At 46.8% G+C, this 232,760-nt stretch overlaps 6 protein-coding genes across 36 annotated transcripts; 3 read left to right on the top strand and 3 right to left on the bottom strand.

Moving 5' to 3' along the window:
• The first annotated feature begins 2,421 nt into the window (after positions 1-2,421).
• On the top strand, positions 2,422-17,918 carry PRR13 (proline rich 13). 2 transcript variants are annotated; one of them, XM_081849090.1, is made up of 5 exons: positions 2,422-2,490; positions 10,522-10,568; positions 13,182-13,597; positions 15,395-15,887; positions 16,038-17,918. In XM_081849090.1, the coding sequence occupies exons 2-4, from the start codon at positions 10,550-10,552 to the stop codon at positions 15,431-15,433; spliced, it is 474 nt and encodes a 157-aa protein (XP_081705216.1). In that variant the 5' UTR covers positions 2,422-2,490; positions 10,522-10,549; the 3' UTR covers positions 15,434-15,887; positions 16,038-17,918. The 2 variants fall into 2 exon arrangements, with proteins under 2 accessions (XP_081705216.1, XP_081705215.1); XM_081849089.1 differs by having other exon boundaries at positions 2,431-2,501; positions 10,523-10,568.
• A 7,012-nt stretch (positions 17,919-24,930) lies between these two features.
• On the top strand, positions 24,931-49,737 carry PCBP2 (poly(rC) binding protein 2). Of its 19 annotated transcripts, none has more exons than XM_081848965.1 (15): positions 24,931-25,086; positions 27,390-27,527; positions 27,985-28,008; positions 28,104-28,136; positions 28,670-28,786; positions 30,707-30,838; positions 32,457-32,585; positions 33,423-33,497; positions 35,263-35,349; positions 36,166-36,207; positions 37,357-37,429; positions 37,795-37,833; positions 38,888-38,940; positions 41,411-41,580; positions 44,629-46,699. In XM_081848965.1, exons 2-15 carry the CDS (start codon positions 27,459-27,461, stop codon positions 44,957-44,959), a joined length of 1,374 nt encoding a protein of 457 aa, XP_081705091.1. In that variant the 5' UTR covers positions 24,931-25,086; positions 27,390-27,458; the 3' UTR covers positions 44,960-46,699. The 19 variants fall into 19 exon arrangements, with proteins under 19 accessions (XP_081705091.1, XP_081705080.1, XP_081705098.1 ...); XM_081848954.1 differs by having other exon boundaries at positions 38,885-38,940; XM_081848962.1 differs by lacking the exon at positions 44,629-46,699 and adding an exon at positions 49,352-49,737 and having other exon boundaries at positions 24,932-25,086.
• A 5,098-nt stretch (positions 49,738-54,835) lies between these two features.
• Positions 54,836-173,739, bottom strand: MAP3K12 (mitogen-activated protein kinase kinase kinase 12). 2 transcript variants are annotated; one of them, XM_081848928.1, is made up of 14 exons: positions 173,265-173,739; positions 98,553-99,051; positions 94,262-94,445; positions 91,579-91,770; positions 90,191-90,349; positions 81,257-81,415; positions 78,989-79,097; positions 76,300-76,409; positions 74,168-74,284; positions 72,176-72,313; positions 68,390-68,945; positions 67,029-67,099; positions 64,277-64,550; positions 54,836-61,242 (listed from the first exon to the last, which is right to left on the bottom strand). In XM_081848928.1, exons 2-14 carry the CDS (start codon positions 99,013-99,015, stop codon positions 61,144-61,146), a joined length of 2,631 nt encoding a protein of 876 aa, XP_081705054.1. In that variant the 5' UTR covers positions 99,016-99,051; positions 173,265-173,739; the 3' UTR covers positions 54,836-61,143. The 2 variants fall into 2 exon arrangements, with proteins under 2 accessions (XP_081705054.1, XP_081705055.1); XM_081848929.1 differs by lacking the exon at positions 173,265-173,739 and adding an exon at positions 116,552-116,580.
• Positions 173,740-182,163: 8,424 nt separating this feature from the next.
• Positions 182,164-208,912, bottom strand: LOC309334585 (pleckstrin homology domain-containing family A member 3-like). 7 transcript variants are annotated; one of them, XM_081849042.1, is made up of 9 exons: positions 200,034-200,052; positions 199,938-199,991; positions 197,442-197,558; positions 194,335-194,490; positions 191,578-191,714; positions 189,037-189,207; positions 187,241-187,284; positions 185,415-185,572; positions 182,164-183,424 (listed from the first exon to the last, which is right to left on the bottom strand). In XM_081849042.1, exons 2-9 carry the CDS (start codon positions 199,975-199,977, stop codon positions 183,363-183,365), a joined length of 885 nt encoding a protein of 294 aa, XP_081705168.1. In that variant the 5' UTR covers positions 199,978-199,991; positions 200,034-200,052; the 3' UTR covers positions 182,164-183,362. The 7 variants fall into 7 exon arrangements, with proteins under 7 accessions (XP_081705168.1, XP_081705171.1, XP_081705170.1 ...); XM_081849045.1 differs by lacking the exons at positions 199,938-199,991; positions 200,034-200,052 and adding an exon at positions 208,698-208,912; XM_081849044.1 differs by lacking the exons at positions 199,938-199,991; positions 200,034-200,052 and adding an exon at positions 208,429-208,684.
• Positions 202,897-220,599, top strand: TARBP2 (TARBP2 subunit of RISC loading complex). 5 transcript variants are annotated; one of them, XM_081848998.1, is made up of 9 exons: positions 202,897-203,109; positions 206,775-206,954; positions 210,162-210,267; positions 213,887-213,953; positions 215,249-215,318; positions 216,483-216,600; positions 217,229-217,356; positions 217,865-218,057; positions 220,036-220,599. In XM_081848998.1, exons 1-9 carry the CDS (start codon positions 202,912-202,914, stop codon positions 220,191-220,193), a joined length of 1,218 nt encoding a protein of 405 aa, XP_081705124.1. In that variant the 5' UTR covers positions 202,897-202,911; the 3' UTR covers positions 220,194-220,599. The 5 variants fall into 5 exon arrangements, with proteins under 5 accessions (XP_081705124.1, XP_081705123.1, XP_081705125.1 ...); XM_081848997.1 differs by having other exon boundaries at positions 215,246-215,318; XM_081848999.1 differs by having other exon boundaries at positions 202,987-203,109; positions 206,775-206,944; positions 213,870-213,953; positions 215,246-215,318.
• A 906-nt stretch (positions 220,600-221,505) lies between these two features.
• On the bottom strand, positions 221,506-227,556 carry NPFF (neuropeptide FF-amide peptide precursor). The gene is made up of 3 exons (XM_081849096.1): positions 225,925-227,556; positions 223,323-223,453; positions 221,506-221,877 (listed from the first exon to the last, which is right to left on the bottom strand). Exons 1-3 carry the CDS (start codon positions 226,060-226,062, stop codon positions 221,754-221,756), a joined length of 393 nt encoding a protein of 130 aa, XP_081705222.1. The 5' UTR covers positions 226,063-227,556; the 3' UTR covers positions 221,506-221,753.
• Positions 227,557-232,760: the final 5,204 nt, after the last annotated feature.

Below are 232,760 nucleotides of genomic sequence, written 5' to 3'. Positions count from 1 at the left end.
GGTCAGGGATGATGGAATTGTAGTCTCAAAACATCTGGAGGGCCGAGGTTGAGGAAGCCTGGTTTAGGCTGCTGTGCTTCCCCACCTAACAGCTGGCGTGTGGGGTAGTGCAGCAGTGATGCATATTCCAACCTCCTGCTTGCCCCAGAGCTTCAATTCTAGTTGTGGATATTTTTGGCTATAGTATTTTTTCGTATGTAGTGAAGAGAGAGCAGAAGAGTGGGCGTTTAGAGGGTGCTTCCCACTTACGCAGGCCATTTCCTCCTCCTCCTCATTTAATGTCAGTGTCGGTACCACTTAGAATCATAGAACTGTAGAATCGGAAGGGCCACGAGGTTCATCTAGTCCACCCTCTGCAATGCAGGAATCTTTTGCCCAACGTGCGACTTGAACCCACAACCCTGAGATGAAGAGTCTCATTCTGTGTTGACTGAGCTAAGTGTGCTGCTCTTGCCCTCATTTTGAAATGATATCTATCCATATTCTGAAAAGAATTTTTTTAATACTAGACTAGACTAAACTGAAATATTTAAATGTTTCTTTGTCCTTGAGTATTCCCACCACACTTGCAATCTTTTCCTGCCACACCCTTTGAGAACACTACATTAAATAATCTATTTCAGGTGGCTTTTTAGCAAAAGCTACTGTGGTTCTGTAACGTTTTAACTCGGAATAAAAAAAATAATAATAGTATTATTATGACTGGTTTTATTTATTTTTCTGGATAATTAGTAGAATGCTTTTTGTTATCTGCTTCCTGTTACTTGTTTGGTTCTGTGAGGTTGTATTTTAGAAGCTACCTTCTATAGTAGTTACTCTAAAAGGTAGTTTATTAATATTTTAAACAAAGAAACAAACAAACAAATATTGGTGTGTACAGCTGCCCATCCTGAAAGCAACATGAGAGAGTTGGATAGACTTCAGGACTGCAAAACCAGTTTTGTCCCTGTTCTTTTAATAGAGATCCACCCATCACCCACATGCAAAATAGTGGCTGGGCTTTGAGCCAGATGGAAAGTGGCTCAACTGCATCCTATGAACCCTACAATTGGGTGTCTTCTATTAATTTACAAACCCCTGAACAACTTAGGTCCGGGGTACCTTAGGGACTGCCTGAGCCCTTATATCCTAGCTCAATTGCTGAAACCATCTGGAGCATCATTGGCCATCCCACAAGTTGGTGAAGCTCATTTCACATCAGCAGAAAACCAAGTCTTTAGCGTCATTTGCCCAATCCTGAGGAATGCGCTCCCAGTAATGTTTCAGCAGGCATCTTGCATTTTAACCTTCAAAGATTTGTCTATGCTGCCAGGCTTATGCTTGCAATTAAGAAAACCTCTGTAAGAGTTAGCTGATGATTTGTGATTTAAATTTTTTGCATGGATTTTATTGTGTATGTATAATGTATAGAGTAGGATACGCTATATCCAGCCTTTATTGATGGGCAGTTTTAAGGTAATAAGCCTAATTTACTTCTAGGATATTCATATATTTTCCCACCATTGTTCACCCCACACTTTTCAGTGCATTCCTCCCATCACTTTTCAAACCGCAAACAACTCTGATCCCTTTTTTAATGGATTAGTTGTGCTAAGGCAAATCATTGCTGATTTTGTTCTGTGAACTGCCATGAGACCTCTAGGTATAGGGCAGTATATAATTCAATAAATAATAAATTAATCCAATTTAATTGAGCAAACTAAAAGTGCATTAATCCCTGGGGGTGGTGGGACACAGTCAAGAGAGGTGCCCCAAGACAACCATTGCTGCCCTTTTAAAGTTTCAAAGCTGCGGCCTTTTTAAAGAACTCCACAACCCAGTAAATATGTATACTTCTACTCCATATAACAGAATGTTTTCATCCTTAAACTGTTTAGCCTAGTTGCATTGAGAGCTATCTTTGTCTGCAACCATTATATAAAAATTAAAAATTAAACGTTCTGATGAACGCATGTTAATATATTGACCAAGTGTATTCTGCATGCCAAAATTATTACAGTTATTACAAATATGAAAAGAAACAGTCTCAGTTTGAATGAATCTTTTAAGTTTGCAGGCTGAAATAATAACTGGAATAACACACCCTCCAACATTTCTCCAATAAAAATAGGGATATCCTAAGGAAAAGTGGGACATTGCGGGATCAAATCAAAAACAACTTCTCTAAATCAGGGATGTCCCTGGAAAATAGGGACAATTGGAGGGTCTGGAATAATCCCAGATCAAGACTGGTCCCTTCCTTCCTTCCCTATCTGCAGCCCGCGCCCGAACAGTCATTGGTGGAAGGCGCAGCCTCTCCCGCCTGCTTGAGCCGCAGCTTCTGATAGACACGCAGCTTCTCCTATGGGAAGTTGGCGGTAGCGGCCGAGAGCCAATGGGCTGGAGGGACATGCGAAACGGAGCCCAGCCGCCAGGAAGGCTTCCAGGAAGTCGCTGCTGCTGCAGAACTTGGAAGGGAGTGAGGGCAGAAGGCGGAGAGAGGTTGCAAAGGTGAAGGAAGGAAGGTAGGTGGGACGGGATCCTTGCAATCTGGTAGGATTTCTTGCAGTTTTTGCAATTTGTGGAAGGGTTTTCTATGTCTGGGTGTATAAATGGGCTCTAAAAAGTTTAAAGGCAAAGGGTATTTTTGCTGGATTCACAGCCTTTTTGAAAGGGTATTTTGCCTTTTTGAAAGGGTATTTTTGCTGGATTCACAGCAGTGAATTTACGATTGGAGCAATAGCCCATCTTTCGTCTCCCAGTTCTACTTTTACTTTTATTGTTGTTTTATTTGTTATTTGTGAGTTGATTTGAGGTGAACTTAAAGCGGCTTGCAAAAACTAACATTATTATTAATAACGATTTTATTATTTGTACCTCGCCCATCTGGCTGGGTTGCCCCAGCCACTCTGGGCGGCTTCCAGCATATATAAAAACATAATGAAACGTTAAAACCTTCACTATATAGGGCTGCCTTCAGGTGTCTTCTAAAGGTTGCGTAGTTACTTATCCCCTTGACATCTGATGGGAGGGCGTTCCACAGGGTGGGTGCCGCCACCGAGAAGGCCTTTTAAAAATAAGAGTTAAAAGCCTCCTAAAATGCTCATCGATAGCATATACATAAAAGGGCACATCACTTGTATGCATGTAGTGTGGGAATGTTTTCCATCCACTTGCCTCAGCGGTGTTAAGGCTTGAGATATCTGGTAGGTTTGTGATGCAGGTGAGACTCGAATCAGGATCTTCTTGGACCACTTCGGAGACTCCTGGCTTTTAGTCAGTGCTGAAATTCTATATACTAATAGCAGACTCATCCTCGATGAGTCTGGGCTGTAGCCAAAATGGCACCATCTGTGGGCAAATCCCAAGATCTGCAGGAGTACAAGCATTTTAAAGGGGGAGAGGACTCATAAATGGGGGTGTGGACACCCACAAACAATTCATTGAATGAGTATGTGCAGTAGGCATAGAACGCATTACTGACTTGGTTGTTGGGGGGAAAACAACTGGAAAACAGGTAGAGGGATGGAATAGAGTACAGTGGTACCTCGGGTTACATATGCTTCAGGTTACATAATAATATAGTAATTTAATATTTATACCCCGCCCATACATACGCTTCAGGTTACAGGCTTGGCTTACCCAGAAATAGTACCTCGGGTTAAGAACTTTGCTTCAGGATGAGAACAGAAATCGTGCGGCAGCAGCAGGAGGCCCCATTAGCTAAAGTGGTGCTTCAGATTAAGAACAGTTTCAGGTTAAGAATGGACCTCCAGAACGAATTAAGTATGTAACCAGAGGTACCACTGTATGCTGGAAAAGGAATAGCTAGCTGGTTGGTTGAAACCCTGAACAGGACCACTCAACACTGCAACATTTGGTTGCTGTCCCCATTTGTCTGTACAGGCTATGCAAATTATGTTGGGTGCCTTCTTGCTTAGTGTGACTGGACTCTAAGGTTAGGCAGAGAAGATAGAAAGAGAGACCCAGTGGTTGGAGCGGGTGTGTTGAAGGGCAGTGGATCTTAATGGGCAGTGGAGATGACAGCCCACTCATTTTCTGAAAAAACAAAGAAACCCAAGTGTTGGGTTTTCCTCTCTCCCTTGGTGCAGGGCCCACCATTTAGGGGCATGTTCAGAAACCCCATGAAAGGGAACTCTTTAAACCATACTTTTATACAGTGGTACCTCGGGTTAAGTACTTAATTCATTCCGGAGGTCCGTTCTTAACCTGAAACTGTTCTTAACCTGAAGCTAATGGGGCCTCCTGCTGCTGCCATGCCGACGGAGCACTATTTCTGTTCTCATCCTGAAACAAAGTTCTTAACCTGAAGCACTATTTCTGGGTTAGCGGAGTATGTAACCTGAAGCATATGTAACCTGAAGCGTATGTAACCCGAGGTACCACTGTATATGAATTAGAGAGAGGCTACGTGCCCATCAAGACTGCGGATTTTGGCCTTCTCGGACCAGACGTGGGATAATAATTTGTTCTGTTTTCTAGGCTTTATCAAAATGTTAGGTTCCTGTTGATCATAAGTCAGTTAGCGTTTATGGAAACTTCCTTTAGCTCAGGAAGTTTGGTTGGTTATACACTTCTGCCCCATTATCTCTTGAAATATTGCTGCGCTTAGAACTAATAACCATAACTTTGTAACATCGTTTGAATGTTTTAATCTCATGAGCAACACACTGTTGATAGACTGTTTAGTTTTGTAAAATAACCATATTTATTATTATTTATTAATTCCATTTCTATACCACTTTATGTTTTTGAGGGGAAAGAACTCAAGAGAGGTTTAAAACACACACACAAAAAAAACAATATGGAATATAACATTACCAAAGAAAGTCAAATATAAAGTATACATTCAAAGCAACTTAATTAACAGGAAGCTAAAATATTATCTTAAAAACTTCATATTTAAAATGTAGATAAACTGTGAGGATTGCATGACGGAAAGACAGCCTGGAAATTATCAACGTGAAATGATATAATTGACCTATCTAGTTTTGAATCTTGAATCTTGTATGAGTAACACAGTGATGATGTATGGTTTAGATTTCCAAAATAACCTTATTTAGATACTTAAGATTCATATAAACCTAATTTCATACTGATTTTAAAGATGGAAAAATCAAATTAGAAAAAAACATGAGTTGGAAGGGAAAAATTAAATACACATTGTTAAGTTGTGTGTTGACATAGCCGACGACACAGCGATTTCTCCAACTAGCTCTTTATTTCGTAAGCTGGAATAGAACTGACTGCAAACAGCTCAGCCGGCCTGCTTTTATAGGCAGCCGGCTGTCAACATTGTAACAACAACAGCCCAGAGTTCCCGCCTAAAATAACTGACGCGGACCTGAGGGAAAACTATCTACAGACCTGATTGAAAACTATATACAGTATCCCCCTGCTGGCCCAGGGTGAAACTTCACTACATAACACCCCTCCCCACCGAGATAAGGCGTTAGTTACAATCGTAATGGTTTCCTTATATACAGCACTACGCGTAATGGTTCAATTAGGCACAAAAGCATATCGGTTACATTTCCCATACTTAGACCAACAGTGATACCTGTCCAACAACATAGTCCTTTAAATAAGTTGGGCGCTTGGGAACTCTGCCAGACCGCCGGGGACTGGTAGCCAAGTCCGGAGGGCCACACAGTTCTTGCTGAGGCTGTGATGCGACCCTAGATGGCGTTGGAACCAACTCCCCTGGATCCGCTGCTGTGGGTGGAGCCTCCGCAAGTGGAGTGGTCTGAGTCTGTGGTAAGTCTGGCAGACCCTCTGAAGCGGCTTGGTTCGGCTCCACGCTGGCAGTTTGCGAGGGAGGTGTAGGTGGGGCCTCGCCATCTGTACGTGTCTCTTCTGGAGCCGCAAGCGCAGTTGGGGGCACCTCGGTAGTGTCCAAGTCCCCAACCCTGCGCCTAAGCTGGTCTATGTGCCGTCGCCACAAGCGTCCGTCTTCGAGTGCCACCTGGTACGAGCGAGGTCCCGTGACTCCCACTACTGTGGCTGGCACCCAAGGAATGTCCCCCACATAGTTCCGGGCAAAGACCTGGTTTCCTGGGACAAATGACCGTGGCACGTTGGCACAGCCTGGGGGTTCAGCCACGGCAAAGTCCGGGTGTAGCCGGTCGAGTGGTGACCTGAGGCGGCGGCCCATAAGCAGTTCAGCAGGACTCCTCCCTGTGGCCGCATGAGGGGTGATGTGTTGCACGAACAAGTATTCGGCGACCCGCTCATGCCAGTCTCCCCGGTCCAGGCGCGCCAGTGCCTCTTTTGTCGAGCGCACCATTCTTTCCGCTTGCCCGTTGCTGGATGGATGAAAGGGTGCCGTTAGGGCATGGCGGATGCCCAGTCCCAAAAGATACCGCTCAAACGTGCCTGACGTGAACTGTGGTCCGTTGTCAGAGACAAGGACATCAGGACACCCATGCGTTGCAAACAGGCCTCGCAGCACCCGGATGACAGCTTCGGTAGTGGTGGAGGGCATCAGGGCGACCTCCAGCCATTTGGAATAGGCGTCCACCACTACCATAAAGGTCCGGCCGTGAAAGGGGCCAGCCAGATCGATGTGCACCCTCGACCAGGGTGTCTTTGGCGTCTCCCAGGTGTGTCCCTTAGCTGCCGGTGGTGCAGGCCTCGACTCTTGGCACGCTTGACAGGCGGACACCCAGGCAGTGATGGTATCGTCCATATTAGGCCACCAGACATAACACCGAGCCAACGCCTTCATTTTGACAATTCCCGGGTGGCCAACGTGCAGAGCCTCCAGGACGCGCTGACGGAGTCCCTGGGGAATCACGACGCGGTCTCCCCACAGCAGACAGCCGCGATGAGCTGAGAGTTCATGTTGTCTGGTTGCGAAGGGCTGGAACTCTGATGCAAAAGGCCCTTGTGGCCACCCCCTCCACACCCAGTTGAGCACCCGGCTGATGGTGCGATCCTGGGCAGACGCGGAGGCCACAGTGGCAGCTGATACAGGCGCTGCCGGAAGATCCTCAATCAGAAGGAGCGATGAAGCTGGAGCCGGGTCTTCCACAAATGCTGGAAGAGGGCAACGGCTGAGGGCGTCGGCATGGCCCATCGATTTCCCCGGGCGATGGATGAGCCGGTAGTGGTAGGCAGCCAGGAAAACAGTCCATCGCAGCATGCGTGGCGAGAGGACCGGTGGAGTTGGACGATCACCGGCGAGGAGGCCCAGGAGTGGCTTGTGGTCAGTGATGAGGTCAAAAGTCCTGCCATAGAGGTATTCATGGAACCTCTTCACTCCAGCCACAAGTGCCAATGCCTCCTTGTCGAGCTGGCTGTAATTCCGTTCCGTCAGAGATAGTGTCCTGGAAAAGTAGGCGAGTGGTGCTTCTCTTCCATCTGGAAAACGGTGACTAAGGACAGCACCGATGCCAAAAGGTGAGGCGTCGCAGGCAAGGACCAGCGGCCTGGATTCACTGTACTGTACCAGCACACTGTCTGATGAAAGGAGAGCCTTAACCGCGTTGAAGGCCGCCGTCTCCCGATGACTCCAGGCCCAAGGCGTCTTTGTACTAAGGAGTCGGTGAAGAGGCTCAGCCACTGTGGCTTTGTGGGGCAGGAACATGTTATAAAAGTTCAGCAGCCCCAGGAATGCCTGCAACTCCGTCTTGTTCTTTGGGGTGGGGGCCTGCTGGATAGCGCGGATCTTGGATGTGGTCGGGTGAAGGCCGGAGGCATCGATAAGATAGCCCAGGAACTCTACCTGTGGAACGGCGATCTGGCACTTCTCCCTCTTTACCTTGAGCCCGGCCTCTTGGAACCTGGTCAGCACGGCACGGAGGCGCTCGAACAGCTGCTGGTGTGAGTCTGCAGACACCAAGACGTCATCAAAATATGGTACCACGCCCGGAAGCCCTTGCAGGAGACGCTCCATAAGGCTTTGGAAGATGCCAGGAGCCACACTCACCCCGAACTGCAACCGGCGGCAACGGAATGCCCCCCGGTGGGTGACGATCGTCTGGGCTTCAGCAGTGGCATCATCGACTGGCAGTTGTTGATAGGCTTGGGCAAGGTCCAGCTTAGCGAAGACCTTACCCTCACCCAGGGAATGCAGCAGGTGTTGGACAACAGGAACCGGATAAGCGTGCTGCTGAAGTGCCTTGTTGATCGTGCACTTGTAGTCAGCGCAGATTCTCACCGACCCATCTGGCTTGACAGGCGTGACGATGGGGGTTTCCCACTTGGCGTGGTCAACCGGCTCCAAAACTCCTTGGGCGATCAGTTTGTCCAGTTGTTCGTCCACCTTAGCCTTGAGAGCAAAGGGAACCCGGCGTGGCTTTAGCTTGATGGGGGCGACTTGTGGATCAAGGCTAAAGGAGATGGGCGTACCTGTATATTGCCCCAAGGTGCCGTCAAAAACCTCGGCAAAGTCTTTGACCAGACCCTCAGTCTCTGCGTTAGAGATGCAGTTGATGCCGGTGACTTCCAGGCCGAGGGCATCAAACCAGTCTAGCCCTAGGAGGCTTGGCCGCTGACCTTCGACCACCACCAACCGGAGCAGGCCCGAAAAATCCTTGAAGGCAATCCGGAACCGGCCAACGCCTACCACGGGAATGTCGTTTCCCTGGTAGTCTCTCAGGTGTACGCGGTGAGAGTCGAGTTGCCTTTTGGACACTCTGGGTACCAGTCTTTTGATGGTGCTCCACGACACGATGGACAGGGCAGACCCGGTGTCGATCTCCATGTCACATGGAGCTCCTTCAATGAGCACCGTGACGTTCAGCTTGCGTCGCGTAGGCGAGTCGGTTTGGCCAATCGTGGTTCCAGACGGGCAGCGGCAGTTGGTGAGAGCGAAACAACTTTCCTTGGCAGACTGGAGGGAAGGCTTGGACTTGCGAGTCGATGAAGGGGGGGTGTCAGACGGAGCCGATCGGCAGACCTTAGCGATGTGGCCCCTTCTGGAACACTTCCTACAGATGGCGTCTCTGAATCGACACTTGGCACGGGAATGGTTGCCTCCGCAGCCGGCACATTCCGGTTGGCCCTTGGACTTCTGTTGGAACTTCCTGTGCTCCCGCTTTGTCTGGTGCACGTCATCGCCTTCACTGGAGGATGCCTCATCACTGCTGGCCTCTTCATGATGCACCGGAACTGGCTCCCTAGCAAGACGCGGGCTGCTGCACTTGCGGATCTCCTGGGCGGAGCGTTCAGCAGCTTCTGAGGCCACAGCCTCCTCAATGGCTTTCTGCAGCGTGAGGTCTGGCTTGGCGAGGAGACGCCGTTGCAGATGGATGTCCCGGACCCCGCAGACGATTCGATCCATCAGGGCATCGTCTAAGTCTCGGAACTCACAGTGCATTGCAGCCTGTCGCAGGGCGGTGGTGTAGTTGTTGATTGACTCCCCCTCTGCCTGGTTCCGGTGGTAGAACGCATGGCGGGCAGCAATCTTGGACGGCTTTGGTGCGTAGTGGTTGCGGAGCTTCTCTTGGATCGTGTCCCATGGTGTTGCCTGGACTGCTTCGGGCGCAACCAATGCTCGGGCCGTCTCAAACACCTCAGGCCCACAGAGGCTGAGGAATAGGCCCCGCTTCCGATCCTTTGATACTGCTGTCAGCTCGTTGGCTTGGAGGTAGCAGTCGAACCGAGCGAGGTAGGAATCCCATGATTCAGAGGCTGGCGCAAACGGCGGTAGAGGCACAAGTGAAGCCATGATTCCGATGCCGGCGTGAAGGGCGATGGATGGAACACAGTGCTCTAGCCAGAACAGTCAGCTCTGAATTGGTTCTGTCCAGTGATTTCGCTCAGTGATTTCGCTCTGTGATTCAGCTCAGTGATTCAGCTCAGTTCAGAGGCTGGCCGCATCTGGCTGTGCTCTGATGTCCATCAATCCCATCCTCGTCGCCAGTGTTAAGTTGTGTGTTGACATAGCCGACGACACAGCGATTTCTCCAACTAGCTCTTTATTTCGTAAGCTGGAATAGAACTGACTGCAAACAGCTCAGCCGGCCTGCTTTTATAGGCAGCCGGCTGTCAACATTGTAACAACAACAGCCCAGAGTTCCCGCCTAAAATAACTGACGCGGACCTGAGGGAAAACTATCTACAGACCTGATTGAAAACTATATACAGTATCCCCCTGCTGGCCCAGGGTGAAACTTCACTACATAACACACATGGTTATACTTTTCACTTGCCTTCCAATAATTTAGTGTGGGCCCTCGCATGCTTTCAAACATACATAACTAGATCCATATTCATGACAGCTAGGGACTTATTATTTTTTTAAAAAAGTTGTCAGAAACTTGAATTTCAGTCTGTGTACCGCATACTATTGTCCATGGATAATCCTTGTCTTAAATTAAATTCTCTGTAGTAGAATCTGTGTAGTTCTGTCTGTGTAGCCTGTAGTGCTTATCTTTTTGCAATTTGACCTTATGGTATGAACTTTGTTAAGAGCAGAAATCTTTCCCACCTACTTGATTTATGATCTTGTTTATGCAGTAATTGATAGCCTTTAACTTTACGTAGTTTATGCTAACAATATCTTTCCCTACCCAGGTGACACATTCTCGTCTCCTTGAGAACCATGTGGGACCCCAATTCAGGTAATGGGAAGAAGGATTGATGGGTGTATCTGGGGTACCGCTCTAGGGAATATGCATAGGGATGGGCACAGAGGTGGCAACTATTATGTTGCATGTGAGCTACCCTGGGCAGGAGGGCATTTTTTGATAGGCGTTGGCTGCTTCCAGAAAGGGCCCTGAGTGCTTTCTACGCACTGAGTCATGTCCCTGTATCCATGCATTAAATAGCTGCCATACTATTTTTTTTAAAAAAGAAAAGAGTTTCAGCTGACTTGGTAGCTCCCAAGGCACCTCTCATGCCATTGTGCTGGTGTACCTAATCAGCATTAAAACTCACCTGGATGGCAAAGTTCTTGCAAGTTCTCTGTGAGGGAAGTCCTGCCAAGTGGAAAAACAGAAGGCATTTTAAGTCCAGTCACAATTGGCTCGGGCCAGTCTTGCTTTCTGCAACAGAACTAGGTTGTCTCAAGTCAAGGACAGCCTTTTGTTTTGTCTGACCTCACTGCCTGTGAGTTGTCCTCAGCGAGTCAGCAGAAGGCTCAGTTTGACATTGCTAGCCGTCACTAGTGATGTGTTGTTGCTTTTGTTTTTTGTTTTTTTAATTAATTTTTATTAAGATTTTAAAGATTACAGAAAAAAACAAGAAAAATAATAACAATCAAAGAAAAAAGAAGAAAAAACAATACATATAAAAAGGAAGAAAACATCATCAGAAAACAGAAAACAGAAAAACAAAAACAAAAAAAGAACAAATCCAACATCACTTACTTATATTCACTTATTTCCTTGACCTCCTCATGCCTCCCATTTTTGTATTCTAATTCAATTTGTTATTTCAGCAAATCCTTCCAACCCTATTTTTATCTTAATAATTTATCTTAATATACTATAATTTAGCATTCTCTCTTTCACCAACTCATTTTTACTTAATCCTTTATATCATTTCCACTAAAACCACATAATTTTCTTTTCCCAACATCTTTCTAACAGTCCTTAATTTTACAATATTTTTGAAGATAAACTTTAAAGATGTGTTATTGCTTTTGAAAGACCCTGTGCTTGCTCCGCGGCCAACCACATGGCCTCCTCGGACCTCCTGAATCCAAAATTCCTTCTCCCATTAGTGGAAACTTGCTTTCTGAACGTTGGAGGTCCTTGAGTTGATTGAAGGTTGAAACTTGTGTGGCCAAAAGCGCAGGGGCTGCTCCTCTAGAGAACATGCAGAAATGTGGAAGGAAGAAGAACTGCTTCTCCTTGCAAGCTTGGTGGGCTGAGGTTGGGAGTGGAACATGTGTGGATGTAGCCAGTTAAGGGAGCAGCTGAACTGTTGTAGGAGATCTATAGCTCACTGGCAGAGCCCAGGCTTTGCAAACAGAAGATCCTGGGTTTCTGATCTTCCCCATCAGTTTCGCCATTTCTGCATAATCCATCAATTTTGTTTGCCATTCTTCCTTTGTTGGTAATGCTTCTTCTTCCCAGTAGCATTCTCGCTGCCGTCGTTGCATACATAAAAAGTCTTTTATCTTCTCTTGCTACTTCTTCCCCTATTAAATGTAAAAGAAAGGCTTCTGGTTTTTTAACAAATGTATTTGTAAACATTTTCTTTAATTCACCTGCTGCCAAGGTGTGTGGTGGAGTCTCCTTCTTTGGAGGTCTTTAAGCAGAGGCTTGACAGCTATATGTCAGGAGTGCTCTGATGGTGTTTCCTGCTTGGCAGGGGGTTGGACTCGATGGCCCTTGTGGTCTCTTCCAACTCTATGATCCTATGATTCTATGATTATAAATCCTTTCCCAGAAGCTGTTAATCTTACAACATGACCACCACATATGGAAAACAGTACCTTCTTTCTCTTTACATTTCCAACACATATTTGATTTAGTTTTATACATTTTTGCAATCTTACTTGGTGTTAGATACCAATGGTACATCATTTTCATGTGATTTTCTTTCAATGCACAGCATGCTGTAAATTTTATTTCTTCTCTCCACAACTTTTCCCAAGATGATAGTTGGATATTATACCCAAAATCACTAGCCCAATGTGCCCCACACAGTTTCAGCTATGTCTTCACAATTCATAAGGGCTTGCTCCCCCACCCAAATGAAAGCTGAGATTCTTAGGGAGCCAAACTCTGTAGGCAATTTTCAAGCAGGCCTTGAAAATACCCCTTTGTTTGGAAAATTCTGAGCTGGATGGATCACTGCTCTGACTTGGTATAAGACAGTTTCCTATATTTTAGAGATGGTGTCTTGCTCATGTTGCCTAGTATACATAGACCAGGGGTCAGCAAACTTTTTCAGTAGGGGCCTGTCCACTGTCCCTCAGACCTTGTGGGGGGCTGGACTATATTTTGGAGGGGAAAAAAAGAACAAATTCCTATGCCCCACAAATAACCCAGAGATGCATTTTAAAGAAAAGGACACATTCTACTCATGTAAAAACACGCTGATTCCCAGACCGTCTGTGGCCGGTTTTAGAAGGTGATTGGGCCGGATCTGGCCCCAGGCCTTAGGTAGCCTACCCATGACGTAGACGGAATGGTAAGATGCTTCAGGTTGATTGCTGCGTGTTTCATTTAGCCTTGCAACTGATAAGATTTTCTTATTTTTCCCCTCTCCCTTTTTTGTTTTAGGCCAGCCAGGCTCCTACCCAGGAGCTGCCTATCCTCCCAACCCTTCTTATCCAGCGGGCTTCAACCCTGCCCACCCCCCTCCTGTGAATCCTGCCTTTCCCCCAGGTCCAGTACCTGTTGGCCCATATCCTGGGCCCCCAGCAGGGATCCCCGGGCAACCTGCATACCCACCAGGTCATTCTATCCTGCCCCCTTATGCTGGACACCAACCTGGTTACCCTGTCCCCCCTGGCGGTCCTTACCCCCCACCTGCCCCGGGTATGCCTGGAGGGATGGGGGTGAATCCTTTGCTGCCGGGGGCTGTTGCCATGGGGACCCATGGGATGGATAAGAAGGCAGCAAAGAAGATGAAGAAGAAGATGAAGAAGGCGCACAAGATGAACAAGCCACACAAGCACCACAAGATGCATGGGAAGGTGTGTGAAAGCGGAAGGGAGGGTTGGGGAAGAACAGGAAACTTGGACTTGTTGACTTGTTGTTGCTGTGCCTCAAGAAGCTAGCCAATCTGGTGCTCTTCAGATGACTCACATCATCCCTGACCGTTGTCCATGCCAGATGGGGCTGATGGGAGTTGGAATTCAGCGACATCTAAGGGCTAGGACTGGGCAATATTTCATCCAAAACTGTTTTGAAGTCCATATTGTGATATCAGCTTCATAGTTTTTGACCTTGCGATATAACATGAGCCGTTATGTATGTTAGGGCTGGGCAATGTATTGTCCAAAATCAGTTTGAATTCCATATCGTGATATCAGCTTCATAATATTTGACCTGGTGATATATTGTAAATCGTGAGAGTGTGTGTGTGTGTGTGTGTGTGTATGCTTTGCAAAAATCACGATGCAGGAAAAACTGTGAAGCCAGCCAATGCCTCTATGTAGCTCCATCCTTATTACAGGCATTGCGATTATATTAGTATATTGCGATGTTTAAAAGGTAAAGGGACCCCTGACCATTAGGTCCAGTCGTGACCGACTCTGGGGTTGCGGTGCTCATCTCGCTTTATTGGCCGAGGGAGCCGGCGTACAGCTTCCGGGTCATGGGGCCAGCATGACTAAGCCGCTTCTGGCGAACCAGAGCAGCACACGGAAACACCGTTTACCTTCCCACTGGAGCGGTACCTATTTATCTACTTGCACTTCGTGCTTTCGAACTGCTAGGTTGGCAGGAGCAGGGACCGAGCAACGGGAGCTCACCCCATCACGGGGATTCAAACCACCGACCTTCTGATCGGCAAGTCCTAGGCTCTGTGGTTTAACCCACAGCGCCACCCGCATCCCATTGTGATGTTTAGCTGGCGATATATCACAATGTTGAAAACCAGGTATCGCCCAGCCCTACTGGGGGGCATTATGTTGAGGGAGGCTTCCATGGAGGTAGAGGAGAGAAGGCCTGGTGGTCTGAGGTAAATGGTCACTGGGCCTTCAACCGTGAGCTAGACAGGGTCTGTGGGGTTTGTGATTAGAATTATTTTGGGGTGTAGCTGTAAATTATGGGGAGTGATGCTGGAGGAGGGTACACAGCGTGGTTGGGGAGAGGTAATCCTTTCTGCAGGGAAGAGCTCTGACCTCTGACAGTCAAACTGTGGACATGCGTATTCGCCATCTTCAGAAAAGAGCAATTGTGCCAGTTGGTGGGAAAAGGAGTCCCAAGAGAGAGAATGGGAGAAGAAAAAAAATGGAACTGAAACAGATGGAAAGGGTGGGAGAAAGCCTTCTGCAAAATGAAAACGGATCCCAAACAGAATGATGGAAAGGGTGGGGAAAGTCCTTTGAAAGTAGTCACTTTGGACCGCTTGTTATTGGGATGGGTCAGTGAAATGGACCAAGATGGAGGGCGGTGGGAGGTAGCAGCCGAATAGTGACACTGGGGGGGGGGGAGCACTATTCAACGCTGCAAGTTCCCGTTAACTCTGGCTTCTCCCACCATCGGCTGCTAACTCCAGTTGTCTTTGTCCATGGCAAATGGCCCTTCGCAGTGGGGGGGGGAGTTTCCCCTCCCCTGCAGTACTTGTTCAGAATCTGTCTTTTCCTTCCTCCAGTCTGTGTGTATAGGAAACAGTAATTTCAGCTGATAATGAGGCATTAATATCCCCAATTGACATTTTCTTGAGCTGAGCTCTGGGATAGATTAAAGCCCTGATTAGATTTCGGTAGCAGTAACACTGAGTCAGAATTGAAGTCTCATGAGCCTCCCTCTTCTTCTGTTTACAGCATTCCTCCTCCTCTTCCAGCAGCAGCGACTCCGACTGAGGCCTGTTCCTACCTCCCAGACGTATCCTCTTCCCGCAAACGCTGATCCTTGCGCCAGTCTTCCTGCTTCCAACAAGCGCCGATCTACTTAACTGTCACCAGATAACAATGAGGGCTGCTTGTGGGTCACCCATTATTTACAGGGTTTGGCCAAAGTTTATCCCAACGGCATGCGCAACCTGCTGCAAAGTCTGATGGGAACTCTGGTGCTGATGATGATTTAAGCAGGGTTGGTGGGATCAGCAAATGTGTCTTAAGAAAGTCAGAATGTGAGGCCACCAATTGGCTTAAGTAAAGTTCATCTGCAAATGCGTGGCAGCTTTTGCTCTTCTGAAATGTAGGCTGTTCAAAATGGCAGCCAATCAGGTTGTTTCTCGGCACCCTGAAGCTTTCTGATTGGCTTCATCAGGCAGTTGGGGTCCAACTGAATGGATAAGATGTGCTTTAAGTCAGTGTTTCCCAACCTTGAGTCTCCAGCTGCTGTTGGACTACAATTCCCATCATCCCTGACCATTGCTCTTGCTAGCAAGGGATGGTGGGAGTTGTAGTCCAAAAACAGCTGGAGACCCAAGGTTGGGAAACACTGCTTTAAGTGGGCCTTCAGATGAAGTGGGCCTTCAGATGGCGTTGTACTAGACCTCCCATCATCCCTTGCTTGCTGGGACTGATGGGAAAGGTAGTTGCAACAACATCTAGATCAGGGTTTCCCAAACTTGGTTCTCCAGCTGTTTTTGGACTACAATTCCCATCATCCCTGACCATGGGTCCTGCTAGCTAGGGATGATGGGAGTTGTAGTCCAAAAACAGCTGGAGAACCAAGTTTGGGAAACCCTGGTCTAGAGTGCCAAATTATAGCCACCCTGGCCCAAGAATTTCAAAAAATGGCTCCCGCTCCTCAATATGATCCTCTTTCCTGTGCTACCTGGGGAAATGGCAGATAGAAGCAAAGAGATTCAGAAAGTGTGTGTTGCTTATTTAATATAAGGTTGAATGATAGGTTTCTTAATATTGCAGATAAAATGTGCTTGATCAGGGATGATTATGCTCCATTGTGCAAACATTTCAGTAGCTTTATTATATTATTTCAGAGGTATGATTCATTTTTTTAATATAACTGAGGATGAAAATCTTGTTAGGGGTGTGTTGCAGAAAGCTTCAATACTAAACTTAAACATGGGGAAATAACACATTGGTCGTTTGCGTCATGTTTAATTGTAATGCTATAACCATGGGCACAATTTTTGGTGGATTAAAGTGGGTATCTGATCCAAGATGGCTGGAGTATCTTAATGAATTGCAAAAAAACTAGGATCACACATCCTCGCCTGTAATGATAGAATACTCTAAGCCGTTGCACTTGGAGGGAGCATGTTCTCTTTTTAACTCACAATTGCTCTTTTTCCCTGCAGAAAGGGGCTGCTTAGGGAACAAGCAGATGTGCTTGGAGAATAAAAGGAACAAGTTGTAGTTGACCAACAAGTTAAAAAGTGCAAAGAGATTCTAAGCCAAATGGCTTCACACAGCTATCCTTTAAAACTCTTCCTTGTTCTGACAATTGTTAGTGTTTTAGTATTTTCGTTTAATATGTATTAAATGCATATTAAAGGCCACCCTGGGATCTTTGCAGGACGAGCGGGTTACAAAAGTTCCAAATAAATAATTTTTAAAAATATCATGGTGCATGTTTTGAGAGTGCGAGGGAAAGCTTTGTGGAGTATAAACAGCAAGTTTAAGCGTGTCAGGGATACTCCAGATTGTTCCACAAAGAAAGGGGGAGCATCGCTGTGCAATATCCAGTGCACATTAGCAGATCATAATTGTCAACATGCTAATTACTGTGTATCGGGATGAATCATCTTCTGCTTGTTTATTTCCTTTTGACATTTTGCTATTATAATTCAGCAGTTGAATAACGGCAGTTACAAAAATGACTAGGCTAATCCTGGGCCTGATCCTGTGCTGGTGTAAAGCAGATACTGTTTTGTACATTGACACAATCTCCACACGCAGACCTTGCTGACAAACAACAACATTTGTGGATAAAAAGTACATTTGCCTTGTGCCTTTCCCACGTCAGTCTCTTCAAACTGGTCCAATAAATGCAAATGTCACCCTCTGGACTCGTTTGTGGAGCCAGAATGGGAAGTGCATAATTATTTGTTTAGATTTCTATCTTGCCTTATATCCAAAGGTCCAGCAGTAGGAAGCATTAAAAGTAATGGACTGAAAGGCTAGAATATTTCAACATGAAAGTTGAAATCCCCTTTCCCCCCCTAAAATGATGCTTGTAAAGAGTCAATTTTCCCTAATCACCCGTGGGGAGTTAGACTTGTCTCCAGGTAACCAGGCAAGCTTATCCTGCTTTTGTTAAGGAAGACATTTGTTCTCTCTACCTGCCCCCCTCCTTTTAGGTTCAATATGTATACGTTTTACACAGATATGTGTGGGTAAGCAGGCTAATAAACATTTTTATTTGGGGATAGTATCCTTTTGCAGATGTGTTGGCAAAGCTGCCCAAAACATTTATCTGAATGAAAAGGAGTTGTGATTCTTCCAAAACAAACCAGCGCCACTGTTGACCATTTGGCCCAACCGCTGAGTAGCATGACTGGCTGACTTTTTGACAACCTCCATTTGCCATTCCAGGGTAACAGCACAGGCAGGTTTGTTTGGCCACTAGTGGGTCACTGCACAGAGCTGGGGGGCTGTGCAAGGCTTGATGGGGCACAGTTTGTGCAGGCCCATTCCAGAAGATATTTGTACCACATCAGACATCAGAGAAGGGGAATGGCCAAAGCCCTCTGCTGCCCAAAGCTCTCTGCTGCTGTTCTAAAGTAACCAATGCAAAGCACTGTGTTTATGAAAACAAAGGCTCTGGCTGCACCACCTTGTTTGCAGATAACACTAAGCCAAACCATGGTTTAATATGAACAAGCTGCAAATTTGCGGGCTCCCAAACAGGAGGTGGCTGTTGGCTTGCTCCTCCTTGGCGTGGCTAAGCCATGGTTTGGTTTAGCATTTGGTCTGGTCCCAGACGCATGGTTTAGCTCTCTTTAAACCACATGAGCGGTAAACTATGGAACAAACCTTGGTTGTAGCTTGTGGTTTGTCTGGAGACAGCTAAACCATGGGTCTGGGTTCAGGCAAAATGCAAAGCCGAACCATCAGTGCAGCAGCAGAACAGATGAATGGCAAAGGGGACATGCCAAACCAAGGAGGGTACAAATTGGGATGGGTGAGGGGTGTGGCGAGGGAGAGAGGGTGACCAAGGGAGACTCCCAGGGGCCAGATAAGGCAGACACAGGAAGTGCTACATTTGGGTCCTAATTCTGAGGTTTCCTTTCCCTCTTCCTTCAAGAAGAAGCTAATGAATCTCTAGCAGAATAGTCTCAACATCTTCACCAAGCTTCGAGGTTTGGGAGGAAGCCATGTAATATCAAAATATGTGGCATGGATGTACAATCTCTATATACATATGGCTGGTTGCCAACCTTCGCCTCTTCGCTGCAGACAACTGCCTTCTTTCCCCAGCCCAGCCCAGTGGACCACCAGCTCAAAAACCTGCTCCCCCGTGACTTGTGTTGTTTAGAAAAACGGGTGATTGACTTTAGCCTTTCAAAAGGCGGACTCTATTGGATGGGTAAATGGTATTCCCAATTTTTTGAACCGTTCTCCCTAGAGCGGCTTAATTTTTTAAGTCACATTAAGGGACTGATGACATGAATATATATATATATATATATCCCTTTAAATAGCAGGACGAAAATAGAAAAGCATGCTGAGAGGCTCCTCTGCTACCACAGCCGAGTGACTAAAGCAGGTCTCCACAGTTTGAGACCCCCGGCAACAGAAAAGTCCTGTTTGATAAGACCCAAAGACCTCCCTTTCATTTAATTTGTTTGTTAACGAAAAAATAGCAAGGTGCTCATATAAGCTGTGCAGTACAACATATAAGGCTATTTAAAAATAACAACCCTAAGAACATCAATCAATACTGATTGGTTTCAAATTAATTAGAAAATCACCATAATTATTATCATGTATTCAATTTATGCCACCCTTTCTCAAAAGATCCCAGGGCAGTGCCCAACATTAAAAATGCATTACAGAACATCAGTAATAAAAACATAGTAAAAAGCATACTGACAGAAGGACAGATAGTAAAATAATTAATGACACTCCCCTGCCCCACACTTTGACAGGCCACAGATGATTTAACGGCCATAGACCTGGGGAAAGAGGAATGTTTTTGCCTGGTGCCTAAAGACATGTAATGATGGCACCAGGTGAGCCTCTCTGGGGACAGCGTGCTGTAAAGGCATGCAAGACAGGGATAGTTTCTCCTAAAGGTAAAAGGTAAAGGACCCCGAGATGGTTAAGTCCAGTCAAAGGCGACTCTAGGGTTGCAGCGCTCATCTTGCTTTCAGGCCAAGGGAGCCGGCGTTTGTCCACAGACAGTTTTCCGGGTCATGTGGCCAGCAGGACTAAACCGCTACTGGCGCACGGAGGACCGTGACAAGTGCCGGAGCGCATGGAAATGCCGTTTACCTTCCCGTTGCAGTGGTACCTATTTATCTACTTGTACTGGTATGCTTTTGAACTGCTAGGTTGGCAGGAGCTGGGACAGAGCAACAGGAGCTCACCTCGTCATGCAGATTCGAACCACCAACCTTCCAATCAGCAAGCCCAAGAGGCTCAGTGGTTTAGACTACACTGCAGGGCCTGCGTCACTCAAGGCACGATTCCTAGTGATGGCCAAGTGACCTGCTCTGCTCTGCTGGCTCATCAGCTGAGTAACATGTTGCCAGGCCCCTGTTCCTGTGAGCACCTTGGCTAATGGAGGCTTCTGAACCAGAAACTGGGGCAGCCCCACAAAAAAGCATGTTACAGCAATCAAGCCTTGAGGTTACCAAGGCATGAGCCACTGCTGTTTTAAAGGTGCATTCTATATTTGACATCTTTTAAGACAATATTTTAAGTTTCCTGTTAGTTAAGGTGCTTTGAATGTATACAGTGGTACCTCAGTTTTTGAGCGTCTCAGAAGCTGAACGCTTTGGGTTTTGAACACCCAGATTTCGAAAACCCGGAAGGAAATGCTTCCACCTCGGAAGTTGAACGGCTTCCACTGCGTTTCTTTCAATTTTCTCCATTGATTTTGCTGACTTCCCTTTGCGCCTCGGTTGTTGAATGTTTCAGAAGTCGAATGGTCTTCCGGAAGGGATTACATTTGACAACTGAGGTACCACTGTATTCTATACAGTGGTACCTCAGGTTAAGAACTTAATTCGTTCTGGAGGTCCATTCTTAACCTGAAACTGTTCTTAACCAGAGGTACCACTTTAGCTAATGGGGCCTCCCGCCGCTGCCGCGGGATTTCTGTTCTCATCCTGAAGCAAAGTTCTTAACCCTAGGTACTATTTCTAGGTTAGCAGAGTCTGTAACCTGAAGCGTCTGTAACCTGAGGTACTACTGTATTCCATAGCCATCGTTATTAGCTGCTATTGGCAAAACTGTATCAGGAATTTTCTTTTAAAGCAGGCGTGAGGAACCTCAGGCCTAAGGCAGCCCCCACCAGCTTCTGACTGGCCTTTGATCCCTCCCTCACTGGCGCTGCTCCATTCCAGGTGTTTTTGCCTGGCTGGAATGTGTCCTTGAACTCTCTGATAATGCCTCTCATTGTCTCAATGGAGGATGCAGAAGGGGGCACAGTGTGTATAAACACAGGCTCACTGTAAAAAAATGTAAAATCTGCTTTAATTGTCCCTGCTGACCAATGAATGCCAAGTGGTCCTCTGAAGATGGCCCAGAAGGGAATGCAACCTTTGCAGTGAAAAAAAGCCTCCCCACCCACCTTTGGAAAACCATCCAAGTTAGAAGCACAGCCCACCTGCAAGGCATTGTGATCTGCCAGGTGTTGCAAATGAAGGCAAGGTGTGGGGTGTTCTCTAGCCGGCTTGATTGTGCGGCTCTGTCTGGGAACTGGGAGTTCTTGCTGGCGACAATCCTGGGTGTCGAGGAAGCTGAGTGGGATGTGAGGGAGACTTTGTTTTCAAGTGCTCTGAAAAGAACTGCCCCTTCTTTTTCTTCTACCCTCCACCCAGAATGTTAAAAAAGGGAAGCTGAGTCAATTGAACTATCTTTTCACACAACAGGGAAGACTGGAATTGATTTGGCTACAGCTATGCATAAGACTGGGCTCTATGAGCCCTATTTAAAATAAAAACACATCTTTGCACATTCTTAACCTGCACATATTGTTTTTAACCAATTCAATCTTTATTGGTAGTTGTGCCCTTGTTGTATTCACACTCCACAAAGGCCCATCAGCTTCATCCTCTATTGCTTTTCAGAAAGATGGAGATGCAGTGATTCAGACAAGCTTTTGCCAAACAGGGTTGCTTCCAGACTCTCACTATTTTCAGTTGGGGTTCAGCCACATACTGGAAATTTCAGATTACGCAATTATAGTTGATAAGGCAGTCTTGTGAAACAAACCCACTTCCTCAAAAGATTGGACTTTTGGTGGCAGATAGAGTTCTGTGGAAAATGTACTGGAACGGACTTGCTTTGATGCAAAATAACCTCACCTCCCTGAGTGCATGCTCATTAAATAGCCAAAACTGGCTAATCTTCCTGCAAACAAATCAGAATGAATAGTCCATGGAAGCATGCTTACATGCTACTAAGGAGGGGGTTAGTTTTAGTTTTAGGTTCCTTACACATTATACGTTTAAAGCAGATTAAAAGTACATTTCCCCCCTCAAAGAATTTGGGGCACCTGGAAATTGTAATTCTGTGAGAGGTGAACTGCAGTGCCCATAATTCTTTGAGCTTTGAAACTGCTTTAAAGGTATAAGCAAGTGAACAACCATAGTCAGTTTTCTTTTTTTAACTGCACTTGTTGCAATTTTATTATTTAGATCTCTTTGTCTCTCAAGTGTCAACTTAAAATAATTTTCTCCATATGCAGACATAGTAAGGGCTTGTTTGCATACACATTATGAAACATGGACTTCCTTCTCCTCCTAGCTGTTTTTTTTTATGGATCATTTTCATATCCTTGTCATAAAGATAGGTATAGCCTTTCTTTAGCAACCAGGACACAGAGCAGAGCAGGATTTACCTCTGTATCCTTGAATAGCTGAATGTTCCTGTGAGATTGAGAATAAATTAGCAAACTGAAATAGCACCGACATTGTGTGAGAGTTAACACCTGTTAAAATTAGTGGGCTGTTCACACTCTGATCTCAGTTTTATGCCACTGTCAGTTTCCTTCATGTATTTCTACACATTCACCCCCGGGTTTGCACAACTAAGCAAAATGAGGACCTTTTCCTACAAGGATGCAGCGTTCACAGAGGGAAACGAATGTATAACAGTGAGAGTACAGATCACATGGATGTCTATTTTGCTGCAATTGCACACAAAGGTGTTCAGCACAATGAAACACAGAGGCTTTTTTCAGTGCTCCCCCCCCAAAAGAACTACCGAAGTGATTGCCACAAAAAAGCACCTTGAAAACTAACAGACAGAAGCTTTCGTGGATCAGGGCACACTTCCATCAGTACTTTGTTACTGAACCCTTTATTATGAGCCAAAGGAAGTGTTTGTTCCATTGTGTGGACAAATTATCTTTTTCTTAGGGCTAATTCACAGATTCTGTTTTGCCTCACTGAAATGTCGCTTAGGGTTGTTGTTTTTTAAATAAGTATTTCCTTCATCACTGAATAATCATTGCTGCCCTTCATAAATCTGGGATTTGGGGACAGTGTTTCTGCGTCAGACTGATTCATATAAAACTGTAGCCAACTAACATTTACTTAGAATAGACCTGTTGAAATTAGTGAACCAAAATTTGTCATGATTGGTAGCCAACTTGTGCACCCTGCTCCCTAAAAGGCAGAGCTCCTGGAGATTAGCCAGAGCCTAAGCAGCAGTCACGAAATTAAAAGACGCCTGCTTCTTGGGAGAAAAGCAATGACAAACCTAGACAGCATCTTAAAAAGCAGAGACATCACCTTGCCGACAAAGGTCCGTATAGTTAAAGCTATGGTTTTCATAGTAGTGATGTATGGAAGTGAGAGCTGGACCATAAAGAAGGCTGATCACCGAAGAATTGATGCTTTTGAATTCTGGTGCTGGAGGAGACTCTTGAGAGTCCCAAGGACTGCAAGATCAAACCTAGCCATTCTTAAGGAAATCAGCCCCGAGTGCTCACTGGAAGGACAGATCCTGAAGCTGAGGCTCCAATACTTTGGCCACCTCATGAGAAGAGAAGACTCCCTGAAAAAGACCCTGATGTTGGGAAAGATGGAGGGCACAAGGAGAAGGGGACGACAGAGGACGAGATGGTTGGACAGTGTTCTCGAAGCTACCAGCATGAGTTTGACCAAACTGCGGGAAGCAGTGGAAGACAGGAGTGCCTGGCATCCATGGGGTCACGAAGAGTCGGACACGACTAAACAACAAAGCATGTTTCAGAAGCACTGAAGAGCTTCTTTTAATGGCTGGCGGTGGTAGATTTTTACTGTATCGTTTTATTCGGATGCTTTATGTTGTTTAAATCGCATTACCAATCTGAAACCTTTTGAGTAAGGCAGACTACATCTACACACACATACAGTTCAGACACATCACATGTGTAAAAGTCAATGGTAAAACTTGTGTGCTTTGACTAGAGACACCGTCATGGTGATGGGTGTGGAATATATGTCACAAGGGAACGTGTGTCGGTGGGGTCCCAGGTTTCCCTCTCACAAAGGCGTCCCAAAGCACATGTCCTAATGGAAGCAAAGGCACTGACAAGGGCGCCCTGGAGAACGGGGTAGGGGGCGAGGGACTCTTCTCAGCCCCCAATCCGATTCCGTCCCAGCTCTTTTTGTCAGTTTACTTTGTCCTATACAACTTAACAGGAGCTCCTCTGAGCCACTTCTGCCCCTTCCACCTCCTCCTGGTTCCTCTCTCTCAATTATGCAGAAGTCCTGTTGGGAACAGCCTTTGTATCTGCATATGCACAAACGCAGCGCGCGAGAGATGGCTGCCTCCTCTCTTTCTTTCTTTCTTCCTCCCTCCGTCCCTTTCCTCCTCCTCTTCTCCATAGTTCCCTGCTAGAGCCACGCTGCTTTTGGAAGACTACGCAGCACGCGGCCTGCAGGGGGTACCTCGCCGCTCTTTCGCTGGGCGACGCTCTAGCCAGCGCCCCCGGCTCGTTTCCAACGGCCCCCTCTCTATGGTCGGCATTGCAACGTCCGCTGGGGAAAAGACGCGCTGGCCGGAGCGCCTCTGTCGTTCCAGCGCGGAAGAGGTCTGCACGGGGGAGGAGAGGGGAGGGCTCTTATCGTTTCCGGGTCAAGGCGGGGTTGAAATCGCCCCGCTCTCCAGCTCCCCCTCCCAGACCCGCCGAGGCCGCCGCCGCAAGAGCAGCTGCCGCAGCCCCTTCCCGCTGCCCTTGCCCTCCTCCCGCCGCCGCCATCCCGCCCGCCCGCCCCGGCTCTCTCCTCCTCCCCTCCCCCCGTCCCGCTCCCTCCGCCCGCCCCGGAGACCCGCGCACCACCCGCCCTCCCTCCTCCCGCTCCCCCCCGTCCCGTCCCCTTCCCCGCCCCAGCGAGGGAGCGAACGAACGCGTGAGCGGCCGGGCCTAGCCACCCCGCCAGGTAAGGGCTTCCCACCGCCCCTCGGAAAGTACTCGTCTTTTTTTTTTCCCCTCCTCCCCCCCCCTTTCCGAATCCCCGGCCTCGAGTAGCTGCGCTCTTCCGCCAACCCTGCGCCTCGAGCCGGGCCGGGTCGCTACGCGAGTCCGAGGATGCGCTTGCGGCCTACTGCGGCCGGGTCCCACCCGAGTGCGTGTGAAGCGCCTGGAGTCGGTGGGTGGGGGGAGGGGTGGCGCTGTTGCTGCCATTTGCGTCTCGGGGAGGAGCGGGCCCCGCGTGGAACGCGGCTGGGGGCGGGGGGCGCAGTGGACTGGATGGCTGCGTGCGTGTGTATGTATGTAGTTAGGGGGGGGGCGCTCTTGCTGCGTCACATCGAGCGGGATGTGGGCCCTGGCCTCTCGCGCGCGAGGGAGAGTGATGGCGGGGGGAGGAGGAGGAGAGGGGCGGGGATTTTTCTTTGAGCGGGGGGGGGGAGGAGGAGGAGGTTGACGCTAAGGCGGCCGGCTGTGAGTAAGAGAATGGAGGGAGCCTGGCTCGCGGGCCCAAGCGCAAGGCCGGCGGCGGCAGCAGCAGCAGCAGCGGGCGGGCGGATCTCATGGCTGGAGCGGGCGGGGTGGGGAAGAGAAAACAGGACAGTTGCGTCGTGTTATTTCAAAACGCGTCCCGCCAGCTAGACAGCGCCCCCTTCTTATTTTTTTCTCCCTCCGATTCCGATTCTTTTTTAGGCAGCTCTTCTCCACTGGCGGAAAGTCATTGTGAGAACTTTGTAGCGGAGCTTTAATAATAGAAGTATAAAAATTAAAACAGAGCCCTGTTTCTATTAAACTGCCCGGTGGAAAGATATATACATATATATATTTTAAAAAGTAGTTTTAGTATGAGGATGTGGGATTTGTTTAATATGCCCGTTCCCCTCGCCCTCGACCCCTCCACGAGTTTGAAATAGGTTTGACTCTAAACTTGGGCGGTGCAAGGTGCAGATCTGCAAGTTTATAATTGCTCGTTAGAGTGGGCAGCTTTAGGGTGAGAGATGGTTTGAGACCTTGGGGAAGGTAAAATACTGTAAATAGGAACTTCACTGGCTGGTGAAGAAAAATTGCAATTTTAGACTTCCGGTGAGGATTGGCCTGTGTGGCTTCTTTATAAAACCAAAATCGGTTTAGGGTTGACAACCTTCCTTTCCATATATTTTAACTTAAAATAGATGACATGGTTCAAGGTGTTATTGTAGGTAGTAATCCCTGTAAATAAAATTCTTGAATATTGGAAGTTAAATGGATTAGTTGAGATAGATAAGAATTCAGGTACCAACTTGTGCAATGTTGCAAAAACAGCAAACTATTGGTGATTTTTAAGAGTTAAGTCTTTTATCTGGATTTTTGCTTTATCTTAGACTAGTGTTAAAAATTATTTTCTTAACCTGATTCATAGTTCTTTTAGAATAAAAAAGCTTGGAAGTTGCTTGCTGTTATTTTTTCTCTTCATATATATGAAAGAAAATGACTTTTATATATATGACTTTCACTTGATTTGAAAATGACTTCATGCTCTCTAATGAGTCAATTATCCCTAAGCCTACTTAAAAGGTGACTTCCTGTCACTGTTCAGTAGTATGGAAAAAACACACTGCTCATGCTTAAAAGCTGTTACTTTACATGGTTAAAGTTAAGTTTCATGGCATGGGTAATGGGGTTCTTGTTACTTATAGTTGACAAAAAGAACCATCAAGTTCAGCAGCAGGCATACATCTTGTCAAATATAGATGGAATTTTTTAAAAAAATAAATAGTGCAGATGAAGCTGTGAAAGTGACTGGGAAGTGCTTCTGCTGAAGCTATTTGTAGTTTGCTGAGCAATGGAACTGGAAACTGAAAGTGACAATTGATCTCTATCTCTCCTTCTAGCAAAGGAAGGAGGAGGTCAAGTTGTTCAAGGGGATATGTCTATTCTGTGCCATGAGCATTCAGGGGATCGTCTTTAACCAGTAGTCTCCAATGGGCATTAACACATTTGGCTACTAAGCACTACCTGACCAGTTTGTGAATAAACACATAGGAGGTGTAAACTTCTGCGCATCAACTGATTAGTGACAGTAAGCACATGCAAATCTGTGGCTTTGACAACTTGTCGGTGACAGTCAACTGGGCCTATTCCTCAGATTAAATCTAATGCAAGATACATGTAATGCTGAGGCCTAGAAAAAAGAACAAATACAGGACATCAAAGTGTTCAGATACTGCCAGAAAACAGTATTAATGAGTTAATTCTTGTGTGGCGACAGTACAAGATAATCTTTTTATTTTATAGGTTGATTTTCCTTCCAGCGACCAAAGATTTGACCACTTTCAAGCCTGACTTAACTGAATACAGCTCAAGATGGACACTGGTGTTATCGAAGGAGGTTTAAATGTCACACTTACTATTCGCCTACTTATGCATGGGAAGGTACTTGCTTTTCCTCATCTTGGTTGCGTCAGACTGAAACTAGGTCACAGTAAATGCCTTGGAAAACCCAGTTGTCTGATCAAATTAAAACATCAGTTTGCTCTTGGCGTACCATGTTCTTTGTAGTAGAGCGCTCAGTTAACCCCAGTGGAGAATATAATATTGTAATAAGTTGGTTGGGTGTGTCTTGGAAAAACAACCAAGCTGCCTCCTTAAAATATATTTAATCGGAGATTTACAATATTTTGTTCATATATAAAGCTGCCCTAAGCACCATCTAGTAAGGATGCTACATTCAACTTTTTAATGTCCAAATTTGCACTGTTATGCAGCTGAAGGCTTGTTTGTACGTAGAGGGTGGGTATAAGCAGAATATTGTCTATACACTGAAGGGTGGGCTTATATTGGACTGTCAGAATGATTGAGAACTACATATTTCTTATGTTTGCTGTTTCAGGAGGTTGGAAGCATCATTGGGAAGGTGAGTGGTCCAGTGTAATTATTATATTCTTTCCTTAATTCAGATTAGTGACACTAATAACCAGTTTCTTTTTCCCCCTGTGTGTTTGTGTATAGAAAGGAGAATCTGTAAAGAAGATGCGTGAAGAGGTAGGTTCTTGGGGATAAGAGCAGTGAAAACAAATCAAGGGAAAGTTAAATATGGCAATAAGGCGCTCCTCACCTGGTAGAAACAGTTTACTGAGGCGATAGCAGTCAGTTTGAAAGATACGATGTTATCAACTTGAACATAGCAATTTATGACTTTCCAAAAAAAACCAACCAGTCTTGATGGGAAGGAGTGGTAGCTATTTGTATCTCAACTTCTGAAAGCTGTGTTTGTCAGTTTGGCAGTATCTCTGCTAGGTACTTCTGATCTGCCTAATGCACTAAAATCTGTAGCCTTATCCTTTGCATATTTATTTGGAGTAAGTAACAGTAAACTCATTGAGCCTTAATTCCAAAATAAGTGTGCATAGAATGGCTGTCTTACTAGAAAATCAAACGGTGGTGGTGGGAAGAGGCAGAATTAGAAAGGGGAGTCTCCTTTGACCTGCCTTGCAGAGGGTTGGGCTGGATGGCCCTTGGGGTCCCCTCCAACTCTGATTCTATAACTCCGTTCCCCTCCCCCCCCCTTTTTTTAGAGTGGTGCTCGCATTAACATCTCAGAAGGGAACTGCCCAGAACGGATTATCACTCTTGCTGGACCTACTAATGCAATTTTCAAAGCATTTGCTATGATCATTGACAAACTGGAAGAGGTATGTGACACCCCCTTTTTTTTGATGGGTTGAATAATGTGTGTTCCATCTGCTGATGTGTTGGAGGTGATGATGTGGACCCATCGTTTCTGGCAGTGTTGAATGTGGTTACCATCTTTCCTGCAAACACAATGAGAAATTTACTCATACACACCACATTTTGTGGAAACATGGAATTTCAATTCTACACAGTGGACTCTAAGACTCCCTTGAGAAGAAAATTTTGGAGCACGGGGATTAATCTTGATATTTGGTAGTATAGCAATGGAATGGCTGTCTGATTAAAACAATTTGATCATTGCTCAAGAATATAGAAAACTTCATATCTTAAAGCATTTCTCAAAGTTATGTAAACTAGTTCACTTTTTATGTTGCTCAGTTACAAGTTTACTGCCAAATTCGGACTGGTACAATGTTCCAAACTGTAATTGGTTTCCAGTTGCCTTTCAAATTAATAGCTTGGTGAAGTCATTTTACTTAGGATCTTATATTCTTTGCAAAGTTCATTCGCCCTGCTATAGGAATAAACAAAGTTTGAAGCATAAGATTGACTTTCTGGCAAGCTAAAATAAGTCTAGCAAGATGGGAAGGTACTTCTCTAGTGATATCTCTTAAAGCAAAATGCCTGTTCACTTAACCGCAGCTGTATGATTTGTTGTAAGCTGTGCCTCTTTAAACTTTTGAAATTCAGTGCTTGAGCATTAGCAGAATGTCAGTAACCCGAGAACACTTTTTGCTTCCCTACCTCCCCCACAAGGTTCGAGCTTCTGTCCTTGACTTGTGGAAGATAGTGTCTTATTGCTCCTGGCATGGAGATTTGCAGCTTGCTTAACAGAATAGCTGTTGCAGCTATTGAGTTTAGTTGCTTAGGCTGTGCTGTTTGTAAGGCTTACATCATAGCCAATGTATGAAAGATACTGAATATAAGCTCTGGCACTAACAGAGGGTTTTTGTTTCTTGAGTGCCAGGCCTTCATGAATGTTGTGCAGGCTTGGCTGTACTGAACCATTTTAGAGTTGACATCTGGCTGCAGGGATTTTTCACTGTCTTACAGTGTGGAATGATGGACAGCCTCTGGGATGCAGAGATTATCTACTCTGTGGATTTTTGCTGGATAGGAGCTTACTTCTAGACACCCACTATATTCTTGGTTCATGCCTCAAGAGAAATCTCTGGAAAAGTACATGGGGGAGTTAATTAGCTAGCCCAAGGGCACCATAAAGTATATCTCCTTATTAAGAATATAACTAAGCTTAAGAAAATTGTACATGTTCCAGTTCATGCTCCCAAGGTGGCTTATTAACAATTAATGAGCATGCTTTTTGCATTCTACTCATACTCCATCAAGGAGTTTATGATGCAGGAAAATTGAGTCATCAGGATATTGTGGAAGAACAAGGTGAATTAAGCAGTTTAGCCATATTTTAAAATTTTTATCAATACAGCTTCTGGCTGTGACTATGTGAGAACAGTTTCCTAAGCAGAAGCGGTTGTGAACCAGAGGTTGCCAGTGTTTTGGGGCCTGCGGGCACACTTGCAAACCGGATAAACTGTTGTGGGCACTGTATACCCATCACAACCAAGCACACATTGTGACCTATAGGCTGCAACAGAATACTTCTTTCAAGCCTAATTTCAATGGGGGGAGGGGACTTAGTGGGCAGCAGGGATGGCTATTGTTGGCACATGTGCATTTGCAGGCAGTATATTGTGAACCCTGCTATAAACAGAAGTGCTGCATAGATAACAAATTGATGGACTATAATGATGGAACAAATACTTGGACTCTTTGGTCCTCTATAAAGTGTGTGCATTGCTGGAACCTCACATTTTTTTGTCTCTTGAGCATCATCATTTTGTTGAAATTTTAACCTCCATTTGAAATTTTGATAGTTAAAGTTTGTTAACTTGTGCTTTCAGGACATCAGCAGCTCAATGACCAACAGCACGGCTTCTAGCAGGCCCCCCGTTACTCTGAGACTTGTGGTACCTGCCAGCCAATGTGGCTCTCTCATTGGAAAAGGAGGCTGCAAGATCAAGGAGATAAGAGAGGTGTGTACTTAGACTTGCGAAGTTTAAAATGCTGCTCGTTCCCCTTCACCATGACCCCGCCCTGTGCCAAATGTATTGAGGTTGAATGCCACACATAGACTCTGCGTCATCCTGCTTAATACAGCCGCTTATATTTAGTGCTCATGAAACTGAGACGAAGAGCGGCTGGAGCCAAGCGCAGTAGAGTCAGGTGCTTTTTGTAAGTTTGTATTCCCCTTTTGGTCTCCCGTCCTTTATCTCCAGGGTCAGTTTATTGCCAGATAAGCGGCAGACTAAGACCTTTAAAGAAGTTGAGTTGTATGCAAGGCTGGCATCTGGGATTTTTATTGACCACATTACCTAACTAATCAATCTCTTTCCATTCCCCTTTCCAAATTAAATCCATTGGTGCTATGAATGCGAAGACATTGGAGTGTTAATACCTCAGCTAATGTATTAGCATAGAATAACTATTAATATTCACCTTTGGGGGCCCATTTAGAGCCTTTCCTCCATGTATCTTGGTTGTGTAATATTTCTCTCAATTTGAGTCTTGGGAGAGGCCCCAGTTCTATTTGATTGAAAACCCTCATTTTAAAAACAAATGGGTGCATGGGTTGAAACATTTCAGAACAATAAATATGTCTACATGGCATATTAAGTGGTACAGGCTAGGTAAAAACTTTACATAACTGAATCCTCAAAAATATGTTAGCTGCATTTTCATTATGTGCTTCAGCCCATCCATGAGTGTTTAGGGTGGATTATAATGCATTCTGATTTTTATTGCCCATTTCTGCCTCTTGCACCACTTTAAAATTGAGCTAGCCTAGAAATAGAGATTTCCTTTTAGCTATCCATTTGCAGTTGGTTTCAATTGTCTTGACTACGTACTCTGGGCAGAATGCCATGTTGGCAAGCAGTCCTACTTAACGTCAGCTGCAGGCCTACAGATACCAATTGCCAGTTCAGCATTGCTGCTGTGGCAAAGTGTTAAACATAGGTGAACTATTGTTTCCTAATGCTTGGCCCTGGTCTCGCAAACCTACACTAACCTTTCCATTTGATTAGGATTGTATCCATTATGGAGTTTGCTTCCTCTGTTCCCATCCTCCTCCACTTAAGAGGAAAGAAGAAAGTTGTTTTTGGTTGGCTTTCCATCTTGAAGCCCTTCCATTAGTTCATTTCCTGCCTCAACCAAGGGTGCATGCCTCTCTCTTCTCCTGGATAATCCCCCCCCCCAATAGGCTTTATTTTCAGATTTATTCCATTCCTATATCTTCCCTTTATCTAAAGCTCCTTGTTCCTAAATGCAAAATTTGCCTTTAACTACTACTATCTTTTCCGCCACCTTTGTGGAATAGAAAGTAAGTAGTGATAGGACTTGTGGGATTCTGTCCCTGTGGCTGTCATACAGGATTGAATGATCCTGTCTGATAAGTCCAGTCTTCAGTAAAAATGGTGCCTGCAAAACCTTGTCTTCACCTCCTATTTTTATGCAGGTTTGAGAGCAATAAATTTGTCCTCATGAAAGCTGGACTTTAGGGGCAAGAAGCTAAGTTATTGCTATTTGTATATGTAATAAATCAGCTGTCCTTCTGTGAGGCTGGAAACCTGACTTGGTATTTTTAATCTTAAGAGCACGGGGGCACAGGTCCAGGTGGCTGGAGACATGTTGCCCAACTCAACTGAGAGAGCGATCACCATTGCTGGGATTCCACAGTCCATCATTGAGTGCGTCAAACAGATCTGTGTGGTCATGCTGGAGGTGAGTAATGGTGGAGTGACCTGATTTATTTAAGATACTAGATTAAAATGAGTAAATGCACACACAATGCACAAATAAATGAGAGAGGCTACAGAGGGATTGTTGCTAAAAGCTTTTGAGACAAGCAGAAGGGCAAAAGGAGCATTGTCACTGGATTGTGGCCAGCTGCTTTCTAGTTTTGGAACAGTTGCTACAGAATTATTTTACTGACAGCTGCTTCTCCCTAGTGGTGGTGTAGTTTTGGTTTTAAGTGATGTGAAGGTCACTGGATATTTTCAAATAAAGCATTGGTTCTTAGTGGGTTCATGTCCACAGTATTTCCTGGAAGAGAACCATCAGAGCCAAGTCAGTATAAAAGCAGTTTAGGCTGCCTGAAAGCAACACCTGCAGTACAACTGTAGGTGCACTTGGAGGTATCAATCCTTGATCTAATGTGAGCAGCTCACAGAAAGCTCAGATTGGTGATTACTTGGTGTAACAAATAACTGCTGTCTGATTCAACCCGAGACCCTGCAAAGCGGTCTTGTGCATGCCCCTCCTTTTGTTGTAGTGGTTGTAGTGGCCCACTTGCTCATGACACCTCGGCGAAGTCTGCCTTGCACGTCTAGAACCACAGATGTGAGAAAATTGTGAAGAAATCTAAATCAATGCTTTGTGTCTCGGATTTTGATGACACTACTGCCTCCACAGCAGTGCCAATCAAATGAGGATGACTGTGAAGTGGATAGCTCATTAGTTCAGACAGCTAATAAACTGACCCATATAGCTTTGTGACAGATGCTTAACCAGAGTCTCTATAATTAACCATGTTTTTCCTCTTACTCTTTTATAATCTAGTCTCCCCCAAAGGGTGTCACCATCCCCTACCGACCCAAGCCATCCAGTTCTCCTGTCATCTTTGCAGGCGGTCAGGTAAGGACATTCCTCTTGTTGGGCATGGGTTGGGGGCAATAATATAGTAGCCTACCAAGCTTCAACACTGCCAGCACACATCAAACCACTCTGCATGCTTTATCACCTGTGCTGCCCATCTGGCCAGCATAGTGCTACCTCTGCTGCTTTGGTTTTGTTCTTTGGAGGCTGCTTTCAAATGTTCAACAGGCTCTGAGGTCCTTTGGGAATCGTAGTCAGCAGTGTGGGTTGGGGGAGTTAGCTGGAATTTGAAATTTGCACCAGACGTAAGACCACAAGTCAGCCCAACATTTTTTCTGGCCTTCAATTTAAGACAGTGTTCAGATTAGTGGCTGATTGCAGTAGGCTTTGAATTATTCTGAACAGTTGTTCTAAAGCAGCAGGGGCTGAATAATGAGAAGGACAGGTGTTGGGAGAACTGGAACCCAGAGGATTGGGAATGTGAGGTGGAGATATGGCTGATAATCCTATGATACTGAATCTTTTTACTAGATGGTAATGACTTAAGGATGATTTAAATGCTGATTATTAACTACAATTTGGGGAGGACACATTAAAGAGATGCCAAATAATACTGGATCTGAGTCGCTTCCCCATGCTATTATGTAATTGCTTCCAGTACACAGAAAGGTTGGATACAGATGTGTTAAATTTTTGGTAAAACAGCGCATTGTTGCGGCCATTGCAGGATGGGACTTCAGTCTCTCAGCTTGCTGGAATCCTGTTACCGTTATCATGGATTTCATTGAAACGTGTGCTTGAGTGGGCTGTGCGAGTTCAGATAGATCCTACAAGGCATTTTAAAGTTGTAGCTGGACTTGCAGATACTTGCAACTGTTTTAGGCAGATAGATTTCACGTCAGGTTGAGGCATGAGGGTTTGAGAAGCTGAAGCCTCTCAGAACTTCATGCCCAGAAAAGACTTCTGCATAAGTATGTGGAGTGGAGTTGGAACACTCTGGGGACTTTGTCATTGGACTGCTTTTGAGCACAGTGCCTCAATGCCCACCTGTATTTTTTTATTTTTTTTAAAAGAAGGCTATACCAACAGTGCAGAAGCTTCAAAGTGAGTTTGGTGGGGTGAACTAAGCAAATATTTGCAAGCCTGTCTAAGAGCCTTTTTGGCTAACGGGTGGGGTATAATTGCTGTAAAGGCTGGCTGTGAAAGTGAAAAATGGCAGAGCAGAGTGTTAATGGATAGTTTCAGTCAGTAATAGAAATTTAGAGGCAGCACCTGGGCAGGGCTGGCTGTAGTTCACCCAGTGCTTATACATTCACATGCCACTTATATTGGGCTATCTGGCTGATACCTCTTGCTGGGGGAAAGGTGCTGTCATGCTCTTGTTCTTGCCTCAATCCCTTCCCTTTTCTTTCCTGCCCCATTCATATTACCTACCCTCCCAGAGGCTCTTGACAGCTTGCTAGGCAGTTAATTGGCAGTGGAAAGGCACATGGGAGGTTACTGAAGATATAGTGGCAGAACCTCACTTGCATCCTGAGGTTGGTCTTGTGGCAGGTTAGTCCTGTTATGCCTTTAGAGAGCAAGACTCCTTTTGCCTGTGCAGGCCCCCCTGCCCCTGAAGGTGCCGGCAGTTGGGAAATCTCGCATTGTCTGGTGCTACTGATGTGACATGAGTTGGAGTAAGCCAGCGTCTGTCTTTAGTACAGGTTAGCCCTTGATCAGAGTAAGTTTTATATGACTTTGGTGTTGGCGAAAGGTTTTGGATTGACAGCCCTGGAGACTGAAGTCCTCTATTTATCCACAGGACAGGTACAGCAGCGGCAGTGCAAGCTACCCCCACACCGCCCCATCAATGTGCCTCAACTCTGACCTGGAGGGACCACCTCAAGAGGTGAGAGGGGAGTTCAGTCTCCATGGCCCATTCAATCCTTGGCCTCTTTGAGACTGCCAACAAGGGTGGCAAGACTGGTGGCGGCGGCTTGTGCTTTGAACTCCTGTTCATTGGGAACTGGATTAAGGCCACCAAACACTACCTGGCAGGCCAATAGTCAGCCCTGCAGGTGGTAACTGCTTCGTCAATTCCAACCTGGGCTGCACTCCCCCCCGCCCCTGGCCTGCAGGTGAGAGACTTGTGCCCTCAAAGCCTCACTTAGTGTTAAGCAAGTCCCCACGCAGTGAGTGCCTTGCTGGGTCCCTTCAGTAGGGTAATCCCCAGAACCATCATGTTTGGCTGCTTCTCTCTCCCTATTCTTCCAGATGCATTTCTGCCATCCAGCACCTGACTGTAGATTGTCCACTGCAGGTTCCTAGGCGTGTGGAATGATTGGGTGACTTAGTGGGATGGGGATGAACACCCAGCTGGTTCCTCTTAGCTTTAAAAGCAGTTGGAGGCATAGGAGGTCTGGTTTGGAGTATGCCTAGGGCAGGAGGGCTTGTAGCACTGTCCAATCCTCCACTACACAACAAATCTTCACCAACAACCAGCTGCTAATACTATAATCCTTTTTGTGGTGGGGACCAGTTTCCCTTCTCACACTACGCACACTAGCAAATTCAAGCAGCCCCCTTAAGAGAACTGCCTGCCTTCAGGCTCCCCACCAACAATTCTCCCCCCTCAGCTCTCTGGCTTCCTGGCTAGTTGAAATCTGTCTGTCACTGGGTGGCTGTCCAATGGTTTTTAATAGGACTGTTTTCCTCCTTTTTGTAGGCCTATACCATTCAAGGACAGTATGCCATTCCACAGCCAGATGTAAGTTTTGTTTACACTTCTTGTCTTGAAATCACCCCACTTCTCCCTTCAAAATTTCTCCATGCTTTCTCAACAAGCAGCTTTAGAAGTCTGTTTTGATTTGAAGCTGAAATCTGACCAAAAACGATCCTCAAATTTTGTTCAGCACTTCTTTGTGTAGCCAATCTTAATCTGTCCTTTTTCTGCCGGCCTGTGACACACTTGCACAGCAAAGCTTGGTACACTTTTCCAAGTTTCAGTTCCCCTCTTCCCTCCCAATTTGATGTAAAGCCCCACAAACAAACAAAACAAAACTCCATGGTATACTGTCATTGTGGTTCTTGGTACAGGGCATAGGGCATCTTGGTGTAGTGCACTTCACCGTGGTGGTGGAGGAGAGGCTGGCATCAGACTTCTGCTTTGCTTTTGTCTCCAAACATGATACTCTGCATCATGTATAGTCACTGTGCAGGTGTGGCTAGGAGGTGGTGGGGCTTTTGCTTGGGGTGCCTTTCCTTGGCACGCTTTCTTCTAATAAAGCCATTAGATATCTTTGCTTGATGTAAAAGGATGTTTTTCCTTCTTTACCCAAACCTTCTGGTATTTGAGCTAGATGCAGCACTTGCAGCTTCTCAGTGAAAGATACATAGGAATTTGATCTCTGCTCATAGCATGTTTAGAACAGGCAAGGGTGGGGCTGGGGTAAGTAGGTGTAGGGGAGAGAGCTAGAAAACTGCACTGTTTAATACTGGGGAGAGCATCTGACTCCATTCTGGTCACTCCTCATGATATACCTCTCCCCTCCAAATGCTTGACAGAGTCCTGCATGGTGTAGTCCCAAGCACCACTGCAAACCAGCCTCTGTGTTACTTTGCCTGTTCGTGCTTGTCTCCTAGTGTTCGTCACAATTCACTGCAGATGCCTTCTGTTGAGCCAGGGGACTCTTGAGATGGGTGTTGGCCTCAGGCCCCATGGTGCTTTCCTTCTGTCTGCACCCATCTCTGCTCAGGGAAGCGCTTGCACCTTAACCCAGTTTTCCCTCTCCCAAACTCCTGCCCCAAGGGGCAGCACCTCATGCTCAGCTTGCAGTGTCTGTTTTCCTTTAAATTGTATGCTAAGCAAGTAAGCCTCCGAATTTCCTAACATCAGTCTTTCTCTCTTCCTTTCTAGCTGACCAAGCTGCACCAGTTGGCAATGCAACAGTCACACTTTCCAATGTCTCATGGCAACACTGGATTCAGTGGTATGAAAACTCCTCCTTTCTTGTGCAAGCTACCAGTCCAAGAGTCTTTCTTCACTTGGCCTTTAGTGCAGATGTTTGGCTTAAGCGCCATTGTTTTACTTATATACATATATATTAAAAAATCCACAGGTAACCATCTTGGGGTGAGGGTGGATTTCACTGCCCTGATCAGATTGCTGTTAGGTAGAGTCTTCATGTTGCTTTCCTTCTCTCACCCTTTAAACAGCTTTGCCAGTTACCTCTTGCCTTTCAGCTGCTGCGATCCTGACACTAGTGCCAAATTGTGTAATAACTATCTTGTGGCTGAAAGCCTGATAGGGCTTCAGCTAGGACCATCACACTTACTGTCCCTTGTATCTTGACAGGCGTTGAATCCAGCTCTCCAGATGTGAAAGGCTATTGGGGTAATGACTGAAAAAAACCACAAACAAACCTGTAGTTAACTCTATTGTGTGTTAATACTGGTGGGAGATTCTTTCCCAGGCAGCAAATTCTGCTAACCCATATAGTACAAAGGAACCGCAAAGTAGTGTTAGGTGCAAAGGCCAGGCTTATTAAACCTCCCTTCTCTTGCGAAGAAATCTAGCTGGAAACTGTTGGAGAGCAGAGCATAATAGAATGAATGAAGTGTCTTATTTCTCATTTGGTAACCAGTTTGTTTGCTTGTGAAGGTGGTAGGTCAACCACAAGTGTTTCTATAAACAGCTACATTGGACCAATAAAACTAAAGGTTGGACCATGCTTTTTGTGGCATTACTCTTTTCTCCATTTTGGTCAATGCAAATGTGTTCCTCCACTTCTTGTGATGTTTTTGAAGCAAGAAGAACATTGACATACAACTATAAGGCACAAATGGGAAGATGAGAATGCATGTTTGTTTGGGGGTCTGTCTTTGCTACAGCTTTGTAGGACTCTTTAAAAAGGTCATCCCGGCTCATTTGTTCTTTCTTGATTTGAACAGAGTCACTACTTCACCCCCACCCTGGCCAAATAAAAACCATTCTGTTGGTGCTTGCCTTATAGCCAGGGGGCGGAGTTTACCATTGTGCTGTGGTGTATATCGCAGCAGAGCAATCATTGCAACTTTTAAGACCGAATGATCTCCCCTCTCCCCATGCATTGCTCTGGGGGTTATTCCCACCCCTCCGGCCAATTTCAGGGGTATATGCAGATGAGGGGGGAGAAGCCCCATTGCTCAAGGGGAATCCCTCGTGCATGGCTTGTGCTGACGGGGCTCCTTAGGTGAAACCTGCCAATTGATTTTAACCCTGGTGCTTAGGAAGAGGGGCTTGGATTTAACATCTTGCATCTCGCTCTTCTCCTGTTTGAGAAACTCTTCAGGTTAGCAGTTTTTCCTGCCGCAAATGCTAGCCTGACCCGTCTGGCCTCTGTTCAGTGCCCGGCCCCCTCGCCGTGCCTTGCATTAAATTGGTCTCGATCTCTTTTGTGTCTCAGCAGGTTTGGATGCATCAGCTCAAACTACTTCTCATGAACTCACCATTCCAAATGATGTAAGTATTTTTCAGAGATGCAAAATTCTAGGAAATGGTGGCTTGCAGATGGGACAGAGCTGCAACTTTCAGATGGGCCTGGGCTCCGGCACTGCTTCCAAGAGTCCTGCGGCAGGGAGTTACAGAACTGTTCCTGTCCTACGCTCTGGACAGCTGCCCTCCACGTGGAGGGACAGAACAGAGTTCACAGCACTGCTACAGATGGCAAGGAAAAGGCAATTGGACTGTAATACTGTAATGGGGACACCCAGGCTACTGCCTCTTCTGTTTTGAAGGAAGCTCTTGGGTTAAGATTCCTGACTGTAACCTGAAATGAGAGACAACTTTTGTACTTTCTCATTGCAGTTGCACAGGTTAATTGAAACAGGTGGAGGGATGCAGGATGTGCAGCCCATCACAGGGCGCCATGTGGATTTTTGTGTGGTGAAATCTTGAACATAGAAAATTGGGTGCAACCAAATCTGATTCAGCTGGCAGCAGTGCATGGGCCTTTCCGTGCTCTTGGGAGAGCATTGCAGATGAGAACAATTGAGACAATACAATGGTCTGTTAGATTTTTGCAGGCAATTTCATGGGGTGACTTCAGGCCACTACAGAGCTATCAACTGCTGAAGCTGGCCAGTCTGTTTGGCTAACCCAGAAGTAGCCCAACAAAAGGCTCGAGTGCCTATTTGGACCTTAGTGTATTTGTACTCTGCTTGCACAGATGTACTTTATGGGTGGTTATACCACCAAGCTTTGTTTACAAACAAGGTTTTAGGTTCTGTTCTCTGTGGGTAATATTGTTACGGCAGTCTGTAGAGCAGAAGATAGTCTGGTAGTCTAGTGACTGCTGGGAGTGTTGTGAAGCATGTAAGATTTCGCTTTCTCTAAAAAGAGACTTCCATTTTAACAAAAGTGCATTTTATATATTAAATTTGTAAACCACCCTATGCACGTAGATTTCAGGGGGGTTCACAGCATAAAATTACAATATAAGAAACACAAAATACATAATAAAAAATAAGAACAAAGCAAATCAATAATCCTTCCTCCCACAAGGGAAGGAGGAGTGTTTTCACCTGGTGCCCAAATGTGTATAATGTGTTTGATGTGTATAATGAAGGCACCAGGCAAACCTCTCTGGGGAAGCATTCCACAAACGGAGCCACTGCAGAAAAGGCCCGTTCTTTTGTTGCCACCCTCTAGATCTCTTGGAGGAGACACACGAAGAAGGGCCTCGAGGAGGATGTCTGGGTCTGAGTAGGTTCATATGGAGGAAGATATGTACTTGGAATTAAGACTTTAAGAGATCCTGAGTATAGATTTGCCTTCTAAAATTTAGGTATTTGTGGATGACTGGGGATTCTAGTAAAGAAAAAAGAATGCTATAGGGAACAGTCTTAATAGGTAACGTGAACTTCAGATCCAGAAAAGGGACTTTCACAAGTTGTTCTTAAACAAAAGTTGGAGAAGTCAAGACAAACTTGATCTTAGACAGGCAACTGAATTTTTATTAGAGTTTTAAGTTTGATTCCTCTCCACATTTATAGGTACTGTGGAGATAAAATGTTTCCTAAGTGTAAAGTGAACGTGACCAGACTGATGATTCTTTTCTTGGTCTGCAGTCATGATTTCAGGTGGTCCCTCCAATTTCATCTAAAATAAGTGTTTTCACCTTTTCCAGAGCAAACGGACTGACAAATTTAGATTGGCCACAAATAATAGTATCCAGAGCATCTTAGTGGTGTAGAGTTTGTTTTCAGTATGCTCACATGTTTTCAGTACAGCTGCATCAAGGATAGAGAAAGAACAATTACAGTAGAAGCCTTTCAATCTGCCTTTCATTCAGAATCTAATGTGTGGAAATCTTGAAGTTCACAGAGAACAAGCATGTGAGCATAGTGTCTGCAATATGAGATAATACAGTGGTGCCTCGCAAGACGAAAAGAATCCGTTCCGCGAGTCTCTTCGTCTAGCGGTTTGTTCGTCATGTGAAGCAAGCCCATTAGCGGATTAGTGCTATTAGCGGATAAGCGGCTTAGAAAAAAGTGGGGAGGGGAAAAAAGTTGGAAAAACTTGCAAGACATTTTCGTCTTGCGAAGCAAGCCCATAGGGAAATTCGTCTTGCGAAGCACCTCCAAAATGGAAAACCCTTTCGTCTAGCAGGTTTTTCGTCTTGCGAGGCGTTCGTCTTGCGGGGCACCACTGTATATAAAGAGTTGTCTGAATAGTTCATCAGTACAAATGACTCTTGCATAGATAGGCACACAGATACTGTGTTTCTTGGAAAATAACATGAGGTATCATTCTTGAGTTAACAAATGTTTACCTGATAGTGAAAGCATATGCTAATCAGATAATGAGTTGGAATTTAACTAGCTTCCCAGAGGTTAGGCCTGTATTTGACCTGAAAAGAGAATAGCAGGACAAAATTATTATTTTGGAATCCTAAGCTCCATTTTGACCATTATCAACTTTCGTTTCTCAGCTGATTGGATGCATCATTGGGCGTCAAGGCGCCAAGATCAATGAGATTCGCCAGATGTCTGGGGCGCAGATCAAAATTGCCAATCCAGTGGAAGGATCTACTGACAGGCAGGTTACCATAACTGGATCTGCAGCCAGCATTAGCCTGGCTCAATATCTAATTAATGTCAGGTAAGTCTATTCAAATGGCATGCTGCTTGGTAATGCATGTATGAGTTGGCAGAACTGGGGAACGTGAAAGATGACTAAAATCAGGGCAACATTTTGAAAAAGGCTGTTTCTCTGAGCTGAAATAGAACAAAACCACCTTTCTTCTTCCCACTTCCCTGGTGCAAAAGCAGCCTGTGCACCAGACCTCTCCATTGACCTTCTAGTAGTTGGTATGGAGGAAGGAGAATAGAAATAAATGGGATATACAACACTCATTCCTTGGCAGCACTTAGGCTTCTTACTAGAATATTTCTGGTTTGTGACAGAGCCAACCAATATTGCTTCTTGAAAGTCCTGTGTCTACCTCAAGGTAAACTAAACTGGAGTCGTGCTGCTAAGCTGAGCCTGTAACAAAAATAAGATGCTTAACTGTTCCTTTAAAAAACCCAGAAACAGCTGGTGCCTTTTTTGAGATCTGGAAGCTATGCAGCCCAGTTTACTGTAGTTAATAGAGGAAAGGGAAGAATTGGGACTGCCCCAGGGGTGGAGCTTTTTGCACTGCAAAGGCTGCAGCAGCACCCTGAGTACTCTTGCTAGCAGCAAAACCCTCAGCTATGGGCTGCAGCAGTTCTCTGCAGCAAACAGTGGCTGCTCCTTGGGCCCTGTCCTTAAAAAGCCTGCTTGGCAAGAGGCCCTCTGCAGCTTTTGAGCAGATCAGATGATCTCATAAGGCAAAAGTGAAAGCATCAGCTTAATGGAGAGCATTGACTTCAATAATTAAAAACCCAGGCATGAGCAGCTGGCATTTCATGTCCTAGATTTCTTCCCCCTCTTTCCAACGTAGCTAAAGTGTTCATTGCTGAATGACAGGTTAATGATTAGAATCTATGGGTTAGCCTCTGGCTCCAATGTAAGTGTCTTCCTTCTGTAATGTAGCAAAGTTAGGCTTGCCTGTGAGCTTTCAGCTCTCTAAACTGCCCACTAATGAGTTAATGCATTGCAGGGGGTTTGATTAGATGACCCCTTGGGTACCTTCTAACTGCAATTCAGTGATTGGCTAATAGCAAAACACAACATCTGTACAAGTAGGTGCTCTCCCAAATACTTATCTGCTATGATTTTTAAAGCAACACTGCTATATTTTCCTTGATCCTTTGCCCTGAGGAAGTTGAGAGCACCTCAATTTTCAAAGAAGTGGCCATTTAGGATGCTCAGGAAATAGTTGATTCCAAGTTAGTTCCCCAGCTGTACTAGTCAGAAACCAGGAAGTTTCTGCCACCAAATTTGAAGTTCTGTGCAGCATTCAATGACTTGCTGCTTACAAATAGCCAGTTTCTGCAGTTGAGAATTCTTTCTTGGAGGTTCACAGACACAATATTCTTGCATTGTGGTGGCAAGCAGCAACCAGTTAGCTATACATTGGCTGATATATTATGGCCTGCAAGAAAGAAGGCTGCTTTGTAAGCGGCTAGATGACACTTGGAAAAAGTTATTTGTAAGAGAGATTGCTAATAGGTACTCCTCCATTCTGAACTCCTCAAGGGCTTAGGGTATTTTTTATAGTGTCTAAAAGCCTTAAAGCTATCTATAAATCAGGTAAAAAGAGTTTGCTTGCAAAGTTACAGTATAAAGTACTGAGGGGAAGGGAACTGCTATGTAAACAGCCATCCTTAGAGTTTCACATTTTGTCATGCTTACCAACTGTCCTTCAGATCCTATCTAATTGATGTGAACTGCTAAATGTATTTTGCAAGAATCCCAGGTTGTCAAGGCTGGTTTAAGCTAGGAGGACCAGTCATTTTAAACACCAGATTCTGGAGCATATAGGTCTCAAGATGGGGATAGAGTGTGGGTCATTTTGATGATACTGATGATACTGCTTCTTGTGTTCAGCTCTTACTGGGCTGCATGTTACTGGTGTAACATTGGTTAAAATTCATTCAGTTCAGAAACTCATTTAAGAACAGTGTTCATAACTGTTTCCAACTATCTCAGTGATCCGGGCATTCCAAGAATTCTTTTGCCAATTTTCAGTGGAGCTCCTCAAGTGCTCTGTTGAAGCTTAATCCCATGAACAAATGAAATTGTGGAAGATTGCTCCTGCAACATGAGATGAAATTGCTATTCAAATAAAATACATGGCTCTTTTCTTTAGAAGCAGCCTACATTTCCACTTGCTGTAGTTCAGTATGCAGGAAAACCTAACTGAGAACCACAATGTTGTATCTGAAAAAAGAGACGTGCCTACCATTCTGCAAGCTCTTCCTTATTCTAACACAAATAAAGCCTTCCCTTGGGTCTTTGGCTTGCTTTATTCATTTTTTGAACCATTTTTTAAAACAAAAATTGTCCTCTGGCTAGATGAGGAATAGCCTCCCCTGCTGTTTATTGACTGTAAGGATGTAGAAAACTGGGTTGTGTTAAAACCTCTGACAGTTGCACAAAGGGTTTGTTTATTAAGACTTCCCTGATAATTACGACAACCTTGGAGTGGAACACAATGCACTGTTAGAATTGGTTTGCTACCTAAATGCACGTTTTGAATACTGGCAGGAACTACAGCCTGCCTGCATTAAATCTGAAGGGACAGCTGCATGGGCAGGGGAGGGAGGGAGGGAGAGTGGTGTGTTTCAAGATATTGTCAGGAACAGATAGGATTTCAGCTGCCTTGACTACATTAGGTTTAGTGGCAGTTCTCTGCAGGTTCAACAAAATGTGTGTTGTAGTTCAGTATTGAAGCAACCAAGTTTCTGCTTCTGGAACTGAGGAAATCAAAACCTGGAGCTGTTATTCATAATGGGGTTGGGATTGGAACTGTTGTGTAGGCTGGGATTTTTGTTTTGTTTTGAGGGTGGGGGAGAGTTATTAGTGCACCATGGTACACCTAAGAGAATGTTGAGATTCCCTTGCAGTCAGCATTCTCTCCCATCCCACCTTTCTTCTGGCTATGCTGTTTCCAAAGCTTCCCAGATTAGTTTCATGCTATTTAAGCTGTTTGTGTCCTGTGCTTTTTGTGTGGTGTTCCCATCCACCCACCCGTATTTTTGTTCCTTTTTTCCTCTGTTACAGTTTAGAAAGCGCTAAACCCTCCTCCCAGGCAGCCTCCGTCACGATCCCCGACCACCTCAGCATCAACCTCTCTCAACCCTCCACCCCTTCTTCTTCTTCCTCCTCCACCACCACCCCCTCGCTTGCGACAGCGGGGGTCTCCGACGCACCCTCCAGCCTCCCCAACCCTCTTCCGACCGCCCCCTGTGTCTCCAGTCTGCTTGGCATGAAACCCGTCCCTCTCCTGGCTCTAAATGTTGTGTCTGCTGCTAAGGGTGCCTCCACCACCTCAGCTGTGCCATGTGTTACTAACAAACTGAAAACGGAAAAACAGAGATTCTCTCCTTACTGAGTGTCTGCTTGTGGCCTTAGAGGAACAGCAGATTGCTTTTCAGCAATGGGGATCCCATAGAGGAGACTTGGAAGAGCTTTTTTTAAAACTTCAAAAGAAAAGTGAGCTTTGTGATTCCTTTAGGATGGAGTTTCTTTTTGCTGGCAACCTCCACTAGGTCAAAGACAATTGAGCAAGTGTATTAATCCGTTTGAGTCCAGTAGTGATCTTGATTATGTAGCTTGTAGCTGTTGCTTTAGTAGTTTTGTTTGCATTGTTACATGGAATAAGGTGGGTGGGGAGGGAGCTGGGTGGGCAGGGAATGCTAGGGTCCGTTAACAAGATAACTCACTTGCAATTCCTTGGTTTAAGCTGTGCAAAGAGGCTACTTTGGCCAAACTTGTCTCAATGTCTGTCCTTTGTAATAAAGCTGTCACGGTGAGAACATGCACAGATGTGCCTGAATTGGGACCGAACTCTGACCACAAGCCAGTTGAATCTGACATTGCACCCCCAGGCTAAACTTTTTTAAAAATATTATCTACACTACTGCACTGCACTAACACCATTATTAAGTATATAAACTTCCCTATGTAGGCTCTGATACCTAATACACAATTGTGAGGGTGTGAGCTGTAATGGTGCTGGGGGCGGGTTCAGACCCTGAATACTATTCCTGCTCTTGTACAAACTGCCACTTGCCAGTGTACACAGCTCACCTGCTCAGTAGAACAAGTAATATTCTTTGTGTGCACACCCTTCCCATGTAAAAAAACTGCAGCAGGCCTTTAAAAAGCTTGCGTGATTCTGATGCCCATCTTTCTCCACACCCAAGACTTTGATTAGCCACTTAAGAGAGTGAGAGAACCTGGAGCGACATATACGCTGTAATGAACAGCTGTGACAATGCTGCGGGTGTTGCTTTCCTTTATGGCATCTTCTAAAATAGCACTTGAAACCTGTTCAGCTTTCTGATACTTTGTCCTTAGAGGTGGATATTTCAGACACCTAGAGATGTGGTTTTAGAAGCACCTGTCTCCTGATGGCAATACAGGCCATCTGAATGGATGTTCCCTCCCTGGCACATGTATTCTGTATTGAGAGGTGATAATCTATAGAGGCTTCACTTGTTCTGGTATTTCAACTTGGGCTTTTGAGGCCAGCAGCTGCCTGTTTCCTCCACTAAAGGCTATTTAAAAGCAGTGTGGGAAAACTGGGCAGACAAAACAGATAATGCAGCGGGATGACATGCTCTTGTGTTGAGCATAGTACGTGTTCATTCTTTCTGTCTGCACCTAAATTCACTTGACCTTTAGCCTGGGGTTGTCACATGAACACTACAGACACTTCCTTTTTTTGAGCTCTCTTAGTCTTTCCAAAAACATAATAATTCAGGCAACATTGAATAAGAAACGGTGACAGCTGGAACTGCTAAGAATCTTGTGTTATCCTTTGTATTAAAAGAAAGTTACTAGAACAAGTTTGAAATGATGACTGATGGCTTGATTCTGGGGCTGCACTAGTTAACTCTTTGCATCCAGGGAGCTGGGAGGACATGGCCTTATCCTATCATAGGGGACGGGAGGCCATCAACTGGCTGACTTAATACAGTTCTGTCAAACCCTTTTTCCTTGAGTAGCAGAAGTCTTTTTTAGTACTTTGTTTCTGCAGTTTGACTTTCACAATTGTAACTTTTTTTAAAAAATCTGTTCTGCTTTGTAGTGTAACCATATAAAGTAAAAATTGTCCACTCTTAACCAAGTTTTTGGGCTGGCCGTCTTGTTTTATAGTGTTCTGTAGAGGCTGAATTAATGGGCTTTAATTTGTTCTCGACTAGCAAGTCTGGTTATGTGTTGTCCAAAAGCTATTTGTTCATGCAGCACTACCACTAGCCAATGGGGTTGACGATATGGAGCACAAAGTGGTGGGAAATTGAGATCAGAGCTTTGTTCATGTTCCCTTTTTCTATCCAGCTGGCATCCATGTGGGCCTGTAATAACCTTTAGCTCTAAGTTGAGGTAGGCAAAAGATGTTCCACTGTCAATTTTTATTATAGCAGAGGTACACTAAGCATATATTACTGAACTGGTTTCCCAAGAATCCTATGAATGGTGTGTCCACTCTTTGACATCTTTTAGAATCTTGCCCTTGCCTCCCGTAAATTTTCACTCCCATGTGCAAATGGTTGCTGGGGGATATTGCAGAGCAGATCTGCTTCCACAGTTTGGAGCCCTTTCAGAGAAATGCAAATAAGTTGATCTCCAGCAGAGACTCATTCAGTGAGCCTCTGAAACAAGCTGCTCTCTGTGTCAACCTGATTACTTTTGTAGCCTCATCCATGGGTTCATGACATGTCCATTTCTTGCAGCAGAAATCTTCTGTTATAACTTGATTTGCTAGTATCTTGCTTCAAGAGACATCAAGTAAACGCTATTTGCAGACACAATGTTGGGCTCTATGTGTTCGCTTTCTAGTGCTCCCAGTAAAATTGTCATTCTAAAAGAACCTTGCGTAAATTTCTCCCAGATTGGCAGAATTTATGCCCTTACCCCAAGATACTCCTACACAGTGAGGGCCAACAGCAAAGGTTTGGTTACCTTATCTAGTTGAGAGATGTTGACTGTAGGCCACCACAGCACACAGCGCACATGCTTCTCTGCCCTGAAATGGGCATAATTGGCATTGAGGAAAGGTTGTTTTCTTCCAGCTCCACTTAACAACCCCCCTTCCCCCTGTTCTTTACAGGCAAGGGGTCAGAGAATCTATATATTTAACTCTGGTCATGCTGCTAAAAGCCAGACAATACAAATGCACAAAAACTGGTTCATGGGGAATAGAGTACCACACCTTTTCTCTTAATTTGAGGAAAATGTATTTGCTCATGCATATCTGCAGTTTTTGCAAAACTACACTTTGAGGATATGTGTGGGGTGGTGAGATAGGGCGTCCTGCAGACTCCCTTCTCAGTTCTAGAAGAACAGCGTACAAGCCAAACTGCAATACAACAAACTGCACAAACTTTTCCCATCGTAAGCTATTCTTATTGCACCCTTGAATGGTTCTACCCTGCCCATTGGACTGTCAGTTTCAGCTCTTTGGGGCTTCTTGGTAGTCTTCCACATTCTAAAAGAAGCAGAAGAATATTTAAATGATCAGGCCACATGGGCAGGGTCTGATCATGAGGGTCTTTCACACCGATAGTGGCACAAATCTTTGGGAATGACCTGCACAATTTGGCTGCACCCCTGGGGTTGGATCATCTAAAATATTCTCGCAGCAATGGAGTATCTGCTTATGGATGCACACACCTTGCAGAGCTAGGAGAACCTATAGAAAGGGCAGCTAGTTTGCCTTGGAACATAAAAGGTAAGTTTCGTATAGCTTGGCTCCACCTCTTGGATAACATCTCAAGTTTTTAGATAAATTGAATTGGTTGAATTGTGGTTGGGCCTTGAATGTTATTGAATGTTGGTCCCTGTAGGCCCTTGTGGGGTCAGCAGGCAACAGTCCAAATGTGGGAAGGGGTGCTAGTGGAAGTCCTCCTTTAAAGAACCTTGTGTATTGGGGATTTATGCAATCCCCTCCCCCTGCCCATCCTCACATCAGCAATGGACAGAAATGTGCCTTTGTGTTAATTCTGGAGTAGCAAATTGATTGCTGAAGCAAATGTTAGGTCCTCTTAAGCACTGCTTATTTAAAGCCTTGTGAGCAGTGAACTCATCTGATCAGAGTGACGTGGCTTAGAATATGGTAAAACTTCATAGGCTGAATAAAATAACAGTGGCTTTGGGATTTAAGCAACAGGCAACTGTAAAAGTTGTCTGATTTATAAATCGAACCATTTCTGGCTTGCCTTTTTATGATCTGACTGGTTAATTCTTTCCTTGCCTGTTAACCATGGAACTTAATTGCTTAACCATTGCATACGTTTTGGTGGCTTCCTTCAAGAACAAGACACTCAGACACACAAGGCAAACTGAGCCACAGCTTGCATGCTAGCAGCAACAGAGACCACTATGGTGTGCCTACTGCTAACAAAGCTCTGAGTGAGAGGAGTTCTGGTGACTGCCTGGCCCAGCAGGAAAACAACATTCAGGAACCACTGAACATTTAGGACCATCTAAAATTTACTGCAGCTGCACATACTTTGAGGATAATATATTCCTTCTGGGCATCTTAAATGACAAAGGGGCCTTCCGGCCCACTGCTGATCTACAGCTGCTTCTATATTGCCTGGCATGGTATGGGCTGTGCGGGGCATTGGTCTGCGAGTGATGTGGGAACCAAAGGGTTTTGTTCTGGCTTTTGATTATATCATACGTTTGGGGTTTAAAATATTTGTAGTACAACTGGGTAGGATTTTCTCTTAACAGAATTTTTTAAAAAGGCCTTTAACCTTTGTTCTCGTTGTAGGCTTTCTTCGGAGACTGGTGGAATGGGAAGCAGCTAGGACAATGCAACCGCCTCACTCATTACCCGTTTCTGCTGTTCATCCCCATGATCCATCTGTGTAGTTTCTGAGCAGTCAGCGATTCCAGGTTTTAACTAGTTTGTAAATTTTCAGTTCTACATGCTTTACCCATCCACTCATGATTTTTTTTTTAATTGCAGCATTTTAATTCCTTTTCTCTGTTCAGCTGTTAAAATGCTGATTCATATTTTAGTTTATAAGCTTCTCCCCCTTTCTTGGCTCATGAAGTTTTTCTGTTATGTCATGAGATGTAAGAGTGGAATTAATACATTTCAGTTTAGTTCTGTAATGTCAGAAATTTTTCAAAAAAATAAAAAGATGGACTGGAGCTTTTTTCCTTGTGAATAGAAAATATTGTGGTGCTCTTGAGTTTTTATAGCTGGCCTTTATTAAGCGTCTGTGACTCCGTAAGGCTTCAGTAAGCTGCTTTGCTTGGAAATGCTTAAAAAGGGTTCTGCCTTGGTGACCTGTTTGGGTTTGAGAGGTGACTACTGCTAGATTTCTAGTATTCTCTAAAAACACCTAGGGAAGTGGGTTAACACACAGGAGAGGGAAGGGAGGAGTAAATAAAATATGCAAAACATGTTAGCCCACTTCTCTAATGCACGGGACACTAAACTTCTATGAAAACCTGTATAACTGCTGTATGTTGGAAGTTTCCTCACAAAATCTTTCTTCTGAGTGAGCTGTGTTTGTGGGGGCCTGAAACTCTTCAAGCCACCCAAATACCTAGGCTTTCATTTGGAAGCTTGGGGCAGGCTCTGAGCTACGCCTCTATTTCTGAAGTCGGTTTTTATTTTCAATATGGGATGCAAATTGAGACGGTCAAATCTCTATGGTAAAATAAAGAAATTCTAATTCCCCAGGACTCTATGCTGCAATGCTTTCCTGTAACTGGGTCAGGCCTTTCACAATTTCAGGAGATGAATGCTAACTATACAATGTGGGTAGCCGACATTGCGTTTCCCAGAAGTTGGACCATGACTTCCCAAAGCCCCAGCCAGCACAGCCAGTGTTCACTGATGATGAGAGTTGTAATCCACAACATCTGGAGAGTACTAGCTGCCCTTCCTGTAGAATATATGCAAGATGCCCCTTTGACATCCTTCTGATATGTAAATGTGAAATGCACACATTAATATTTCTGCACATGGAATGAAGCCATCCACCTTATGAGGGCTTTGAGGTAATCTCAGTGTGTAAACAAAATGCCACTTTAGTTTAAAGAAGTTGCCACCTTTCATTGGGAAGGGTTAAACATTGTTCAGAGAAGGTGGTTCTGAAATGAGAGCTTCTTGTGGGCTGGTTTGCACATCACTGTAAACAGTGCTTTTCCCCCTGGGGGGACGCAGAGGTATGCATTTCCCTAAACATTTTGTGAATCTACATTTGGCCTCATTGAGGGGCAGTATTTCAATATGAGTAGGAAAATGAGAGTACCCCTAAACATTTTTTTTAGAAAAAAGCACTGACTGTAAGCCATTACAGTGGTACCTCTAGCTACAAACTTAATTCGTTCTAGAGGTCCGTTCTGAACTTGAAACTGTTCTTAACCAGAGGCGTGCTTTTCTCTTGCTGCCGCTGCACCGCCGGCACACAATTTCTGTTCTCATCCTGGGTCAAAGTTCTCAACTCGAGGTGACGTCCAGGTTAGTAGAGTTTGTAACCTGAGGTGTTTGTAACTCAAGGTACCACCATACAGTGGTACCTCAGCTTAGTTCATGAACAACTTGGAAATTGAGTGCCGCAAAACCGGAAGCAGGTGTTCCAGTTTGCAGCTTTTTCAGAATCTGAACTGTTCTGTTTTGAGTGTTATTCTTCCTTTTTCAGTGCCACAATTCTGCTTTGAGTGCCTGCGCTCCTGCTTGCACGGGAGTAGGAGCTGTATCGGGGCAGCTCAGCTGGGGAGGGGCATGCTCCGTCACACTTTCCATTGAGGGGTTTGCGGCTGGGGGCTCCTTTAAACTTCTCCCTTGAGGGGAGAAATTTAAGGATCCCCCACCTCAGCATCAGAGCCCCTGCACCACCTGAAGGCAGCCAGGCAGAATAGTTGCTGGGGTGGGGAAGGTGGAGACAGCCTGGCAGCAAAAACTGCAGATATGCATGAGCAAAGACATTATTGAGATGAACACAGCCACGCACCTCCCAATGGAAAAGTGTGATGGAGCCTGCACCTCTCCAGCTGAGCAGCCAACAAGCTTGAAAAAGCAGCAACACAACAAATTGAAACGGCAGACCAACCTCAAATGAATCAAAATCACAAGAAAACATAAAACAGCACTGACTCTAACCCTAATTCTCATCCTTACCACAACACTAACCCAATCCTAAAATTAACCCTAACCCAGAAATGGTCTTGTTAGATAGTAAAATTCATGTTAAATTGCTGCTTTAGGGGTTGTTTATAAAAGTCTGAAAAGGATTCATCCGTTTTGCATTACTTTCTATGGGAAAGCACGACTTGGTTTTAGAATGGACTTCCGGAACGAATTAAGTTTGGGAACCAAGGTACCACTGTAGTGGGAATGTTTTGTCCTCCAGATGTTCCTGAACTAAACTCCCACCAGCCCCAGCAAGCATAGCCAATCACCAGGGGCGATTGGAGTTGTTGTTCAGCAAAATTTGGAGGGCCAGATGTCCCCCATCTCTGCTGTAAGTGTCATCCTGAAAAGCCAGTTTTGAATTGGCAGCTTGCTGTGCCTGTGTCTCTCCTTCCTTGGTTAAGCTGGGAGCAAGAAAACCACAACATTGGCTTAGTGTTCTATCCGAACCAGTGCTGATGGCTTGTTTCTCTCCATGCAAGTGGGAACCAATAATAAACCTGTGTGGCTTTGACAGCCACAAGGCTAATAACTGACTTTGTATTGGGAAAAATTTGCTGCATAGATATACAGTGGTACCTCTGGTTACATATGCTTCAGGTTACATACGCTTCAGGTTACAGACTCCGCTAACCCAGAAATATTACCTCAGGTTAAGAACTTTGCTTCAGGATGAGAACAGAAATCGTGCTCTGGCGGCGTGGCAGCAGCAGGAGGCCCCATTAGCTAAAGTGGTGCTTCAGGTTAAGAACAGTTTCAGGTTAAGAACAGATCACGAGAACAAATTAAGTTCTTAACCCGAGGTACCACTGTAGTAGGAAAAGGAGTGAATCTAGCTGAGATTGGCACTAATGTCCGAAAAGGAGAATAGAGGGCCTACCTAATTCTTCCAGGCTTTTGCCTGAGGGACTTTTGTCAAAGCAGTTCATTCCTCAAACTTTGCTGTGCCATAGATTGGTTAGCGAGAAAAAGATTCCCTGTGGAGGAGGCGCATACTCTCTCGATTTGTGCTTCTTTCGGTCTTGCTCCTCCGTTTCAGAATCTAGGTGTTAAAGCAGTGTGCTGTGCAACCCACAAAGTCCTCAAAAGTGGGATCCCACAGCTAGCCTAAAAGCAAGTGTGTTGCATTCAGTGTAGTGCTAAGGAGATTATTTTGCCAGTGTAGCATTTCTGCTCACCCAGTGGAACCATTTCCCATATCCTAACCCGGCGTGCTCTTCTGGGGGTTCCCCCTACCCTCCAGAGCTGAGTGAGAGTCTTTGTGCTGCTTTCCGCTTGCACAACAAGTTGGTTGAGTACATAAGGATTTTAAGATCTCATTGCAGACACCACCTCAAAATGGTTTTGACAGGGAAAAGAATGTAAACCATTTCCTGACACTGCTACTGGCAGCTTTTCACCAACATCATTTGCCTTGAAAGACATCTACAGCTACCACAAGAAGTGTGTGAGGTCTTGGTACCTTTGCAATGCAGCCACGACTGTCCGTATTTCTTAAATGTCCTTGAGGAAAGGACAGTAAAACCTGAGCTAGTAGTTAAAACTTGACAAATCTCTTAACACTTTTATTTCTAAAGACGCACCTGTGCTCTAAACTTAGAATCCCAGGTTTGCCAGGTCTCCATGCAAAAAAGAATCGAGTGAAAGATTCCATTGAGGGACAAGCAAAAGTTTTGTGCATTAAATTCCTAGAGCTGCAGACTTTCTGGGATTGCTCTCAAGTGCAACAGTCTATTTCTGTCATCAGGAGGGCAAGGAGGTTATGCAGGCCACTGCATGCTGACAGTTTCAATTTCATTCAGCCCACACCATTCAAGCATTCCCTGTCCACCTAAAGCTGCTTTTTCATTGTGGGAGCTTAAGATGTGTGTGCCGTAATACCACACAGCTCTTCTGCTTTTCCCCTGCATCTGTGAATATACAGAATGTAGGTATCCAGTTGTCACAAGGCAGCTTAAACTAGGCCTGCGAACAGTTTCCTTGATTCCTGAAGAGAGTACAGATTTCGTTACTTTCTCCATGTGTGGTGCAGTCTTGCTAAGACCTCAACTCCTACAGTCTTAGTCCCTACTTGTCTGCTCATAATTTTGGGCTCCAGGAACTCTCTTCAATCTTGTGTCTGACCCCTGTGACTGGCTTTATGCCTCTCGCTTGAGGCAGGATGGGGATCTGCAATGTTCAGGGGTTTCTATAACTCATCAGGGCCAGAGCTAACATTTGGCCAGGGCTCTTCATACCTCCCACAAAGCCCCTGTCTTCTCTCCCAGCTTGTTTCCTGTGCTAGCCAGCTAACTCCAATCCCCATGCTTTTTCACTTGGTTTATTCTCTTTTCCGTGCCTCTTACTTGCCAAAAGTTCTGAACTTGCCTACGGGAAACAAATTAAGTGTGATATAGATTCTTTATGTGTGTCGTTAAGTACTACTTCCAGTGTTGACTACAGTGGTACCTCGGGTTACAGACACTTCAGGTTACAGATTCCACTAACCCAGAAACAGTACCTTGGGTTAAGAACTTTGCTTCAGGATGAGAACAGAAATCGCATGATGGCGCGGCAGCAGCAGGAGGCCCCATTAGCTAAAGTGGCACCTCAGGTTAAGAACAGACCTCCAGAATGAATTAAGTTCTTAACCCGAGGTACCACTGTATTCATTTGGCTGGCATACGAAATTGGAACTGAGGTTCTCTTCCTAGTGGCTGTAGGCAACTCAAAACAAACAAACAAACCTTTGCTGGCATCACTTTGATTTTCTTAATGGGAGGGACAACAAAGTTGGGCGCAGAAGCCCTGATTGCAACCATTGGCAATCTTAATTCTCCCGCTCCTCTGACTTCTGAGATTTTAGCAGCCAGTTATCTTTGCAGTTTCAAGTATATTTTTATAGCCATGGGGCTTGAAGCTTGCTTCAGAACAAGTACTTAAAGGTGAAGTGCTAAGAATTGGGAGCCTTGGCGATATTCAGCAGAGAGGACATCAGCCGAGTGGAATGCCTTCCTCACTGGTACCTACCCCTCCTCTTTCTCCTCCCTCCCCACTTAGCACATGCAGTTTTGTGTTTGGAACCCTTGAGGAAAGCACAGGGCTACATTGAGAACATGCAAACGCTGAATACAAAATGGTCTTTAATTGAAATCTGCAGTGCCATTACTCATCTAGCAATGTTATTACCATACAGACATGATCTATCTTACAAGGGTGGATGTTAAAACAAGTGAGGAGGATGCACAGATCCAATGTGGTAGGAAGTATGGCTTCACATAAGGGACTGAGAACTTTCCTTCCACAGGAAGAATGACAAACTGGGCTGGGAGTGGTCGGAATGGGTCGGATGTCATGCTCGCTGTGCAGCGCAGCCTTTTCTAGGGACCAAGATCCTGTGAGAGCCTGGCTAGGGGTGCGAAGGAATTAATGCAGCCAGGAAGAGCCTGAGCAGAGACCCTTGGGAAAGGACAAGGCACAAGTAAACCCTAGCAGTTGAAAGTTTAGTATTGACAGGGGAGCTTCTCCATCTTGAGCTAATGTAAAATGGCTTGTATTATTTCCATGGAGACTGGTTCTCAATAAGTGAGGGTGTTGCAAAGGAATACTTTCTTCATTCCGTCTGTGGCTGAATGCAGTTTGTGTTGCCTGATGATTCCGGTTGCCAATGGGGTGCCCTGTGCATTAATGAAAAAACTATATTTCTACTGCCAGGCTTTTGGTCCAGAATTGTCTCCTCAGGCAGCCGCTCTCCCAAGATGCAAGACAGCAATCTCTCCCTGCTGTGCTACCTGAAGATCTTTTAACTGGAGGTGCCAGTGGTTTGAACTTGTGACCTCATACATGGGAAGCATGTGCCCTGTTACTGAAGTATGGCTCTCTACTAATCTGTTCTGGGGCAACTGCAAGCTGTTACGTCTCCATTTGAGGAGGCTGGTTCTCAGTACATTTTTAATCTGTTTCCAACATGGCTCGCAAGACCCACAGAGCACAGTAAGGTGTTTTGTTAAGTAGCCTCTGGTGGTTAGGCGTCCAGTGCGTATCTGCTCAATAAAATAAAATAAAATAAATGCCACTTTGAAAGACTAGCAACATTACAGATGGTCAGAATGAAACAGCTAAAAGGCCTTAGAATCCTGCAAAACCTGGCACTGCGTGTTCTAGAACTGCCTTTGGAAACACTTTCTCTTACTTTTGTGCCAAAAGTTGGGAGCTCAGAATCATGTGCAGCTGCATCGGATCAAAGGCCTATCGGGTCTAGAACTCTTGTCTTCAAAAGGGGCCAGCCAGATGTTCCTGGGATATTTGTCCCACCTACCCTGAGAACACTTGATATGTTGAAACCATGATCTTGAAACAGATGCTCATTTGCTGTGTGAGATGGAGCCTAATGCATGTATGGTTCCTTTACCCACCCAATCAGGAACCCCAACTGGTCAGGATTCCTGATTGGTTAGAGCAGCCCTAATATGCACAGCTGTATGGTCCTTCATCCCTAATGCCCAAAGTGTTTCCAGTGGGGTGCCTGGCCAGTAGGTGTGTTCACATGGGAGGGCATGTTCCCATTACCCTCTGATGTGTTCATTGAACGCATGTAGGAAATCATATAAGCACATGCATTACAAATTTGTAAAGCTTTTTTTTATGTAACCAAAACAAATACCTTTTAAATAACCTGCCTTTTGTTGCAATTTAATCTTGAATATATTAAAAAAGGGTGTGTCTTTAAATCTAGAGATTTTTTTCTTGCCTTCCTTCCCACCCCTAACATTTCAAAATAACATTTCTTATCTTGTAGAGCTGCCAAGGACATGCTCTTAACAATCAGAGCTCCATATCTGGAGGGGCAAGCTAGAAAGTGAAGTCCCAGCAGATTTGCTAAACCAAGGCTTGAGCATACATGGGAAACCACTGTTAAGATCTTGTGAAGGGAACTGAAATGACTATCTGGGCTCTGCCTTAGAAAGGATCAAACCCTTCCAATTCAGGGAAAATTTAAATACGCCCTGACCTGCCATAATTTAGTCTATTTGGACTAAGAGGGGCAAGAAGCTACGATACACATGAATTTTCAGAATTGCTGGTTTTTCATGGAGTTTTAATGAGACATTTTACATTTAAGATTACTTTGCCATCGTAAGTCTTCAGGATGGGCCAAGCAGTATATTTAAACAAGATTAGTGTGAACTGGCTGTGTTCTTTTAAATCTTTGTGAGATTTCCCATTGCACCGTTAGCAGATGCTAGTTCAGATCCCCCCCCCCCCCCGCAAAATCTCACGCCTTGCTTGAAAGACTGTGACAGGGAGGGCTTCTGGCTGTCCTTACTACTGGGGAATTATGTAGGGCGCAGTCTTTCTCCCGCTCTGGCCTTTGGTTGGAGTAACTCTACAGTATTGAACACTGCTGCCAGCTAGAGATTGGCTTGCAATGTCCTGTGTACCTAACTGCAGAGCTGGCAGATTTCATACTCTTACTACCTGCTGTTGGAGTTACTGGACTTTTTGGCACGATCCCTTTAGCCCATCTGTTCAGATGTCCTATAACTGAGCTCTTGCCTGGAAGACCTGGGGCCTCGTGGTGATGGAAGAAAGGGGCTCTGACATCTCAGGGAGGTTGTGCAATGGTTTGTCTTTACCTGCTAGGCAGTGCTGCTTACGTTCCCTGCTCACACCATCTACCAGGGGGGCACGTGGGCGCTGCCCTGTGGCCTCAAGAGACCCCAGTGGAAACAGTACTGGTTGCATTATCACAGGGGCTGCAAGTTTTAAAGGGATTGACCAATTTTTTCGTGGGGAGGTTCCCTCCTCCCTTTTAAAAACCTATTTAAACAAAGCAACAAATATTCAAGCATCTGGAAATCCTTTCTTTGCCCTGTGGGAAAAGCAATAGCTGTAACAATAACTGGAGCCTTTTGGAAGCAGAAAAGTGGTGCAAAATTGGGAGAACCTTAAAGTTTCCTTTTTTATTGAAAAACATGTTGCTAGTCCTCATGTGTGAGGCTGCTGTGCAGCAAATGCACAGAAGATTCAGACATGTAGGTGGGGGTGTGGAGTGCTTGCTACTCCTAGCTGCCAGTGCCCACTGACTTCAAATCTTTATTGCCTTTTGCAGTTCTATGCATCCCTGTGGGCTAAAAAATTCTCTTCAATGAAAATTGGGTTTAAGTGCCAGATTCTGTTTAGCCAACAGAGGAGGTACAGCTGTGCAAAGAACAATATAGTAATACACACATCTCTTCTGCCAGTCTACTTAATAATAATAATAATAATAATAATAATAATAATAATAATAATAATTTATTTATACCCCGCCCATCTGGCTGAGTTTCCCCAGCCACTCTGGACGGCTCCCAATTGAGTGTTAAAAACAGTACAGCATTAAATATTAAAAACTTCCCTAAACAGGGCTGCCTTCAGATGTCTTTTAAAGAGAAGATAGCTGCTTATTTCCTTCACATCTGAAGGGAGGGTGTTCCACAGGGTGGGTGCCACTACCGAGAAGGCCCTCTGCCTGGTTCCCTGTAGCCTCACTTCTCGCAATGAGGGAACTGCCAGAAGGCCCTCGGTGCTGGACCTCAGTGTCCGGGCTGAACGATGGGGGTGGATACGCTCCTTCAGGTATACTGGGCCGAGGCTGTTTAGGGCTTTAAAGGTCAGCACCAGCACTTTGAATTGTGCTTGGAAACGTACTGGGAGCCAATGCAGATCTCTCAGAACCGGTGTTATGTGGTCCCAGCGGCCACTCCCAGTCACCAGCCTAGCTGCCGCATTCTGGATTAATTATAGTTTCCGGGTCACCTTCAAAGGTAGCCCCACGTAGAGCGCATTGCAGTAGTCCAAGCGGGAGATAACTAGAGCATGCACCACTCTGGCGAGGCAGTCTGCGGGCAGGTAGGGTCTTAGCCTGCGTACCAGGTGGAGCTGGTAGACAGCTGCCCTGGACACAGAATTAACCTGCTGAATTAGAGCTGAAGGAGACTGTCCACATGAGCCTAGCTGAAGAATGGGCTGCCTTTGTTTGCACTGTAGCCGATCAGATCCCTAAAGCAAAGCTGGTGTAGCAGTGGCGCATGTGGGCCTTGGATTAGTGGGCAGTGGAAAAAATTTCCCAGCATGCCACTCTTAGCACCACAGAAGGTGGAGCAGCAGGTATACGACAGGCGCTTCTGGAGGCTGTACGCTGCCTTACGACATCTCACGTCCCTAGTCCATCTGATTTAGCACCATCAGTGGCAGCACCTCTCAAATCTGGCTCTAGTGTGCTCAGGCTGCTGTTTTGCCACAGGCTGCTGCGTTAGGCTTGTGCAGCATCATGCAAAGCCTACTGCTGGTTGCACTGAATTCTCCCCACCAAAAGCTGCTGCATTCCCCCTTAAATAGGAAAAAAAAAGCAGCTGCGGCAATAAAACTAGGCAAGGAAGGGCAGGCAACCCCTGCCCCCTTGTGGGCAGAAAGGGAATTAGCACCAGGGCAATGCTGCTGTCAAAACGGGCAGGTCTTTCGAACCGGAGCATGCATTGCGGTAAAAATGCCGGACTTGGTTTCCATTCTGCAGCTCGCGTCTGGGGAAGGCGAACAGGTTTGTAAGGGGAGAGGGCTTTTGACGATGGGAGAGAGCAACCCACAGCCAGCCCCTCCCAATAGAAGGAAATCAGATGGCCAAGCAGGGACACCCCCTGTTAACATGTCACAAATCAAGCCAGGTGTATTTTGCAAGCATTCAGGTGCACTGTTATCTGTTTCGCTGCTGTCCTGGTAAGGACTGTGAGCAAGGATCCGGCAGGAGGCAGAATGCGCACTGGAGGGGGGACCCCCCCCATATGCAAATAAGCTGGGCAGGGGGTGTCACAAAAGCCACAGCTCATAGTGCTAGTGAGCAGAGGAAGACATTTTTTAGCCAGTTCAGCTTTGTTTCAGGAACTCGTCTCTTTCCCAGTAGTCTCGGCTTAGTTGTCCCCCACCTCCGCCACCCAGGCTGCTTTGTCAAAATGGCAGAGAGTGGGCAGGGGGGAAATGTGCTGGTCCCAAAATCTGTGGCTGAGAAACCCTGCCATAGTTCATCTTTTTGCACCAGGAGCGGGGTTTTCCCCTTTCTCTCTTTTTTAAAAAACCCTTTCGCGTCCACCCCTGCGCTAAGCTCTCACACCCGTGGTGTTTTTAACCAAACACAAATAAACGACAAACGTGAAAGGAGAGGGACATATTTCTCCAAACCAGGACCTTCACCTGAGAAACCAAGAGGAAAGGGGATTCTTCCTCGCCGGGGTACGCTCAACAGACTCCCCTTCCCCCCTTTTTAAGCGTTAAAAGGCTTTCGCCAGAATCGAGCGTTGGGATCAGAAATCCCAATTCCTGCCTTGTCCGTCCGTGCGCACGATCTCTCTATCTCTCGCTTCCCTCCCCGCTCCCCCCCCCGTTACACAGACCCATCTGACAGAGACACGTGTTAAGTGCAAATGTAAACATTTCTCGTTATAAAATAAAAAATAAATAAATTACTTGAAAAGTGCAGTGCATGTTGGTGCCAGCAGGGGAGAAATGGAGCAGGTTTTTCCCCCCCATTCCACCATTGGAATGGGCCACATCAAGTGTGTGTGTGTGTGTGTGTGTGTGTGTGTGTGTGTGTGTGTGTGTCCGTGTGTGTGTGTGTGTGTACACATATATACAGTATGGGAGGGAGGGAGGGAGGGAGGAAGGAAGGACTGTTGGAAGAGAAGAGGGCTTGTTGCGCTCAGGCTTTGGTTGTTACTTTCGGGGAGGGCTATATTGGGGGCAAAGGGAAGGAAAACAACTTATTCCCAAGCTCTGGGTAGGGGGAGGTTTCCGTGCTGACTGTGGCCCAAACATGCATTGAGTCCAGATCAGAAACAGTCTGGCACCTGGAATGTGCCTGGTCCAGCTAAGATGTTTGAGCCTTGCCAGTGCGCCGAGAGCTCCTTGCCGCTTCCTTTGGTAGAAGAACGCACCATTCCCCAGCCTGGGTCTTCTCTCTCTGCCCACGGGCCCATTGCTTACTCCCTGGGCCTGGTTAGAGCTCGTTGGTCCTCAGCCGGGGCCCACAATGTCCAGGACTCATGAGGCAGCAGAACAGAAGGGATTGACTCTGCTTTCTGTGTGTATCGAAGGCCTCTCCTGCTTAGTTGCGGGGCCGACGGCTGCGTGTCCGTTTGTTCCACGTCTCCAGCTGCCCCAAGTGAAAACTGCAAGCCCCGGTGGCAGGGAAGGGGCCCTCGACTCCACAACCAGTCCAGAAGAAGGCAGGGACGGGACGCAGAGATGAGGCGCACTGGCTCTCCTTCCAGAGATTATGAGATATATAGATTTATATAGAGCTTTTATAGATTATTTATATAAATATCTGGGGAGGTGGTCGTGGTGCAGGGAAGGACCAGGGGTCTGTACAACCTGGGGAAGGAAAAGCCAAACGGGTGCAATCACAAACTGGGCATGTCCTGAAGTCTCTGCATCTCCCCGCTGCCTGAATGGTCCAGTTCGGCACTGTCGCAGTCCGAATCCTCGTAGGCAGCAGCGTCCTGGAAGGAGAGGGAGAGTGTGAGGAAATCGGGGCATGTGGAGAAATACTACCCAATAATATAATAATAATAATTTATTATTTATACCCAGCCCACCTGGCTGGGTTTCCCCAGCCCCTCTGGGTTGCTCCCAACAAAATACTAAAAACACGCTAAAACATCAAACATTAAAAACTCCCCTATACAGGGCTGCCTTCAGAGGTCTTCTAAAAGTCAGATACAGTGGTACTTCTGGTTACAAATGCTTCTGGTTATGAATGCTTCAGGTTACGATCTCTGCTATCCCGGCGGTAGCTGCTCCTGGTTGCGAACTTTGCCCAGGATGCGAACGGAAATCATGCGCAGTGGGAGGCCCCATTAGCAAAAGTGTGCCTCAGGATAAGAACGGTTTCAGCTTAAGAACGGCCTCCGGAACGAATTAAGTTCGTAACCAGAGGTACCATTGTAGTTGTTTATTTCCTTGGCATCTGAAGGGAGGGCGTTCCACAGGGCGGGTGTCACTACCAAGAAGGCCCTCTGGTTCCCTGTAACTTCGCTTCTTGCAGTGAGGGAACCGCCAGAAGGCCCTCGGCGCTGGATCTCAGTGTCCGGGCTGAACGATGGGGGTGGAGACGCTCCTTCAGGTATATAGGACTGAGGCCGTTTAGGGCTTTAAAGGTCAGCAACAACACTTTGAATTCTGCTCAGAAATGTACTGGGAGGCAATGTAGGTCTTTCAAGACCGGTGTTATATGGCGACCACTCCCAGTCACCAGTCCATCTGCCGCATTCTGGATTAATTGTAGTTTCCAAGTCACCTTCAAAGGTAGCCCCATGTAGAACGCATTGCAGTCCAAGTGGGAGATAACTAGAGCATGCACCACTCTGGCGAGACAGTCCGCGGGCAGATAGGGTCTCAGCCTGCATACCAGATGGAGCTGGTAGACAGCTGCCCTGGACACAGATTTGACCTGCACCTCCATGGACAGCTGTGAGCCCAAAATGACTCCCGGTCTGCACACCTGGTCCTTCAGGGGCACAGTTACCCCATTCAGGACCAGGGAGTCCTCCACACCCGCCCGCCCCCTGTTTCCCCAAAACAGTACTTCTGCCTTGTCAGGATTCAACCTCAATCTGTTAGCCACCATCCATCCTCCAACTGCCTCCAGATACTCACACAGGACCTTCAATGCCTTCACTGGTTCTGATTTAAAAGAGAGGTAGAGCTGGGTATCATCTGCATACTGATGAACACCCAGCATGAGGCCACCTGTGGCCCTGAATTGGGCTGCAAAGAAGAAGCTTTAACCAATGCTCTGCTGGATCAGGCCCATCCCTCATCCAGCATCCTGTTCTTACAGTGGCCAACCAGATGTCTGAGGAAAGAACGCAAGCAGGACATCATTGCAACAATACTCCCCTCAATCTGGTATTTAGAAGCATACCGCCTCTCGATGGTAGAGACAGAGCATAGCGGTCATGACTATTAGCCACTGATAGACTTATCCTCCTTGAATGTATTTAATCCTCTTTCAAAATGGCCATCGTTGCCCCTTGTGGACATGAGTTCCATAGCTTAACTATGCCCTGCATGAAGAAGTTTTTGTCTGTCCTGAATCTCCCGACATTCAGCTTCACCGGATGTTCCAACGTTGCTGTGAGAGAGGGAGGAAACCTTTTTCTGCCCACTTCCATCATACCAGTGCATACACATCATTAAAGCTGGGATGGGGGACCTGGGACCTTCCAGATGCGACTGGACCGTGGCTCCCACTGTCCCTAGTGAGCCCAGGGCTGACGTGATTTGCAGCCCAGCAACCTCGACGCGGGTGGCGCTGTGGGTTAAACCACAGAGCCTAGGACTTGCCGATCAGAAGGTCGGCGGTTCGAATCCCTGCGACGGGGTGATCGCCCGTTGCTCAGTCCCTGCTCCTGCCCACCTAGCAGTTCGAAAGCACATCAAAGTGCAAGTAGATAAATAGGTACCGCTCCGGCAGGAAGGTAACTGGCATTTCCATGCACTGCTCTGGTTCACCAGAAGCAGCTTAGTCATGTTGGCCACATGACCTAGAAGCTGTACGCCGGCTCCCTCGGCCAATAAAGCGAGATGAGCGCCGCAACCCCAGAATCGGCCACAACTGGACCTAATGCTCAGGGGTCCCTTTACCTTTACCTTTAACCTCAAGAGGGCAGCAGGATCCTTTAAAGCAAACATTCCACACCCAGAAAAATGAAAAAGCTAATCTTGCATGTGATCCACATTTAGGTTCCTTCTGCTAGGCACAGGGAAGGGCAAAGGGTTTGTCAGGGAGAGGGGTTGAACGCTGGCAACCTCACTTCTCTTTTTGGTTTGGGAATTTCCCCCCAAAAGGCGGCCCTCCTACGCAGATTGAAATTTAATACAGTGGTGCCTCGCAAGACGAAATCAATCCGTTCCATGAGGCTCTTCGTATAGCGGTTTTTTCGTCTTGCGAAGCAAGCCCATTGACGGCTTAGCGGATTAGCGCTATTAGTGGTTTAGCGGCTTTTAGCGGATCAGCTGATAAGCGGCTTAGGGCTTAGGAAAAGGGGGGGAAAAGGGAAAAAAAAACCCGCAGGAACTCGCAAGACATTTTCGTCTTGCGAAGCAAGCCCATAGGGAAATTCGTTTTGCGAAGCGCCTCCAAAACGGAAAACCCTTTCGTCTAGCGGGTTTTCCGTCTTGCGAGGCGTTCGTCTTGCGGGGCACCACTGTAATGTAAAAATAAAATAGTGAGCCAATCCACTCACGAGGCTGAATTCTGTCCGCTTCCACGTTTGCTGATGGTGCAGTCTTATGCACATTAACAACAGACCAGAAGCCACCAAAACCAGTAGGTGCAGAAACAGGCAATGGCCTCTTTGGCTGCAGGTAACCTACATTTTGGGCTTTCCTGCACCAGTAAAAGTGACCTCGCAGCCTTCTCAAAGCTCCTGCATCGCCCAGGTTCACCACCAGGGGGAAACCCACAGGCAAAACAAAGTCCCGGCAGCTGAAATGGATGCCAATACCCTGCCATTCTCGCACTGCACCCACCTCTCCAGGGTTCTGTTCGGCACTGAGCTGGCGTTTGACAAGCTGGATGGCCGCCTCCTTTTCGGACAGCCCGTCCGAGTGCCCCAGGATGTCGTCGTCCGAGCGCTCGGCATCCAGGCGTTCGTCTGTGTTGGTGCTGGCCACATCTGGCGTGCCGCCGCTGTGGGATGCTGTGGTGCCCTCGCTGGCAGTGCCCTCCTCGCCATCCCCATCGGAGAAGTTCTCGGAGCTGAAAGTGGAGAGCGACTGCCGCTTGCTCATCGCCTGAGGCCACCTGGGTCAGGAGAGAGAAAATATGAAGCCCTCTGGCAACATGGACCCATCTGATGTGTGGCAATGGGGGTGCCAGGCTAGTCAACCTCACTGGCCTCCAACTCACCCACTGTGGCCAGGGCCAGATTTAGGTTTGATAAGGTCCTGATCTACTGAAGGTAAAGGTAAAGGGACCCCTGACCATTAGGTCCAGTTGTGGCCGACTCTGGGGTTGCGGCGCTAATCTTGCTTTATTGGCCGAGGGAGCCGGCGTACAGCTTCCGGGTCATGTGGCCAGCATGACTAAGCCTCTTCTGGCGAACCAGAGCAGCGCACGGAAATGCCATTTACCTTCCCGCCGGAGCGGTACCTATTTATCTACTTGCACTTTGACGTGCTTTTGAACTGCTGGGTTGGCAGGAGATTACTGAAGGTAATGGGGCCCTTTATATGTCCAGCCATCCTTTGTCAACTACAAATTGTCACTTTTTTTGTGTTGAATATATGCTACACAGTCACACCTTGGGTTACAGACGCTTCAAGTTGCGCGATTTCAGCTTGTGCACCGCGCCGAACCTGGAAGTACTGGAGCAGGTTACTTCCGGGTTTCAGTAATTGCACATGCGCAGAAGGGCTAAATCGCGCTTTGTGCATGCGCAGAAGTGCCGAATTGTGACCCGCGCATGCGCAGACACAGCGCTGCAGGTTGTGGACGCTGCGGGTTGCGAACGTGCCTCCCGCATGGATCACGTTCGCAACCCGAGCGCCCACTGTCTGATCATTTATGGACCCAATAGGTATCTCAAGCCATTTGCACATAACAAATAGGAGCCTACACAACACAAAACAACATTGCTGTATGTAGGTTTTTGGGGGTTTTTTTAATCTTATATTTTGGAAATGGACATCCAGGTTTTTTTTCGTTTAAAAATTTTTGGGGCCCCCAAGAGAGTGGGGCCCTAAGTTATAGCTTGTTTAGCTTATACGTAAATCCAGCACTGACCATGACCTATGGTTAGAGATGGGAACTGGAGTCCCACAAAATGTGGAGGGTACCATGTTGGCTACATCTCTGAGCTATGGGATGGCTGCACCCAGGGAATGGTTTCCTGGTTGTCTAAGCGGTTTGCCCATTGAACGGACTGCCTTGGAAGATGCAGGTCATCCGATTTTAAAACGGACTCATGAGTATTATACATAGGTAAAAGAGGATTTCCTCTATTCAACTTTTTTGAGGAAAGGTTATAATCGTGTATAAAAGTCAGAGCAGAAATTGGTACAGTGGTACCTCGTGTTACGTACTTAATCCGTTCCGGAGGTCTGTTCGTAACAGGAAACCGCTCGTAACATGAGGTGCGCTTTCGCTAATGGCGCCTCCCGCTGCTGCCACACTGCCAGAGTGCAACTTCTGCTCGCAACCTGGGGCAAAGTTCGCAACAAGGGGCATCTAATTCCGGGTTAGCGGACCATGTAACCCGCAGCGTTCGTAAGGGGGACGGTACGTAACACGAGGTACCACTGCACTTGTTCATGCAATGTGAAGGGAGAAGGGACGAGTGGATTTTGAAATGAAAATGGGAAAAGATATTGTACTTGGGACAGCAACGAGGGGAGGAAATGAATCGATTTACAGTGGTACCTCGGTTTTCGAATGTAACCTGTTCTGGAAGACTGTTTGACTTCCAAAACGTTCGAAAACTGAAGTATGAATTTCCGGAAGCATTTATATCTGGAAAACTCAATACGGAAGCTGCGTGGCATGTTCGGCTTTCGAATAGCCGGCTTTTGAAAACTGAGTTTTCGGCGTTCGAAAGCCAAAACTATCAATGTCCGAGACGTTTGAAAACTGAGGTACCACTGTATTTCAGTCACTGACCAGAGTGCCAGAGGGAGGAAAAAAAGAAAGAACATATGGAGGTGGAAAGTCAGCTTTTAAATTTGTATTGAATTTGTATTAATTTGTTTTTTTTAAAAAGAGGAAGGAAGGTGCAAGCCATCCATCAAAGGTTTTTCAGCAGATGCTGAATGGCCACTTCACCTATCAAGAACAATTATCTCCAGCAGGGAACAGGCACTCACAACCGTTGCACAACTGACAGATGATTTCAGCTGAGGGTTGGGGAAGACTGGCCTTGTGGGTCAAACTCAATGCCTTGGCTGGCTTGTTAGCTTGGTTATTGCGTTGCAGGGCGTTGGACTAGATGACCCTTCCAACTCCACAACCTTATGATTCTAAGACTGGCTCCTGGGCCAGAGGTTACCCCATCCCTGAGGTGCACTAATGACACAAAATAAATAAACAACAGGAGCCTGCCAGATGAGTCCAAAGCCAGTTGTGTGAAGACATTTCTTTCTCCTGTCCTGAATCAGCTTCATAGTAATGTCTGATCTACTGTTGCACAGAGATTGATTCTGTGTGTGGGGGGGGGGGACGACGACTCAGGGCTAACCACCCCCATCTTCGACCAGTCGTACTGGGCTAACCCAGGCAAACACTCACCTTTGCCGGAGAGGGAGCTCGACTTCGCTGTCTACCTCGCCTTCCTCCTCCTCCGAGGAGACCCCGCGTTTCTGAGCCGAGAAGAAGAGAGAGAAAAGGAACTATGTCATGGCTAAAATGAGACTGGAGTAAACAAAACCCACCAACCTCCAAGATTCTTAAAAAAACATATTCCACCATTTTCAGTGCTATTGCAGCAGGTAGACTGGTGACTGGGAGCGGCCGCCGGGACCACATAACACCGGTCTTGAAAGACCGACATTGGCTCCCAGTACGTTTCCGAGCACCATTCAAAGTGTTGGTACTGACCTTTAAAGCCCTAAATGGCCTCAGTCTTGTATACCTGAAGGAACGTCTCCACCCCCATCATTCTGCCCGGACGCTGAGGTCCAGCTCCGAGAGCCTTCTGGCGGTTCCCTCATTGCGAGAAGTGAGGTTACAGGGAACCAGACAGAGGGCCTTCTTGGTAGTGCCACCTGCCCTGTGGAACACCCTCCCTTCAGATGTGAAGGAAATAAGCAGCTAACCTATCTTTAAAAGACATCTGAAGGCAGCCCTGTTTAGGGAAGTTTTTAATGTTTAGTGCTGTACTGTTTTTAACATTTGATTGGGAGCCGGTCCAGAGTGGCTGGGGAGACTCAGCCAGACGGGCGGGGTATAAATAAATTATTATTATTATTATTATTATTATTATTATTATTATTATTATTATTATTATTATTGGATTTTGGGGCCGTGATCCAAACAGACATGCACGTGGCACTCAGAAACAGATTTTGAATAGCTGGCTGGCAGTGTTTCGAACCACTTACCTGTGCATAGCTGTCTACGGTTCCCTTTTTTAAAGGGAAATTCCCTTATTCCAAACAGGATTCCTCGCAAGAAAAGGGAAAAGTTGGCAGCTATGCACCTGTGCTTCACAGCCACAGCTCCAGGTGAGGCAGGGCAATCGCATGCACACAGCACCTACTTAAATGTGCAACTTCCCAGACAAGTAGATAAAAGATGTGCAAAAGTCAACTATGGTGGCCATATGGATGGAGAAGGTTTGAGCAAACAACCCTGTTGCGCGAAATGAATCAACAAGCCTTTTTTAAGGGGAAAAGCATCCCCTTCTGTTAGGATTTCATTCTCCCGTTGCTTGGATCATGTGATCCTTATTTACAGTCCACACTGCTGGGACTCGAATAAAATATTGGGCGGGGGGTAAGCCCCACCCTGCAGAATTGATCACAAAATGTGGTGTATGCACACCATTTGAATGGAAACACCCACCAATTTTGGAAGGGGGCGAAGAGACCTCAGCCCCTAGGAACTGGCTCCTATGGAGGGAAGGAAGAGCGCCCCCTGCCCGGCTCTACCTGACTCCGGGTGACGGCTGCCCGATACAACATGGCAGCTGGCGTGAGGTGCTGGGATTGCGGTGCGGCCGCTGCTCGGCTGCCCCTGCCCTGCTCCCGCTCGGCTTCCTCTCCCGGCTGCAGCCTAGCCTTGTCTGGAGGGCCCACGGCACCTTGTCGCGAAGAGGGTGACTCGGGGCTGCTGGAGCAGGGGACGGAGGCCGTGTCTTCGCTGGGCGTCTCGCTGCAGGGCTGCTCAGCTGGCGGGGATTCGGGGCCGGCTGCCCCCTTGCGGCCTTCGGCTCCCAGGGTGGTGGAGATGAGGTCGGGGCTGGAAGACGACATCTTGCGTAGCAGCAGGTCGTGCTGGAGCCCCCTGAGGGCCGCGCAGGGCTCTAGGCGCTTGGCTCCCCCCGGATCGGCCAGCTCCCCACAGCTGCCTCGGGTGCTGACCTTGCGGTAGCGCGACTTTGCCCGCCGGCTGCGCCCAGGGGACGGGGGCCCTTTCTGGCACACGGGGATGGCAAGCTGGGGCAGGGTGGGGTCCATGATCACCTCCGTCTTCAGAATGTCAGGCCTGTGGAAGAGAACAATTGTGGCATAATGATAATAATAATAATAATAATAATAATAATAATAATAATAATAATAATAATAATATATTATTTATACCCCACCCATCTGGCTGAGTTTCTCCAGCCACTCTGGGCGGCTTCCAATAAAGTGTTAAAAACAGTACAGCATTAAATATTAAAAACTTCCCTAAACAGGGCTGCCTTCAGATGTCTTTTAAAAAGAAGGTAGCTGCCTATTTCCTTCACATCTGAAGGGAGGGCGTTCCACTGGGCGGGCGCCACTACCGAGAAGGCCCTCTGTCTGGTTCCATGTAACTTCACTTCTCGCAATGAGGGAACTGCCAGAAGGCCCTCGGTGCTGGATCTCAGTGTCTGGGCTGAACGGTTGGGGTGGAGACGCTCCTTCAGGTATACAGGACTGAGGCCGTTTAGGGCTTTAAAGGGCAACACCAACACTTTGAATTATGCTCGGAAACGTACTGGGAGCCAATGTAGGTCTTTCAAGACCCGTGTTATGTGGTCTCGGCGGCCACTCCCAGTCACCAGTCTAGCTGCTGCATTCTGGATTAACTGCAGTTTCCAGGTCACCTTCAAAGGTAGCCCCACGTAGAGTGCATTACAGTAGTCCAAGCGGGAGATAACTAGAGCATGCACCACTCTGGCAAGACAGTCCGCAGGCAGGTAGGGTCTCAGCCTGCACACCAGATGGAGCTGTTGGACCACAGTTGTTTCAGTTTGACCTTTCACAGCGGCAATGGGGAGCCTCGGCTTTGGGAGTTCAATTCTCCAGCCCTCTCTGTCTGACCCTCAGGGTTCTCTGCAGGCCATACCCCATGCTGGCCCCTCTTTGCATCTCCCTTGGACTCTGATAATGCTGCCTTGCCTGAATGGAGGATGGTGTGTGTGTCTGTGTGCATAAAAACTTACCTCAAGGACCACCTCTCCCCATACAAACTGACCTGGACCCTGAGATCAACATCTGAGGCCCTTTATTGTGTGCCTCCTCCATGTGAGGTCCAGAGGGTGGCGAGGCCTTTTCTGTGGTGGCTCCCAGTTTGTGGAATGCTCTCCCCAGGGTGGCTCACCTGGCACCTTCATTGCATATACAGTGGAATGTCGGCTGTCGAACATCTCTGTTGACGCATGTTTCGGCTTTCGACGCCAAAAACCTGGAAGTAACTGCTTCGGTTTTTGAACAATTTTTGGAAGCCGAACGTGCAACATGGCTTCCGTTTGAGTTTCCCTATTATTTTGAGGCTTCTGCTTTCAGTTTTCGAACGTTGTGGAAGTCCAACGGTCTCCCGGAACGGATTATGTTCAAAAAATGAGGTTCCACTGTATTTAGATGCCAGGCAAAAACATTCCTCTTCAACCAGGCCTTGGGCTGATTAATATTCTACAACCTTTTAAAATGTGTCTGTGGGAAGGGGTGGGTTTTTGTTTTGCTGTTTTGTTTTCCTTATTTTTATGTTTTCATCCTGTTTTATACTCTGCGAACTGAAGGGTGATCTATAAATCTAATGCCCAACCATGGCATGTGGCCCCAGAAAGTTGCCTGGAAGGGAATCAGGCCTTTAGGGTGAAAAAATGTTTCCGACACTGTCAGCATCCCCTGTTGGGTCTTGTTTTGTTGTTCCTGGTTTGCTTTATTGATTTTCATGCTCTTTTACTGTCACTGATGTCATATTCCTCCAATTATTTTTACTGATTTTATATGCTACCTTTCCTTTCGGGAAGATACCAAGACCATTTGCAAGCAAATAAAACCCAGCAAACAAAGGAACAAATAGAAAACCGATTATAAAAATATATAGCTACTCCTAATTAGAATACATAGTGAAACAGCTTCATCAAAACATCTGTAATTTTAAGCTGTATTTTAAGCCGTATTTTAATTAACTGTTTGTTTGTTTGTTTGTTGTTGTTGTTTTCTATTACGCTTTATTGTAATTTATATTTGGTGTTAGCCGCCCTGAGCCTGGCCCTGGCCATGTAGGGCGGTGTATAAATAAAAATTTATTATTAATAATAATAGTAATAATAAAACAAATTCCTTCCAGTAGCACCTTAAAGTAGCACCTCATACCAAGCTCATACCAAGAACTGACTTAGTTGGTCTTTAAGGTGCTACTGGAAGGAATTTGTTTTGTTTTGACTATGGCAGACCAACACGGCTACCTATCTGTAAATAGTAATAATAATTAAGATCTATAATAAACAAGCCCATGAACCAGCATAATTGTTAAAACAGTTAAAAGAAGAATTAAAGCGGGAGGTTCAAGTCAGGAGATCAGGGGAATGCTTGCTAAAGAGGCGTGTCTTCAAGAACCGGCGGAATGCCAATACTGATGAGGCCTCTCACATTTCACATTTCCACAACAATGGTGCCACTAGAGAAAAAGCCCGCCAAGCCGATAGTTATCAGGTTGTAGCAAAATAACCAGTTCCATTTGTTGAGCTTAATGCACTGAAGCCGTGCTTCCTGGTCACTGGAAATTATTTCCTGCCTTCATTTGCGTTTTGAGATTCCACCAAATACTGACCATAAATTGCTTGTTTGGAAATCATAAGAGCTATAAGCTTGGTTTTATTTTTGGCAAACAACAAAAAGCAAGGACTTTCAGGTTCCTAGATTCTTCACCAGATGAGATCTGTGTATTGCGTGCAACTGACATTGTAAAAAGCCCTTTGCATCAGGGCTTATTTTGAGGCCCTGCATTTTAGGAGGTTGCGTTGGAAAACCTTAAACACCATTAAGTGTACCCTATTCAAACATATGTATGTGTACAGATATGTAGATGAAGAGACAGATTCTGCGCCCAGGAAAGCTGAATTCTGCAAGCTGAATAAATTATGCAAACCAAGCAAATATGCCTAATTTATTCTTCATTTTAAAAATACTATACATAATATACGGGCATGTGGGGGAAGCCAGGAGCTATGCAACAGAAGCCACAACCACAGCAAAGCTTATTAAGCCATTCCTCTGACTTCTGAGATTGGACAAGGCATTGCCTACATGGGTTCAAATGCACCTCTGTAACGATGAGGGCTAGAAGCTTGCTTGGTTTAAAGAAAAAAAGGAAGGAAGTTGAGATTCTTAGGGAGCTGAGTTGTGAACTGTACTCTACATCTGCACTCCCACAAAATCATGCCACGCAACACTGAAAGCAACAGAGACTCTTCATCATTCGCTCTCTCCTTGGCAGGCCTTTTCCCAGCCGCTTCTCACCTCTTACTGTGCGGAGAGAGTTTCTGAGGCACATTCCTCTTCTTGATCAGCTTTTCCACGGTGTTGCCATGCAGGAGGCTGCGTGAAGGGTGGTGCTTAAAGAGCCCAGGGTACTTCTTTTCCAGGGCTTGCTCTCGCCTACGGATGGAGATGGAAAAAATTGAGAACGTACGAGGACGGACTACGCAGACACCTGACCGCTGGGTGGCATGGATTCTTTGGGGGGCAGGAAGGCAAGCTACAAATACTGTAAATGGTTGTGCAATTAAAATACATCAATTACAGCAACCAATGATGCCCCACCTAAACACACACGTTATCCAAGTTTACAGGGAAGTTGTTACAGGGTTCCCTGGGACACAGGAAAGTAGGAAGCTGCCTGACCAATTGTCGATGTATCTCAGAATTGTCTACTGAGGTTGAATCATGACATGACAGAAATACTGTTTCTGGGGGATGAGGCGGGTGGGTGTGGAGGACACTCTGGTCCTGAATGGGGTAACTGTGCCCCTGAAGGACCAGATGTGCAGCCCGGGAGTCATTTTGGACTCACAGCTGTCCATGGAGGCGCAGGTCAATTCTGTGTCCAGGGCAGCTGTCTACCAGCTCCATTTGGTACACGGGCTGAGACCCTACCTGCCTGTGAACTGTCTTGCCAGAGTGGTGCATGCTCTGGTTATCTCTCGCTTGGACGACTGCAATGCGCTCTACCTTTGAAGCTGACCTGGAAACTACAACTAATCCAGAATGCAGCAGCTAGACTGGTGACTGGGAGTGGCCGTCGAGACCATATAACACCGGTCTTAAAAGACCTACATTGGCTCCCAGTACGTTTCCGAGCACAATTCAAAGTGTTGGTGCTGACCTTTAAAGCCCTAAATGGCCTCAGCACAGTATACCTGAAGGAACATCTCCACTCCCATCGTTCAGCACGGACACTGAGATCCAGCGCCGAGGGCCTTCTGGCGGTTCCCTCACTGCAAGAAGCGAAGTTACAGGGAACCAGAGGGCCTTCTTGGTAGTGACACCCGCCCTGTGGAATGCCCTCCCATCAGATGTCAAGGAAATAAACAACTGACTTTTAGAAGACATCGGAAGGCAGCCCTGTATAGGGAAGTTTTTAACGCTTGACATTTTATCACATTATTATTATTATTATTATTCAGTTGGCATTTGCCCAGAGTGGCTGGGGAAACCCGGCCAGATGGGTGGGGTATAAAGAATAAATAATTATAATTATAATTGTTACAGGGACACAGGGATTGTTACAGGGATTGTTCCCTGGGACACTGGGAAATATTGAGCTGCCTTGTACCTTGTACCCAGTCTGACCAATGGTCCATGTATCTCACTATTGTCTGCAATGACTCGCAGGGGCCCTCCAGGGTTACAGACAGGGGTCTCTCCTGGTTCTACCTGGAAATGCCAGGAATCAAACCTGGGACATCTGGATGCAGGGTAGATGCCCCTAGCCATTGAGCTATGGCCCTTCTCAACTGGCTTTGCCCTGGCTCACACCTCATCCTCTTCTTGTATAGCCTCAAATGATGCTGTGGGAATCATTGGGCTTATGGGGGGGAAACCCGTCATGCTTCTCAGATCCACAGATTGGATAATGCTGTCGTCCTTCCTGGTCCAAGCTCTCTGGCCTAGCAAGCCAGAAAAAGCTTGCCACCTAGAGGTCAGGAGCAGCCAGAGGCATCAGGATCCTTCCCCACTTCCTTTAGGGAACGGCTGCAGCTCAGTGGACTTTGGACTTTGTGTCCAATAGGACCAGGAGAGAGATCTCTGTCGGGAAACCTGGACAAAAAATTGGCCCGGTAAAAACCAGTTGCAATGTCTAGCACCCCTTGCAGTGGGATCCACCAGATGTTTCTGGGACTGCAGCTCCCATCATCCATTGGGCCCTGCCGGCTGGGGCTGATGGGAGTCCAACAGCACCCAGCAGGCCCCAGGTTTCCCTGTCCTGTTTTTGAGTTTCCGCCTTCTCACCGGAGCAGCTCCTTCTCCTTCAGCTCCAGCTGTAGCATGAGGGAGTTGAGCTCCATGTACAGGTTGTTGGCTCGCTCCAGCTTGCGCTCGTAATGCTCCCGGATGTCCAGAGCATGCCTGGGGAGGGAGAGGAAAGCAGCTGTCAGGCATCCTATATGAACAGGCCGCGGGAGCCGTGTCTGAGCTCTGCTGCAGACGGGCTACTTTTCAGAATTGGCAGCAGTGGAGAATCCGCGACCAGAAAGAAGAGGAACACCAAGAAGATTGGAAGAAATTTAAAGACTATTTGAATAAATATTGTAATATTAAAGATATGTAACCACTTGAAAGAAACAATTAGGCCTAGGATTAAAATGGAATTAAATTTATAAATAAGAAAATGTATGATAAGGAAAGCTATGTAATATGATTAGGACTGTGATATGGTCTTTTGAAACACTGATACTGGAAACTGCTACATATAATTACTAAGAAATTCAGATGGAAGAGATTCGAGGAAGTCAAATACTATGTTTATGAAGATGGATGGTACTTAATTTTAATTAATTAAGTGGTAATATGTAGTATGTATCTTTCTTCTTTTTTCTCTTTTTCTCCTATTTTTTGTTTGTCTTTATTATTGTTAATCTCTTCTTTTTTATTATGTTTATCTACTGAAAATAATAAATATTATTTGAAAAAAAAAAAAGAATTGGCAGCTGTGACCCAAATGGCAAGGGGCACTGTCTCACTAATGCTGTCTGCTACGGGAGTGGATATACATGTTAAGAATAATAGTTTAAATCACACAAAAATGGAAAATGTGTATGTATTAAAAGTAAAGGGACCCCTGACCATTAGGTCCAGTCGTGACTGACTCTGAGGTTGCGGCGCTCATCTTGCTTTATTGGCCGAGGGAGCCGGCATACAGCTTCTAGGTCATGTGGCCAACATGACTAAGCTGCTTCTGGTGAACCAGAGCAGCGCATGGAAAACACCATTTACCTTCCCGCCAGAGCGGTACCTATTTATCTACTTGCACTCTGACATGCTTTCGAACTGCTAGGTTGGCAGGAGCAGGGACCGAGCAATGGGAGCTCACCCCATCTCAGGGATTTGAACCGCCAACCTTCTGATCGGCAAGTCCTAGGCTCTGTGGTTTAACCCACAACGCCACCCGCGTCCCTGTGTATGTATTAAGGAAGGTTTAAAATGGAAAATGGATAAATGTGTGTTGCTAAAACGGGGGGTTTTCCACAAGAGTTTTTCTAAAGGACTCTGAGCTCTTGCAGAGGTAATGATGAACTGTTCTCTGGTAGCTAACATGTGAGGGTTGTAACCTGGGACCATGTGAGGAGGGAGCAGCTTCCAGTCTTTGCCTCCCAAACTCAGTGGAATGAAGATGCAAAGTGGGTTGTCTCTCTGAATGCTACAGGGAAAACAATGCAAGTAAATGGGTCTCCTGAAGGGAGAGCAAACAGACTGGAGGCTGGAAAGCAGGCGGGAGAGAGAGAGATAGAGAGAAAGAGAGAGACCTTTGTTTATAGGTCAGTTTGGATTATTTCATATTTTGTAAGATACTGTATGGATATTTTTGATGCTTTAATTCTGTTTTGAAGAAAGTCCTGCCAGTAAAAGTGTGAATTGCCTGGGCGATGTTTCCTTTCCAAAGGAGTCAGTTCGTATGCTTCCAGTCGCTTCCAACTGCTCAATATTTAATATCTGCAGCAATATAGAATATGCGCCACACTATTTATAAGCACCTGCTCCTAACAGGGGCAGTTGGGGCTCGTCAGCCTGGGAAGGTAGTTCATCTAGGAGAAGGAAAACTCTGATCCTAAACCTCCACTGCTTTGCAGGAGAAGAAAAGGCTAAGACGTAAACCCTACAAAAATCTGGAGTGGAGCCCTAAGACAGTTGAATGGTGCCTTGTACGCCTTCTTCCAGCAACTCCTGCAGCCCAGCTGGTGTCCAATGTTTTGCTGTTTTCCTTTGGACCACATCAGTGAGGCCCAGGCCCACCCCCAGAGGCACACTCCATTGTCTCTTGAGACAGATGCCGCCACTGCCACTGCCACTGCCACCAAGCTCTTGACAACAAGGAGGGAACCTTTTCAACCGTATCATTCCTTCTCCTATATCCATCACCTTACCTGAGTTCTTCTCGTCGCCGGTGGATCAGCTCCTCCTCCAAGCGGTGCAGACATGTCCCCTCTGACTTGATCTTTTCAAAATGCAGCTTCACTTCCTCCCTCCATTCAGCCTGGGGGGGAAAGAAGATACATAGATAAGCTTCTCTCCTGGATTCCGGACATAGACAGCTGAAACTAATGGAAAACAAGAAGCAACATGGCTTTGGTCTTCTGGCAGAGTTCAAATGCCTGAACAAGGAAACACTGCACTGTGTCCATGGGCAGAAAACAGGAACATGCATGCAACCCCCACGCCAATGCCCCCCCTGCATGCCACTGGTTTCAGACGCTGTGCCCCAAGAGGTAACTCTTGTGCCCCAAGAGGTAACTCTGGTGCTACTAATGCAGCAATTTGGCACACTCCATTGCCTCTTGAGACAGACAGATATGCCCACAAGAATGGTGTAATGCAGGATGAAAGGTGATATAGACATTTAATAAATAAATGAATAAACTGTTGGGATCTTCCGTTCCACCTTAAGGGCAGACGTGTGGAATTGTTGTATGTTACGTGTCTGTTTACACTCCAGCACAGCTTGCTGGGAACTTCCGTTTGTGTATAGCTTTTGCTTTGGACACAAAGGGGATCGGACATGTTTTCCTTTTGTCCTGCTGTATGCTGAATAAACTGCTTCTAAACATGCTCACACAACTTCTCCTGCCACTTCTCTTGCGCTACGTTTACTTTGCTGGGTAGCGTGCCCTAGCTTCTCAATAACCTTCCAGGGCCTGCATGCTAAGATCAATTTTACCTTGGTTCAGTAGGCTAGTTTCTACATGCACCTCTCTCTATCCCTTGTTCAGGCAAGCAAGAGGCATATTATAAGTTCAAGGACTTGTTCCAGCCAAGCAAGGGCTCAAGGAGAGGGCAATGTAGGGCCAATAAGGGCTGTGGCCTGGGGAAAGTCCCAACGCCAGATGGACGAGGCCTCCATTGGCCCACAGGGCTGAGGTTCCCCCTCCCTGGCTAAGAGTGTCAGAGGCGGATCTGGCTTCAAACCCAAATCTAGCCACGAAATTCAGCAAGTGAGCTTGGGCCAGTCACCCAAACCTACCCCTAACTTATCTCTCACAAGGCAAGGATAAGATGGAGGGGAGAACCCTGTACACTATCATGAATCTACGGAGGAATAACTACAGTGGTGCCTCGCAAGACGAAATTAATCCGTTCCGTGAGGCTCTTCGTATAGCGGTTTTTTCGTCTTGCGAAGCAAACCCATTGACAGCTTAGCGGATTAGCGCTATTAGCGGTTTAGCGGCTTTTAGCGGATAAGCAGATAAGCGGCTTAGTGGCTTAGGAAAAGGGGGGAAAGGGAAAAAAACCCGCAGGAACTCACAAGACATTTCGTCTTGCGAAGCAAGCCCATAAGGAAATTCGTTTTGCGAAGCGCCTCCAAAATGGAAAACCCTTTCGTCTAGCGGGTTTTCCGTCTTGTGAGGCGTTCGTCTTGCGGGGCACCACTGTATAGCAAATAAATAAAACAACACATAGGCTGGTGAGAAAGAGAGAAGAAAGCTCCGTATTAACCTCTACGAGGAAAATGGAGAGGAAGTGAGTGTGACCCCTGTGATAGGAGTTTTGAGGTCTTAGATATATGTTAAATGTTCATAAGTGTACCAACCAAGCACATACATAGATCAGCACAGGAAGACCAACCTGGAACCATTTTGATTTTCAAACTGTCCCAAACTGAGCAAATGTTTTCTCTGCAAGGTCAAAGGAAATTGGAAAAGCCTCCCCATTGTCTCTTTCCTCACAAATCCTGTCTTAAGGGCGTGTTTAAGATATGAATAGGGTGTGAGCCTGTGACCTGCCTCAGGAACTAAGTACAGTGGTGCCCCGCAAGACGAATGCCTCGCAAGACGGAAAACTCGCTAGACGAAAGAGTTTTCCGTTTTGGAGGTGCTTTGCAAAACGAATTTCCTATGGGCTTGCTTCGCAAGACGAAAATGTCTTGCGAGTTCCTGCGGTTTCCCCCCACTTTCCCCCCTTTTTCTAAGCCGCTAAGCCGCTTATCCGCTAAGCTGATAAGCCGCTAAAAGCCGCTAAACCGCTAATAGCGCTAAGCCGCTGTCAATGGGCTTGCTTCGCAAGACGAAAAAACCGCTAGACGAAGAGAGTCGCGGAACGGATTCTTTTCGTCTTGCGAGGCACCACTGTACAAAAGACTGGCCAGGCTACCTAGGCAATCCAATCAAGTAACCTGCCAAACAGGAGATAAACAACGACAGGAGAAAAACAACATTCAAATTTCTGTTTTAGACCGCCTTTTTTGTGATGTAGGTATGATGTATCTGAGGGGTGGTCTTAGGTTACACCCCTTCTGTGATGTATGTATGATGTTTCTGAGGGTGGTCTTGATCTACAGGGTGGCAATTTCAAAATTGCGTGCCATTTTTCTGGGTTCCTCCTCTCTCCTGGGGGTGAGGGGAGCACCCTGTTGCAGCAGATCAATAATGATCAAGCTTACTAGCTGCTTTGCTTCTCAATATTCTCTGGTTGGCCTCTGTTATTTTCTCCTACCAATAGGGAACCTATGTAAGGACTCTATATGGGCTCTTGGATACCCCATAAGGGAAAAGGGCATTTTTTGTTTACAACACCCCTAGTGGGGGGCTGGAAGAAAGGCACTGGCCCAACAACACCCACCTGGGATTTGAAGTAGGTCTCTTGCGGTGTAGACAGCACATCGGCGGACGCAATGTCAAGGTGGAGCAGGATCTGGCGGAAGGAGGGACGGTTCCGAGGTTTGCTGTTCCTGGATGGAGAGAAACAGATGGATGGAGCTGGTGTGGACATGAGCTAATGGTAAGCCTCTGCCTAGCCTCTGCCCAACCTGAGCACTTGGTTGTATTTGATGGCATCCAGGAATGGGATGGGGACCTGGAGGTAGCATGCAATTTGTGCCCCTCCATAGATGGAAGGCATTGGTCAGCAGAACCACTGCTCAGTAGGGCATCTGCTTTCCTGGCAGTGGCGTAGCGTGGGTTGTCAGCACCCGGGGCAAGGCAAGTAATTTGCGCCCCCTAACCCATGGATTTGCGTCCCCTAACCCTAACCCCCAGGTGTTGCGCCCGGTGCGGCCGGCCCCCCCCCGCACCCCCCACGCTACGCCACTGTTTCCTGGAGAAGGCCATTTCCCCCCAAATTTGCTGCGGCTATTGCATGCTCATTTCTGGGTCCCCATCAGGGAATTTTGTGCAGCACAGGTTAATAGGTACATCTTTAAAATAAAAATAAAGGCTTCCTATTTTTGGTAAAATTGACGGATTTAATAAGGCACAAGTAAAAAAGTTTAATTCAGAAACAATGGAAATGTTTAAATGATTATTTATACAAGGCAGGGCTCAAATATGAAAGTTTGGTGGTATCTAGACTAAGCTTGTGAAGAATACAGAGAACATAAAGATTTGATTGAGGGAATCTAAGGAAGGGAAATGATTGAAGAACAGATGTAAATGCGAGCAAGATAACTAAGAGTCGTGTGGTGAATGCGGTGTAAGTATTTTATAATATTTTCCAAAATGATTTATTTTTATTTATATCTTGCAGTATTTGAAGCAAGAATTTGGTAATGAAATTCCAGGTTATGAAAAGTATTTTTTTCTTTATATCTTTTATTTTTCCTTTCCTTTCCTTTTATTATTTTTATTAGTTTTCATTTTGGAAAATATGCATATAAGTGTGTTTACAGTGTTATGTATTGTTCTTTGTTTTTCTTTGTTTAACTTCTATTTTTTGAAAATTTCAATAATAAATAAATAAATAAATAAATAAATAAATAAATAAATAAATAAAATGCCTCCAGTGATATTCTGATCACTGCATATCTGAGGTGAATAAATTTAGAGGAAGATTCTCCCTCAGTCCTCCCCATGGCCAGATGTTGTTCTTCTTGTGTGAAGTGTGTGCCACATAGTTCTGGTAGTAGGACGGAAATGTTTCCACATGACACACTGGCAAACATTTGACAACAAAACACATGATAATAAAAATTTATTATTTATACCCCACCCATCTGGCCAGGTTTCCCCAGCCAGAATATTAAAAACACGATTGTCAGGGAACTGCCATCAGAGCTGGAGGCGGAGGGAAGGCTCCAGAGGGATGCCGGAGAGGGTCCCAGTAGGGAGAAAGGCAGCCCATCCGCTGGGGAAGGAAATCAGCGTAGCACCAGTGGAGGAGGGGGGCAGATGGGGGAATCGGCGAGGTGGCTCCATGACTCCTCGCCGGAGACCAGCAGGGAGAGCACGGGTCCTCCGCTGCCCACACCCTCCCTGCGCAGAAGACTTCCGCGCAGGGAGAGTAGGAGGAGACTGGGCGTCAAAGAACTTCTTTGCTGGAAGAAGTTCAAGAAACGGATTCTGCCAGCGATTGAGACAGCCACAGATGGGTGGCTGTCCGGACAGAAAGGGTTCACCCAGGTAACCCAGCCAGGTGTGGCGCCAACTTATGCACGAGCAACCCCTAGAACCATTACAACGATAAAACATCAAACGTTAAAAACTGCCGTAAACAGGGCTGCCTTCAGATATCTTCTAAAAGTCAGGTTGTTTATTTCCTTGACATCTGATGGGAGGGCATACCACAGGACAGGGGCCACCACTTGGAAGGCCCTCTGCCTGGTTGCCTGTAACCTCACTTCTCACAGGGAGGCAACTGCCAGAAGGTCCTCAGAGCTGGACCTCAGTGTTCAAGCACGATCCTGCACAAACTGCATCCCGCAGAGCACAACAGCACACAAGTGCCTTTCATTGGCCTGCCAGTGTGTCTCCAAAAATGACTTAGCTGTGTATAATATTCAGTGATTTGGGTGGGGAGAGTCACACATCTAGGTTCCAGGTTCTCACTCTTGATGCAGAGAGAGGCGTCTGGGCTTTTTTCCTCTCTTTTTTTTTTTACATCTCATGGACTTACCAGCACTGTCTTAGCAGGATCTTGAAACCGTCAGGGCAGCTGGTGGGAACAGGAAGATGGAGGCTGTTGCTGCCCACCCCCCAGATGATGGCAGAGGAGTCCACATCCTTGTAAGGGATCTCTCCCGTCAGCAACTCCCAGAGGACGACTCCAAAGGACCTGTGGTGGGGAAATTAAATCTCAGGGCCCATCTGGCATGTAGCAACTGACTGCATTCTGCTCCCATTTTCACAAAACTCTGCAGCAGTTTCCCATCTCTTTCATTTCTTACAGCAGGCTTTATCCAACTTCCAAGAGACGGTGATCTACTCCCACTATATAAAAACTGGTGGTGATCTACCCACTGGATTGACCAAAGTTGTTGAGAAAAGCAATGACAAACCTAGACAGCATCCTAAAAAGCAGAGACATCACCTTGCCAACAAAGGCCCATATAGTCAAAGCTATGGTTTTCCCAGTAGTGATGTATGGAAGTGAGTGCTGAACCATAAAGGCGGCTGATCGCCGAAGAATTGATGCTTTTGAATTATGGTGCTGGAGGAGACTCTTGAGAGCCCCATGGACTGCAAGAAGATCAAACCTATCCATTCTGAAGGAAATCAGCCCTGAGTGCTCACTGGAAGGACAGATCCTGAAGCCGAGGCTCCAATAATTTGGCCACCTCATAAGAAGAGAAGACTCCCTGGAAAAAACCCTGATGTTGGGAAAGATTGAGGGCACAAGGAGAAGGGGACGACAGAGGACGAGATGGTTGGACAGTGTTCTTGAAGCTACCAGCATGAGTTTGACCAAACTGCGAGAGGCAGTGGAAGACAGAAGTGCCTGGCGTGCTCTGGTCCATGGGGTCACGAAGAGTCAGCCGTGACTAAACAACAACAAAGTTGTTGAGCTTTTTTGGGGTGGGTGGGAGGGATCTACTTGTTGGCCATCCCAGGATAGAGAACGTAGAAAACCCTCACACCTTCCTTTGCATTTCTCCCTCCTTTTCCAGTCTAATTTTGTGTGGTAGAATCATCTATCATTTTATTTTTTTTTTTTAAAAATATTTATTAAGGTTTTTTTAAAATATAAATGCACACATCAAACAATCTTACTTTTATAACAACAAATTCTTCACTTCTTTGGACTCCCTCACGTCCCCCTCTCCCATTTACATCATTAAAAAAAGAATTTTTCCAAACAAATTATCAACTTGTTTACAATCTCATGTCCACACATTCCAATATAATTTAACACTTTTTCCAATAAAGTTTTTATATTTTCTTTAGTCTCACTTATCATCAAATTTAAGTCTAGTTTAGTGGTGGCCAATTTTTTATAATCTAGCATCCTTCTTAACATTCAAACAAATTACAATGTTTTTGTAGATACATCTTGAATTTCTCCCAGTCTTCCTCCATCTTTTCTTCTCCCAGGTCTCGGATTCTGCCAGTCATCTCGGCCAGTTGCATATAGTCCATCAGCTGCATCTGCCACTCTTCCAGTGTGGGTAAATCTTGAGTTTTCCAATTTTTTGCGATGAGAATCCTTGCTGCCGTTGTTGCATACATGAAAAATGTTCGATCCTTCTTTAACACCTTCTGGCCGACAATACCCAGAAGGAAGGCCTCTGGTTTCTTAGTGAAGGTATACTTAAATACCTTTTTCAGCTCATTATATATCATTTCCCAGAAGGCCTTCACCTTAGGGCATGTCCACCAGAGGTGAAAGAATGTTCCTTCATTTTCTTTACATTTCCAACATTTATTGTCAGACGAATGGTATATTTTGGCAAGTTTAACTGGGGTCATGTACCATCTGTATATCATTTTCATAACATTTTCCTTCAGAGCATTACATGCAGTGAAGTTCAACCCAGTGGTCCACAACCTTTCCCAATCCTCGAACATAATGTTATGCCCAATATCCTGTGCCCATTTTATCATAGCCGATTTAACCATTTCGTCTTGTGTGTTCCATTTTAGCAGCAAGTTATACATTCTAGATAGTACCTTGGTTTTGGGTTCTAACAATTCTGTTTCTAACTTCGATTTCTCCACCTGGAACCCTAACTTTTTATCATTTTTAAAAACTTCTTTAATCTGAGCATAATGTAACCAGTCTCGCACCTTATCCTTCATTTTCTCCAAACTCTGCAATTTCCAATTGTCTCCATCTTTTTCTAATAATTCCCAATATTTTGGCCATTTGGCCTCCATATTGGGTCTTTTTAGGGCCTTAGCCTCCAGAGGTGAGAGCCACCTTGGAGTTTTGTTTTCCAATAAGTCTTTATATTTCGTCCAGACATTGAACAGTGCTTTCCTGACAATATGGTTCTTAAAGGCCTTATTGATCTTAACTTTGTCATACCATAAGTATGCATGCCAACCAAAAGCATTGTTAAAACCTTCCAAGTCCAGCACGTCAGTGTCTTCGAGAAGTAGCCAATCTTTTAGCCAACAGAAAGCTGCGGCTTCATAGTACAACTTTAAGTCTGGCAGGGCAAAGCCACCTCTTTCTTTCGCATCTGTTAATATCTTAAACTTAATTCTGGGCTTTTTGCCCTGCCAGACAAATTTAGATATATCTTTCTGCCACTTCCGGAAGCACTCCGTTTTGTCCACAATCTGTAATGTTTGAAACAAAAACAACATTTTTGGCAATACATTCATCTTAATAGCAGCAATTCGGCCTAACAAAGAAAGCTTCAATTTTGTCCAACTATCCAAGTCTCTCTTAATTTCAGACCAACATTTTTCATAATTGTCCTTAAATAGACTCAGGTTTTTTGCTGTTATGTTTACCCCTAGGTATTTTACTTTTTTAACCATAGTTAGTTCTGTTTCTCTCTGAAACCTTTCCGACTCTGTATCTGTCAAATTTTTCCCCAACACTTTAGTTTTCTGTTTATTTAATTTAAATCCTGCCACCCGACCAAAATCCTGTATCAGTTGTAATACTCTTTTCGTACTAGATTCTGGCTCCTGCAGAGTCAAAACTAGGTCATCTGCAAAAGCTTTCAATTTGTATTGTTTCGCTCCGACCTGAATCCCTTCCACCAACCGGTCCCCTCTGATCAAGTTCAAGAGCACCTCCAGAACCGAAATGAATAACAAAGGGGAAATCGGGCAGCCTTGTCGTGTTCCTTTTTCAATTTTGAACTCTTCTGTAACCACATTGTTAACTATCAGTTTGGCCTTTTGTTCTGAATATATTGCGTCAATCCCATTCTCAAACCCCCGTCCCACTCCCATTTCATTCAAATTTCCCTTCATAAATTTCCAAGAAATATTGTCAAAGGCCTTCTCCGCATCTATGAAAATTAACACTGCTTTTGTATTTATGTCTGTTTGCAAAAGTTCCAAAACGTCAATAATGTTCCTAGTATTTGCAAACATATGTCTACCTGGGAGAAAGCCTGCCTGGTCTTTATGAATTACTTCATTAAGCACTCTTTTGAATCTACTTGCCAAAATGTCTGCAAATATTTTGTAATCCACATTCAAAAGGGAGATGGGACGATAGTTTTTGAGTTGTGTCTTTTCAGCTTCAGATTTTGGTATCAATGTGATAAAGGCTTCCTTCCACGATTCCGGCGCCTTCTTCCCTTCCATAATTTCATTACAGACCTCCATCAATGGTTGGGTCAGATAGTCTTTTAATGTCTTGTAATACTTGGAGGTCAAACCGTCTGGCCCTGGAGATTTGCCCAGTTGCATGTTCTGGATAGCTTGTTCAATCTCTTGTTGTGTTATTTTGTTGTTCAGGATTAATCTGTTTTTTTGTGACAACTTTGTTAATCCATTTCTTTCCAGAAATTGTTTAATCTCAACCTCATCTTGCGGCCCTTGAGTGTATAATTTTTTAAAGTATCTCTGGAAGCACTTTCTAATTTCCATGGGGTTCTGGATATTTCTTCCTTCAATTTCTAGGTTTGTAACTGTATTTAATTTCTGTCTCTTCTTCAACTGCCAAGCTAGCAGTTTTCCACATTTATTTGCCGATTCAAAAGTTTTTTGTTTCATTAATTTAATCTTCCATTCTATTTCTTGGTTTATCAATTTAGAATATTGGGCTTGATATAGTTTAATTTCTCTCAGTATCGGCTGTGACTTCGGGTTTGATCTTAATTTCTTCTCCAATTCTTTAATTTTCTGCAAAATCTTATCTTTCCTTTCATTTTGTGTTCTTTTCTTTACAGTGTTCTGTTGTATCAAGAACCCCCTCATCACAGCTTTGCTTGCGTCCCAGATAGTTCTTTTTTCCACCGTAGTGTTCATATTTATTTCAAAATAATCCTTCAAGGTTTTTTGGGCCTTTTTGAGAATCTCCTGATCTCTAAACAAGCTATCATTCATCTTCCATCTAAAGGAGCCGGTTGGCAATAGTGTCATATCCATCTTCAGCGCATTATGGTCGGAGCAGGTCTTTGGGCAGATTTCCACTTTTCTGACCTTGGGTGCCAGACCTCTAGATATCCATATTTGGTCGATTCTTGTCCAAGTCAGTTGGGCTTCAGAGAAGAATGTTCCCTCTCTTCCCAGGGGGTTCTTAGTTCTCCAAATATCAATCCAGTCCATATTGTCAGCCATTTCAAAAAAGGTCTTTGGTAGTCTGCCGTCTTTTGTAACGTTTTGATTTTGTGACTTATCCATGTTTGTCGATACGACCCCATTCATATCTCCCATCATAATGATGTTGTTGTAGTCCAGATAGTCCAGCATAGTCTCATGCAACTTCTTGTAAAATTCCGATTTCCCGTCATTTGGTGCATAAATTCCTAATATCAGAATCTTTTCTCCTTGGTGTTGTATCTCAATTCCTAATATTCTTCCATGTTCATCTTTGAATAAGAATTTAGGTGACAGGCTCTCTTTTGCATATATCACCACTCCTCGCTTCTTTACTCTGTCCGAAGATATAAATTCTTGGCCAAGTCTTTTGTTTATTAACACCTTTCTATGGAGCCTAGTCACGTGTGTTTCTTGTAAGCAGATAATATCCAATTGTTCTTTTTTTAATATATGAAAAATTTTCCTCCTTTTTTCCGGGATATTGCAGCCATTAATGTTCCAACTCAAAAGTTGCAGAGACATCCTGAATAAATCTGGTTATTTTTCAAGGGGTGGTATCTTGTTCAGAGAATCTTCAGAGTCCAAGGGTGCAGATGCCTCTGGTGTTTCAGGCCCTGGAAGTTGATCAATTCCTTTGTGAAGGTCCTCTCCGTATACGTTCAGAAATTTATCTCTGTCTTCCGATGTTCTGATTTTGATCTTCTTCCCTCTAAAGGTAAAAGATAGTCCTTGAGGAAATTCCCACCTAAAGATGATTGAATTCTTCCTTAATAGTCTTGTCAACTCCAAATAGTCAGATCTAAGATCTAGCAGTTGTTTAGGAATATCCTTGTAGATCTCAATTCTTTTGTCCAAAATGTCCAGTGACTTTCCGTAGTGTAGGCCCAAAATCTTATCCCTTTCCTCCTTTGACCTCAATATTATCAAACAATCTCTGGGCTTCTCTTTCTTTAGAAGTCTTCCGAGCCTAAAAGCTGAAACAATTTTAAAGTCCTTTTCCTCTAAACTCCAAAATTTGGAAAATTCTTTAGTCAGAAACTCAGCTAGGTTGCCTTCTTCCACTTCTGGTATTGCTCTTATCCTTAAATTGCTCTCCCTGTTCCGCAGTTCAAGCATGGACAAATAGGTCTGATGTTCGCCTACTTGCTTGCAGAGTGGTCTTACCTCTTGTTCTAAATTTTCAAGTTTTTGGCTGGTATCTTCAGCCAATTTCCGATTTTCCCCTGCAGCCTCCTTCAATTCTCCGATTGCTTGAGTATTCTGTGCGACTTGTCCAGATAATTTATTTAAACATTCTATGTTCTGCTCAATTTTGTATGTTTGCTCATCAGCTTTCTTGTCCAGAGATTCTACTTTCTTATCCAAAGATTCTAATTTTTCAAAAATTTTCTCTAAAATAGTAGTGCTTGCCCCTGAGGCCATATCTTCCAGTTGTAATTCCTCAGTTTCTCCCTCCCCTGCCCGTGGCAGAGAAACAGTTTCGACCTCAGAGGGCAAAGTAGGCACAGATGATCTACGTGCCTGTGAGGCTGCGGTTAAAGTTGTCAAAGTTGTTTGTTTAGTTCTTCCTCTCCTTCTTGTACCACTCATTCCAAAGTTATCTAAAATTCAAGGTCAAGCTGAGTTGTTCCCATGAGAAAGCCCCAGCACAGATGGTCACAGTCAATAAGGGGCCGGGAAAAAGAAAGTAAAGTAAAAGTCACTGTTATAAGTCCCAAATCCTCTAGGGGGAGTTTAAAATATTTCAGGGAAGAAATCAATTTCAGTTAAAATAAAGTCAAATTTCTAAGTCCAAGAACCTTCAATAAAAAGATTTTTCAGCAGAGTTAAGGTTTAGTGCAACAACAGTATTTCTGATGGTGTAAGCTGGTAATCCAAATGCTTCAAAGTTACAAGTTCAGACTCTCTCAGATTGTTTCAAAGTTCAGATTCAAAGTATCCAAGCTGCAAACTGCAAGCTGACAGCTCAGTTTCTCAGGCAGTTCCAGCGCCTGGGGTTTTTAGTTAAAATATAGCTCCAAAGGGAGAAAGGTTAAGATATAACTAAAATTCATAAAAGTCCAGCACATGAGGTTATTTATTCCACTTAAAATAAAGTTCAATGGGTGCTCAGATCGAATAGTTTAAAAGGTCTCTCTTTGCCTCCACTCTTCCACGCTCTTTGCGTTCAAGTTCAATGGGAGCGGAAGACGGACTTCCTGTTTTTCGTCAATCCGCTTTCAGCCAAATTTAATGTTTTAAAGTCCCGAATTACATACAGTCCGTTGTTTACTCACGGGTTGTTGTTTTTAAAGCATAAATTTCAGGAAGAAAGGTCAGCGCTCACTGGCAACAGCTACGCGGCTTCACTCCGCCGATTGCGGAACGACCCACAGCGCCGCAGCCTCCTCCGCGATCCGGAGCCCCTTACGAGGCTCCCTCAACGTTTCGGTGGCCGCTTCTGGCACCCGCCGGGTCCCGGGACCGCAGGCTTCTGCTGCCTGCGGTTTTCCGTTTCTGGGTCTCCGCTGCGCCGTAGCGGACGACCCTTTCTCGTGCGGAGCTTCCCTTCCCGTTAGGAAAGGGCAGCCATTACCCTTCGCGCCGCCTCCGGAAGTCTTGAATCATCTATCATTTTAATTCTGCTCTTCCGCAGTAAGTTACCCAAAATAAATAGACAAGTTAATATGTAAATTAACTGAGAAATGATATTTCCCCATGATATCATGTGGTGACTCTTTCTTCCAATGGCCCCTGAAAAGGGTGAGGTGTGGTATTTTGACCAAACCAGGTAGATTATCCCCCCTAGCAGTTGTTATGCCCCCTGGCTGCTTGAGAGGGAGAGGCCAGACAGCAAAACCTCTCCATCAGCCATGCTGGTCAGGTCTGTCTGCCATTCAGCTCCCCTCACGAAAATGCCTCTGGCAGTAGTCAACTCTACTGATTTCCCCACTTGCCTTCCCGTTCTGTATCTTGCCTGTTAAATTGCAGGCCGTTGTTGTTGTTGTTGTTGTTGTTGTTGTTGTTGTTTTTAACTGCCTGGTTTTTCTGCCTAGCAGAAAAATTGGTTATATAAATGTCAATCAATAAACGTTTGGGTTCTTCTTCTTCTTTTTAAATGCCTATATTTATTGTTAGCTATAGCAAAATAACATAAAGACAATTCCTGCCTGCACAGATGCCATCTAAATATGGCAGCAGGGGGGAGCAGGAAGTGTTCAGCATAGATTGCCAATTTCTGGACTATGTGCAATATAGATGTGTACTGTATATTTGTGAAGGAGGATGCTAGAATATGAAAATTCAAGGGTGTCTTTGCCCACATGGAACACGAACACATATGCACGATGCACACAGTTTTGAAGGCTCAGCTCTGTATCACATATTATCTGGACTTTTGGTTAATGGGGACATGTTCCAGAACATGGATGTGGAAGCTGGAATCCTCCAGATATTGCTGGACTTCAGGTCCCAGCAGCCCCAGCCAGAATGGCCAGCATTCAAAGATGGACAGGAGTCTGGAGGGCCTCTGGGTCTCTGCCCCTGTTCTGGATCCTCCCCTGTCATGGTGGCTACCCTCTGGGACGGAAGATTTTCCTCTTCAGATTGGCACTTGGGGTGCGACCTGAATTTTTAAATCCTCTTGTTCCACTCTTGGAAGCAGTCCCCATCTCCCTTCCTTGTACAGTGGTGCCCCGCAAGATGAATGCCTCGCAAGACGGAAAACCCGCTAGACGAAAGGGTTTTCCGTTTTGGAGGCGCTTTGCAAAACGAATTTCCTATGGGCTTGCTTCGCAAGACGAAAATGTCTTGCGAGTTCCTGCGGGGTTTCCCCCCCCCTTTTCTAAGCCGCTAAGCCGCTTATCTGCTTATCTGCTAATCCGCTAAGCTGCTAAAAGCCGCTAATAGCGCTAAGCCGCTAAGCCATCAATGGGCTTGCTTCGCAAGACAAAAAAACCGCTAGACGAAGAGACTCGTGGAACGGATTAATTTCGTCTTGCGAGGCACCACTGTATTTTATTCTTTGCGTTGGATATCAATTGCCTCACGATGATTCAGTTAAATTGCATTCACACCCAACAAGCTCAAGCCAGAGCACATGGCTCCCCCAACCCCTGTCCATGTTTATATCTTCACAACAAGCCTGTGAGGTAGGTTAGGCTGAGAGGCAGTGGGTGGCCCAAGGTCACCAACAAGCTGGATGGATGAGGGAGGAGTTGAACCTGCTTCTCTCCTGGTCCTGTTGCAAAGGGCTGGGGACTGCTGAGAAAGTCTCCATTTCCATGATGGCTGCCTTCACATTTCTGTATGTGTGTGTGTGTTTGTGTTCTTGTGGCCTACCAAGCCCTGATCCCTCCCTCTTCCCACACCTCCCCTCTTCTGGGCAGGCCCGTCTCCTCACCAGATGTCAACCTTCTCAGAGACAGGCTCATTCCGAATGACTTCTGGGGCCATCCAGGCCACCGTTCCGGCGAAGGACATCTTGGTGCTCTTGTCGCTGAGCTCTTTGGAGGTGCCGAAGTCAGAGATCTTCACCACATCATCGTAAGTGATCAACATGCTATTGGGTGGGTGGGGAAGGGGGAGCAGAGAAGAAGCATGAGGACTTGCAGTGTTGATCTTCCCACCATGCGCAGGACCAAGGAAAATAAGAAAGAGAAGTCCTGCTCTCAGCAGTCAGCAGGGGGAGCACAGCAAGAGGATAACTTCCTTTCTAATGGAGGGAGAAGCATTCTGGTTTTAGCATGGGGCTGGAGTAGATGTCCCCCGGGCCCCTTCCAATTCTATAGTTCAATGGTTCTATGCTCTAAAGTCTAGACAAAGAATCTGGATTACCTTGCTGGTAATTTGGCAGCGAGGCAGAATGCATACTGCCCCTTGCAACCGTGACATGTTGAAAGTCCTAGTCCTATTGCCACTTTAAAAGTAGTGCTGATTCTTAAATCAGAGGAAAGCCCTGACCAGGTATCCTAATCCCATCTTGTGATCACTAGGGCTGGGCGATATATTGCTATATCAACCAAAACTGGTTTGAAGTCCATGCCGTGATACTGGTTCCATAGGTTTTGACCTGGCGATACAGTCATACCTCGGGTTGAATGTGCTTCGGGTTGAGCGCTTTCGGGTTGCACTCCGCGGCAACCCGGAAGTAACGGACCGCGTTACTTCCGGGTTTCGTCGCTCGCGCAGACGCTCAAAATGACGTCGCGCACATGCGCGGAAGCGGCAAAATGCGACCCAAGCACGCGCAGACCCACCATTGCATTTTACGTTCTATTCAGGATGCGAACGGGACTCCAGAATGGATCCCGTTCGCATCTCGAGGTACCACTGTATATCACAAATCACGATGTGCTTGTGCATGCTATGCAAAAATCATGATGTCGGGAAAACCATGAAGCCACCCGATGCCTCTACCTACATAGCTCAGTCAGACAAACCTTATTTCAGACATTGTGATATATCGATAGATCGCGATGTTTAGCTGGTGATATAGCACGATGTTGAAAACCAGATATTGCCCAGCCCTCCTGTTCACTTTGACATAGTTTCATCCTTATTTCAGACATTGTGATATATCGGTATCGTATTGGTGACGTATTGCAATGCCAAAAACTTCTCTCCCTCTCTCTCTTTTTTGGCGATCACTCGTGGCTGAGTAAGACGGTCTTCCATGAACACAGCCTTGGTGTCCGTAAAACCAGATATCCCCCAGCCCTAGTGCTCACTGTCCCCCGGTAAATCCCAGCCACGTCTCCCCACTGTAAGTCTGCCCCCTCCCCTTCTTACTTGGGTGACTTGAGGTCTCGGTGGATGATCTTATGCAGGTGCAGATAATTCATGCCACCGGCAATGCCCATGGACCAGTCGACCAGCAGCGAGGGGGTGACCTTGCGCCCGGCACGCAGCACTTCATACAGCTGTCCCTGGGCACAGAACTCCATGATGATGCAGTAGCAGGGGGCCTGGGTGCAAACACCCCTAAGAGGAAGGAAGAAGCACAGGGCATGTTAGAGGCCAGCAGGAACACGCAGTTAGGCAGTGCTCAGCATAACACGGAGCAGGGATACAAAATTCTGTAAGCTTGATCATAGGACTGGGGCACTGCTTCAGGTCCAAGGGCCGTATTTCCTTGTGTGCAACCTCTTGGGGGCTGCAGGCCAGTGGTGGGTGGGGCAAGAGCAAAAGAAGGGGTGGTCAAATAATAATAATAAGATGCTCCTTCAGATATACTGGGCTGTTTAGGGCTTTAAAGGTCAGCACCAACACTTTGAATTGTGCTTGGAAACGTACTGGGAGCCAATGCAGGTCTTTCAAGACTGGTGCTATGTGGTCTCGGTGGCTGCTCCCAGTCACCAGTCTAGCTGCCACGTTCTGGATTAGTTGTAGTTTCTGGGTCACCTTCAAAGGTAGCCCCACATAGAGCGCATTGCAGTCGTCCAAGCGGGAGATAACCAGAGCATGCACCACTCTGGCGAGACAGTCCGCGGGCAGACAGCTGTGAGTCCAAAATGACTCCCAGGCTGCGCACCTGGTCCTTCAGGGGCATAGTTACCCATTCAGGACCAGGGAGCCCTCCACACCCGCCCACCTCCTGTCCCCCCAAAACAGTACTTTTGCCTTGTCAGGATTCAACTTCAATCCATAAGCCGCCATCCATCCTCCAACTGCCTCCAGACACTCACACAGGACCTTCATCGCCTTCACTGGTTCTGATTTAAAGGAGAGGTAGAGCTGGGTGTCATCTGCATATGGTGAACACCCAGCCCAAACCCCCTGATGATCTCTCCCAGCGGCTGCATGTAGATGTTGAAAAGCATGGGGGAGAGGACAGAACCCTGAGGAACCCCACAAGTGAGAGCCCAGGGGTCTGAACACTCATCCCCCCACCACTTTCTGAACACGGCCCAGGAGGAATGAGCGGAACCACTGTATAACAGTGCCCCCAGCTCCCAGCCCCTCAAGATGGTCCAGAAGGATGTTATGTTTGAAGGTATCAAATCCTGCTGAGAGATCCAGCAGAACCAGGAAACAGCTCTCACCTTTGTCCCTAGCCCGCTGGAGATCATCAACCAGTGCGACCAAGGCAGTTTCAGTCCCATGATGAGGCCTGAATCCCGACTAGAAGGGATCCAAATGGTCCACTTCTTCCAGGCGTGTCAAAGGCCAACAGATGCAACTTTTACCTTCATATGGCAGACACAGTCTCCTTCATTGGAGATTTTAAAGCAGAGTTTGGATGGCCATCTATCAGGGATTATTTAGCTGTGATTTCTGTATTGCATGGGTTACCCTTACTGTTCCTTCCAGCTACAATTCTATGATATTCCCGTCATGCAGAAGTTAAAGGGTGGCCCTAAAGCCCTAAATGGCCTCAGCCCAGTATACCTGAAGGAGCATCTCCACCCCCATCATTCAGCCTGATTACTGAGGTCCAGCGCCAAGGGCCTTCTGGCGGTTCCCTCACTATGAGAAGTGAAGTTACAGGGAACCAGGCAGAGGGCCTTCTCGGTAGTGGCGCCCGCCCTGTGGAACCCCCTCCCATCAGATGTCAAGGAAATAAGCAACTATCTGAATTTTAGAAGATATCTGAAGGCAGCCCTGTTTAGGGAAGTTTTAATGTTTGATGTTTTATTGTGTTTTTAATATTCTATTGTAAGCTGCCCAGAGTGGCTGGGGAGGCCTGGCCAGATGAGTGGGTATAAGTAAAACAACAACAACAACAACAACAACAACAACAACAACAACAACAACAACAACAACAACAAACCTAAGCCTTACTCAGAGCAGACCTAATGAAATCAAGGGACCTAACATATTCTGCTTTTAATGTATATTGTTTTATGTATATTCTCTCTCTCTCTCTCTCTCTCTCTGTGTGTGTGTGTGTGTGTGTGTGTGTGTATGTGTATATATATATATATATATATATATATATATATATATATATATAAAATATATATACATATATATATAGTTGTATATAAAAAAATAAGCTTTTGTGTGCATGCACACTTCTTCAGATACACAGTTCTTCAGAAGTGCATGCACATGAAAGCTTATACCAAGAACAAACTTAGTTGGTCTCTAAGGTGCTACTGGATTTTTTTTTATTTTTCTAATATATTTCGACAGTGTTAGACCAACACGGCTACCTACCTGAATGTATATTGTTGTGTAATGCTCTGATATTGTATGACAGGGCAGTAGCAAACACTTTTATAAACACTCTTTATATAAATTCTCTGGTGGGCACCAAGTTGCAGAAGGCTGAACCAAGCACACACACAGCTATATGATGTCATGGGAAAGATGGCTTATGTCCAGCGCAGGTGAGCAGGTGAACAACCTAACAGGAGGAGGGTCTATTGCTTGGGAAAGGCAATGTCCTCACCACACTTGGGCAGTGTCCTCCTGGAAGCCGGCAGGTCACCCCCCCCAAGGCGCCCCATCACCCAGACCCCACACTCACTTGAAGGTGATGATGTTGGGGTGCTTCAGTTTCCGCAGGTGCTTGATGTCTGTCTCCTTGAGGTCTCGCACCTTCTTGACGGCCACCTCCTCCCCATGGAAGCGTCCCAGGAATACAGCGCCTTGGGCCCCACTGCCCACCCACTGCAGGTCCATGATCTCTTCGAAGGGCACCTCCCAGGGGTCTGCATTTGGGAGGGAGAGAAGGTGGCTGTCGACAACCGTTCAAGGGAGAAGAAGGAGGAGGAGAAGGAGAAGGAGGAGGAAGGCAAACTCTCTACCAGCATGTCGACAACCGTTCAAGGGAAGAAGAAGGAGGAGGAGGAGGAGAAGGAGAAGGAGGAGGAAGGCAAACTCTCTACCAGCATGGAAGGGAATCACTCCTTCCGCCAAGATCACAGGGCTTGAGGGAGACATAACCCTCACGTAGGAATCACGAAAGCAAGCGTGTATTAGAAGGGCAAACGGAAACACGGCAGAGACGTAACATTCAGTATTCTGAGAACCTCAGCTCTTGGTTAAAAAAATACTCAAACCGAGTTTCTATCCCTCATGGCAGTGAAGATAGCTTGAAAGTGTGAGGCCAATGTGTAGGGAAATTGCAGAATCTCTCTCTCTCTCTCTCTCTCTCTCTCTCTCTCTCTGTGTGTGTGTGTGTGTGTGTAAGGGATTTCCAGGACTGAGGAGAAGGGCAGAAGGTCCCAGGTTCAATCCTTGATATCCCCAGGTAGGGCTGGGAATGTGTCCTTCCTGAAACCACAGAGAGCAATTGCTGGTCAGTGTTGACAATTCTGAGCTAGAAGGACCAACAGTCTGTACAGCAGTTTCCTATGTCCCTGTGATGGAGCGCTGCCTGGTCCAATACATTTTGGCACCTGTGTCGAACCACAACATGGTGCCTGCCTACCCTGCCAAGGAACAGTTCCCTACATCAGGAACAAAGGAGGAATAAATATCTACATGGGGATCTGCTGCCCCTGTGGAACCTGTCCCCTGAGGTGGTCATCTCCCCTTGCCTCATGGGCCAATGCTCCTCACAGCTCTTTGCTTCTCCCCAGGCAGTTGCCCCTGCCCACATCATGGGGCCATTTAAATCCCAGCCATGCATGAACTGGTCACGGAAAGGTAGCTCCAGTGTAGCTGGGGGAGCAGAAGAAAAAGGACCAGAGGGAAGGAAACATGGGACTTGATTCTGCATTTTGAGCCTGAAAATTGTCCAGACACATCCAAGTGTTTTCAGAGGAGGAGGAAGTACAGTGGTACCTTGGTTCTCAAACTTAATCCATTCTGGGAATCCGTTCAACTCCTGAAACCTTTCGAAAACCAAGTTGCGGCTTCTGACTGGCTGCAGGAGCTTCCTCCACTCAAGCAGAAGCCTCGTCGGACATTCGGCTTCCGAAAAACGTTCGCAAACCAGAACACTTCTAGGTGTGCAGCGTTCGGGAGCCGATTTGTTTGGGAGCCAAGCCATTTAAGTACCAAGTTACCACTGTATGTAAGAGGCATTCAGCTGTAACAGCTGGAAATACCTGTCCTATTTGTTTCAGAAGACCACAGGTGAGAGAAAATGGGCTGATGATCCCTTGTGTGTGAACACACACGCCAGCATCGTAATAAAAGGATGGTCCACATTCACTTGGATGGTGTGAGGTCTTCAACTGGTGAAATGTTCAACACCCACCCCACTCGCTACTTTTTAGTCCTTAGGGTTGCCAGCTGACAAAGCTGCAAGGCCAGGGGAGGCCATAACTGGCAGACTCTAGAGCAGGGGTAGCCAATGGGAAGAGGCATCATCAGAAAACTGAGAGGCAAGGAAAGGTAAGCCTTTGCTTGGGGGATTCTGTAAGGGGACCCCCATACGCCTCTTCTGCCTATAAGCTGCATGGCAGTACTTTTCCCAGATGTAGGGGTGTAGCTGAGCAGTAGATCATCTGATCTGCATGCAAAAGGTCCCAGATTTAAACCCCAGCATCTTCAGGTAGGGTTGAGAGAGAACCCAGTCTGAAAAACTAGCGAGCATCTGCCAGTCATTGTAGGCCTGAGCTAGATTGACCAATGGCCTGACTCAGTATAAGGCAGCTTCCTATTTATGGAGGCACGTTAATCCCAGTGAGTGACATCAGCAGCCATTCATCCAATCCTGTTCCTCACCTTACATCTATTTGCATGGTAAGCAATCAACGCACCTCACCGCAAGGAAAGGGTTAAGCTGCCCTGTTTAACAAGCCTGGAGTACTGAGAATGAATTCAAGTAAGCAACACCTCCCACAATTACCGTCTGGGACGGAAAAATCTCCCCACGGGATTTGTAACAAAACCCATCTTGGCAGGTGCGCGTACCCAATCTATATTACAATGGTTAGGTACGCTGCTAGAGGATGTTCCTTCTCCCTGCAGTTCTTTGTATTTGCAGGTTAACTGGAGCAGCTCACATTAAATAAACAGTTATTTAACTGAAGGCTTCTGTGGTCGAAAACAGCACTTTGACTTGGGCCCAGAAGCAAACTGGCAAATAGTGCAGATCTTTTCAGGAGAGAAGTATGCAATGCGACCCCTTTGGCTAGAAAACATTAAGAGTCTAATGGCTGCATTCTGGATCAGCCGCCGTCCCTAAGGCAATCCCAGGTAGAGCGCATTGAAGCAATCCCTGGCCACTGAATGTCCCCAGGATGGAGACTGATTCTCCCAAGGATGCACTTTGCATCTCAAGTTATATAACCAGTGAAGCTGGCTGAAGCCACGCCTGGGCACAGATGCCACCTGAGAGGTTGGCGTTGCCGTGTTTGTCTGGGCAGGAATGTGCCAGAAAGATCACAGGGCAGACGAATGGCCTCTGGCCAAAGTGGTACATAACATCCCTGCTGCAACCACGTCTGATTTAGGGCACTTTCAGATTGCCGGTAATTTGTGGGACAAATTCAAGCACCCGCCAAACTTTAGGTTCCCACCTTTAAAGTGCATTCTTAAACGGTCATGTCACTCTGGAGCTACAAATCTGCTTTTTCAAAATCAAACCAAAAAAATCCCATACTTTTTGCAGTTGAGAAGGAATGTACAGAAAAGTGTGGGATGAACTAACAGGAAAATTTGCAAACACCCCACAAGAAAATCAGGATGAATGCTCATTGTTGCATTAACCGCCCCACAAACAAATCGGAACGAATGTGCAATAAAGACCAGATATAATCTAACCACCATGTAAACTTTGTGCAAGCAAATCAGGATGAATGCTCGATAAACAGATCATCTGGAGGAGCTATTACTGTCACAACTGCATGGTTGAACAAACCTGGAATGCTGGAAAGTGGCTTACTTACTGCTTATTTATTGCTTACTTTGAATGGTGTAAGCCAGGGGGCACCAACCTATGGTCCGGGGGCTGGATAAGGCACGAGGGACTTGTTTATCCGGCCCGCAGCAACCCCCGCGGCCTGCTCTTAGTGGTGCGGCACGGTGCAGCATGAGGACCCACTTCCAGGTTGGAGGAGCACCAGAAATATCTTGTGCGCATGGGCACAGGCCTCCTCCAATTCGGATGTGCACTGGAAATAGCGTATGTGGGCGTGCTCCCCTGTCCTCCGGCCCGCCGCGCAATTGTCGCTGGAGACACTGGCCTGAGGCAAGGAAAGCTTGGAGACCCCTGGTGTAAGAAAATAAAAAGTACTGTATTTTTTGCTCCATAAGACACACTTTTTCCCTCTTAAAATCTAAGGGGAAATGTCTGTGTGTCTTATGGAGCGAATGTGTGGTCCCTGGGGCTGGGGGGGGGGGGACCCGGGCTTCCACCGCCAGCACCACAAGCTTGCAGCCTTTCCGCTGCTCCCTGACCTGCTCTTTGGGGAAAAGAGCAGGTCGAAAGGAACCCAAAGCCTCCGGAGCGCAGTGGGAACTCCCGCCGCGCTTTGGAGGCTTCGGGTTGCCTTCACTGAACGCATCTTGTTTTAGAGGGGGAGAACAAGAAAAAAAAATTCTCCCCCTCTCTGCGCAGCGCCCCTTCAGCGAAGCGGCAGGAGAAATGGAAGGGGCTCCGTTTCTCCTGCCACTTCGCTGAAAGGGTGCTGCGCAGAGAGGGGGAGAATTTATTTTTTCTTGCTCTCTCCTTCTAAAACAAGGTGCATCCTAAGGTCGGGTGCATCCTATAGAGCGAAAAATACGGTAATATGTTTAAATAATAATAAAAAATAGGTGATCAAATCCAGGACTTTCTTGCACACAAAGGACGTACTCTGCCCCCTTCCATTGTTGTTCCTATCACACTAAGATTCCTTTAATGCCCACCACTGTCTCCTCACCTTCCTGTTGCTGTTTGTGTTCAGTGGAATACGCCTTGCCAATCATGGTCCAGACAGGCTTGAGGCAACCAAACAGGCCTTCCAGGAAGCCGCTCCCTGTGTGGCAGTGGATCCGTACTTGGTCGGCGTGGTAACGGGTAGGCCGCACCTCGGGGTTCCCGGGGCCGGCCCCTGCCCCAGCCCCGCCTCCCCCACCAGCTTCGTTCTCGTGGAGCTGCAACACGCTGTTGGCAAACTGGTCGTGTGCCTCCTCGCTTGGACTGGGGCTGTGCCCACTGCCCCCGCCTCCACCCCCGTCAATGGGCAGCACATCCCTCAACACACACTGGGTGGGCGTCAGGTCCTTCTCAGGGGTGCAGTCCGAGGCGTCGGGGTCCAGCTTGCGGAGGGAGCTCTCCGTCAAGATGGTGTTGAAACTGCCAAAGGATGGAGAAGGTGTGCGAGTCTCGTGGAGGCAGGCCATGACGGCGTCTAGCTTGAGGTAAGGTCCAGCTAGTCCCTAAGTGGGAAAGAGATAGAGACAAAAAGAAAGCATGGTGAATAAGACTACCAATAGCATTACTGAGGTGGGACGCGGGTGGCGCTGTGGGTTAAACCACAGAGCCTAGGACTTGCTGATCAGAAGGTCGGCGGTTCAAATCGCCGCAACGGGGTGAGCTCCCATTGCTCAGTCCCTGCTCCTGCCAACCTAGCAGTTTGAAAGCACGTCAAAGTGCAAGTAGATAAATAGGTACCGCTCCAGCAGGAAGGTAAATGGTGTTTCCATGCGCTGCTCTGATTCGCCAGAAGTGGCTTGGTCATGCTGGCCACATGACCCGGAAGCTGTATGCCGGCTCCCTCAGCCAATAAAGCGAGATGAGCGCCGCAACCCCGGAGTCGGTCACGACTGGATCTAATGGTCAGGGGACCCTTTACCTTAGCATTACTGAGTTTGTCAGATTTGAAGAGCAACGTTTTGACATACAGTGGTACCTCAGGTTAAGTACTTAATTCGTTCCGGTGGTCCGTTCTTAACCTGAAACGGTTCTTAACCTGAAGACCACTGTAGCTAATGGGGCCTTCTGCTGCCGCCATGCCACCGGAGCACAATTTCTGTTCTCATCCTGAAGCAAAGTTCTTAACCTGAGGTACTATTTCTGGGTTAGCAGAGTCTGTAACCTGAAGCATCTGTAACCTGAAGAGTATGTAACCTGAGGTACCACTGTATTAATAACTTTATTCTGAGCCTGGATATCAAAAGGGAATTGGATCATAGAGTTAGTTACATCTTATATCCCATAATCCTGCCCGGTTGCTGCCCATCGCAGAAGTCCCTTTTCATTCGACTGCTGCAGAACCGCCTGCAGGGAACAGTTCAAGGAGCAAAACTGCACGTGACTTACAAGTGCATGTACAGTGGTACCTCGAGTTAAGTACTTAATTCGTTCCGGTGGTCTGTTTTTAACCTGAAACTTTTCTTAACCTGAAGCACCACTGTAGCTAATGGGGCCTCCCGCTGCCGCCGCGCCGCCGGAGCACAATTTCTGTTCTCATCCTGAAGAAAAGTTCTTAACCTAAGGTACTATTTCTGGGTTAGCGGAGTCCGTAACCTGAAGCGTCTGTAACCTGAGGTACTACTGTATTTCAACCCCAACAGGAGGTGATTGTGAGTGAAGAATTGCCGCATGTGTGGATTGCTGCATCCTTCTCCCGTCCAATACATTTCTGTTGTGATTCCCTCCCCTTTATTTCCAGATGTACGCTTTTTAAAATATTATTTTTATTCATTTTCTCATCAAACAATAATTTCAATTTACACCACCAATCCAATCTTTCCATGCTCTTCTGAGCTTAAGACTTCCTTCCCCCCTTCAACAAGCTTTCTATTCCCAATCTATATCTCATATTTGTAACTTAAACTGTAAAGTCCATGTCTTGGGAATTATTTCCGTCCTGCTAGTGTCTTCAAACTTTTACAATGATTATTAATGCAATCAATAAATTTACTCCAGTCTCTCTGGAATTTTATGTCCTCCTGATTCCTGACCCTGCAAGTCAGTTTTGCCAATTCTGCATAGTCCATCATTTTCACCTGCCACTCCGCAATCGTTGGTATTTCCTGCAATTTCCACTTTTGGGCTAATAAAGTTCTTGCCGCAACTGTGGAATACAGAAATAGTCTTTGGTCTGCTCTTGCAATTTCTTCCCCCATCAACCCCAGCAGAAATGCTTCAAATGTGTCTCTTTTTGCTCAAAGAACCAGCCCCTGGTATTGTATGAGTTTGCATATTGTTTGATACTAGATCCTAGGCTATAAGCCAGTCAACACTCTTTCCTGTTAAGTCTCATTCCTAAGCCACTATTTGAGTCATTCATTTAGCCCGGTCCCTTTCCCCAATTTAAAGCAACACTAATGAACTAGCTGGACCATAAAGAAGGCTGATCGCCGAAGAACTGCTGCTTTTGAATTATGGTGCTGGAGGAGACTCTTGAGAGTCCCATGGACTGCAAGAAGATCACACCTATCCATTCTGAAGGAAATCAGCCCTGAGTGCTCACTGGAAGGACAGATCCTGAAGCTGAGACTCCAATACTTTGGCCACCTCATGAGAAGAGAAGACTCCCTGGAAAAGACCCTGATGTTGGGAAAGATGGAGGGCACAAGGAGAAGGGGACGACAGAGGACGAGATGGTTGGACAGTGTTCTCGAAGCTACCAGCATGAGTTTGACCAAACTGCGGGAGGCAGTGGAAGACAGGGGTGCCTGGCGTGCTCTGGTCCATGGGGTCACAAAGAGTCGGACACGACTAAACAACAACAATGAACTAGCCATTGAACTAGACAACACTACTACTTTGACGGGCAGTGGTGACTTTCCTGGGTCTCCATCCGGGGGGGTGGGCTGGTCCGGGGGGTTGTTTGTGATGGCATGGACAAAATGGCTTAATTAAAAATTGCAGAACTGTAGCTGCAGGTTCCCTTTGTTGTGACCAGGAGGAACTTGGTACTTCTAGCTGCTCTTTCTGTAGCTCAAAGGCATTCGTCTTCCCACTCTGCTTAAGGAGCCCCTTGCAATATGCCGCGATGTTCCCTAACCTTCTCCAGTCCATCTAAAGGAGCCTGAAAGTCCTTTGGTACAGGCCCTAGCTGATTTCTGCAGCAGTTAAATGCAAAGCGGCTGCAGCATAACACAAGTTAAAAATGGCTGCTAGGAAAACAGTTCAGAGGCTTTCTTCTAAAATTGGTTCCCCGGAAGCAGTGTAATAAAGGCAGATCTCAAAAAGGGACTTGCATATGGACAATGTAAAAGAAACCTTACCAAAGGAGATTGGAGAGAGAGAGAGGGAGTAAAAGCAGGCCTGAGGATGAGCAGGGTGGCCTGGGTAAAAGCTACAAGGCATGTATGGGAGCCCCAAACAAATGGACTGATTAAGGAGATGGAATTGCTGGCCTGGAAGAAATGGGATGCTTAATGGAAAGCCAGAAGGAAAAGGACACAAGGCCTTTAAAAAGGATGCTAAGAAGCTTTCATGTTAATATAGTGCATGGCGAAACCAACAAAGACAGTCTTAAAAGTGCCAAGGGGATTACGCGATCAGAGCAGTGAGCAAGAAAAAGAAGTTTAGCATCAGAAAGCGAAGACGGATAAAAGAATAAAAGAAGAACTCGCAGGGCATCTCTCAGCTGCAGGAATGGACGGACACACACACATGCACACACACACACACACACACACAAAAACCACCTTTGCAATTCAGTTGATCAAATGTTCAGCTTTGAGTTATTTTTATGTGTTTAAGGCTGCAATCCTCTATCTGTTTACCTAGGAATAAGCCCAGTGGAACTGCATGGGACCTATTTCTGAATAGACTTACACTTTTAGGGTTGTAGCCAACTATGTTAGCTATGTCCAATAACTTCAGTAGGTCTACTCTGTGTAGGAAAAGCGTTTGCTTCAACCCTTAGTATGATGGGTTGTTGTTTTTTTGTTTTTTAAAAATCTGAATGGTATTTTATATATTTATGTTACCCACCTTTCAGACTATCATGTGGAAAGGTAGCATGTAAACATATAAAATAAAAAATTGGCATGCTTTAGGCAGGCTGCCTTTTCAAAAATGGCTACCCATTTATTTATCACCTTGTTCCTAATATTCCCAGTAGGAGAAATGTTAATATTTAAAATTAATTGCAAGCAAGAGGGCCAAACTAGACAGGATGCTGAATGTACCACACAATATTTGGTGAATCTTTCTAATACTGTAAATAACAGCCCTTGTGAGACCTTATCGGATCAGAACTAAGGCATAGAGGCAGGGTTCTTTGTGTTGTTTTTTTAAAAAAGAATTCTTCTTGCTATTAGCCCTGGCAGAGAAGCCTCCGTTGCAGATATGGCCTTGATAGGATGAAGAAACCAAAGGTAGAACAAACAAGTTTTGGATTTTTTATATTAAACGGGAAACAGAAGATGACAGGCATATGTCAGATGAAAAGAATTCAAAGTCCATCAGAAGTGATGGAGGTGGGGGAGGGTTTTGTTTAAATAAAATTAAAAAAAAGACAGCGGGAAGCAGTCTTTTGATGGAAACATCTGTGTGCCGAGACAGCATGTTGAGAGCCTGTGGAGAGGTGGTTTTGCTGGCTTCCTTCTTCTGGGAGATCAAGGCCAGGGTTTTATGGTGTGCAAAGGAAATTCTACATCTGATTCTAGCCTTAGATGGGGCCCCAAAGCAATCAGTTCTTCTCATATCCCAAGGCTGTCAATTGCCATTATTTTTCAAGGGGAAAAAATCTTTCACTTGGGGGGGGAACCCCACCTAGATGCATTATATCTTGGTCCTTTTCAGAAGAAAAAGAAGAACTAGGCTGTTGAAAAGCTAAGGAACTCAAAGGATCGTGTGTGTGCGTGTGCCAGAGAAAAGCATTTAATGATGGTGCTACATTAATCACAATAAAAATCTTCTAAATGTATCACATCCTGCCTCCTCCTTGCACAGCTGTACATGTATATGTGCAAAGCTAGATGACCAGCCATGAATATCATTCCCTAAACCCCAAGATCAAACATTTATCATAAGATTTGTAAGATATAATTATTATTATTATTATTATTATTATTATTATTATTATTATTATTATTTATTTCTACCCCGCCCATCTGGCTAGATTTCCCCAGCCACTCTGGGCGGCTTCCACAAGACCAAAAATACACTAAGATGTCACACATTAAAAACTTCCCTGAACAGGGCTGCCTTAAGATGTTTTCTGAATGTCAGGTAGTTGTTTGTCTCTTTGACATCTAATGGGAGGGCGTTCCACAGGGCAGGCGCCACTACCGAGAAGGCCCTCTGCCTGGTTCCCTGTAGCTTTGCTTCTCGCAATGAGGGAACTGCCAGAAGGCCCTCGGCGCTGGACCTCAGCGTCCGGGCAGAACAATGGGGGTGGAGACGCTCCTTCAGGTATACTGGGCCGAGGCCGTTTAGGGGTTTAAAGATCAACACCAACACTTTGAGTTGTGCTCAGAAACTTACTGGGAGCCAATGTAGGTCTTTCAAGACTGGTGTTATGCGGTCTCGGCGGCCGCCCCCAATCACCAGTCTTGCTGCCGCATTCTGGATTAGTTGTAGTTTCCGGGTCACCCACGTAGAGCGCATTGCAGTAGTCCAAGTGGGAGATAACTAGTGCACGCACCACTCTGGAGAGGCAGTCTGCGGGCAGGTAGGGTCTCAGCCTGCATACCAGATGGAGCTGATAAATAGCCGCCCTGGACACAGAATTGACCTGTGCCTCCATGGACAGCTGTGAGTCCAAAATGACTCCCAGGCTGCGCACCTGGTCCTTCAGGGGCACAGTTACCCCATTCAGGACCAGGGAGTACTCCACACCAGCCCTCCCCCTGTCCCCCAAGAACAGTACTTCTGTCTTGTCAGGATTCAACCTCGATCCATTAGCCACCATCCATCCTCCAACCGCCTCCAGGCACTTACACAGGACCTTCACCGCCTTCACTGATTCTGATTTGCAAGATTTGAAATTCTTAAATTTGTAAGATTTGAATAAACTTTAGCATTTGTATTGACCCTTTTGTGCAGATCATCTCAGCAATGCTTACAACAAGCACCTTGGTTTGTATTACAATACAGGAGGAAAGAGCACATGTTCAGAAAGGAAGGTCAGCATTTATTCTCCCCATGTGGCAGAGAATGTGCGAGCCCATCTGGTGAGTTCATGGCTGAGCTGCAAATTGAGCTCATAACTCATGCTCTCAACCAAGGATGGGGACCATATGGCCCTCCTGATGATGTCAGACATCAGATCTTCAGCCTGGATTGCTGATATTCAAGTCATGGCCCAATAACATCCAGATGCAGTAGATGTCCCACTGCAACGGCATGCTGTCGGTTGCAACTGGGGCTGGGCAATATCTGGTTTTCAACATTGCGATATATCACCAGCTAAACACTGCGACATACTGATGCCAATATATCACAATGTCTGAAATAAGGATGGAGCCACGTAGAGGCATTGGCTGGCTTCATGGTTTTTCCCACATTGTGATTTTTGCATCATCATCATCATCATTTATTATTTCTAGCCCGCCCACCTGGCTGGGTTTCCCCAGCCACTTTGGGCAGCTTCAAACAGAATACAGTGGTACCTCGGGTTAATAACATAATTTGTTCTGGAGGTCCGTTCTTAACCTGAAACTGTTCTTAACCTGAGGTGACACTTTAACTAATGGGGCCTCCCACTGCTGCTGTACCGCCGCCATGCGATTTCTGTTCTCATCCTGAAGCAAAGTTCTTAACCCGAGGTACTATTTCTGGGTTAGCAGAGTCTGTAACCTGAAGCGTCTGTAACCTGAAGTGCATGTAACCCGAGGTACCACTGTATTAAAAACAATAAAACATCAAACATGAAAAACTTCCCTATACAGGGCTGCCTTCAGATGTCTTCTAAAATTCAGATACTTGCTTATTTCCTTGATATCTGATGGGAGGGCGTTCCACAGGGCGGGCGCCACCACTGAGAAGGCCCTCTGCCTGGTTCCCTGTAGCCTCACTTATTGCAGGGAGGGAACCGCCAAAGGGCCCTTGGAGCTGGACCTCAGTGTCTGGGAGGAACGATGAGAGTGGAGACGCTCCTTTAGGTATACCGGGCTGAGGCTGTTTAGGGCTTTAAAGGTCAGCACCAACACTTTGAATTGTGCTCGGAAACGTCCAGGGAGCCAATGTAGGTCTTTCAAGACTGGTGTTATATGGTCTTGGCAGCACATGCACACAGCTGTACTGAGCTTTGGAAACACCCCCCCCCAAAAAACCCCCACCATACAACCAAGGAGGATCTCTCTGTCCCTTCTCAACTGCAGGCTGGAGAAGATCGTTTGGCTCCACTTGCTGCCATCATGTGCTCGCCAAGTGGCAAGGAGGATTGCGGAAGGGCTGTTTGGTGATTTAAGGAGCAAAGGGAAGAGAACAAAGGTGGCAGCTTCAGGTCCAACAGGACTGCCCTCTTTCTTGTCACGGTGCCATCTGCCACCAAGAGGCAGGATACCCCTGAATACCAGTTGCCAGAAACCACAGGACATGCTGTACTCATGTCCTGCTTATGGCCTTTCTATAGGATGCTGACTTAGATGGGCCTTTGGCCTGATCCGCCAAGGCTCTAGTTGTGTCCTTAATTGCCCTGCAAGAAAGGGCAAGACAGAGGCAGGAGGTGGTGACAACAACAACAAGAGCACCACCACAGTAATGATCCAGATGACGTCTGTCAGCAGAGCATCTATTAATATTTTCAGTCGACACTTGATCTTGCTCTAACTAAACTCTTTTGTTTGCTTGTTAATAAATGAATGAATGGATAACCAACTCTTTTGTTTGCTTGTTATTGTGTTGTTTTTAATGCATCCATTTGTATGAATGTGAGCTGCGAAGCAGGCTATAATTCTATGGAATAAATAAATAGAAAAATGCCTGCCTGCCTGCCTGCCTGCCTGCCTGCCTGCCTGCCTGCCTATGCAGGGTTTCGGGATGAGAGGAGCTTGGACACCTGCCCGAGAAAGGTTTGCATGCACCGGTCTGCACACAGCACATTGTTCCTGATCAGTGGCTTCCTGCACCAAGCAAGCTGCCATGTGGTCGAGTTTAAAGCAGCAGGCACAAAGCCTGCTCCTGTGGGATCACTCTCCATCTCTTTGAAGAACAAAAATCCTAAGGATTCTCTTTTCAGGGATGAGCATAGCAGCATTGTTAGAAAGGTTTCAAGAGCCCAGCGTTGACTATACTCAAAATTCAGAGTGGTCTCCAAAAACGTTTTACTCAAAGGAAAATTAATCAACCTAAGTTCATCATGTCTATTAATTTCAGTGGGTCTTCTCTGAATAAGACCAGTATTGGATAGTTTATAAACCTTTCAAGTGGGGTTTTTTGGGGGGTGGGGAGGCAGGTTTGTAAAAATATGTTGCAATCACATACATATGGTTATATGCCAGTCACCTTTCTTTCATATTTAAAACAGAAGAGTTTGGGCCTTTGGCACGCATACTCTCAGTATACAGGCCCATTTTTTAAAAGTGTAATAATAGCCATTCAGTTTGTTGAGTTTGCATCTGAGAAATCATCATCATAGGCATATTTATCCCAATATTAAACTTAAAAATGCTCCCATAATTACAAGTGAACTGAAAGATAGGGTGAGGTGGGGGTGGGGCTAAAACCTCTTCCCTCTCTGACTGGTGCCCCAGATATTTACAGTCTCCCAAATGTTTCTGTTGGGAGTCACTTGGAACTGGTTTATTAAATTTGTCATGCAGGTAGCGCTATGCCCTTGATTCACAGCATTCTCTGTGGCCCAAGCTCTCTCCATGGTGCTGAATTCATCCACCATCTGCCTCCTTTGTCGTTTGTGTATTCTCTCATGAGTTGGCTATTGGGGTTGCTTGCTTCTGAAACACACCCCCTTCCTATCCACAACTTAAAGGAGCAAGCAGAGGGTGTCCTTAGTGCATGCACAGGTTTTTAAATTTGCATCCTGCCAACCACATGTGGAAAGTCAGAAACCTGTATTTATCCAGATCTGAAGAGGTGCTTCAGAAACGGCGAAGACACGTCACTGCAATTGGTTATTTCCCGCTCTCTTCCTTACTCCTGCCTTGAACGTACAAATAGAGATGATTAATATCAGAAGCGCTCCTGGTATTTTTAGGTTTTTGAGCACTGTTTGAATTCACTCCGTGGTGGCAGCCATGACAGGAGAAGAGGGCATGTACACCAAAACAGCACTTAGCTAAGTGAATGCGGAGCATTCCCTTTCCATCCTCTGAGCTGAAGAATTCTGTGGAACCTGCATGCTTGAATCATTTTGCCCCGTCCAACGTGGGAGCACCAAAATAGATTACATTACCCTAGCAGCGGGGCACCAGGACTGCTGTGGGAAGCCTCCAGTTCCTGGAACCTGTCCTCCTCTTTTATCTGGGCTGCTCTCTGAGCAGAACTGCCATCTGGCAGAGGACTCAAAGCCATTACTAAAGGGAAACCTTTTCATGGGCCAATTCCACGTCACTAGGTGATACAATGGCATTGGCGTATCCCAACCAGTCTAGTGACTCCGCTTGTCCTTCATTTTCACCTGAATATGCCTGGAAAGCTCTTTTCTTTTTTTCTAAGATTTTTTTATTGATACAACAAGAAAAAAGAAAAAAAAAACACAAATACCAAATTACACATGGGAATAACTATAGACACATAATTTTCTTAGCAAACAATATAACATATATTGGTCTTAACACTAAAGACCCAACCTCCCGTCTATTCCGTATTTCGATTTCATGTTACTTATTGCCAATACACACTTTTATCATAATTAAACTTATTCTTAATATATCTAATTTCATATATCTACCTTGCAACTATTACTGAAGTTCCTCGAATGCTGCAACAGAATTTAAACTACTATATTTATTTTTCAGATATTCTTTGAAAACCTCCCATTTTGAAACAAATTCCTGTTTTGATTTATTCTTTATTTTTCCTGATAGACCATCTAATTTGGCATATTCTGTTAGCTTTTGGATCCAATCTTGCATAGAGGGGATTTCATCACTCTTCCATTTTGCCGCAATCAGAACTCTTGCTGCTGCCGTCGAATATAACGATACCCTTCCTCTTTTGCGGAATATCCAAATCTGTTATTCCCAGGAGGTAGGCCTCTGGTTTTTTATTGAAAGAGATCTTTAGCATTTTTTGCAGTTCTGCATGGATACTCTCCCAGAATACCTGTATTTTCCTACATATCCACCACATATGGTAGAAAGTTCCTGAGTCTCCGCATCTCCAACAATTTCTTGACACATTTTTATACATTTTTGAAAGGGAAAGCTCTTTTCTAATCACCGATAAACACACAAAGTCTACACCTCAGAACAAAGTGCCATGTATCAGGTCCATGGAAGCCATGGCCTTGAAAAACTGCATATGTGTGCATGCATTTGTGCTTAACTTCCTGAAGTCCAGACTCTGTGTTTGAGACAATATAAAGCTGAAACTTGGGTTGGGCATTAAAGATAGGCTATACCAACCGCCCTCAGCCTGGCATCTTTCAGGTGTTGTTAGACTATGACTCCCATTAGTCCTAGCCAGCAGGGGATGATGGGAATTGTAGTCCAAAACGTCTAGAGGGCACTGGGTTGGGGAATGCTGGGTTGGACAAAGACCCAAGGCTTAAGCCTAAAAATAAGCAGCTCAGACAACAAATACAGATCGTGGGATGGAGACTAGGTCACAAGAGCAGGAGACAAATTGTCATTTTTATCCTTCTAATCCCAGCCTTGCCCAGTTCTTCTTTCCAAGTGGTATCTTAGCCACAGATTATCCATTATGTTTATAGATTAAGGGGTGTGTGCAAGCAAGGTGACATCATTTCCCCCACTTTTGCAGTTGCCGTATTCTGCAATCTTTTGAGCTACACTGAACTCTTCCCCACCTAACCAAGACAGCAGTAGCAAGAAGATCAAAATGAACAAAAGAAGAAAGAAGAAAAAGAAAAGAAAAGAAATTGGCCAACATGGAATTAATCACTGAGAACTTTTGGGTCACATAGAATTCTTACTTAGCAAGAAAGGGACTCGTTTTCAGCTATAGAGAAAGCTGAAAGAAAGCAAGGTGATTGAAAAGAACAAGATCAATTTCTGTAGGTGCACTGTGGACATTTCTAGGCCACACAGAACTTTTCAGCAGCCAGAAGGGAATACAAAGAATATATTTTCAATACAGCTACAGTAACAGAAATAGCACAACTGGTTTCTCTGGCAACTATTTCTGGAAGACGACACTTCTGTCTACCTCAAAAACTGGCATATTTATACACCTACAGACGTTGGCCTAATAAACTTATCTCCTGGCCTATTAGGTCAACGTCTGTTGGTGTATAACTATGCTAAACTTTTAAGTCATTCTCAGCTCTGTAGAGAATGGAGTTATCTAAGAATGCTGACATTTTTACTCGTTTTAAGGGCATTCTTATCTAATCATAACAGGCAAATCCACCCAAAGCCAAGACTTTTTAAGATCTTATAATTTCAGTAAATAACACCTAATAATATTGACAACAAAAACCACATTAATTTAGAGCTTTAGTGACTGTTCCTCTTGCATTGCCTTCAGAGTCTTACAGCAACCTTCAAAGGTTGGTATGTATTATTTTCTCCATATTGTATGCTCTTAACTCCACCACTAGAATAACTGAAAATTGCTTAACTTTGGCTGGACTATAGCCCAGCTTTTTAACTGCTCGAACACAGAAGCAACACATACACTGATTATTACATAGTGGGTATTCACAGATTTCCCATCCCACTGCAATATTTAGGGCTCCTTTCTTCTCTTCATTGTCCTTCCCTGTACATGGTTCTCTCACTTTTTAATATGCTTATGCAGCCCTTCATCTCCTTAGAGCTGGACTGACTCATAGCCTTTAAAGGATTTATCCTCATCGCTCCTCTGTAATGAGAAGCAGGGCCAGGGGTATTATACCATAATGGGGGAACTGAAGACCAGCCAGTCTTAGATGCCTTGCCCAAGGTCATGCAAGAGGACTGTGGCACAGCGGGATAGACTGGGACCCAGGTGACAGCTGACCATCCACAGAACTCAGATGCAACCCCAGGCAATGATGTGCGAGGGAGAAAGAGCTCCCGTAATTCTACTGACAATGCACAAAACACCAGGGAGAACTAGCTCATATTTGCCCTGGGTAGTCACAGAAAAGCAGGCTTTCCGTCACTAATAACAGAAGGCTGGGTTCTGTCCCAAGAGGCAATACCTGAAAAAACCCACTCTTTCCTTCAAGCTTTGTAGGACGGGTGGAGCGGCTGCACATATTCTCTCTCTCTCTCTCTCTCTCTCTCTCTCTCTCTCTCTCCTCCCTCCCCCATGTGACTGTCCTGTAGAGTTCTGGTGAGGCTAGTGATTGGCTCATAAACTGTGCGTATGCAAATGAAGCCCAGTGCCCCATGGGAGCCTCCTTGCAGCTGGCATTTGTAGAAGCATGTGCCATCGGGGCGGCACCAGACAATGGGGCTACTCTCTCAATTGATTTTGGCTTCCCCCGAATCTCACCAAGGAAGCAAAACTGTGTTTTTACTGTTTTTTGTTGGGAGCCACCCAGACTGGAGCAACCCAGTCAGATGGGAAGCATATAAGTTTATTCATTTTTATTATTATTATTAAATGAGGTGGGCAAGAGCGTTACAGAACACCAGCTTTGATTCCGATTCTCAGCAGTGCAATCAGCGGGATGCATTGGGGTGGAAGGAAGGCACACTTTTTCTAGTTTAGGGAACCTTGATTGCTTTTGGCAAGCTAGTTTCAGCATGGCCCCCTTCTCAGGAATGGTAACCAAGCAAATATTGGTTTTAACGGCAGAATTCAGTCTTCGGGAAAGAAAGGGGAATGTCTTTAACTGGAGGAGGGGCTGTGGTTGCAAACAACTGGACCTCAGAGATTAAAAGGCACTGACAAATGAAGACGACAGAGAGAATTAATAACAAAGATGGATAGATTGGATTGGGGGGGGGAAAGACGGACAAGATACAAATGGGAATGTAGATGAAGCAAAGACAGGACTGCAAGATTTGGGAGGATGAGTGTGTGCAAACATGGTGCCTTCAAGGTGCTATTGAACTCCAGCTCCCATCAGCTCCTGCCACCATGGTCAAGGGTTAAGGATCATGGGAGCTGTCATCCAACATCTGGGAGGCACGACATAGGTTACTCCTGGTGGAAACAGATGGATAGCTGTCAACTTACAGATTTGAAAATAAGGGACCAGCAGCCTCAAAAATAAGGGATCAGCAGCCAAAATAAGGGATTTTCCGGGCACAGGTATGCTCAACTTCTGAGCCCCTCCGAGCCAAAGGCAGAAAGCCCAGCCAGAGGCCAAACGAAGCCTCAAGTGGTGGTTCCCACAGTGCAGCAACCCGGCAAAGGGGATGCAGCAAGGAAAACCACCATCACCTCTCCGCTGGGAAGCGCTGAGCAAAGGCGAGTCCCCAGGCAACGCGGCCGATTTGATCGGCACAAGGCATGCAAGCTCCACCCCCCAGTCGTTCTTAGACTCCTTAGTGGGTGAGCAACGCAGCCAAGCAACACAGTTGGTGCCTCCCTCCTCCCTGGCCGGCAGGGAGGGAGGGAGAGGAGCTATTTCCTTTGAAACCTGGGAAATTTAAGGGACATCATCAATAAGGGACAGGAGCGGGACACAGCGCTAGGATAAGGGAGTTTCCCACCAAATAAGGGACAGTTGACAGCTATGCTCTTGGTGTATGAGGCAGACAAAGCAGAGAACTCCGGCAGGCCTAAGGAATGGATGGTAAGATGTAGAGCTGCTACCAACAGGGATATGGGGGGGGGGGCACTTGAGGACTTGTACCTTCTCTTGAGTTTTGGGTTTCTCACAGTGGATTCAAGCGTACCTTCTTTTTTATATGTAAATTTATTTATTTGATTTTTCAACGTAAGATTTTACAGAGATATGCCAAACATAAAGAATAAAAACAAGATTCCAAGGAATCTCCTGGACTTCCATCCTCCCCTATGTGGGTCCTATTATAATAATTATAATAATAATTATTAATCAGTTCCTCCTGCATCTTTTATGATAATCCAAACCCTTTACATCTTCCATTATGTCCAGAATCAACATTAAACTACAAGTGCTATTCCAATCCTACTAATGATGTCAACTGTTTACAGTTGTCTTTAAGATAAGTTATAATCAAGTGTACCTTCCTATCTGCAGCCCAGGTGAAGCACAATGAGAGGCGTATGTGGACGGAGGGCTAACAACTTGCAGGCAGAAATAAATATAAAGCTGAGTAGAGCAGAGAGAGAAGTGAGGGTACTGGATTGATGGGTGCAAAGAGCAAAGACGGAAATGTAATCAGAGAGTCCCAAGTGTCACTGTGATAACTGAGTTTTCCTTGAGCGTGCCTGCCTCTTTACTCCCTAAAACTCATTAGCTTCCCTTGAGCAGGAATGGGACAATCTGTGGCCCTCCTGGTGTTTTTGGACTCCAATTCACATCATCCTTGAATACTGACTAGGGCGCAACAATAACAGCTGGAAGGCCACAGGTTCCCCAGCCCTGCTCTTGGGCAACAGGAGTCCTTCTTGTTGCCAAAAGTCCTTATCTCTTCTCTGCACTCCAGGAACCACAGTCCTGTTTCCTTCTGAGCTGCTTTCGCTGCTGGGAAAGCCAAGGCTGCCAAAATTCACTTCCCAAGAGTAATAGCAGACCTGGGGTCCTCCTCTGCTAACTAACTCAATCACTTACAGTTTTCATAGTTACTAAAGGTAAAGGGACCCCTGACCATTAGATCCAGTTGTGGCTGACTCTGGGGTTGCGGCGCTCATTTGGATTTATTGGCCGAGGGAGCCGGCATACAGCTTCCGGGTCATGTGGCCAGCATTATTAAGCTGCCTCTGGCGAACCAGAGCAGCACATGGAAATGCCGTTTACCTTCCCGCTGGAGTGGTACCTATTTATCTACTTGCACTCTGACGTGCTTTCGAACTGCTAGGTTGGCAGGAGCTGGGATCGAGCAACGGGAGCTCACCCCGCCGTGGGGATTCGAATTGCCAACCTTCTGATTGGCAAGTCCTAGGCTCTGTGGTTTAACCCACAGCGCCACCCACATCCCTTTTCATAGTTACTAGTTGTGTTTTAATTGTTGTAACTTGCTGTGGGCCCTTAGGGAGCAGGGGGGATAAGAAGTTGGGCGAAGGAGGGGGGGAAGTAGTTTGGAGGTACCCCAGGGTACCTAGTCCAACTGAACACAATGAGGAAGAAGCTGAGCTGTGCATCCCAACTTAGTAGAACGGAGGGTCTTGGGCTAGGATAGAAATAATACAGATGCATAATTTCCTTTGCTCAATACACTTGTGCAGAATTGTTTATTTATTTGCATTCACAAGCTCTTCCTCCATTGCAGACAATGGGGGCGGGGAGTCTACAGCATAAAAACCAAGATATAACAGATCAACATAAAACAAAACTCTCTGACTGCTATTCTGGGCCCAGATATGTCCAGACCACCATCACAACACACCATTAATTCATTAAGGTATTTATTCACTCCCAGTGTGGTAGCAAAAACTTTTTAAAACAACAGGGACATATGGCAGAAAATAAAAATAATGCATTTTGAACATAGCAATATGAAAGCCCTGCTCCCACACGGGATTATCCCTTGACCCTTTAAAACTATGCTCAAACAGCAGTAACAGCAGCAAGAATATTATTGGCCCAAAAATGGAAGTAAGAAGAACTACCAACATTAGAAGAATGGAGGATGAAATTGATGGACTACGCAGAATTAGACAAGCTAAAAGGAAGGATCCGAGACCGGCGGGACCAGAGGTTTACCGAAGACTGGACTAAATTTACTGAGTATTTGAAAAGTATTTGTGATGATCAGATTACGTTTGTAGGACTACAAGAAGTTCTGTGAGGAGTAATTTAAGAAATATTGTAAAAATGGAAAGGGAGAAATGATTTGTTAGAAAAGGTAAAGGCAATATTAAGTTAAGAATTGCAGGAGAAATAATCAAGACGGAAGACTATCAGAGATGCTGAAGGAAGTCCAAACAAGGACATATGTTTAAAAATTTGTGTGGTATGCCTTAAAATTTTTTGTATGCTAAAAATTAATAAAAAATATTATTAGAATAAAACCTCTATCCCCCCCCCCAAAAAAAAACTACACTCAAACATATCCAAATGTTACTTAGGCTTAGCACCTGGTGAATTTTCAGAGGCAGGGAGTTCCGCAGTTGTGGGATCAACCACAGAAAACAGCTCTCTAGCAGTTATTTTTGTGTTCAGGCAAAACGCACAGCTGTTAGCGGGGTCAGGCTGTGGCTCAGTGGTAAAGTTTCTGCTTTGCATCTCTAAGGCCTCAGGTTCAATCCCTGCCATTTCCTGTTAAAAAGGACTTGAAGGATGTGGGCAGAAAGGACCTTAGTAGCCCAAGGCCTCAGAGAGATGCTGCCAGCCAGGGTGGAGAATGTTGGACGAGCCAGATCAGTGCTGTGACCTAGCTGCTTTTGCCAAAGGGCTGAATAAATTCTGCCACTGATAACAAGCTAGTGGGTGATAGTGAGCCAGGATCTAGTGCTGAATGCACCTAAAGGTTGTTCTGCCATCCCATTATCATGACAATTGAGCATGGAGGATAGATGGCATCACTCAAGGGGCCAGATTTGGCTCAGGGGCCGCCAGTTGCTGATATTTGATGGTACTCTCAATTCTCTTAAAAAAGCACTATGGAGCAAGTGGAATATCACAATATAAACCGATTGCCATCTCTGAGCTAGACAACGTGTTCAGAAGCCCTTTTCAAACAAACTCTGTACTGTTTCCCGTGGCTGGTAACACCCACCCAGACTTAGCCGAAAGCTCTGCTCTGTCTCAGGTCCCATGGATTCAGCTTTCTCAAACTTGAGACCATTCCCTCTCCCTTCTCCCTTCTCCCCATTCCCTCTCCCTTCAAAAACAAATGAAAACTGGAGGTATTCCACAGGACTTTACTCAGAGTCGACCCACTGATATTAACGAACATGACTAAGTTAGGTCCATTAATTTCAGTGGGTCTACTCTGAATTAAACTCAGACCACCACCTCCCCAATTGCAAACTCAGCACCTAACAGTGCAGTCCCAGGCATGGCTATTCAGAAGTAAGTCCCACTGCAAAACTCCCATCATCCCAGAGCATTGCAAAACAAAGCAACCAGGAAACTGTCCTGCAATGCCTAGCAGGAAAAGGAAAGCCATACAAGCCTGCCCCAAGTCCTGACCCTCTGTGCATCTTTCTGCAAAAACAGGAGCATCTTGCTCACCTGTGCTTTGTCCCCTCGATCCAGCAACTTGAGTTATTCCCAACTCTGTGGCCAACGCCACTTGTCCTTTTATCCTTGCAAATTCTCTCTTCTATATAACCGTTTGCCTTTTGACCTCTTCCAACTTCAGACAGTCCAGGGCAGGTGGATCCCAGCTGCCCTCACATCAGCGAACATGACAGCGCCATGTGGTTTTTGTTTATCTCCTTTCCAACAGGAGAGAACTTCAGTGCATCTTCTGCTTTTCTGTCTTATCTGTCTTATCTGCCATCTATCTATGCACCCACCCACCTTCCTCAAACCCTTTCAAAAGCCCCAGGACACATCCTCTAGAGCTGTCCTCAGCACTCTATAAGAATCCCCATTTCAAGCACAATTTACCTACCCACCCATGGATATCTACCCTGTCATCTAAGGCTACAATTCCATGCATGCCTGGGAATGAGCTCTCCTGAGCAAGCATGCACAGGGTCAGGTTGCATGCCTACCTATCTAACTTAGTCCTCCGAGTCCAGGGATAAACATGCCTCCTGCCACCCATCCCTAACAGAATCAAAGGAGACAGCTATTTACCTTCCAAAGCACAGATACCCCGCCCCCCTCCCTCCTGGCTCCCTCTCTCCTACCCATGTGCTGTCGTTGCTGCAGTCTGAGCTCCTCTTGCTGCCTGCCTGCCTTTTCCAATTCCTTCCTCCCTCCCGTCTCCTCTGGAGTTAATCTCTCTCCTCCTTCCCCTCCTCGCACAAGGATGCTCTAGCCAATGGGCTGCGTTGGCGGCCCTCTCTGCTGCAGGTAGCTCAGTGGCTCGGCTACTGATGTCATCGCAGTGGAATGCGGGAGCCAAGGTGAAGCGGTGCCATGTGTTTGGCGGAGGGGGTTTTTACGTGCCCAGGATCAGGCCTGAGGCGGGAGAGGGCTTGGGAGGACAACAGCATGCCTCTTTCTCCTCCGACACCCACCTGCACACTTTCCTTTTCTGTAAAAGTGCTGGAGCAGAGGTCAGAATGAAACCTGATTCCTCTGCATTCAGGCTTCCAGCTAGAGCGTTTTTGCATCTCAGAGGGCTCCCAAACTGCTGCTGAGAAGGGGAGAGGGTGGCAGCTGAGAAAGAAGACGCAGGAAATAGAAACTGTGAAGACAAGCATATTCACAGCTTGGAGGAACCTGTGAGAAGCCTGTGGAAAGGAAGGTTCCCCTCTCCCACACTAGGTTGTTTCTGAAGGTCCTCTAGTCCAACCCTGAACATTAGGGCAAGGTCTCCCTTATCAAAGGGACGCGGGTGGCGCTGTGGGTTAAGCCACAGAACCTAGGACTTGCTGATCAGAAGGTCGGCGGTTCGAATCCCCGCGACGGGGTGAGCTGCCATTGCTCGGTCCCAGCTCCTGCCAACCTAGCAGTTCGAAAGCACGTCAAAGTGCAAGTAGATAAATAGGTACCGCTCCAGCGGGAAGGTAAACGGCGTTTCCGTGCGCTGCTCTGGTTCGTCAGAAGCGGCTTAGTCATGCTGGCCCCCTGACCTGGAAGCTGTACACCGGCTCCCTCGGCCAGTAAAGCGAGATGAGCGCCGCAACCCCAGAGTCAGTCATGACTGGACCTAATGGTCAGGGCTCCCTTTACCTTTACTCCCTTTATCAAATAACCTAAATAGAGTGCTCTGTTTTCCTTTCAGCAAGTTCAAGTGGGGAGGAGTCTAGTTTTGTCATCTGGGCAACCCAGGACCTTCCTGCACACTGCCCAGGCTTGCACCCCAGAAAGGTCATTTTGGTGCAAGTGACCCCAGAGGCATACTCCATTGTCTCTTGAGACAGATGGATGCCAGCAACAACAACTCCCATCATCCCTGAGCCTTGGCCATGCTAGCTGGGGCTGATGGGGGTTGTAGTCAGAGAGCATATGGGGTGTAACAGGTTTCCAGCCTTTGCTTTAGCGATATATTTTGGGAGTCTCTGGTCTACAGGCTCAGTTAGGTCTGCCAGGCTTTGGACATATGTCCATCAGGCTGTTTTGGGAAAATCACACCCACGTTTCCCAGCCCCGGCATGGGAAAGTTCAAGCTTTTGTTGTTGTTGTCGTTTAGTCGTGTCCGACTCTTGGTGACCCCATGGACCAGAGCACGCCAGGCACCCCTGTCTTCCACTGCCTCCTGCAGTTTGCTCAAACTCATGCTGGTAGCTTCGAGGATCTGTCCGGCAAGGTGATGTCTCTGCTTCTTAGGATGATGTCTAGGTTTGTCATTGCTTTTCTCCCAAGAAACAGGCGTCTTTTAATTTCGTGACTACTGTCACCATCTGAAGTTCAAGCTACTGTTATTTAAAAAAAGAAAAGAAAAATCTGATGCTCGTTCTAAGAACTGGGAGCGCTCTGCACCCGGACAGAAAGACACAACAAAAGTGTTGGCTTTCTGATGCAAAGGAAGAATCAGGACCACACTTAAAGTTGCACGCCTCCCTCTTTTGCACATATGACTTGAACTTGATGCCTGCAAAAGAGGAACATGCGCCTGATTCATTCCTTTGAAGTGGAGTCACCTGATACCATGATGATGTCAGGTGACTGACAGGTGGGCAGCTCCACCCACTTGTCTAAGCGGTCCATGGCTCTGCTTAGGATCTGTTGAAAACAAACATGTATAGTCTATTCCTGTCTGCTGGGGAACCCTGTACTTTATTATCACAGCCTGCCCTACCCTCATCTATGGGCTGCCTGCCACCACTGCTGCCACGTTAAAGGTAAAGGTAAAGGTAAAGGGACCCCTGACCATTAGGTCCAGTCGTGGCCGACTCTGGGGTTGCGGCGCTCATCTCGTTTTATTGGCCAAGGGAGCCGGCGTACAGCTTCCGGGTCATGTGGCCAGCATGACTAAGCTGCAGCGCATGGAAGCGCCGTTTACCTTCCTGCTGGAGCGGTACCTATTTATCTACTTGCACTTTGATGTGCTTTCAAACTGCTAGGTGGGCAGGAGCAGGGACCGGGCAACGGGAGCTCACCCCGTTGCGGGGATTCGAACCACCGACCTTCTGATTGGCAAGCCCTAGGCTCTGTGATTTAACCCACAGTGCTACCCGCATCCCTGCTGCCACGTTACGGGTAGTTTAATGGCCAGCGGGTGTTTGCTTCAGTTGGGAGCAAATTTGGCCCTGGTGTCATGAGTTGCCACACCATAGACGAGAGCAAGTGAGCACATAAGCATTATTTGCAATGCTCCAGGGGTGAGCAGAAGGTGGGTTGGGATCTTTTGGCAGATTACCAGAAGATTTGCAGCAGGTCAGCAAGGGTTTCTGGCTCCCAATTGTTTAGACAAGACCATGGGTAGGCACACTAAGGCCTGGGGGCCAGATCCGGCCCAATCGCTTTCTAAATCTGGCCCAAATCAGCATGTTTTTACATGAGTAGAATGTGTCCTTTTATTTTAAATGCATCTCTGGGTCATTTGTGGGGCCAGCCTGGTGTTTTTACATGAGTAGAATGTGTACTGATACGGAAGGGGGGGGCATGTCTTCTTCACCTTCTTCTTCGCTACAATATATCAATTTATTTCCAATTGTCAATGTCAAAAGGGACTAAAATCTATAAAATTCATAGAAAATCAACGTGCCAATTTGCTCAATTTCTCTAGGACTCCATCACACCTCCCCTGTCCTCCATAATCCCTCAAGCAAGGTGTCAAGACCCTAATCCTGTCAAATCACTCTGCCAAGCCTTTCCTCCGGGCAATGCCAGGTGGCAGACTATACATATTTGGACCATTGTCTTCTCATCACCGGTGCTCAGGAAGTGTTTATCTGCGCATATCTCCAACTCTGCATATTCCCCCTTCCTCCTCCTCCGTATGGTAATCTGTGTAACCCAACCTCTTCTTAATGTATTCATGATGTAACTGGGATGTATTTTGCACTGTATTCTGGGACATGGAGGGAAGTTTCAAAAGTTCATGTCACCCCTTTCTCACTGTTCAATCTCGCCTTGAACCTGTTGCTCAATAAACTTGGATCTCCTGCTGCTTGCTCCTGTCTCCAGCTGAGCTCATTTTCCTCCGCAGGGACCCGAGGACTTAGTACGAGCTGGGTGGCAGAGCAGCCTCGCACCCAGATTTTACCGTAACAGTTGGCGGTACTTTTATTTAAAATTCATCTCTGGGTTATTTGTGGGGCGTAGGAATTCATTCTCCCCCCCCCAAATATAGTCCTGCCCCCCACAAGGTCTGAGGGACAGCGGACCAGCTCCCTGCTGAAAAAGTTTGCTGACCCCTGGTTAATGTGGTTAATGTGTTGGACTAGGACCCGAGAGAGCAGTGTTCAAATCCCCACTCAGCTATGGAGCTCAGTAGGTGACCTCAGGCTAGTCACTCACTCCCAGCCTAACCTACATCGCAGGGTTGTTGTGAGGGTAAAATAGGGAGGGGAAGAACTTTGCACACTACTTGGAGCTCTTTGGAGGAAAAGGTGGGATATATATGCAAAAACAAAACAAAATCACAGCATCATCAACAACACCCACCCACCCCTCCAAAATTAGAATCCCTGATCCACAATAACTCAGACATACGTAGATTTGCATTTCTAGGCGATCTATGGCTCAGGATTTAAGGAGGCAATTGACTTCCCCTTCTTTAAGCCCCTGTTTTGCAATTGGCTCCTTGTCTGCCCCACCCCTCCTGAGCACTTGGCTCCCATTGGTGGACCTTGGGGTGGAGGGGCGGGGTTCTAGTACAACACAAAGTAGATCCCCCCCAAAGCTTAAATCAGCTGTACGTAGTTAATGATTCACTCCTCTTTTTCTTTCCTTCTCATCTGCAAAGGTTGCCTAGGGAAGGATCCCATGGGCCAAAGGACACACTCAAAATAGAACAGCCTTTCCTGGGCAGCTCTGTGAGCTATGACTCATTCTCTACTTTAGTTCTACCTCAGTTGCACATGGCTGTTCTTTAGTCCAGTTAAGGGCTCAGCCCAGTTCCTCGTCTGGTGTATTTGGGGCTGGTGAATTTGAACTGTGGGCAAAGCCAAGAGCTATTTGGATCCGGGGACAGATGCCCCTTGTGGTGAGCCCCTGAAGGGCAGGCAGCAACTTCTTAGTGAAGGATCCCCAAAGTGGCAGCTTCTGAGTCCTGCTTTCCACAGTGGCCAGCCAGAGGGCTCAGCGTTAGAAATAATAATAATGATCATAATAGTAATAATTTATTATTTATCTCTCGCCCATCTGGCTGGGTTTTCCCAGCCACTCTGGGCGGCTCCCAAACAGAATATTAAAAACACCAAACATTAAAAGCTTCCCTAAACAGGGCTGCCTTCAGATGTTTTCTAAAAGCAAGGTAGTTGTTTATTTCCTTGACATCTGATGGGAGGGTGTTCCACAGGGTGGGCACCACTACCAAAAAGGCCCTCTGCCTGGTTCCCTGTAGCTTCACTTCTCGGAGTGAGGGAACCGCCAGAAGGCCCTCGGAGCTGGACCACAGTGTCCGGGCTGAACTCAGATACAGTGGTACCTCGGGTTACAGATGCTTCAGGCTACAGACTCCGCTAACCCAGAAATAGTACCTCGTTAAGAACTTTCCTTCAGGATGAGAACAGAAATCACATGGCGGCAGCAGCAAGAGGCCCCATTAGCTAAAGTGGTACCTCAGGTTAAGAATGGTTTCAGGTTAAGAACGGACCTCCAGAATGAATTAAGTTCTTAACCCGAGGTACCACTGTACTGTATATAAGCTAGGTGCCAACTGGCTCCTTAAACCAAGGTTACAGTCATTGAATCAGAATGTCTAGTGGACATTTTTGGGCAAGATGTTTCTAAAATCTTATTTTCCAAATGATGGACTGGCTGTGATTGATTCTCAGTTAAACATCTGGTTAGTTCAGATAACAACCTTAAGCTTAAGGTTAAGAGCTTTGAGAACTTAAAGAAGAAAAGTCACTCTATCCAGAAACAGTCCACACAGATCATTAATAACATAATAATATTCTTCACAACTGAAAGCGGAACAAGTGAGGCTGAGGTAAGTGAAGACAAGCTGCAACAAACACCTATAACGTTGTTCGCTGCTCCTGCTCAGGCTGCACAGAAAAAGCAGGTTTCATGTTAAGAACGGACCTCTGGAACGAATTACCGTATTTTTCGCACCATAGGACGCACTTTCCCCCTCCTAAATAGCAAGGGAAAATGTGTGTGCGTCCTATGGAGCGAATGCAGGGGGGAGGCAGGCAGGAAAAGCCCCCAAGAGCCGCACACAAGCTTCGTGCGCTCTTGCGGGCTTTGCCCCAGGAGGGAGAAGGGACTGACTGGCCGCATCAGTCCCTTCTCCCTCCTCGGGGAAAAGCCCCCAAGAGCGGCGCCCCCTTTAAAGGCTGCACGGCTCCTGCGGGCTTTTCTACGAGGTGGGGGAATCCCCCCACCTCCCAGAAAAGCCAGGAGAAGCCGCGCAGCCCCTTTAAAGAGTGTGCGGCTTCTGCGGGAGGTGGGGGAAGCTGCAGCAGATTCCCTCCTCCTGGGCTCCCTTTGAAGTGGCAAAGTGGGAGGGGAGCAGCTTACACTCGTGTAAGCAGCTCCTCTCCCACTTTCTTGCTTCAAAGCAACTATGGAGGAGGGAAGGAAGGGGACCATGGATCCTCCACTGCTGATGGCTGCAGCGGATTCCCTCCTCCGTGATTGCTTTGAAGCAGGAAAGTGGGAGGGGAGCCCCTTACACTTGTGTAAGCAGCTCCTCTCCCACTTTCCTGCTTCAAAGTGGAGGGAATCCACTGCAGTTGCGAGCAGAGGATCCATGGCTCCGCTTCCTTCCCTCGAAGCAGGGTGTGGGGGTGCAGGGGGGAAAGACAGCAGGAAATAGATGCCGGGCAGGAAGACACAACCACACTTTGACCACTGAAAGTCCACCCCAGCCTCCCCAGATTTCCACTGAGACGGCCAGGCTAATCTTGATGGCCATAAGTCTGGCTCAGCATTATTAACTGGACTTAGATAAGCCATGGTTCCCCTTCCTACCCTCCTCTGAGGCTCGATTTAAAGCAGCAAAGCGGACAGGAGCCGCCCGCTTTGCTGCTTTAAATAGTTTAGTGCAACATTTTATTCAGAATATTGTTTTCCGTATTTTCCTCCTCTAAAAACTAGGTGCGCCCTATGGTCAGGTGCGCCCTATGGAGCGAAAAATACAGTAAGTATGTAACCAGAGGTACCACTGTATATGGGAAGGGCTTGAAATGAGCTTTGTTGCCATTGTTGCCTCCAAACTTTCTCATGCAGATGCAAGTTCTACTATGTATAACTTGTTTATGCAGCGTTTATATGATATATAAACATATAATGATAAAATGATAAAATCTGTGCTTAACTCTACAAGGAGGCAGGAAAACTACACAGCACTGACACGATTTCCTAAAAATTCTAACGAAAAGAAACAAATGGCACAGGTCTGAGGAACTTTGTGCATTTAAACCACAGAGCCTAGGGCTTGCCGATCTGAAGGTCGGTGGTTCGAATCCCCGCAATGGGGTGAGCTCCCGTTGCTCAGTCCCTGCACCTGCCAACCTAGCAGTTTGAAAGCACGTCCAAGTGCAAGTAGATAAATAGGTACTGCTCCAGTGGGAAGGTAAACGGCGTTTGCATGTGCGGCACTGGTTTGCCAGAAGCAGCTTAGTTATGCTGGCCACATGACCCGGAAGCTGTACGCCGGCTCCCTCGGCCAATAAAGCAAGATGAGTGCTGCAACCCCAGAGTCGTCCATGACTGGACCTAACGGTCAGGGGTCCCTTTACCTTTACCATTAAGACAAGTATAGGTCAATGACCTTCAACCAAGCAAAACTTGAATTTCATGGATGAAACTGGAACATGGGTGCTTTAAAACTTGACTTCAGGTCCTCAAACTTCCAACTGAAAGCCAGAAATTCAAAACTTTGCTCTTCAAAGCTTCGATCCCCTTGCCCTTACTTTTGCAAAAATCCTCTGCTGGGTTGGATTTACAATGTCAAAAAGAAATTGCACCTGTGTGCTGCACAGGTATGCTCACCAGGGAGCCGAGATCGATTGCAGTTCCCCATTGCATCTGCCCTTGGTGGGAAACCTGGGCTTCCTTTTGCACAGTGTGCATAACACCTGACAGGAGTTGCCCTGCTCCAGGTCGCTTGCTCGCATGTGCAAGTGAGCTGCTTACATCTGGCTGCATGCACACCCCCCCCCCGGCAGAGACATTGCTTGGTCCCCAGTTTCCTCTTGAGTTTTAGCAACAGCCATTCTCCCTCCTCTGGCCAATTAAGTCCCACCAAACGGAAATGAAATTAAATTGGCTAAAGCTGCCCAGGGGTAATTAATCAGGGTTCTTCTACCTTTTTGGCAGCCTCTCTGTCTGGCTATTCATCATCAGAGTGCCTTGAGATTTAAAGTGAAACACAACAGCTGGAGTGAATGATGTAAAAGGACAAGTCTCCAGGAAATGTCCTCGCTGGGCAGGCGGGGGCTCGCGTACATATGATTTTCAAGGGCCGCTACATGAGGCACAGCCTCCCCCAACCTGGAGCCCTCCAGATGTTGTCCAACTCCCACGAACTCTAGCTAAGCAGACCCAATGCTCAGGGATGATGGGAGTTGTAGTTCAACCAGGTCCAGAGGACGCCATCTTGAGGAAGGTTGAGACACAAAGGGAACAGCCTTAGCTGAGTGGTATGGTCCCAGGCTTATTCTATGGCATCTCCAGTTAGGGCTGTGAGAGAGACCTCTGTCTGAAATGCCAGAGAGCAGCTGCCAGTCAGTGTAGACAATACTGGTCATTTGTCTGACCGGTATTCCTATGTCGCTAAGGTCTTCTGTGCCACTGCCAGAAAGAGAACAATGTGAAAATCCAGTTCACCGCAACACAAAATGGGACATCACCATAGCAGATGCCTCGCATTGGCTAAAGTGTGGGAGGCAGAGGCTGAGTTTTCTTTCCTCTCTTGCCATTGTTGCCTCCAAACTTTCTTATGCAAAGGCTAAAGTAAAGGTAAAGGGACCCCTAGCCATTAGGTCTAGTAGTGGCTGACTCTGGGGTTGTGGCGCTCATCTTGCTTTATTGGCCGAGGGAGCCAGCGTACAGCTTCCGGGTCATGTGGCCAGCATGACTAAGCCGCTTCTAGCGAACCAGGGCAGCACACGGAAACACCATTTACCTTCCCACTGGAGCGGTACCTATTTATCTACTTGCACTTTGACGTGCTTTCAAACTGCTAGGTTGGCAGGAGCAGGGACCGAGCAACGGGAGCTCACCCTGTCGCGGGGATTCGAACCGCCGACCTTCTGATCGGCAAGTCCTAGGCTCTGTGGTTTAACCCACAGCGCCACCCAAAGGCTAGTTGTGGTTAAATATAATTTGGGGCCCAGTGCCACTATTTAGGCAACTGCTGGAGCCCCAACAGCCTGGCACTTGTCCTAGTCCCCCTCCCTGCTTTCACAGACTGGCTGGGTTTAGGAGCCACCATGTTAATTTCCCATTGTGCCCATGGAGACATTTTTGGCAAGCTCCTGGCCACCCAGCGCCAATACACTTTTTAAATATGTCACCTTATGTGAAACATACAGAACAAAAACCAAAGACAAACATGCTAATATAATCATAGAATTGTAGAGTTGGAAGGGACCCAAAGGATTACCTGGTCCTACCTTAGCTGAGATTCCGTTGCAGGAATCTCAGCTCAAGCATCCATGACCAAGGGCCATCCAATCTCCGATAAAAACCTCCAAGGAAGGAGAGTCCACAACCTACTGAGGGAGTCTGTTCTACTGTTGAACAGTGCTTCCTGTTCTTCTTCAATAGAAGAGAAAAAGAGAGACCAGATTGTGTGAAAGGTATCTTTTTGGAGATGCCTTTGATTAGTCACCAGGGACACAGGTGGCGCTGTGGGTTAAACCACAGAGCCTAGGGCTTGCCGATCAGAAGGTTGGCAGTTTGAATCCCCGCCACGGGGTGAGCTCCTGTTGCTCGGTTCCAGCTCCTGCCAACCTAGCAGTTCGAAAGCACACCAGTGCAAGTAGATAAATAGGTACCGCTCCGGCGGGAAGGTAAACGGCGTTTGCGTGCGCTGCTCTGGTTCTCCAGAAGCAGCTTAGTCATGCTGGCCACATGACCTGGAAGCTGTACGCCAGCTCCCTCGGCCAATAAAGCGAGAAGAGCGCCACAACCCCAGAGTCGGCCACGACTGGACCTAATGGTCCCTTTACCTTTACCTTTTTGATTAGTCACCGATGGTATATGAGGCGTTCTGATAGAGCAATGCTCCAGCTGTTATTAACCCAGGATAGAACAGGATTCAGTGGTACCTCGGGTTACAAATGCTTCAGGTTACAGACGCTTCAGGTTACAGATTCCGCTAACCCAGAAATAGCACCTCGGGTTAAAAACTTTGCTTCAGGATGAGAACAGAAATCGTGCTCTGGCGGTGCGGCAGCAGCGGGAGGCCCCATTAGCTAAAGTGGTGCTTCAGGTTAAGAATGGTTTCAGGTTAAGAACGGACCTCCAGAACGAATTAAATACTTAACCCAAGGTACCACTGTATTTTAATGCCACCACCATCACAGAGATGTCTGTGGAGGGGATATATTGATTGAAAATGTATTGTACTGTAACTTTTTAATATATACATACTTAAAAATAAAATAGAAAGTTCTTTCTGATGTTTAGTTGGAATCTCCTTTCTTGTAACTTGAAGCCATTGGTTTGAGTCCTACTCTCCAGCCCAGGAGAAACAAGCTTGTTCGCTTGTGACAGCCCTTTAGATCAGGGGTCAGCAAACTTTTTCAGTAGGGAGCCGGTCCACTGTCTCTCAGACCTTGTGGGGGGGGACAATTTTTTTTTTTTGGGGGGGGGGAAATGAACAAATTCCTATGACCCACAAATAACCCAGAGATGCATTTTAAATTAAAAAAAACACGTGGATTCCCGGACCGTCTGCCGGCCGTATTGAAAGGCAATTGGGCCGGATCTGGCCCCCGGGCCTTAGTTTGCCTACCCATGCTTTAGATCAGCCTTTCTCAACCTGTGGGTCCCCAGATGTTGTTGAACTACAACTCCCATCACCCCTAGCTAGCGAGACCAGAGCTCAGGGATGATGGGAGTTGTAGTCCCAAAACATCTGGACCCAACAACATCTGGGGACCCACAGGTTGAGAACCGCTGCTTTAGATATTTGTAACCACACGGCTGCCCAAGAGGGAGAGGTGAGGGACTCACTGACTTGGTGGGGGACAGCAGCCATTGGGCTTCCTCCCCCCAATCCATCCCCTTAACATAGCTCTGCTTTTATTTTATCCTGCCTTTTATTTAGATTGTCAACCAAAGGTCAAGGCCTGTGTCATTTCTTTAATTTTTTTCATAGCACTTAGAAAATGTAGCCATAACAACAAGAATGCTTAACAAACCACAGAGAGAGTGAGAAAGAGAGAGGGGGAGGGAGGGAGGGAGGGAGGGAGGGAGAGGGAGCTGATGCTGGTAGAGGACATAATGGAAGTCTGCAATGCTTATTTATTTGCCAAAAATTCTATACCAACCAATTTTTTAAAAAATAAACACAGCAGTAAATAGCATAACATCAACAATGAAATTACTTTCATAAAGCTAGTAAAAAAGGACAGGATTCACCAACTAACCATAACAGCAGAAGGCCTGTGCAAGGGTTCTGCTTGTGCACTGGAGCTCCCCACCTGCACCATTCTCATGCACCCCAAACTTGGGGGGGGGGTCAGGAGAACCTCCAGAACAGCACATGGGGGGGGGGAGGATTGTTCCATCTGACAGAATGATATGCTTGCACAGGCAGGACATAAGATGTTGCTGGCATCTGTCTGTCTCGAGAGATAATGGAGAGAGCTCCTGGGGGTCAAGTCGGTGACCTCCAGGAGTGCCAACTTGGCCCCACGACCATGGGTGCTGGGGCCATGGGTACCATGCAGTGTGCATGGGCCTAGCGCCAAAATTTGTGCGTGCCTGGACCCCTTCATGGGGAATTTTGTGGGTGCCCAGGCACCCAGGGCCGCAGGGAGTTGGCACCTATGGCGCATTCCTGGGCAGTGTGTATGGAGGTATTGGGCTGCCCAAACAACAAGAACCCTCTCTCAGCCTGGCAGTGTGGTCCAAAGGAAAGCAGAACAATATGTTTGGCACCAGCTTGGTGGCAGAAGTTGCCAGAAAGGGGCATACAAGACACCATCCAACAGGCTTAATGGTCTCCACTTCGGATTTGTGTACAGTAGGGGTCAGCAACCTAAGGCCCATGGGCCACAAGCAGCCCACGGGGGTCATTTAACTGGCCCCCCGAGATGTCCCCGACCCACGTCACCCTCTCGGCGAGTCCCTGCATGCTGTGCTAAACCGGCACAGTGTGGCACGGTGACTCACTTCCATGGTGCCAGAAATTGTGTCTGCGCATACGCAAACACTGGAAATTGCATCTGCGCAGATGCCAGAAATCACGGGCGTTTGCACTCACACAGACACGCGATCCAGCCCACAGAGTGATCTCTGCTGGAGTGAACCGGCCCAGGTGAGGTAAACCTTGCCGCCCCCTGGCGTAGGATTTATGTCTTGTTGTTGTTGTTTAGTCGTTTAGTCGTGTCCGACTCTTCGTGACCCCCTGGACCAGAGCACGCCAGGCACTCCTATCTTCCACTGCCTCCCGCAGTTTGGTCAAACTCATGTTGGTAGCTTCGAGAACACTGTCCAACCACCTCATCCTCTGTCATCCCCTTCTCCTTGTGCCCATTTATGTCTTAGCCTTTTCTTCTCCAGAATATATCCCAGAACACTGATTTCCACCCAAACCAGTAGATCAATACATCAGTATAGCTGATGACCCCTTAGGTGTCATCACCTGGTTCTGCACCAAGGTGTAAAGAGACCTGTCTCTTGTAGTAACTGGAGCTAAAATGTTACTTGTAAGGCAGATGACGAGTCTTTTTATGAACGTTTTTGTTTAGTCAAAGGGTCTTTTCTAATATTTTTTTTGCTATCACAAAACAACAACAAACTTGTACAAGGGAAACGTATAAATCAATATCTGTGCCACTATAGCCCAGAAACCAGTATTTGCACCCCTGTAGTAGTCCATTCAAAATGGATGCTACCAAAGGATAACTGTGGCCAGGCTGCCTGTGCCCAGAAGGAGTTGCAACAGGGACACAAGTCTCAGCAGGCAGCAGGTGCTGCAGGTTTTGTGCCGCAGTGTCTGTTTGGGTCTCCAAAGACAGCACCTGATCTGAAGGCATTCCCAGACTGCAAACCTGATCCTCCAGAAGTAGTCCAGTTTGCAAAGCTGGTTTGAAAACACAGTAAAAAATCAGTAGGAGACAAAACCCTTCCAATGTTTTGCGTTTCTCCAGCCTAAGTCGCTGTAGATCTGGGCCGGTTGCTGTCCAAGGTGCTGATTTTTAATAGAGCGCTATCAAGTTGCAGTGAATAGCTCAGTGTGGCGTTATATATACCACAATGGTCAGTATCAGGCTGCAGTTTGTAACCAACACACTGTCTCTGCTCCTCTTTGCCATAGCAAGGGTTTTACATTGTTTCTAGTACTACACAAAATATCATTTTTTTTAAGGTGGAGGGGGATTACAATATGAAATGAAGGCACGAGGAGAGCATCATGCTCTAGGCTGTTCCTCACCCACAACAGGATACATCAAAGGGATGAGAGGGCCCCCAAATTACCACCTTCCTGAGAGTCCCCAAGCCATGACGCTTCCCTTTTAAGAGGAGTGAAGGTCAGTTGTGTGATCACAGCTCGGAGGTGACTTCATCCTCTACCCAAAAAGCCTCCATCTTCCCCAGGGAAGGCTGGGAGCAGGGATGATTGTGCAGCTTAAGCTTCCGGGTATGATTCACCACTGTGGGGGAAGGGTTGGGGAGCCTTGGCCCATATGTCCAAGTCTGTGTTGTCTCCTCCTCGCTACCACCACCGCTCTGGCGGCTCTCCTTGTAGACCCTTGGGATGTGCAATCTGAGCTACCCAAGCACTGAGCTTGCTCAGCTGCTAGGCCTTTTCAAATGAAGTCATTTCCTGGTTACTTCCACTGCACTGCCCCCATGCCTGGGGGTGCAGAGGAGGAGGGCAAAGGGCAGGGCGACACTTCATTACACAACCAGGCCCTCATGATGACGAAATTGCCTCGTTAATGGAAGATCTTCCTTCTCTGTTAGACAAGATGGCGGCTTCCGTGCTGGCACGCGACATGGGAGAGTAACATACACATTGAACTGCCACCTTTTCTCAGTGTGGCTCCCCTTCATTACATACACAGCCCAACAAGATGACCACAACCTCCCACAAAGGCAAATGGATCGATATGGCTAAGTGGACCCACAACCCCCTCCTCCTCCTCACACATGCAAAGACAACTCACAGCAGTCGACTGAAGGCGACTAACCGTGCCCTGGGCCCCCCAGTCTCTCTCACTGCCAATGAAAACTAATAAATGAATGGAAAAAGAACCTACCCACATGATGCTGACACTAAAACCTTGTACAAACACTGTGTAAAAGAATGAAAGTTCATTACCTTCCCCCCCCCCTTTGTCTCTTCTCCCCCAACCTCAAACTGGTCATAACATTATTGTCTCACATTGAATGCAAATGATCTACAGTGGTACCTCAGGTTAAGAACTTAATTCGTTCTGGAGGTCTGTTCTTAACCTGAAACTGTTCTTAACCTGAAGCACCACTTTAGCTAATGGGGCCTCCTGCTGCTGCCGTGCCACCGGAGCACGATTTCTGTTCTCATCCTGAAGCAAAGTTCTTCACCTGAGGTACTATTTCTGGGTTAGTGGAGTCTGTAACCTGAAGCTTCTGTAACCTGAAGCGTATGTAACCCGAGGTACCACTGTATAGAAAAGTCTCTGTGAACTGAAAGCTGAGATGCCATATGCACTTTTGTTACCCAAGGAAATCTTTAATATTTTTTTTTTTTTTTAAAAGAACTACTTTTTAGCTTTTGAATTTAAACTGCCCACCTCCGACCCGCAGCATCCTGAGCGTCCTCTCATTGCAACTCTGCTGAGGGAACTCAACCCAAATTTGCCAAGTGCAAAGCAAGTTGACAAAGACTAGAACAGGTGTTGTGGTGGTGTGTGTGTGTGTGTGTGTGTGTGTCTGTGTGTTGAGTCTGGCCTGCGCAAAAGGGTCCAGAGCAGCGTTGGCAGCAAGTCAAGCCGCAGCGAAAGCAAGAAGGCGGCCTATTGAGGGATGTGCTGACAAAGCTGTGGGGAAGGAGGGGGGTGAGCTCTGCCTCATAAATCCCAAGTGGGAGGCCGCTTTCTAGCTCTCGGCTCTTCCTGGAAACCACGTGAGTGACAAATACAAGAGGGAGGCGCAAGGAAAGGGGAGGGGGGCCAAGGGATGGAAGGCTGCGGTGCTGCCATAGCAACAGATGCAAGAGAGGAGAGCAGCGCTGAGCATGAAGTCAGCACTAATATTAATCGCTGACTCCACAGTGGGTGGTGCGCAGGGAGAGAGAAGGGAGGGGTGGGGAAGGAAGGAGGGCAGCTGGTCTTAAGGGGAATGCAGGTGTCACTTTACTGCTTTAAGATGAAGAGTCCAGGGCATGAGAGGAATTAAGGTGAGAAGGGTGGTTGGAAGGAGGGCAAGGATTCCTGTACCTTTAAGGGCTGAATAAGAGGGAAACAGGGACGCGGGTGGCACTGTGGGTTAAACCACAGAGCCTAGGACTTGCCGATCAGAAGGTCGGCGGTTCGAATCCCCCCGAAGGGGTGAGTTCCCATTGCTCGGTCCCAGCTCCTGCCAACCTAGCGGTTCGAAAGCACGTCAAAGTGCAAGTAGATAAATAGGTACCGCTCCTGTGGGAAGGTAAATGGCGTTTCTGTGTGCTGCCCTGGTTCGCTAGAAGCGGCTTAGTCATGCTGGCCACATGACCCGGAAGCTGTATGCCGGCTCCCTCGGCCAGTAAAGCGAGATGAGCACTGCAACCCCAGAGTCGGCCACGACTGGACGTAATGGTCAGGGGTCCCTTTACCTTTTAAGAGGGAAACAGTGCAGGAGTACCTTTGCTTATGACAAGCTGTACCTGCTTACAAACACAGACACACCTTATTTGACACAGCTCTTACGACCACACAGTGGCGTAGCGTGGGGGGTGCAGGGGGGGCCGGCCGCACCGGGCGCAACATCTGGGGGTTAGGGTTAGGGATAGGGTTAGGGGGCGCAAATCCAGGGTTAGGGGGCGCAAATTACTTGCCTTGCCCCGGGTGCTGACACGCCACGCTACGCCACTGCGACCACAGAATTGTAGTGTGGAAGAAAAAATCAGGGGGGGGGGGTTGGCTTTTGCTGCCCAACTACCCAAGCGACTCTGGGTCCCCTGAGTCCATGATCAGTCAGAGAAGATTGGAGGTAGGAAAGACCCAGAACAAAGGTGTGCAAGCCCCCTTATAGACTTCAGACATTGCCTAACCCCTTAGCCAAAGACCACCCAACGGCATCATACATACATCAGAGAAGGAGCCACCTCCAACAGAGATTTGAGAGTGAGGCTTCTCTCCTGCCTGCCAGGATGCCTGATAATGTTTTACTGATTCTGCTTCCTTCCATTCTTCTCTGGCCAACCATGGACTCTGGGGAGTTAGGCAGCAAAAGCCAACCCCCTATTTTTCTACCCCAGTAGCACTGGAAGGGACCACAATGGTCCAAGCCTCCTGGAATCTTCTGCCCAACATGGGGCCCTGAGATTAAGGGTCTCATGGTCTGCTGACTGAGCTATCCTTGGCCTTTGCCCAACCTAGTGCCCTCAACCTGTTTTGGACTACAACTCCTGTAGCAATGAAGAGGAAAACTCAGTGCATGTGAATGGGTAAGCACATTAAAGTTGGGAGTGTGCCCTTCTCTTAAGAAAGGAGCACTGTGGAAGCCCTGTCTAGAGGGAGAGTGTTATTACCACTATTCCACCCTGTTCTCAAGGTTCTGCTTGTGAGACCATAATGGACAGAGTATGGATCAGGGGTAGGCAACCTAAGGTCTGTGGGCCGGATGTGGCCCAATCGCCTTCTCAATCCAGCCAGTGGACGGTCCAGGAATTAGGGTGTTTTTACATGAGTAGAATGTGTCCTTTTGTTTAAAATGCATCTCTGGGTTATTTGTGGGGCACAGGAATTCGTTCACCTCCCCCCCAAATATATAGTCTGGCCCCCCACATGGTTTGAGGAATGGTGGACCGGCCCATGGCTGAAAAAGGTTGCTGACCCCTGGTATGGATGGTGGATCACTGTTGCCCCAGAAAAGTCTTTTATGGACCTTTTGCCAGTTTGGTGGTAACAGTGAAATTGGTGGCAGCAGCAAAAAGAACTAAAAATGAGCTGTATATGAGAAAATGGGCCAAGGGACAGCACACTGCCCTCTTTCCAGCACTTGGGGAAAGGCAGATCACATGCACACCTCCCTCCCTGCAGCAGGGCAAAGCTCTGAGCTCAGAGACACTGCAGAATTTCCCCCTTCTCTTGCTGGGTGGAGCAAATATTGGTTCTGGATGTGTGGAAACCATGTTCAAAATCCCTGCTTAGCTTCTATGGGTGCTTCCAGACAGGTGTTTATTGTGGGATCAGTGCTCCTCTTGCATGTAAGTTTTTTCCCTCCAGATTCCACACAATATTGTTGGCATCAAAATGCTCCTCACTCCAATTTAATTCACATTTACCCTTTCTGGAGTGTGTGTGCATATTGCTGCCAATGATTCTTTGTGATGTCTCAATGACCCGTCTGCAAATTAAGCCCTGTCCGGAAGCTCCCAACGTTTTCTTTGTCACTTTGGATAAGTCAGCGCCTACCTTGGGATGTTGGAGATCTAAAACAAGGTAACTCTTGGGAAGTCATGAATAGCTATTGCTTTCACTCCCAGAAATGTAACTGTTGTCTATTTACACAGCAGGATAAATGTTTGGAATGCAACAGCAAAATTCTCAATGATTATTGATGATTTCTACACTCTCCAAAAACAGTGACCTGCTGAGCAGGATTGGCCAAGGTATCTATTGAATGGAGGGCTATGACAAGCATTAGTAAGGCTAAAGGTAAAGGTAAAGGTAAAGGGACCCCTGACCATTAGATCCAGTCGTGGCCGACTCTGGGGTTGCGGCGCTCATCTCGCTTTATTGGCCGACGGAGCCAGTGTACAGCTTCCAGGTCATGTGGCCAGCATGACTAAGCTGCTTCTAGCGAACCAGAGCAGTGCATGGAAACGCCGTTTACCTTCCCACCGGAGTGGTACCTATTTATCTACTTGCACTTTGATGTGCTTTCAAACTGCTAGGTGGGCAGGAGCTGGGACTGAGCAATGGGAGCTCACACCGCTGCGGGGATTCAAACCGCCAACCTCCTAATTGGCAAGTCCTAGGCTCTGTGGTTTAACCCACAGCACCACCTGCATCCCTTAGTAAGGCTAGATTGTTTGTTCTGAATGGAGAACATAATGAAATAGTAAGTTGAATTGAATGGACAGCTAGTTTCTCTTTGTGCCTGGAGCCAAACACAACTGAGCCTATACTTTTAATGAGAAGCAATGTGAAACAGTTGTAGGATTCAAGGTTATGTGCAATGCACAACAGTTTGGGAAATCGTATTGCAATGAAAATGGTAAATCTGCTTTGGCAGATAACTATCCCAAACAGTTGGTGTCAGTTTTTGCCAAGAAAAATGGCAATCATGAGGAATGATGGGTTACAAATATTTTAGCTTGTGCACTGTCACATCTGGAGTGGGCACTATCTGAAAACAAATACCTTTGTAAAAAAATAAATAAATCTGTATGTATTAATACAAAGGCTGAGAAGGAATCATGAGGACGTAGTAGTAAACACAGCAAATTCTAAATCCGAAAAAGCCTTCGGGTGGAGGCTGGATTGAACAAAAACACAGAGCGCAGTTGAGCCAAATTTACTTTTTACTACCCGCAGGATTGGGCTTGAAATTCAGTTAGATTGGATAAGCAAGAAGTTTAGATGAGCTTGCCTGCCATTAACTGGCTCCATTCCCTAGATCAGGGGTCAGCAAACTTTTTAAGGAGGCGGCTGGTTCACTGCCCCTCAGACCTTGTCTTCTGGGTTCTTTTCCTACTGAGATGCTCCTTTCGTCATCATTTATGGGGATTGTAAGGTGGTGGTGATGTAGGAAGGCCCTGTACATGGTTGTGTGTTGTGAATGCTTGTGAGCAGACTCCAGTTGAGGTCACTGGGGGTCCTGCAGTTCCCTGGTTCTGTTCCCCTTCCTCCAGCTTGTATCACAGTCGGCTTCCCAATCTCAAAGGCGATTAGCAGCTCAGCGCTGATCCCTCGTGGGGAATTTGCAGCTAAACAGATCATGGCTAGATGGAAGAGGCATATAAGAATGCGCTGCACCCTTCAATAAAGCTTCTTTCCCCACTCTTTTGGCAAGTCAAACGCCAACAGTAGGGATGGGCGGAATCCAGAAGACCAATGCCTTTGCTAGATCCATTTCCTTCAGACCTAAGCAATGGAGTTGTACATATTTTAAAAAACCAATCGCAATTCAACATTTGTCTAGTTCTGTGGGAACCTCTTTTGTGCAGACTTTCTTTATTCCAGCAGTCCCTCTCTTTCTCTCTCCCCTGTTTTTGTTTGCAATCATGTTGCATAGTGGCCTCTCAAATGGAAAACAAGTTATTTGGGGTGATTGGGCCATAGCTCAGTGATAGATTGCATGTTTTGCACATAGACATTCCTAGGCTGTGCCTGTGGCAGTTAAATAAAGGCCAGTTAAAAGGGTCAGGTACCAGCATAAGATGGGAACTGGCCTCTTCCTGAGAAATTGGAGAGCTGCTACCCAATTGGCCTAAGCAATACTGAGCCAGATGGACAAACAATTTGACCTGATATGAGACTCCTATATCACAAGGTTGGTGGGACAAGATTGCAGGAAGCGATATGTCTCAAAAGGGTCAAAATACCATGACAACTGAGAATGTGGGACTGAGCGCGCTACCAAACTGTTAGCATTTTCCAAGAGTGATTCAGCCACACCAAAAATTCAGGTTTGTGCATTTAAAAGGGAATTAAAGTACTCTGTTGCCCTCACACAACAAATCCCCCCTTTTCCCCCAAAACAACAACAACTGGACTTTGGGAGTTTTGAAAGCGATGAGAAATGCATTGAAAAGCATGAGATGAATGAACAACAAGAAGGTGAGTAAATAACCCACAAGCAAATCAGGAACACAGGATGAATGCTAATTGTTGTGTAACCTCCCTGAAAACAAATCAGAATGAATGCTCAATAAATGCCATATGTATTATAACCTCCAGGTAAGCTTTGGGCAAGGAAACATAGAAGAATGCTCCATATATGGGTCATTTGGAGGAGCCCTGAAAATACGGATAGTATAGTTATTTGAGTAGTAGAAAAATGCCAGAAGCAAACAAAGCAGATCTGACAAAGTCACTGGAGTAAGCATGTAAGCTGTGAGAGGACAACACTGCAAGTTTGACGGAACTGCAGAACTCAGCTCTAGTGCAAAGCTTGATGTAACCCTGTGACAATCCTAAATCTCTACTGCCCAAAGAACATTGATGGCAGACTTGGTCCAGCTGAAACGGGGGCACCGTTGATGAGAACTGGTGCCTCCATGTAGAAGAATGACTGTATGGCTGCCGGAACTTGAGAGCTGGCAAAACTCAGTGGCTAAGAAACGGAGCTATGAATTCAGATTCTTCCATCTTTCCTCAGTTATAAACTTGCTAGCAGCCTTGGGCCAGCCACTCCCAACCCAAGGCCTTCCGACTGCAATAGGGAAATAATAATGCTGGCTGACTTTGCAAGGCTGTTGTAACGGCCATGGCACATTCATGTGTGTGAAGTGTTTTGAACGTTCAGAAACACTTGGCAAATGCAAAGTACCGTATTTTTTGCTCTATAAGACTCACTTTTTCACTCCTAAAAAGTAAGGGGAAATGTGTGTGGATCTTATGGAGCAAATGCAGGCTGCACAGCCAGGGATTGCTGCTTTCACTGTGCAGCGATCCCTCTTGCTGTTCTGGCTTCTGAGTTTCAGAATATATTTTTTCTTGTTTTCCTCCTCCAAAAACTAGGTGTGTCTTGTGGTCTGGTGCGTCTTATAGAGCAAAAAATACATAATTAACCGTGATTGGAATCCCCCTTTTTAAATTTGCTGCAATGACATAAATCAGGGGTAGTCAACCTTTTTATACCTACTGCCCACTAATGCATCTTTCTTGATGGTAAAATTTCCTTACCTCCCACCAGTGTTCGATGAAAGGAGGAGTCAGCTTGTGGAGCCCCCTACCACCCACCTAGAATCCTGAAATGCCCACTAGTTGGCGTTAGGGACCAGGTTGACAACCCCTGATATAAATCATGGCAACACATAATAATAAATGAACACATGGGAGATCGGATTTTGATTTTTCGAAGTGCCTCTGCATCGCTACAAACAAAACTCAAACACTCAGGCCTATGCAGAGTCAGACCACGGGCCTATCCAGCTCAGTATTCTCTACACGGACAGGCAGAGGCTGCTCAGATTTTCAAACAGAAGACATTCCCAGTCCTATTTGGAGATGCCTGGGCTTGAACCTGGGACCTTTGTCATTCAGAGCAGATGCTCTACCACTGAGCTATTTGCGGTTGGGGAGGTGGAGGGAAGCAGGCCACACTTTGGTATGAGGGATGTTCAGCATTGCATAATCAACAAGGGGGAAATGAGAGATCAGATGCTTTAAGCAGTTTTCTCCATGCCCAGCAGATGTCTAGAACTGGGACCAGGCTGGGGGGCAGGGAACTGCTTAAAAACAGCAAAGCCCAATGAGATAAGACTGGTGTGTGTGTGTGTGTGTGTGTGTGTGTGTGTGTGCGCGTGTGTGTGTGTGTGTTGGGTTTGGCTCCCCTTCTCTTTGTCCATGAAATAAGATAAAGCACCCTCATTGTCTTTGCAAGCTGGTTGAACATATGCTAAAGATGCGTACCTGGCTATTTAGTTTTGGCCCTCAAACCCCTACAGCAGAGACTTAAAGCCATTGCCCTGTCCCAATGCTATTGGGAGAGCCTAAACTCTTCTTCTATTAGGCCCTCAAATGGGTCCAGGAACCCCTGTGTCCAACTTGTAAGTTGATAAGCACACTGGGTGGTTGTTGTTTTTTTAGGGGAGAGCTGCAGGACAGTGTCAGAGCAAGTACATGTAGAACGTCCCAGGTCAAATCCCTGGCATTTCCAGACTCCTGTTTGAAAGCCTGGGAAGCCACTGCCAATCAACCTAGATAATATTGACCTAGATAGGCCAATGGTCGGATTTGATATACAGAAGCTTCCTGTTGTTACAAAGGCACCATAGCACAGTAGCTGGTGCCCATTGCATAGCCTCCAACATTTCTCCGATGAAAGTAGGGACATCTTATTCGATAATAATAATTTTATTATTTATACCCCGTGTAGGTGGCTGTTAAACCACAGAGCCTAAGACTTGCCAATCAGAAGGTGGCGGTTCGAATCCCCGCGATGGGGTGAGCTCCCGTTGCTCGGTCCCTGCTCCTGCCAACTTAGCAGTTTGAAAGCACGTCAAAGTGCAAGTAGATAAATAGGTACGGCTCAAGCGGGAAGGTAAACGGTGTTTCCATGCGCTGCTCTGGTTCGCCAGAAGCGGCTTGGTCATGCTGGCCACATGACCCGGAAGCTGTACGCCGGCTCCCTTGGCCAATAAAGCGAGATGAGCGCCGCAACCCCAGAGTCGGCCAAGACTGGACCTAATGGTCAGAGGTCCCTTTACCTTTACCCCACCCATCTGACTGGGCAGATCAGTCTGTGCAGCTTCCTACATATATAAAAAGTAATAAAACATTTAACATTAAAAAAAACTTCCCTCTGCTGGGCTGCATCCAGATGACTTCTAAAGGTTGTATGAAGTTACTTATCTCCTTGGCTCGGGTGTGTATGTGTCACATAACTCCATACCCTCCAACATTTCTCTGATGAAAATAGAGATGTCCTAAGGAAAAGCGGGATGTTATGGGATTAAGTCAGAAACTGGGACGGCTTCTGTAAATCCATGACTGTCCCTGGAAAACAGGGACACTTGGAGGGTCCTTCAGAATAGCTCCACTAATCCTTACCTACCTACTCTGCTGTTTAGCATTGAGAAAGCCTTTCGCCGTTGAAAACGACCACTTAGCCACCGCCCCCTCCTTGCTGCCCAGAAAGATATATAAGCTGAGAACAGTCAAGCACTTAGGAGATGAAAAAGAAATAGTGACACTTTCTTTGCGTCTTGTCCAGCAGGAAGTGCCCAGCTCCCGAGACCACCTCCCCAATTCCCCCCACCCTCCCCGCAGCCATCTGGGTCCCCTGCCACGTTTTGCCTCGCAACAGCCTTGCAAATCTCCCCGACGACGCGGCTTCCTCGCCAATCGCCTGGGCCACAGGGCCTCACGTGAGCGAAGCCCCGGCTGGGATGCCAAAAAGCCCCTCATCTGCCTGGGCCTGGGAGGGGAGCCAGACATGCCGTCACCCTTGTTAAATGGAGCAAGACGATGCCCAGAGTCAATTTGAATTTTTCATAAGTTCCACTTTATAAAATATTAATGGGGGGGGGGAGGGGAGAGGGAAGGGCCTGGGATATTATGGAGAAAGGAAAGGAGCTGGGGGGCAGCAGGTGACAGAGGCGTAGGGTCGGCCAAAGGTGGCAATGCTCACGACAGGTTCCTCCGATTGTTGGCAGCCCCAGAGGTGGCACCAGAGGAAGTTAACCGAGGCCTGTTCATCTTTTTTAAAGAAACAAGGGCCAGAATATGCCTGCTAAAAGGTACCAGGTATGACCTGAAAGTGGGATGCGGGTGGCGCTGTGGGTTAAACCACAGAGCCTAGGACTTGCCGATCAGAAGGTCGGCGGTTCGAATCCCCATGATGGGGTGAGCTCCGGTTGCTCGGTCCCTGCTCCTGCCAACCTAGCAGTTCGAAAGCATGTCCAAGTGCAAGTAGATAAATAGGTACCACTCCGGCGGGAAGGTAAATGGCGTTTCCATGCGCTGCTCTGGTTCACCAGAAGTGGCTTAGTCATGCTGGCCACATGACCCAGAAGCTGTATGCTGGCTCCCTTGGTCAGTAAAGCAAGATGAGTGCCGCAACCCCAGAATCGGCCACGACTGGACCTAATGGTCAGGGGTCCCTTTACCTTTACCTATGACCTGAAAACTACATGTGGTGCTTAATTTTTTTCAGGAGCTGAACATTATGCTGGAAACAAGTTTGAACTCCTAGCCTGAGTTCTGCCAAGCGTTCTGCTCCACCAATGGGGTTTCTGAACACTGGCTTGTGGTGTGAGAGGTGGTAGGACTGCAGCCTCAGCTTCTTACATGAAGGGAAGGAAGCAAATGTGTTATTTGTTACACTTATTTGTTGCTATTTACACCAACGTGTCTCAAAGCGATTATATGAAGTAGGGATAAGATCTAGAGGAAATGATATATAATGAATTGAAAAAGATATTTAAAATAACGTTTGTAAAAAACAACAACCCTGAAGTCTTCCTTTTAGGAATTATAGGGACAGAATTACCTAAACTGTATAGAAATTTATTCATGCATGTGACTACAGCGGGAAGAATGTTACTTGCCCAAAAATGGAAATAAGAAGTCCCAGCTAAAGAAGAATAGAGACAAAAACTTATGGAATATGCAGAAATGGTGAAACTTGCTGAAAATATAAGAAACAAGCATTTTATAAAAGAATGGAAATGGTTTATTGAATATTTACAAAAAAAAACCCCTGTAAACAGATAAGAACATTGGCAGGATTATTGTAATAGCCTGCAGTTTTATAAGAGTATATATTTAAAGTAGAAGAAAAAATGAGTAAATTAAGTTGATTTGGAATATGCAGAAAATAAAAATAAATAAATTTAAGGAACCACAGAAAGAGGGGGAAGGAAGTCGAGCTTTGAAATGTTAAAATGATTGTCAAATTATTGAGATGTACAAAACTGAAAATCATGGAAAAAAAGATCTGGAGGACCGTTGAATGGGGAGGGCTACATTTCATCGGAGGGCAACATTCCACTGTGGACAGCCTTCCGGGGGCCACATATCAGTTCTGGATGTGACGAAAGTTGGTGTGATCAGACACAACCCTCTGTCCTTCATCCAGACACATAAGAGGTACAGTGGTACCTCAGGTTACAAACACTTCGGGATACAAACTCCACTAACCTGGAAGTAGTACCTCAGGTTGAGAACTTTGCCCCAGAATGGAAATTGGGGGCCGGCGGTGCAGCGGCAGCGGCAGCGGCAGTGGAAGGCCCCATTAGCGAAAGTGCGCCTCAGGTTAAGAATGATTTCAGGTTAAGAACAGACCTCCAGAACGAATTAAGTTCGTAACCTGAGGTACCACTGTATTATCACAGTTCAATGAAACATTCCAGCCAGGTAAGAATCACTCAAGGGTGCAAACATCTACATGCAATATACCAGAATGTTCGTTTTCAGGTGTACATATAAAAAATATCTGTGAAGTGCTCCTAAGAGACCTGTATAATCATGTGGTGCTTGGTACATCTATACTCGCTTGGAGCAGCCATCCGTCATGTCTGCTTTTGTGGGATGCGTATCAGTCGCTCTCTGTGTGCTGATCTCATCCGAAAATCACAAACACCTTTTAATAGGCACAGCAGGTGCAAAACAAACCCTGTTTGATGGGATTTTGAGCAAACTGCTGTGACTTTTCTAGAGCTTGAAGGACATGGCGGCGGAGCTGACTATCATCATAATTCCTCTCTTGCAATTATCTCCTGCTCCAAGCCGCTCGCATCAAGCGGCGACCGCAGCAATTGAAGCTCTGAAAGCATCATCATTAGCCTGTTCGATGCAGTCGTGCCCAGGATCATGACAAATTGGACATTTGGCCCTTGGAAATGGCTGCGTGGCAATCGGGCAGCTCGCTTCTTGAAGCAAAGCAACCTCTGTGATGAACAAGCTCTGTACGAGGAGCCTAAGAGTTTCCAGGGAGCAGGCATGAGAGTGTTTGTTCCTAGCTCCCCATCCCCTTACAGCAGGCTGGGCCTGTGCTGAACATCTGAGCATTACATAAGCGCACTTTTAGCACCACTGCTTCCATGTTCCTCAACACAGGAGTGGGGACCTGCCAAGTAGCCCTGATCCCAAGGGTTCGTGTGAACAGAATGGCTGTTTCTAGCCACAGAGCCTTTGCACAAATCACTGTGCACACAAAGATCTCCGCATAACCCGGCTGGAGCCCTGTGCAACTGGAGTTTGCTGTCTAACGCTGCTCTTTGTTGGAGATGTAATCTGGACAATGCTTCTTTGGAACACATGCTTTTACTGTGTCCCACACTTATATAGTGTGGGGAGAAAGTGCTGGATTGACATTTTCAGAGGCGAATATGCTCTAGAACTATATAGCCATTGTATGGAAATTGACAGCAGGACAGCAAAAAATGGATTCCACAAGCCCTAACGGCGGCCAAGAGGTTGATACTGATGAATGGGAAGAACAGAAATACGATTTCCCTTAATCAATGTCTTGACAACATGACAACACTGGCAGCATATGAACAGACAGCTTATGGACGCAGACTTTCTTTGTGTAAACACAATGATATTCGGAATGAGTTTACCCAGAATATATTAGGTTATTGACAATTGTATGGGTACTGGGATAAAAAGAATACACACATCTGTATATTAATGTGTGGTAATGTAACAGTATCTTTTTAAATTTTCTTCATTCTTACTCACTTTTTTCTTTCTTCCTTTTCTTCTCACTCTATCTTTTTATAAATGAAATTCTTCTAATAAAATGTTATTTAAAAAAACCCCAAAAAACCTGGAGTTTCCTTGCAAGTGCACATTTTGGTTTTGTAGCCTTCAAATCCAGTGGCATCAGAACCAATGAGAATTTTGCAGACATGGGAAGCATAGCTGTCAACTTTTCCCTTTTCTTGCAAGGAATCCTATTTGGAATAGGGGAATTTCCCTTAAAAAAAGGAAAACGTTGACAGCTATGATAGGAAGATTGGTGCGTACCAGTTTGTAGCATTACTTCTTCTTCAGGGGTAGTTCAGCAGTAGGCCCATTTATTCATTCAGAATACTTATATCCCACTTTCCAGCACTGAGAGCCCTTCAAAGCAGCTTGCAAAAGATTTCATACAATACAATCCCGGTCAAGTGTCGTTTCAGGAGCAGAAGTACCAAGATGTCAACACAGACACCGGGATTATTTGGGAATCATTTCCTGCCCCCTATCCTTGGTCTTCCCTCATGATACCAGGCACAAACCCCACTCTGGATCTCTGAGGCAAGGCAGTGGGAGTCACGCAGCCAAAATTCACTCAGCCCACGATGGACGCCATGGTGGAAGAATCCAGAAGGGCTGTCAAGCTTGCTGGGAGAGAACTGGCAAAACAGGAGATGCACAACTCATCGAAGTGCTGTAGCTCAGCATCAGTGTGTCTGTTTTGAAGCCATAAGGTGCGAGGTTCAATCCCTGGGACCCTCTGATCAGGCTGGGGGAGACCCCAAAGAGCCACTGCAACCAAGCTGTAATGGCCTGGGACTTGGGCTCGGACTCGGAACCAGAGGAGACTCAGTTCGCACCGGATCCTTTGCCTCAGGCATCATCTGAACCAAGTCTGAGGCCTGATCCGGAAGAGTCCCAGTCTGCACAGGTTCCCCTGCAACAAACACCAGCTGGGCTGAGTCAGGGGCCTGAGCCTGCCCTGGCTCCACATGCAGGGATTACCTCATTGCCTCACTTACAGCTGCTCCACTACCAATTGGGTCAGGAGAGACTGAGGCGGCCTCTGGGTCTAGTAACCCACCGACATCTCCCGAGCTGCAGAGACTCAGGTCTGAGAGGAGGAGAGACCTGAATACTCGCAAGAGGAGTGCTCACCTTCAGGTGAAACAGGTAGGTGAGTTGCTGGGGGATCAGGACTGGCCGCTACCCCAATAAAGATAAAAGGCTGTTGGACCCTGCCCCAGGTTGCAGGAGCGAGATTGCTTTATGCCAGATCATGCCTGAGATCCTGTACCTGTCCTTGCCTGGTTTCCTGCCTCGTGTCCTGCCTCGTCCCTGTCGGACTAACTCCCAGCGGAACCTTTGGATCCTGGACTGGACCTGGACCGCGTTTCATGGATTACCCCTGGGCCCAGCACACAAGCTATCCATTCACCTCATTGTCATACAGCGCTCAGGGTTTAATGCAGTACAGTGGTGCCTCGCAAGATGAAAAGAATTCTGTAATGGGGTATGGGGTTGCTTGTGCGTAAAGCGCAAACTGCTCCGAGCTGAGTAGTTTGGACAAAACTTTCCCCCCAGGCTGGACAGTCAGTACACCATGACTGTCTCAATCACTGGAAGAATCCGTCAGTGGGCGTTTCCTGAATTTCTTCCAACATAGAAGTTATTTCACACCTAATTGTCGCCTCCCTTCTCTGCGCGAAAGCTGCCTGTGCAGAGTGGGCGTCCCCAGAAGAGGTCCCGTGCTCTCCCCGCTGGTTTCACTGGAAGAGTCCTGGAGCCTTCTCTCCGCAGCTCCCTCGGACTCCCCTTTCTCCCTGGCGTCACCTCTATCTCCTTCCCCAGAAGAAGCGTCCTCTCTCCCTTTGCTGGTTCCCTCTCCAGCATCATCATTAGGGAGCCTCAGCGCCACCCTTGGCTCCGATGGCAGTTCCCTGACAAATCCATTCCGTGATTCTCTTCGTCTAGCGGTTTTTTCATCTTGCGAAGCAAGCCCATTGACAGCTTAGCGGATTAGCGCTATTAGCGGTTTAGCGGCTTTTAGCGATCAGCTGAGAGGCGGCTTATCAGCGGAACAGCTGATAAGCGGCTTAGCGCCTTAGGAAAGGGGGGGGAAGTGGGGGGAAACACGGGAACTCGCAAGATTTTTTCGTCTTGCGAAGCAACCCCATAGGGAAATTCGTTTAGCGAAGCGCCTCCAAAACGGAAAACCCTTTCGTCTAGCGGGTTTTCCATCTTGCGAGGCATTCGTCTTGCGGGGCACCACTGTATATCAGTGGCATTGCTGTGGAAAGGTTCTTGGATGCATGTATTTTGAGCTCATATTATAGAGATGATAAAAGTAATAGTGGCAACGCGGATCTCAACTTAGTAAAAAAAAAAAGTACTGAGCCAGATGGGCCTACTTGGGATAAGGCAGTTTTGTACGTTCCTAGGATCCAAAATAACAATTTATCCTCTCCCTGCCCCAGAACAGGCCTGCACCAAGGCTGTGCAGGCTTGCAACAAAGTGATGAACCAAGCCAAATGAGGACTTAATATAACAGCCTACCAGGATGTTTCTGAGCACAATTCAAAGTGTTGGTGCTGACCTTTAAAGCCCTAAACGGCCTCGGCCCAGTATATCTGAAGGAGCATCTCCACTCCCATTGTCCAGCGCCGAGGGCCTTCTGGTGGTTCCCTCACTGCTAGAAGCAAAGTTACAGGGAACCAGGCAGAGGGCCTTCTCGGTAGTGGCGCCCACCCTGTGGAACGCCCTCCCCTCAGATGTCAAGGAACTAAACAACTACCTGACTTTTAGAAGACATCTGAAGGCAGCCCTGTTTAGGGAAGTTTTTAATGTTTGATGTTTTATTGTGTTTTTAATATCCTGTTGGAAGCTGCCCAGATGGGCGGGGTATAAGTAATAAATTACTACTACAGTGGTACTTCGGGTTACAGACGCTTCAGGTTACAGACGTTTCAGGTTACAGACGCCACTAACCCAGAAATAGTACCTCGGGTTAAGAGCTTTGCTTCAGGATGAGAACAGAAATCGTGCTCTGGCGGCAGCGGGAGGCCCCATTAGCTAAAGTGGTACCTCAGGTTAAGAACAGTTTCAGGTTAAGGACAGACCTCTGGAACGAATTAAGTTCTTAACCTGAGGTACCACTGTACTACTACTACTACTAGGGGCTCAGCAGGTGATAGAGAGACTTTTGGCCTAAAACTCTGGAAAGAATCACTGCCAATCAGATTAGAATCATAAAATTGTAGTGTTGGAGGGGACCCTAAGGATCATCTAGTCCAACTCTCTGCAATGCAGGAATATGCAGTTGTCCCATACAGGATCAAACCAGCAACCTTAGCATTAGCAGCACCACACTCTTAACCATCTCCAAGCCACTGATGGAGAACCTGGAGTGCACCAGATGTTGGACTACAACTCCCATCACCCCCGACTATTGTCCATACTGGCTGGAGCTGGTGAGAGTCGAAGTCCCATCAACATCCGGAGGGCAACAGGTTCTTCTGCACCAGTAGCTTCTAAATCGGGCAGGCTTAGTCTGGAACAAAATACTGCAGACACCATTGCACGCTTTCTCACTGCAACGAAACCCAACTCTTCCTCCCAGCATGAAGTCAGGAGCAAGGAAGCTGTTGCACTGCAAAATAGTTGCAGCTGAAGGACAAAAGAGAAGCCTAGTGGCTGCCATGGATGCTACCTGGGGAGTAGAATCATAGGTAAGAACTCCAGCGGCAGAAGATTCAGACTGGGCAAAGGACTCGCAGGAACTGCTGCCGCCAAGTCTTCAGCAAAGTTCTCTACAGCTGTACTCAGTCTGACTTCTTTGCCCTGCTTTCTATTCCCAGCTTGCTTGCCCCGAAATCACTCCCTCCAAAAAAAACCTCCCTTCCCTCATCTCTTAATTTCCTTTGCAACAAGCCCCAATCCCCCAACTCCGCAACTCGAACCACCAATCAGAAACGGAGATCAGGTGGCTGGGAGGGGTCTTTTTTGAGGTCACTGGAGTTGGCAGCTGGAGAGCCTGAACCATCCCTCATGCTGCCAGATGAAAAATACATCATCCGTCCCAGGAGAAAGGTGGAATTGATTGGGAGAAGGGGCCGGAGGGTCCAAAACCTTCTCCCCCAATTAGCTGGTCTTCCTGGAGGAGACTGTCCTCGTTGCCCTTCAAACGTCCTGCTCCTTCCAAATTTGCTTTCTTCACGGCGGATATGTAAGGCCACTTTGAGAGCTATATATTCTTCTGACGTGGAAAATGAAGCACAGTTTTCATGCATGAGTCACAGAGTGCTATTTGTACTGCATCTGCCATCAGCATACATCTGCTGGGAAGCAGCTGCAAATTATGGATTCCTAAACTGGTGTACAGGAGGAAAACGCACCTGCTGGTATTTCGGCTATTGAAATATATATCAACTCTATTGTGTACATCTTGACCCTCTATAGAAGGGATGGGGAACCTGTGCCCTAGCTGTTGAACTACAGATCCCATCATCTCCGGCTCTAGGCCGTTTCCCTATGGGGTTCTATTTTGCAACCTGGAAGTCTCAGCTGTACATTTTATCTCTCCCACACACCCCATGAATTGGGGAGGTTCAGCAAACAACCACTCCTCTCACCTCTTCTGGCCATGGCTGCAGATGCTTACAAAGAGTCTCTTGATACCCTGCCCACTAAAAGGCAAAAAAAGGTAAAGGACCCCTGGATGGTTAAGTCCAGTCAAAGGTGACTATAGGGTTGCGGTGCTCATCTCGCTTTTCAGGCTGAGGGAACCAGCATTTGTCTGCAGACAGCTTTTCCGGGTCATGTAGCCAGCATGACTAAACCGCTTCTGGTGCAACGGGACACTGTGATGGAAGCCAGAGCACACAGAAATGCCGTTTACCTACCTGCCACAGTGGTACCTATTTATCTACTTGCACTGGTGTGCTTTTGAACTGCTGGGTTGACAGGAGCTGGGACAGAGCAATGGGAGCTTACCCTATCACAGCGATTTGAACTGCCGACCTTCTGATCAGCAATCCCAAGAGGCTGTGTCCCATCTCCTTCTGAAGGGTCTGCCATTGCTGTGGCCTTCCTCAAACACAGCAGGTAAACTGTTTTCTGGATTATAGATGCTTCAGGTTACATACGCTTTAGGTTACAGACTACGCTAACCCAGAAATAGTACCTCGACTTAAGAGCTTTGCTTCAGAATGAGAACAGAAATCTTGTGGCGGCGGAGGCCCCATTAGCTAAAGTGGTGCTTCAGGTTAAGAACAGTTTCAGGTTAAGAACGGACCTCCGGAACGAATTACGTTCCTAACCCGAGGTACCACCGTATATCCTTCCATCCTTGCACATATGCAAGCAAATCTAGACCTACATTAAAGGCCTTTATATTTAGTTGAAATTTTGTTTCCTCACTTCCCAAATACTGTTTGCTGAAGCTACCTTACCACATTGCGGGTCAAGGCAGTGTCGTAGTCGGACTAGCATCCGAGACACCCAGCATCGCCACTTCGCCAAGAGGCTGTCGCCGGGTGACCTTGAGCCACTCAGTCAGTCTCTCTCTCTCCCTCTCTCTCTCTCTCTCTCTCTCTCTCTCTCTTTCCCTCTCAACGGAAACTACCTCGCAGGGTTGTTGAGAGGATAAAATAGGGGAGTAGAGAGGGCTGTGTACAGCGCCGCGGGCAAAGGTCAGAATAAAAATTAAATAGAAATTGCATTGTAATTAAATGTAAAGGTAAAGGGACCCCTGACTCTGGGGTTGCGGCGCTCATCTCACTTTATTGGCCGAGGGAGCCGGCGTTTGTCCGCAGACAGCTTCCGGGTCATGTGGCCAGCATGACTAAGCCACTTCTGGAGAACCAGAACAGCACACGGAAACACCGTTTACCTACCCACCGGAGCGGTACCTATTTATCTACTTGCACTTTGACGTGCTTTCGAACTGCTAGGTTGGCAGGAGCAGGGACCTAGCAATGGGAGCTCACCCCATCGCGGGGATTCGAACCGCCAACCTTTTGATCAGCTCCTAGGCTCTGTGGTTTAACCCACAGCGCCACCCGCGTCCCTCGTAATGAAATGTAGCTACTCCCAAAAATGGAGAATAAAGCCCTGCTGACATTCACTCTGTAAAAAGAAAACAGAGCACATGGCAATGGGTGGAATTAACCCAACGGCGTGAAGAACATCTTTTCCCACTTTAAACAGCTGATGAATAAATAATAGACACGCTTCCCCTAATGAAGTCACGGCTATCCCGTGGGGCGGTTCTCTCGCTGCAGGCTGGATGCCAGAGCTCAGCACACCAGGCTTAAGCAAGGTGCAGAAATCTGCCCCCGCTTCAAAGGCCACGCTGCCCTCAGCAATGGTCTGAAGCCCAGGCACTGCAAAGCAGCCTTGAGGCCAAAGGCTCTGTCTGAATGAACAGAGGAATTATATCAATTTATATTGCCTTATGGGCACGGTGGGTTCAAGCACAGAGCCTAGGGTTTGCTGATCAGAAGGTTGGCGGTTCGAATCCCCGCGATGGGGTGAGCTCCTGTTGCTCGGTCCCAGCTCCTGCCAACCTAGCAGTTCGAAAGCACACCAAAGTGCAAGTAGATAAATAGGTATCACTCCAGCGGGAAGGTAAACGGCGTATCCGTGCGCTGCTCTGGTTCGCCAGAAGCGGCTTAGTCATGCTGGCCACATGACCCGGAAGCTGTACATCAGCTCCCTCGGCCAATAAAGCGAAATGAGCGCCACAACCCCAGAGTCGGCCACAACTGGACCTAATGGTCAGGGATCCCTTTACCTTTATATTGCCTTATATCAATTTATTTGTTCACCTAGCCCAATATTGTCCGCTCTGACTGGCAGTAGCTATCCAGAGTCTTGGCCAGAGGATGGGTATTTTCCATAATCTGCTGCCTGGTTGTTGTTGTTTTTTATTATCTTGAGATATCTGAACCTGAGCCTTTCAGCATGCAAAGTATCCTTTTACTTTTAACGTGATTTTAACTTTTTATGATTTTAATATGTGGTTTTCAGTGCTTTTCCCCCTAGAAAAATTTGCCAGTACTCACCATGAAGTTGTTACAGTAAGTGCCTGTAACTTTTAACATTTTCTTTTAAAGGTGCTGGTACTGTGTGCCCTTGAGGACCCCCAGCAAAAAAGCACTGATGGCTTTATGTTTTCATATGGTTGTAAACAGCTGTGATACATTTTAAATGATACAGCGGTATATATGTTTTTAAATAAAAGGTAAAGAAATAAAAAATAGCCGTCCTGTTTGTTGAGATCTGGGAAAGAGGGATCCATTCGCAGTGCCTGCCTGTTAGCCAAGACATTACATTGACAATACCGAGTTAGCAGGACCTTTTCAATCATTGCCCCCAAGGTTATGGCATCAACTCAAGGTGGTGGAACAAAAGCTACATAAAACACACTTTTAAAAAGAGGGAGGGGATACTGCTGCAATGTTTTCTGGGGGAGGGGTTTCTTTGCTGGTGGAGGATGTCGTTTATGGTTCCACTGTAATTGGATTTGTTTTTATTGTGGTTTTAAAGTGATGAATTGCTAGTTTTATTTTTAATAGGGTTTCACTGTCATTGTCGTTTTAATCAATATGTGAGCCTCTTTGAGCATAGTAAAGCCATAGCAGAAATTATATAAATGAATGATACATCTGCTATTATCTTCGGAAGGAATAGCACTCACACCAAACCTGACATATGTTGGTGGCTTGGTTTTACCCTATAACCACTGCAAGTAAACCTTTCGGTGTCATCTGGTATGGCCATGTGCTGGCAATTATTTCATCCTTCCTCATACTGTGGCCACGATTTACTAAGGGCCACTGTCTAAATGTGATGTGCGAGGGAAGGGGGGGGGGGTGGAGAGAGAGAGAAGAACCTTTGGTTCAGCAAGGTTGTATTATTATTATTGCCAATTAATTTTATTGATTTCCCAAATTATTACAAACCATTTCCAAATCAATTCAATTCCATACAATTTTCTAAAACCGGCTCCCCACTCTCCAGACATAAGATATGTCCAAGATGAACCCCTACTACTGCATTTTGTTCTCAATTAACATCCTCCAGTATTTATCAAACCGTTCAACAAGGTTTGGCCGTGGCCCCGGCCTGGTGGAATGGTCTCTCACAAGAGACTAGGGCCTTGCGAGATTTGACATCTTTCCACAGGGCCTGCTAGATGGAGCTGTTCTTCCAGGCCTTTGGTCAGGGTTCAGTCTGACTCATTTTCTCTTTGTATAAGGACAAGCACGGAGGAGGTTCCCAGCCCGCTCACAGGTCCTTATAATATCAGCGGAAACAGTTGGTCGTGGCAAGTATTAACCGCTTTCAGTTTTAACCTGAAGATTGCCACTTGTCCAGTTCTAATTTTAATTTGTTTGAATTAAGTGTGGGATGTATCTTAATTGATTGCTTGCTTGTTTTTATGCATATTGTCTTATTTATATGATGTTAGCCACTCTAAGCCCGCCTTTGGCCGGGGAGAGTGGGATACAAATAAAATTTATTATTATTATTATTATTACACTTTCTGTTTGTTTGCAGAAGGATATTTCCTTTGGACACTTGAGCCACTGAAGGAGGTTTGAGATGCATGTTCAGGACACAATTCTACACTTCCAAGTTCACATATCCACTCAACACACACACACACACAGGGGCAAGAGGGGGAAGCAGAGTTGTAAAAAGCATTACAGTGCAATTCCTGCCTTGAAAATTGAGATGATGATGATGATACCCCACCCATCTGGTTGGGTTTTCCCAGACACTCTGGATGGTGTATAGATATTGCCGAGAGATCAGAATGACACAACGGATGACTGACGTCAGGGATGGGGAGACCAGGTGTTGTCGGACTTCAGTTCCCACCAGTCCCAGCCAGCAAGGCCAATGATCACGGATGATGGGGCTTGTAGTCTAGCAACATCTAGTGGGCCACAGGTTCCCCATCCCTGATCTATGTAAGAAAACAGCAGCAGCCTGTTTTCCATCCCACTCCAGGACTTTTTCACAGCAATAACTTATGTTAAAGTGATACCTTTTGACCACTGTCATCAGTGTTCAAAATCAGCCACTTGCGACCAGTTGAAGATGGCATCTGACATCTCCACCATCTGGCTGGCTGGGGCTGAGCCCCATTTATGTTTGCGGTGTCCAGTGAAGTAAAAGTAAAGGGACCCCTGACAGTTAAGTTCAGTCGCAAACGACTCTGGGGCTGTGGTGCTCATCTCGCTTTACAGGCCGAGGGAGCCGGCGTTTGTCCACTCCGCAGACAGTTTTTCCAGGTCATGTGGCCAGCATGACTAAGCCACTTAGAAACCAGAGCAGCGCACGGAAACACCGTTTACCTTCCCACCGGAGTGGTACCTATTTATCTACTTGCACTTTTTGGTGTGCTTTCAAACTGCTCGGTTGGCAGGAACTGGGACAGAGCAATGGGAGCTCACCACATCACGGGAATTCGAACCGCCGACCTTCTGATCGGCAAGCCCAAGAGGCTCAGCGGTTAGACCACAGCACCACCCGCATCCAGTGAAGTATTGCTATGAAAAATGTGATATTAAAAATGTGCCACTGATGTGAATTGTGTATTAGTTCATGTGTTTTGAAAAAGAAAGAAAGTGCTGCTTAACTGGAAAAAAGGCGACTAGCCATTCTGTTTTTGCACCCGTAACCTAGGTTCCAGGAGCCATGTGGCGAATAGCGTTTTTCATCCAGTTTCTAACACCGATTGTCATTTGACTAGTGCACTCACAATCGTGTGCAAGTCAATGGACTCAGGAAATTAAGCCGACTACATCACAAGTGAAAAGGCACGGGGGGAGGGGTGGAAGAGAGAGAGAGGACTTGTTATGGAATTGCTGAAAAGGAGGGGACGTTAGAGTCACACTGTGAGGCTTACAAGATTTCTCCCACAGTGCGCGCGCACACACACACACACACACACACTCTGGGCACTTACATATAGCGTCTATATAAAATGCAGACAAGCACCCTCCCCTTCGTGTACTAAACAGATTAATTAATTAAACCAAATTCAAAGCAAGTTCAGAAAAATTGCTCCAGGCATCCGCTTGTGAGAGATTGGTGGAGAAATGCGTAACCTGTCACAAATAATATCTGGCAGACATTTGCTGATACACTGAAATAAACTCTCTCTCCCTCTCTCTCTCTCTCTCTCTCTCTCTCTCACACACACACACACACACACACACACACTCCACCTGTTGCACCGGTTTCAGAGACGCTGCTGAGAAACGGTTTCAGCGTTTTTGAGGGGCGCAAGCTGAAGCGCTATCAAATCCTGCAAAATCAGTTTCAACCAGGCAATCACCTGCACACACCTTGCACCCCAAACCGTAGGAAATACCATCCAATCCCACCTCTAAATCGCCGAAAACCCAATGTCTGCACACAGTGTGTATCTGGCGCCAAGGTCCCTTCCCCCTGGACTTGCGTGAGCTGCTAAAGCAGACGTAGCCTTAAGCCACGTCTGTGCTACTGTTGCTGTCACAATTTGTCAAGCTCATCTGGAGGAGGCGGGGGAAGACTACGAGGAGACACAAATAAATGCAACAGTTCAAGCTGATCCTTTTGTATATTTACCGTATATTCCCATCCCTTGCTCTCATGTGGATTACAGAAGTTTTAGGAACAACATTGTGTGGGATCAGGGCGGATTTCATTTAAATCAAATCAATTCAAATCACTAGTCAGTAAGACTTGATTGAAATCACTAGTCAGGAAGACTTGATTTAAATCATTTTTTAACAGAAAGACTCATTCTTGCTGGTATAATCTTAATATTTACAACCAGATGAAGGTTTCCTTTTTGGAATAATAAGTTTTTACAGTTATATCAAAAATTACTGATTTGGTTATACTGTTAGAAATACAAAGACAGGTAATTATGAAATTATTGCTTATATTTGGGCAACTTTTCTGCTGTACTTTATTGGAAGGAGAAAAATAATCATTTCCTTAATAATAATTGAAACAATTTATTTAACTCAAATAACATTATAGCATACGTATCCATGTTTGTTAACTGATGGGGTTAAACAATTAAAAAACAACAACTTTGAGTTTTGGCACACACAGGAAACTTCAAACAAAACCATCTTGGAGGATAGGTGGCAGGCACCTCGTTTTTCAACACAGTTTAGAGATAGAACAAGACTGTACCCTAAGGACAGCCATACACTTTGCAACTGCTCCTGTTCATCTCAACAGGACTTGTGCAAGAGAACTTCCCAACCATGCACCAGATCTGCCTGACTCCTCCTTCTGACTTATACTGGCATGCACATTCTTTCTGACGCACAAGACGGCTGCCTCCTCTTGCATCATAGGAAGCCCTCCTCCAGGCCACATCAATACCTGCAAGCAGATTTTCAACCCAGGGCACGTCAAAATGGGGCAGGAACCAGCACAGGAGTGTCACAAAGAGGAACAACGAGAGGCCCTTCGCACAACTGGCAAAAAAATTAAATCTTTGAGGAAGCTGAGCTGGATATACTGAGATGCCAGCAAGGCACAATGTCCTGGCAAAAGGCCACTTCATTGAGAAACAATCTGAGAGGGACTTTTGCGTAGCGCCCATGCAAACATGCCTGGATGCCCATCTTTCAGTGATCAGAGAGAGGGCCTTCTCTTACTACATTGGGCTCCCACTCTGTGCAAAACCCATCCTCTCGGAAATTAGACAAGCACTGACAGTGCTTTGTTTCCGGAACTTGATGAAAACATGGATATTTACTCAGGCCAGGCATTGGCAAACTCGGCTCTCCAGATGTTTTGGGACTACAACTCCCATCATCCCTGACTGCTGGTCCTGTTAGCTAGGGATGATGGGAGTTGTAGTCCCGAAACATCTGGAGGGCCGAGTTTGCCTATGCCTGACTCAGGCCTTCCAGACCCATTAAGAAGAGTCCTGCTGGATCAAAACAAAAGCCCCATAAGGTCAAAGAATCACAGAGCTGTAGAGTTGGCAGGGACACCAAGGGCCATCTAGCCCACCCCCCTGCAATACTTGTCCAGCATTCTGTTCTCACAGTGGCCAGTCAGATGCCCTGGTGGGAAGCCTGAAAGGACATGGGTGAGACAGCGGTCTCCCCTGATGTGATTTCCCCAGCAGCTGGTATTCAGAGACTTACTTCCTCCAACAGTGAAGGTAGAACAGTCAGTAAAAACTACCTACCTACCTATCCATCACCTTACCAACAAAGGTCTGTTAAAGCTATGGTTTTCCCAGTAGTGAAGTATGGAAGTGAGAGCTGGACCATAAAGAAGGCTGATCGCCGAAGAATTGATGCTTTTGAATTATGGTGCTGGAGGAGACTCTTGAGAGTCCCATGGACTGCAAGAAGATCAAACCTATCCATTCTGAAGGAAATCAGCCCTGAGTGCTCACTGGAAGGACAGATCCTGAAGCTGAGACTCCAATACTTTGGCCACCTCATGAGAAGAGAAGACTCCCTGGAAAAGACCCTGATGTTGGGAAAGATGGAGGGCACAAGGAGAAGGGGACGACAGAGGACGAGATGGTTGGATAGTGTTCTCGAAGCTACCAGCATGAGTTTGACCAAACTGCGGGAGGCAGTGGAAGACAGGAGTGCTTGGCGTGCTCTGGTCCATGGGGTCACGAAGAGTTGGACACGACTAAACAACAACACCTACCTATATAAAATGGACACATTGTGGGGTTCTTGTGGGGCTCATAAAATGTTTTGGTACCACAGTATCACAGTGTGGGATCTATGTGAGCAGCCTGTGAAATCTATTTAAAAGAATAATTAATATGGGGGGGTTGCGGGGTGCCCACTAAGTATCATTGTGTCCTCACAGCGGGAGAACCACAGGAGCAAATTCTTTTTTATAAAAAAAATCAATGAAATGATTGGGGGGGGGTTGGGAGGCGGGGTTCCCAAGAATCTCTTGAGGTGCCATATGTGGTCTATGGCTCCCCTTAGTCCGTTGCAAGATCATTCATATATACACATACACTGTGGCTAGGGAGGGCCAGAATTCTCAAGAAATTAAAATAAATCAATTTTTCTGTTTGACACACTGTGCTGTACTGCTCTGGTAAACCTAATGGACAGATAGCTTCTGCTGCAGGTGAGGAAGCGTTTGGAAGGCTGTCTTGCTCACGTCCATTTGTCTTTGGGTTCAGAGTTAGGGTTTCCTCGTGCCAGCCAATACTTTACTGTTTTGTGAGGTAAGCAGTGCTGGGTCTGATTTGCCTGCTCCACCTCTGCTTCCTAGCATTTCCCAGAGGGCTAGCATATTTGAAATCAAAAGCTGGCAACCCTATTTATGATATTTATGGGTTCTTCATATTTCTGGGACTCGACCCATGCACAATAGAGAATTTATTACACTTCTTATTTTGTGAGGGCAGAATTATGTGCCCAAGCTTCAATCAATCTCACATTTAGTTTCAAAAATATTTGCTTGAAAGGGAAAAACGTAACTTCTTAGGATAGCTCCAAACACTAAGCAAGCTTTATTTTATTGCTTTAACGCTAGCCAGCAAGGGACATCAGATTTGAAGAGTTATAATATTTAGTAATGTTGGGCTTTTTGTCATATCCTGCCTGAAAACTGCAGTTCCAAAAGATAATATGGGGCTTTAATAACTTTTTGGCAGCAAGCGGCTTGGCAATAGTCTTGTAGCCCAGTCCAGCCTTGTGCAGGTCTACAGTCTTGTCCCTGACATCCTTGGACAGCTCTTTGGTCTTGGTCATGGTGGCTATTTTAGAATCTGCTGGATTGTTTCTGTCGACAGGTAACAAGCTGGGATTACAGGTAAGGCCTCTCCCTTACAGCAGGTGCTTCTAATCTCAGCTCGTTACCTACAGTGAAGATACCAGGTAGCCTGACATCTGGCTGGTTGATAGGGGATCAAATACTTATTTCCCTCATTATAATGCACATCAATCTCTGACTTTTGTCTTCTGGGTTTCTGGGGTTTTTTCCGGTTGTTATTCTGTCTCTCACAGCTACAATAAACCTACCATTAAAATTATGGACTGGTCATTTCTTCGTCAGACGGCAAACAGGCAAATTTAGCAGGGGATCAAATACTTTCTCCCCCTCACTGCAGATGAGCTAGCCAGTGGTTTTCAAAATGTCTACTGAACATGCAGAACATTGACTTGCACTGCAGAGAATTATGGATCATATTCTAAGGTGCATTCTCAGTTCATGCAATGTGTGTTGAGCATCAGTCCTGTTGAGCCTCACCAAATTAGACCTCCTCTCCAGAACATCTTCAACTATCTTCAGGGGAAGGTTGGTAGTGGCAGGTAAGCCAGCTGTCTATATGGGAAGCCCATCTGACATTGACAATCATTTCATTGAAGAATCCCTGACAAGCCTCTGGGAATGCAGAGCTCCCTGGACCACAGTTCTGAAAACCGCTGAGCTATGTTGTCCAAACGGTGCCAGGTTAAACGGCTACACACCTATCCCCACATCATGGCTATGCTGAAGTTCAGCAAGCTAATTTCCATATTTTCTCCAAATGCGTCAAACTCTAGAGCAGCGTTCTCCAACTTTGGTTCCCCACATCCTGTTGTTCTATAACCCCCAAGAAGTTTAGCCAACAGCCAGGGATGGAGGGGGTTGTATTTCAACAACATCTAGAGAACCAAGGCTGAAGACCATTGCTCTAGATCAGGGTTTCTCAAACTTGGGTCTCCAGCTGATTTGGGGCTACAGTTCCCATCATCCCTGACCACTGGTCCCGGTAGCTAGGCATGATGGGAGTTGTAGTCCAAAAACAGCTGGAGACCCAAGTTTGGGAAACCCTGCTCTAGAGCCTAGCCTTCATCCCTCAAATGCACTAAGAGATGCTCTCATAGACCTGGCAGCAAAAGGGAGAGGGGAAGATTTGTGCGACTGCTCTCTAGAAGTCTAGATCTGGATCTCGAGTCTTACGCCGGCATAACCGAGAGCACCGCCGACCTGCCACTTCTAATCCCCTATTGTTAGAATCTATTATTTATTATCTGTAATGCTATATAATTCCCCCAGCTATATTATTAAATCTGCAGAAGTGTTCGGAGATACCTTTGAATAGGATGTGCTCAGTGGAAATTAATTGCATTCTTATTAGGCTGACAGGTCCCCTTTATACACATGCAAATGAGCGGCAAAGAGCTCTAGAGACACTTCTGGGAAGGGAGATGTGTGTTACTGGAACGCCCTCCTCCGGGGAAAAACTACATCTCGGGCACCATCTAGTGACTGCAGAGCTTGTCAGCACTGCAGAGCCTGCCAACTTCCAGCCATAGCTCTGGCTGCCATTTCTCACAAGCTTTATCTCTGAAGCTCAGGGTCCCGCAAAACGGCAGATGAGATTTCTCGACTGCACCACTTCAGATCACATGCAGAAAATTAGAGGTCAAGGAGAAGAATAACTTGGGAATGATGCCAGTTTTCTATGTGCAGGGAATCGAGAGGCATGGCTAAAGCAAAAGTGCCTGACCTGTTGTTGGGACTCCAAAAATGGTGTATGTTCATATACCTGAAGGAGTGTCTCCACCCCCATCGTTCAGCTGGACACTGAGGTCCAGCTCCGAGGGCCTGCTGGTGGTTCCCTCACTGCGAGAAGTGAGATTACAGGGAACCAGGCAGAGGGCCTTCTCAGTAGTGGTGCCTGCCCTGTGGAACGCCTTCCTATCGGATGTCAAGGAAATAAACAATTACAGTGGCACCTTGGGTTACAGACACTTCAGGTTACAGACTCCGCTAACGCAGAAATAGTACCTCGGGTTATGAACTTTGCTTCAGGATGAGAACAGAAATCGTGCTCTGGCAGCGGGAGGCCCCATTAGCTAAAGTGGTGCTTCAGATTAAGAACAGTTTCAGGTTAAGAATGGACCTCCAGAATTAAGTTCTTAACCCAAGGTACCACTGTATCTGACTGTTAGAAGATATTTGAAGGCAGCCCTGTTTAGGGAAGTTTTTAATATTTGATGTTTTATCGTATTTTTAATATTCTGTTGTAAGCCACCCAGAGTGGCTGGGGAAACCCAGCCAGATGGGCAGGGTATAAATAAGAAATTATTGTTATTATTATTAACTCCCATCATCCCTGACCATGCTGGCAGAGGCTGATGGGAGATGGAATCCAACAACATCTGGAGGGCCACACATTCCTGATCCCTGGGTAAAGGAAGACGGCTGGAGCTAATACCTGCAAGAGTTTCTTCCCTCCCACCCCTCAAAAAAAATATTGTGCTACTGATTGGATCTAATTGGCTTTTTATGCTGCCCACGCGCTTCAAGTAGCTTGGCTGTCTCTCTAGGGGTGTGTGGGCTTTTTCCTGTTTGTTTTTGTTTTTTAACAGCAGCTGACATCTTCCCTTAAAAAACAACAACAAAAAACTTAGGCCTATACAGTGGTACCTCGGGTTACAGACGCTTCAGGTTACAGACTCCACTAACCCGGAAATAGTACCTCAGGTTAAGAACTTTACCTCAGAATGAGAACAGAAATTGTGTGGCGGCAGTGGGAGGCCCCATTAGCTAAAGTGGTACCTCAGGTTAAGAACAGTTTCAGGTTAAGAACGGACCTCGAGAACGAATTAAGTTCTTAACCCGAGGTACCACTGTACCATTGTCTCCAACTGACCTTACAATGCCGGGACTGTCACGAAAACCCTGAAGCCATCATGGAACGGTCTCCTCAGGAGCTTGTGGACTCTCCTTCCTTGGTGGTTTTTAAGCAGCGGTTGGATGGTCATCTGTCCTGGATGCTTTAGCTGAAATTCCTGTATTGCAGGGGGTTGGTCTAGATGACCCCTAGGGTCCCTTCCAAGTCTACGATTCTACAATTGTGGCTTCTCACTTTCTTACGCTGAGTCCCAAATTCCCATCTGTGTTGAGGTATGCTAACAGGAAATGATTATACACCTAGGGTGGGGAACTTGTGACCATCGAGATGTTGCTGAGCTACAACTCGCATCAGTCCCAGGAAGCCGAACCAATTGCCAGGAGTGAGAGAAGGTGCAGTTCAGTGGCTGGAGCTGATGGGATATGTAGTCCAAAACACCTCAAGGGTGAAGGCAGTTGTGCCCATTTATCTGGGAGTAATCCCATTTTACTCAATGGGACTCGCTTCTGAGTAGAAGTGCACAGGGTTGTGCTGTAAAGAAAGTAACATTACCATCATACTGAAACAGTATTTACAGTATTCAAATTATCTCTGTCCCATGAGACTAGGGCCCTTCAGGATTTAACCTCCTTCTGTCAGGCCTATAAGATCAGAGCTATTCCGCCTGGCTTTTAATTTGAATTCAGCCTGATCTTTTATTTCCCTTCTATTCCCTCCCCCTCCCCTTTTATGAAGATCAACCGCTTTGAGACCCCACAGCTAATTCTCCCCTGGCCTCCTCGCTGGCCCAAGTAGGACCAAATCAGCCAGTTAGCCCTGGGGATTATCTAATTGATTTTTGAATTTTATTGTTATTCGTGTTTTTATACTGTATTTTATGCTGCTTTTATAATTGTTTTAAAGTGTTTAAAATTTGTTAGCCACCCTGAGCCCAGTTTTTGAACCGGGAAGGGCGGGGTATAAATAAATTTTTATTATTGTTGTTGTTGTTGTTGTTGTTGTTGTTGTTGTTGTTATCTGTTGAATACTGTAAATACATGGGGTGTGTGGGATCTCAGGGTAGGGATATACACCTTTGGTTCCCAGCTTGCACTCAGCTCCCATCTGTGGCTCCTAGAAACTGTCATCATGTGAAGGAGAAGAGTTGGTGGAAGAAGACTGGAAGAAATTTAAATTTTATCTACAGAAACATTGTAAAATTAAGGAATATTAGAAGGATGTTGGAATGAAGTAATGTGGTTTTAGCAGAAATGATATAAAGGATTAAGTAAAAATGGAATGTTAATTGGTGAAAGAACAGAATGTAAAATTATAGTATATTAAGATAAATCATTAGGATAAAAATAAAGATGGAAAGGATTTGCTGAAATATCTAATTGAATTAGAATACAAAAAAGGGAGGTGTGAGGAGGTCAAGGAAATAAGCAAAGGAAAGAAAGTTATGTAAAGGATTGATTTGTTGTTTTTTTAATTATCTGCATCTTTTGTGTGTGTTTTTTTCTTTATTCTTGTATTGTTCTTTATTTTTTCTTTTTGTAACCTTTAAAATCTCAATAAAAATTTATTGGGGGGAAAAAAAGAAACTGTCGTCATGTGACTGCACTCCAGGAAATGGCTTCAACTGGCTGGCTAAACCAGGTGAGGGTAGCTGATGTGTCGCAAACCCACAGTAACTTAGGGACGACGGGCCCTGGTGCATTGAGCAGACAAGACCAAGAGTGGGTCCAACAATGAAGAAGGCATTTGGGAATAGATGGGGCTCGTCAAACTGGGCAAGTAGCCCCTCTAGGAGAAGAAAAACTCTGATCCTAAACCTCTGCTGCCTTGCGGGATATCTAGACTAAGGAGTAAAGCCTACACAAATCCAACTTGGGGTCCTTAAGATGGTTGGATGGTGCCTTGTACGCCACCCAGTGTGGTGTTGTGGTTAAGAGCGGTAGACTCGTAATCTGGTGAACCGGGTTCGCGTCTCCGCTCCTCCACATGCAGCTGCTGGGCGACCTTGGGCTAGTCACACTGCTTTGAAGTCTCTCAGCCCCACTCACCTCACAGAGTGTTTCTTGTGGGGGAGGAAGGGAAAGGAGAATGTTAGCCGCTTTGAGACTCCTTCGGGTAGTGATAAAGAGGGATATCAAATCCAAACTCTTCTTCCGGCAAGTCCTGCAGCCCAGCTGCTGCCAAATATATTGCTCTGCTTTCCTTTGGACCACATCTGCGAGGCTGAGAAGGCAGGGAGTTGCCTTCTGGGGAGCCCAGGACCTCCATAGACACAGCCCAGGATTTCACCCTGGGAAAGTCACTTTAGTGCTGCTAATGGAGTGGTTTTGCTTCACACCCCTGTCCCCATAAGGTGCACTCCATTGTCTCTCAAGACAGACAGATGCCAACAACAACAGTGTGTGTGTGTTCATTGATAACCCAACCCTGTCCTTGCATTTCCAGAGTGGCCAATAGAAGGGAATATGACGCTCAGGAATATGGCTGAAAAAGTTCCCCCAACCCTTCTGCAAGTATTATTAACTGCCGCCCCCCCCATATCATCATCTGAGGCCCTTCTTGGTGTGCCTCCTCCATAAGAGGTCTAGAGGGTGTTAACACACAAGAACGGGGTCTTGTCTGTGGTGGCTCCCCATTTGCTCTCCCAGGGTTGCTCATCTGGCACCTTCCTTACATATCTTTAGGTGCCAGGTGAAAACATTCCTCTCCTCATAGGCCTTTGGCTAATTAAACAATCTATGACCTTTTAAACAGGTATTGTTTTTGCTTGTTATTATGGCATGTATTTTTGTGTTTGTATGTTGTAAGCCGCCCCACGATCCTCAAATGAAGGGCTGTACAGAGATTTAAGAAATAAACAAACATTTTAGGTGGAAGGAAATGGAGGCTGAGTGCTGGTGGGGAGTGTTTTCCTGTGTGGCAGAGGCGGGATCCAGCCTGGGACCTACTGATGCCTCATGAGACTCTTAACCTCAGGGTCATAGGTTGGGGGAAAAGGTTCCTGCACAGCAAGGGTTGGACTAGGTGACCCTCGGGACTCTCCTTCCAAGTCTAAAATCATATGCTTCTGTGAGTCATAGTTTAGCCTCTCTGCCACTGTGTTACACCAGCCATTTACCAGTCTATAAGAGTATGGACTGAAGCAATACAGCATAGGGCACCACGAGCCTCACAGACCAAAGTGCCTTGCTCACTTTCTCCCAGGGCTGCCGTCACAACATAAATTTCAACAGTAAAACATCATGATTCAGGCAGCGGTGGGAAAACGCGAGTGGCGCTTCCTGGAAGTCAAGAGAGAGACCGTTAACGGAGGAGATTAGGGGGTAATTGATAAAACATTTCCCCGTCTACAGCAGAGATCAGAGGGAGGGAAAGTGACTCACCAGCCCAAAACACACACACACACACAAAACTGACCCGATGGAATACAAATGACAACGGCGCAACTTCTGGCACAACTTCTTCAAGGTGAGCTCCTCTGCAATGACAGGAGGGAACTGGGTCTTGTGAGAGGCCCGCAAAATCTCGCTGGAACCCAGATTTAGCAGGCACAGGGTGAGCCTGTGACCTGAATTCAGAAATTAAAGTATTTACCATCACAAAAAAATGTCTGGGCTGCCCAGGTAAAGCAATCACTGGCCATTGTCAGGTATCCTGGCGGACAGGATTTCTGCTGTAGACAGCTTCCTGTGATGTATTTCTGCTGTAGACAGCCTCCTTTTATGACATATGTATGATGTTTTTGGGGGGTGGTCTTGAGCTACAGGGTGGGCAATTTCAGAAGTCTATATAAGGGCTTGCGCACCATTGTTCTGGGTCCCTCCTCCCTCCTGCGTGTGGTGAGTGGGGACCCTGTTGCAGTTCCTTGAGTAAAGATGAGGCTTACTAGCAGCTTTGCTTCTCAATATACTCTGGTTGGCCTCTGTTATTTTCTCCTACTGATAGGGAACCCACTAAAGGGCTCTATGCGGGCTCTTGGATACCTCATAAGGGAAAAAGGAGCAGGTTTTTTCACTTCAGCATCCTGAACACAATTGCTTTCCCTGCATTGCGAGGGCTTTTGGCCAATTGCCTTCCGTCCCTCCCACCCCCTCACCCAGAAAAAGAGAGAGAGAGAGAGAGAGAGAGATTGAGAGAGAGAGAGAGAGAAGGCCACTCTTCCTTGCCCCTCCTCTGCCTGAGGATGAATTAAGCCAAGAACAGGAGGTACAGCAAGGATCCTGCAGTGACCAGCTGCCTATTTTGCCTCAGATGGAGCAGAAAATCAGCCACCTCTTCAGCTGCTCCCGTTCCCCAAAGCCTCTGTCTATGGTTGAGGGCCCAGCAGCAGGGAACTGGGCTACCTTGCACCAAATTTTGGGACACGACAGGCAGAGCCTCCCCGAGAGACCTTCTTCAGCAAAGCCAGAGAGGATTCAGTTTGTGCAGGGAACAATTTGGTCCCTCAGCTCTTCATATACAGCTCTTCACAGTACGTTTCCAAGCACAATTCAAAGTATTGGTGCTAACCTTTAAAGCCCTAAACGGCCTCGGCCCAGTATACCTGAAGGAGCGTCTCCACCTCCATCGTTCTGCCCGGACACTGAGGTCCAGCGCCGAGGGCCTTCTGGCAGTTCCCTCGCTGCGAGAAGCCAAGTTACAGGGAACCAGGCAGAGGGCCTTCTCAGTAGTGGCACCCGCCCTGTGGAACGCCCTCCCAGCAGACGTCAAAGAGAAGAACAACTACCAGACTTTTAGAAGACATCTGAAGGCAGTCCTGTTTAGGGAAGCTTTTAATGTTTAACTGACTATTGTATTTTAATATTCTGTTGGAAGCCGCCCAGAGTGGCTGGGGAAACCCAGCCAGATGGGCGGAGTATAAATAATAAATTAGTATTATTATTACTGTATTATTATATACTGTTTTTGCAAAGAGAAAACTAAAACATCCCACCCACTGAAGGAGCCCACCTATAATTAAAAGCCAAAGGCTTTGTGGAATAAAACTGGTTTTGCCTGGCAACCAAATGGTGGGGCCAGGTGAGCCTTCCTGAGGAGAGTATTCCACAAGTGGGGAGCCACCACTGAAAAGGCCCCGTTCTGGTGTTACCCTTCCCCCTGGAACCTCCCATGGAGGGGGCACATGGAGAAGGGTCTCAGGTGACGATCACAGGGTCAGTTCCTTCCTTCGAGGTTTTAAAGCAAAGGTTGGGTGGCCATCTGCCATGGATGCTTCAGCTGAGATTCCTGCATTGCAGGGGGTTGGACTAGATGACCCCTGGGGTCCCTTTCCAACTCTACAACTCTGTGATTCTATGTGGGGAGAGGTGGTCCTTGAGGTATTGGTTCCAGAGCTGCATAAGGCTGATCAAAACCAGCACAAATTGGTGGCCAGTGCAGTCAGGCCAGGATTTATTTTATTCTTATTTATTTATTTATTGAATTTATATACTATAGCCAGGGGTCTCAGGGCAGTTCACAGAATAAAATCAAGATATAAAAACACAAAATACATAACAAAAATAAAAACAACCCAATAGCCCCCCCCCACATTTTAAAAGAGCATAAGATGTAAATCAGGTCGACCAAAGGCCTGGTTAAAAAGGAATTTTTTTGCCTGGTACCTAAAGGTGTATAATTGAAGGCACCAGGCAAACTTCCCTGGGGAGAGCATTCCACAGAGCCACCGCAGAGAAGGGAGCCACCGCAGAGAAGGCCCTGTTCTCGTGTTGCCACCCTACTCAGCTTTGAGAAGGAGGCACACGAAGGAGGGCCTCAGAAGATGATCTCAGGGTCTCGGTAGGTTCATATGGAAAGAGGCAGTCCTTGAGATAGTGCGGTCCTGAGCTGTTATGTGCTCAGACTGTTTTGCTCTGGTGTGAAGCCTGGCCACTGACTTCTGCACCAACAGCAGTTTCCAAACCGTCTTCAGAGGCATATAATGTGTTGCAGTAAACTAATCTAGAAGTTAGCCTATCCCTGTCCAGATAGGGGCACAGCTGGGCCACCAGCCAAATCTGATGGAAGACACTTCATGCCAGCAAAACCATCTGAGCCCCATGATACGGAAGGGGGGGGCATGTCTTCTTCACCTTCTTCTTCGCTACAATATATCCATTTATTTCCAATTGTCAATGTCAAAAGGGACTAAAATCTATAAAATTCATAGAAAATCAACGCGCCAATCTGCTCAATTTCTCTAGGACTCCATCACACCTCCCCTGTCCTCCATAATCCCTCAAGCAAGGTGTCAAGACCCTAATCCTGTCAAATCACTCTGCCAAGCCTTTCCTCCGGGCAATGCCAGGTGGCAGACTATACATATTTGGACCATTGTCTTCTCATCACCGGTACTCAGGAAGTGTTTATCTGTGCATATCTCCAACTCTGCATATTCCCCCTCCCTCCTCCATATGTTAATCCGTGTAACCCAACCTCTTCTTAATGTATTCATGATGTAACTGGGATGTATTTTGCACTGTATTCTGGGACATGGAGGGAAGTTTCAAAAGTTCATGTCACCCCTTTCTCACTGTTCAATCTCGCCTTGAACCTGTTGCGCAGTAAACTTGGATCTTCTGCAGCTTGCTCCTGTCTCTGGCTGAGCTCATTTTCCTCCGCAGGGACCCGCGGACTTAGTCCGACGAGCTGGGTGGCAGAGTAACCTCGCACCCAGATTTTACCGTAACACCCAAGTGACAGCAATTGACAGTACCTTCAAGCCATGTACCTGCTCCTTCAAAGGGAGTGTCGTCCCATCCAAACCAGGTCACCTCCCATCCATTCATCCCACCCCACCAACAATGCCTCATTCTTGTCAGGATTAATCTTCAGTTCTTTGGCTCTCATTCAATCCATTAATGAGAAAAAACATCTATCTAGCACATCTACTGCCACATCTGCAGAAATATATTAATCCTTATGTAACCAAAAAAGGACTGTCCACAGAGAACAAGGAGGTATCAGCAGGCTAAGGGAAACTCTGGTTTGCAGAAGCATATTTTTTAAAAATAAAATTGTATGTAAGAGAGAGGGACCTTAAACACAGCCTAACGAGGACTAATGAGGAAGCTCAGTGGCCATGAAATGCTGACTGACAGTTAGGAAGGTGGTAGTGGTGGAGGAAAACAACATCAGAAGAAGAGGGAATGCAATGGAGTACAGTATTCTGTTAAAAAAGGACATGGCTGGCTGGCACCCAGACCAGGAGCACTATACACTGCAACATTTTGCTGCAGGTCCCATTTGCTCATCAATGATTGCCTGGTGATCAATAAGAAGAAATAAAGTAACAGGACCTGTAAACAGGAAACTTTTAATTAAAGGCACAGGAGTCTACACTGGAGAGGCTGGTTCTGCAATTGTAGAAAAATCACAAATCAGGTCTGGAGAAACAAGGGAGAAATCAGTGTGCTGCAACAATTGGACAATGATGTCATTTAGGTTTTCTGTAAAAAGTGAGAGAACACCAGCTGTTATTTACTGAGAGGAGAATTAGAGTAGACACAACTCGGGGTAGTGGCTTTTCAACTGAATCAGAATTCCTTGCCTTATCTTCTCCACAGATGTATTTAACACTCCCAGTTTATCTTAAAACGTAAATGCTAGAGCAAGAGAAGCTTTCCACTTTTACTAAGCTACATAAACCAAAGCTTTGCACTTTTATTAAGCAATATAAACCAAGCACAGCATCACCAAATGTTTCAGTCTGCCTCCTATCTTCCAAATATTGCAGTACTATTATTTCATTCTTGCTCCTTCCTTCAGCAACGGGAAACAATATTTGAATTTAATTCAGAATATTTACCAGCAAGGCTTTCAGCATGGTTCCTGAGTGCTGGACTTACGTGGAGCCCTCAGATGATGCTGGAATACAACTGCCATCATCAGAGCCCAACAACATCTAGAGGTCTATGGGTACTCCACCCTGGTGTAGGCCAGCCAAAACTCAATTCAAAAGAAATCAAAAGGCATATGCCACCCTGGGCATGTTGTGTTTATGTCCTGGCACTGAACAAACTTTGCTCTCCGACCAGCCAGCTGATAGCAGTGGTGGCTGATTTACTTTCTCCCAAGAATCAGAAATCTCTACCACCCCAAAGTCTTGCCAGGATGATATCAGCAAAGTCAGGTGAATCTGAACTGTCTGGGACCATTCTGACGTGAGAAGCAATGTGGCCAACCGATATCCTTTCCTCTCTGCCTCATTTACACACCATAATTCTATTGGCTGTACAAAATCAGAGCTTTTGGAGCGGAGCTTGGCTGGCAGATGAAGTTGTTCTGGGCAGAGCCATTTCGGTCTTGCCAAGTTTTCGTCATAAATCCTATCGGATTCTGTCCTTCGCTACCCGGAACACTGCTTAAAATTTGAGAATTGACTGGATGCGGTTTTCAAAAAAGCATCGCTTCCAACAAAGCCAAGCTGACAAAAATACACATCCATAATCATAGCTGCCTCCAAACCTCAGCAGGAGACACTTTCCTTAAAGGATCTGATTCCACCGCCACAGCTAGAATCACAAGTGTGTTTGTGTGTGTGTGTGTGATGCCTCAAACACAGGCTGAAATCAAATATCATAGCAAAGAGAATATATGTGGTAGCTCCCATGCGACCCAGTGACAGCAATCTTGCACACCACCAGGTCTAACCCACGCTAACCACATGCTTCCACCGAGACGAAGGAGGGACTCTCACGGCAAGGACAATGAGCATTTGTACATAGACGCGCATTGCTGGTGCTTTTAATTAACCCAGGGGGTATTGTTGCCTGGCAATTAGAGCACGGAGCAAGGATGTTTACATTCAGTCCTTGGCGCAAGGAGGAAATCTAGTTCTAGAGCACATCTGCACTATGGATGGAAACTGGGTTCCAAAACTCTCCCACAAAAGAACTCTGGGCACTGTAGTCCTGTCGCAGAATCATAAAGTCATAGAGCTGGAAAGGAGCCAAAGGGTCATCTAGACCAACCCCCTGCAACACAGGAATCACAGCTGTTGAGGCAGTAAGAATCACAAAAACGGTATCAGCAGTTTCATGAAAAGAGAGCTTGGGGCAAGTGATGACGATGAAACCCATTAATCTGCAATTAGAAATATGGGATAGTAGTTCAACAAAGGTTTACTCTGAGTAGACACATTGAAATGAATGGACCTAACTTAGCCATGTTTATGCATTTCAATGGGTTTACTCTGAGTAGACATTTGGTGAACACTGCATTTTATAGTGATGTGCAATTAGAGGCAATGCCTTGCTGGCCAGGACTTTTGGATATTCTTTCCAGTGCTACCACCCACCACCTATGAAGAACAGTATCTCCTCTTTGTTTTGGTTTCCAGCATAAAAGGCAGCTTCTGCATCGTGTCACACTCTAGAGCAGAGATGGCCAACTTTGAATTCTTGAACTACGACTCCCATCAGCCCCAGCCAGCATGGCCAATGGTGAGGGATGATGGGAGTTGTAGTCCAACAAACGTCTGGACAGCGCTCAGTTGACAATCCATGTTCTAGAGTGACCAAGACACAGAAACCAGGGTGGGATATGCAAATGAAGGGATGGAGTTATGCAGATAGGCGCTTACTGGATTCTTACTGAATCCCACCAGGCTGATAAACACCAAGGTTGACAGAATGAGGGCCAGTGTACAAGTAGAATTTACACAGATTTGAATTCACACCCATCTACACAGCTCCCTGGGTGACCTTGACCCAGTTGCTTGTCTCAGCCTAACCTACTTCACAGGGTTGTTGTGAGGATAAAATGGGAAGTGAGGTGATCTATTATTTGCTTGGAGGAAAGGCAGGACAAAATGGCCTAAAGAATAGACAGATTTTACAAACTATTGGAGACATCTCATATGCAACATTTATTTCATTTCCAAAAGGTTTGGGCAGGAAATCTTCCTGACAATCCTGGCTCCATGTTAATTAGTGGGATCAGAACATGCTATTTTCCACCTGTTGGAATAGTCTTAGTAATATTTCCACTAGTCAGGGTATGGGGCTTGGGAATAGCTCTTTCACCAAATCTCTACTAGAAAGAGTATAAATTATACAAAACTAAAAAATTTGCCAATTGGTTTCATATTCCTAATGTATGTAAGTGTTCCAGAGCAATTTTTGAAATTCACCAGGTGCCAGGCACGTTTTGTGCCTTTGTGACCAAGTGAAGATGCCATCTACAGGTGCATAACTGGGGATCTTTGGATCTTGCCTGTTTTCACACACTAACAAGACATCCTGTCGAATTCTATCCATGATATTTTATCTGCACAATCAGAATGAATTGCAGGAAGCAAAAACACGTACTGCAACTAGACATTCTGTGCTGGCAACTGTAACCCTGGTTTAAGGAGCCATTGGGCACCTAGCTTATATATCTGAGTTTCTATTCTAACACTGAGAGTTAACCCAAAGAGAAACTGAATACAGTGGTACCTTGGGTTACATACACTTCAGGTTACAGACGCTTCAGGTTACAGACTCCGCTAACCCAGAAATAGTACCTCGGGTTAAGAACTTTGCTTCAGGATGAGAACAGAAATTGTGCTCCAGTCTTGCGGCGGCAGTGGGAGGCCCCATTAGCTAAAGTGGTGCTTCAGGTTAAGAACAGTTTCAGGTTAAGAATGGAACTCCGGAACAAATTAAGTACTTAACCCGAGTTACCACTGTACCCTGTTGCCTTCCCTGCTGCACAGTACAGCAGGCACACAGAAGCATGCCCCTATCTTTCAAACAGAATTATTTTGTTTGTGGTAGTTGGAGATTCCACCGTAGGTATAAAGGTAAAGGTAAAGGTAAAGGGACCCCTGGCCATTAGGTCTGGGGTTGCGGTGCTCATCTCGCTTTATTGGCTGAGGGAGCCAGCGTACAGCTTCCGGGTCATGTGGCCAGCATGACTAAGCTGCTTCTGGCAAACCAGAGCAGCGCACGGAAACGCCGTTTACCTTCCCGCTGGAGCGGTACCTATTTATCTACTTGTGCTTTGACGTGCTTTCGAACTGCTAGGTTGGCAGGAGCAGGGAGCGAGCAACGGTTGGAGATACCACCGTAGGTATAGCCAGTTTAAAAACTGTTGAAGACTTGTGATAGGCAGGAGTCCTGCTGTATCAGGCCAAAGGCCCATCTAGTCTAGAGTCCTGGCCTTGCAGTGGTCAACAAGATGCCTAAAGGAAACCTGTAGGCAGGACCTGAGGATAACAGCCCTTTGCCTACCTGCAATTCCCAGCAGCTGGTCTTCAGAGGCATCCTGCTGGGGACATTGGAGACAGAACATCTCCAGCTTGGGAACAAACACAGGAACATGGGAAGCTGCCTTATTCCAAGTTGGAGCATTGGTCCAGCTAGTTCTGCATCATCTCTACAAACTGGCAGAGCCTCTCTGTCTTTCAGAGATGAGTCTTTCGCAGCCCAACTTGGAAATGCCAGAGATTGTACCTGAGACCATCTATATTGCAAAGCAAATCCTTGAGCTATGGCCCTGGTAGATAAATTAACCCCAGACCTTTCCCAAACACACATGAGCCGGTCAATATACAGTTTATTCCAACCCCAAATCCCTCAGTCTGAGAGGTGCAGACCCTAAGTGGAGGTTTCATCTGTCCTCAGGTTTGTACCAAAATCACTTCAGGACTCCACATGCCAAAAACACCGATAAGGAACCCTGGTGTCAAACAAAACAAAAACGAAACAACTGAGCCGCGGTGTTCTGAAGCATTGATTCAAAGGATTCGCATGGTCGCATCTGACCAGACCAAGATAGTAGGGGGGTGCATAGTGCCCCCTGCTGGATGAGGCCATGAAGCACTTCCGTGCCCCCTCCTTTTTCAACAGCACAAACTTGCTTAAAGGCATCCTCTCCTAAACCCCTCTGTGCTTCCACAAGCCCCAGCTCCATATCAGAAATACATGCTGATCCTAACCCCCTCACTGCAGCGGCTGAACAGATCATATAACACCATTCACATAACAAAAGCTACCACAGAGGTATCAACATTTTCAAAAGTACAGGGTCCATGGGTTGGCTTTTGAAAAATGGGGTTCTATAGTCCTAAGCTAGTTGGGAACCACTTCGTGAATACAGTACAGCAACATAACCCCCACCCACCCTATAGCCATGTGGCATGCCTGTTGTGGAGGGCTGGAGGCCTACGGGAGATAAGTGACTTTCCCAAGGTCATATAGGAAGTGTGTGGCAAAAAAGGAGACTCTTTATTGTCCGTATTCTAGTTTATAAGCCCCAGCTGAGCCCCTTTGCTTCATAGCACCTGACATCTCCCCCCCCCCCAATCCTAAAATAATAAAAAAAATTGGGGGGAAGCTACCAAAGATTGCATAATGAGACTATTGAAATGAGACAGATGGATGGAAAAGCAGAATGGAGGGGGGTGGACTTGCTTTCCTCTGCTCCAGCAAATGACTCTCCCTACCTAAAAAACATCTCCCCCGACTCCAACAGTCATAGTTCTTCCATGGGGGAAAAGGAGACTACAGCTGTTCTCTTCCACAACCTTAGCAATACACTCCTGAATTCACTTAATGGAAATTAGCTGCCCCTGTAACACCATTTTTACAATCTAGTGAATCCCATATTCAGGGTAATATAAAAACGGTAAGTGAGGTGGGAGGGTGGCCTTCCTTGTTTTGTAGGCCAAGGGGGGGGGGAGGATTCTAATTTGTTTTCACAATTCTAAATATAGGGCCAGTGTGGCGGTCATTTTTCTCAGAGCATAAAATATGTGCTGAATGTGGGGTTTTGTTTGTTTTGGAGCACCAGATCTGAAAGATAAAGCCAACACATAACAAGAGAGAGCGTGCCTCTGAGCACATGCAGAGTACATTTCCTCATTATTAACTACAGTATAGCAGATCCCAAACATCTAATCGTTGGGGCAGGATTTCCACAGCAGAGGTTGCTGTTGTCAGGCAGGTTTGAAGGGGCAGCCCCTCTGAATTAAACTGGAATAATAATTTAGTAGTGGTTATTCTAAATTAGATAAAGGGGAGAGGTGCAAGCACACAGAACTCTTGTATGGCTCTGGCACTGGAGACCATGAAAACAGAATCCCCTCTTCTCCCCTCCCCTCGCCTGGGTCCTGGGTCCTGACTTCCCCTCCCCCTTCCCCAGCTGCCAGCCCTGGGGAATCTCAGTCCATCTGCCTCCTCATCCTTCACTCGCCTCCTCTCTTTTTCCTCCAGCATCCTCCACACAGGGCCCAAGGAAGACCACTCTGCGGGCAAAGGCAGGCCACGGGGAGGGCAGCCCCAGCCAGCCACTTGCCCTCGAAGCAGCCGCATCCTTCCATCTCCGGCTCTAAGCAAAGTGGACGGGTGGGGTGGGGGTGGGGAGCGGAGAGGAAGCGCAGAGAGTGAAACCCCATCCAAGCCATCGATGGCGCAAATCCATCCTTCATCCACAGTTCGATTGAGGCTGCTGCGCCCTCTCTGCCGTCCCTGCAACCATCCAAGCAGGTGGGGTGGGGGGAGAGATGGGGGCTGTTCTTCGGAAAGGGGGGTAGGGAAGGAGAGGGCATCCTTCCGCCTCCCTCCCTCCCCGTCAAGATTACTTGTAGGGCTAAGTAAAGACCACAGCCGTGCCTTTTCCCTCCTGCAAAGTCACACCGTGGAGGCAAACCGAAACACCAAATATTTGTGGGGTGGGGGTGTTGAAAGAGGGGAGGACGCAAGATGAACCCCTCCAAGCGGTGCTCAGCAGAGATCTGAGCCAGCATCAGGTTAAGCGCTAGCAAGGACCATCAGCAGCAACAGCAGAGAAAAAGCATCCTTTCGCCAGGACTGGACATCCTTTGCTCCGCGCCATCATTGCCTCTCCATCCCTCCATCCCTCCATCCAGACCTCCCCTCCCCCACCAGCTCCATCCCCGGGCGGCCCGAGCCTCTGCCCACTCCGCACCATAATCCATCTCGTCTCCTAACCCCGATCTCCCCACCCCAATACCCCAGATGCGGATCCTGCGCCCCGCCGCCCCTTACCTCCGCCCGCCAGCGCAGCCTCTCTTCGCAGCCGACGATCCAGCGGCTGCAGCGGCAACAAAAGCGCCCGCTCCTCCTCCTCCTCCTTCTCCTCTTCTTCCTCCTCCTCCTCCTTTCCCCCCGCTCCGTCAGCCGGGCAGGCCGGTCCCCATCTGGCTAATCACCGCGCTCCCCGGACACGAGCGCCGCCAGCAGCAGCTCCAAGGAGGAGGATGCGCATCTTCCGCGGCCAAGGCGCGGCGCAAAGATGGAGACGTCCAGGGGGTCCTCCCGGAGCCGGAGCCGGGTAGGCCTTGGGGGCCCGGGCTTCCTCTCCGCTTCCCCGGATCCCTGCGCTCCTGGCCGGCCTCCGCGCACGACCAGCACCGCCAGCTCCGCTCCCTCCCTGTGGCCGGTGCCACCCCGGGGACAGACACGCCCTGGGCCGGGGGGACTTGGGACGGCCTCGGGGAGAGCCGGCCGAGCGCCAGCCTCTTAAAGGAGAAGCGGCCTCGCGTAAAAGCCGCTCGCCCCCGACGGCGTAAAGGAAAGGGCCAGAAGCACCGCCGACGCTCATTTGATTTGCTACATTTTTATACCACTCCCTCCCCGGTTCGTCCTCTCAAGAACCCCGTGAGGTAGGCTAAGAGAAGGTGACTGGCCCAAGGTCACCCTTCTTGGCTGAGTGGGGATTTGAACTCCGGTCTCCCAGTTCGACCTTGCCAAAAAAGGTCCATATAGTCAAAGCTACGGTTTTCCCAGTAGTGATGTATGGAAGTGAGAGCTGGACCATAAAGAAGGCTGATTGCCGAAGAATTGATGCTTTTGAATTATGGTGCTGGAGGAGACTCTTGAGAGTCCCATGGACTGCAAGAAGATCAAACCTCTCCATTCTGAAGGAAATCAGCCCTGAGTGCTCACTGGAAGGACAGATCCTGAAGCTGAGACTCCAATACTTTGGCCACCTCATGAGAAGAGAAGACTCCCTGGAAAAGACCTTGATGTTGGGAAAGATGGAGGGCAGGGAGAAATGTAGCAGGGAGAAATTTGACAGGGAGAAATGTAAAGTATTGCACTTGGGCAAAAAAAATGAGAGGCACAAATACAAGATGAGTGACACCTGGCTTGAGAGCAGTACATGTGAAAAGGATCTAGGAGTCTTGGTTGACCACAAACTTGACATGAGCCAACAGTGTGACGTGGCAGCTAAAAAAGCCAATGCAATTCTGGGCTGCATCAATAGGAGTATAGCATCTAGATCAAGGGAAGTAATAGTGCCACTGTCTTCTGCTCTGGTCAGACCTCACCTGGAGTACTGTGTCCAGTTCTGGGCACCACAGTTCAAGAAGGACACTGACAAACTGGAACGTGTCCAGAGGAGGGCAACCAAAATGGTCAAAGGCCTGGAAACGATGCCTTATGAGGAACGGCTAAGGGAGCTGGGCATGTTTAGCCTGGAGAAGAGGAGGTTAAGGGGTGATATGATAGCCATGTTCAAATATATAAAAGGATGTCACATAGAGGAGGGAGAAAGGTTGTTTTCTTCTGCTCCAGAGAAGCGGACACGGAGCAATGGTTCCAAACTACAAGAAAGAAGATTCCACCTAAACATTAGGAAGAACTTCCTGACAGTAAGAGCTGTTCGACAGTGGAATTTGCTGCCAAGGAGTGTGGTGGAGTCTCCTTCTTTGGAGGTCTTTAAGTAGAGGCTTGACAACCATATGTCAGGAGTGCTCTGATGGTGTTTCCTGCTTGGCAGGGGGTTGGACTCGATGGCCCTTGTGGTCTCTTCCAACTCTATGATTCTATGATTCTATGGCACAAGGAGAAGGGGACGATGGAGGACGAGATGCTTGGACAGTGTTCTTGAAGCTACCAGCATGAGTTTGACCAAACTGCGGGAGGCAGTGGAAGACAGGAGTGCCTGGTGTGCTCTGGTCCATGGGGTCACGGAGAGTCGGACACGACCAGACTAAACAACAGCAACAACTCCCAGTTCGAATTCCAACCATGACGCCTATAGGAGCCAACTCCTAGTGGCTGAAGGGTCTTCGTGCCCCCCATAAAATATTTGAGGGGGCTGCCCCCACCAGTTGATGGACATTGCCTTTTAAATGGTATGTGTGCACTGCGTCATGTGATCAAGAAGGGCTTACCTGCCTCCCCCCCATATTTTATTCAAGTTGGCACCCCTGATATGCCATACTGGCTTTTAAAGTATAATAATAATAATAATAATAATAATAATAATAATAATAATACTTTTATTTATACCGCACCCTCCCCGGCCAGAGCCTGGCTCAGGGCAGCTAACACCAGTAAAATTACAATAAAAACATAATAGGGGGGGGGAGAAAGAAAAAACAAAAAAATACAATTTCAAATGCAGCCTCATTTTAATAGTAGCCCATATACTGCATTCCAAAGCAGCCCCACATATATTATCAGAGTACTCCTTACGGCAACCCTGCAAGAAGGTCAGTGTTCTCATTCCCATGTGGAAGAAAACAAAAGGAAGGGGTGCCGGGCATCTTATTATATTTATATTCCACCTTTTTTCCAAAGAGGTACCTGGTTCTCCCTCTCCCTCCATTTATCATCCCAACAACCCTGTGACGTAGGTCCGGCACTGAGAAAGGCTGCGATTGGCCCAAGGTCACCCCGTGAATGAGTTGAACCTTGTCTCCCAGCTCCTAGTCTGACACTGCTGCACCAAATGGGCTCTTGTTGTAGGTAGAGCATGAGACTTGATTTTAGGGTTGTGGGTTCGAGTTCCACCTTGGGCAAAAAAATTTCCTGCATTGCAGGGGGTTGGACTAGATGAAGAAGAAGAAGAAGAAGAAGAAGAAGAGTTTGGATTTGATATCCCGCCTTTCACTCCCTTTAAGGAGTCTCAAAGCGGCTAACATTCTCCTTTCCCTTCCTCCCCCACAACAGACACTCTGTGAGGTGAGTGGGGCTGAGAGACTTCAGAGAAGTGTGACTGGCCCAAGGTCACCCAGCAGCTGCATGTGGAGGAGCGGAGACGCGAACCCGGTTCCCCAGATTAGGAGTCTACCGCTCTTAACCACTACACCACCCTTGGGGTCCCTTCCAACACTACAATTCTATGGAATCGGAGTGTGCTCCCCCAACCCCCAAAAAGGGATGTGAGAATATCAGCACTGGAGCAGGAGCTGGCATTCCAGGACTTCAAGCAGCAGGTATAATATCAGTATTGTTAGCAGGATTGGGGAATCTTTTTCAGCCCAGTGCCACATTCTATTATGGGCAATATTTCAGGGGCCACATAGGGAGGAGATTGAGGTTTGGACAGGTAGTCCTGGTCACTCAGCTATCTGTATTCATAGTTCAATTCTCACCCCCCTTGCCTTGAGATAGGGAATCCAGGGGGTTGGTGGACTTTGCTGAAATTGCTAAAGTGACCAGAAGAGTCAGAAATCAAGAAGACCAAAATTTCAATAAGGAATAGGGAAAATTTGTAACTTATCCTAAAGACCATTGTAAATGGTTAAAATTGTTAGTAGGATTGGAACACAGTGGAGAAGAAAAAGATTTGGATCATCAAAAAAGATGCGGGAGGAAGTGATTAAATTACCGTAGGACCCACAAAGGGGAGGATGGAAGTCCAGGAGATTCCTTGGAATCTTGTTTTTATTCTTAATGTTTGATATATATCTGTAAAACTTTGATTTGAAAAACCAAATAAATAAATTAAAAATAAAAACAAGAGGGGGTTGATTTACTGTGAAAGGGATGGGGAGGGAGCCGAGGCCTCCCGTGATTTCGCCTAGTGGAGTGCTGCCTCCACTATCTGAATTAGTTATCAAGAGTCTGCAAAATCTGGCCTTCTTTGTAGCTATTGGGGGTTTGGAGTCAAAACCGTTGTCCATGTCTGAAGCAGCAAGCGGTCAGTGCTCAGAAAGCAAGACTACAATTCATCCAGGGCAGAGGAGCAGTTGGAAGATCCTCCAGACCGGAAATGACCGGCAGAATCCGAGACCAGGGAGAAGAGTCGGTGGAAGAAGATTGGAAGAACTTTAAAATCTATCTACAGAAACACTGTAAAATTATTGAATGTTAATGACGTTGGAATGAAACTAAGTGGTTCTAGCAATAAGGCAAAATAAGAATATGTAAGAAGGGATTGATATCAGATGAAAATTTGAAGTTAGAATATGTGAGGACAAACAATTAAGGGTAAATTAAGAGGGTATGAATTTGCTGAACAAATTTTTTAAATGGAATACAAAAAAGGGAGGTGTGAGGAAGTCAGGAAAATAAGTAGATGATTGTAAGATATCAGAAAGAGGGGTTTTTCTTTTTTTTTACGTTAAATCTCTGTTTTTGTATTCTCTTTGTGTGTTCTTTGTTTACTGTTTACTGTTATGCAATCCTTTTTTTTCTTTTTGTTAAAAACTTAATAAATATTATTTTTTTAAAAAAAATGGAAGATCCTCCAGACGTTGATAGACTACCATTCCCATCATCCCAGACCACTGGCCTTGCTGACTGGGGATGATGGGAGTGAGTCCCACATGGAGGTGTCACCACAGTGGCTATTACTGATTTAAGCTATTGAGAGTCTCAACCCAATGCCAAGCTAGTTGAAACTTAAGCTGCAATTCTGTGTCCAGATCAAGGGGAGTAATAGCCCCACTCTATTCTGCCTTGGTCAGACCACACCTGGAAGATCTGAATGACTCAGAGGAGAACTGGGTGAAAGTGTTGTGGTCAGATGGCACCAAAATTGAGCTCTTTGGCATCAACTCAACTCGCCGTGTTTGGAGGAGGAGGAATGCTGCCAACAACCCCAAGAACACCATCCCTACCGTCAAACATGGAGGGGGACATATTATGCTTTGAGGGTGTTTTTCTGCTAAGGGGACAGGACACCTTCACCACATCAAAGGGACAATGGACCAGGACCATGTATCACCAGATCTTGGGTGAGCACCTCCTTCCCTCAGCCAGGGCATTGAAAATGGGTTGAGGATGGGTATTCCAGCATGACAGTTACCCAAAACACACGGCCAAGGCAACAAAGGAGTGGCTCAAGAAGAAGCACATTAAGGTCCTGGAGTGGCCTAGCCAGTCTCCAGACCTTAATCCCATCAAAAATCTGTGGAGGGAGCTAAAGGTTCGAGTAGCTACACATCAGCCTCGAAATCTGACTTGGAGAGGATCTGTAAAGAGGAGTGGGACAAAATACCTCATGAGATGTGTGCAAACCTGATGGCCACCTACAAGAAACGTCTGACTTCTGTAATTGCCAACGAGGGTTTTGCCACCAAGTACTAAGTCATCTTTTGCAAAGGGATCAAGTGTTTATTTCCCTCATTATAATGCACATCAATCTCTGACTTTTGTCTTCTAGGTTTCTGGGGTTTTTCCTGTTGTTATTCTGTCTCTCACAGCTACAATAAACCTACCATTAAAATTATGGACTGGTCATTTCTTCGTCAGGGGGCAAACGGGCAAATTTAGCAGGGGATCAAATACTTTCCCCCCTCGCTGTACCTGCTTGCTAATGCTTTCAAAGAACTCTAAAAGGTTATTGAGGCAAGACTTAACTTTACAGAAGCCATGCTGATTCTTTTTCATTTTATATTTATATTCTTCACATTACATGTGATCATTTTATCCTCAAATATGCTTTCAACCAATTTACCCAGAACAGGCACCGAACAAAGTTGCCCGATTTCCCAGACCCACCATTATCCATTTTCTAAAAAACTGGCATTGCCTTGGCAACTTTCCAGTTCTCCTGTACAGAGGTCGATCACAGAGACAAGTTATATATTTTTGTTGTAAGGTCAGCAAGTTCACATTTGAATTCTCAAAGATCACTGCTCTGGACACACCTATTTGGTCAAGATTCCCATGTTCTGAAGTAAACCTTCTGGTCTCCTCTTGCTACCCATGCTGGTGTCCTCTTGGCCTTTGGTAGTACCTTACCTGATTTGGAGTACGTAGTCTAGCTGATCTACTATTGTGGCTTTGAATACCCCCCCCCCCGAATTCCCCTTTCATCTTCCTTTTTACCAATCTCGCTGTTATTATTGTTTCCGGAAATGTCCTCCTTAGTGGAAGTTGTTTTGGACTTACTTGGCCATTGTCAGCTTGTGTGTGTGTGTGTGTGTGTGTGTCCTAAGGGATTGGGATCTTAACAGTGGTACCTCGGGTTACAGATGCTTCAGGTTACAGACTCCGCTAACCCAGAAATAGTACCTCAAGTTAAGAACTTTTCTTCAGGATGAGAACAGAAATTGTGTGGTGGCAGTGGGAGGCCCCATTAGCTAAAGTGGTAGCTCAGGTTAAGAACAGTTTCAGGTTAAGAACAGACCTCCAGAACGAATTAAGTTCTTAACCCGAGGTACCACTGTATCATTGTCTCCAACTGACTCAACAATGCCGGGACTGTCACGAAAACCCTGAAGCCACCATGGAACGGTCTCCCTCGGGAGGTTGTGGAACTCTCCCTCCTTGGTGGTTTTTAAGCAGAGCTTGGAGGGCCATCTGTCATGGATGCTTTAGCTGAGATTCCTGCATTGCAGGGGGTTGGTCTAGATGACCCCTGGGGTCCCTTCCAACACTACGATTCTACAATCATGGCTTCCCACTTTCTCACGCTGAGTCCTGAATTCCCATCTATGTTGAGGTATGCTAATAGGAAATGATTATACACCTAGGGTGGGGAACTTGTGACCTTCGAGATGTTGCTGAGTTACAACTCGCATCAGTCCCAGAAAGTACCACTGTACAGCGTTGAGCTGGATTGGGATCACAGACTACAGTCCAATGCACACATGTATATATCCCATGAACACAGTAGGGCCTGCTTTCAACTGGGTGTAAGTAGGTCACACTGCAGTGACGCGGATGGCACTGTGGGTTAAACCACAGAGCCTAGGACTTGCCGATCAGAAGGTCGGTGGTTTGAATCCCGGCGACGGGGTGAGCTCCCATTGCTCGGTCCCTGCTCCTGCCCACCTAGCAGTTCGAAAGCACAAAGTACAAGTAGATAAATAGGTACCGCTCCAGCGGGAAGGTAAACGGTGTTTCCGTGCGCTGCTCTGATTCGCTGGCCACATGATCCGGAAGCTCCCTCGGCCAATAAAGCGAGTTGAGCACCGCAACCCCAGAGTCGGTCACGACTGGACCTAATGGTCAGGGGTCCCTTTACCTTTTTAGGTCACACTGCAAGGACTGCAAGTCCATCTCTTGCTTTTTGATAAATCAGTTGACCATTTTTTGCACAGGACCAGCATCTCAGTGTAGGTCCCTTTCTGTGATACAGAAGAAATAACTTATAATTTTGTTGCCAGAAGCTATTCTCCAGACCTAGGCAGGTTTCTTTCAATTGCTTATTACAGTAAGCGACCAAGTGTCCCCCTAACACTCAGTTTCACAGATTAGTTGATTAATCTAACAACTGAAGCTTCATAGAATCACAGAACTGTAGAGGTGGAAGGAACTCTGAAGATCATTCAGTCCAAGCCTCTGCAATGCAGGAATATGCAGCTGTCCCACATGGGAACTGAACCTGTGACCATGGTGTCATCAGCACCATGCTCTAACCAACTGAGCCAGCCATCTGTGTGTTCAGCTTGCAGCCCCATTAAGCAGCATTATTCCCTAGTTAATCCTATATGTTGAATAATAATAATAATAATAATACCCTGCCCATCTGCCTGGCTTTCCCCACAGAATTAATGATAATAATAATAATTAAAAAGTGATAAAACATCAAACATTAAAAACTTCCCTAAACAGGGCTGCCTTCAGATGTCTTCTCAAAGTCAGAGAGTTGTTTATTTCCTTGACATCTGATGGGTGTTCCACAGGGCGGACACCACCACTGAAAAGGCCCTCTGCCTGGTTCCCTGTAGCTTCACTTATCGCAGGGAAGGAACCTCGGCGCTGGACCTCAGTGTCTGGGCTGAATGATGGGGGTGGAGACGCTCCTTCAAGTATACTGGGCCAAGGCCGTTTAGGGCTTTCAAGGTCAGCACCAACACTTTGAATTGTGCCCGGAAACGTACTGGAAGCCAACAGCCTTCATGCACTTTCACTGTAGAACTCACATTTATATTTTGATCTAAAGACTGCTAAGTGTCATAGGCAATTCCTAGAAAGGTGTTACTGCACGAGTTCCAAATGTGTGTGTGCCCTTGCCACCATACTCCCCCCCCCCATTAACTTCAGTATCACAGCTCTGCACATGTCTTCCCTAATGAATGTGCAGAGCTGTCCCACAACACTGAAGGGAATGGGAAGCATCAGCTGGTGCATGAGCTCTGCAAACTGGTGCACAAGAGGCTTGGGTTTGGGTGCCGGTTCTTGCTGAAGGCACCAAGGAGATGAATGGAGTGCCTCTGAATCTGTTTGGGGGGTGGGTGGGTGTGCATATGCCCTTGCCCTTGCTCAAGAAACTACTAAAGAAGCAGCCTGAGCTGCCATAAAAACCCAGCCCTTGCCCACTCAATTATTTAAAGTACCCAATAAAGAAATTAAATGCACGCCAAGGAAGCCGCTGTGTAGGGGAGGCAGAAAAGCAGAGCAATATGAGAGCCAGAAATAGCCCCTGACATTCCTGGTATGTTTCTGCTGTTATGAGTCACCTGCACCCTGGTTCTGCGACGGGCTTTGGTGATGCAACAATTGTTTATAAAAAAGAAACCACCACCTGTTCCTCAGTGCAGACAGGGAACATTTGCAGGTGCGCACAGACCCCCGATTTTGCCACCAGTGGAGCAGACGAGACGACCCGTCCGATCGCCTCGCTTGCTACAGCCGTTTCAAGCAGCCAGGAGAAGGGTTGTGTTTTTTTGGGCTCTGCTTCTCCTACAGGAAAACACCTTCGGTGCCTCCTTCCAGCCCCGCAGGGAAAAAGCAACATATTGTCATGACGCAAGTGTTTGTTTCAAAATTAGAGTCTTCATTCAAAATTAGAGTCTGATCTTTGGGCAGGGCTCGTCATGGGAATGGGCTCCAGAGACCGGGGGGTTGCGGGATGTCTGTGTGTGTGGAACAGGGAGAAAGGAACGAGAGAAGGGAGAACCGCACAAGATCCTACAAAAACGGAGGTGGCAGAGAACCCCACAAGACAAAACAGTAAGTTCCCGTACAGCAAACGACAGTAGAGTCAATTTGATGTTTGGTATGTGACTGGTTGTGGTCAGCTGACCCTGGTCCCATGCTGTGCAGAGGAAGCAGCCCAATGTTGCTGTGAGGTCAGATGTCCAAAGAGGCTGCTATTCCTACCTTGGACATTCGCTCAGGGCCAGCGCCTCTGCTGAAGAGAAGCAGGGAGAAAGCATCGAGAAGAATACTACAACCAGTCCTGCAAGTTTGATGCCGGGGTGTGTAAGTGTCTCTTCAGGGGAAGAGCGGCTTGCAGGAAGAGCTCTCTGCTGAGGAAGGAGGAAGAATGCTCAGCAAGGAGGTCCTTCCTGGAGCAGATTCCTAAGCAAAAAAAGATCCTGGCCGAGAGTCAAACCAGCAGGGCACTTCCCACGACATCCTGGAGCAAAGCAAAGAAGGTTTGACCGAGCAACAGATCTTATGCCGGTGAGAGGGATGAAGGTGCTTTACATCTGCCACAGACCACAGGTCCCCGGGCTCTAGCTACACTGGTGACCAAACCATTGACCTAATAAGAGCATAGGACCACTGGGGACAGCCCACGGAGAGCGCTGGGGGCAGCCTGTCCAATCAGAAGCTGCCTCCGAAGCACCCCAGGCTCTCATCAGGACTGCCACTTCCGTCACACCCAATCCAGCATGGAGAGCTAATCGCTATCCCGCTGCCCAGACCCCATCCCTTCTCACGGAGGACTGCTTTGTAAAAGCCAGCGGAGCCGGGCAGCATTCTCAGACGCACCTTGGCAACTACAAGACTGAAGCACAGAACCAAGTCTGGCATCTACTCCTTGCCCTTCATGCACACCGCCTTCCTAGGAGCAAAGGATGCTTCCGCCATCGCACCCTGCAGGCCAAGGCTATTCCTAAACTAGAGGGAGCCCTGGGCCAGTTCTTCTAGCTAGCTAGCTAACTAGCTAGCAGCAAGGATGGCTCCAAAGTGTCGACAAGAGCTGCGGCAATGCCAATATCCGGATTACAGTCGTTGGTCCCCGCCAGCTGAGTCCACTGGAGAGTCCTGGGCCGATGAGAGGACGTCTGAGATGAAAAAGAGGAAGAAACTGGGAGTGAGAGAGAGTGGCGGCTTCCACTTCTGAGCACAGACATCCTACCAACACCCTCCGAGGCCACCCAGCCCACCCAGAGGCAAGGGGCAAGCAAAATCCTGCAGAAGAGGAACTCTAACCATATATGTTTCCCAGATTAAATATCGGAAAGGTAAAGGGCTGGAACATTTGCTCTTTCTACTTTTGCCAGGGGCAAACCAGCTCCACAATGTTTTTAAAAACCACCCCAAACTTGTTTGATCGTAGGTGACCGTGGGACAAATGAGTGTTGTGCACACACACCCAGGGGTGGCTCAGATGTTGTCCTCTAGACAGTTTTGGACTCCTACAGCCATCCGCTGCAACCAGCCCAGGCATTAGTCAGAGCGGATGGGAGCTGAATTTGAGCAACACCTCAAAGGCCACAGCTTAGCCATGCCTGGTGCACAACGACACGATGGGATGCCTTCTTCAACCCGCTTTCAACTCTTTAAAATTATTAACCTGTCTCCAGCCTAATTCCTTTGTTTGTTTCCCATCGACAAGGTCCTTGTAGTAAAGATGAGATCTTATATTCAATAGCAATGCAGGCAAAAAATCCTCACCAACCACCTTCTAGTACAATACCGGAGGTGGTTTTAGGGTAGCACAACCGGCTCAGCCACACTGAAGAAGAAGAGTTTGGATTTGATATCCTGCTTTATCACCCGAAGGAGTCTCAAAGTGGCTAACATTCTCCTTTCCCCTCCTCCCCTACAACAAACACTCTGTGAGGTGAGTGAGGCTGAGAGACTTCATAGAAGTGTGACTAGCCCAAGGTCACCCTGGTGGTTGCTGCTTGCTGGATTAGGTTACAATCCAAGCCCCAAACTCCCCAATACCCACCGGCACCCTCTCACCTTCAATGGAAAGGCAGGCCCTGAGAATCCTCCTCATCCCCCCAACCCTTTACTGTATTTTTCGCTCTATAAGACGCACCTGACTGTAAGACACACCTAGCTTTTGGAGGAGGAAAACAAGAAAAAAAAAATTCTGAATCCCAGAATCCAGAACAGCAAGAGGGAAGAACTTCCAGACAGTAAGAGCTGTTCGACAGTGGAATTTGCTGCCAAGGAGTGTGGTGGAGTCTCCTTCTTTGGAGGTCTTTAAGCAGAGGCTTGACAACCATATGTCAGGAGTGCTCTGATGGTGTTTCCTGCTTGGCAGGGGGTTGGACTCGATGGCCCTTGTGGTCTCTTCCAACTCTATGATTGTATGATTGTATTTGTATGATTGTATGTAAGAGGGATCTGGCTTCTGAGATAGCTTCTTGCTGTTCTGGCCTCTGGGATAGCCGCACAAAGCCTCTCCCGGGCAGCGGGATGAAGGCTCCCCCTGTCTGGAAGAGGCTGCGCGCGGCTAAGCTGCCTTCTGTCCCTTCCCCCACCTCCCGCAAAAGCCAGCCAAGAGCTGCGTGCTCTTTAAAGGGAGTGCAGCTCTTGCGGGCTTTTCTACGAGGTGGGAGGACAGCTTTTCCTTGGGGAAAAGCCCACAAGAGCCGCGTTCCCTTTAAAGAGCGTGCGGTGCGTTTTTGCGGCTTTTGGGGGCTTTTCCCCGAGGAGGGAAAAGGGACTGACGGGGAATAGCCGTGCGAAGCCTCCGCAGGGCAGTGGGATGAAGACTCCCCGCTGCCCTGCGGAGGCTTCGCATGGCTAAGCCAGAAGCTAGAACAGCGAGAGGGAGCGCTCTGGCTTCTGGCTTAGCCGCACAGCCTGCATTCGCTCCATAAGACACACACACATTTCCCCTTACTTTTTAGGAGGGAAAGAGTGCGTCTTATAGAGCGAAAAATACGGCAGTTATAATTGCTAATGGAAGAAAGGCAGCATGCTCCAATTATTATTGTTTTTACAGGGCCGAGGGGAAGGCTGCCTGCCTACCAAAACTCACTGCCTCTCCCCTCCCACGTTAACCTCATGCAGTTATCTCGTGGCAGCCCCTACCAACTGCTTCTTCGACGATGGTGCTGGAGGCGCTTTCAGACTGGGAACCCGGCTGCCCCCACTGCTGTGAGCGAAACATCACCATCTCCTCCAAGTTGCGCAGAACCGTCACGGTGCCCTTGGTGGGTGCGGGCAAGACCCGAGCCTGCTCCAGAGCTCTGCAAGGGAAGATTTCCAGGGAACTTATTCCCGAGTAAGCATAGGTGGGGATGCGCTGCGCACAAAAAAGCAGGTGTGCTATGCAAAATAAGCACCTTAAAGGTAACGGTAAAGGGACCCCTGACCATTAGGTCCAGTCGTGACCGACTCTTGAGCTGCAGCGCTCATCTCGCTTTATTGGCCGAGGGAGCCGGTGTACAGCTTCCGGGTTATGTGGCCAGCATGACTAAGCCACTTCTGGCGAACCAGAGCAGTGCAAGGAAACACCGTTTACCTTCCCGCCGGAGCGGTACCTATTTATCTACTTGCACTTTGACGCGCTTTCAAACTGCTAGGTTGGCAGGAGCAGCGACCAAGTAACGGGAGCTCACCCTGTCGCGGGGATTCGAACCGCCAACCTTCTGATCGGCAAGTCCTAGGCTCTGTGGTTTAACCCACAGCGCCACCTGCGTCCCAATAAGCACCTTGCGTAAGATAAATACGGACTGCAGAATTCATCCCTGGCTTGGGCGGGGGGAGGGGGAGGGGGAGGGGGGAGAGGAAATAGGCACTCTCATTTCCTTAGCACAACACCAGGCATTTTCTGTTGCCCAGATCCACTGTAGAGAACAATCAGGCAACGGGACAACGAAATAAAACAATTTAGAACCAAGGAGGTTTGGAATGTGGGCTCTGTCAGCTTGGAAATTTTTCTAAGCAGGCTTGGTTTGTAATGGAGTTGTCACCTGCCAGCAGGGTGGATTTGGTTTAAATCACTAGTCAGTAAGTCTTCATTTAAATCATATTTTTTTTTTGCAGAAAGATTCATTCTTGCTGGTATAACCTTAATATTTACAACCAGATGAAGGTTTCCTTTTTGGAATAATAATTTTTCAGAGTAGTTTTTACAGCTATATCAAAAATTACTGATTTGGTTATACTATTAGAAATACATAGACAGATAATTATGTAAACATTGTAAGGTTGTAATAAGTTGTTTATATTTGGACAACTTTTCTGCTGGACTTTATTGGAAGGAGAAAATAATCATTTCCTTAATAAGAATTTAAACAATTTATTTAACTAAAACAACAACATTATAGCATATGTATCCATGCTTGTTAACTGATGTGGTTACACAGTTTGTTTTTTAAACTTAGACTGAGTTTTAGCACACATGAAAAACTTAAAACAAATCCTTAAATCCTAAACTATAATGCAACTTAAACAGAAAACTACCTCTAGAATGATTTTTCCTCCAAAAAGTAATAATAATAAAAATCCAATTTTAATTTTTTAAAATCCTATTATTTTTTTTAAAAAATCATTGATTTTTATCCACCCTACTTGCCAGCCCTTCCCACTCAGTCCCCTAACCCCTTTCCCAAGCGAAAAACCTTACCCTTGAAAAAATAGGATACCTAGTAGCAAAGAGGGCATGAGGCATTTTGCAGGCCTTGAGTGAACCCAAGTCAAACCAACAGTCCTTTTAGCTCGGTTCTGGTGACAAGGACAAGCAGTGGCTCTCCCGGGGTTGGAGCAGGGAACAATTCCAGCCCAACCGGGAGATGCTGGGGACTGAAGATGTGAGCTTCTGCATGCTTTCTTGTCTCTGCTGAGCCCTCCCTGCCCACCTTTCTCAGTAAGATTCTCTGCCCATCACTTCTTACCTTCCTATGAGTGCTTACCTTTCTGATGAGGCTATGCCTGTGTGGCTCATGGAGCGCCTTACCTGGAAAAATAAAAAGTGGGGGGGTGGGATTCCATGGCAATGAGAACGCAAGCACAATATAACAACATCCTGATATTCCAGAGTTGCACATTTGTTTGTGAACCGAATCTGTATACTGCCCAGTAACCACTGCCCTCTGGAAAGCAAGCGATTTAAAAACATAAGCACTGAAAAACAGGCCACATGTAAAAATCAGACGGGCTATAAGGCAATATAAAACCAAGTAAACCACAAATAGCAAGCCGTACATTAGAAATCTTAAGATAATGCAGGAATAATTAGAGCCTCTCTGCTGCGTTCACCCTTGCAAATGTGGGATAGGGTCACCACTTCAGACACAGCAAATTGAAAAATAATAAAATTACTCATCATCCTTCAGCCTCTCCTTAACCAACCTGCTCCCGTTTACAAATGGAACACCTATTTTGCTTAAGCAAAATATTTTTAAAATTGATTGACCCAAATTAAGGCTGCAATCCTAAACCCACTTACTTGAAATCAATATGACAGACTTCTGCATAGAACTGGTAAGGATTGTGCTGCACTCAAGTCCTACAGCTCTAGTTGAAAGCAAGTCAACTTACAACAACAACAATAATTTATACCCCGCCAACAACAACAATTTATACCCCGCCCATCTGGCTGGGTTTCCCCAGCTACTCTGGGCAGCTCCCAAAAGAATATTAAATACATGAAAAATACATCAAACATTAAAAACTTCCCTAAACAGGGGTGCCTTCAGATGTTTTCTAAAAGTCAGGTAGTTGTTTATTTCCTTGACATCTGGTGGGAGGGCGTTCCATAGGGTGGGCGCCACTACCGAGAAGGCCCTCTGCCTGGTTCCCTGTAACCTCACTTCTCACAATAAGGGAACCGCCAGAACCCACATTAGGTTTTTGAGATTGATCTTTGGACTAATTGCAGCAGGACTGGGAAATGGGAGTTGACTCATGCCTGATCTGCAGTAGCAGTGAACCAAGATATGAAAGTGCCCCATTGTATAGGACAGGTGTCTTCATTTCTCACCACAAATAAGCTCCTTCCAGACTATCCTCTGATGCCATACGAAAACACACCATCACTTCTCATACCAGGGTTTCTTCAAAACCTTAACATCATGAAAAATGGGGGTTCTCAAACTAGCTCTTCAATTAATACCCTCCCTGTAAGTCCAAGGGAACCAAGAGACTAAATTAACAAAGGTGAAGAACAGGGCACCGTGGCAGGTAAAAGGCAAAGGGTAAAGGACCCCTGGACAGTTAAGTCCAGTCAAATGCAATAATGGGGTGTGGCACTCATCTCGCTTTCAGGCCAAGGGAGCCGGCGTTTGTCCACAGACAGCTTTCCAGGTCAGGTGGCCAGCATGACTAAACTGCTTCTGGCACAGCAGAACACCGTGACAGAAGCCAGAGCGCACAGAAATGCCGTTTACCTTCCCGCCAGAGTGGTACCTATTTATCTACTTGCACTGGCATGCTTTCAAACTGCTAGGTTGGCAGGAGCTGGGACAGAGCAACGGGAGCTCACCCTGTCGCGGGGATTCGAACCGCCGACTTTCTGATCAGCAAGCCCAAGGGGCTCAGTGGTTTAGACCACAGCGTCACCCACTCCCACCACACTTGTGAAATTACCTTTCCAAGGAATATTATATATGTATGTTGCATTTCAGACTTTAATCTGTTAGCACTTCCTATCTGGGTGGAACGGCAAAATATAAATACAAGGAAGGAAGGAAGGAACAATTGGACTCACCCGGTGAGAATGTGGGAGTTTGGTGCCCACAAAGTCAAAAGGCTGGGGGACCGTCAAAGGATGGTACAGCTCAGGAGCCAATCGGGTGTTTGCAAATTTCATGCACTCTTCTAGCGTGGAGATGAACTGGCTGCAGGTCGCTCGCAACAAGGATGACGCTTCGTTCATCTTCTGCAGGATGCCAAGAGCAGGAAGAGGAGTGAGTAGGAAGCCTGACCTTCAGGGCCTCAGCGACTCAGTGCAAGTCCCAAGAGACTTCAGCCCAGGGCCAGTTCAAAGATTCTGCTGCTAAGGTAACCTAGCTCTGCACCACCTTAGTGCCCATACTGGGGGCAAGGGGAGCTTTCAAATAAATGGTTCTGTACGTGAAAACTAAGACTGCGCAGCCAAGTGGGAGGGCTGCACCACAAGCACCGAAATGAACAAATGGGAGGCTCCCTAGGCGCACTGAGCTCAGTACAGACAAAACTTCTTCTCTCGAGGTAGTTCATCCACCCCTTTGGCACTGGCTCTCCAAGGTTACAACTTTGAACATCGCTGTGGGTGGCATCAACTAGGAGTAGTGCCTTGTCAGTTTTCCACCCCAAGAAAACAAAAACGTCCTGGACCAGCCCTGCCCTTGCTGCATCTAGCCACGTCCACAGCAGAAACAGCTGCCTCTCATAACCCCAAAGCATCTCTGAATATAATTGTGGTGCCTTATGGATCGTGGGCTGGGCTTCTATTCCTCAATTCCAAGGGCTACAACAATCCTTGGCTGTTTTCTCTTGGATCTCCTATAGCAGGAATGGAGAACCATCAGCACTCCACAACTTCTATTATCTCCATCCACTGGCTGTGGCAGCTGGGCTGAGCTTCAGCAGGCCAACGTTCCGCATTCCTGCCCGACAGAGGTCAGAGGGAGACAACATTTTGCTCACAAATGACCCGGGGGGTACGTTCTCTGCTAAGCACCCTGGAACAGAGGAGTGGGGAACCTTTGGCCCACCAATATGTTCCTGGAATACAACAGCCCATCAGCCCTTGCAGTCATGGCCAATGGGCAGGGATGCTGGGTGTTGGAGTTCAGCAAAATTATTATTATTATTAATAATAATAATACCCCGCCCATCTGGGTGGGTTGCCCCAGCCACTCTAGGCGGCTTCCAACACACACAAAAATAATAAGAAAACATCAAACATTAATAGCAACAATCAGATCCTACATGAAAAGTTACAATAACTTTAAAATAAACAACTTATACCAAAAAAAGCAGTATGCAATAATGCATTAGAATCCAATAGTAAACACTAAAATTAAACATCGGCAGGTAATAATTAAACAGTTTACACTTATCAATTCCAATGAAAAATTACTCATCTATAATCGACAAAAATAGCAGCAAACCACAATACCTAAAATACCACAAATCATACAAAACAATGTAAAAGGATTAAATTAAGAAACAAGGACACACAACTTATAATTATAATTAGAATTATTATTATTATTATTAAATGGCCACTGGTCCCATCACCTCCTGGCAAATAGAAGGGGAAGAAATGGAGGCAGTGAGAGATTTTACTTTCTTGGGCTCCAGGATCACTGCAGATGGTGACAGCAGCCACGAAATTAAAAGATGCCTGCTTCTTGGGAGAAAAGCAATGACAAACCTAGAGAGCATCTTAAAAAGCAGAGACATCACCTTGCCAACAAAGGTCCGTATAGTTAAAGATATGGTTTTCCCAGTAGTGATGCATGGAAGTGAGAGCTGGGACCATAAAGAAGGCTGATCGCCGAAGAATTGACGCTTTTGAATTATGGTGCTGGAGGAGATTCTTGAGAGTCCCATGGACTGCAAGAAGATCAAACCGATCCATTCTGCAGGAAATCAGCCCTGAGTGCTCACTGGAAGGACAGATCCTGAAGCTGAGGCTCCACACAGTGGTACCTCGGATTACATACGCTTCAGATTACAGACTCCGCTAACCCAGAAATAGTACCTCGAGTTAAGAACTTTGCTTCAGGATGAGAACAGAAATCATGCTCTGGCGGCGCGGCAGCAGCAGGAGGCCCCATTAGCTAAAGTGGTGCTTCAGGTTAAGAACAGTTTCAGGTTAAGAACGGACCTCCAGAACGAATTAAGTTCTTAACCTGAGGTACTACTGTACTTTGGCCACCTCATGAGAAGAGAAGACTCCCTGGAAAAGACCCTGATGTTGGGAAAGATGGAGGGCCCAAGGAGAAGGGGACGACAGAGGACGAGATGGTTGGACAGTGTTCTCGAAGCTACCAACATGAGTTTGACCAAACTGCAGGAGGCAGTGGAAGACAGGAGTGCCTGGCGTGCTCTGGTCCATGGGGTCACGAAGAGGCGGCCATGACTAAACAACTAAACAACAACAACAACAACAAATCTCTGAACTCCCCTCCCAGCTGCTTCTGTTCTCATCTGGTGGGCCAAAGGTTCCTCACACCTGCAGGAACAGGTGCTTGCAGCATGCAACATTCCCTGATGCCACGGCCCCCAAACTGCATGATCCTTCAAAAACTGCCCTCACCTGGAGGTCAAGAGGGGAGCCATTGTCTTGAGGATGTGTTGCATCCTGTACGGCGAGGACCTGCTGTGTCAGCACGTCGCAATATAGTCGCAGTTCGGACAGCTTCCTCCCGAGGGACTCGTTGCTTAGGTCCAGATCTGAGGAAGACAAGCAAGCAGAGCAAGAACTGAAAAAGGGATTGTAGAAAAAATTAGCAGCATGCACAAAGAGTCTTTTCCCTTTTGCTGAGAGCAGAAGAGAGCTGCTGTTTATAACAGCCAAGTGCAGTGAAATTTCTATTTGGAGCAGAAAGCAGTGGTGACACGTACCGAAAACAAACAAAAAAAAAAAGTGGCGTGGGGACACAGAAAAACATGGCACAGCTTTACTGCCAGCTTGGAGGGTGTGAGATTAATGCAGAGCCATAACTAACAGTCTTCAACATCAGCAGTAACATCTAGACCATGGGAGCATTCCAGCCCTGTTCTTGAGTTTGTTCAAAATCTAAAACAGCTTATCTTAGTATTCCTTTTTTTGAATTTGTGCTATGTAGGTTTTTTAAAAACCTTTTTGTAAAGCCAATACTAGAGTTTTCACAGCCGAGTCCTTAACTCTTTATCACTACTGCTTGGCTTCCTTTAAATAGGGCTATGCCTTAAACTTGCTATTGAGGTTTTCAAACCTTTTTTGTAAACTCAGGGGAGCGTTTCAGCCCTGTTCTCGAGTTTGTTTAAAATCATTTAAGGTTTATGATTTCTCTGTTTCCTTCTGAGGAAACTGAATAGTTCAGTGAAACGAGGTTTGTAGCCAGCATCCTGCTAAGGCTTTGTTCAATTCTAGGTTTTTCTAATTTTTTCCTTAAACTTTTGTGATTTTTGTTATTTAGTTTAATTCTATAAGATAATATTTTTAGTCGATTACTCGTTTCAGGGATTTTCACAGTATTTCATTTGTTTTGTATAACTAACTGGCTGAGCTTGGCAGTCAAATAACATTTGCTCCCTGTACCACACTGCCCTCTGGTGGACCACCAAGGATTCCAAGGGGAAAGTGTCCTTAGTGATATACAGCGGTACCTCGGGTTAAGTACTTAATTCGTTCTGGAGGTCCGTTCTTAACCTCAAACTGTTCTTAACCTGAAGCACCACTTTAGCTAATGGGGCCTTCTGCTGCCGTTGTGCCACTGCCGCACGATTTCTGTTCTCATCCTGAAGCAAAGTTCTTAACCCGAGGTACTATTTCTGGGTTAGCGGAGTCTGTAACCTGAAGCGTCTGTAACCCGAGGTACCACTGTACTGCAAATGTCATCTCTTCTGCAAGTAGAGAACACAACCAGTTTTGTACCGCGCTGGGTGGTTTGTTTCTATAGCCTGAAAACTCACTGCTTCCCAAAGGTTCAGGGAGAGTAACAAAAGGAAAAATATATTTAAAATCAGTAAAATAAAAGAAAGACTTCATCTGAGTGGTTCCCAAACTTTCTGCCCCCCTCCCCCACCACCTAAGGACCATTTCAAAGTTGCTGATCATCTTGACAGACCACCTAATGGCTTTTCTGCCTGCTGTAGCGGCTCTAATGGACTGTGTTTGTATTTATACTGCTTCTTTTACTTCTTATATTGCACCTGGTGGCATCACAAGCTGCATTCCATAGAAGTCAAATTGTAACACAATATAAGAAATAAAATAAGCACTAAAATACAATTAGAAATCAATACGAATATTTAATGCAGGCATGCCACGGACAACCTGAATGAATCTTGCAGACTATTGGTGGTCCATGCACCAATGGTTGAGAACCTCTGATCTCAATGTTTTTAAAACACCCCCCTCTAGGGCGTGCCAAATTTTTCAACTTTCAAATTCCAAACATGAGGGGTGCTAAGAAGTTGTAATGCAACTTGGGAATTCCAAAGATATCTGGGTTAAAGTATTATAACTCAGTCCTGCTTGGTAAGTAAAACGTGGGCAAAATTGCATTGCTGTACAGTGGTGCCCCGCAAGACGAATGCCTCGCAAGACGGAAAACCCGCTAGACGAAAGGGTTTTCCGTTTTGGAGGTGCTTCGCAAAACGAATTTCCTATGGGCTTGCTTCGCAAGATGAAAATGTCTTGCGAGTTCCTGCGGGGGTTTTTTCCTCCCCCCCCCTTTTTCTAAGCCGCTAAGCCGCTTATCTGCTTATCCGCTAAGCCGATAAGCCGCTAAAAGCCGCTAATAGCGCTAATCTGCTAAGCCGTCAATGGGCTTGCTTCGCAAGATGAAAAAACCGCTAGACGAAGAGACTCGCGGAACGGATTAATTTCGTCTTGCGAGGCACCACTGTATCCGTCTGTCTCGACAGACAACAGGAGAGGGCATCATCAGCAGTATAATCAAACTGTTGGAAAGTTGCAGAACCTCCTGTGGCAGATCCATGTTAGCTTGACATCCAGTCCGATTTTCCCATTCTTTCCGGGGATAGACCAGGTGTTCAAGGAGAAACGGTTGAAATCAACCTGGGAGAATCTAGTTAACTGGTTACTTTCTCTTCCCCAACAGGGCATGTGCAAGACCCACAGGCTTAGACTGAGTTGAGAGCCCTCAAGTGGACCAAGCAGGATCAAGGATGTTTGCTAAGGAGGTGTGAGAGTTAAACACCTCACTCTTATCAAGGTTTAACCGGAAGTTCCCACCTTACATTCCCCCAGCTCTGCCAACACCGTCCTCAGATCTCAGCCCCACAATCCCACTCTGGGCTTTCCAAACTCTCGTCAGGACAAAGCTATTTGCAAAGAACCAACCTCTCTCTTTCTGGCTCCTGCTGTCCCCGAGGCAGGCCTTGGAGCTGCCCAAAGCCACAAGCCATTTCTGTCTCTCAGCGGCGCCTCCTGCCTTCAGGTAGAAGTACTGCTCGCCAGGGATGACCAGCTCCATGCGAGTGGGGTCAGTAGTGTGGACTATGGAAGCAGTTAGGGAAAAGAGAGCGGAGAGGATGTTGAGACGCCAGAGGCAGGGCAGCATCCAAAATAGTCCTTCCAGTAGTGCAATGGAATTTCCCCTCCCTCTCCCTTTCCCATATGCCCCCCCCATATTCTCTAGAGCAGGCTTCCTCAGCCCTCCAGATGTTTCTGGCCTACAACTCCCATGATCCCTAGCTAACAGAACCAGTGGACAGGAATGATGGGAATTGTAGTCTCAAAACATCTGGAGGGCCAAGGTTGAGGAAGGCTGCTCCGAATGGTTGGGAAACCTCAGAAAACAGATTTAAGGAGGTATGTGGGGGGAGAGGAAGGTGACAGAAGCGTAGCTAGGGGTGGGGGGGGCAATGGGCACCACACCGTGGGGGGCACTTATACCGCGGGGTCTGCAGTGTGCCCGAACCACGGCAGTGTGGGGCTTGCATTAGCCCACCATCTCCCCTTCAGCCACCCTGCAGGACCACTGCAGGTGGTGGACGGACTCCTTGGAGGCTGTGTGGCACACCCCGCCCCCAGGCACAGGGCATACGTGCCGCCCTGGACAACCGAGTGTCTAGCTATGCCACTGGAAGGTGAAGTTCTGTACACACCCATAATTCCTTGTCCTGGTGGAATTATTTCATGGGATACCTTCCTCTGGACATACACAATCACACTTTTGCATTCTACATTAAATAACATTAGCTACCCAGTTCCCTTGCTCATCCAAGATGATGCAGTTAAAGGGGAGAAGTTCTTCCTCTAGCCACTCTGAGATGATTTGGGAGCTAAATGGGGCCACATGAAATTGCCTTGAGCTTGTGCCTTGGAGGCTAGCAATACAGCCAGGGGCCTGGCGCCAATATTTCAGATCACCCAAAAGACTCGGGTCTGTTAGAGTGAAGAGTCCTTGAGACAAGAGCTCTTGAACCACTGGTTTCTGTGCTGGATGTGGAGGGAGGAAATTCTACTCCTCCACGACCAGCATGAAAATGCAGAAGGTTAGCAGAAGGGGGGGGGGGTGAGCCTTCCCTCCTCCAGCAGTCTGATTATAAGATGGCAAGTTTTGTTATTAGCAGTCTGTGTTTCCATACAGTCTGGGGGGGGGGGGCTTCTCTTCCTCTGAAGCCAGCAGGGAAATGAAGGCTACTAATGATGGACGGGAGGGTTTTTTTAAAAGGTGAAATGTTGACGGCACAATTGCAGACAATTCCAAGAAGAAAGAAAAGTGGGAGGCATCTAAAGAAACCAGTGTGGCTTGGGAAGAATTATGGAGAAAGAACTGGAAATTTACAGCCTGTGAAGTATTGAGGGAAAATCTAATCAAGATGTTTTATAGATGTTACTTAACACCTACCAAAATAGCTAAAATGCATAAGACAAAAACAAATATGTGCTGGAGGTGTGGTAAAACAGAGGGGACACTTATACATGTTTGATGGACCTGTGAAAAAATCAAAAGCTTCTGGAACATAGTATATGACGAGCTTAAAAAAATGTTTAACTATAACTTTATAAAAAATACAGACGCTTTTCTACTAGGGATAATGGACGCAGGTATAGCAAGAGAAGATCAGAAAATATTCCTCTATGCCACAGGAGCGGCAAGGATCATAATTGCTAAAAACTGGAAAAAAGAAATTGTGCCAACAAAAATGGAATGGCAAGACAAACTGTTAGAGTATATTGAGCTGGCTAGATTAACAGAGGCAATTAGAGATCATACTAGACAAGTATTTCAAAAAGCCTGGGGAAAATGCAGAGAATACTTCACAAAATAGTGCCCTAAAATTCATATCTGGACTTGTTTTGATTAATGTCTGCAGGAGACTTTGTGGATATTTAAGTTATAATTAGAAAAGTCTTAATAATTATTCATAAAGGAAACAGCTTATAAGAAGTAAATAAGGATGCCAGAAACAGGATAAAGGAAGTCTTTTATTTGGTTATTTGTATTGTTGTATATTATGCTTGTTGTTTGTTATGTTTGTGTCTGATGGGGGTGGATTTCTGCGTTGGGGGTGGGGTGGGGGGTTATGTTGTAAATAAAATTTCCAATAAAAAATTATTAAAAAAAGAAAGAAAAAAGGAACCAGTGTGGCTGCATAAGGAGCTGAGATTTAAGAAGGGCATGTACAAGAAATGGAAGAAAGGGGGAAATCACAAAGGAAGAGTATACATGAGTAGCCAACAGTTGCAGGGATAAGGTCAGGCAGGCCAAAGCTCAGAATGAGCTCAGGCTTGCAAGAGAGGCTAATAATAATAGGTTTCTTTGGCTGTGTTCAAAGCAAGAGGAAGAACAAGCAAGTAGTTGGTCCTCTGAATGGAGAAGCCAGAGAAACTTTATTGGGCGACAGAGAGAAGGTGCAACTGCCCAACACCTACTTTGCCTCTGTCTTCATTCAAAAGGAAAGTGATGCCCAACCTGGTGATAACAGAATAAATGATGCAAGGAGAGAGCTGCAGCCCAAGGTAGGAAAAGAGGTGATAAAGGAACACCTAGCGACTTTAAATGAATTCAAATCCCCAGGGTCTGATGAGCTGCACTCAAGGGCACTCAAGGAGCTTGCAGATGCAATCTCAGAGCCTCTATCTATAATCTTTGAGAATTCTTGGAGAACAGGTGAGGTCCTTACAGACTGGAGGCAGGCAAATGTTATCCCTATCTTCAAAAGGGGGGAAAGAAAACCCAGATAAGTACTGGCAGGTCAGCTTGATGTCAATACCTGGAAAAGTCCTAGAACAGATAATTGAACAGTCTGTGACCATCGGTCAAGGATGCTTTAGCTGAGAGTCCTGCACTGCAGGGAATTGGCCCCTTCTAACTCTGCAATTCTACGATTCTAATATTTTGGAGACAGGTTAATAACATTTGTGGGCTTATTTATAAGGTGACATTTAAACAGCTTCCCCTCCCCACTTGCCCACAAAATAGCACAAAATGCCCCAACCTTTGATCTCACACACAGCCATCTTGATGCTGCCTTTGCTGCCCTTTCCCACGTCATCCTGTGAATCATAATAAGAGAGGATGCCATTCTCTAGTACAAAGTATCGTGGCTGCCAACCTGTGGTGCGAGGAGAGGGAAAAAGATGTAGAAATGAGGATCCTTTTTCCATGGCAAGTCAAGCTCTCTCACCAGCAGTTTCCAAGGAGAATCAAAATTTAATTAAATTACCCACATGTAAACAAGAACATGACTGAACGATTCCTTTTGCATACACGTATATTGCAGCACTCATTCCTAAGTGAGGTGGAGACAATCTAAGTGGGAGATCTTCCAAAGTCCTACTGGTAAGAAAAGGAAGTGGTGTTTCTTTCCCTATGCAGTTCTTTAAAACAAAAAACAAACCTGCCTTTCCCACACCCTTAAAACACCATCTCCAGGTTGGCTGGGGAGAGAGATCCTAGAGTTCTCTGAAGATCAAAGTGGAACACCCTGTTTTGGGATTAAAACAGTACGCCACTGGCATTAGAGCTAAGCCTGCAGGGCTTTCCACAGGTGTAGAAGGGACCTGTGAAGCTAGGATGCCCCTTGGCAAGGTGAAGCTTTCCTCCACTAACAGATATACAACTCCAGCCATTCCGAACGCCCTCCAGATAGCAGATCCGAAGGTTAGGAAGCAAGGTGTACAGAGCCATCCTACATTTTCATCTTTGAACAATAGCTCAGTGTCATCAAAAGCTCATGCAGACATAAAAAGGTAAAGGGACCCCGACCATTAGGTCCAGTTGTGACTGACTCTGGGGTTGCAGCGCTCATCTCGCTTTATTGGCCGAGGGAGCCGGCGTACAGCTTCCGGGTCATGTGGCCAGCATGACCAAGCCGCTTCTGGCGAACCAGAGCAGCGCATGGAAACACCGTTTACCTTCCGGCCGGAGCAGTACCTATTTATCTACTTGCACTTTGACGTGCTTTCGAACTGCTAGGTTGGCAGGAGCAGGGACCGAACACCAGGAGCTCACCCCGTTGCGGGGATTCAAACTGCCGACCTTCTGATCGGCAAGTCCTAGGCTCTGTGGTTTAACCCACAGTGCCACCCGCGTCCCCATGCAGACATACTTCAATACAATTTTTTAAATACAGTGATACCTCGGGTTACAAACTTAATTCGTTCCGGAATTCCATTCTTAACCCAAAGCATTCTTATCCCGAGGTGCCCATTCCCTACATAGGCCTCCCACGGCCCTGGAAGTGGACTGTGTTCATATCCCGGGGCAAAGTTCGCAACCTGGAGCACCTACTTCCGGGTTTGCAGAGTTCGTAACCTGAAGCGTTCATAAATAGGACAGTGCATAACCGGAGGTACCACTGTAAGGGTTTTTTTTTTAACAAAATACAGTAAAGCTAAGGGTTAGGGGATGCAAAGACCATGGGAGGACCTGATGGTGTTTTTTTACTCCCACTCCCATCAGTCCCAGCCTTCAGAGTCAATCATCAAGGATGATGGGAGATGTAGTCCAGCCACATCTGGAGCTCTACATGTCTCCCACTCCTGACACAGGTATATGTGTTTTAACCATAAATATACAAAACATCACCATGGGGATGTAACACGGACTATAAATAGTCTTTATTTAAACCAGCTTTGTAAGGCAGTATTTGTTTATTTTCTTGGAGATTGCAGCCCACTCTTGTCATTGGGCCAGGCCAGGGCGGCACTTGGGAGGCTGCTCTGACAAAATCCTGTAGCATTTGCTAGAGAAGATCTCCTGTGCATTTATCAAATGCATGACAGGAAGATGCTCCACAAGCAAAGTCCCCGCTGCAGCGTGCTGGAAAGAACTGGCCACCCCACGTCTTGCTTTGCTTCTGTATTTGTGGTCACGCCTCCTATGGGAAGCGCTCAGACAACTACAATGAGAAACGCAGAAAAGCCATGGAAAACAAGACTCCTAGTTGACATGGACGACTCATCCTGCTCAGGAGCACCAGGAAAGTGATTCACTATAATGGAGAGGTGGTCTAGCACTGGCCCTAAGCCTTTTAAAAAAAAAAAAACAACCACACAGAGACAAATGAAACCACCAAACAGAAGTCAGTGGGTGTCACTTATTCCTTCCCCTCATCTCCAATCCTGGAGAAAGAGCTGCACCCGTTGAATTTCTCCCAGTTACGCAACTGCTACAAGGCGCAGAGAAAGATGGCAGCCCTTAAAACCCTTTGGCTGGGGAAGGAGCGGGTGCAAGTGAGATTCGGCTTCCTGGAAAGGGGTGTAAGGATTAAGTCGCACAATGAGAAAGGGAGCATTCTGGGGGGCTGGGGTTAGGGGGGTTGGGGGTAGGGGTGGGAGGAAGCCCGGACTCCTGGGTTCTATCCCCTGCCCTATGGGATAGCTGGGTTGCTAAGGAACGCGAAGAAAGGGGTACATATGATGGGGGGGGAGCAGGAGGCCGCCTCCCCAGATGCAAAGCCCGACCCACTTGAGGACTCTCTCTCTCTCACCCGAAAGATAGTTGGTCCATTTCAGCAGCGCTCCCTCCATCACCAGCCCGGCTCGCTTACTGCCGCCGGTGCGCCGAGCAGAGCCAATTGCGGCTCCGGGCCGGTGGGGCCCGACCAATGGCGGGGCAAGTTGAGGGCGGGGACCAAGAACGGGGGGAAAGGGGACTTGCGGGGACGCGGGAGGGAAGCTAGGTAGGAACCAATCAGGCTGGGAAACGGGCCGGGGGGAACAAAAGCTGGACGGACGGGGGGGGGGAAAGGAACGCTCGGAACCACCCGCCTTCCTCCGCGCAGTGGCTTATGGGCAATGTAGTCCCACTAGTCGCAGAGTTATTTCCCCCGCCCCTCCATTGCAAAGAGGTTAGGACCCAGAACAAGGGTGTGCAAGTAGTTTTAAAGAAGACTTTAGAAATTGCCCCTAGCCAAAGACCACCCAAAATGCATCATCCATAGGTCACGGAAAGGGGCGGTCTGTAACAGAAACTTGAAGGTGTGGCTTGACTTCTGCCTGACAAGATACCTGATAATGGTCACTGAATGCATTCCCTGCCCAGTCTGGGTCATTCTTTCAAGATGGTAAAGACCTTAGTTCTTAAGTCCAGGTCGGAGGATTCATACACAAAATATGTCCTTAAGACAGGATTTGTAGGATTTGCAAGTGAAAAGAACTACTGGGAAAGGTTTCTCCGAGGTCTTTCCTTCTGCAGAGGAAATATTTAGAATCATTAGGAGCCAACATGGCTTTTGGGATTGTTCTATAGTCTATCAAACACTGCCCACTAGTGTGGACAGGGAAACATCAAGGTAGATTTTGGAGTCCTAACACTAAAAAAGTGCCTCATGTGTGCATAAACTTTCACACGAAACAGTGACTCATGTACACATAAATGCTCCAGTGTGCAAACAGCTGTAGTTACACGTCCTTAAGCTTTGTGTCAAGCTGCAGACTGCAAATTCTATATACACTTATTTGGGAATAATTCCATTAAATCCGCTGAATTTACTTTAAAGAGGTTAAGATTCCCGCCCCCCGCCCCCCATAACTGCAGGAAGACCTGCACCAGCAGTTGGTACTTCCAGGAGGCCGGCGAAGAGACTATCATTGTCCTCCCCAACATTGGCGTTTGTGCTGCTGTGGGCCTCCTCTGGAGGGGAGATGTGGGAGCCAGTTGTATGTCCTCTAGCCTGTATGCCAGCTGTATGTCATCTGCCCTTCCCAGCAGAACTGCATTTAAGACAGCTCCTTGGGAGTGCAGCAGAACCAGTACCAGAAACTTTATTGTCAGTTAACTTTCATTTTTGCCATTTATCCATGTACTTAAGCTTGGATTGGCGGTTTGGTTTGGTGTTTTGTTTTGTCTTTTTGTAATACTGAATTTATTCTGTAACTTGCAGATTTGGGGGGGGGGTCATTCTGTATATGTACTTGCATTTCCAGTGTTCTCTTATTTTTCATGTTTGATTTTCACCCCTGTAAGCCGTTTTGGGACGCAGCTTGTTGTGGGGAAAGCGGCATATAAAGTAAGAACCAATCGGTTATGAACCCAAGTTACCCTGGATAGCTCAGTCGGCAAAGCATGAGGCTCTTAATCCCAGGGCTGTGGGTTCGAGCCCCACATTGGGGAAAAGATTCCTGCGTTGCAGGGGTTTGGACTAGATGACCCATGCGGTCTCTTCCAATTCTACAATTCTATTATTCCTTGTTTCATCTGCGGCTTCATCCATCATTATTGTGTTTAAGCCGAGCGTCACTTTGGCAGGGTGTTTGTACTTGTACCAGGTGCCTTAACAGTATGCTACGTTCATGGGCGTAGACCTCAGAAATGACTGAAAAGCATAAAAACCCTCAATTAACTGTAGTTTTAACCCCCCCCCCCCAGCAGAAGCCTGCCCCCGTAATGTCATATTTCAGGGGGGATTTTTACCCATGATCTCCCGATGAAGCTCATCAACTTTTTAGGTAATCTCCCCCAAAATAGCTCAACAACCTTTTGCCCCCACCCCCTTAACAAAAACCTTGTCTACGCCCATGGCAACCAGGGCCGGATTTAGGTTTGATGAGGCCCTAAGCTACTGAAGGTAATGGCGCCCTTTATATGTCCACAAGAAATGGTCAACAAGAAATTGTTGCTGTTTTTTGTGTTGAATATATGCTATATGGTAATTTATGGATCTAATAGGTATCCAAAGCCATTTGCACATAACAAAATATGTATTTTATCAAAGTAATTGTTGAACTGAAATACAATTAAGAAGTATGTTAATAGTGAAATACAATTAAGAAGAAGTATATTAATAGTGAAATAATTATTAAGCTCTAACTTAAAATGATTTTTTATTCATAACAAACTTAATAATGCAATAACAAAAGTTTCCTTAGAAACACAATTTACAAAGACTCACAATCTAGTCTCTGGAAACTTGCTACAACATGAAATAATAGTAGGTGAAAATATATGATGCAAACGACTAATAATTATAAACAGCAGAATGTAGGCACCCTATGTACAGAAATGCGCAAACCAGTGATATTTTAGGGAGCAGGATAGCAGGCGGGACCCGTTACTTACATCATAGGAGCCTACACAACACTAAAAAACACTGTTGCTGTATGTAGGTTTTATCTTATTTGTTTTTTATCTTACATTTTGGAAGTGTGCATCCAGTTTTTTCCCCCTTTACTTTTTTTGGGGAGGGGCCAAGAGAGTGGGGCCCTAAGCTACAGCTTCTTTAGCTTATACGTAAATCCGGCACTAATAGCAACGTTTATCTGTATTGACGGCAAGCGAAAGAAATAATACCTATTTGCCTGTCGCTGTATCTATGACCCTCGGAGACTACTTCTCCCAGCGTGCAGCGCGGGACAAGGCCCGGCCTCTGCTCGCTGTGCGGCCGAACGGCCTTCTGGGAGTCGTAGTCCCCGTACCGAAGCCGCCTGGCGGCCTGGGCCCGGCGCCGGACTCCAACTTCCAGGATGCGCCTCGCAGCGCTGCGGAGGCGGCGGCGGCGGCGGCGGGGTGGCGCCAGGGCCGCCGCTTCCTCCATCCCGGCCATTGTGAACCGGGCTGGCGGGCGTTGCGGCGGCGGCGGCGGCGGGGCAGGAGGAGGGAATGAGCGAGGAGGAGGCGGAGGAGCCTTGCGGGAGCGCGAGGAGCTGCGGCGGCTTCCCCAGGTGAAGGAATCCGCCCGCGCCGTTGCTAGGAGACGGGCGGGGAGGGGCGGGGCGAGGGAGGGAGGAGGAGGAGAAGCCCCGCCCCCTAGAGTGCCGTTGCTAGGAGACCCCTCCTGGAAGAAGCAGCGCTCGGGCCTACGCTGCCATGATAACGGGAAGGCCCCAGCGGGGCATCACCCACCCCCTGGGCGATTATGGGAGGAGGGACTCGGACAGAGGATGGGTCCCGACTAAGAGGGGTGGGGCTGGGGGCGACAGCGACCCATCCTGCCTCTCCCTAGGGGTGCGCAGTCTAGAGGACAACTCCGTCTTCAGAACCATCCTGCACCTGTCTATCCAGATGCCTGTGGTGGCTGAGTCCCAAGAGGACAGGTATAGGAGCGCAGCCTTGTTGTCTGCCTATCCCATGACCCAGATAGAGCCGGGGGCCTGAAAGCATGGCTCCATTGGTCGAGCGCATCTCGTAATCCCAGCGTTGTGGGTTGGAGCCCCACGTTGGGCAAAAGATTCCCACAGTGCGAGGGCGTTGGAGTACAGTGGTGCCTCAGGTTACATACGCTTCAGGTTACATACACTTCAGGTTACAGACTCCGCTAACCCAGAAATAGTGCTTCAGGTTAAGAACTTTGCTTCAGGATGAGAACAGAAATCGTGTGGCGGCAGCGGGAGGCCACATTAGCTAAAGTGGTTCTTCAGGTTAAGAACAGTTTCCGGTTAAGTACGGACCTCCAGAACGAATCAAGTACTTAACCTGAGGTACCACTGTATAGGGGATCCTCACGGTCCCTTCACAGTTCTGTGGAAACGATTTCCTGAGACCGCACCAGCTTTCTGCATGTTTATAGGGACCTTGGTGCTGCTGAGGGGCTTACTCCCAAGTAGGCGTACATAGAAGTGCCTCAGCAGAGATAAGCATTAATGACTTCTTTAAGACTTACCGTATTGTAAGGGGGCACAGTGGAGCAGGAACCGGCAAGCCACTCCAGTATCCCTGCCAAGAAAACTCCATGGACAAAGACAACAGACAGGAGTGCCTGGCGTGCTCTGGTCCATGGGGTCACAAGGAGTCGGACACGACTAAACGACTAAACGACTAAACAACAACCAAAGGGGGCACAGAGCTGCAAGCCAGCAGAAGTTTATTTTGACGGAAGCTTGTATTATTTATTAAATTTGTATACTGCCCTATAGCCGCAGGTCTCAGGGTGGTTCACAGCATAAAATGTCTAGATAGAAACACAAGATGCACAACAAAAATAAAAACAGGAACAACCCAATAATCCCCCCATTCACCATTTAAATTGGCATTGGATGTCAGTCAGCCAAAGGCCTGGTTACAGAGGAATATTTTTGCCTGGTGCCTAAAGGTGTATGAAGTGGTAGGTGAGCCTCCCTGCGGAGAGCTTTCCACAAATGGGGAGCCACCACAGAAAAGGCCCATCTTGTGTTGCCACCCTCCAGACCTCTTGTGGAGGAGGCACATGAAGAAGGGCCTCAGAGAATGATCTCAGGGTTCAGGTAGGTTCATATGGAAAGAGGTGGTCTTTGAGCCATTTAAGGCTCCATAGGTCAATGGGACGCGGGTGGCGCTGTGGGTAAAACCTCAGCGCCTAGGACTTGCTGATCGCATGGTCGGCGGTTCGAATCCCCGCGGCAGGGTGAGCTCCCGTCGTTCGGTCCCAGCTCCTGCCCACCTAGCAGTTCAAAAGCACCCTTAAGTGCAAGTAGATAAATAGGTACCGCTTTATAGCGGGAAGGTAAACGGCGTTTCCGTGTGCTGCTCTGGTGCCAGTTCGCCAGAGCAGCTTCGTCACGCTGGCCACGTGACCCGGAAGTGTCTGCGGACAGCGCTGGCTCCCAGCCTCTAGAGTGAGATGAGCGCACAACCCTAGAGTCTGTCAAGACTGGCCCGTACGGGCAGGGGTACCTTTACCTTTACCTTTTAGGTCAAAACCAACACTTTGAATTGGGCCCAGAAACTAATTGGTAGCCAGTGCAGTCAGACCAGGATCAGTGTAATGTGCTCAAACTGTCTTTCCCAGTGAGCAACCTGGCCGCTGAAGTCTGCACTAGCTAAAGTTTCCAAAACTTCTTCAGAGACAGCCCTACGTATAACACATTGCAGTAATCTAACCTCAAGGTTACTAGAGCATAGACAACAGTAGTTAGGGGTCCAGATAGGGGTGCAGCTGGGCCACCAGCCAAAGCTGATGGAAGGCACTCAACATCACTGAGGACACCGGAGTCTCAAGTGACAGCAAAGGATCCAGGAGTACCCCCAAGCTACGTACCCACTCCTCCAGAGGAAGTGTAATCACATCAAGAGCAGGCAACCTCCCAGTCATCTGGCCCAGGGAACCACCCACTAACAATGCCTCAGTCTTATCTGAATTGAGTTTCAGTTCATTGGCTTTTATCCAGCCCATGATCTAAGGCTAGATACTAGTCCAGCACTTCTGCTGCCTCATCTGCAGATGTAAATGAGTAGAGCTGAGTATCATCAGCATATTGCTGATAACTTGATGTTAAACAGCCTAGGGGATAGGACTGAACCCTGTGGAAGCCCATATTGAAGGCTCCACAGGGCTGAAAAACACTCCCCAAGCAACACCCTTGGAACAACCATTCAAGTAGGGCTGGAACCACTTGCAAAGTGGTGTCACCCACCCCTAACTTGGGACAGCTGCTTCAGAAGGATAGCAGGGTCAATGGTATCAAAAGCCACTGAGAGGTCAAGGAGAATTAACAGGGACACATTTTCCCTGTCTCTCCTGACAGGGCAACCAAAGCTGTTTCTGTGCCAAAACTGAGCCTAGGAAACTAAGGAAATATCAGTTTCCCCCAAGAGCTCCTGGATCTGGTTCACAACCATCTTGCTCAGGAAAGGGAGATTAGGGAGATTGTATGATCGAACATTTGTTCTTCAAGTGTTCTGGAATCAAGGCTAATGGTTTTCTCAGTGTCTGTTTAGCTATCATAGCAAAACTGAGCTTGCTTGTACCAGGAAACTTGCTAACACAAAACAATGGCTGCTGCCTTTATGCTGGAGAGGAGAAGCTGTGGTCCTACAGATGTTGTTGGTTGCCATCTCTTGTGAGACCCACTGGCAAGACCAGTTGGTAGGGATGATACGAGTTGTAGCCCCAGTAACAGGTACCCTGTCCCTACCCAATTCTTTTTTTGTGAGCATCAGGCTGGCTGCTCTTGCTTTTTGTCTGATCCAGCAAGGTAACTTTTCCATACTTCCTAAACTAGAAACCCCACGTCACTCATAAGAATGAATTGAAAGACCGTACTTATCCCGGTTAAAAGACAACAAGAGCTAAGTAATCCGCATTAAGAAATCTTTGGGGTGTAACCTTCATTTCTTTCCTGCTTTCTTATCCCTCCCGTCCTCACTAGGACCTCTGGTCCATGAAGCTGGGAGGGATGAGCTGACCTCATTGTACATTTGCTGTTGAAGGGACTTTGGCAGTAGTGAAATCTCTGTGGGAGTTTTAGAGGCTCCCACCAATGATAGAAGGTGTGGGGGGAAGAGACAAGCACATTCTTTGTTGCAGACGATGGACTCATGAAAGACAGAGAAATACTACTAGGTAAAAGGAGCCCCGGTGGAAGAGTAAGGTGGCTTCCAAGATCCATTTTTGTCTCCTTTTTACCCTCAGTATAGAGCAAATGCTGGCGTCCAACCCTGGCAAGACCCCTATCAGCCTGCTGCAGGAGTATGGGACACGCATAGGCAAAACCCCTGTGTACGATCTACTGAAAGCCGAGGGACAAGCACATCAGCCCAACTTCACCTTTCGCGTCACTGTTGGAGACATCAGCTGCACCGGTTAGTTGTGGTAAAGAACGGGAGTGTGGATAAACCAGTAGAATTTGGGCAGGGGAGGAAGAGGAGAGGAGAAGAACTCTCATATTTGGGGGTAGGATAGAGAAGATTGCATGTCTTCTACAGTCCTTTATATTTGCCTCAGCAGCAGAAAGGGGATGGAGTTTCTCCAGTTGTGCTTTTGAACTGGGCCTTCTGCCTGCTTCCAGTTAACTTTGGGTTTGCACCTACTTTGAGGGGCTCCCTCTAATACAAGCTCCTCTTTAGCACACTGGTCCCCTTACCTTTTATCCAGGAGTGGAGAATCTTTTTGGTTTCACTTGTCAAGAACACAACATCATTATGATGTCACATAACTGATAGATGGGTTGTCATGCTCACCTGCCTGAATCCATTGCATGGGGTTCTTAGCTGGCTGTTGAGCTGAACATAACGTCCCTCCCCCCCAATACAAAATAAAAAATAAAAAATTGGAACCTTTTAGGCAACAGATAGGGAACCTGTGGCCCTTCTGTGAGGAGAATCAGAACTTACAGGCTTAAACAGTTCTGTGTGACGTCTCACATTCTGAGGCGTGGTTACGGGAATCTTTCTTTGTGTGTGAGTTCTCTTTCAGTTTTGACTGAGAGGCGAAAGGATGTGCGCTCTCTCGTCGGGCTAATTTACGATGTTTTTCTACGCATTAAAAGACTGTTTGAGATAAGAGAGAAGCCTGCATTCAGTCTGATTTATTATCCACACACGGCAACAGTTTCCCCGCTGCTGAACTCTGCTAGGACTCTGCTAAGGAAGCTCGAGTTTTCGATCAGCACGGACGTCCATCTGGCGCAGCAGGAGTGTACTGGGCGCCATCTTTACTCACACCTTCAGATGTTGTTGAACGCAAACTCCTCTTAACAGCCCCAGCCAGCATGATTTGGTTTGATTTGACATGTGTATTAGAGGGGTAGGGGAGCTGAAAAAAAATCACATCTGGCAACCAATGTGCCCCTTTGGTTTCAGATAATACATGGGTAGACGAGTCTAAAAAGCCCGGGACATAAATTTTCACAGCCCTCTAGTGGCTATGGTGGCTCATTTACCAGAAGTATTGTACTGAGCATTATCTTTGGAAGTGTATACTCAATTCTGACCAAACTAAGCCTCCTAGAGCAAAATATACATCAGGCCTTATAGACTCGTCTACCCATGTACTATCTGAAACCAAAGGGGCACATTGGTTTCCAGATGTGGAATATATTGGCATTATCTTCAGCTCTCCTTCCCCGCTATGTTTTGCTTTTCCAACTACAGTGTTGAGCTCAAAGCAGCCCACCATAATAACAATAGCTGTAAAAATTAACAAGCGCTAACCATAATCATAATCGTATCAAGAGCACAGTAGCATATAAACAAAGCAAAAACAAAATCAGTTCGTCAATCAATCAACACAATTCAGCGTAAACACAGAGTGATTCAAAATATCAGCCCTGTGCCAGTTGACTTACTCTCTCTGCAAAGGGGCTTCTTAACCCACCAGCGCAGCAGCAGCAGCAGCACATTCCAAGGTAGTTTTTCTGGGTTGTAGTCTGGCAACAACTGGAGGCTACCAGGTTGGAGAAAGGTGCCCTGACTCACTACACCTAACTCACTTCTAGATTTGGGGAGTAGAATGCAGGAGATGCTAGTTTCTAGACTTCTTTTTGTAACCTGTTTGGTACCCTCTTCCTCTCAGAACTTGGGACCTTGAGCTGCTTGCTTGTTCTGTCACACTCACCAGATGTCCTCACAGGGTTGGGTTTCTCACTGCTGGGCTTTTGGCAGCTTTTCTTGGAGAGCTCATTGGCCTACTGTCAGCTGACCATCAAGAAAACAGGATGCTGGACTAGTTGCTCCATTCATTTGACCCAGCGGACTCTTCTTAGAAAGTCATGCAGAGCTGTAACAAGATATAATCAAGAGGCAGATTAGGGCAGATTGGTGGAGCTGCAGGCTTTGAAGGGAGCCTCTACCTTGACTTGGCTGACTTCTTCTCAGGCGACAGTTGGGTTGCCAAGGCCTGATTGTGATGTCATACATAGCTGCAATGACAGATTCCGTATGTGGTTTGAAGAGGGCTGTGCGCAGCCTTGCTAAAGCCCAGCATTTCCCCCTGATGATACTGCTACTCTTTGCCTATATACATGGCACCTGCCCCAACAAGCAATAATACCGCAATTTCTGCTCCTTTATTCCATGATTTTTCACAACTACGTTCACAACTATTTTACTTGTCTTATTTCTTTCGCAGTGATTTTAATGGTAATTAGCCTCATTCTGTTATATTACTATTATCAACCAGAGTGGCTTGGATCCTGCAAAAGGCACTCACTCAGCCCCTTCTTCCCTCTAGCCCGTCATTAACATTCAACTTCAGCAGGGGTGGGAGTGAATTTGTAGGAATTATATTTTACTCTCAGTGACTGGACGGTCATAGTTCATTTTATTTTTTTAAATGCTACTTCTAAATGTGCATGTTTGCTTAACTTGGAAGCGCGTTCCCTCATATCTTAACTGTCTGTGGAGGCATGGAAGTGCATGCAGATGTAGGAGAAAGAGTGAGCTTTCAGACACCACCCTCTTCCCACACTGCTCTTTATTGCAGTTCACAGTGGCATATGGTACGGAATGCTGTTGCAAATGAGATGCAGTGCTATGCTCTGTCCATGTGCTGCATTTGTGAAAAATACCAGCACAGTGACACTTTGCAAACAAAAGGAGCTTCTGTGCGGATTGCACCTGGGTCTGGTCGGCCTGGAAGTCCCATATATGCTACCTTCCATTGTGGAAGGAAGGCCAGGATATACAGTGGTGCCTCGCAAGACGAAAAGAATCCGTTCCGCGATTCTCTTCGTCTAGCGGTTTTTTCGTCTTGCGAAGCAAGCCCATTGACGGCTTAGTGGATTAGCGCTATTAGCGGTTTAGCGGCTTTTAGCGGCTTAGCGGCTTAGAAAAAGGGGGGGGAGGGGGAAAAAACCGCAGGAACTCACAAGACATTTTCGTCTTGCGAAGCAAGCCCATAGGAAATTCGTTTTGCGAAGCACCTCCAAAACGGAAAACTCTTTCGTCTAGCGAGTTTTCCGTCTTGCGAGGCATTTGTCTTGCGGGGCACCCCTGTAAATAAGTTTCTCTGTTTGCCCTTCTGAGTTGCCCTTGCATCCTTGTGTCCTGACTCGCTTTCTCTCCCTTCTCCTGTCCTTAGGCCAAGGCCCTAGCAAAAAAGCAGCCAAGCACAAGGCAGCAGAGGTGGCACTCCGGCTTCTCAAGGGAGGAAACATGTTGGAGCCAGCAGCAGTGGAAGAAGGCAGGTGAGGGCTATGCACAGTCTGTACAGAAGGCCGGAATCCCCCCTTCTCCCATGCACTTATTAGAAAAGGAAATCCCCAGGGAATCTTCGTTCTATAACATCCTCTCTAGTTGCTTACTGTCTATGAAAGGTAATTTGTGGGCAGTTAGGACAAAAAGGTTGTTGATAAGTAAGCCAGTAAAGCCAGTAAGTTCTGACTTCATGTCACATGCAAACCAGGCCAATGAAGGACAGAAACTTTAACAAAAGAATTCAATAAAGAGGAAAAAGCAGAATGAGAAGAAAGAGAAAATTTGGAATCTAATAAAAGAAGGGGAGAAGAAATTGAGATCTAAGCCTAAATCCCAGGAGATATTAAGAGAAATAAAATTCTATCAAACACAATATATGGAATTGACGAACCAGGAAATAGAATGGAAAATTAAACAAATGAGACAAAAGACTTTTGAATCTGCAGATAAATGTGGGAAGCTACTGTCTTGGCAACTGAAAAAGAGACAAAAATTGAATACAGTGACATCACTCGAAGTAGATGGGAAGTTTATTAATAAACCAAATGAGATAAGTAATTGTTTTCAAAGTTTCTTTAAGAAATTATACAAACAAGGGCCAAAAAATGAACAGGAGATAGAAGAATTTATTGGAAAATACGGACTATCAAAAATCTCTGAAAACAACAGAAGGAGTTTAAACGAGAAAATTACAGATCAAGAAATAGAGAGTGCCATCCAGGATATGAAGCTGGGAAAATCACCAGGACCAGATGGATTAACTGCGAGATATTATAAAGTATTGAAGGATTGGTTAATACAACCATTGAAAGAAGTCTGCAATCAAATTTTGGAGGGGAAAAAGGCTCCCGAATCGTGGAAGGAAGCATTCATCTCACTTATACCAAAGACAGAAACTGAGAAACATCAAGTCAAGAATTACCGCCCTATATCACTTTTGAACGTGGATTATAAAATTTTTGCAGACATTCTAGCAAAAAGATTCAAAAAAGTGCTGTTAGAGGAGATTCACAGGGACCAAACAGGCTTTCTACCAGGCAGGCATTTGTCAGACAATGTGAGGAATATTATAGATATTCTAGAACTTTTGGAAACTGACATAAATAGAAAAGCTGTTTTGATTTTTGTGGATGCAGAGAAAGCCTTTGACAATATTTGTTGGAGCTTTATGAAGAGGAATCTCCAAGGAATGGGGGTAGGCAAGAACTTTGAAAATGGTATAAGTGCAATTTATTCTGAGCAAAAGGCCAAACTTATTGTAAATGGTATGGTTATGGATGAAATTCCAATAGAGAAAGGGACACGACAGGGATGCCCAATTTCCCCTCTATTGTTTATATCGGTACTGGAGGTTTTCCTTAACATGATTAGAAGAGACCAGCTGGTTAAAGGTATACAGGTCGGAACTAAACATTATAAGCTAAGAGCATTTGCAGATGACCTAGTTTTGACACTACAACAGCCAGAAACTAGTACAAAAAGAGTTTTGGAACTTATTGAAATATTTGGTCAGGTAGCAGGTTTTAAATTGAATAAACACAAGACAAAGGTGTTGGAAAAAAATCTCACGGTGGGGGAAAAAGATAGTTTTCAAAGAGAAACTGGTTTGGAAATTACTAAAAAGGTAAAATATCTGGGGGTGAACTTAACATCTAAGAATGTGAATTTATTTAAAGATAATTATGAGAAATGCTGGGCTGAAGTGAAGAAAGATTTCGATATATGGTCAAGACTGAGACTTTCCTTGTTAGGCCGAATTGCTGTAATTAAGATGAATGTATTGCCGAGATTGTTGTTTTTGTTCCAGACATTGCAAATTTTAGATAAGATGGACTGTTTCAAGAAGTGGCAGAAAGATATATCTAAATTTGTCTGGCAGGGCAAAAAACCCAGAATTAAATTTAAGATTTTGACTGATGCAAAGGATAGAGGGGGCTTTGCCCTGCCGGACTTAAAACTTTATTATGAAGCAGCAGCTTTTTGCTGGCTGAAACCATGGCTACTTCTTGAGAATACAGACATTCTGGACTTGGAAGGTTATGATAATAGTTTTGGTTGGCATGCATATTTATGGTATGACAAGGTAAAGGTACATAGAAATTTTAAAAATCATATTATTAGGAAAGCATTGTATAATGTATGGAATCGATATAAAGATTTGTTTGAAAGTAAAACCCCCAGGTGGCTGTCACCAATGGAAGCTAAGGCGGTAAAAAGATTGAACATGGATACAGACTGGCCAAAATATTGTGAAATTGTAGAATATGATGGTGAAAAGCTGAAACTACAGAGTTTTGAGAAATTGAAACCTAAAGTCCGAGACTGGTTACATTATTACCAGATTAATGAAACTTTTAAGCAGGACAGAAAACTAGGATTTCAGAAGGAGAGGTCAAAGTTAGAAACAGAATTGCTAGAACCCAATACTAAGAATCTGTCTAGAATGTATAATCTGCTGCTAAAATGGAACACACAAGATGAAACGGTTAAATCAGCCATGATTAAGTGGGCACAAGATATTGGTCATGATATTATGTTTGCTGACTGGGAGCAGTTATGGACCACAGGTATTAAATTTACGGCATGTAGTGCCCTGAAAGAGAACATAATGAAAATGATCTATAGGTGGTACATGACCCCAGTCAAGCTTGCAAAGATATATCATTTGCCCAATAACAATTGCTGGAAGTGTAATGAATGTGAAGGAACTTTTTATCACCTTTGGTGGACCTGCCCAAAGATTAAGGCCTACTGGGAAATGATCTATAATGAAATTAAGAAAATCCTTAAGTGGACATTTGTAAAGAAACCGGAGGCTTTTCTCTTGGGCATGGTCGGCCAATTGGTACCAAAGAAAGATAGGACCTTTTTTATGTACGCAACAACAGCAGCAAGAATCCTTTTGGCGAAGTATTGGAAGACTAAAGAACTACCTACTCTGGAAGAATGGCAGACCAAGGTGACTGAATTTATGGGACTGGCAGAGATGACCGGCAGAATCCGTGACCAGAAGAAAGAGACAGTGGAGGAGGACTGGAAAAAATTTAAAATCTATCTTAAAAATTGTTGTAAAATTTCGGAATGTTAAGATGTCAGGGGATTGGACACTAAGAATTACAGCTATAAATCGAAATTTATAAAGCAGAAACTCTTTTTAAAGAGAATTAAATATAAAAATGGGATGAAGAATTGCTAAAAATTTTGAAATTTGGATGCAGTGAAGGGGAGGTTTGGGGAAGTCGCATTATGTTTGTTTTGTTTTTTCTTTATGTTGTAAAATCAATAAAAACTATTATAAAAAAAAAAAAAAAAAGAAATCTGCATTCCATGATGCAAATTGAGCAGCACAGTCACAGATGCACAGATTGTGCACAGACATGGCAACAGGAGAGTTCAGCATCGAGCGTTGTTGCACAGGCCTCTGCGGTTGAGGGGAGTTTGGGTGGAGGGAGCCTTGCTAGAGAACAGGAAGGGCCTGCACCCAAGTTCTGGGGGATGACACGGGAGCAGTCTCTCATATCGGGAAGTTTCTTCCACTGCATGCGCTCCTGCTACTGAGCGTGCTTTAATTTTGTCACCTTGTATTCCGAAGCTCTCCTTTCTCTCTAGAGCCCTTGGCTCAGACCACCGCTCCAGTCAACGCGCCTGTACCCACCTTGCCGGTTTCGTCTCCCAGGTAATGGGATGGAAGCGAAAGACAAAAGCACAAGGAGTGGGCTGCCTAGAGTCCTCTGGCTGCTTCTCATGCACCCAAATTTCCCCATAGGCCATCACTGCATACTGGAACAAGCTGGTGCCTGTGGCAGGTCCTTCCCTTGTGTCTGCAGTGGCGTAGCGTGGGGGGTGCAGGGGGGGCCAGCCGCACCGGGCGCAACATTTTGGGGGGGGGGGTGCGCTCGCACTCGCAGCTCTCTGCCCCTACCTGGCTCACTCACTCTCTCTCACTGCAGTGCTGGCTGTGCGAATCCGATCTGAGCTGCCGGGTCGCCGCCCACTGTGGAGGGGGAGGGTGCCAGGCGTGCGTTGCAGTGCGGAGCGGAGAGAGAGTGAGGGAGGGACTATCTGGGGGAGGGACAGTGCAGCGGCCGCCCAGCACAGCGCTGAGCGCGGGAGAGAACCACACCCGACCAGCCCAGGCAGCAGCAAGAAGAAGCTGGCAGCGGCGGCAGGTTAGGGGTTAGGGGCGCAAATTACTTGCCTTGCCCCGGGTGCTGACAACCCATGCTACGCCGCTATGTGTCTGACCTTGCTCCCCCCACCCCAGTGGTTTTCCCATGGGCTGTAGAGCATCAGCTTGGGTGTGGGGTGGGTACACATTCCAGCAGGTATTCTGCACTCGAAGTACAGGAGGGGAAGTAAAAGATCTTGCTTGCCCCTGGAGACACAGGCTATGGGTGGCTGTGTGGTGGTTAGTAGGAACACCCCCTTTCAGTCTACCATCAATTCCCCTCTTAACACTGATTGGAGGAGGGTCCATGCCTTGCCCTACAGTGGAGCACCAACTAGGCCTGGGTGATGTATTGATACATTGTCCAGGACTGGTTTGAGGGCCAGAGTACAATCGCACCATCACCCTACAGTATATCGTGGATGGGGCTTACCTGTGCCTTACTTTCTCAGGCTGCTGCCTCCTTCCTCCCTGTGCCAGGCGTTAGCGGCGGAGGGAGCTGTGGTGGTTTCACCCCAGCACCTCGCGGGGCTGATCTTCCTTTTCAACACTGCAATGTATCGCTATAGCATGAGGTTTAAGTGGTGATACGTCACGATGTCGAAAAGCCAACATCGCCTAGCTCTAGCGCCAGTTGTAGGCAAGGCTCTCTTTGACGAGGCCCCTTCTCAGCTGTCTCCCCGGAAGGGCTCCTATGTTCCCCTACCTCTGCCTACTATGTAGCGAGGGCGGGGTGTTTGGATTTGGGTCAGCAGAACCACCAGGGAGAATCCTTCACCTTGTGTCCTCTTTTTACCTAGAAGTTCTGCAATGGACATGAAGTCCCCAGTATCACCACAGCAGTCGGAGTGCAACCCGGTTGGCGCTCTGCAGGTAGGTCGCTCTCTCGGCTGTGGCTTCCTTCAGCCCCAAGCGCTTACAGGAGGAGGGGTATCGATGAGTAAGCTTAGTCAGAGCTTGGTAGATCCACACTTTGCCCTACAGGAGAAAGGGTACTTCCCAGCAGCACCTTGTCCTACCGATCGCCTGTTTCATTCCCCACCCCATTCTTCTCGTTGCTTGTTTGGTGGTGCTGTGGGTTAAACCACAGAGCCTAGGGCTTGCCGATCAGAAGGTTGGCTGTTCAAATCCCCATGACGGGGTGAGCTCCCGTTGCTCAGTTCCTGCTCCTGCCAACCTAGCAGTTCAAAAGCACGCCAAGTGCAAATAGATAAATAGGTACCGCTTCGGCGGGAAGGTAAACGGCGTTTCCGTGCGCTGCTCTGGTTCGCCAGAAGCGGCTTAATAATGCTGGCCACATGACCCGGAAGCTGTATGCCGGCTCCCTTGGCCAATAAAGTGAGATGAGCACCGCAACCCCAAAGTCGGCCACGACTGGACCTAATGGTCAGGGGTCCCTTTACCTTTTTAAGGCTACCCTAAAGTCATGGTTTTGGAATGCAAGCTGGTATCCCAAAGGGAAAATTTGGTGTCACCATCCAGCACTTTTTCAAAAGTCTCTTTGGTATGGGAGCTTTTGAAGCCGTATTAGTTAAGCAAGGTTGGAAGTGCGCACAAGGCTTTTTTGCTTGTGGAATTTAGGATAGGAACAACATGTATTTGCTGTAGCTCTGGAACGAAATTGGGCACACCCACCTCCAAGTGGATTCCAAACAGAGGTGACAAACAGGATTTTGAGCAGAAGCCTTGATGCTGTAAGCAGAATGCTGCTCCCATTTGCTGCATCATCCAGAACTACTAGTAGTCTGTAGGTTTGTATCCACCCACCTTTTGGCAAACCACTCTCGGATCCCAATATGACTGTATAGCAAGGCTTCGGTACCCTGTCTTGATTTTCCTCCCAGTTACACTTTACAGCCCTACATATGTGCTTTCTCCAGAAGTAAGTACTGCCTAATTTAATTTGGCTTATGCCCAAACCTCTGCTTTAGCTGCCTCCACTGCAATGGTAGTGTCCTGAGCTGCCATTCCCTCCAGGAATCCAGGTACAGAAAGGAAGAGGCGAGTGCTTTTCTAAAGCTGTCTCTCTCTCGCCAGGAGCTGGTGGTGCAGAAGGGCTGGCGGCTCCCCGAATACACCGTCACTCAGGAGTCAGGGCCAGCGCACCGCAAGGAATTCACCATGACCTGCCGGGTTGAAAGGTTCATTGAAATAGGTACGGCATCAGCGGATTTGAGTCCCCATCTGCTCATGCTTTTAAACTGTTTGTGATTTGCAGTGCCCTGTGCGTGATTGGGAGTTTTCCAAAAAGGCTCCTTAGAACTTCGGAGGCAAGGGCCAATGCGTCTGACAAGAGGAATGCAGGAAATCAGAGGGAAAGCATTGAGCTGCAGCCAGAGAGGACTTGGGAGACTATGATCTGGGCTGTAAGGACCAGGAGTGCACAACTGCAGTCCCATAGGGCAAGTGTGGCAGCTCTGCAGGCGCTCAAGTTAGGCTCCCCGTTTGGCTGCAAAGCTTCTGCGCCAAGGAAAAACAGAACCCCACACCGTTTGCAAGAGGACAAGCTGTGTCAGTTATGTAAAAACAAGCTCTTTAACGGCTGCTGTTGTGCTTTCTGCGTCAGGCAGGGTAGATGGGCTGCAAGGCAGGATCAATGCACAGGAGCTAAAAAAAACAGCAGTCAGGCTTGATGGGGGAAGCCTGAGGGAATCGGGAAGAGGTGTATGCTCTTGCAGTCCCCTTGCACCCCAGGCTGTCCCCTACCCTTCTCTGCCCTGTCCTCTTTCAACATATCGCAGCCCCCTTCCAGATCACCGTTTTGCCATTTCTTCTCTCTCTAGGCAGCGGCACCTCCAAAAAGCTGGCCAAGCGCAACGCCGCAGCCAAGATGCTGGTGCGGATTCATAACGTGCCTCTGGACCCGCGAGAGGGCAGTGAGGCTGAAATGGAGGAAGACCAGTTCTCTATTGTGAGTGAGTCTGAGCAGTGGGGGGAGAAGCCAGAGTCGGGCAGCCGTAGATGAGCTTATTGTGCAGCATGCTGATGGGGCGTGACAGGCTTTGCAGAAACTGGGAACTTGCTCCAAAGAGGGGAGCAGCCTCTTCGGCAAATTAAGCAAGAAGTAGCGATGGCCACTAACTTGGATGGCTTTGTAAGAAAATTAGATAAATTCATGGAGGATAAGGCTCCATCAGTGGCTGCTCGATGTGATGGTCTCCACCGAATCCCTTGGGAGTCCCACCTTGGGAACCCCCAAAACATCTTGAGGGCCACAGTTCCCTCATCCCTGGGTTAGGATGAAGCCGTGGCCACGAGAGTTGCTTGAGGAAACTTGCAGAGGTTGTGGCTTCTCGCTCCTTGGTCAGCACCACCTGGGAAGGCAGGGAGGGAGCTGTGCCCTGCTGAGAACGATGGAAGGTGCGCAGCCGGAAGAGACATCCAACCCGTGTTCGATCTTTCTCTCTTCCACTCTTAAGATTGCAGGAACCAAGGTGGATGGAGTAAAGGGTCGGGGGTCTGGCTGCACCTGGGACTCTCTGCGCAACTCAGTGGGGGAGAAGATTCTGCACCTCAAAAGCCATCCCCTGGGAGTGCTGAATGCTGGGTTCTGCAGCCTCTTGCAGGAGCTGTCTGAAGAACAGAGCTTTGATATTAGCTACCTTGACATTGGTAAATAATGAGGCACAGGGGAGGGGGAGGAATTGCTTTCCTTGAGAGAACGGCCGGACCCTAACTTTTCCGAAAGCCCCCCTGCGTATGTGTGCATCCTTATTGATTTGAATGTGTGAAAATTTATATTTTCTGCTTGCAAGTTGAGCAGTCAAATGACCCAAAAAACCACCCAGAAGGAACCCAGCAAGTGGGAAGCTACCCACATGACCACTCAAGAAAATAACCTGGGAGGAGCTTGGATTCTGTCTCAGTAATCCACTGCAGGGCAAGCAAAGGCTTTAGTCAGGGCACAAGCTAGACTTGGGGACAGAACTTTGGCATTCATCAGTTTACCAGGTGTGGTGAAGCCCACAGCCTATGGACCACATAAGCCCACATTGCAAGGTATTTTGTGGCTCCCAGAGACTCCCCACCCCCATTTCTTATTTTCTAAAATAACTAAAAATAAGCCGTTATTGTGCCTCTGCCCTTTTGTCTTCCTCATGGTTATGTGCTGAGAACCCTGCCAAGTCCCTCTCCCCACGTGAAAGGGAACTGACAGATGACTTACATTAAAATCTGCTGTAGCATCGTTACTTGCCCAGCACTGGGTCATTGTGGCCTGACTCCAGCCATATAAGGCCAGTTGCCCTGTGGGAACAAAAAGGGAAATGAGCTGCGACATCCCAATTTATGCCAGCCTGTGAATCAACAGTTCCTTATGCCTCCATGCATCCGCTATCCCCAGACTTGAGCATTAGGAAATGTGCACATTTTGCTTTCCTCTTGCTCTGCTGTGCTTTAATCTGAAGATGCCGAATTTGAATTAAATTAAATTCTTCCATTTGAAGAACCAACCTGTTTTAATCTTCGTAGAATTGCAGAGTTGGAAGGGACCCCAGGGGTCATCTAGTCCAGCCCCCTTGCAAAGCAGGAATCTCAGCTAAAGCACCCCTGGCAGTTGGCCATCCAAGCTCTGCTTAAAAACCTCCAAGGAAGGAGAGTCCACAACCTCCCGAGGGAGACCGTTCCACCTTCAAATAGCTCTTACTGTCAGAATTTTTTTCCTGATGTTTAGTTGGAATCTCCTTTCTTGTACCTTGAATCCATTGGTTTGAGTGCTACCTCAAGAGCAGGAGAAAACAAGCTTGCTCCATCTTCCATGTGACAGCCCTTAAGATGTTTGAAGATGGCAGTCAGATTTCCTCTCAGTCTTTCAGGCTAAACATTTCCAACTCCTTCAACTGTTCCTCATATGGCTTGGTTTCCAGGCCCTTGGCCATCTTGGCTCCCCTCCTCTGCTCACGTTCCAGCTTGTCAGTATTCTTCTTAAATCGTGGCACCCAGAATTGGACACAGTATTCCAGCTGTGTTCTGACCAAGGCAGAATACAGTAGGACTGGCTTCCCTTGATCTGGACGCTATACTGCTGTAGATGCAGTCAGGAATAGCATTAGCTTTTTTTGCTGCTGCATCACACTGTTGACTCATGTTAAGCTTGTGGTCCACCAAGACCTCTAGATCCTTTTCACTTATAGGAAGTGAGTAAAGGTAAAGGTAAAGGGACCCCTGACCATTAGGTCCAGTCGTGGCCGACTCTGGGGTTGCGGTGCTCAGTTCGCTTTATTGGCCGAGGGAGCCGGCGTACAGCTTCCGGGTCATGTGGCCAGCAGGACTAAGCCACTTCTGGCAAAACCAGAGCAGCGCATGGAAACACCATTTACCTTCCCGCTGGAGCAGTACCGATTTATCTACTTGCCCTTTGACGTCCTTTCGACCTGCTAGGTGGGCAGGAGCAGGGACCGAGCAACGGGAGCTCACCCCGTCACAGGGATTCAAACCACCGACCTTCTGATCGGCAAGTCCTAGGCTTTGTGGTTTAACCCACAGCGCCACCTGCGTCCCATAAAGTTAGTACCCACCAGACAGAGAAGGCTGTACGCAGAGATGTTGTTTTGGTGGCCTGGATGATGCGGTACCTTTTCTCTTCCTGCAGATGAGATGAGTTTAAGCGGCCTGTACCAGTGCCTGGTGGAGCTCTCGACACAGCCAACCACGGTGTGCCACGGCTCAGCCATGTCCCGCCATGCCGCGCGTGCAGATGCTGCCCGCAATGCCCTTCAGTACCTGAAGATCATGGCAGGGGGCAAGTGAGGCCACACGGAAGACTCTGGGCGCCCGGAAATCCCCAAAACAGCTTGTCTCCATCTTCCAGCCTGCTAAAGGATGTACCCTTATTTTTGCCCATCGTTTATGGGCAGGGGCACCGACCTCCCTGATGTTCTGTGGAGGGTGGAGAGGGGGCTGTGTTTCAAAACAGAATTCAAGACTCGGAGAGGGGTTTGCTGTACCTGCAGCAGAGACTAGGCTCACAGAGACTTGTAGCTCTGAGCGCTAAGTGCTGGGGGGGGGGGGGGCTGCTGGGAGGTCAGGGTAGTCCCACCTCTGTGGGTCACCTGATGCCAGTCACCTTGTTTTTTTCCTCGTTGTGGAGGGACAAACACTGACCATTTCTGCCATAACTGGGAGTTGCAATAAACCAGATTTTTTTTATAAGAAAGTGTCTTCTTTTACCCACTGAGATGAGGAGGTCTGCGCCCCTCCAGATCTTGCAACTCCCATGAACCTTGGTCAATGGCCATGCTAGCTGGGGCTGATGGGAGTTGGAGACCACCAATAACAGGGGAAGGGGGGTGCTACAGGTTCCTCACAGTTGCTGTCCACAGACATCTAGCATTGTACACCTGCTGACCACTGCTGCATCAGGCCAAGGCCCTAAGGCAGAATTGAATGGTCCCATTATCCATTCCATTCCCCCTCCTTCCTGAGACGAAGCAGTCAAAGATCATCGAATTGTGGAGTCGCAAGGGACCCTGATGCTCATCTCATCCAACCGCCTGCAGTGCAGGGAATTGAACCTGCAAGCTTGGTGTTATCGGCACTACGCTCTAACCAATGGAGCTATCCAGGCCAAAAGGTATGAATACAAGGGATGCTCCCACTGCTGGCATTATCATATGCTTTCGAGAGGCATTTGGGTGGCTGCTCTTAGAAACAAGATACTGGGTGAGATGGAGGCAAGTAATTTGCTTGGGACCAAGGCAAAGGAGAAGTTGGCAGCCCCAATAATTTCCCCTTCCCAAAAGCATCATTCATTTAATTTGCTGAGACACACTTCAAATCACTCCTTCCTCTCCAATGGTAGCCAAGCAGCCCTGGAGCTGTTGGGTCGCTATAGACAGGGGTAATTTTCTCTGATTTTCCTCTCCATCCTCCTCCCTTGTGAAGAAATTTTGTGGGACTCTTGGCACACCTTGCTCTGGTGACCAGCTTCCCATGTTGAGACCCCCCAGTGGCAGGGAGTTCAGTAAGTTCATTGCGTATTATGTGGGGGGAAAGTTAAGATTTACAGAACTGGTATATGGCAACGCCACCTGAACAATGGTAGTCTTGACAATGTCAGGAGGACCATGGGTTCCCTGCTTTAGCTGGCCTACGTGACAGAAAAGATTGTAGTAGGTTCCAAGATGTCACCATTTTTTATTATTAGCAAGTGGCAAAGCACAAACCCCTAAACAGGAGGGTCAGTCACTCGGGTAACCCAGAGATGACACAGAAGGACGAGTGGAAGGGGAGGCTTTTCGACCCAGTGCGGCACTAGTTCTCGGTGCAAGGACCGGGTGGTGGCAGTTCTGTGCGTTGCTGTCCTCGACTTCATTTCTTCTTGCCAAAGCGCTGCGGAACAGCCATGCTCAGAAACTGAGGAGCCACGGCGTCCCAAGCCCGTGGCTTGATTAGGCCACCGCTGCTGGAGCTGGCCCGGGCCTCACGGCCAAATCTGCAGAAATAATAAATAATAATAATAATAATAATAATAGTTTATTATTTATACCCTGCCCATCTGGCTGGGTTTCCCCAGCCACTCTGGGCGGCTTCCAACAAAGTATTAAAATACAGTGGTCTGTTAAACATTAAAAGCTTCCCTAAACAGGGCTGCCTTCAGATGTCTTCTAAAAGTCTGGTAGTTCTTCTCTTTGACATCTGGTGGGAGGGCGTTCCACAGGGCAGGTGCCACCACCAAGAAGGCCCTCTGCCTGACTCCCTGTAACTTGGTTTCTCGCAGCGAGGGAACCGCCAGAAGGCCCTCGGCGCTGGACCTCAGTGTCCAGGCAGAACGATGAGGGTGGAGACAGAGATGGAAAGCAGCACAAAGCAAGTTGCCTGGGGAACATTTTTGGCACTCAAAAACACAGCACTTGTAGCTCCCTGGACTCTTTGTCCTGCTTGCTCCCACCAAGTCATCACTTCTGCCAGACGGATGGTGAGAAGGAAGCAGAGCTGTGCAGCTAGGTGTCTTGGAATAGTGTTTTGCATTCCCCCACCGTCCCCATCCCAAGGAGAACAGAATTGCATCATCCAGAACTACAGTGGTGCCTCGCAAGACAAAATTAATTCGTTCCGCGAGTCTCTTCGTCTTGCGGTTTTTTCGTCTTGCGAAGCACGGCTATTAGCGGCTTAGCAGATTAGCACTATTAGCGGCTTAGCGGCTATTAGCGGCTTAGCGGCTTAGAAAAAGGGGGGGGGAAAGGGGAAAAACTCGCAAGAATTCACCCGACGTTTCGTCTTGCGAAGCAAGCCCATAGGAAAATTAGTCTTGTGAAGCACCTCAAAAGACGGAAAACTCTTTCGTCTAGCGAGTTTTTCGTCTTGCGAGGCATTCGTCTTGCGGGGCACCACTGTACTGAAACGAACCACAGTCCCCTTATTGTTGCTATAGGCATTGATGGGTGGGGATTTGAACACAAGACAAGGGAACGATTGAAAAACGGTTCAGTTTTTAGGGGCATTGCAAGCACAGCTTTTGCAATAGGTAACACAGGAAGGTGTTCTGAGCAGTTGCAGAAAAAAGGTCGTAGGGATCTAAGAAAGCGTCTAAGAAAGACCCGTGAAACTGACAGGTGGGAACGGTCATTTAGATAGCAAGGATGCTGTGTTTGTCTTTTAAAAATTGACTCTTAAATGGGGGAGCCTATGCCTGATCTGTGGGTATTGTGAGGCCTTGGAGAACGCGTGCAAATACTATTCGGATGGAAAACACTCAAACCATCGTCAGGAGACGACTTGCTGGGTCTCCCATCCCAGTCCATGGCCAAAATGTAATAACAGATGTAATTCCAAGAACTGGAAAATTAACACAATCGGAGCTTGAAAAAGGAAGGGGGGAATTAAATGAACCGCCCCCTCGTGCTTCTGCCTGGCTGCATTGACCCCCACACTCCTTACCTTTGGGGCTGGAAGAGGAAGGAGGGGCTGCGACCAGGTCTCTGCACAGCATGAAGGAGGGAACGGAGAAGGACGCCCAGGGGATGCTCCTCAGGGGGAATCTGGACAGGATGGTCCTCGTTTTCTTGCAGCTGGGTGGAGAATTAAAAAGTGGGGGTCATTTGAGAAATGCAACAAGAGACGAGTTCCCTGCAAGACCAGGAAGTAGCTTGAGGATCAGGGAAAACAGCATGGGCATCGCATTATTCACAGAATCAAAGAATCACAGAATTGTAGAGGTGGAAGTGTCCATGGGGGTCATTTAGTCCAGGGTCGGATTTAGGTTTGATGAGGCCCTTAAGCTACTGGAGGTAATGGGGCCCTTTATATGTCCAGTTGTCCTTTGTCAACAACAAATTGTTGCTGTTTTTGTGTGTTGAATATATGCTATATGGTAACTTATGGACCTAATAGGTAACTAAAGCCATTTCCACATAACAAAATATGTCTTTTATCAAAGTAATTGTTGAACTGAAATACAATTAAATTTTCTGGGGGCCTCCAAGAGAGTGGGACCCTAAGCTATAGCTTGTTTAGCTTATACATAAATCCAGCACTGATTTAGTGCAACTCCCTGCAATGTGGGAATCCTTTTGTCCGATGTGGGATTTGAACCCACAACCTTGAGATTTCAAGTCTCATGCTGTACAGACTGAGCGGGCTGGCTCCTCACAGTTGCATAATGATGGTAAATCTTGAGCAATAGTAAGCTCTATCCACCCAACATGATGTCAAACCAATTATATTTCTTGCAATTTCACACACACACACACAGAGTACACCAAAAACAGCTGAAATTCTGGAGATTGCCGTACACAAATTGTGAATATTGGCAAAATCGAACAGAGTCTTGTGACACCTTAAAGATATTTATTATGACATAAGCTCCATCTGGTGAAATGGTCTCTAGCTCACTAAGGCTTATGCCATTCGCCTAGATTGTCGCCAGCAAGTTTCACTTAGAGTAGACACACTGAAATAAATAGACCCAAGTTAGTCACGTTTATTAATTTCAGTACATCGACTCTGAATAGCACTGGATACAACTCTTTATCTTTAAAGGTGCCAGGAAGACGCATTGTTGGCTTTGCTTCAACATAGGCTTAACACGCTCTGAAAATTGCGCGAATATCTGTGCATATTTGCTTCTTACGCATAATTTCATTTTCTCTGCATGGGGAGGGCAAGCAGCTATGCAGGGTACCTGTGGACCACCAGGAACTCTGACTGATCACTTTATGCTTTTGGCTTTCTGGGATTCACCCTCACACTTCCATGTTTAGAAACTTGCTTTTAAAAAGGAAAGGAAAGGAAACCCAGATTCTGAGGATTCTTGTGCCTTGCGCATGCTAGAGCTCTGCTGTTGTCACAGGGTATATACCCAGCCTTAAATAAAACCCAGGAGGAGCTCGGGTTAACATCTTAATAATGCAAAGCACTTTGCATACATTCACAGGAATCTTTTACAACAGCACTGCATGGTAGGCATGCACTATTTTGCCCATTTTGCAGCTAGAAAGGACTAGATAGTATGGCTTGCTCAAGGCCACCTAGTGAGTTGCTGGCTGAGGAGGATTTGATTCCAAGCTCCATCAGTCTTATAGCCCCACAGATTGCAATGGTGCCACCCTCTCCTGGGGGGGGGGGCGTGACTGCCTGGATCTCAGCAAGCGTCTGGGAAAGGAAGGAAGGAAGGAAGGAAGGAAGGAAGGAAGGAAGGAAGGAAGGATGGAAATGTCCCTCATTTGCCAGTCCCACTCTGGGCTTATCTTATACTGACTTTCTGGAGGCAGCAATGGCTTCCAGCTTGGCCAAACTTTTCTCCCTCTCTCAATTGGGTGGGGGACCCAAAACACCTCCACAAGTCATTGTGGCATAATGGTTAGTGTGCTAGACTAGGACTGGGTAGGTAAAGGTAAAGGGACCCCTGACCATTAGGTCCAGTTGTGGCCAACTCTGGGGTTGCGGCGCTCATCTCGCTTTATTGGCCAAGGGAGCCGGCGTACAGCTTCCGGGTCATGTGGCCAGCATGACTAAGCTGCTTCTGGCGAACCAGAGCAGCGCACGGAAACGCCGTTTACCTTCCCGCTGGAGCGGTACCTATTTATCTACTTGCACTTTGACGTGCTTTCGAGCTGCTAGGTTGGCAGGAGCAGGGACTGAGCAACAGGAGCTCACCCCGTCACGGGGATTCGAACTGCCGACCTTCTGATTGGCAAGCCCTAGGCTCTGTGGTTTAACCCACAGCGCCACCCGCATCCCCATAGGGTAGAGTCAGGTTCAAATCCTCACTCAAGCCCCACAATGAGCAGATTGGGGATTTAAACCCATGCTTGCTCACTGTGGGACGCTGGGTCTGTTATTCTCTCTCAGCCCAGCTGACCTCACAGGGCTGTGGGAGGAGGATAAACAAGTGTGTGTGTGTGTGTGTGTGTGTGTGGTGTGGTGTATCTGTGAACAGAGCCATGCCCCACCACCCTGCAATAACTGACTAAGCAGCATCAAAGTTCGCTTGGCACCCTCCCCTGCCCTCTAGGCCGCCGCCTTGTTGGAGGCCACTCACCATCCAGCTGAAGAGTCTTTCCGGGTAGCCGTCGGGCTCCTCTGCCTCTTGGGAGCCCATCGCCTCCTCAAGGCTTCGGCTTGGCTTGAGGCTGCCGGAGAGCAATGCCAGGGCGAGCAGAAAGCGGGCAGCTTCCATCTTGACAGGCCTGCTCTCTCTCAAAGCGCTTCCCTTTTTGCTTTGGCGCTGCCTTTATATATCTGTCTCCGGCGATGGTGGTGGGGCAATAGCAGCACAGGGTGGGATTGATGGCAGCGACAGCGACCCATTTGTAAGGCGGGTTTGCGAGGGGGGCCCGCCGGCACCTCCCCGTGACGAGCGAAGAGGGACCGCCACGGCCCCCCCGACAGAGCCTCCGCCACCGCTGGCTGGGGCTGATTTGTGCGTAATTGCAAGGATAAATCCAGCCCCAAACGGCTCTCTTAAGTCCTGTTGGGGATTTGGTAGCTAATTGCTTGTACGTCGCCGTTTGTACACCACCGGGGAGGACGGAGGCCCAGGTTCTTCACCGGACACTGACCGCTTCCCTCACACTCCCCAAGGTCTCCCACTGTTGGCTTGATGGGCCTGTGAATGCCAGAGGCGACTCGGGACCAGACATTTGTCACGTCGCCGCTTGCACAGCCCCCGTCTCTGCAAAGCCCCCGTCCCCGGGGCGTTCACGTCGACGAAGCCGAGCTTTTTACAGCTTAATGAAAGCCATTTACCAAGAAACGGGAAAACAGGCAGGCGACGGGACAAGGATGGGGGGGGGGGGAGCTGTTGAAGTGGGAGGAGGTTGGCGTGCAGGCCCAGGCCCCAAATGACGCAGCCCTAGACATTCAGGTGTGGGGTGTGTGGGGGTCTCATCCATTTTAAGTTGGTGCGGATATTTTCTTTCCAGATTTGCCACACAGAGGGATACTATACCATTCTTTTTTTTGGGGGGGGGGAAACAGGCTGCACAACTGGGGACAGGCAGAAATCGAGAGACCTGGCACTGGAAGTAACTCCACCTGTTGGATTTCTGCCTATCAGACAGCTGGTTAGAAGACACTAAGCCTGCTTTTAATAAAGGTGGCCGGAACAGGCAAGGCTTTGGATAAAAGAAAACAGTTGAGAGAGACCGCCTCTCCTGATCACTCGCTCCTTGCTCTGTGTACTGCTGCATTGGCCGGCCAGGCTTCCGCCTGCACAGGCTGGTAGGCAGCGCAGAATGGCCCCGCTTGGCTCCAGTGGGGGGCAGCTCCAGCAGTATCAGCGACTTGCCCGCCCCGGGCACTAGCAACCCATGCTACGCTACTGTCAGAAGGAAAAGCCGCTATGAAACAGAACCTGCGTGAAGGGAGATAGCTGGGAAGGGGGAGACTCAAATCACAGTGCAAAGAAATCTAGTTGCCGCAGCAGGTCACGTGAAAAGGGGTCAAAGTGTTAAAAAAACTCCCTCTGCTGGGTCTGAGAAGCAGATTGGGTGAACTAAATCGGCCCTGAGTTTCACGACGTCCCTAAAACAAAGACAGAGCTGTCAGTAGGGGAATAGCAACACAACACACTTTGGCACTGTTCATTTTGTTCCAATGCACCTTGAACTAATCCAGTGACTGATGCCTCTTCCCCTTGCCTAGCTTTTCCATCTACGAGAGGAGGAAAAGCTGGGGACAGTGGCGTAGCGTGGGTTGTCAGCACCCAGGGCGAGGCAAGTAATTTGCGCCCCCTAACCCGTGGATTTTAGCAGGGGGCAGAGAGCTGCGAGTGCAAGCGCGCCCCCCCCCAGATGTTGCGCCCGGTGCACCCGGCCCCCCCTGCACCCCCCACGCTACGCCACTGGCTGGGGAGATGATGGAGTCCTGACAAATGTTTTTGCGAGGTGTCCCGCCCCCCCCTTCCTGCACCGCCCTCCGGCAACACGAGAAAGCGAGACATCAGCATAACTGCATATTAATCTCCGCGCCATGTTTTGCTGGAGGCCTACAAGGAACCATCTGATTGGCACCTGACTGATGGTCCCAATAACAGTCAACTCCTCGGAGCAGGGAGAGGTTCGTATTCATCAGCGGAGTTGTGTGTGACCCATTCATCACGCACAGCAGTACATTTGCTTCGAGGGGGTGGTGGGAAGAAGACGATCAGCTTGCATCTGAGGAAGACTGGACTTCTCTTTCCCCAAGCAAGCCCTGTTCCCAATATAAATAAGAGGCAATGTCCCTGTATGGTGTTCCCTTACAACATGGGTGTAGCCAGGATTTATGTTGGAAGGGGGGCAGCAGGACACCCACCCATCATCGTCCTCTGTCTGGCTCCGTCTGGCAGATTCGGAATGAAATGTCTCAACAACAGTTGTTTTAAATTGCTTTCTTCTGACCCCAAGTGCTCAGAAAAATCAGCCAAAATCTTCAGCAACTTGAAAACTAAGAGAAGCTTCCAGAACCCAGCTACCCACAACATGATTGGTCAGTTTGTGGATTCCACACCTATCACTCAATCGGGTTGCCAGTTGCGTCGCTAGAATGTGCCACAACATCACGCAAGCATTTCAGTGGTACCTGGGTTTTCGAACGTAATCCATTCCACTTCTAAAACGTTTGAAAACCGAGGCGCAAAGGTTGGTCTGCAAATTCAATAGAGAAAATGGGGGGGGGGGGACACACACAGTGGAAGCCATTTGACTTCTGAGGCGCGTTTGAAAACGGAAGCATTTACTTCCGGGTTTTCGACATTTAAAAACTGAAACCTTCGTCTTCTGAGACATTCGAAAACCGAGGCACCACTGTATTCTGATTATTTTAGTTAAGTGTTTTTATTTATTTACTTGATTTGGGTGGGCAGCTGCCCCCCCACCATGCCCATGCCTTGCACTAAAGATCACCTGTAGATGAAGACCAGGAAACAGGCAAGCTGAAAGAACAAGGAAAATATCACCAAAGATTGGCATACTTTTTAGGAAGGAGGTCTTGTTTATATTTTGGTGTTGACCTATTACAGCAGCAGGGGGGAACTTCTGGCCTCGCCATGGGGCTTATGAGGCTGCTTTGGCCACATTGCACAGACCTGCCCTATAATATCATAGGCGATGCCAGGTTTGTTGCCGCCCTGGGGAAGGAGCCCATCAGAGGAGGCATGTTCCATGGGCAAAGGAATCAAAAAAGGCCACCAATTTGGTCAGCTGTATGTCAGGCTTTATTCCAGAGATGTTGTTTCGCTTCCTAGAAGCTAGAGCAGGCATAGGCAAACTTGGCCCTCCAGATTTTTTGGGACTACAACTCCCACCATCCCTAGCTAACAGGATCAGTGGTCAGGGATGATGGGAGTTGTAGTCCCAAAACATCTGGAGGGCCGAGTTTGCCTATGCCTGAGCTGGAGTTTAGGAAGGGAGGAAGGAAGAGGTTGGGGGAAAGGGTGAAGTCAATCGTGGGGTGTGTTTGGGCAAAGTAGAGGTTTACATAACAGGAAGAAGGGAGAGGCATTGAAATAGAGGCGGTCTGTGTGCAAGGAGGAATTGAAAGGAGGAGGGAGGGGAAAGCGGGTGAAGGGGAAAATAGGGGGTTTAAAGGGGGTTACAAAGGAGGGAGTAAGAGGCCTGGAAACAGGCGCATTCTTGCAGAGGGAGCTATGTAATGGAAACGCAAAGAAGATGAATTGATTCAGATAACATTTTCCAAAAAGGATATAGGTGCTGTATGTTTCAGCTCTTCAGATTATCGATACATCCCAAGTCTGTGGGAATGGGTGAGCCAAATGTTGGAGATTGACCTGGGAGATAATTTGAAATCACTCATGGCCCAGTTGGGTTTTCTTGGTAAAGTTAACTGTTATTTCTCAGCTACAAATACCATCTAGAAATGGTATTACAGTTGTGCAAAGTGATAAGAAGATATATTCTCCAAGCATTTGTATAGCTTGTGGCAAAGGATGCTTTCTAAATGGACAATGATGACAAGACGATGCTCGCTTTCATGAGCAGTGATTGCCCATGAAATTTATATATGTAAATAAACATTTCAAGAAAAGAGAATTCCAACTAAACATCAGGAAGGACTTTCTGACAGCAAGAGCTGTTCGACAGGGGAATGGACTCCCTTGGAAGGTGGTGGACTCTCCTTCCTTGGTGGTTTTTAAGCAGAGGTTGGATGGCCATCTGTCATGGATGTTTGAGCTGAGATTCCTACATTGCAGGGGGTTGGACTAGATGACCCCTGGGGTCCCTTCCAACTCTATAATTTTATGATTCTATGAAATGGGGGTGGAGATGAAAATGGGTGTAGGGTGGGGCCGCAGAATAGAAAAGGACTGGTTTCAAAAACAGGATTGTGAAGGTAAAAACAGGTTTTGTAATTGCATGCGGTGAGAAGGGGACGCTCGTCTAGGTCAGGGGTCAGCAAACCTTTTCAGCAGGGGGCCGGTCCACTGTCCCTCAGACCTTGTGGCAGGATGGACTGTATTTTTTTGGGGGGGGGGATGAACGAATTCCTATGCCCCACAAATAACCCAGAGATACATTTTAAATAAAAGCACACTCATGTAAAAACACAGATTCCCAGACCGTCCACGGGCCGGATTGAGAAGGCGATTGGGCTGCATCTGGCCCCCGGGCCTTAGTTTGCCTACCCATGGTCTAGGTGGTTAAATTTGGGGGGTGGGCGGCTGATGAATGGAGCAATCGGGAAGGGAGAGGCCACCCCCCCCCGGTAAATAATATAACTTTTAAAAAGTAACCCGTGTATTTAATTAATCCACTCTTATGCATTTAGTTCCCTCATATTTTTGGACATAATCATTTATTTAGGTGAACAAATAGTGCCCCCACCCCTGCAAAGGGGCTGTGCACAGGGACCCGGGTAATATACATCTGCCACCGCACTCTGGAGGGCAAGTAACAATACTGGGCCAAGGGGTGCAGTTTGCAGGTTATTGGTTCCCGCACTCAGTGAAATGAACGCAGTCTTTAGAAGATCTCCATTTGGACTCGGTAGTTGCTGCGACTTCTGGTGGAGCAATGCTGCCATCGTGTGGTTGACAGCAGGAAATGCGGGCTAAGATATGTGACTAAACAGGGAGGCTTATTATATTAGCGAGGTTTGGAGAGGCTGAAACTGCTTTCCGTCAAGAAAGGCGAGCACGCTGCAATTCTACGACACCACCACGGGGGGATCGCAGACTGGCAACCAGAACTCGAGATGCTGCCGTGAATCTAGGGCAGCCCTCCCCCCCCCAAAAAAAAATCTAGGGCACACACATACCCAGCAAGCCTACGCAGATCCCTGATAGTGTAGCTAAGAACCAATTAAATAGCATTTAAGCTGATTCGTTCTCTTCCTTTTAACTCACAGGGGATCAGTCTGCTGGTTAAAATAGGTGGTGGGATCCTGCAACCCTCAGCATGTTGTTGGACTAGAACATGGGTATGTAAACTAAGGCCCGGGGGCCACATCCGGCCCAATTGCCTTCTAAATCCGGCCCGAGGACGACCCGGCAATCAGTGTTTTTTTACATGAGTAGAATGTGTCCTTTTCTTTAAAATGCATCTCTGGGTTATTTGTGGGGGATAGGAATTCGTTCACCCCCCCCAAATATAGTCTGGCCCCCCACAAGGTCTGAGGGACAGTCGACCGGCCCCCTGCTGAACAAGTTTGCTGACCCCTGGACTAGAACTCTCAATCTGCTGGTGGAAGCTTAAACAGTGGCGTAGCGTGGGTTGTCAGCACCCGGGGCAAGGCAAGTAATTTGCGCCCCCTAACCCGTGGAGCCAGGTAGGGGCAGAGATCTGCGAGTGCGAGCGCCCCCCCCCAGATGTTGTGCCCAGTGCGGCCGGCCCCCCTGCACCCCCCACGCTACGCCACTGAGCTTAAAGACGTTTGAAGGGCCACTATTTCCCCAAGATCTGCATTGAACAACTTGGAAGATAAAGGTGGTATAAAAATGTAATGAATAAATAAAAATATTATTTTTTTTGGGGGGGGGTGTCTTGTTGACTGTCCCCTTCATAGATCACTTCCTTGCCGTGACGAAGGGGCTTGAATAACTCAGAGAAGCTATGAGCTATGCCGTGCAGGGCCACCCAAGATGGACAGGTCATAGTGGAGAGTTTTGACCAAACGCAATCCACCTGGAGCAGGAACCGGCAAGCCACTCTAGTATCCCTGCCAAGAAAACTCCATGGACAAAGATAAGAGGCATATAGTGCCTGGTGTGCTCTGGTCCATGGGGTCACGAAGAGTTGGACACGACTAAATAACTAAACAACAACTTGTTGACTGTGCCACTGGAGAAAGTTCTGCTCAGAGACTGAATCCAGTAAGAAGAAACTCATTGGAAAAAGGACACTAGCTCTGAGTGATAGAGTCTAGCATCTCCACCAGTAGGGCTAGGAAAGTTGCCCCCCCCCAATGTGGCAGCCCCTGCCAGTTACAGCAGACAAGACTGACCTAGGTGGACCAAGGGACTGACTCAGTACAAAGTAGCTCCTGAAGATTGCCTTAATGCAAGAGCCCCGGGGGCTGGGAGATTAATCCATTTAATGTTCCTTCAAGAGCCAGAGAGAGGAAGAAGAAGAGTTTGGATTTGATATCCCGCCTTTCACTCCCTTTAAGGAGTCTCAAAGCGGCTCACATTCTCCTTTCCCTTCCTCCCCCACAAGAAACACTCTGTGAGGTGAGTGAGGCTGAGAGACTTCAGAGAAGTGTGACTGGCCCAAGGTCACCCAGCAGCTGCATGTGGAGGAGCGGAGACGCGAACCCGGTTCCCCAGATTACGAGACTACCGCTCTTAACCACTACACCACACTGGCTCTCAGAGACTCCTGAAGGCATCACAAAGGGGACACAAACAGCACCAAGCAGAGCCAAAGCAGTATGACTCCT

Source organism: Podarcis erhardii (genome assembly GCF_964252035.2).
Source record: "Podarcis erhardii genome assembly, chromosome: 2".
Classification (NCBI taxonomy): Eukaryota; Metazoa; Chordata; class Lepidosauria; order Squamata; family Lacertidae; genus Podarcis; species Podarcis erhardii.
Note: the sequence above shows the minus strand (reverse complement) of the source record. Positions and strands in the feature narration are given on the sequence as shown.

Coding starts and splice junctions, on each gene's coding strand:
- PRR13 (XM_081849090.1), top strand. Junction 13,598..15,394: donor ACCACAAGATGCATGGGAAG/GTGTGTGAAAGC, acceptor TTCTGTTTACAG/CATTCCTCCTCCTCTTCCAG.
- PCBP2 (XM_081848954.1), top strand. CDS start 27,459: ATGGACACTGGTGTTATCGAAGGAGGTTTAAATGTCACACTTACTATT. Junction 33,498..35,262: donor TCATCTTTGCAGGCGGTCAG/GTAAGGACATTC, acceptor ATTTATCCACAG/GACAGGTACAGCAGCGGCAG. Junction 36,208..37,356: donor ATGCCATTCCACAGCCAGAT/GTAAGTTTTGTT, acceptor CTTCCTTTCTAG/CTGACCAAGCTGCACCAGTT.
- LOC309334585 (XM_081849039.1), bottom strand. CDS start 204,162: ATGGACCAGAGCACGCCAGGCACTCCTGTCTGTTGTCTTTGTCCATGG. Junction 197,559..204,047: donor CTGTGCCCCCTTACAATACG/GTAAGTCTTAAA, acceptor CTCGCACCACAG/GTTGGCAGCCACGATACTTT. Junction 194,491..197,441: donor GGCTGTGTGTGAGATCAAAG/GTTGGGGCATTT, acceptor CTGCTTCCATAG/TCCACACTACTGACCCCACT.
- TARBP2 (XM_081848995.1), top strand. CDS start 203,255: ATGATAACGGGAAGGCCCCAGCGGGGCATCACCCACCCCCTGGGCGAT. Junction 216,601..217,228: donor TGAAAGGTTCATTGAAATAG/GTACGGCATCAG, acceptor TTCTCTCTCTAG/GCAGCGGCACCTCCAAAAAG. Junction 217,357..217,864: donor AGGAAGACCAGTTCTCTATT/GTGAGTGAGTCT, acceptor TCCACTCTTAAG/ATTGCAGGAACCAAGGTGGA.
- MAP3K12 (XM_081848928.1), bottom strand. CDS start 99,015: ATGGCCTGCCTCCACGAGACTCGCACACCTTCTCCATCCTTTGGCAGT. Junction 74,285..76,299: donor CGGCGACGAGAAGAACTCAG/GTAAGGTGATGG, acceptor CTCCCTCCCCAG/GCATGCTCTGGACATCCGGG. Junction 61,243..64,276: donor CCGAACAGAACCCTGGAGAG/GTGGGTGCAGTG, acceptor CTCTCCTTCCAG/GACGCTGCTGCCTACGAGGA.
- NPFF (XM_081849096.1), bottom strand. CDS start 226,062: ATGGAAGCTGCCCGCTTTCTGCTCGCCCTGGCATTGCTCTCCGGCAGC. Junction 223,454..225,924: donor AAAGACTCTTCAGCTGGATG/GTGAGTGGCCTC, acceptor TTCTCCACCCAG/CTGCAAGAAAACGAGGACCA. Junction 221,878..223,322: donor TTCCTCTTCCAGCCCCAAAG/GTAAGGAGTGTG, acceptor TTATTTCTGCAG/ATTTGGCCGTGAGGCCCGGG.